The sequence below is a fragment of the Ochlerotatus camptorhynchus genome, unplaced genomic scaffold (genome assembly GCF_037179485.1).
Source record: "Ochlerotatus camptorhynchus isolate MF236.1 unplaced genomic scaffold, CSIRO-AGI_Acam_v1.1 ptg000485l, whole genome shotgun sequence".
In the NCBI taxonomy this organism is placed as follows: domain Eukaryota; kingdom Metazoa; phylum Arthropoda; class Insecta; order Diptera; family Culicidae; genus Ochlerotatus; species Ochlerotatus camptorhynchus.
In genome coordinates this window covers 45,688-318,785 of record NW_027040970.1, presented here as the reverse complement: position 1 = coordinate 318,785, position 273,098 = coordinate 45,688, and the positions used below count along the sequence as shown (strand labels likewise).

Sequence of the window (273,098 nt, the reverse complement as noted above, 5' to 3'; positions counted from 1 at the left end):
AATTATGACATTCTGCGCGAGCATTATTATCTGCATGTACCCACTTCGTGAGGTAGGTCGTCCAGATGTCGATAAGAAGGGAAGGCGTGACTTCATAGTAACTGGATCAAGCCGTTTTTGCATGACGGACCGGCAAGGGAAGTAATGATACAAATTAAGATCTTGCACTTGCTGAGAGATCCAACGGCGGTCAACAACGGAGAAGGCGAAAAGATTGATTGTTGCGTGGGACTCATTGCCGCTGAGCTGCAATCCCATAAGCCACTATTTGCTGATCCACCGAGACTTTGCCAAGCCAGCATCACTCGCAACAATTGGCGTGCGAAGACAAAGGTAATAAATTTCGATCCGTGTTCGGTATATCTTCTTAGCGGGAATGATGGTGGTCGGTTGAATCCAGGCACATGAGCAAATATCAGTGTGGCAACGGTTAGAGCATTACGGAGATCGAAGTACCAGTCGGAGTCAAGGGAAGTTGATACATTAACCTGTCAGCGTGATGATGAGCACTCAATTACAAGTCAATGCGGAAGAATGAAAATATGAGATGCGTGGTACAATGAAGTATACATAAATAGTAGTTTAACGATTTGAATCCAATCATCCTTTCAAATCTAAATTTGCTTGAGCTTGTTTAAAACACGTAATGTTAGACATGAACGACGTAACGATAACATTTTAACCGCACAATTTTAAGCAAGGTAACATGTGTAACTTTTTCCTAGTTTCCGGAAAACCACCTCTCAGCTAATTCAATTGAAATCAACATAACCAATTTGCAATGTACGCTGGAAACCAGCAGACACACGCAGCTGGAAAACTCTTATCTTCCCGACATACATGGTTGCAGATTTTGTCGTTTTGGAGTTTTTCTTGCCAGTTTCGGGTTGCCGAGTTAAAGCGGTAATGTTTTCAACTCGTGAGTGGAAGGAGGCGACCGGAGGATGAGAAGAAAACCACAAAAATAAGTCAGATCACGGATTTTTGGCTCCATAGAGTTGCTTACCGAGAGTTGCTGATTGTTTCATTCGTGTTGTGTGAAGGTGAACCAGGGTGGATATGGCCGCATTTATTATTTAAGAGGAATCACACTTCGTTGATTATTTTACTATTGAATGTCTGGTCAAACAGGTTTTTTATATAATTTAAAGAATACAATGATAAAGAAAAATATTTTGAAATTTTGTGGCGTAACCGCAGGACTTGTACACATTACGTGAGTTCAATTTCAATTAAGTTAGATTGCAGACTTTTTTCTACTCAGCGCCTTCAATCGAACTAAGCAGGTTTACTACAATGTCCTAGCTTCTACATGAAGCGTCTTCAGAAGAAGCTGATAAAAAATGATTTGGGGAGCAGGTAAAATACAACACTATGCCTCTGTTAAGTGGGATTTCCAATCAAAATTTACAAAACAAATAACAATTATGAACATAGATTAAGAGATGATTCAGAACTCAATCTATAATTTATGAACTTATTGGTACTCTTGGATCTTGGGCAAGGGATTAAGAACAGATAATGTAATAATAGCCTAAGATTTTCTTCTTCAAACTGATTTATTTTATAATTGTATTCACTCAAAAACATAAAAATAACATGATAATAAATTGAACCACCATCACATTTGCAAAGGTGAGTATCTGTATGCGGTATCCCAGTCCAAAAAACGTCGACTGAATGTGAAATGAGTTTGAGATTTTCTTCGAACAGACAGTGTGGGCCGGGTGCACCGTCGTTGGTAGAAATCAAGGAAGTAGGACTGGTGCTGTCCCCTGCTGCTACTTTATGTGTATGTTTTGGAAGAGATACCAACCACCACCATCCAGTACCCATAGAGTAAGCCAGATCACTGGATTCACTAAGCAAGTGATGATGGGCTGGGAGAGGGTCGGCATGGGGGTACCATGAATTTATTTTTCCGGGTGTTGCTTACTAAGCCGAAAAGTAAAACTCACACACAGCTGGTCTGACTCTACAAGCCAGTAGCCGGAAAATGGAAAATGCTTTTGGGAACAATTTTGCTCGTTCGAGAAGTCGAGGATGGCGACGAAAAGTTTCACCGTAAACCAAGCTGCTTATCATTCATCACGTTTTTCGTTAGATCAAATTAAATTATACTCTTGTCTGACTAATTTACTTTTGACTGGTCTCTGTACAAAACGTGCGAGTCTTAGCTCAGGAGATCGAAGTTTCCTGGATCATTCGACTCTACTTAGAAAGTGCCGCATGAAACAGTCTTTATTTACGAGCATTTAAACTTTGTATCTTTGTCCAATCAACATATTCACCTAGTTGTGAAATTAGATGAAATGCAGAAAGAATCAATTGATGACCGACTGAATCGCATTAATAGAGCTTCCTCGCTACTTCCGTCAGTGGATGAAAGAGAACAAAGCTGACTTGATTCAATAAAACCCTGATCCCTTAATGTAGAACGTGACATGTGATCTTGAAGCATGGCACGCCTTCTTTACCTTTTCTTGAGCGCCCTCCAATTAGAAGGTCTTCTTGCAAATTCTGTTTTGCCTGCGTGCAAATTGAAAGAGATCGTCTAGTTATTGAAGAAAATATTCTTTACTTGCTTGTGGCGGCTGCGTGTTTATGACATGGCATAAATTTTATACAAAAGTGGATTGATGGTCTCTCTGATCTCTCTGTCTTCAAACAATGCGGAATGTAGAGGAAAAGTGCATACCAATTCTGTGCTGGATGCGCATAGGATCGGTCCTTCAAAATGAGTTCTCTGGAATTTCGGCAGTGGATTAATTTGAATTAATTGCGATGTGTTGATGAGGCGTCACGTAAATAGACGATTCACAGCTTTGAATCAATTCTTAGGGATTTCTTGATTTTAGGATTGTTAAATTTGCGTTACGTTTCATTTGTAACGGAATAATTCGTAGACGACAACCTACTTTATCGACATTATTTTCTAATTTAAAAGTTCCAAAGTTTAAAAGACGATGATGCTTTGGTCTTCGTGAAGTGTTGGGGAACCATCGAACGGAGATTTTTTGGATGGGCGATGACTGTGTGACCTATTTGCTAGCAAAAAATTCAGGTAATTTACATCTCTTTGTATCATCTAGAACATGCCTGCTGAATCGTCTGAATGTTGCCAGATTGAAGGAAAGGATTATCCAGAAATAATTTAACGGATAAGCAGGGAAAGCGGGTGGCCTCAACATTTCTTACAGCTTCTTACCATGGGTGGAAGGGGGGCTGAATTTGTCTTACATAAGACCCAATAAATCTTTATACAAAAAAACTGCTTTTGGAAAAAAAAAAAAAAAAAACAAAGTCCCCTTTTCCCTTCACACGCCGGAACGGAGACGCGACAATGATTCAGTCTCGAAAAAACAACCTTCAATATTCGTGGCGTGGCTGCATCCGAAGCAAACTTCCCTAAGGATTTACTTGTCTGCATTCGATGCAAGTAAATCAGATGACGATATCGTTAAGCTGACTAACGATTATATGAAACAAAGCTCCAATGTGGAACCAAAAGTTGGTAGGTTGATAGGTTAGGCGCGGTACACAAAATATGTAACGCAAAAAATCTTATTTTGACCCCTCCTCCTCCTATGTAACAATAAGTAACGCTTGACAAGACTTCCCTCCCTAAAATTACGTTACTCTATCTCATTTGACCCCCCCTTCTTTGTCAAGATTCAATAATCTCAGCAGCTCGAAGGATTTACGAGTCAATCATCGTGCATATATCATACGCGGGAGCCACTGTAAACAGTAAAGACGAGACCATCTGCGAGCTTTCCTCCAAATTCGAAGCCATGACTAAGAAAATTGAGGAAAAGGACGCCAAGATCCAGGCATTGGAAAACCAAATCGCAGCGGGACCCACGATACCGATCAATTTTGACATCAAGGACCTCCGTAATCTCGTCCAGTACCTCCAGATGGAGATAACAAATAAGAATGAGAGAATCCAAGCCCTGGAAAGCTCGTTGAAGAAGGACTCCAGGTTGGAACTCGTACCAAAACACGAGACTATCGAGGACCTCGTCGTGCGGGTATCTTCTCTTGTGGCGAAGGTGTCCATGAAATACATGGAAATTGAAGAACTAAAGAACGTCAACGAGGTATACAAACAGCAATTGCTGGAAAACCCATTCCAAAGCCTCAACGCAAAGAATTAAGCTCCAAGCAGCCCACCCCCACGACAAGCTGTACCAGCAACAAAAAACAGATGGCTAAAAACAGTGCACCTCTCCTTCTTCAACAATGGAAACCGACACCGATGCTGCCCGCGAACAAACACGACAACTCAAAACAAAAATCAAGGGAATCCATTTCCCAGCCAAATAGCGGGGAGATGGTCGCTAAAAGAACAAAAGGCGACGTAACGACGAACCAACACCAAGATGAAAATCTCCGTAACAAAGAAGACGACGAGACAGATATTTTTATGGTAATCTCCGATTTCTAAGAGGCGATAGCTCAAGAGCAAGACCCTCTTGATCTCCAATTCCTCATTTCGGATTTCGAATTCTCATCAGATGAGGGTATAGCCAAAGACCAGGATGTATCCATACCCCCCTAGCTCTGCACTTTGCTAGACCGTAAGAGACCGTAGAGAGACAATGAATCACCCAGATGAAGACACTAGGGCATCCATACCCATAAAAACAACTTAGCAACCCGAATAAGGTGTCGAGCAGCCGGGACCCTACCAGTGTTGTTTTCGAGCAACCGGAACCGGCGCTTGTTGGCAACCTCCACAGATAACTTTTTCAACACGGCTCACCCCATTTCCCCAGTGGAGCAGCGAAGCATGTAAGGCCCCGCCGGTGTGGACGTCTTTGCCCCACCAAGACCGGCGGACACTCCTCAACCCTCCGTTGCGGCTGGAAGAGGGACGGATAAGGGAACATGCCCTCATTCTCCTATGGACGCCGAGGGATTCAATACACAAGATAAGTACCAGGAATACGTAGGATCGACGGTAGACTTTCCCTACTCCCACTTCAGAACGACTCAAGTGAACACTACCACCGGTCTGGCCAGTCGGCTAAGTCATTTCTGCCAGCAGCGGAGTAACTTTTGACTGCTTCTGCCGGTGGAGCTCTATCGATTGATGAACTCAGGTCGCATGATGACATCTCTGCTCAAACACCGATTTTCCAACAATATCCGAAACTTCGGAATGCTAGCCAGAGATCATTCTCTAGCAATCCTGGCCATCTCCGGGACGCGTTAACACTTCACTTATCCCCACAAGGACACCGAGGGTGTCAAGATCACCAAATACAACAAGAAACTACTTCTGCCAGCAGTAGGTCCCTCCACGAAATCTGCTGCTGGTGGAGTCTGCTGGAACTCCCGAACCGCTTCGTAAATCAGCCATACTACAAGCTAAAACCCAAACTCCTGCATATACCATCTCCAACACTGACGAGTTTGACCGACTGCAGAATTCCGGGAAACGGTCTACTGAAAACAGGGCCTCCATCGGAACGTTCTTCCGACGAACGTCGTGTAGTCGCTACAGCATCAATTTCCAAAACAATCAACAAAACTCAGGAACAGGTTCTACCCTCCAGACATCCCCGATCAGACGTACTTCTTGATGGGAATCCATCTTCAGTAGTGAGTTGTACCTTCCTCTGCACTCGTTCAAACTCTTTTACTACCTCACGGACATCCACACCCGGAAAACCTAGTCGTACCAAACTGATCCTTCAGTGGAAAATCAACGGTTGGAGATTTGGGGGTTCTGGTCCGAAACCTTTCCCCCCACGGTTGTTGCCCTCCAGGTGGTTCATAGAGCAAATCCAATGCGGCTGAATAGCTCCCGTTCTGGTAGATACTACTGGACTTACAAGTGTAGCCAAATTAACCTTTATCACCCGGATGTCATTGGGATCGCGGAGGGTACTCCCTTCTGCCCGATTCTTTTCAAAAGCAATTTTTCCATCTTCGGAGCTAGAATTGAGTCCCCAATGCCGATGTCTATCGTAAATGTTTACCTTCTTCTTCTTCGCATTTCAAGCTTATTGCATATCGCATATTAGCTTATTGCGTGCTCTCAACTTAGTGTTCTAGATGCACTTCCACAGTTATTAATTATTAATTCGATGTCTGTACCATTTTTGAATTGATATAATTGTGTGGCAAGTCCAATCATACTTCTATGCCCAGGGAAGTCGAGAAATTTTCCAACCCGAAAAATTCCTAGACCGAACCGGGAATTGAACCCAGCCACCTCCAGCATGGTCTTGCTTTGTAGCTGCGCCTTTATCGACTGAGTTAAGGGAGGCCTAGGTTTACCTACCCAATGATAAAATTCCGGATCTCCAAAATAGTCTCCTACGAGCGCTAGATTCCATTACCGGTCCTCTCCTTATCCTAGAGGAGACCAAAAGTAAATCAATGATGGATCTGCGAGACCGCAGTCAATATATCAGCGGCCAGTCCCACCATTACCGGAAAGCTTTTATGGAGGGCCCTAGAGGACCCATTTGGCAGGGAACATTGTCCGATAGTTATCTCGCTGGGAGATCCCCCTGCAGAAACCTCCAGGCGCCCGGGTGGCTATAAGAGCAAGTCAACTGGAAGCTTTTCGATCAAGGTGTTACTCATGCATCCAACGAACACCTACCGAGAAGTAAGGATGAACTAATGGAGATCATCCTGGAGGCAGCGAGCACCGCAATACCGAAGACCAGTCCGAACCCTGGCAAGAAACCTCTCCGCTGGTGGTGTGCCAAAACAAAATCAGCAATCAAAGCAAGAAGAAAGGCCCTCTAGACCCTACTACGACTACCAAACACTACCGAACCAAAAGAAACAACTGCCGCTAAGCCATTAGGGATGCCAAAAAGAACAGCTGGAAGGATTTGCTCGAGGGGATTAACTCCAACCAAACGGGCTCAGAACTGTGGAGCCGAGTCAACGCTCTGAGTGCCAAGAAAAAAGCCAAAGGACTAACACTTCAGCTACCATGCTACACCATCTGCCGCTGGAAACTAAACTCATATTTCTAGACATTCTCAATGAGACCTGGATCGGCAAAACCTTACCTGAAGAGTGGTAACATAGCTTGGAGGTTCCTATACTAAAGTATTTCAATGCAGCATTACATTTATTGACTTGCAATTAAAACATTTTTCAAAATGTTATCTTAACTAATTTCTGCAAGCATGTGTTTTATGCAAATAGTATCAATTTTCCGTGTCCAAGGCTGAAAATCTCTTTAATAAAGAAAAAAAAAATCAATGTTCCGTCATACCGTATTGTCAAATGATCTTCGCAAGCACATTTCATTCTGGCTCTTTGGAACTACATGTGAAATATGAAACGCACCTTTCAAAGTTAATTGGACATAACAATAATTCACACATGAAATCTGAAGTATGAAGTAACAAAACTTTGATTGAATTGAATAACTCAGGGTGGGAGTAAGCGTCAACAATGCTGCTGATGATCAAAATGCACGCAAAACCACCCTGCTGCTTCTCTCTGACGTTGGTCATGACGAGAGAAGCAAACAATAGTTGAGTAAACAAGAGTTGTAATATAGAAGACCATCGCATGAAAATGCTTTCGACAACGATAGGTGTTAGGTAGTGATGAACATCGTTAGAACTATCCCTGACCGCAGGCAGCATATGAGCAAGTCAAACGCGCACTCTCAAGTCCCCTCACCCATCAGTGAGCTAGCCAAAGTATTGTCGCATCAATTGCCCTTCGCTCAATTTCAGCTTCTGTTCAATTTTCACACTGCCGTGTGCTAACGCAACTATCAATCTATCCTCTGCAGGACTTTCTCTAGCTTAGCTCTAGCTTATGATCGCACTTTAAGTCGCTATCGCGATTGAACACGTAGTGTTGTTTTGCACTTGGCAGAGGAAACTTTTAATTTTGTGTTTTAAACTTGAATGAAGTAATAAGAAAGATGTAACATGTTATATTTATAGTGCTGTTCCATCCAGAAAAAAAATTTGAACTAATTTGGTGTGTTCGGTCCATTTTATTTGTTTGTATAATTTATTTTCACTACATTATATACTATGTAATTGTCGTTTCAGGACTGATTTGGTGAGTTCGTTCGATATATACTATATATGAATTAATTATACTAAAGGCTAAGGGAATCAAAAGCGTAGTTGGCTGGACAAGGATTCTTGGGGTAGCCAGTCCCTTGTCACATGAAGACATACCTCCATATGGTCGTATGTCTTCAGAAGGTCTTCAATGAGATTGATTCGGCTACTATTGTAGAAAATCGTAACTGATAGATCTTGGGTGGAACGGACCAATCTTACCGCATCGAAAATCGATCATAGTTTTACCGGTGACCTTCGTTAGTGTTGTACGATTTCGGTTGGTTATTGAAAAAAGTTTATTGTTGTTTCTGAAGGTATTGTTCTAAAAAGTGTGACTACAGTAGACGTTCGGATTATTATGTGTATTCTGCTGATTAGTTTGTGATTAATCGGTTTTAGAGGATAGAGGCGCGAAATTTTTCGAATCAGTTTCCGTATCGGTTATAATTGTCGCTGTTTAAAATGTGTTGTGATTCAAAAAGTTCGATTGAGGTTTATGGTGGTGTATTTTGCATTAGGAAGAGTGTCATGTTCCCTATTGATGTGCTTTTATGTGGTTGTGTGTATTTTACTTTTCTTTCTTTTCAAAATTTTCCAAAAAATCATACAAATAGCTTCCCAGTGAGTGTGCTTTATACATTTGGGTTCCCTGAATCCGAATCAGATGTTAGCATCCTTTTGCGTTGTGTGCTTCAAGCAACAATGCTAAAATAGATTACTTAAAATTCAAAGTTGCGCCTAAATATAGGCAAATCCATTAAAAATCGTAGGCTATTTGACGGAATTCCTTTAAAATCTTGGCATTGAAAACATTGTTTTCCAGTAATTTTCGACTTCAATGACACTAAGTTTTGTCAAAAATTCTCTTGAAGCTAATGACAACAGTCAATGCAGCCGATTGTTTGAATGATAATATTACAAGCCATTGTACGCCAGTAAAATAACATTGGAATTTATGCGGTAAAATTTACTATTTTGTTGAGAAAATCTCATCAAAACTGTCATTAGAGTCCTTTGATGAAATACTATCAAGATTTCTCTTGATATCTTCTGTCGAAAATTTCCTACAGGACAGATGAAGAGTAATTATGAAGAAAGGGGCTTCAGGAGATTGGCAGTCCATTGGAGTAAATTGGTGTGTAGAGTTTTAACCTTTAAGGTTAAGGTGCTGATACACGGCATGATCCGGTACGGCGTTTACGGCGGTGTGTCGTTTTTGTAACTAGGGTAAACGCTCCTATAGTTGCGGTACGTTAGAAGCGTTTGGTTCCTATAGTTGTGTATTGAGTCTCCATGCACAACTATAGGAACCTAACGCTTCTAACGTACCACATCTATAGGTGCGTTTCCCCTATTTTATTAATAATAAAATTTTAAATACCAGATTTAGGATGCTAGAAGAGTAGCAGAGTTGAGCAGAGTAACCATACAAAGATTATTAGCGCTTTTCACACATGGAAGAGGTGGTCGCTTTGTTTTAAGTTTTATGGTTTACACGTAATTGAAAACCAGCTAGAACAGATAAGCAAACAACAGCAGTAATTATTCATGCGTAAATATTAAATTATTTTGATGACACTATGCTTGATGGGTCAAGTCTTTCACTTAATCGTATTATCTCACTTACATAATTCATGCTTCAGCAGTATAGGTTCTATTTTAGCAACATGTCTCCAGTGTGTTTTATCTACAATTAGGGATCCAAACCTAGTTATTATTATTCTTTAAATTGAAGTCACAAATGCTCCTGTATAATATGAAATTATTTTGATTTTTTCCATATCGTATCCCATTCCATTGATAATAAAATTGCACATGAACATACAGATTCATGAGTCGCCTTAAATGTGGATCCTGAATATTACTACATACTTTGTTATATTGTTTTACAACCTGTAATATTTCTGGAGCGCGCTAGGCGTTGATTTATCTAAATGTTGCTTGATAACAATGCATTAATAGGATGGGAGAAGGAAGGCACCTTTTTATTGTTCACTTTATTGTATTTTTATTGTATTGTATTACTCATCGAAATTAAAATTAAGCAGATGAAGCAGAGGAAGCAACAACAATTCTTAACATAATATGCATATAATTATTATACAGGTACCCTTTTAGACTAGATGCTACCAACGACCAATGATTTATAAATAACAAAACTTGTTTATTTTTTTATGTTTTGCATTTCACTACAATATATTGCATGATATACTATTATTATTAGCTTAATATTTCAGTTTACCTAAGCAAGTCATCGAAATTAATATGAAGCTGATGAAGCAGAGGACATAACAACATTAAATAATATTATATGTATATAATTATTAAGCAGGTATGACAATTTTCAGCATTATTGTTAGTATCATTTGAGCAAAATATATTAAATTACTCAATATATCCTATACATTTCAGTGTTGCATCCACCTGTCATTGTGAGCTGAGGAGGTATAGAGCTGCATCTTATTTTATGGAAAATACTTCTGCATTGCAGTAGCGACTATATTATCCATATAAATGTATTTTATTATGTCATAATTTAATGTTCTGATATGTTACATTTCTCCATTGCATATATTTCATTGTATAAATAAATACTGGGTTGGGAGGGAGTATTCAATTATCATTGAATGATAATTCAAACTGAAACTGGACGATGGTATGATTGACAGCCGGAATCACCATCATTTTCTTTACCCTACTGATTCGATTGTGGTGGTGTGAATTCTACTTCAACAGTTTCAGGGCAATTGACACGCTCTTCTTAAAAAACCATCCAGTAGGAAGCTTAATAAGCATTGCGAATTGTGTTATTCGATTTGTTGGAGCGTATCATTGGAAGGAGATTCTTAAATTTTCGTGAATTTCGCGTAAGTGTCTCTGCTTACGGGTCCGCCCTTCCGTTTTTGGCCCTTCATACAGCGATATTGTGAATTCAGATCGGTAGCTCAAATTGAGCTTTCTATTAAGTGGACCTGCATACAAGACAAGTCTTGAAGGGATACATACAATTTCCTACAGGACAGATTAAAACACAAGGCATTATGATAAATTTCTTCCCGGCGATCAATTTCACCCGGACTACGGTACTACTTCATGAAATACAAAAAAAAAAAATCATAACAATATCATGAAAAAGGATTGTACAGGAAACGATATTTTAACGGAGCAGTGACCAACTTCACCTCAATGATCAACTTTACCCCGTTTTACGATACCTTCACAATGAATGTCGTATCCTCAGAAACATATTTTTGGCAAATGTTTCAATTACGTGGTAACACAGTCTCTGTTTATTGCTACCAAATATAACATCTTTGGCAGATATTCACTGCCAAACTACCATTCATGTGATTTATTTACGAAATCATTCATATGACTCGCTCGGCAGTCGTCATTATTGGACTTTCCCAAGCAAAACGTTTGCTGCCACATTGCCATTGGCGTGCACAACGAGTCAGGATACATTTTTTGCAGGCCAAAATTAGTTGACCACGCCTTCAAATGTCATGGATTTATCAGAAAGTTTTATGTTTTCATTTATTTATTAGATATAACTAAAATATGTAACTTAATGCCTTGTTCCTTGGCTAGAACTCCAAGGAATATGTCGAAAAAAGTATTTTCATCAAAAATTTGGGTGCAGCAATACACACGTGTTCAACGATTATTGGATTGGAATAAAAATCTTCTAAATAAAAGGATGTAGAATTGGTAATTTTCAGAGACAAAATTTATTACCAAGTACAACAATTTGCTGAAGATAAATATATCTTACAAAGACAATATGTCAAGCTTCGTTTTGGAACAAGCGATTTTGGCCCGCTAGATTGCTTTACGGCTATACTGTGTAGCGGTCCCCCGCAGAAGCCGGTGAAAGAACAAACCACACATCTAATTAGAGGGACAACAAGACAAATTTATTCCAATTACGCAACACCATTGCCGCCGCATGGTTTGTCTACTCGAAGCAATGACGATAATGGTGGTCCGTTGCTGACAAAGAGGGGAGAAGGATTCCCCAGGGAAGGAATTGAAATCCTATGCTACATCGATTCAGGACCAATAATATCACACATTTGTTTCCTACAGAGTGGAGCCAAGCCAGAATGTACAAGAACCTTCCTGAATGCTAGCGGAGCTCGTAGGTTACATAATTTTTGAGGCCCTTATTGCGTACGAACGACTCATAAACGAGCATATTTAGCTGTAGGTAAGCTGTGCTCCCTTTATATTTCTAGTAAAGGTGGAATAATATGGATGAAGCTGTTAGTGCGAGCAACTATGCGTATTTTCATAACATTTGTGGCATACAGAACGTGCCATTAGGTTTTTCCGTTTGGCGCTTATGCTGCTTGGGGGGGTTCAAGGGTTGAATCTTTGATAAAGTTGATGCTATTTTGTATGATGTCCATGTGACTACACAGAAAAAAAAATCAATTTGACTGATGATGTAAATATCTATGCATGCAAACATTCATGCATGTAAACTCCCTTTTTATTTGTAATATTTCATGAAATTTCTCATACATTTACACGATCTATTATGTAAACTTTCATGTGCATCTTAGTAACGGAAATTTACACTACTTTTCTTAATTATGTATCTCAAAATCGTATGAAGTTATATAACAAATTTTAGTTAAAGTAGCCCTAATTTCCACAATTTTTGACAGATCTGATTTCAGTATAGTTACATACTATTTAAATCAAAAACTAAATTTCACAAATGTATTAGGCAGTTAAACATTAAAAAATAAAACAGCAAAAAATGTCCATCGTCCATTTAATTCCACTTAATTAAGTTTAGTATCCATGACAGATAGGTTTTTCTACTACAATGTGCAGTCTTTCTCAGTGTCATTCCCACTAAAGAATTAAAATAGATGTTGTGTGTTATCCTTTGTCTATTGTTATATTTTCAATCTTGAACAAGACATATCAATGATTCCCACATCGATGTCCGTCGGTGATTGGCACTAGATTGCGGAACAAAGACCGACGTTAAATAAAGGAAAGAAGATAACTCCATACCAATGTGAGTGTAACATGTTTGCTCCTCCAATTTGATGCATGATTTGAGAGGTCATCCAAGCAGTACATTGAAATTATTGAGAACTAAAGTAAATCAAGCAACAAACTTTAAACAGTTTCATATCAAGTTTTTCATGTACAATCTAAGGTATTTCTAGACAATTTAAATAAAAATAAATGAAAAATAGACGATGTTTTCTGTGTTGCTTAGAATTTTTATTCAAGACACATTTTACGGTCACTTTCTTGGGGGGTACTCTGGTTCTGGTCATTTCTGAATTTGGCCAATTTGGTATGGTTCTTGGCCTTTAAACTGATCCATGGAAACCAGTGATGATCCTTTTCAAGGCCTTTCAGAATTTGGTCCCGGATTTGATATATTTTAAAACAGTGCATCTAGCGTCTTTTTACAACTGAACGTACAACAATGTTATTCGACAGTACACTGAAAATATTTTTTCGTTACTTCTATCAACCTAATTTCGTAAAAATGGGTTTCCTTAATTATTCCAAACATTCGTGTTGCATATCGTGAGGTACTATACCAATTTTGTAAATTATGCATGAAGAAATAAAAATTTCGTAACGATCGATGTTTACGTTTGCGTTCGATATTCATTATCTGTCCTCCTCCTGTCAGTATTGAGAAAAATTAGTTTTGTTTGAGTAATCACCATTCTGGAGTGAAAGAATTTTAATAATCAGCTTTTTTAATAATAATAATTTTAATAATCAGCTAAGGTGGTTCGCTGTGAGATCTTTATTCTCGGTACCACTTCTAATCTTTAAGTGCAATAATATCAGATTTCACGACACGTACTACAATGGAACTGGTACTCCATGTTTGCTACGCTGCAGCATACATGCAGTTGCAATTTCAGGTGAAATGGAACTATAATTTCTAATAGATTTGTGTAATTTAGAATTCGAGGTGAAAGTGCATTTATACACACTTAGAAATTATCGCCGACTTCGGTAATTTTTACCGAAATCTGAACAGCTGAACAATTTATGCAATTCAATTCAATTGCTTTTCAGCTACTTTGAAACTAAATCTCCACTAAAATGACAAGATTTGATCATTTAAACAAGGTTGAACATGTTTTGAAATTATTTTCAAATTCAATAGCCTTTAAAATGAAGGTCAAAGTTTTACCGAAATTTACCGAAAACGAAAACAAAATCTTAGTGTGTAGCCTACGTGGAGGCCATTTGTGGACTCTACAAGGAATCACTTTAAGGTTAGTAGAAAAACCACAACATAGCTCAATAAGTGCGAAATGCATAACAATATTCTTCTGTATTCAGTGTGGCTCCGTTATCACAAAAAAACAACATCGACTAATAAGGATGGCCGAATACTGGATTTTTAAAACCATGACGGTGCTGATCGCAGGTACACGAACAGATCGAGTAGAATCACCAGTCTGCGAATGAAGCACTGAACTATAGGCTAGGACACATTTTCAATGTGATCCGGTATGGGGATCGCCACCAGCCGACCATGAAAATGGCTTGTTATTAACTGCCGGAGAAGCAGCAGGTGCATAATCTGTTCAAGGTGCTGGTGCCCAGATTTGAAGAGTAAAAGATATCTACTACGCGGATGTACAATTGGTGTCATGTTCATCCGGGGCGTACTGAAAAAGGGCGGTGCCGGAGCTGCCGTGGAATCTGCATCTTACATTGGTGTAGAATGTGTGTCAGATTATTGTCAGAAGTACGCGTAAATTTTGAAAGCGAAGAGTGAAGTGAAAAAACTACAAAGGACAGCCATATGTGGTTGGACGTAATGGTGACGTAAAGCTACCATGTGGTCTTATATAATAAATCTTATTTTTTAACTGCAGCATGAGCTTGTGATTTGCGTAGGCATATGAATTTTAGAGGGGTTCTCTCTGTTTCTACTCTTTAGTATGACGCGCTTGGCATAGATGGCCCACAGCGACTCACGAAGAGCTTCTGATTCCGATCAATTGCGGTGCGGCTTCTTCCTCCTTCTATGGATGCTCATGTGGGCTGCAGCTCGCTGCTTCCAGGCAGCCTTTCATTGTGAACTGGAGAACAATGTTCAACGCTACGCGCCGAAAGCACTGCTGCTGCTGCTGATGCCGACGACCGGACACCACCACTCACGGTGATTGTAACTGAATCCGATCAGCGGTAGAGGGCAGCCTTGCTAGCTAACTGTTTGTGGGAAGCCTTTCGTTGTGTAATGGAGAACACCATCACTCACCAAACGGTGATTGAATAAACTTTGAAATCTGTGTTAGGGAAATCACTTTTTGCAGGTAATTTTCCATAGTGACAATTTAACAGCTGCGTAGAAATATTTCTGATCGATTGTGATAAAACTTTTGGAATTGGTTCAGGGGAAACTAAGTTATTAACGTTCAAAATCTTTCATAATTTTGTTACATGTTCCATTTTCGGTCCCCATATAGAAATCACAGACGTAGTTCTTCGTCAAAATAGTGTGTGAAGGTATATGTATATCTGTATTATTTAACAAAAACATATAGAAAAATCATAAGCAATCAGAACGATGATTTTATTTTCTGACGAAATGTTCGTGTCTCTTGGTATTGTTTTTGTACAATGTATGAATATTGTTTTTGTGGGAATACGAATATTTTGTTCTATTATTTGCAGTCCATGGATTTTCTCACACAAATGATTCGTATTTAAACTACGAAGTATTCGTCCTCAATATGAAATAAAATCAGCTACCGAATGTGACAGTTTAAACGAAACTAGCTTCATACATTGTACGGATTTATTCCGTTGCAGATAACAACGAATATGTAGATTCGTAGAATAAACGATTGATTTCGTTGTATAAAATAAATCATATTTTCAGTGTAGGAAACGAAACAATCCAAACATAACAATCAGGAAGTAGACAAATGTGAAACAATAAGTTATTTTTGAGTTATCTTAGATTCCAAGCTAACATTCATTGACTATTATAATACAATCATCAACAGAGCAAATAACATACTTGGATTTATGAAACGTTTTAGTCACAGTTTTTATGACCCGTACACAATAAAAAACATTATTCATTGCCTGCTTATCGAATATTGTAGTGTATCTTGGTCACCTTAGTCAGTAACGCACAAAGAACGAACAGAATCAGTACAAATACAAGTTTTATTGTTTGCATTCCGTAAATTAAGTAGAACAAGATTTCCTTTTTTATCATATAAAGCACGCTGCAGCATCCAAACGTTAAAAAAGCGCCGTGAATTTGCAATGGTCTCATTTGTAAGCGATATTGTTTCGCATCGCATTGATTCAATAGAATTTTTATCAAAACTTAATATTTACATGCCCTCCTGGCAGCTACGAAACCGAAATATTTTTAGTATCGTACAATCTATGCCAAATTTGGGCCTTTAAATCAGATGATGGCAACTTATAATAAGCATTGCGAATCTACAAATAGCAAAATCCAAATTGAAGCAATACTTCAATTCTTCTCGTTAATCACGAACACGCAAAAAAAAAAAAATTTAGACCAAAAACTGTTAAGTCTAGTCTAGTTTTATATAATAGTTTTTAGAAGTAAGACAAAAAATTGAATTATCATTGTAACACAACGGTCTTCTCTTGATTGACGACAGATAAACCAATAAATTAATTATTTAATTAATCAAATGGAAGTGTTCCATAATTGTGGGTGTTCAGTAATTGAGGGGAGACTGTATATCCAGCATGGAGATGCGACTCAAACAGAGTCTGATGCTGATTCCTGAAAGCTACACCTAAGATGCCAGTCCTTGCACGGCGCATAGGAAACCTTAGACAAACCACCTACTGTCACCAAAAATTACAAATTGTTACATATACCAACAAAGAAAGAGTGGTGGTAGGCAGCGATCAATTCACATATTACAATCTTCATTTAACCGTTGATTTTAAATTATGCATATTTAAAATTAGTCAAATTATAAAATACCTAAAGTTCCTGTTCGTTTATGGAATTGCCATCAGTATTCACCCCTGACCAAAATCCAGACACAGCAACCAACTGCTCAGACCACCACATTAGCTTTGCAACTGTTGCATAGCCTCTGGCGTAGTGGGTGGTTTAACAAATTTTCCATCCTTGCAGGAAACATTTCTATCCTCCAGCTCGGGCCTAAATTAAATCTACCGAATAAATCTTTCCGTCTTGCCAACCATTGCGCCAGAAGCCCAAACCTGGTCGACGATATGCGTTGAGCTAGCACAACGTAGATGTGCCTTTCCTTTGCCGTTGGTGGGGTACGCGATTAATGTTTGTACATAATTTCAGCATCACTACAGGGGTGCGAGTTTCTGCTAACTAACCTTTGATGGTTGAGTTCAAATGAGGACGACGAAGGTGTGCAAAATTCTGCGTAAGTGGGGTCAAATTTAATTAAACTTGCACCATGAGGAATTAGATGTACATGGTTTATCCAATTCGAGCCACGTAAAGAAAAAAAAAAGTAACATTGTAGTACACGGGATTTCAATCATCGAACAGACATTTCTAAGAGAAGTCACCCGTCCCTAAAAAAAATGAACAACTGTAGTGAAAATGCCACTTTTGTATTTTACTTCTTCCATGATTTCAATTGCACAACTTGTACAACAAGAAATACCGTTAGCGAATCCAATTGGCAACACGAAAATTTACTCTCTCTTGCCACATCCCTTGAGGACAATTTGAAATCCTCGAACACTGATGATGCTGTGGCTCGTAAGGCTATTTTCGAGCAAAAAAAAAAATGGCAAAAGCATCTTCCCTGGCGCATTCCACAATCGATAGCAGATAGCAGCCAACTTTCGAATGAAGTGTTTGAAAGAAGAAGAGGAAAAAATCGACCTTCGAGACCTTTTGGGAGGATTCCTCAGTTCGTTGTTCCCTTGTAGAAAAGGAAGTGTAACCATCATTCGGCAAAAGAAAATAAATGTTCATGTCTGTAAACAGTTTTTCGCCACTTTTCCTTGGTACCCACTTCTCTTCGAGTGGTCTACCTAGTCAGCAACGCTATGGCATCTTCCTGCCAAATAAAAGAGATAGAGACCAGAGAGAGAGAAGGAGGCTCCTTCTCATGTGGTCGTCCTATTTATGTAATTCCAAAATTTATTATGTCTGGCTTGCCTCCTTTGATACATAAAACATAAACAACTCTACTATCATCTGAGCAACGCGATCCAGGCATGACTATGGTGAGAGTTATCATGAATTTTCTCGTACCATCCACCACCACCTAGAGCGAAGAAGTAAAGGGAACGTGTTATAACCAGACGCCCTGGGAGTAATTATCGCCAGCCACACGCATCTTAGCGGTCCAAAGTGGAGTTGAACTATCGGCAATGGCGTACCGGAAGATCTTGACCCCGAGGGAATGAGAATCAATCAACATGTGGCATGATGGTTTCAGTCTTCATTATCTATTGTTTTGCTGGATGTTGTAGTATAGTATTTGTCCTTCCTTTTTTTCTTTAAATACTTACTCTTTAATTTTACCTTCGCGATTTTCCTGTAGTTTAAAAATCCACTACTACAAGTTAGTTGTATAACATTGATAGACTTTATGCTTATTTCCTTACATAATAAATGCAGAAACGTTCTCACGGAGTGGAAACTCGAAAATGATGCGTTACTATTCGGGCTGCTAGTTTGACAACTTTAGCCATTGCTATTTTAGTTAGCAACTTGTTTACGCACCGCTCGTTGCTATCACGATTGTGAATTTACGTTTTTGGCTTTCGCACCGATAGTTGCTTAACTTATCGTCGAACTTCGAACTGAAATTGATAACAGAGTTTCGAGATTGTTTCGTAAAAATGATCGAAATATCGATCTTCGTATGCTCATCTTATAAAAGTTGCGCACCAAAAAGCAGAAAGGCATTTTTGGATGCCCATTTGGGTTACTAGATTACATATTTTAGCTTGTGAATTTATCAAAACAAATGTTGAAACCTTTAAGAAGTTCTGATTGATAGAAATGTGGGGAAGTTAAAAGATCTTTAAGCAAGCAATACAATCTAATATATTTCAGGAAAATTTACTTCAGCGAAGATCAAGAGCTTCAGGGCAGTTCCATTGAATTCAGGAAAATTTAAGCAGAGGCCTATGAGTAATTACATGAACTTCGGGTAAGTTCTGAAAATGTTAGGGCAGTTGAATATCAAGAAAACTGTGAGAACTTGTGGGACGTTCTTAAAACTTTAGTTTCGTTACTTGAACTTTATGGCAGTTCCATCAGTTAAATAAAGGAAACCATCAAGAAGTTCCAAAAATGTAAGGATAGTAAAAAAAAACTTCAGGGAATGAACTTAAAAACATTGAGAAACCTGCACAGAAGATCCATGTTTAAAGGGAAGTTTCAAAATCTTCTGGGCAGTTCCGTTATTTTTTGAAAAAAATCCAGGAACATCATTAGGAGAACAAAAGGAAAGTTCCGTAAACTTCAGGAAACAATAGAGATCTTCAGAAGAGTCTGAGGAATGAGAAGAAGTTTTATAGGCAAACTGTGGGAACAAAAAGTAAGTTCTGGAAATTTTTGTGAACTTCAGACAAACTCCAGGATTTTCAAAGTGGTTCCAAAAACTTCAGGAAACTGCAGGAACTTTTAAGAAAAATTGGGAAATTCAGAGATATCCAGAGAACTTTAAAGAAGTCAAAATAATTTCAGAGATGTGGAGATAACTTGAGAAAAATTGACATTTTAAAGAACTTCCAAGTACCTCAAAGAAGTTAGACTAGAGAGCTTTAGGGGATTTCAGAGATATTAACGGCACTTCCAATAACTTCATGAGCATGAGCATGAGCATGAGCATGATTGGTTCCAATAACTTCATAACTTCTTGAAATTCAAAAAATATCAGATTTTCAGAGAAGTTAGAAGATTTGTATGGGTAAGGTCCGATAAATTATTATCAATTCCATAAGCTTCATAAAAACTTCGAGAATTATTTTGACAGTTCTATTTAGTTCAGGGTGTTACGAAACCGCAGAGCTGATTCGGACAACAGTTGGGTGAGTTCGGTACCACCCGTAGCTGTCAACGCGAGAACTCATAGACGTCAGTGGGAGAAACGTCAAGGAGCATAACATCGTGTCCAGAACTGTCACATGGAGAATAAAACGACAACGTAACCGAAGAAGCAAGAAAATGATCGTGAAAGTTAATTAGTTAAAATAAAATTTTAAATATTAATAAGTTTAACCCTACCTAAAGTTATATTAAGTCTAGAATTCGAACTATTGTCTAGTGAAGTGAAATTATCAATCTAGGTAAAATTATATATATTTTTTGCATTTTTACGTGCAATCATAATTCTAACCGTAAAATTCTTATAGATAACTAGTACGGCTAATAGTACGGCTGGATTTATATTAATTGTTTACTAAAGGGTGATACGGTCAAAATTTGGTCAATATCAACTTGACGTATTTCTTTCAATTTTGCATTTTAAAAACCTGAACACCCCTCATTTTGAAGGTGTGTGTGTGTAGAATGTTGCTCCTATTTTGATTTTGGAATTCACTCTTCAGTTGTCAAAATGCCGTCCAAGCAAGAAGAGCAGCGTATCAAAATTTTGCTCGCGCATCGCGAAAATCCGAGCTACTCGCACGCAAAGTTGGCAAAATCGCTAAAAGTTGCCAAATCAACCGTTACAAATGTAATTAAAGTGTTTGGGGAACGTTTGTCGACAGCCAGGAAGTCTGGATCGGGGGGAAATCGAAAACCGGAAGCCGCTGAGACGACAAAGAGAGTTGCCGGTAGCTTCAAGCGAAACCCTAACCTCTCTCTCCGAGATGCCGCAAATAAGCTGGGTGTATCGTCTACAACCGTGCACCGAGCCAAAAAACGAGCCGGACTATCGACTTACAAGAAGGTAGTGACTCCAAATCGCGATGATAAACAAAATACGACGGCCAAAGCGCGATCCCGGAGGCTGTACACGACGATGCTGACGAAGTTTGACTGCGTGGTAATGGACGACGAAATCTACGTCAAAGCCGACTACAAGCAGCTTCCGGGACAGGAGTTTTATACGGCAAAAGGAAGGGGAAAGGTAGCAGATGTTTTCAAGCACATGAAACTGTCAAAGTTCGCAAAGAAATATCTGGTTTGGCAAGCCATCTGTACCTGTGGCTTGAAAAGCAGCATTTTCATAGCTTCCGGGACTGTCAACCAAGAAATTTACGTGAAAGAGTGTTTGAATAAACGTCTGCTGCCTTTCCTGAAGAAACACGGTTGTTCCGTACTGTTTTGGCCGGATTTGGCATCTTGCCATTACGGTAAAAAGGCCATGGAGTGGTACGCCGCCAACAACGTGCAGGTGGTTCCCAAGGACAAGAACCCTCCCAACACGCCAGAGCTCCGCCCAATTGAGAAATACTGGGCTATTGTCAAGCGGAACCTAAAGAAGACCAAAAAAACTGCTAAGGGCGAGCAGCAGTTCAAGGCAAACTGGCTTTCTGCGGCGAAGAAGGTGGACAAGGTGGCTGTACAAAATCTGATGGCAGGGGTCAAGCGTAAGGCCCGGCAATTCGGATTTGGAAAAGCGGAAGCCTAACTGAATATTTTTCCTGAATTTTATACTAATTGAACTTGAAAAAGAAATTTTATTTGATTTTTTAAATAAACGATTTCACCGATTTACACGCGTTTTCCCTTGACCAAATTTTGACCGATCACCCTTTATTAGAAACCTAAGAGTAAGTACTTATTGAAACTTATCCTAACATGCAAAGTTGTAAAACCTAATCACAATTTATAAAACTTAGGGCAATTTGTTGCTAGCGAAAATTCACGTTCAAGGATTTGAACAGGAAGAACAACACGAAAATGTAAGTTGTTACCTTTATTTAAAAACCATAAAACTAAACAAATATACAATTACAGCTTTGAAGCTGCTTATGCTGCTATCAAAACGTGTTCACGTCTGCCCGAAAATCTATCCGAACACAGGGTAATACCAAAACTTCAATTTAATTGAGAGTACTTCAGGAATGCTTCGAGAGTAGAAGGACTGATCAGAGAAACTAAGAACAGTTCAACTAATTCCAAAGAAATTGAAGAATTTTCTAACAAGTTCCAAGAAACTCAGGGAATTTCCGAAACTTCATCAGAAACTTCATCAAAGTACCAAGACCGTTATTTAAATTTCAGGAACATAAGGGTTGTTACATGAGCATCAGAAAAATGTGAGATCATTTTAAGGGAGTTCCTTAGTTGTCAATGCAGTTTAAAGAACTGCAAAAAAATGCTGGAACTTCAGCAACAATCAGGTTATGTTCAAGAAAATCACGAGATCTTTTAAAATGTTCAGAAATCTTCAAGAACGTCTAGAGACTTTCCGAGAAGTATAAGTTCTCGGAACTTCGTAGATGATTCGAGATCTTCATATCAGTTTCATTTATTTAAGGAAAATTGCAGGATACTTCAAGGAATTCAAATAAATTACGGGATATTTAAAAAATTTCATGAATTTTGCGATGCTTCAGAAACAATTCGAGGTCTTCACAAAATTTTATAAAAATGATTAAAATTTCCGGGACAACAGAAAAATTAATGAACTTTAGGAAAGATTCCAAACCTCACGGATCGTTGGTCCCCGGTTCATGAGTTGATGGGTCGATAGGTAGGGTCCAGGTGTGGGAGCTGCCTTCCTGGCGTCGGTAGCATTGGTGCTCAGCACGGAAAACAAGATCGACGGAAAACAAACCAAAGGAAAAAAAAACCTCATGGAAGTCCAAATAAAACTAGGATTTTTACGCGAATTGTTTACTTTTGTAGATATTCAAAATCTTCCAGAGAACCACACCGCTACCTGATTGCATATGCTAGTCCTAGATCCTAATTCATACATGTAGCTTCAGAATAAGAGAATCGTGAAGCTCTTGTATCTTTTTTTTATGAATTGTTCACTTTTATGCATCGTCCGGACCTCCCAAAAGATCGGGTTATGGCTATCAGAGTTTGCATGCTGGTCCCAGATTCAAATTCATTAATGTAGCATCAAAATAAGTGATTTAAAAAAATACGGAGCTCTAGGAGCTTTTTTATGCATTGGCCCCCTTTACGGATGTTCCGGATCTTTCGAAGGACCGTTTCATGACCACAGGAGCGCATATACTGGTTTCAAATCCAAATTCATTCATGCAGCATAACAACAAGTTGATTAAACAAATCTAGATCCTTTTTACTAATTTTCCACATTTATGGATGTTTCTGGTCTTTCTTGCTTTGCTGTCCCTTGGGTCCACATTTTTGTCCCAAATCCAAATTCATTCATATATCACAATTTTCAAATGAAAAACAAAACAAACATTTCATAGATAGCATCGTTTGGGACAGTTGCTACCGCGCTGCTATATTTGTCAACCCGCTATTCACCGAGAGGCAGATTGTTATTTCCCGCACTTGAACAGTAACCCCCGGTGTGGTTACTGCATTATGGTGGAGGTTGCTAAAATAGCTTAAGCAACGCATTGGTGCGGGTGCTCTAAGAAAAGCAATACTGTCGGTAAGGTGTGCACCCACACCAAGAACATAATTGGGTCATTTGGTGTAAAAGGCATTACGATTTATCCAAGGCTACTATTGTAGAAAATCGTAGCTGATAGATATTGGGTGGAACGCTAAGGAATGTGTAGAAAAAATAGGGATTACGCTTAATCCAGTTTGGGATACTATTGACTGCTTTTGAGAACGTAATTTCATATGAATAGCTTGTTTAACTAGGGCTTAAACAATCGTCACGTCGGTTATAGCTTGTTATGATAGCCTGAACAATGAGTAAAGAGCAAATCGTACGTCGCGGGAAAGTGAAACTTTATGAAGGCTTAAGTATTTTTTCGTAGCATTTAGTTTGGATTTGAAAGATCGTCCGGTGCAGTGGATTGCTGACTGAGCAGAAAAACGCGGTCCCTGGTCTTTTATTTTAAAGAGATTTATGATATAATCGCTTGATTATCGTGTATTTTGTGAAACTTATCGTCGTCGTCGGTGCCGGGTTTGAATTGTTACAACAACACGAGTATGAAATGATATAAGGGGCTCGGTGGCCTTAGAGCGACCATTCTTACTGAGCAGAACATCATCAGTTTAATCTCAGGCCCATCCACATTCAAGATTCGTCAATCGTTTTATTTGTTAATGTGACTACATGCAACTCGATGATTCAAAAGGAGCTCGTTTGCCTAGAGGCAAACGTGTTTGCTTTCTGAACGGAAATCCTTGGGTTCAATTCCAAGCTCCTTCACGTTTTATGATCGTTAGGACATCAATTCAGCTTATAATTTACCAAAACGAACCCTGCTGCAAAAAAAAGCTGTTTGAATATGCCTTTAGTAAAAACATTATTTTTTTCTCAGAAGTTTAAACGATTTGGGATCTACGACAAAGTTTTTTTTTTCCTTTGGTTTGTTTTTTCCGTCGATCTTGTTTTCCTTGCTAAGCACCAATGCTACCCACGTGCCAGGAAGGCAGCTCCCACACCTGGACCCTACCTATCGACCCATCAACTCATGAACCGGGGACCAACGGCTTTACTTCCCTTCCGAAGGAAGGCGTGATCAGAGATGTTATGCCTCAGAACATCCCGGCGGCGCCGACTGGGATTGAACCCAGGCCTGCTGGGGTGAGAGGTAATCACGCTTACCACTACACCACCGGCGCCGTTTACGACAAAGTTGTTCTGCATAGTATTTTCAATTTAAATCCAGGATTTGATTAAAATTGAGAAATATTTGAATTTTCGAAGGCAACTAATAGAATCGTGTAGTTGTGCATACAATTTCCCTAACATTTTTTTTAAACACGTTGGATTTATAGTTTTTGTGGTTATTGGTACAGTCCGTATGAAGTTTGAGTAATCTTATTAAACCATTGAATTTCCTACTTTTTTGCAAGGGATGGATTTCATTAAAATTAGTTGCATATGCAAGATCTTCATTATTACAAATTGAAAAATTTCAAAAAATGTCATTCATAGTTTTTCAAGAAAATTTGATAAAGTGCTCTCTTAACTGCCGACACTGGCATCTGTGGTGACTCACGCGATAGTCTGTTATTCGATACCAAAAAATGTTGCGGAGCTTGTGCTCATTGTGTGAAGTTCGTTCGCTTTGGAAATAAAACTGACTATTATGCTGGGTTTTGACTAGGCAAGTCAAATGATCAACTCAGTTGAATTCAATTGACTTGAAAAGTTAAGCCTTGTTCAACTTTTTCAATTCAAGTGAGTTGATCAAGTCAGTTGAATGGCATGGTTTACACGTTCAATTCGCGTGCAAATCAGTTGAATTCAACTGACTTGATCAATTGACTTGCCCTGTCTAAACCCAGCTTTAGATTCTGCTTCACAAGGAATAAATGTTTTCAATTCGATGCCTAGACATATCAAACGTTTAGCAACACTTACAGAATTTAAAAGACACTGCATTTCACACGTTAAAACTGTCTTTTGAACAGTTATCCAGTGATTTTTTTATGAATTGACAAATTATGTATCTTGACGAAGTTATCTCTAACGGATTATTTTATATGGATAGCTGTCATAACGACTTTTTAATAATTATTGTAGCACTGCAAAAACTATTTCTGTTCGCCACGAGGGTGATGATGGATTTTTAATATATGATTTTATAGTAGATTAATTTAAAAAAAAAAAGTAGTCTACAAAGGTTTGAGCCTCGCGCGCGTATTATGGATATAGAGGACTGAATTTAACATTTGATAAAAAAAAAAATGCAATTTTGAAGCTTATTTGGAAGATACTTTGAGTTAGTAGTAAGTTTTCTGGCAAATGTTGGGGGTTCGTGAGCATTCCTGACATTGCTGAAAATTATGATAGCATCAGATTGCGGGGTTACTAGTGTAATAGGATGCTTTGTTGATTGTTCATTAACTCTTGATTGCTTGTAATACTTATGAATATTTTAGGTGGACAAAAAGGCGAACTAAGAGGTGGACGCCTGAGATTTTCCACATTTATATCGCTGTGAAGCAACTGTAAACTTTAGAGGGAATCTATATCTGTAACTGAAACCAGTTCGATTTTGTTTGCCAATCTGGTTAAAATGTCATATTCAATTATCTTAAAGATAAATCGTCCAGCTCAAACCTTTGTAGGGGTAAGAGGTGGGACCATCATCATCATCATCATCATCACACACGCTTCACTCAAAAAAGTCCACAGTATGATCGAAGTGTTAAGACACTTGATTCTTCATATGCACAATCACATTTATTTTAAGTGTATTTCACCAATGTGTTCTTCACATTGAGTTCTAGTGTTTGAAACTTTGATATGTTGATAATCTTTCTCTATCACTACCAGGGTTGGCTAAAATCAAGATCAGAAAATCAAAAGCAGCAATCTTTCAAGATCAATATCACTTAAAATCACAGGCACCAATATCACAAGCCATCATCACCACGAAAATCACACGTGATTTTCGACCAATATTAGCCGTGATTTTCGATTCCCAAAATCAACCAGCATCAATATTAACCAAGATCAAAATCATCGAAAATCATAGGATTAGAAGATATGGTAAATTTTAGAGTTTTGGGCATTCCGAAGTTCAAGTCAACATTCCGGATGAAATTAAAATGGTGGATTTCAACCCGAAATGGGTTTAAATGCATATACACTGTCCGGAGGCCACCATATTGGATTTTGGTCTGCCACCTTGGATTCCAAAATGGCGGTGGATGTCGGTTTTTACTTTGACTGTAAAGGGCGAACACGAAATTATTGCGACACCGAAAATGTCATGCCAATTTTCTTATAATGTTTAGAATCAAACCAAAATTTTAGGGTAGTTTTATACATATATTTACTTCAAAAATCAAAAGAAAAATTAATCGATGGAGCCTTGAGTGTAAAATTGAACGCATTTTCGCTTGATGCCCTCCATCAAAGTCTTTACAGTGTCATCCGGTACCAGTTTCTCAGTTTTTTCCATTTTCTTAACATGTCCTTCTCGTCTTTGACTGTCTTCTTGCTCTTCCAAAGTTCCCGCTTCACTATTGCCCAGTACTGCTCCACCGGGCGCAGCTCCGGACAGTTTGGCGGATTCATGTCCTTTGGAACAAAATGGACAGAATTGGCCTCATACCACTCCAGGACACTTTTAGAATAGTGGCATGATGCCAAATCTGGCCAAAATAGCGGAGCTTCGTCGTGCTGCTGCACTCAGATTTGTAGATCTCGCCATTTACTGTGCCCTTTGTCACGAAAGGCTCACTCCTCAGTCCGCAAGAGCAGATGGCCTGCCAAATGAAATATTTGGAGGCGAACTTCGACATTTTCTTCTTCTTAAATTTGTCGTCCACATCGAACTTGCTCTTGCCGGTGAAAAACTCCAACCCCGGAATTTGCTTAAAATCGGCTTTTATATACGTTTCGTCGTCCATCACACAGCAGCCATATTTTGTCAGCATCTTCTCGTAGAGCTTCCGTGCCCGAGTTTTAGCCGTCGATTGTTGCCGCTCATCGCGGTTTGGGAAGTTCTTTACCTTGTATGTATGTAGTCCAGCTCTCTTCTTTGCATTCTGGACGTAGCTCTGCGACATGCCGATCTTTTTAGCCAAATCACGGTTTGAGACGTTGGGATTTGCTTTAATCATCCGCTTCACCTTTCCCTCCGTCTTTTTGTTCTCCGGTCCCGGTTTTCTTCCAGCTCCTTTGCCGTGGTCCAACGTCAACCGCTCCTGGAACCGCTTCAACACTCTGGAGACGGTTGAATGGTGAATGTTCAACATTTTTCCCAACTGCCGGTGCTACAGGTCAGGAAATTCCAGGTGTTTGGAAAGAATTTGTTCTCTCAACTCGCGTTGGTTCACCTCCATTTTCGTTGAATCGAAAAACACGACTTCGAGTTTGACAGCATGTACACAAAACACATCAATGAGAAAGTGTCCAAAATTTGGTTGATTTTTACCCAATGGTAAAAAAGTTATGTCCTGTTGAATGTGTCGCAATAATTTCGTGTTCGCCCTTTAATACCAAGCTATTGATTTTCCGTTTGATTTTTTGTTACCTCAAATCAGCTAAGGTTAAAATCAGCCTTGATTTTCTGCTGTGTGATTTTGCTGCTCTCAAGATCAGCTAAGATAAAATCAGCCGTGATTTTCTGTTTGTGATTTTGCTGATCTCAAGATCAGCAGTGATTTTCAGCCGTTCCTGATTTTGGATTTTTTTTTAGTTTTTTCATCACTGATCACTACAACTGTTCAAAACAGATGGATTTGAAATGTTTTGCATGTCAATGCGATGTGAATTGTTTTTTCTGCAAGGTAATCATCAAAAACATGAGTTGTGACTTTATCCTTATCATATATCCATATATGAGAACAACCGTGGCCCAGTGAGATCGAACGAAGACAACGGCAGCAGCAAACCCCAACAGTACTGGATCAGTTCTCAAACCAGACCCATTAAAAAAGGTATGTATATGCTCTGCCCTCTGGCAGCTTTTTTATTTATTTGTCGATTCAATTCTGGAGTCGGTAAAGTAAAAGTCGATAAAGTTGAATATTGTAGAACATTGAACTATCTTGTGCAAAGCTATTGATTTCACTAAGTGAGGCACATAGACTCCAAGTGAGTCACAATTCGAACCAATAGTGCATGGTTCACAGCATAAGATTCACACATGAAATTTGATGTATTTCACAATAAGTGCTCAATTAAGTGTGAGGCACATGATGAAAACTGTCAATGGACAAAATTGCGATCTCCTTTAGATGATCTATGTTTATCAAGTTCAAATTAGGATGTTTACCGTGTAAAAAAATACCACGTTAAAAAACTACCAAGATTGTGATTTTTTTCATGCAAAAAAAAAAAAAATCGATTTTGATGCCGTTTGACTACCGTTTTTTAAAGTATGCCATACTTATTACCTGAATCAAGTCGATAGTTTGTATCGTTATCGAGAGGTCATTACAAACGTACCGTGTAAATTGTGACTCAGTGGCACTATCCGTATTAAAAAAAAACCATTAGCTCTGTCACACACTCAACCAAATAAGCTTAATACTATATCGATAACGGATAAATGTTCAATGAGTCAGTAGGCAGATTGTTGAGTCGATGGATCCGTTGTTAAAAAGGGACGCAAAAATCGTATTAAAAAAGGTATTGCTGAAATACTCACCAAACGAAAGATTAGGCTCGTCCTTTCAAATGAGGCTAGTATCATAATGTTCTATCGGTGGGTCCTAAAACATTTTCCCCTATCTTTTAGCGTAAATCGTGTCCAAACATTTGATTTGCAGCCTAAAAAATGTCAGGAAATTACATCCGATAGAACATGTTTAAACAAGCCTCAAATCAAAGAGGAACTCATAGGATTTCATTTGATGGGTGTTTCAGCGATTGTTATAGAAAAGTGGGTTTTAATGCCAATTCAAGCTTCACCTGGTCTAATTTGGCTTTTTTGTCTGTCTTACTTCATTAAGATATCCTGGTCAGATTAAATATTGACTACAAATAAATATATAAGGAAATACGTTACGAGGGTGATATGTAAATAATATGCTTCGTCATTTAATTACAATCTTTTTTGCTGATTACATGCGTCCATTCTGTCAATCCATTCTGTCAAAATATTATGAAATTGAGAATCTAGTAAACGCCAAAACTTAGCCCCGTAAGATTTTGTGTGAGGAAATAAGCGGGATAAAGGGAAGGAAAATCTCTGAACACTGCAAATTTAATATGAAGTATACTTCGAACCCTAAGGTAACCTTTTTTCCCTCTGTTCGGGACCTAGCACTACTGCTACCAGTAATTTGATCTATTGTAGTATATCCCGTGTCCTTAGTTAAGTTTTTTTACAGTTGCCATTATTGCATTTATCGCAAGGATCCGACTCTAATTGAAAGGTCCTGCTATTTATACCCTTCGGAGTGTTGAAACACCCTTCAAAGGCGCGCCCCTTTGTCAGTCAAAATTGGATTCCTTAGCAACAAAATTAAAGAATGACACCGATAATGACCATGCATCAGAACCCTACACATTTAGAAATAACTAATTTTACTCGTAACGGGATCCATCTTTGACATAAAAGATGAGTCGTAAACAAACATGGCATGTAATATTAAGTGCTCCGGGGCTGAAAAGTTTGTTTCTCGACAAAAAGTACGTTTGATTGTGCTATATTTCACGTCGGTTATGACTCAAATTTATGTCAAAATTGACGCTCGTATATGTCACTCTCAGAGCACCTAAATTTACATGATTTTTTCTTAGTGTGTAGTCTTAATCACTTCAAACTAGGGAACAACGAATAGAAGATCACATAGATGAAGACTAACTAACTCATTTTTTCCTTGTTTCAAGATCATCCTCGGTGGACAAAGCCGAGTCTTGTCACTATCAACAAGGCATAAAAAGTAACAAGGACTAAGATGTGTTCCTTGGATTACTGAAAAATCCTGTTCCCCTAGTTTGAAGTAGTCAGCACTAGGAATCGGTGGTAGATCTCACATCCCGTAACGTGCCACGAAAAGGTGATCTACCCGCGTTACGGGGCTAAGGTTATCTTGCATGCGGTTGTTCTGATATCGGTTAGTCAGTCTAAAAATTTAGTTCAGATAACTGACAACGTATTACGATATTCCAGAATGAAAACATACTCCCAAGCAACACAGAAAACATCTCAATTCTTTTTTTTTTATTTAAGTTGCCCATAAATCCCTTAAATGGTACAGGAAATACATCGTGATAAGAAAAAGATTCAGCTTTGTTGCTTCATTGACTTTAGGTCACAATAATGAAAATCAACTGTTTCAATGTACACAGCAAAAAATAATTTTAATATCACATCAAAGTGGATGCACTTCAATCATGTCGAAAATATGGTGTTATATTACGTGCCAAAAAGGAAAAAAATATCATAAATACAGTGTTTGAGCTTAAATTACGCTGCTTTTACTGCTTTTGTTTATTGTTGTGGCCATAAATTTACATGATATTTTCGACATGATTGAAGTGCATTCTCTTGGATGTGATATTAAAATTTAGTTTTTTGCTGTGTACTGCTTCGATGACCTGTCAAATCATGCCTCAAATGGGAGGAGCAAACATGTTACACTCAAATTGGTATGAAGTTATATGCTACGTGATATTGTATGAAACACTTGAGCAAAAAATCTAACTTGTGTTGTGTTTTTTGAATGAGAGTTCCATAAAACATTATGTATCTTAAAACTTTGGTGCAACAATTGTTTCGAAATGTTACTAAAAAGTTGACAAACCAATCTTGTTCCAATTAAGCGTATATGAATCTATAAGTTTTCAAACTTTGTTTTGCAACCAACTGAATCAAGTTGTCACTGTAAAGGTTTGTTGTAACCATCTAGTATCTACCATGGCTCAAATATGTCTTGTCACTTTGCTGTTGTGAAATATTTTTGGACAACATTGGCAAAAGCGGAGAAATCGGATTACGATAGGATTACGGATGGCGGGGGACGATGGTGACTGAAGACGATGCCAACAGCGGCTGGCGTGACCGTAGTCTATCAACCAGCCGGGTGTTCCAAAGGGCTAAATTGAACGGTGAGAAGCCTGAGGTGACAATGGATTGGTTGTTGCATGAGCTGGGGGCAGCAAATATGTTGATACCACCGAACGGAGATGTGGCCAGATACAGAGCTCGTATTTGCCGGAACTGCTGGTGAACTGGAAATGGCACCAAATAGCGGGTGGATTCCCAGCTACTGACAAGTGACGTTTATATCAGCGCAGGTGGTTTATTGGTAAGCGTGATTACCTCTCACCCCAGCAGGCCTGAGTTCAATCCCTGTCGGCGCCTCCGGGATGTTCAAACTACGCATTTGCTACTTATTTTCAACATAACTGGAACATGGATACCATCGATAATACGTAATGGTGCAGTTATGTTGACAAATCGTTGCGGTGTTGTTGCAGTTCAATATGAATCATTAATTTTAATATCCACTCATCTGCAACGTAAAAAATACTTGTTGTAAACTTTTCATAATGTCTTTAAAAATAGCTACATTATTGTGACGTACTATTTAACATGTTTGCAACATCTCAGTGAGCTGGATTATATCTGGATGAACCCTACACTACCGGCCGAAATTATGTTGCTATAATGGAGAATGTTAATGGTTATGAGAGGGCGTTTTGATGTGTTATCGGTGTAGGACATTAAAGAACTATATTAAGTTCTCCATTTTGGTTGACTCTATTTTCTTATGGTGTAATGTTGTTCAGGTAAAGGCTTTGATTTGTATTTTGTCAAAATTTCGATAGAAATCTTTGCTTTATAATTATAAGCAATTTTTTAAAAGATCAGTGAATGATGACTAGATGATTATGAAAAGAAGTCTAACGGTTTGCGTAATCGACGTAGTGAAATCGCTTTAATTCTCGCCCAATAAACTGGGTGTTTGAATCCTTAGGGTTTGAAGTATGAACTGTAAGCGTTGAAATATCGATCCCATTCACTAATTATTGGATAGTAATATTATGAAAGTTCAAGGAGTCAAAAAGCAAGGAGTTATGTATTGACCAGAAATGGATGATACGCAGCAGCTAGCTGGTATATTTATTTGGAGTTAAATTTTTGTTTCTTGTTTCCGGGAGTCATACGAGTCCCACCTCTGATCTCCAACGACCGTATTCGGAATCCGTAACCGCTCAAGTTTACTCATTTTTTTTAGAGAATATTGATTGGTAAATACATTTTTTTCAGACATCATCGTACCAAGATGGACTCAAAAGCCGCAGAAAATCAACCTTTCGGTTTGGTTGGGAGTCCAACTTTCTTCGATAAGATCGAAAGCGTATTGCTAATGAATGCTAATGCATGCTAATTTTCTATGAAATCTTTGGAAAAAAAATGATTTTCTTGGATTATTTATATCTTTTCCAATATTTGGGGTTATCCATAAATTTCGTAACGGAATGGGGGGGTTGATATTTTCATTCATAAAATTTAGTACGTGAAAAACATAATTTTATCTTAAGCGAATCAATGCCAAAACACGTCCAAATACATTAAATGCGCAGATGCATGTAAAAATTTACCCAAATCAATATCTAACGATCTTCTGAATTTTAAAATCTTAGAAAGACCTTTGGGGGAAGGGTTGCGAACTGCAAATTTTACAGAGTCTTACAAGGACGGGAGGGGGATTTAATGATCATTCAAAAACCTTTACACAGCTTGTGGATGGCTTCTTATTAGAAAAAACAAAATGCATCGAAAAAAAAATCGAACCGGTAAACTTTCGTTTGATTATCAAACCCCCCAATGTCAAAAATTTACACTATTTCAGTTCATAATATTTTCAGAATCAGAATCAGAAATACTGAAATTCTCATCAAAACTTGAGAAGTTTGCGGTTCTATTGCAATGGATAGATAAAAATATTCTGTTAAAAAATGACGAAATTATGAAAGTTTTAGCATTTTTCAGTAATGTTAAAGCCATTTATTCCAATAAGTTTACAGGCATTTTCAATTTGTTTTTATTTCATTTATTTATTAACTTATTTATTGATTGATTTTTGAAATTGATTAAAATCTATACCATTTACTTTATTTATTTAAAAAAAATATGTTAAGCTTAAATATATGCATAAAATACTCCTTCAAATTAGTTTTTAAGCATTTTTGCGTTCAATAAACTTTCTGTCAGCTAAAAAATTAAAATTAATAGGATCTATTTTTTTATAATCATCATTGTGAATGATTGACCTAAATATGCCCTCAACAGGATTAAAAATATATTTCAGAACACTGCGAAGTCATAGAACATAAGTCCTAATGTTAATATGTAGTCTACGATTTGATTGATTGACGAATAAATAAATAAATAAATATCGGTACTGCATAAAAAACGCTTATTTGGATTAAAAAAGCTAATCACTTACTATCCCTTGATTGATTGTTACATGTAAAGTATTTATTTTAAATTAACTATGCTGTTTAGAATTTAGGTTTGCGACTACGGGTCGGACACTTCTTGAAATAGGGGTCTGGTAGGAGTGTTTTAGTTGCCCACTGATGTTACGGGGTTTGGCATCTACCAGCTTGTCAGAATATCTTGTCGGTGATTGGCTCACAACAGAGCGCTGCCTTGCCTTAGAGAGCCGAAAAAGTGCCTGGGTACATTATGTAGAGTGACCACTGACCATTGATTATTACTTTTTTTAAGCAAAATTTTGAGTTTTAAGAACTCATCATCATGCTAATTTAATTCGGTTAGAATGAAATAAAAAAAATAATCACATTCGCAAACACAACCGCATATACAAATAAATATGGTTGTACTGAACATGTTGACCCGCAATGTACACAATTAGAATGCTGTTGGTAAGACTGGCAGCCACCAGAATTAAACATAATAAACTTATTTTTCAATTAATTCATGTTTCACACCCTATTAACATAAAAACGTGAAATAATTTTTACAGCTGTAATGTTTTCCATTAGTTTGAATATATATATTTAATTTTAGAGATTAATTTTTAATTTTATTTCGACATATTTTTAAGCTGCGAATTTGTGGCATAAATTTGTAAGTTTTTGAAGGCGTATATATTAAATCGAAGCAAAATGTGTAATTTCACCATAAAACTAGATGCGTTTGAAAAAAAAAAACGGACAAGTTATCAATATTTTAAAGTAATTAATTTCATACTTTTATTCAAATGACTTTTTCTACGATTGTCATCTCTGATTTTGCAATCTAAATAAAAACATCAGTATGCTTTTTCCGCATCACCTCACAAAAATAAATATACATTTATGTACTTAACTTGAATGTCATTTACATGTATTCGAAAACATCACAGTACTGTTTTAAATATTTCAGTGAGACATTGCAGTTACGTCAGTTAAAACCTCATTTACAACTTGTGTCATTCATATATCATGTTATATGCACCTTATTTGCAACACTTTATGCCACAAACATAAGTTGCAAAGAGACTCCACCTTCTGCGCTTTTTAAGGTACAATGAAGTTTTATATACGGTGCGTTGTCCATAATCTAGACCGGCTATTAGTCACACTAAGGTTGCTGATACTCGCTGAGAAACAAATGGTGTTGCTTGGGCTGCTTCGGTCAACGATATCTTGCTAATCTAAATGCTTTTAGGCATGCCTTACGAACCTTCTTCCACCGGAACGCAATAAAATTCACAACGACGATGTTCGCTATCAAACTCAATCCCGATAGAGACTGAGTGTAGAATATTACATGATTTATCACTTAGACACACATGCATAAAACCCTTCATTCGCGAAGTTCTCAAAAAATCAAAAAAGTGCATTTTGGTAAAGTTCGAGTGCTCGAAAGATGTAATCCATTGTAAGGCGCTGGATAATTTAACATCTCATATAATTAGTGAACGCTAAGTTGCAAGGTGTTGTGCTTCTATGTGAATTAATAAATTCTGCAATTTGATTCATAGTAAACTCGTTTACTGCAAGCTAAGCCCCCAACTCGATATGATCCCCATTTTTTACTTACGAGAATGAAACGACGTTCAACCGCCACTATAGTGATCTCTTTCGGTTATGTTTATCTATTGCAAAGAGTAAAATCTGCTCCATTCATGAATGGTGAGCTAAGAGTCACCCTGATGAGGTAAAAGATTGAGTACCACTACTCACCTTATTTGCAAAACTCACTCTTTTCTTTTATGTTTACTCGCACTTTATGCCGCTCTTGTTTCATGCTCCACAGGCGCAGTGAAAACTCGCAGATGCTCTAAGAGAGAACGGAGAGAGAGAGAGAGAGAGTCGCACGTAGCGCTCGAGAGAACAAACACCCCCTTGTGTTATGCTACCAACCCCTACTTCACTTCATCCTGATATCGCCGTGGTCGTCGCCGTCGCGGTAGAGGCTATGCTGAGATTTTTTCCTTTCTCGCGGCTCAGTTCCGACGGTGCATCGATAGTGGGAAGTGCTCTCTCCCCGGGAAATCTCGTATCGCGCACGGCAGATTTCTTTCTGTGCTAGGGTGCCATTCGCGTTCGTTCCGATCCGTTCGCTTGAGGAAGCTGTGGAGTGAGGGAAAAGTAAGGAAAGCAAAAAAGGGATAATTTGGCTCGCGACCGACGTGCGTTTTCGAGGAAGGATCACCGTTACGGTGGTTGAGTTTGGGAGTTTTTTTTTTCATCTGTTTTTGTAACCCGTGCTTGGTGCGGTCAGTTGGCTTTGGGGGTTGAGTGTGACCGGTAGCAAATGCAAGAAAAAAGTGAGTCTTGGGACACATTCGGAGAAACGAGCTCGTGAGAAACGAGCGAAAAAGTGATTAGGGGGTGCCAAGTGATTATGTGTTTTGCTCCTTTCCTCGAACGCGCGGAGTGGACTTAATTTGATTTATAAAAGAAAGATTTCGACTGTCCCATTCATCGGCAGTGGGAGTCGAGGGAGATTGGGATTAGAGAAAAGGCATTCGCAGCAGCGGCAGAGTGAAAGAAGAGGCTGCGCTGGGTGTGGAACCGACGATTTATGTATTTATAGCGTAATTCTCGCTTGTTTTCTTTTCCTGTGACCGATTCGGCCAAATTGTTGTTTAGATTTGTTCTTTTTCCTCCTAACGAGAGGGAAGGAGTGCCGTGCCCCTTGTGTATAATTTCATTAAGTGTTTTTTTTTTCGTCGTCTCGTTCTGGTTTTATAATTAGAAGTCACTGAGGACTTCTTTTCCTAGCATTTTTATTTATTTTTAATTACCCTTATGTAAACAGAGTTGTATTTTTGGATGTTTGACAAACCTGAAAACGAGAGGCGCAGCAGCATGTTGCGCCAGCAGTTCTAAGAGAAAGTGAAGTGCAGTGTGCCATAAAGAGTCATAAAAAAAGCATAGCGGAAAAGCCCTGTAGAAGAGTTTAACAAACATCGTTACCCTCGTACGCCATAAAAATGTTCTTCAGAAAGTAAATTGATTCAACTTCCGAGAAAAAAAAACCCGTCAGAAGAAAAGTAACAATGAAGCCTTATCTAACGATCCTGCTTTTGAGTCTGTTTCTCGTGGAAATCTTTGGACATCGCTCATACCTGAGAAGTTTTCAAACTCCAAGTGCTATCGATCCATGTTACGACGAAGATCGTCCACGGCGATGTATGCCAGACTTTGTGAACGCCGCGTTTGGGGTTCCAATTGAAGCATCCTCCATTTGTGGCAAGGACAAGCCTGCTCGTTACTGCGACTACAAGGATCAGCATACACGAAATGAATCAGTTTGTGACATTTGCGATGAGTCTGATCCAACCAAACGGTTCTCGGCTCTTGCGCTGACAGACGTTCACAATTCGAACAACGTAACATGTTGGCGTTCAGAACCTCGTGTTGGCTCTGTGGATCCAGGGTCTCCCCCGGATAATGTTACTTTGACCTTATCCCTCGGCAAGAAATTCGAGCTAACCTACGTCAGTCTAATGTTTTGTCCGTACGCCATTCGTCCTGATTCTATGGCCATCTTTAAAAGCGCTGACTATGGAAAAACTTGGCAACCGTTCCAATTCTACAGTTCTCAGTGCCGAAAACTTTATGGACGCCCAACACGTGCCACCATACAGAAAACCAATGAGCAAGAAGCGCGTTGCGTTGATCATAACCGCTACAACGCTGATGGCATCCAAGGTTCCCGCATCGCTTTCAGTACCCTGGAAGGTCGTCCGTCCGCTCAGGACTTCGACTCATCTCCAGTTCTGCAAGACTGGGTCACTGCCACCGATATCCGCGTAGTATTCCATCGTCTTCAACCACCAACGACTACAACTATCTTAAAGACTCAATCGTCCGAGCAGATCAAATACAAAAAGAGTGAGTACATCTCTAAAGAGATTTTCACTCCACCCTCGGCTGGCGTATCAACCTACGCCTTGTCGGATTTTGCCGTCGGTGGACGGTGCAAGTGTAATGGACACGCATCCAAGTGCATCAAAGGAGTGGACGGGAAGTTGGAGTGTGACTGTAAGCATAACACAGCCGGACGTGATTGCGAGCGCTGTAAGCCGTTCTACTTTGACCGCCCGTGGGGACGCGGCACCGTGCGGGATGCGAATGAATGTAAAGGTGAGTGCTATAGAACGGTAACGATATGTTATTTGGGTGGTAGATGGTGCAATTGAGATTCGTAGACTCTCATAGGCCAAACCGAGCATGAACGCGTCGTTTTCGAAAGGGATTTGATCCAATTATTCAAATTGTTCCTTTCCGGATGCTTTTGATCTAGTCGTTGGTTAGTGCTTGACTGAGAGAGAGAAAGAGATAGGGAGTAGTCTTGGTTTCAATCAGTCAGTTTAGATAGTAGCAAAAAATGTACGTGGATGTGTTTAATCGTTTTAACATTGATATTTTGCAAACATAGTGTAACAGGCCTGTCTAACGTACTTTTCTACACAGTTCGAAAAAATAGTGTAAATTTCTGTTACTATGATGCACATAAATGGAGCATCATATATCACACAAGTTCACATTGTAGTTCGTGTAAATATTCAATATCAACACTGAGCATGCATAAGGGCGTAAACTCGATGATCGATTCTCTTCGTTGATTTTCTCTTTAGTTAATAACTCGCTAGAATTAACGTTTCTCGATGAGTGTTACAACTCTGCATTGAACAAATTCTGGAAAAATGTTTCGCTTAGCTGTAGCAATGCAAAGAGAAAATCGACGAAAAGAATCGATCATCGCGTTTACGCCCTTATGCATGCTCACTGTCGAATATATTGTATGCAACCGTCCATCTTTGTGAGCAACATTCCTTGCTAGTTACTATTTACGTGAAAAGGAAGTTTACATGCATTAATGTTTGCATGCATGGATCTTTACATTACCAGTAGAATTCATATTTTTTTCTGTGTACCTTTTTGCACAACAGTCACAAAGATGGTATAGCAGCGTTCTTCTTCAAGAAAATTATTCAGACGAATTTTGTGTGTTTTATTTTATTTTGTTTGAGTGCTGGGCACATATTGAATTGCAGGTTTCGAGACATCATACAAATCATATGAAGTACCAACAATTGTATTAACTTAGGCAACGAACATCAAACAATAAACAGTGTGTTTGCCTTCTGGTAAACTCATAAAACATTTTGAAAATTTAATTGCAATTATATTTATGTCATGAATCTAAATTTTCGTTGATTTTTCAGAAACATGATGAAAGCGAGAAATGAATTGAAATTGTCCGACTCAACTACACAGGCCGAAAAAATATTGTAAATTGTTGGTGGATATGATGTCATATACAAGCTTACATTAAAGATCGTGTAAAGCTATGAGACATATCATGAATTATTTCAAATATAGTATGAAACTATCCATCTTTGAAAGCAACATTGCTTGCAAGTGGCTAGTTTGCGTGAAAATACATACAAGTTACAGGCATTGCATGGATTTACATCACAAGTAATATTCAGATTATATTTCTGTGTGCATTTCAACGATTTTGAAATATGTTTGAGATACTTCAGAGTCTACCAACATGCAACCCATTAGAAACAGGTGCTCAGTCCGATATTAGTGCCATGACCCATTCTTCGATCAAGATTGACCGCATTGAACATGATATCTCAATCTTATCGGATTCGACCGAACAGAAGGGAGGCAGCCGGAGTCGTCTTTTGTACATCGTGCCGTTTGTCGTAATGGCATTACTTAAAATTTGCTCCAACTTTGGCATGTATCAAACATGACATGTAAGATATAAATAGGTGGGGTCAAAAAACTGGAACAATTGTGTATACCAGTAATTTGCAATCGAAAATGGTGGAGTGAGAGAAAATGTTTTGGAAAATGCGTCAAAGTTAGCCTTGAATCCATTAATCAGAACTTGTCACATGTAAACAAACTCGATACACTCTGATACACTGGACTAACATCCAATGCTAACAAAAAAACAATTCAAAATACAAAATAGCTATGATCGAACACTGTATAACCTACGAACACAAGGTCAACTTTGAAAAAATAGAAATAGTTTACCGTAACAATAATAGAAATAGGGCTTAGATCTCATTTTGGGCTTTTAAGCACAACCCGCCCTTTGCCTCTATTTTTGTAGTGCATTATTTTTTTCACAAAATGGAATGTTTTCACTGCAGATGACTTTTAAATTTATTTCCCTTTCCGTGCGTACCGTAAGATTTTCAAAAAAAAATAATTAAACAAATTGTTGAGACATTGTTAAAAATTTAACACTGCTCCTTGACCCCAAACTCGGCCTATGGATTCTAAATCAGGCCCAATCTAATTTAATCTAATCTAATCTAACACCAACACAGCTAGTTCTTGAAAGCATCCTGGAGCATGATATATACCATACCTACATCATTTTTCTAGTCTATTTGATATATGTTTCACATCGAAGATACGTCACACATATCAAAACGGCCAGGCCTACTGTGCAGCATTTAAGGGGCAAGATGATTCAGGAAACATCGGAACAATCGAAGATTTAAACACGATGTTTCAGAATTAAATAAATGGATGAAACGTGGACATCTCGTACCGTGCGTTCCGATTTTGGTAATTATATGATTGGTTGGTCGTTGGAAGCATCAAAGCTAGAAAGGCTAAGTGATGCTCCAAATTCTTCTGACAGTTGGGGCATGAGCACTAACTCTTGTCCTAGCCTTTTATGACTTATGGCTATAGCGCCATTACTCGCTTTCAGAAAAGAAAAGAGGGAAAGGAAAAGTAGAAGGACAAAGGGAAAAGGATTATGCGAAATCTTTGAACAAAAACAATATTTTTGATTTGAAATATACAATATAGAAATGCATAACGGCGCGGTGGTCACTACCCGAGTCTTGTCACTATTATCAAGTCATACAAAGTAACAAGGACTAAAATGTGATCCTTTGATTACTGGAAAATCCTGATTCCCTAGTTTGAAGTTGTCACGACTAGGGTTTGGTGGTGGATCTTATACCAGTAACGCACCACAAAAAGGTGATCTTCCAACGTTACTGGTTTGAAAAGATAAAAAATTTACAAAATGGAACGAGCTCACCAAGTTTAGCCAATTGAACCTGAAGGCTGCCTGCCTTGTGTTGATGTATAAGTCCAAATTGTAGAAGAAGCTTGACGAATTTTAACATGAACTAGTCCGGTTTATGGTAGTTGCGCGGAATGTCTTTCGTCGATTTGAGATAAACAAATGTTGTCGATTTTTGATGTGCATTGGCAAGCCTTTTCGTGGCCAATAGTCAGGTTCAACGCTGTGACTCAACGAATGATGGAACTAATGATGGGACGAATGATGGGACGCCTCGTGCAGGTTCTACTTGGCTTCGGAACAGCGGAAAATAATAGGGACCTAGAATGAGGAACTAGAAATTGTCTCCTGGGCTTGGTTATGGCCATATAAGCAACCGATTATAGATAAAAAAAACGCCACGAATAAAAAAACAAACGTCAGGTTTGGACACACGTACAGCCTACTCCTCCTACGGATTATAAATGCGTTCAAACGCCATTGAATTCTCTTCGGCTTATTGAATGAAGATACAATTTGATTAGGACGGAGCGCTGCTTTTGTTCTTGATAAAAATTGGTCTAAACATTCATATCACGCGTTGTCATTGACTTTGTTAGGCAGCTTTAGACCTTAAGTATCGTATCAAACGTAAAATTGGATTATTAACTCTGAAACAATAGATTTATTTGATGCTTTCTGCTCGATAGGCCCAAAATGAGCGATTAGGCTGAAGTAGTGCAATACCCTACCCTTGCATTCCTTGAAATGTGCCACACATACAATACACCAAATACGGTCAATAGACGGACAGACGTAAACAATCTCAACAGATTACATGCATTTTGTAGCGGAGCGAAATCGCTGAAACATTAAATGATGTTGTGAAAATCGTAAAGAGACTGATGTGCTATCACGGGAGTGGGACATTTCGCCGAAGGACGTTTCGCTGAAGTTGAACTTTTCTCAAAGTTCAGTCAATATTGACATCAGTCTCGAAAAAAGCTTAAGTTCGATTTTTTCAACCTGGCAAGCTATTCAAATGTAATGCTTCCTTCTCATGAATATTAGCAGTTCTTTTGAGTTGTGCAAATTTCAAAAGATTTTAAATAATATATATTTTTTATTTATAGGAATGCTTCCTTCTTTTGAAGATGATCAGTTCTTTTGAGTTTGACTGATTTCGGAAATATTTAAATAATCATGTTTTGCATTTGTAGGTATGTTTTCTTCTTTTATACATATCCAGTTTTTTCATGTTGTGCTGATTTTAAATTTTTTTAAATAATCAATATTTTCAATGTATAGTAATGCTTCCTTCTTGTTTAAAGAGCAGTTCATTCGAGTTGTACTATTTTCGTTATTTTCTAAATAATGAATATTTATAGGAATCATTCCTTCTTTTATATATGACCAGTTCTTTCAAGTTGTGCAGATTTCGTTATTTTCTAAATAATCAAAAGTTATGCTTCTTTCTTTTAAACATGAGCAGTTCTTTTGAAAAGCACTGATTTCGGAATTTTCCAAATTTTAACTTTTTTAGCGTGAATTTATTTCAAAATTGATTATTCTTTGCGTTGTGACGTTTAATCGTCTTTCTCTATATTCAGGATGTCTCCTCATTTTTCTGGATAAAATTACCTTAGTTTTGCAAGTAAGCAAGCCCAAGATTTAAAACTATTCAATGTCTTGAAGTTTCGTATTCCATGTACACGTTCAAGATATTGAAAATATTCAAAGTGCCAGAATTAAGTAAAAAAATTTATGATTTATTTCAAGTTCGTCATTAACTTTATGAAAGACTGGAGATCTTCAATGCAGTTCCATTAACTTTACAACAATTATAGGAACTTTGGAGAAGTTCTGAGGAATGAAAGGGATTGCTGAGAATTTCAGTGAAGTTCTATAAAAAAAAACTGCAGGAACATAAGGGAAGTTAACACGCTGAAAATATGGGAAACTTACTGGAAGCTGAAAGAACCTCAAAGCGGTTATTTTAGCATCCGAGACTTTTCAGGAACTTTTATGAAGTTCCTAAAATTTCAGAGAACTTCACAGGTGCCAAGCGAACTTGAGAAATTTAGAAAACTTTAGGGGTATTGTGCAAATTTTTAAGAAGTTCTAAGCACCTCAGAGAAGCTAGATAGATAAAAAGCTATAATCGTAAATTTAGATAAATGCAAGATAGGTACATGATGTGCTGAAAAACAAATCGAGAACCCTTTAGACGTTACGTGAATTTTGGGGAAGTACAGAGACCTTCAGAGAATTTATGAAAACTCCAGAAATATTTCAGAAACTTCACAGAAGTGCAGAGAATTTCAGGTAAATTTAAAGGTGTTTACGGGAATTCTATTTATTTCCTAGCAGAACCGAGATCTTCAATAGAACTAAGAGCTTTATGGAAGCTTCGAGAACATCAATACAAGTCAGAGAATCAAAGGGCAGTTCAAATAATTTCAAGGAAATATTGGAAACCTTAAAGAAGTTTCGAGGAACTCAGTGGATTTCCGAAAACTTCTGCAAAGCTCCGAGAGAGTTCCTGAAAATTTGATGTACATCCGGAAAACATGAGTGTATTTTAAGGTGATACTCTAAGGAAGCCTTAGCGTGAAACTTCAAAGGCACAAATGTCAGCTTCCATAATATATACAAATTTGAAATTGCTATTTACTCTCTGCTTGTAGTAGCACAGCAAATAAGGAGTAGCAATTTCAAATTTGTATGTTTTGTCGAAGCTGACATTTGTGCCTTTAAAGTTTCACGCTAAGGCTTCCTTAGAGTATAACCTTAAGGGTATATCATGGAGATTTCAAGAACTTTAAAAAATCCGAAAATTTAGCTTAGTTAATTAGAGAACATCAACGAAGTTCCATTAATAACAAAAAGCGGGAACTTTTAGCAAGCAGCGATATCTTCAAGGAATTCCAGAGTACTAAATTTAGATATGTTTAGATAGTTTAATGATATTCAACGAACTTCGGAGTACTTCGAGGACGATCAGATAGCTTCAGAATAATCCCATTAACTTAAGCAAATTTGCAGTAACTTACAAGGAGTTCCGTTGAATTATAGGGTATTCCAATCAGTCAGTACGTCAGAAGCGTCCGGGAATTATGAATATATCTCGGAAAATTCGCTGGAATATTAAAAAAATTTAACTTTGTTAAATTGGGTTCTTAAAAATTCTGATGAATTCAGGGCAGTCTAGAGAACTTTAAAGGAATTCAGTCATCGTTAGGGAACAGGAAAGTCTAGACTACTGAAGAAGTTTTAAATTAGTGTCGATAATTTTAGGGAAGTTTTATGAATTTCAGAAAAATCTTGAGAACTTGAGTGAAAATCATAGAACTATATTAATTATTTCGTTCTAATTCCATGGAAATTGCGGGAGCACAAAAGTTCCATAAATTTAGAAAAAACTTCGAAAACTTCACAGATTGACAGTGGTCTTCAGAAACCATTTTTTTTTTAAATTTGTTTTCTTACTGTATCTTAAAATTCATTTAAATTATCCTTAGTAAGAATTTTTTTAAATTCTTCGAGACTTCCAGGTATAACATTCCCGGTTTTCCAGATTTTTTAAGTTAGTAACTAATAAACTAATAAACAATACGTGGGATTGGTTATAAACTTTCTCTTGAATCTTTCGCTTTAGAGGTTCATATCGTTCATAAGTGTTTGTAAGATAATAATTGAATAAGTCTAAAACATCATTGATGCGCCTTCTCTTAGGTCACTTATAAGTCACTATTTTCACAACTTTAAGTCACTATTTGGTAATTTATTTATTCAAGATGGTCACTAAAATCACTATTTCTGACAGCAGTGATTGCTACCAGCCCATATATATATTATTTAAATGCATTCCAAAATCATTTGAACTGTATATTGATTCATGATGAAAATTAGGCGAAATGTCCTTCAGCGAAATGTTCTTCTGTGGAACGTCCTTCGGTGAAATGACACAAGCCCCACTATCACAAAATTGCGGAATTCATTTTAATGGCGTGAATAGTTTATGGTTATTTAATGGAAAATTATCCCGATTTTATGTTTATCGTGTATAATGATGTACAGATCAGTGATGCCGACGTTTTAGTTTAAACTGGTTTCTCCCGTTTTTTTACGAATCCATTTTGAAATCTTTCAGTTTTTTTCAGAATTTGCTCTGTTTCATACAGTTTATAACTCTATTATTAATAGCAAAATATTTTGAAGTATGACCACCAGTTCAGAATGACTAAGATGCTAACACTTTAAACTTTTATATTGGAACTGAAATATGGGAATGTAGTGTTTGATTGAAATGCAATATTGCAATTGAAATCTGCAAAATGCGTGGCGATGCTGTGTTCTAGCTCGCTTCACGGCAACGGTTGTGCTGTGTTATGACAGTAAACATAAATTAATGTCAAAGTTAACCTAACTGCTGTTGCGAAATTGTAACAAATCAGTAAATTTCAGAACAATAGATTAATCTCTCTGTTGTTTGTCTACCAATACCTATTATTTTAAATCATTGAGGCTCTTAGGGGAAACGCTCCTATAGTTGCGGTACGTTAGAAGCGTCAGGTTCCTATAGTTGTGTATTGAGTCTCCATGCACAACTATAGGAACCTAACACTTCTTACGTACCCTAACTATAGGACCGTTTCCCTATACCTTCGTCATCTTCCCTTCCTAAATTATTTTATTAAATTGAAGTCAAATTTAACCACTCATTTTGCTAAATGAAATTTTCTGATATTTCCAAGTTTTTCCCGATTTTTTCGGATAATTTACATGCTTATAAGGAAGCTTTTTTTCTAATCGCGTTAAAAAAAAACACTGGTAAAACAACTGCTTTATTTTCACAAACGATTTTAAGACATGACAATCAGTTTTACAATCAAATCCATTGAAAGTTGAAGGTTAACATTTAGTTAAGTCTAAGATCACATAAAATTTCAAAGCCTTTAAGTTTCGAATTCCAAGACCAAGACCGTTACATTTTTCAAAGTGCCTAAATCCCAGAATTATAAGAATGAAGTCCCAACCATTTGATTAATTTCATGTTCTCATCCTTAAATTTCAAGGTTCAAATATATTTGCTGGTTTTGGAACAAGCAAACTTCTCACGTTCCCTAATCCCTTAATAATTTTAAATAAAACTACCTGAACCTTGAAGATTTATCTAAATCTAGGATCATATAATTTTTAAAGCATGAAATGTTAAAAAATATTCCTCAGAATTTATATTTTTCCATTTTCTGTCTCAAAATGTTTAATGGAAAAAAAAAAAAAAAAAAAAATCTTAGAGATGAACTAGCCTAAGGCTAAAAATCTCTTAAATAAAGAATTAAAAAAAAAAAAAAAAATTTAATGGAAAAAAAATAAATTCACTTACTATTTTCTCCATAATACTTTTGAAAATCTCAAGACAAAAACACTTGGAGTGCTCTTCATCATGCTCTTAGTATTCTCTTGATTTTTTTCTAGTTCTGCTCAGAATTCCCGTTAATTCTTTGAAATGCTCCTCATAGTTTCCTTGGAACTCTCTTTTGAATTTTCAAAAAATTATCACCGGAATATCCTTGGAATTCTTATCAAAATTTCTTATAAAATTTCCTCAAAATTTATAACCCTTTTGAAACACTTCTATGAAAAATTGTTTTCAGTATTATTTTTCTTAAAAATGAAAACCTCAAATTAAGTTTATTACATGGTAATTCGTTATATGCACCCTATATTTTATTGGATTTTGAATCATAGTCATTTTTAAATTTACTTGCATTTCAAATTGTGTCAAAATGTTTCAGAAAAGTTAGGCTGAATAAAAGCGAAATTAAATCTCATAATGTAAGGGTGTTTTATTATGTTCACTAAATCCTAAAAATGTAAACTATGGTGAACATAAACAACTGCAGATAAAACATTGAGCTAACTTTCTTACATCAGTCGGTAAAGGCGCAGCTGCAAAGCAATTCCATGCTGAAGGCGGCTGGGTTTGATTCCCGTCCGGTCTACCAAATTTTCGGGTTGGAAAATGGCCTGACTTTCTTGGATATAGGATGTTACAGGCATAGAAAGCTCTCAATCAAAACGTGGAAGTGATAGAACCCTAAGCTGAGAGCAGGCAATAAGCTGTGTAGTAGTAGTAGTGTTGTAGTAATACAAATGGTATTCTTAAGCAATGAAGACAGTTTTTTTATATGACGCGGATTAGTATGTGAAGTCGCGGATTTCTTTTGAGAAATCGCGGGTTTCCCGAATCAAATTTTGAAAAAAAAAACCTTTTAACAGCCCTGTAATTGATACTGATTGTTCCAACCAGCAATTATTTATGCCTACATATTAAAATATCATTGGTAGATTAAAGAAATAATTAAATTTACTTCTGCTACCCATGTTTGTTGACTTGCTGCTACAGTCATTGTATTTTACGTGCTCACTAACTATTTGTGATTATTCGGCTCAAATTATGGTTTATGAAGCATAATTTTGTTTATGACAAATTTTGCCCAATTACTGACTTCGGGAAAATTTCTCAAAAATCTGACATTATTATTTTCCCTCCTGATAACACAACAATGAAGGCTTCCAGAGTTTGACTTTCTAGCGAGCCTTTCCGAAGAACTCGACCAACTTACAACAAATTGCAGCAGCTTCTCGAGACTAATTATACTTTTTAATTAAATTTTCTTAAGAATTTGTTCACTCTTCAGGGCTTCGAAGCGGAAGGAAGCGTGCTCCGCTTGAAAGCAAATCTTCTGAGATCGTTTCTTGTTGACGATTCCCCGTACTGCACAGTTTATATTTGCGCCATGCACGATAAGGGAGGGAGGGAAAAGGTTCTGCAAAGTTTTTTTTTCTGATAGAATTTTTATTACTGTATGACGTAAAAGTACTTTTGCTTTGATTGTAGGTACCTACACCTGAGAAACGAGTGGAACAGTTTTTGAACGTTTTCTTTCATTCTTTCGCTTGGGTTGAGTTGTTTCACCGACAACAACGACGACGACGACGACGACGACGACGGTTGAGGGTCCGTTAAGAAGGAAGCAAACAACTTTTGAAGAGTTTCTCTTTCGGTGATTTCCTATCGTGTATTTTATACCTACGTTAGGTACTGCTGTTCGTTTAGAAAAGATCAAAACTTTAGGAGTATGAATGGTTTGTGAATTTCCGAGAGTTGGATTAAATGTGTTTATGGTTAACTTGTTCCCTGATGTTTCTTATTTCGATTTTTCGGCAAATTGCAGGTATTTGGAAGACATTAATGATTATTAAACTGGCATAAAATTTATACAATTGGTTACTAGAAATAAGTCTCAATTTAATTTATTAATTCTGAATTGAGGAATTTTTTTTTTGCAATCCAACAAAATGGACCGAAAGGTCTCAGAATTTTATGAAAATTTGCCCAAAGGTTGACAAATGAGCTGAAACTTTCAGAGAGTGGTTTTCTCATCTATAGGCAATGGTTTATACGAGAAGGTACATTTTTTGGCCTTAGGCATGTTTGAAGAAGATTTTAAACTTAACCGAAATCGTAACAAAGACATCTCTACTAGCACCTCATTCAGCTAGCAGAGATGTCTTTGTTACGATTTCGGTTAAGTGTAAAATTAATTTGCTATGAAAATTATTCAGAGCGCATCTACAAATAAATAGCATTGTTCAACTGAAGCGTTGGCTAAGAACTTGGCTAGTAAAAATACGCGTGATGTGTCTTATCAAGTTAATCCGATTTCAGTAGCTGTAGTTGACAAGGCTGAAGTACGGTGCTGGACCGTAAGCTAAGCAAAATGCTTATTAACAGAACCACTCTGCTCGGATGGTTGACATCGGAGGAAGTGCACATAGACGCTGCACGTTTTTCTCACCAAACATCCGGTAGTGCAATTTTGTTTCCATCGTTGGGCGTACTTCTCACAGCGCTGCAAAGTTGATCTTTTTGATATATTTCATTTTAGAAAGCTGTTTATTTAGTGATAATCTATAAGGATGAGAACATAATTTAATTACAATCTAAAGGGTGATACGGTCAAAATTTGGTCAATATCAACTTGACGTATTTCTTTCAATTTTGCATTTAAAAAACCTGAACACCCCTCATTTTGAAGGTGTGTGTGTGTAGAATGTTGCTCCTATTTTGATTTTGGAATTCACTCTTCAGTTGTCAAAATGCCGTCCAAGCAAGAAGAGCAGCGTATCAAAATTTTGCTCGCGCATCGCGAAAATCCGAGCTACTCGCACGCAAAGTTGGCAAAATCGCTAAAAGTTGCCAAATCAACCATTACAAATGTAATTAAAGTGTTTGGGGAACGTTTGTCGACAGCCAGGAAGTCTGGATCGGGGGGAAATCGAAAACCGGAAGCCGCTGAGACGACAAAGAGAGTTGCCGGTAGCTTCAAGCGAAACCCTAACCTCTCTCTCCGAGATGCCGCAAATAAGCTGGGTGTATCGTCTACAACCGTGCACCGAGCCAAAAAACGAGCCGGACTATCGACTTACATTTTCTCCCTAATCCCCTAATAATTTTAAATAAAACTACCTGAACCTTGAAGATTTATCTAAATCTAGGATCATATAATTTTTAAAGCATGAAATGTTAAAAAAATATTCCTCAGAATTTATATTTTTCCATTTTCTGTGTTCAAGATCTCGAAATGTTTAATGGAAAAAATATATCCACTTATTATTTTCTCCATAATACTCTTGAAAATCTCAGGAAAAAAAAAACACTTGGAGTGCTCTTCATCAGGCTCTTAGTATTCTCTTGAAATTTTTCTAGTTCTGCTCAGAATTCCCGTTAATTCTTTGAAATGCTCCTCATAGTTTCATTGGAACTCTCTTTTGAATTTTCTAAAAAATATCCGGTGATATCCTTGGAATTCTTATCAAAATTTCCTCCAAATTTATAACTCTTTTGAAATTCTTCTATGAAAAATTGTGTTCAGAATTATTTTTTCTTAAAAATGAAAACCTCAAATTAAATTTATTACATGGTAATTCGTTCTATGCACCCTATATTTTATTGAATTTTGAATCATAGTCATTTTTAAATTTACTTGCATTTCAAATTGTGTCAAAATGTTTCAGAAAAGATAGGCTGAATAAAAGCGAAATTAAATCTCATAATGTAAGGGTGTTTTATTATGTTCACTAAATCCTAAAAATGTATACTATGGTGAACATAAACAACTGAAAGTTGCCAAATCAACCGTTACAAATGTAATTAAAGTGTTTGGGGAACGTTTGTCGACAGCCAGGAAGTCTGGATCGGGGGGAAATCGAAAACCGGAAGCCGCTGAGACGACAAAGAGAGTTGCCGGTAGCTTCAAGCGAAACCCTAACCTCTCTCTCCGAGATGCCGCAAATAAGCTGGGTGTATCGTCTACAACCGTGCACCGAGCCAAAAAACGAGCCGGACTATCGACTTACAAGAAGGTAGTGACTCCAAATCGCGATGATAAACAAAATACGACGGCCAAAGCGCGATCCCGGAGGCTGTACACGACGATGCTGACGAAGTTTGACTGCGTGGTAATGGACGACGAAATCTACGTCAAAGCCGACTACAAGCAGCTTCCGGGACAGGAGTTTTATACGGCAAAAGGAAGGGGAAAGGTAGCAGATGTTTTCAAGCACATGAAACTGTCAAAGTTCGCAAAGAAATATCTGGTTTGGCAAGCCATCTGTACCTGTGGCTTGAAAAGCAGCATTTTCATAGCTTCCGGGACTGTCAACCAAGAAATTTACGTGAAAGAGTGTTTGAATAAACGTCTGCTGCCTTTCCTGAAGAAACACGGTTGTTCCGTACTGTTTTGGCCGGATTTGGCATCTTGCCATTACGGTAAAAAGGCCATGGAGTGATACGCCGCCAACAACGTGCAGGTGGTTCCCAAGGACAAGAACCCTCCCAACACGCCAGAGCTCCGCCCAATTGAGAAATACTGGGCTATTGTCAAGCGGAACCTAAAGAAGACCAAAAAAACTGCTAAGGGCGAGCAGCAGTTCAAGGCAAACTGGCTTTCTGCGGCGAAGAAGGTGGACAAGGTGGCTGTACAAAATTTGATGGCAGGGGTCAAGCGTAAGGCCCGGCAATTCGGATTTGGAAAAGCGGAAGCCTAACTGAATATTTTTCCTGAATTTTATACTAATTGAACTTGAAAAAGAAATTTAATTTGATTTTTTAAATAAACGATTTCACCGATTTACACGCGTTTTCCCTTGACCAAATTTTGACCGTATCACCCTTTATTTAAACATGAACTAAAAAACAAACAGATGCAATTACCTTTTCTATTCAGGTGGTCATTCTACTAAGTCCAATATGGAGATCATGAACTTATTGTCGAAATAGATTTTAAAAACCAAAATAAATGCACTAGGGGAAATGGCTCTAATGTTGACCTATGGCTCTAAGATTGGGCCCATTGCTAAAAATCTGCTTTTTATCAATTGTATCTAGATGAACGCGTCATTGGGACGTTACTCATGGTTATTTTTGATCGCTATTGAAAATTTAGTCGATTGCTGATGTATGGGCCCAAATTAGGAGCATTTAGGCCGATATTACATCCATTTTCCCTATTTCTTATAAATAATGTGTCATGCTCCCATATACATTTGGGCCAGTCTGTGATGTCTGAGAAAATCGGAAAACATCAACAAACATTTTCCGAGAAAAGGAACCACTCCAAATCCTTTGATTTTTTTCGTTTATATAGCCTTGAACTCTATCTGTGCGCAAAGTTTCATAAAATTCTGAGATCCTTCGGCCCAAAAAAAGTCCTCCATTGATAAAGTTTATTTAAGGTTGTTTTGATTATAAGTAATTATTTTTTATAATTTATTTTTCTCAGGACTTAAATTATCACTAAATTGTTTCACGTTGTCAGCCTTCAATCCTCAATATAATATATCAAAACAATCAATTAACAGATTGTATCCCTCTCTTCATTGCTCTACAATCGTATGAAAATAGACACTCCAGAATGTTGCCTCTTAACTTAAACAACTCGACGATTAAGGTAATTGTCATCTCCGACACCTCGAAGCTAACGACCTACTCAAGGTATCACATTTCACCCTCCGCCGAGGATACACAGAATCCGATTCGTGTACATATTCAGTCAAAGCCGAACCAACTTCCACCAGGAAGCCGCACCATGATCGGCATTGTTGTTTAAAATGAGCGGTAATTCAGCCGAACTCTGCATTTGTCCCCGCATATCGGAATCAATTTCAAACAATCCCTTCCTCCTTTCTATGTCTTTTCACGTAGACACGCACACCCATGGGCCATGGCATTGCAAATAATTACTCAATGTGGACGGGAAGGAAGCACGCCACAAGCGCAGACTATTTACGACTCTGCTGGAGCTAATTAAATCGATAGACCCGATAAATGTGTATACTCATAGTTTCCAAACGATTCGCACTAATTTCAGCTCACGTCACCTAATTTCAACAACCATAAAACCCGTCTTGTTCCATGTCCCGTCCCTCCATATCGTACGATTCCGTTACTGTTGTCTGAGCCATGGAATTTGGTACTACGTACCCCTCACACATATGATATCATCGCCATTGGCGTTACTAGCCAGGCCCCCTCCAAAATGATCTAGGCCCCCCTCTACACAGCAAAAAAATATAATTTTAATATCTCATCAAAATGGATGTACTTCAACCGTGTAGAAAATATAGTGTAATATTACTTGCCAAAAAGAACAAAATTATCATTAATACAGTGCATTACGCTGCTTTAACTGCAGTTGTTTATTTTTGTGGCCATAAAAATAACATGAGATTTTCGACATGATTGAAGTGCATCCTCTTGGATGTAATATTAAAATTTATTTTTTGATGTGTAGTTTACTTTGTAGATTACTAATTTCTTCTTTGGCTTTTACGACGTCCCTGCTGGGACTTTACGCCGGTCCTCAGCTTTGTGTTCTAGATGTACTTCCACAGTTGTTTCTAATATGCATTAGTATAATTGTGTGGCAAGTATAATCTTACTATATGCCCAGGGAAGTTGAGAGATTTTTCAACCCATAACATTCCTAGAGTGGACCGGGAATCGAACCCAGTCACCTCCTGTTTGGTCTTGCTTTATAGCTACACCTTCACCGACTCACCTTAGGGAGGCCCATGAAGATTAATATAATTTACATTGTTGGAATTGGAATCAACAAAACAATCTAGGGGGGCCCGGATCATTATGGAAGGGGAGATACCCTAGGCACCCCCATTAGCTACGCCAATGATCATCGCATCAGTTCTGTATATAATAGAATCATCGACAAGCATTCTTCGCCATTTGTTACGAATAACGAAGCCTAACGGGGCGCAGTACAGCACAGTCATTAATCTTGGTTTTATTGACACAAATGAACTACACTCGCCGGTCCGTGCCTCGGGATTGGTTTAATGGTTCAGTGTGTCAATGTGGAAGAAGAAAAAGACATATACACAAATAGAAAGTTTGATAAGAATCAATCGGGGTTTTCTGGGTGATATCATTTTAACTATCGATGTATTTGAAACATGTAACTGGAATTATGTAAGGTCGATCAACTTGTGGCAGATCATTACGCATGAATCATATTCAAGATTATAATAAATAAATAAATAAATAAATAAATAATTAGCGCGCCGGTAGTGTAGTGGTAAGCGTGATTGCCTCTCACTCCAAAGGGCCCTAGGTTCAATCCCAGTCGGCACCGCCGGGATTTTCTGACGCATAACATCTCTGATCACGCCTTCCATTAGAAGGGAAATAAAGCCGTTGGTCCCCGGTCTATGAGTTGATGATGGGTCCATAGGGGTGTGAGAGCTGCCTCCCTGGCGTCACGTTGGTTGCATTGTTACTCAGTACGGAAAACAAGATCGACGGAAAAAAATCATGGAAAATAAATAAATAGAAAAAAAAATTGTTTCATGGAATATTTTTCAGGAATCAATGGAAAAACTGAATTGTTTACAGACGAAACGCTTCTATTGTTGTGGTAAGTTAGAAGTTTTAGTTTCCTATAGTTGTGTATTGAGTCTCCATGCACAACTATAGGAACCTAAAGCTTTTAACGTACCGCAACTATAGGAGCATCCACTGATGCAAAAACAACAGTAATAACAATTAATGACGCCAAAATAAAAATAAACACTACTATTTTGACGTAGGACTGCGTCTTTGATTTCTATATGGGGGTATACTTTGTGAAAACCGAAAATAGAACATGTAACAAATTAAGAAAGATTTTAAACGTTAATAACTCAGCTGCCCCTGGTCCAATTTCAATAATTTTATCACCAATCGATCAGAAATATGGCTACGCATCGATAACAATGCTCCCAAATGTTGATTTTTAACAAGAAACTATTGAAAAACTGGTAAATGTCCAACATTGTCCAAAAGCGTCGAATTAACTCACAAATCCTCCAATTACCTACATTCATATGCTGCTTCCCCAGCACAGTCGTCAGAGAGTAGTAAGTAGACGAAACAAGTCGAAGTGGCATTCGCCTCCGATCCTCGGGCGCGTGCGAATAGGGAGGATGGAATTGCGTAATATTTTGCACACTCATCGCCATATTCAGAACCAAACGCAAATTCTTCGACATAATTACCATCCGTCGTCTCGCTCACCGTGGCGGTGTCTGACGTATCTCCGGTTTGATTTACAAGGTGTTTCTGAAAAATGAGATCCGTGATGCTGTCACCTACACTAAACATGCCAAGCGTAAGCGGCCATGGATGTCATCTACGTTTTGAAGTGACAGAGACGCACTCTGTTTGGTTTCGGAGGTTAAATCATCACCAACTTTGGCAACAAAACGGCTCTTTTCAGGGCCACCAAGCTTATTACAGTAAAGAGTAGGAATAGCATTCATCTGCCTGTTTGTCCAATTTCAGAACCAACGACCGCACAAAATGCTCATGTAATCAAACTGGAAGCAGGGTTACAAATTATTTTGATCAACCTTGATCAACTTTGAATCGCCACGGCCGGTTTTTTTCGATGGAAGAAGCAACAATCCAGCATCTAATTCGACGAAGACGGCAGGAAACATTTGTGAAGCCAAGTTATTTACGAAAGAGAGTGTCGGTGAAGAGAATCGATCAATGTAGATAGGACCTATTAAAAGTGACGCGAGATTTGTTTTTCGTACTGAGCTCCAATGCTACCGACGCCAGGAAGGCAGCTCCCACATCTGGACCCTACCAATCAACCCATCAACTCAACCGGGGACCAACGGCTTTACTTCCCGAAGGAAGGCGTGATTAGAGATGTTATGCTTTAGAACATGCCGGTGGTGCCGACTAAGATTGGACCCAGGTCTGCTGGGGTGAGAGGTAATCACGCTAACCACCGGCGCCGATATCTTTCAAGGTGATATCACAGCGAATGAGATCGACCCAAATTTGAGTTTAGTTATCTCAGAAATAAGAAATAAAGTGCAGGAACTCAGCGATGAGTAAATTAACCTCATGTTTTCCCAGGTTTTTCCAGGATTTTCAAGGGAAGAATTCCAGAATTTGATAAAAGTAAAGATTGTATTCACTCAGTCTAATGGTACTACTCCGAGACTGAATAAATTTTTTGTCAATTTCCTCATTTTCTGGCAGATTTTTTAGGTTTTCCACAGGAAAACATGAGCCAAATTTACTCATCGCTGAGTTCCTGCACTTTTGGCGATTATGAGTGAACTAAACTCAAATTTGGGTCGATCTCATTTGCCGTGTACGCAAAAGGAAAAGAGCCAGTGTCGCTACTTGATAGCAAACTACTCATAATGGGAGGAGTCTTTGTAGCTTTTATACCACTTGGTTGCACATCATTCTGCTTTAACCTGAAAAGATATAAAAGAGCGCTGCTGTATGGCATTAGCTCATTTTCGCTTCGGACGGCGTGGTGAACAACAATAGCAGCAGTAGAAAGGTGGTGGCTAGTCCACTCCTTCACACCTAACAAGCAACAATTGACTGGTCGTGGCAAAGGAGGAAAAGGTCTGGTAAAGGAGGCGCCAAGCGTCATCGCAAAGTGTTTCCATCGGTCGTCTGGCTCGCCGTGGTGGTGTCAAACGTATCTCCGGTCTGATCTACAAGGTGTGCTGAAGGTGTTCCTGGAAAATGAGGTCCGTGATGCTGCCGTGATCAAGCTTACATCAGTAAAGAGTTTGAATAGAATTTATCTGTGCATGTTTGTCCATATTCAGAACCACAAGCCCCCAACGACCACACAAAATGCTCTCCAGAGTTTCAATCTTGTAACCAAACTTGGAAGCAGGGGTGCAAGTGTTTTTGATTGATTCTCTTAATCAACTTTCTCTTTGAAAAAGATAACTACAAATTTGGTACGCTTACAATTCAAAAACGGAAAGAGTTGAGATAATAGATAATTGATCAATTAAAAGAGTTAAATGCTGTTCACATTTATTCCGTCCACTAGCGGTCCTACGTCAAGCTTCCGTTCGTGCCCCTAGGCATAGACCCTTCTACTTTTTAACCAGAAAACTCATATGCGAATAAACTCACGCATTAGATTTAAGTTTTTAAGTTTATCCAAACATTGATTTGTACACACTTAAAAAATATCACGGAAGTTCGTAAGATTTTTACCGATATTTCAACTGCTGAGCACTTGGAAATCATTTCGGTAAACACAATAATCATGGTAAGCTGCGACGAAAATCGAAATGGCAGCCTTTACCGGAGGTTGTGTAATAATTACCAAACACGTTTAAGGAATTCGGTAGCTTGGTTTTCGCTTGCTTGCTCCCGATTTTTTTTTATTATAGTCACTTTAACGATCTTGCGTCATTCGTGACTTGTCCGGGGATGAGGTTTGAACTCGTGAATTTGGCGTGAGTGGTATGGATGCTTACCACTACGCCGGGGTCGCCCCAAGATCCCAATTTTCTGGAGACACTCCTCCTTGTAAAGTTGTCCATTCATAGTCGCTCCAGTGATTAAAACCTTTGTTTTCTTTCCGCAACTGCAGATGCCTTGCCAAATCATCAATTTGCGAGCGAATTTATCTGCAAAAAAAAACTTGAATTTATCCGGAGCATCCCCCTTACGTTTAGCAAAGTAAACATTTTGGCCCGGGATTTGTCCAAAGATTTGTTGCCCGGGATCGTCCATCAAAATGTGAGTGTGCAGAATTTTTTCACGTCTGTCATGTTCCATCTTCGATAACTTTTGAACAAGTATATGAATCCTGATAAAATATCCTAAATAAACAGCCTAAATAAACAATCTTTCCAGATCAAATGGCTGTCAATAGTTTCTTGCAACGACAACTAGAGGCGCTGTAGTCATTTAAAAGAAGCGATCAAATACTAACTGGAACAGACATTATTCAAAAAGTAGACTTCAGCATAGTTGTAGCTAATACATTTATACATAAGATCTTCCATCTGTCAGGCCTCCGCTCTCACTACTTTCCGTACTCTTTCGCCTTCTCTCCGCCTGTAGCACTCGATGTAGGGAAGTCATTTCTGCTGCACCATAATGAACATGTCCGGAGATGCCCGGATCGGTGCATGTTAGGGATTCCCTCCGGACCGGGAGCTTTCTTCACCTTCACCTACCTACGAGTTCCTCGTTTGGTGATTTCGACGTTATCTCCCTCTCCCTCTCCGTAAGATGTAGGTGGTCACGATAACTTTTCAGTGGACATCGTGGGTCCAAAGATCTTCGCCATCACGACACAGTATGCGTCGCCCCAGTGGCTGGCATCAGTGTCTCGACACAATCACTTAAAACAGTTTGACTTGCTCTGCTTTACCCTGGCCGCTCGGAATACTCCTCTACTTTCCTCTCTAGCTGCTTTTGTTCTTGCTCTCTGAACGCGTATTCTGGCTCTGACCACTAGCGCGGAGGGTGCTAAGTGACTCATTCCACTAGTAAGCTGGGTGGCGGCTGTCTTAGGCTTCAGTTTCCTTTTCATGGTCATGACACATGCTCTCACTACCGTTTCTGTCAACACGTCCGCGTTCAGATCCGCGGGGCCACTGTCCACAGGGAGTGCTTCAACGAAAAGATCTTTGCCGAAAGTCTCCGTCTTCCACTTCAAATCACACATTCACGTTCTCCGTATTGCCAGAGAACTCCGTTGACCGATGTTATACCGGGTCGCCTGATGGTCGCCATGGGTAAACTCCTCACACACTCTCCAGTTCATGTTTGCCACCAGCGATGAGCTACCTGATGGTGGTGTTAGTTTGCATGAGCGAGCTAGTTGTTTCGTTAATTTGACGTTTGAAGTAATTTTGTACAAAAGTAATTTTTCCTTCAAACTGTAAGCTAAAAACTAAGTTTCGTAATTATACTTTCCCTTACACCAGTAAATGCTTTGGATACCCCTGGGGTACTGATATTGAAAGTCTAATATTGACAACACTTATGCATGTTCTGGATGCCCCTGTAATGATGACCATATCGAAATGAACATGAACATGTTGCACGACATTTAAAAGAAAAGTGCATTTAGCTAATTTTTAATAATTTGGTCTGTGCTTTGTTCAACTTATTTACAGATTATAAAACTTTTATGTGGGGCCTCCTTTAGCTCAGTCGGTAAAGGTGCAGCTACAGTCGGTAAAGGTGCAGCTGCTTCTTCTGTAATACAAGTGTTTATAACATTTTGTGATTTCACAATTCCGAAATGACTATTAATATTGACTTAATTTAATGCAGCAATTTAGTAGATATTTGGATAACTTATACTTGGCCATCTTATCTCGCTCTCCCTTACTTCCTCCGGAACATCCAGCAGCAATCAATACACACGATTAGGTCCAGACTGATATCACATGCTAGCTCTTTTTGTTGTTTTTACTATTCAATTTGACAACAAATTATAACATGATGAGCCTTAGTTGGGTCTTGTAAGTCACTTGCATTCAGATACATGTGTTAAGCTCGTTTACATCGCTTAAACCGTCCATGATCTATCCCATCAGCGGAAGATCAAGTTTCTCATCGGAATAGGAAACATTAAAAAAGAAAACCATCAACATGAGACATCCTCTACCACGAGACACCCATCAATCACGAACCATACCCCTCAGTAGCAATCCAACGTGCGCGTATTTCACCGATGGTAATCTTCTTAGTATTCCCACCCAACGACACAACGGCATTGTACTCAGTGGATTCTGTCATTCATAGATCACATCAACTTTTTCCTTCTTTTTTTGCCAATTGTCTTGACAGGCCAGAAAAATAGTCTCTGGTGTATCTTCATATCAGAGGTACTACAGAAGTGTAACAGCGAGCCGTTTGGACTTTGCAGGAACAAGCGGAACAAATTAAAACTGACAGCAACTAATTTAAATCACGATGCGGCTCCTCGATGGTATCTCAGCTGTTACGGACGATGTTTTGTAGACTTTGTGTTTCTGATTGTCCATGTAGGGTGAAATGGTATAATACGCCCCTTCCCTTGGGCAAAATAGATCCACGCCGATTTTCAGCGCTTTACCGTTAAAAATTCGTTAATTTTCAATTTCACGAAGCAGCATTTTATGTCAACTACCATTTCTGCGTATGAAATCCATGGGGGCTAATTAACCCCAGAGGGGCGTATTATACGATTTTACCCTATTTAATTTTCAGTGAGAAAGTAATTTTGTTTTTCTGATGGCAGCCGTTTAATGAACCATTTAGGCTGTAAGAATCCTCACTTAATCGTTGCAAGTAGTGTTTAAAAATCATGTCTGACAATATTCATACAAACAATGATATGTCAATTAATACCTGTGATTTTTTTTTATTTAATATAAGCTAACTTGTTGATTGAAACTAATTATCAGCTGATCGAGTAAACGAAATCAATCTATTCAATCGAATATTTTCACATTTCTATTGGCCACGACTGGTGAGGGGTCGCCAAGTGTCAATTTAATAGTTTATAGCGACGAAATGGCAGAAGTGGCTGTGGCACGATGTTGTAGTAAACAGTATCTGAGTGGTTGTAAATTGGAGATAGATTGGCATGCACGCACTGTCATAAACTATGGTGATCGTTATCGACGAGTGGCGGGTGGTGAATGGAAATATAATGGACGATTGCGGTTGAACTGCATACTGCCTGGTGGTCAGTATGCAAAGGAATCGATCGATCGTGATCACAGAAATTTATGAACGCAATGAAGACCTAGACTGCAATTTATCAGTGCATTTTCAGATGGCTGCATTTGAGAAAGTTAAATAGCGCATTGGATGAAGGTTGAATGTTGATGAATATTCCCATAGAAATGCTTCAGCAAACTTCTCAGAAAATTTAATTATTAAACCAACAAATCTTGTTTCAAATCAATGGTCTAATACCGGAGAACTCATCAAAATTTGATCCCCATTAAAATGATCAAGTTCGTAGGTGATGAAACGTAGTTTACACTAACAAGGCAACCCAAATCGTAAGTTTATCCGATTTAAATTAAATGGAACCGCCGCCATGCCAAATCGAAATACCACAAAAAAAAAAATCTCGATTCCAAAAGATGAATGCAAGTCACGCGATTCTGAGCAAAAAGTGCCGAAAAAAGATCTACAACAAATCCGTCTGAAGTTTCCTTCCCAGCCCGAGCGTTCGCATTGATGCATTCTTGTCTCCCCCGAATCGCATCGGGTTTAGACTTTTTTGTTTGCTCGCTGGCTTCATTCAGCCAAACATTTTTATTTTTACACCTTGCTGTGCGAAAGAGCATTTTTACGGTTCACCGATTCCGTTGAATTTGGGTTTCCGCTTTTGCACCTCTTTCAAACACAGTCATTGAAACCAGCGTTAGACGCACACACTCTGTTGGTGTTATTTTGTTGCTGCTTTTGTTGTTCAACGGCTGCACCAGAAGTGATTTGGCGACGATTCACCTATCCCCTACAGCTTACCTGTGCATGCCGGCAGACGCGAATGCATATTTATAATTATATGTATTTTTTTTTAGTTCGCTCGAATGAAACGGTGTGTCGTTGTTGCATTCGACATTCTGGCATCCGACAGAGAATTCCCAGTCAACTACTGCTGCTAAGTCGCCATTACTGATGCCAATATAGATTGGTTGTCTCTGTTTCTGCCATATTGGATGGGATTATTCAGTCCAAAGGTTAAGAATTTCGACGATCGCGTTCCGATGGCTTGTTAGACAACAGTCTTACAACGAACTTTGACGCCTTGTACTTCTACAGATGAGACTTATTGAGATTTCTTCTATGTTTTACTGAGCACTCACATTAGATAGGCAACACACAGATACAACACCCAGCAGGCATAAAAAAGATTTTCATTTCAGGCGACGGCCCCGGCATAGTTGTTAACATCCATGCCTCCAGAATGACCCAAGAGTATTAAAGCGGTCCTCATAACCAAAAATACCATTTGGGTCGCATTGTTTTATTTGTATATTTAAGATGACTCTTTTTTTCAACTCTTTATTTGTTCCAAATTCAAAATAACTTGCATTTCATTTTAACCTAGTTGCTTCAGTTACTACAGTAACTCACTAATGATACATATCTAAGTGTTTTTACATTGTTCCTACCTTAGCAATTCAGTATTTTAAACAGATTTTCTAAACCTGCATGTCACTATAACAATTGAAATCTTATAACTAAAAACTAAAACTACATCTACTACAAGGGATTTAATCGTTGCAATTGAAGATTGCAACGATTTTTGCCTGAAATTATTAATTAATTTGTTGGACATTTGTTCTAAAGTCTCAACATTCGAAATTCTATGTACCTCGGTAGTACTGTACCAGGGAGGCAACTTCAAAATCATCTTCAGAACTTTGTTCTGAATCCGTTGAAGTGCTTTTTTCCTGGTAGTGCAACAACTAGACCATATTGGCACAGCGTAAAGCATGGCCGGTCTAAAAACTTGTTTAAATATTAGAAGTTTATTCGTCAATGTTTGGATTTCATGTTGATAAGAGGATACAAACATTTGATATATTTGTTACATTTGGCTTGAATGCCCTCAATGTGATCTATAAAAGTTAATTTTTGGTCAAGTATTAACCCAAGATATTGCACTTGGTTTGACCAGGAAATTGAAACTCCGTTCAAAGTGACTATGTGACTACTACTAAGTTTCAAAAAGGAAGCTTTAGGCTTATGAGGAAATGTTATAAGTTGAGTTTTGGAAGCGTTGGAAGAAATCTTCCATTTTTGTAAATAAGAAGAGAAAATATCTAAACTTTTCTGCAATCTGCTGCAAATAACACGAAGACTTCTTCCTTTAGCGGAAATGCCGGTGTCATCAGCGAACAAAGATTTGTGGCAACGCTTAGGCAAATGAGGGAGGTCCGAAGTTGAAATGTTATGCAATAAAGGTCCAAGAATGCTACCCTGAGGAACTCCTGCTGTAACAGCTAGTCGATTAGATTTGGAATGTTAATAATTTACCTGCAGAGTTCATAATTTCATAATTTCATAAAATAAACTTTTTCAATTTAGCAATCAAACCTTCATGCCAAACACTGTCGGATGCTTTTTCTTTGTCTAGAAGAGCAACCCCAATTGAGTAGCGTTCAGATTTGTTTGAATGAATTAAATTGGTAACTCTTAAGAGTTAATGAGTAGTTGAATGCCCATGGCGAAATCCAAACTGCTCATCTGCAAAAATTGAGTTCGTATTGATGTGAAGCATCATTCTATTTAAAATTATCTTTTCAAAAAGTTTACTTATTGAAGAAAGCAAACTTATTGGACGGTAGCTAGAAGCCTCAGCTGGATTTTTATCCGGCTTCAAAATTGGAACAACTTTTGTTTTTTCTATTTATTAGGAAAGTATGCCAAATGGAAACATCATTTAAATAATTTTACCAAAAAAAAAAAAAAAAAAAACAAGGTACTCTTTGGGATTTTTTCATCATCACCTGGAGCTTTCATATTATGAAACTTTTTAGTTTTAGACCTTACTTCGTCCAAATCAGTTCCCCAAGAATCTTCGAACGTATTTTCCCGAGAGAAAATATTCTCGAGCAACCTGATTCTCAATAGGACTAGTAAGACCCAAACTGAAATTATGGGAACGCTCGAATTGCTTAGCAAGTTTCTGAGCTTTTTCCAAATTTGAGATCAAAATTTTACCACATTCTTTAAGCGCTGGAATAGACTTTTGAGGTTTTTTTTTTCAAAAATTTTGTGAGTTTCCAAAAGGGTTTGGAACTCGGGTCTAATTTAGAAACATTATTTTCAAAAGTTTTGTTCGTCAGGGCAGAGAATCACTTTTTAATTTGTTTTTGCAAATCTCGCCAGTTAACTTTGATATTGTCTCCTACAGACATTTTTAAGGCGGATCAAGAGCTGAAGATCGTCGTCTATTATAATTGAATCGAGTTTAACCTCGCATTTTGGTACTGAGGCAGCTCTTGCTTCAACTATAGAAGTAGTCAGAGATTCAAGAGCATAATTAATTTCATCTTTGGTTTGCAAAGGAATGTTTGGATCGAAGTTATATTCCATAAATGTTCGATATTGCTCCCAATCAGCCCTATGGTAATTGAAAGTAGAGCTGTTGGGATTAGAAATTATTTCTAGGCATATACCAAAAGTTACTGAAAGGTGATCAGAACCGAAGTCGTGGGTAACCAATTGGCTACAAAGTTGACATGAATCAGTTAAGACCAAATCAACAGTTGAGGGATTTCTTGCAGAAGAAAAGCATGTTGAGCTGTTTGGATATTGAATAGTGTAATAACCTGCAGAACAATCATCAAACAGAATATTACCATTGGAATTGCTTTGAGCATAATTCCATGAGCGGTGTTTTGCATTAAAATCACCAATAATGAAGAATTTAGACCTATGACGGGTAAGTTTCTGAAAGTCACCCTAGAGAAAATTGTTTTGCTGGCCTATGCATTGGAATGGCAAATAGGCAGCTATAAACGTAAGTTGTCCAAATTTTGTTTCAACAGAAACTCCCAAAGTTTCAAAAACTTTGGTTTCAAATGAAGAAAGAATTGTATGTTTCGTCTATGAACAATGATTGCAACGCCACCACAGGGTCCATCACGACGATCATTTCTATAAATGCAATAATTTGCATCCATCTTAAACTTATGGTCAGGATTAAGGATCGTTTCAGTTATAACGGCAATATGCACGTTATGAACTCTCAAAAAATAAACTAGCTGGTCTTCATTATCTTTAAGAGATCGAGCATTCCAATTTAAAATATTTAATGATTTAAAATCCATTCCTGAATTTCAAAGTCATAACAATATTATTTTCAAATTTTACTCCAGTTTGAATAGCATCAAACATGGAGTTAGATTTAAGCATATCAGTAATCATGTCAATTAATAATTTCTGTAAAAAATCCATTTTAGGAGCAGTAATGCTTCCTAAGTCAACATTTCCGTTAGAATTAGTTGGTTATTATTTTGATGTCTGCTCACTGCAATAGCAGCATAGGTAGCTCCATTAACTCGCTGTATATTGTTATCAGCGAGGGGAGATGAAAAATTTAAAGCAGGGGTGATATTTGTACCTACGGGTACGAATGTAAAATTTGTTCCTCTCTGATCGTTGTTAACAGCAGAGGAATTTGTACCTTGGAAACGTGGAGCGTTTCCTACCTGTCGCTTAGAATGAGATTGTAGGATCGCTTTGCGAGTCTTATAATCCCAAAAATTGAATTTGTGGTTTTCACCACAATTTGAACATTTCAATTTCTTAGGATCTTCCTTTACAGGACAGTCGTCCTTTGCGTGAGAGGAATCACCACAATTCATACATTTAGCTGGCATGTAACAATTTTTAGATCCAAAACCCCATCCCTGGTACTTACGACACTGGATGAGGTTTTGGAAATTTCCTCCAGTCTTTCTGAAGTGTTTCCACTTCACTCGGACATGGAGCATAAGGCTAGCATTTTCCAAGGCCTTAAGGTTGTTTAGTTCACTAGACTTGAAGTGAACTAAATAAAAATCATTAGAAATCCCGTTGCGCGAATCGCCAGGACGGGATTTCATTTTCATTTTGATTACTTGGAGTGGCACAACTATAAGTAATTTTGCCAGTTCATCTTTGATCTGATCCAGGGATTCACCACTGGGCAGTCCTTTCATAACAACCTTGAACACACGTTCAGTTTTGGTGTCGTAAGTAAAAAATTGTGCTGCATCTCAGTAAGATACTTGAGAAGACATTGAAATCCGTCCAAGGTTTCAGCCAATAAACGGCATTCACCTCGACGTCCAATTTGTAGTGAAAACTTAACTTTCACGAAGTTCAAAAGTTCCATGCGAAGAGCATGGAAATCGGAAGTGGTTATCACAATAGGGGGAATCTTTTCCTTCTTGGAATTAAGCCGAAAAAGTTTACTAGAATTTTTCTTGGATGATGGATCATTCTCATCATCCGTGAGCAAATCAAATTGATTACTCAAATTAATTTCATCAGAAGGGGGATCAAGAGTTTGCCCATTTTTTGCGTTTGGGCGCCATGTCGGCATTACATTTTTATCCAAATCGACTTACTATAAGAATCTGAAGGATCGAAGAGGAATTTTCCAAATCGATATCCAAGAAGGATTACCTCGGGTAGGGTCCAAACAAGGATCGAAGAGGAATAAGAGTTGAACAAGGTAGAAATTTTACAGGTTGAGCTCTGAAAGGTGCTGTTTAAATTTGTTGCAGCTTTAGGTAGTAGTAACACTTCCTTCAGAAAAAAGCAAATAGATCCGCACGGCAAGAGAGTACGATGTAGACTATGATGACACTAATCATAATGATGAACCAAGAGAAGTTTTGTTGTACATTTTCTGATCTTTCGGGAAAATATATTCAAATTTTCAAAAGCTGGTATGGACGATTGTCTTCGTGAGGGTAGAGGGCATCTTAAACTTCTCAAAATCGGTCTGCGTAGTTTAAGAGCCCCTTTCTGAAAAACGACGGCCGTGCGCGTCCGTGCTCGACTACAGGACTGATTCAAACCATGTTTTAGGCATAAATAAATCAACTAAGCATAAGTATTTTGAACTTGTATTCCGGTTTTTTGAGAAAATGCTGGAAGTTTTCCAATTACACGAACTATACACAAAATAACTAATTTTACACGTGTCGGAACCCGTCTTTGACATAAAGGATGAGACGTAAACAAACATGTCATGTAATATTAAATGTTCCGAGACTGAACAGTTCGTTGCTCGACGTTCATATTTAATCAAATCAGTTGTTTATTTTCTTCTACAGAATAGTAAAACCTTGTTGAGTTGAGCTTGTCTGGTTGTCCGATGAAATTATGATTTTTTTTAAATTGGAACAGAATAATCGACATCTAATCCTATTGCTAAGGGAACATACATAAGATACTACACACTTAGAAATAACTACTTTTAAGCGAGACGTAAATCGTGGAACGTAAACAAACATTTCAAGCTGAACATTGTATTAGGTCCTAAGTAACATTGATCGATTCTCTTCGTCGACTTTCTCTTTCGTTAATAACATGCTCACATAACCGTTTCTTGTTGTGTTTGTCGTATTAGATGCTAGATGATAGCTTCTTTTTTCAATATGTGTGCTGAAAATACCTGGAAATGTCTTAAGATGGCCGTGGGGATACAAAGATAAAGTCGACGAAGAGAATCTGTCAATGTTACTTAGGACCTAATGCAATGTTCAGCTTGATTTCATGTAAAATAAAGTGTTCCCAAACCAAAACATAAGCAACTCGACGAAGAAAACGTTTGATTGAATTGATTTTCTCGTTTCTTTCAACTGATTCTTATGTTAAAAAGTAGAAGGGTCTGTGCCTAGGGGCACGAACGGAAGCTTGACGTAGGACCGCTAGTGGACGGAATAAATGTGAACAGCATTTAACTCTTTTAATTGATCAATTATCTATTATTTTAACTCTTTCCGTTTTTGAATTGTAAGCGTACCAAATTTGTAGTTATCTTTTTCAAAGAGAAAGTTGATTATGAGAATCAATCAAAATCACTTGCACCCCTGCTTCCAAGTTTGGTTACAAGATTAAAACTCTGGAGAGCATATTGTGTGGTCGTTGGGGGCTTGTGGTTCTGAATATGGACAAACAAGCACAGATAAATTCTATTCCAACTCTTGACTGATGTAAGTTTGATGGCCCTGAAAAGGGCCGTTTAAATGGCCACTTACGCCACTTGACGTGTTTAGTGTAGGTGACAGCATCACGGACCTCATTTTCCAGGAACACCTTCAGCACACCTTGTAGATCAGACCGGAGATACGTTTGACACCACCACGGCGAGCCAGACGACCGATGGCTGTTATCTCGAAGAACTTTGCGATGACGCTTGGCGCCTCCTTTACCAGACCTTTTCCTCCTTTGCCACGACCAGTCAATTGTTGCTTGTTAGGTGTGAAGGAGTGGAATAGCCACCACCTTTCTACTGCTGCTATTGCTGTTCACCACGGTCCGAAGCGATAATGAGCTAATGCCATACAGCAGCGCTCTTTTATATCTTTTCAGGTTAAAGCAGAATGATGTGCAACCAAGTGGTATAAAAGCTACAAAGACTCCTCCCATTATGAGTAGTTTGCTATCAAGTAGCGACACTGGCTCTTTTCCTTTTGCGTACACGGCGAATGAGATCGACCCAAATTTGAGTTTAGTTCACTCATAATCGCCCAAAGTGCAGGAAGTCAGCGATGAGTAAATTTGGCTCATGGTTTCCTGTGGAAAACCTAAAAAATCTGCCAGAAAATGAGTAAATTGACGAAAATTTTATTCAGTCTCGGAGTAGTACCATTAGACTGAGTGAATACAATCTTTACTTTTCTCAAGTTTTGGAATTTTTCCCTTGAAAACCCTGGTAAAACCTGGGAAAACATGAGGCTAATTTACTCATCGCTGAGTTCCTGCACTTTATTTCTTATTTCTGAGATAACTAAACTCAAATTTGGGTCGATCTCATTCGCCGTGATATCACCTTGAAAGATATCGGCGCCGGTGGTTAGAGTGATTACTCTAAAACATAACATCTCTGATCACGCCTTCCTTCGGGAAGTAACGCCGTTGGTCCCCGGTTGAGTTGATGGGTCGATTGGTATGGCCCAGATGTGGGAGCTGCCTCCCTGGCGTCGGTAGCATTGGAGCTCAGTAGGAAAAACAAATCTCGCGTCACTTTTAATAGGTCCTATCTACATTGATCGATTCTCTTCATCGACACTCTCTTTCGTAAATAACTCGGCTTCACAAATGTTTCCTGCCGTCTTCGTCGAATTAGATGCTATATTGTTGCTCCTTCCATCGAAAATAACCGGCCGTGGCGATTCGAAGTTGATCAAGGTTGATCAAAATAATTTGTTCCCCTGCTTCCAGTTTGATTACATGAGCATTTTGTGCGGTCGTTGGTTCTGAATATGGACAAACAGGCAGATGAATTCTATTCCTACTATTTACTGTAATAAGCTTGGTGGCCCTGAAAAGAGCCGTTTTGTTGCCAAAGTTGGTGATGATTTAACCTCCGAAACCAAACAGAGTGCGTCTCTGTCACTTCAAAACGTAGATGACATCCATGGCCGCTTACGCTTGGCGTGATTAGTGTAGGTGACAGCATCACGGATCTCATTTTTCAGGAACAATTCGTAAATCAGACCAGAGATACGTCAGACACCTCCACGGCGAGCCAGACGACGGATGGTAATTATGTTGAAGAATTTGCGTTTGGTTCTGAATATGGCGATGAGTGTGCAAAATATTACGCAATTCCATCCTCCCTATTCGCACGCGCCCGAGGATCGGAGGCGAATGCCACTTCGACTTGTTTCGTCTACTTACTACTCTCTGACGACTGTGCTGGGGAAGCAGCATATGAATGTAGGTAATTGGAGGATTTGTTAGTTAATTCGACGCTTTTGGACAATGCTGGACATTTACTAGTTTTTCAATAGTTCCTTGTTGAAAATCAACATTTGGGAGCATTGTTATCGATGCGTAGCCATATTTCTGATCGATTGGTGATAAAATTATTGAAATTGGACCAGAGGCATCTGAGTTATTAACGTTCAAAATCTTTCTTAATTTGTTACACAAAGTGTACCCCCATATAGAAATCAAAGACGTAGTCCTCCGTCAAAAGGCCTCTTACATGTGTTGGTCTCAGGGAATCGAAATTTACATGACTTTTTCTTAGTGTGTAGGCTCTGTTTTAAAAAGAGGTTAAGAGTAAATACGATAGGTTAAGATTAGTATGAGCGAAACCATCGAAGACTGAATGAATAAATCATTTTAATAAATAAATTAATTAACCAATATCCAACAAACCCTTTCAAAAGCATGGTAGAACTACTTTAAAAGAACTGGAACATCGTTGAAGCTCTGATTCTTAATACGAAAACCTATATCATCTGATCAACCAGCTTCTTAGTTTCTTTGTTAAGGCCGTATAAATTTGACACACACACTACCAAAAAGTCATGTAAATTTCGGTTATCTGATACTGACATATGCAAGGGGCCTTTTGACATAAGAATCTTTTATAAGAAACGAGAAAATCAATTCTATCAAACGTTCTTTCGTCGAGTTGCTTATGTTTCGGTTTGGGAACACTTAATTTTACATGAAATGTTAATTTACGTTCCATGATTTACGTCCAATATGGATTACGACTCGCGTAAGCGCAGCTTATATATTGACTATCCTATTACCAGTTTTTCGAGACGAACGTTGATTGTTAATAAAACTTTAGCGAATCATTATTGACAGCTGTTTCATGAAATATTTATCTGAGGAGGTCAAGTTTTAAGTAATTCAACACTATGAATGATGATATGATTGCAGGAAGTATTCCATTGCAACTGCGAATTTTCATGGCCACTAATGCCATCATCCATAGCGGCGCCGGTGGTGTAGTGGTTAGCGTGATTGCCTCTCACCCCAAAAGGCCTGTATTAAATCCCAGTCGGTACTGCCAGGATTTTCTGAGGCATAAAATCTCTGATCACGCCTTCCTTCGGAAGGGGAGTAAAGCCGTTGATCCTCGGTCCATGAGTTACTGGGTCGATAGGTAGGGTCTAGGAGTGGGAGCTGCCGTCCTGGTGTCAGTAGCATTAGTGCTCAACACGGAAAACAAGATCGATGAAAAACAAATAAAGAAAGAAAAAAAAAAGTTATCCAACGTTGAGTGTTTATATTTGGAGCTGAATTTTTAATATTTAAAATCTTTATTTATGAGTATTGGTCATCGTCTAGTTTCAAAAGTTTGAATTATGAATTGAAGCACAGATTTAGGAATACAATCAGTATTTTGTAATTTTGATTAAATTGAGCAACAAAAAAGATTCAAAGCGTTAGTCGGTGACGCAAATCGTATCTCGAGTACAATCCCCTATTTTTATGATACTTTTAGTGCTTTGGCATTATTTCGTGTATGCAAGCCCTTATTTCTCATAAATCTATGATTATTATTTTTTGCAAGTAACCTAACTAAAAAAAAATCACCATGGAATTCCATTATTCGTTGGACTTTGGCAACACGTCTCAATGTCTTTAACTTGCTTGTGCGCTAACCTCGTTTTAATATTTTCATAGATTGGCAGTATAACTGTGAAGCTTTTGACTGCACCAGAGAATAAGGTTTGCATTTATTATAATTTCTGGAAAGTTAAGAAGTCAAAAATTGTGCATTGCCAACACGGGTACTGTACTATGTTTCTCATTCAACATATAAGCTACTATATTAATATATCTTAAGACAAATTGAATCTGCTTTGTTGTCCGGATTCCCTTGGTTTTCTTTTCCGAAAAGAAAATTAATCTTCCAATCAGCTTTTATTGTTTCGCTCCAGAAGGTCTGCAACCGGTGCGTGACTTTATTTAAACGTCACATAGAAAACCTTCATCTGAAACATGCTTCACTACGCTGGTGGTGGCCCCCATCTGGAACGAAAAACGACAACTGGTCTCAATGTCCTCTCCGGACCCGGTTTTCCCACTGGCAAGGGTGAAAAAATCGATAAAGTTAATCTGTTTATATGTGTCCCACTAAAACTATGTAAAGCAAATCGCGCCTCTCGGTCTAGCCTAACAGCGGCAGCCTAATCAGGCGTGAAAATTTATGTTATTGATAATCTATTTCGACCAGTGCTCGATTGAATGAACAATCGGCTGGAACTCGTTTCCCACTCTGGCGGAGTAAAGTTAACAAGCTCTATGGTTGGTTTGAACTAGTAGAGCTGCGAGTGGAGACAAGCTCTTGTCAAAATCGAGATTAGTTTGTCTGTATTCTAAAATGTGTCAAAGGTGCCCAACAGGTGGTAGCAAAATAAGATCAATTTCTCTATCTGCATCCGTTTGTAAACCGTTGCCGGCAAAACTTGTTCCATTCAGTTGTCAGCTTGACATTTGCCGTCAACGAAAAGAACATAATTTTTGCACATAAAAACCACACACGTAAAGGTTGCTCTTTGGCAGCTAGTGAAATACAGGTTGAGTCCCGGTTCAGAAAGCTATTTCTTCTAGAAATTTACGACTAGAAAGCATCGTTTCATCTGTACACGCTTCCCTGATGGCGAGATTCCGTACAGTCATGATTTTCATATGGCAAAGGCATAAACGCCACGGCCGCTCGCAGATACACACCATCTCACAAAGTCTGAATCATGTGTGCTCTAGGAAGAGCGACAGACAGTCAGACTCATGCATAAGCACAGCAAACTCGAGTCCCTGCAAATGAAAACACACTCGACGACTTGGCCAGTTCATTCAGAACAGCAAGACTCTCTGCTACAGTGAACCAGATCATGGTACTCCTTTGCCTCCGGTGAAATGTGCCTGTATGAAAATTGAACATGAGTTGAGATGAAATGTTTGTATCCTTGGCACGAGCTTGCCTAAGGGCATGCAGATGCGACTGAACAGAGGGATGGGATGTTCAGGTGAATTCTGTCATGCCAAGGGAACTTTCTTCGATAATTCATTCAGACAAGAAACAGTACGTAATATCCGAATATCCCCTGAATTTTCAGCGCGTCTTTCACACGCAAAAGACATCACCCAAAAAATGTGGAGAAGGGTGCATGGCAAAACAAATAAAGAAATCACGAAATAATAATTACGCGTCAGTTCTACTCGTCGCCGGTCGGTGTCAAAATCATACCAGTCAGTCGTGAGGGTACCCCCAGCGGCACTTAGTATCTACCGGATGGTATGCAATGCACTGGGATTTGGTTTGAATGGTGAAAATAAGATGTCTTCCCTGCCAGCAGCACAACTGTCTCAGGCAACATTTGTGAATGGATTTTAGTTCTCTAGTGATAGGATCTAAATTTTCAGAATGGAAAAATTTCTGAGAATAAATGAAACCGTCAGCTTTGTGAACAATTTGGTTCATAGCGTAGTTGGATTTAATTGGAAAACTTGCTAATAATAAGTAATGTCTATGTTTGTGAATTGAATACTATTCTGGTGTTTGTTCTTTAGCGATTTAAATATCTCTTTGTTATTTGATTTGCTTCAATATGATACTATTTTTTATTAAAATTTCTCCTCTGTTCGTCCATTTTGTTTATTTGACGTCAAACGACGACAAAATTAAAGTTTATGGAAATTTGGCCTTGTGCATACTAAACATATTGATAACTGTTTGATAAACATACTGCATGTAACATAATTAGGAAATTGATATGAATATCTACAGTTAGGTAAAGTCTTTCTGTGGCTCACTTTTTCCCAATTAGATCCCATCATTTGCAGACTCATGTGTTTCCAGAAGTGCACTCTTTTCTATGCGTTAATCACATTCTCAACCGTTTGATCTAGTACCTAATCCCATCCTTCCAGCTCCACTTGCATCAACACACAGACATTTCCGTTTCGGATATAAAGCGAGCAACTTGAAGCTTCAGCTTAGCGGAGAAAGCAATTTTCAGGCCCGCTTGAACCTTTTCGTTCTACCGACCCATCCTTTTGTGCATTATCCACTTCTGATGGTTCCCGATTGTGTGAGCGAATAACCTCGAAAGTTGCCGTGGTAAAAGGTAAGGGGGCCGTGTACGACACAGTGCACAGTGGGGCGACTTCTGGCAAAACCTGGACAAAATATTGAAATACCTTGAAAATGACCAACAAGAATTACTTTCGATCCATTTCAAGACTACACACATTCCAAAAATGTATTACACTGAATAACATGAAGCATTGAGAGAGCAGGGGAGAAAGCACAGGTCTTATAATCGCATCGTTCGTGGTTCGAGTCCTCAGTCCCAGTCGGCAAGCTTTTTATTTTTTTTCGATATGATCAATTTCACTCACACACAGAAAACAGACGTTGAGGCTCGAAACAAATTTCTGTAAAAACTTGTGTAAAGATTCCTATTAAATTTAAACGCCACCAACGCCGACTTCCCCACTTAAAAACCCTCTTTGACAACATGATGGCGCAGGCGTTTCACAACTTACATTAGACACTAAGTGTCGGTAGCGCCAAGTGGTAATCTTCATCCGAAAATGTATCGATACTAGTGCCAAAGTGGTCGAAAGTGGACAATTTATAGAGAAAATCAGGAGATGATAGCACCACGGAACGGCGACGTTCCCATTTATCTTTACACAAGTTTCTGATGGAAGTTGGACGTCTGTTCTCTGTGCTAATACGCTCCATATTTTTCGGTCTTCATTTTCTTGCATTGGACCGCAGCTTGGTAGATCTCAACCTCCGTTCATGCTGTCTGTTAGTGGAGAGATGATAAAGCCAACAAACATTTTTTTTTAATTTTTATGTGCATCAACACTTTACATAAAAATAAAAGCTAAACTATTGTTTTTAAAGACCGTGCATTTCATAGTTGCTACTCCATTATTGATCAATGTAATGGCACAGAGATCAACATAGATGGAGCTTGGGACTAGATTTCCACATTCATTGTACACAGAGTTCAGTGATTCATTCTATTTATAGATCAGTACCGACACTGACCTCTAGATCTCCACAATTGTCACAGGAAGGATAGTTGTGTTTAGTAAGTCGGGTTATTTTTAGATCAGGATCACACAGATGCACATCAATGATGCAATCAGTGAAAGCAGACTATTTTATTTCAAATCTAGTGGTGATTGAATAAGGCATAGTGACACATTGTAAGGAAGGGACGGTGCCTTGGATTGAAATGGTAACAACTAAACTACTGAGCCGCGTCAAGAAAAATAAATGCTATAGTTAATGCGATTAAACACTTCTGCGGAAAATTTAATTTGGCTAGCATTTTTCGCATTTTTGTACTTCGAAAATCCACTCGAAAATCAAAATTCGGTTGCATCCAATGTAAGGTTGGATTTATTACATCCTCTGCATATGTTTCATACAACAAATGTGATGGCAGTTCTTGCAATGAACTGCAGCGTACAAGCAAGGTTTTTCAGAATGCATATTTTTGTATAAAACCTTCACGAGATGATTTTCTACACGCAATGAATTTGAGAACCAACCTAATATAAACATTACAAAATTATTTTAAAATTCTTCAGGGACAGCATAACAGAATCTGATCATGTCGCAAAGCATTGCAAATTCAGCATACTTTTCATGCAGAACTGTAATTGAATCTTACAGGGTGTTTCAAAATAACTATCGAAATAAAAATGGTCATAAAGATTCAACGCTTGCATGAATTCTTGATATCAGTATACCAGTATACATGGAATGTTGTCTGCAAGAAGTTTTCGTTAGTACTTAAATTTATAGCAGCAATTAAAATTGTAGACGCATGTTTTCTGGAGCAGAAAATAAACTCGACTTGTTGATCATCGTAAGACGATTTATTTCAGAGAAAATGTATAAAAAAGGTTCAATTGTATTGATGATATTGTTTAGACAGGAACAAGGAATGAAAAATCCCTGGGCAGTGGTAAAAAATTGAGGTAGTTTAATTAGGCTACCAGGTTTCAGGACCTGTCTGAATCTTTGCCTCATTGAAAAGATTCACACTAGTGTTAGCAGATCAGACATCATGTAGACAAAAAACTACAGTGCTGATTACACTAGTTTACAGCATATTTGAACTTTGTGCGCTGGTGGTCATTTCCCATGTGAAATCGTGTGCTGGATCCTGGAGTGTGGCGGGAGAAGTCTCGGTGAAATGGTTTTCTGGATACAGCTGAGAAATGAAGTTTCACTCGAAAAGGTTTGTTTACTAAAGTAGATGTGTCTCCGGCTGTAGTGAAGCTGTATCAATTGTTTTAGCACCAGATTAGAGGTGGGAAAGTTTGCTTTCTATCAACTGGACATCGTTTTTCAGTTGGATTAGTAGTATTATTACAGCCGAAGATGTTTGTGTTTTGGAGGACAGACTTTTTTGGGTGAGGTATCGTTTTTTGGCTGTGCCTGGAAGGCTGTCCAATTGAGATTTTTGGATTCATATTCATATTCATACTGTATATATTACAGATATACTACATTTATTTTTCCTTGATGTGCTTTTCGTCGATCTTGTTTTCCGTGCTGAGCACTAATGCTACCAACGCCAGGGAGGCAGCTTCCACACCTGAACCCTACCTATCGACCCAGTAACTCATGAACTGGGGACTAACGGCTTTACTTCCCTTCCGAAAAAAGTCGTGATTAAAGATGTTATGCCTCAGAACATCCCGGCGGCACCGACTGGGATTAAAAAAAAATACTTCTCTTTATCGACTGGGATGAAAATTTGCATTTCCCAATAGAAATTAATGATGATTTTGGGAAACAATGTTTTTTAATTATTTCCACCCCCGACCCACTGTGCACTGACTGTATCACCAAACACTTTCCGTCAACGTGTAACGTTGCGGAAGAATATGTTCACGCTAATTGACATTCCACTTGATACTTTGCCTGACGGCAGTCTGTATTCCTAGAAGGTTTCGGGACACTTTTCTGGATGAAAGATGATAAGAGAAGGTTTGGAAGGAGGATAGAAAATTGGATCCCTGCACAAGAGGCGGGTGGCTGAAGTGAAGTGGAGTTACTTGATGAAAGCTCATTAGATATGGACAATTCGTCCCTACATGGGGTGTCTATGGGCTTTACTTAGTCGTTTTCGAGTGCTAAAGCAGCACATTTGAATGGTAGAGTATTTAATATACTGCCTATTATGAATATAACAACCATGAAGTTAGATTACATGCATATTTTTGAAGGCGGTTTTTAACTTGTTTTTATTTCCCCGTTGAATTTTTCGCATTGTTATCCTTCATCTAAACTGACCTAGATCAACAATGGGACGATAAGCATACCTCCTTTTCATCCGATTCTATCGTGTATTATTGAGCTCCGTGAGGTCTGGTACATGCATTCCGTGCCTCTGCTATGGCATCGGTTACATCTCTTAACACGGCCAAACGCCCTTATTATGACAGCTGCCAGAGATTGTAAAGTTGAAGTGAATAGGGAGGGAGCAATCAATGAGCGTATCATATCGGAAAACATTAGTCGTACCTAAATGTTTGCTAATCTGCTTCCCTTTATTTTATTTTTACTCTATTCACATTTTGATGTACCAACTGGACTGAATAGAATAAATTGCAAATGTGGTCCATGTGTTTGCCACAGCTGTCAGACATCAATTACGACGGACGTTCAAGGAGAATGGCACTGACTCGTGTATAAAGAGCGATTCTTCGGCAGTGCTCGTTGGTTCATTAGTGGCATAGATTTATGGATATTTGAATATCTTTATAGTTGAAACGACTGTGAAATGTTCTGAAATAAACATTTTTGGTAAATCATATTCAAATCTAGAAATTGTATTCATATGTACTGCGAGGGGCCTCATAGCCTAGTCAGTAAAGGCACGGTATTACCAAGCCGGAGGTGGCGGGTTCGATTCCCGGTCCGGTCGAGAGAATCTTTTCGGGTAGGAAATTTTCTCGACTTCCCTGGGCATAGAGTATCGTTGTGCTTGCCACACAATATGCAAATTCATGCATCGAAAGCTCTCAATTAATAACTGTGGAAGTGCATTTAGAACACTAAGTTGAGAGTACGCAATAAGCTAATATGCGCTAAGCAATAAGCTTGAAATGCAAACAAGAAAAAGAAGAATGTACTTAAACTGTTGTAGAGCCATACATAAATGACGTAGCAATTGATGGAGGAGTGGAGGTTTCGGAAATTGTGACAGGCCATGTATTAGGTATAGTAAAATGCGCTATGACGCGGTAGGGAAATTTATAACAGGTTAAATATATTCTACGTCATTTATGAACGGTCCCCTACCACAGACGTACATGGAAGTCTCTAGTTCGTATTTAAATGGTCATTACATAAAAGCAACAGTTTATATTTTTATTTATAAGATATAATTTAAAGTTCTGCATACTTATTTCCCATGAGCAGAGGCCATTCATGTGTGATTATCTCGGAGATTGTGTTAAGATTGATTATTTGATTATGGGTTGATAAATGACCATTCTGATAGAAAAAGCGCAGTATACGAAGCTAAGGATTTTTAGACAACATCTAAAAAGACATTTTCTAAAATCCCAAGTAGCACCTGTAATACCTTTTGATAAGAGAGAAAGAGAAACATGTTATACAATTATTAAATAAAATTAACTATGAAATATATGCAATGATATATCAAGTCAACATGAAGTTACGTCATGACTTTCTAAATAACAGGACACAATAATGTGACACGACGGTCATTGGTATTCTCATAGTCTCAATGATGACACAGTGTAACCTTTTTGTGTCGATCTAATGTTATCAATTGGTTGAACTGTAACTGAGTTGCCACACAATATCAACCGAAAATTTACGAATATCTTGACCTGCCTGTTATGCTGAAACTTATTTTTTATAACGGATATGTAACTTGGCAACTATTGGCTGCATTACAGTTGTATTTTCGTTTCAGCGTGTCCCTAATAGTTGCATGTCTCCAGATGGTTACAGAAATGCAATTTCTATGATCTGGACAAATGAAAGCTACACTGCCGCTTTAAAATGTTTTACTAATCACAATCTAATTGTTTTTTTCCCTTTTTTATCCAAATGGTAAAATATTTAATTAATAGTGATGCAATTGTGAATACTGAGCCTTAATGACATATTAATATAAACGAGTTTTTATTATAAACTCAAGTAATGTTTCATATTATGAAACATTTTGTTAGAAGTGTAACTCGCCAGGAAGGCAGATTCTATACCTGGACCCTACTTATTGACCCATCACCTCCATGGACCGGGGACCAACTTACTTCCGAAGGAAGGCGTGATCAGAGATTTCATGCCTCAGAAAATCCCGGTGGCGCCGACTGTGATTGAACCCAGGCCTTTTGGGGTGAGAGGCAATCATGCTTACCACTACAACACCGGCGCCGCTGATTGACAAAGATTGACAACAAAGCTCCGGTGGTGCTAATTTTCATATAATTTAAGTGAAGGTGACCCATCAAACATACTTTATCTACTGTCAATTGAGTCCCATTCACTTTCAATTGATGTATGGCAGTGGACTGTGAAAGAAACCCAGAAAAAGATTCCCAAATGTCGGATTGTTGGATCAATTTAAGCCGATGTCGTCCAAATGTCAGGTTCGTGTAGGAATCATTTCAGCCAAAATCAGGTCGGTTGAGTTCGAACACGTCACAAATTGTTGAGATATTGATATAAATCTAAGACTGCTCATACCATCAAATCCATCTAAACACATTGAAACGACGTTGGATCCACTTCGGCATACGGATGAAGGCAGGAGACATGGATTTGCTATGAGCGCTTCTTTTAATTTCCAGAAGACTGTTAATATAGACTTTTGAACTAAACAATAGTATTGAACTTATAATTGGTTCGTTCACATCGAAATCATTCATATTTTTAGATTTCTGCGCGATATGACGAAAAAAGGCGCTTATGCCGAAGTAGTGCTCAACCATATGCAGTGACATTGGCATAGCATCGGCTCTGGATAATTGGCTGTCAGTTTAGCTTCACAGTGCACGCTTGATTGAGGCAAATCTCGATGAACATTTTTTTTTGCTTTTATCTTTATTAAGGAGACTTTCAGCTCGATCTGCTTTGATCGATTCTCTTCATCGAGTATCTCTTTTGATAACCACTGCTATGCAAACAGATTTCACGTTAGTTTTATCGCATAGATAATGAACGTTTAATACAACATGGAAAGGTTTTGCAACTGTGTTATAAATGAAAGAGGAAGTCTGTAAGGAAGATCCTGCTGAGTTCCTCAAAAAGATGACTTTAACGCAAGACGATGAAGTCATCTGCCGAAAATTCTCGATGTTTTTACCCAGCTAGCAATTTGTCCAAACCCAGCAGAATCTTCCTACTATTTCTCTCCCAACAATCAAATACATGCCCAAGTCTCAACATTTAATAGTCCTTAATCTATTCCTTCCAATCCCAAAGAATTGATTTCCCAAAATTCCTTTGAAGTTATTACTAGATTATATTTCATGAATCAAAAACCTTATTCATTGATGTCCGATAAATATGAAAATAAAAATAAAATTAATATTAATAGAATTTGAAAATTTCCGAGGTTTATTCCTACCTCTTCTCTTTATACCTTTTCTCCTGTCTAAGGAGTCGGAGAGAATCAGTTGGTCTCCCGGAGCAATTTTCGATGACCTATGGGAACGACCTGACTTGCTCTCCAACTTACTTCCTTGTGACGTCACTTTATGTTTGTTTAATTTCTCTGTATACGTGAGTTGACCTAATCTAGCAATAATAATCTGTTCTTCCCTACTAATCCTTTATTATTCTTGATGAATGTGGGCGTCTTAGTGGAATACCTGTATAATGAGAGAGAGAAGGATTAGTATTTTCCATTTAATTCCACTACTTTATTTGCTTATCCTTGACAGATACGCGTATTTCGTCTACAATGTGCAGACTTCTTCAGTGTCTTGTACTAATACTCGAGTCGAGTATTAGTACAAGACACTGAAGAAGTCTGCACATTGTAGACGAAATACGCGTATCTGTCAAGGATAAGCAAATAAAGTAGTGGAATTAAATGGAAAATACTAATCCTTCTCTCTCCCTTTATTATTGATGATATGTGTCGTGTGGGTATTCATATAAAACAGTTCGGTACTTACAGCTTGCTTCGGTTGGGTGGGTTACCTGGGACGGACCTTCCATCCGGCCATTGAGTTGTCGGGATCCTACTCCGACGAACGATGAGATATGTGACGCTCGTATACCGCTACAGTGGGCTTCGGGTTTGAGTAACCCAGGACGAACTCTCCGTCAAAGCATTGAATCGCTGGAGCGTAATCCAACGAGCGTTGACGTAGATTGACGATGCTTTGCCGCACTGCAGTGTTGCCAGTATTCCAGATTTATCTGGATTTTACAGATTTTCAGGCGTCTCTCCAAATACACAGACATCCCAAGTAACAATCTAAATGCTTGGAAGATTTATTCTTATTTTATCATTGTTTTATCATAGCATCCCTTCCAGCCTGTGGTTGTATTACGGTTTTGTGTGCTTGTCATAAAATCAGGCCGTCAAGTCGTCTATAAAACTGTTTTATGACTACTAAATTAAAACTCAGACTTCATAGTTTTAACGGTAGTTGTAAGGTGGTTCTGTATCACTACTTATAACTGAAGAATAAAACCAAAACAAAACATACAATTATGTTTTATGGTACACTTTTTATGACCGATATAAAACTTGAAGCAGTCTTAGACCTTCATTAAAGCTTCATTACAACTATCATCTTTATCAGAGGCCTAAGATTCACAGATAAGAAATATACTGCTACAACAAAAAATACTCTGAAATTTATTTTTCATTATAAAAAACAAATCTATTCAGATATATGAAATGAAAACCCCTTCAGTGCTTCTGAACACGATGAAGATGAGACGATCGACAATATGAAACTCCTGGAGGAACTACAGTTATACGATCCCTACATAAGGCACAGTGCGGTGAAGGAGCTCTTAAAAATATTGAACAAGCGGCTTTCCGATACACTTCCGAAAGATCCACGAACCCTTCTTAAAGCAACGCCGACAGTATCACTAAATCCGTTTGGAGATGGCCAGTATTGACATCACGGCTTTAAACCTTGTATTGAAAAAGCTTTTAGTGGATCCAATAAGCATTTCTTACATCTTGATTACAAGCGAAAATAGGAGGATCGCTTGGAATGTTGACTTTTTGACAGGTGGTCATGGTTTTTGTTTTGTTTTGATTCGCTGTACCGAATAAAACCAGCAAGCTAGTTATATAGCTTAAATATAACTTAACGCTCTCAATTTGGACTACGAAATGCTAAGATACAACCATTAGGTTTATGTTATGCTATAGAATTCCAATCTAGGAGAATATGTTATATTGAGGTATTTTTAAGGAGTAGCAAGTTATAAGGAAAAAAAATGTCCCCGTATGAACAAATTTCACACAGTATGAATAATTACGCTTTAATTGATAGGTAATAAAACGCTTTCATACATCTATGTATAATTAAATAATATGTGACTGGTTATTGCACAACAGTAGTAACAGTTTTGTACTAAATAGATAATCTTTGAATGACTCTTTAATGCATGGTGCTAATGCAGACAAATTAAAAATATCCCTATATTTTAGTATTCATATGGCGCACTAAATTTATGCTCCTATTTGGTATAATAATCACCATAAATATTGCACGGCATGCTGTGAAGCATATACAGATTGGTTTAAAATTATAATAAAGTCGTCTTATTTTCAATGTACAATAATATCAGCCATTATTACCAACTGACAAGGATCATGATTTCACATCAAACATCGAAAGAATAAAACCACAATAAAATATTTCTCAATATTAACTATCATCCAACAACCCCAACTTAAAACCTTAAAAGTTGTCAAAATGTTTTGCGTATCATGTTTTATCAACTTCTTCAGGAGCGATTTATGCGGTTGTAATATAGTTTTATGGTAGTCATTAGAAGGCTGTTAAAACTTTCTGACCTGGAGGAGGTTTTATGTTTTCATTTTTAACAATCACGTCTAGAGTGTGATAAAACTGACATAAATCCTATGCTCCTAAAGTAGTTCGCATATCAAGTTTTAATGACTGCATTAAAACTGGGCCAATTGGCCATGACATGGCTGTATTGCGGTTCTCAGGAGATTGTTAAAGCAATGTGGTCGTCAGTGAAGGTTTTATAATTTGGTTATATCAACTGCTATAAAACTTAAATAAAACAAAAATTGTTGCTTGGGATATCATGTTTATATCCGGATTTTTTACATATGTTCTAGATTTTCCCAGATTTTCCCAGATTTTTTAAAAGTGTTGCTTTATAAATATCACTGCAATTAATGGACCCTCTTATCAAAAAATAAAAATGTCAAATTTACTATTTTAATTACTAAAGGCCATCAGGATTTTTTTTATTTTGAGTTTTTTTGGAATCCTGGATTCATTGATTTATTGGACATGAAGGAATTTCGCTAATTTTGGAATTTTGAGAAATCGAAAATTGTACAGGGCTGAAAATTAAAATAAATTGAGCTTTGGAAAATTAGCAAGGCTTTTGAATCTAGACAACCACCAGGACTTTGTAGTATGTTAATGATATATTTGAAGATAATTAATTAGATTTCTTAATAAAGTTTTAAAGTACCTGTGAATATTGAGTTACCTTAGCAGTCTGAAATACTATAGAATTCTGAATTGCCCTAGATTTCAGAATTTTAAGGTAATTCTGAAAATAGTTTACAGTGAAGTGTAAGTATGCAGTCAGTGCAACCTTTGATTGAAGTGAAGACGCTATAAATTGTTTAATCAATCGCAGAGTAATATTACAATTATTTAAAACTAATAAAAAATTTAAGACATATTCTGGTACTGCATCAAATATTAAGGACTAAACCGACTATTGGTTAAAAAAATCATCCCATCAAAGTTGCTTGAGTCTTTGCTGCTTCAGAATTCAAGACCAACAATTGAAATGGCCTTAACTCCATTTTGTAAACAAACCTTGTAAGGCCATTTTCTCGCGAACCGAAACCTTGATTCGCAAACCTAAACCACAATCGGGTAGAGGAGAATTTTCCCTACCTGTTCATTAAGTTGGTTTGCCTTTGCGGACTTCGGTTCGTGAGAAAATGGCCTTACAAGGTTTGTTTACAAAATGGAGTTAAGGCCATTTCAATTGTTGATCTTGAATTCTAAAAATATTTTCTGCAGTATTTCACTTAAAATTTGAATCAATTTTGAAATGCTGCGTAATGGATATTTAAACTTTTTGGGAACACTGTGTCAATACTTTTCTTAACTTTTGGATGATTTTAGTAATGCTAACAATGCTAACAATGCTTTATATATTTTTATAAACATGGATTTCATAAACATTCTGGTAGACTTTGAATAAATTCCAGATGATCATACTGACAGATTTTTACGGGAGATTGGCACATAACTTTGATTTTAATAGCATTATGTTAAAAAGAGGATACATTAGTACATTCTTTACATTTGCCCGTAGGGTTAAAGGTATTAATGGCATTGGTGGAGGTCCTGTAGATTCTCAGCAATCGAAATCATGCCAAAGAAACTTCGAAATGGTCTGAAGGTGCCAGAAGTGATTGCCAGCTATCCAAAAGTAATTCTAAATTTAAAAAAAAAATGTTTGGATTGCACGTGACTGGTGTAATTGGCATTTGGCTTACCGATATGTTTCATAAAATATCAATCCTTAGTGTAATATCCATCAAGGGTAACATAAACAATAAGCTCATAGCTATATCTCTCAATGTTATTAATTCTCCAAAGAGAAAACCCATGTTTGCAATAACATAAAGAAACAGTTATCATCTTTTATTCACCGGTTGAAAACAAAAAAGAAAACTGAACCCATCTAGATGACTCAGATAAGCTCATGATTATCTCGATATAAAATACAACGTGCTCGGTTGAATGAATTTATTTCGGATCGCTTCTAGTCTCAACCGCTCGGGTACGAACAGGTTCGCCATCCGATACATCTGAATCTGATAAAGTGGTGGTTGGATCGTTTCTCTGTCACATTTAGATGTCGTAAAGTTTGGAACACGAGACTTCAAATATTCACCTATCGCTATAGTCACTACCGTAAACGGATATCATCTTCGCATGTGCCCATGCATAGATGGCGGACGGATCTATTTAGATGCTAATCTATGTGGCGGTATAGAAACGCCCAGACATGCCGGTACTTTTCTGTTCAAACCAATTTGGTTGTTTGATTTCATTGGATGCAGCATGTCTTAATGCAAACCCAAATTAGAAACAAAAATATCTTCCTCACATTAGTTTCAATATGCTTGCAAAAAGGAACATTTTAAAAATCAATCTTGATAAACAACTTAAACACATTTTTTGCAACATTTCCACAAGATGTCTAAAACACTTGTCTTCTTTCCGTAGCCCATTAAACGTTTTTCAACTGTCAAATTAGGAACTGATTAGATCTCGTTTGCGATGCCACCAGCAACAGCAGCAGCAGCGCCTACATTTGACCGTCAGGCTTCGGCAGATTCTTTTTTGCTTTTCTTTGCAATCTACCGAAAAACAAAAGCTTCAGCTCCACAGGAATGCTGCTTCGGAGACTGAATTTCAATTAAGATGCGCCTCAAAACTGTGTCCATCGCCTGAGGGGTCCTACATATAACTACATAAAAGCAGTCGATTGGGAGACTATACCTATAATTTACGATGCAAAGTGTATTCACAAAGTGAAAAAAGTGATTTGTTGCAGGTGAAGATCTGATTCAAATCACGCAGCAATATGCATAGCAGTGCAAATCTACCGTTTGGTTTACAGTCTATTATTTTGTCATTAGCGCGTTAAAACTAATCAGTTAACTATCTTTCATAAGTATCACAAAGTTTGCCGAGCTTAATCACATGTAAAACCAATCACATTTTTGCACCCCGCACTCCGTGAATGAAAATTTTCGTGTTACAAATATTTCTCACGACTTGCGCTACGCATGTTCACGCCAAAGGAGTTGACGCCATCACCTCGACGCGCCGCCTCCGGCTGTCACCGCATCATTGGCGCGGATTCACTACTTTTGATCTACATGAATTAAAGTCGGCAAAAGTGGTACGCGCGCACACAAACTGCATCATGCACATACTCTGCATAGCGCCAAATCGTGATCCTCCCGCGTCATAGGATGTTTAAAAAATTGATTTTTTTTTTATCTACTTCAACAAATCTGAATTGATCATACATGTACAAATGAATTCAATTGAAATACTAACTACTGTATATTTTATTCTTTGCAGGTAAGCCAATCGCAGACTCAACCCTAGAGGTAAAATATCATTTCATTGCTACTGAGCGCAATTTTCCACGTGCCAAACTCACAGGCAATTATCGAAATTCCCCCCAGAAATTTGGTCGTGATTGCAATTATCATTACAAACCACCCTTCCGTCATTGCATTAGCTTGACGTAGGCTTAAACATAATTCAGTGAATTTGTACATTCCTTCCCGTTGCGACCATCATCCTTCCCTCACCCAATCATCCGTTAGGTGCCATACTAAAACAAGCTCTGCAATTTGTTCTCGTCTTATTTCCACTCTCGTCCACCACACCAACCACCGACGACAGTCTACAGTAGGTACTGTTGCCTTAAATGCCACTTTTCGTTCAGTAAAACGAAAATAAAAAGTAGGTAAATACGAAAAAAGAAGAAACTAAGACAACACAATCGTCATCATCATCATTAAGATGAGCATCAGATCAACGCGGTAGTAGTGGCATGGTGGCATCGGTAACATTAAGTCGTTGACTAAACCGTCGTCGTCGTCGTCGTCACCCGGCCGTTCCACTTCTTCTAGATCGACTTCACCAAATCACAACAGTTCAGTTTATCATACCCTCAGCGGATCCCCCAGACGGCTCGCGCGTCCGTCGGGAAAAGCGTATATACGCTCTTTAGGCATATGTTTGTCATCAGTCATGATTTCAATTAACAGCAATTTTCACTTTCACTTGGTTTTAGCGGAGAGCATTTCTGGTATTAAGGGGGATATGCAGTGAAGAAAATAACCATGTATGTTTTTAGCATATAAATGGAGAACACATCTTAATCAGTACCAATCATTTTCCGGATTTGAATGTCGAGCCTTTAATTAGCTGTTTGCCGAAAAGAATTTCTTTTTTAAATAAAATAAAACGTTGACTAGATGGAGCGTTGGTATATGATACACGCGACTCTGTTGGAAGATCTTCCGCATCGTGAACATTTGAACGCTTGTCAATAGGAGATTCACAAAACCAGCTTGATAAAAATATAGAGGAAATGGCTCTAATGTTGTCCTATGGACCTACAGATTGGGCTCATCCAGGGTACATTCCATTAATTTTGACTAAAAAAGTGTTTTATGAAATAATGGAATAATATTTAAGATATAAGAATGATATTTTGTATGTGTAAGTAACAAGAAAAGATTGTAAAGTTTGTGTTTGATACATAAAACCATCAAATTTAGCTCTGACAGAGTCACAATGAGCGATTGCCTTTTCGCGAAGAGTGAAGAGCGATGAACGAAGAGTGGGTGAGATAAATGTAAAATCGTTTAGTGCGACTCGCATGTACCAAAATTGCCAGGTAGGGTAGAGAACTACTTCGGGTTAATCGCCCATTTTGGTACTATCGAGCAGAAAACTTAAAATAAATCCATGATTTCAGAGTTAACAAGTCAATTATGCGTTTGGTACGATACTTTAGTTATTAAGCTACCGAACGAAGTCAATGAGAACGCGTGGTATGAAGGTTTGCACCTATTATTCCCAAAAACAAAACAAGCGCTCCGACCGAATCAATTTTTATCTTCATCCGATAGGCCGAAGTGAATTCATTGGCGTTTCAATGGGGTTTCAATGCGTTAGGCCGAGTTTGGCGTCAAGAAGCAGTGTTAGACTTTTGACAATATCTCAACGATTGGTTTCTTTTTATCAAATCTTATGGTACGTACGGAACCGAAATTTATCCAATACAGTGTGGAAAAAGGATGTAATAGCTAGCAGAATGTTAATCCAGCCGAATTATTAACAAAAGAGAAAATCGATCATTGCAGTTAGGCCCTTATGATTCTGGATGCTAGAAATATATGATTTGTAAAATGAAAGAATGTGATTGTCATCGAATTTATCGAAACAAATTGAGTGAGGATAGTTTCGGTAATTTCGACGCTACTGCTGTTGTCGTTGATGATGAATAAAAAAAGAATGGTTTTGCTTAGAGATGAACTAGCCTAAGGCTGAAAATCTCTTAAATAAAGAATTAAAAAAAAAAAAAAAGAATGGTTTTGCAGCGAGTAAGGGTGTACTTATTACAGTATCCTCCCGCTAATCCGACAAATTTGTGGCCGGATTAGCGGGGTTGATCCGATAATCCAACGACTGCCAAATCCATACAGATTAATGTTATCATCCTAACAAGGTAAAAAAAAAAGTTGAAGGGTCTGTGCCTAGGGCATGAAAGGAAGCTTTTTTACAATTTGTCGAATCTATAAACAAGCCCTTTTAACAACCCACAAGCTGATTGATTACAGCTTGTGAGTCGAACAGTCAACAGGATATTTTGACATTTGACTAGCATAGTATCAGAAATAAAGAATATTCTATGCCATTCTACTAAATATCAAAATAAAAGTTATGTGTTGTGACAAAATACAATAAAGTTGATAAAACATATAAACACGATTGCAAATAGAGAATTGCAGATGAAACCATCCCAAAGTTTTTCACAAAGAAATACTGAGGGCACTTAGGTTCAAACAACAACAAATTCAATACCCTTTCAATCTACCAAATGATTAGATAAAGTTGAAATTTGGTTTGAATAGAATTATTTGAGAAAATGAATTATCGAGCATATCATTTTACATCTAATTCTTTATAAAATTTCAATGCTTATTTTGCATTTTCTAAAATTGTCGAGTAAAAAAAAACAAATGACTTGACAAAGATTTTCGTAATCTCGGATATAAAAAAATTCAAGTTTTACGAAAATGTGTTTGTTTCTTCACCAAATTTTTTTCAGGTTTGTCTCTCATTACTGGGACTTGACTTTTTAGACTTTTAAAAAAGATACAAATCATTCAAAAAAAATCAAGATTTAGGATTTCAAAAACTTTTTTAAGTCATTCTTCAAGATTCTGAACTATGAACAAAATATTTCTGAACTTCAAATGAACTCAAAGTATATTTACGACGATCCTCAATCAGATCATACTATAGAATTTATACAGCCAGAAATATGTTAGCCAGAAACAGATTAAAATTTTTTTTACGGTGATCATACAGATTGAAAATGGAAATAATGTGGCTATTGCTGCGATGCGTGCAGTTCCACTCATACGTCGTGTCCGACGTTTATCCGTCCGTTGCCCGAGAGCAAATGACGAAGAAAGCGATTTTTCAAGCGTTTTTATTATCACTGCTTCTCCTCCCTTCCTTTCATCGGTGAAATGGTGAGCGATCAACCTAGCATGTGAGCATGCGCAATGTGTCGTTTGTTCGATTTGCGTTCTATCGTTGCGTCCGTGTTCGGGATTTTTCGTTACATGTCTGAATTATTATTTTTTTTAAATGTGACCCCCAGTATAGAAATTAAAGACTTAGTCCTGCGTCTAAAGCTCCAAAAGAGACTGCGATATCGGTTTATCGAGTCGTCGGATTAACGATACCCGGACTGGAGGGATACTGTATACGCAGCTAGCACTGCAAAATGTACAATTTGAGGCAAGGTTGCAAATACTCATTTCAGCTAAAATAATGTTTTTCGGATTAATAAAACCAAAAGATGGTATGATTACATGTTTTACTTGTAACTTACAAGAAGAGGCTACAAAGTATGCGTTTGAAACATAAAACCTGTAAATTTTGCTTTCCATGAGTCACAATCAGCGATTTGCTGATCGCTGAGTGAGTGAGTGAGTGAGTGAGTAAGTGAGTGAGTGAGTGTGTGAAAAATCGCTGATTGTGACTCTCATGAAGTGAAATAAACAGGTTTAATATGTCTTTGCAACTTATTCTTGTATCTTACCAGTTCAAAATATGATCATAGCATCTGATTATTTCATAATTTAAAAAAAAAACATTGTTTTAGCTGAAATGAGTATTTGCAACCTTGATTTGAGGTACCAGCTACAACGTTAGCACAACGGTGTATTTTGTACGTTTTGTCGAAGGCCTTAAATGAAAAATTATATATGAGCTGGCACCGGTTGTGTAGTGGTAAGCGTGACTGCTTTCTCACCCCAATGGATCTGGGTTCAATCCCAGCCAAGGTCGGTGGGATTTTCCTTAGGCATAAAAATCTCTGGTCACGTATTTCTTCGTAAAGCTGTCGGTTCCGGCCCATGTGTGTTTGAATGGGTGCGGTATCCTGCGCAGGTGTGGAAGCTGCCTTCCTGCACATTCGATTGCCGTCTATCGATGGCAATCAATGGCCGTCGGTGATTAGCGCTAGATTTAGGAATAGAGTCCGACGTTAACTAAAGTAAAGAAAAACTTCTATATGAATATCTGATACATTTCTAATCCTATTAAGTTGGAAACTTTTATATGATCGTCAAATGATAAGTGAAAATCGATCAAATTATAAGAATTAACTGAAATGGATTTGAAACGCATAAGCATAATCTTTACTTTTCACAACAATATCATAGACATGTCAAAATCAATTTAATTGTATTTTATATTAAAATCACATGAAATTTACTTTTGGTTTTGACACATATATTTTATCGGTTCTAAAAATAAACATCATGAGCTGGTGCTTTGAGCGCTTTCATAGTTATGTTTTTTTTTATTGAGACTGTTGATGTGTGATGCTGTCGGTATCGTCGCTCGATTTCCCTGGGCTACGGCTGACTTCAAGATAGAGCTCGTTCAATTAGCTTGAAGTAAGAACAACTCTTCCGACATGGAATGTAGTGCAACGTTATACTAGTTAGTGAAGAAAAATAGCACTGAAAAATTATGTTCCGTTTCGGTGGTGTCGTTTGTTAAAATCTTTCTTAATGCTCCTGTGTGCAATAAAACAACGACTACATTATATGAGTTCATGGAACTGGTTCATGAAGTTCCACCCTAATAAAAAATACAATAAACGAATGACAACCCAAATGATTGAACCATTCCACAAATGGTTTGGATTATACCCAGAATACGTCGTTAAGCAAAATAACCATAACTATTTTATTAGGGCAATACTAGTGCTGGAATCTGGATAGGCCGTGTAGAAGGCTTACAAATAGAATCTTAGCTCAGTAAATGTTGAAGTAGGATCATTTTTTTTTCAATCTTAATATTTACATTGTTTTCTGAAATATCTTATGGGACAATAAACTGTGTAAGATGTATTTTATTGGCAGCAATATTCATCTCAAAAACCATGCCAAATCAAATATTTGCTGTTGGTTTTCTTAAAAGGCAAATCTATTTTTATTACTTTTAAATCAAAAATAGACTGGCCCACAACAATAAAAGTTCTAATTTCCACGGGCCAACCCCCAGATTTGTGCCCTTAGGTAAGAAAACCATTATCCGAAAGTTTCAGCTCATTTGGTCCTAAGATGAACTGGCGCTTTTAGTTTGAACTTTGTATGGGGCCTTTGGATAAAATACACGACAAAATGACACTCCTAGACTCTATCGATTATAAAAAAGTTTCCCTATTTCCGATTTGCTTCAAATTTTCAAAACATGTAGTTCAGTTTATGAGTAACAACTTTACTGAAGATTGCGTCCAGTTAGTTTTATTGAGATATACACATTTGAATGTACATGAGCATTTGGTATATGAAAATTTCAACCAAATCGCTTATATCAACATGACACCAAAGGCGCCAGCCCGTGTAGCGTCAAAAAGAGCTGAAACATTCAAAGAGTGCTTATGTCACCTATTGACACGAGTTTGGATGTTGGCCTGTGGAAAATACGAACTTTTATTTTTAGTGGTAATCTAGTTGATACGTTGCATAAGCTATAATTATGCATATTATTTCTCCATACATTTCATCCAAAATTCCCATATAAAATTTAAATCAAAAGCGCCAGCTTATGTTACATCCGAATGAGCTTAAAATTTTCAGCGAGTGGTTTTCTCATCTAATGGCGCAAATCTAGGGGTTGGCCCGTTGTAAAAAATGATAAAAAATTTCCCCCATATAATTGTGGGCCAGTCTAGTCAAGAATAATCGGAAGCTATTCCAATTAGATATACATGTTTTCCTATAGTGCAAACATAAATTACTACCCAATAGTTTCTACATGTCTGTTTAATCACGGCGTATCAACAAACGTCAAAAATCGTTAAAAGTAACTCCATTAAATATACATGATAGAAGATATATCTTTAAGTGAACAATATTCATGGCGTAAACTGATATATTCTACTGGATTTTCTTATAGTGTAAACTTATATGAATTTCCAATAGTTTCTAGATGTCTGTTCCCACCCATGACATATCAACAGGTTTTCACAATAAAATATATCAGACAATATTCATATACATCTTACCCATCGGTAAACACGTTCGAAGCAAAGGAATATCATGTACTAAGTGTGTGAAATTACGATAGCAATCATTCCATATCGTAGTCATAGTTGTTGACTGATAATCCAATGGAATCTATCAACTATCACATAGAATGAATAAATCTTCTGGCATTGCTATGTTATAAGATGGATCCAATAAACCGTACATGTCGATTTGTTTCAGTATACTATTTGATACCGTTGATGAGCGAAAACATATCTGAGGGGTTTATTTTTTCAGCGGAGGATTGTACTATGGAGCAAAAGGCGCATTAATAGTTTCAGATTGAAACGGATTTTTGTACAAAAGTACCTTTGATACAACGCTTATTCTGGTAAGTATGATTCATGATCAGGTTTTGTTTTTTTTTTTAGTTGATTAACCTAAAGTTTTATTTAGCGGATTAGTGCGTTAGCGATCAGTGATTTAACCGTTAAATCAACGGCGCCGGTGGTGTAGTGGTAAGCGTGACTACCTCTCACCCCAACAGACCTGGGTTCAATCCTAGTTGGCGCCGCCGCGATGTTCTGAGGCATAACATCTCTGATCACGCCTTCCTTCGGATGGGAAGTAAAGCCGTTGGTCCCCGGTTCATGAGTTGATGGGTCGATAGGTAGGGTCCAGGTGTGGGAGCTGCCTTCCTGGCACGTCGGTAGCATTGGTGCTCAGCACGGAAAACAAGATCGACGGAAAAAACAAACCAAAGGAAAAAAAAAAAAAAAACCGTTAAATCACACTTTACGTTTTTACTAGCTTTAAATCAAAACTTGAATCAATACAATTTTACCACTGGGTTAAAACCCAAACATATAATGCATAGCTGTACAAAAATGTCTTGCAATCCATTAACATTAGAAAACATAATTGTCCGTGCAACCTACATTTACCGCCTTTACCCTGAATTTTGGAATAGTTAATATTCTTACCAATAGATGTCATCTTTCAATTATGTATTGTACTGTCACATGTCCAGATTGTAATATTTTTGATACCAAGTCCTTTATACAATATATAAACTCACTCAGTGATAATACGCCATGGCAGGCCGGCCCAAATCATCATCGCATTTTAATCATAAAATCACAACGTTATAAATCGGGTTCAATAATGATTTCCCAAAGTATGATTTTGCGGTTAGCGGCTTTAGTGCCCAGCTCTGAAAATTTCGTTACCCATATACATACGGATATTTAACATATTCAATTAGTTGATTCATAGATCTTATGCCAATCAGTTGAAAAGGAACAACAAAGAATCATTGCACTATGTTGAGCGTGGCAAGTTCGGTTCTTCCAATTGAGTTCTTTTTTTTTAAATCTTTGAGCTACTATTATTCCATTACAACATAAAGGAAAAAAATTTCCTAAATCCAAATCATAAAAAACATATCGGTTTCGGTGCATATGGCACTCGCAACATACCAGCTTTTTTCCTTCCCTTACCTTTAAAACACAGCAGATGAAAGCTGCTTTTCTGCCAATAGTAACCACTATCAGGGGCGCTGACGGAAAAATCTCCAGGCAACGTCGTCGGTGGACTTGTGCAATCACAAATGCACAATGCGCCTCTATGCAAATGCACTCTCATCTGCCTTGCGCCCTTGCACACGGGCATGGGAGTCAACAACAAGCAGAAGCAACCAGCAGTCTCGAGGAAGTGATTATCACATCACTCACTGACAAACACACTACTGGGTGATTTTCTTTCGCGCCTACCGCAGCAAAACGGAAAAGAAGAAACATAACCTAAGGCACAATGGGAAAAAAATCGAACAACTAACAACATTTCTATTTAAGCAAAGCCCGATCCGGAACGTGACGAAGAGCACAGAGGAACCATGTAAATACTTGGGCTAGATCTTGTTCGGGTCCTATGGTGTGAATAACATCTCAACCCAAGAGATTACGCTCTAGTTTACTTTATTTCTTGTACCACAACCAGCGCGATATCGTATTTCAAAAAAAGTTTTATGAGCTGGCGCGAAAGGAGTCAGTTTTCTACGGCGTTTTCTCAGGATTTGTTGTTCTGGTGTTTATTCACTTCACACCTCTTTGAGTGCTTCGGCACTTTGAAGAAATTCGCTGCATTGTTTGTTTGTGAGTAAATAATTTTGTGGAAATGCGCAAAATTATGTTGTGCTGATTGAAAAAATACAAGATATGAAAAACTTTAATCACATGCACACTTAGTCGTGGGGGGCCATGGGGAATTAGCAAATATTTGTTGTATTTTGTAATATATCATATTTTCTCTGCTGATTCAAAAAGTTTTCATTTTACGTTTCTGAACTTCTGATTTAATTTTATACATTGGTCTGCAAATACATCTGAGCTTGTTTGTCACCAATTGTTGAGTTGAGGTAAAAGATCTTTCAGCAACCCAAGTAGCACATGTTGTAACATAAAAGTGGCTGCCACTATTTTGTGACCACATTATGTGTCGTAAAATCATTACAGCAATCATGAAGGCAACAACAATGCAACCATAAAAGCGCAAGATGCGAGTTGATATGTAATCAATTCAATATTACAATACCAGTTACACAGTAGTGACGAAATAACAATATTCTACGATGAATATTGTTTTACATAGTACCTTTATGGGATAAATTATAATTAATCATAGAACATATTTTTAACGAAAACAAGTATCAGAAACAAATATGCAGTTTCATATTAACGGTGAAGTTGGGAGTTTCATATTCATAAATTTTTTTTTTCTTTATTACCGTGATTTTTAGCCGAAGGCTAGTTCATCACGTTGTACAGCAGATGGTCAGGCTAGATCCTGCCAAAAAATAGGTTTCAATTTGAAATGAACGTGACGTATAACCGGCTCTGATTACCCAACGAATGAGACAGACAACATTTTAAAAACTTAATGTAAGGTGAGGATTAGATCGGGGCTGTGGTGAGGACTGGGTGCGTGAACAAGGTAGAGCTCCAGCGTAGGAGACAGTGCCCGGTTTGGCGGAGAAACCCCGACGGCAGAAAAAATAGAAACGTGAGGAACACACGATCAGTGCAGCCACTGACGGGGGGCTAGATTTGGTCATACAAGTGGGCTTCTTTCAGAAAGGCGAACAGCGCAGCCAACGTCGAGGGGTCGTAACCAAGTAGATTACTGACGTTCTCCGGGAGTCCATGTTGTTTGCGTAGCTTCTGGAACTCCGGGCAGACACACAGCACGTGTTCCACCGAGGCGGGGACGCTGCAGACCTTGCGGAAAGGTGTCCCACCGAAATTACAAGAAATCCTCGCATGGCCGGTCCGGAGTCTTGAGATAATCCACTGGTCCTTGTACTTTTGGCTGTCCGGCCAGGAGCGTATGGTTCCCTTGATCTTCTTCAGGAAAGTGGTCCGCGACTGAACCATTCCTGCAGCCAGGCTTCCATAATGGTATTCACAATCCAACGCCTGACGTCGAGGAGGGGTACGTTCCTGGTGTAGCGGGGACGGGATGCACCAGATCCCGCCAGTCTGTCCGTAGCCTCGTTTCCGGGAACACCGCAGTGTCCGGGGATCCACGTAAAGACGGTTGAAGGTGAAGCGTACCGTGTAATGGCTTGTATCCAGGGGTGGTTCGGGGCTTCGGCTTCCAGTGTTTGGATGTCGCTGTGTGAGTCAGTTAATACGAGGATCGGTTGATCTGCCAGAGTGATGGCTGCGTCTAGAATAGCTGCGGCTTGAGCGGAACACTCCTCCGGTAGACTTTGACTCGTTGCAGTGTTCGGTCCCGCCACTCCGAGTCCAACTCCAGCCCGCGACCGCGATGCGTCCGTAAAACGATAAACGTGCCCCGGATAAACCGACTCCGAGCTCTGCAAACAGAACGTCTCAAAGCTACAGAGTTATCTCCGGCTTGGAATCCACTCTTAATCCGCTTATCTATTTTGACGACGTTTGATCGCCAACTCTTCTCTCCATGTCAGTGGACCCTAGCCACCGGGGGGAGGTCACGGTTGGCTGTAGTGCAGAGGGCTCTGTTCCCCTCGTTGAGGAGAAAGACCCTTTCATTCCCGGATGTCTTAGCAGCGAGGGCAGCGGCCCCATCTCTGCTCGAATATTGCGTACGCTCACTCGCTTCTCCGATCTCCTGCATATTCAACCGTTCGCTGAGCGAAATATCATTTCCCAATGTTTGAAAGACAGCTTCAATTGTGCCAATCCATAAAGCGGGTAATCGAAACCGAGCTGAAAACTACCGTGGAATATCAATTCTCTGTTGCATTAGCAAGGTCTTTGAAACCTTAGTGCACAATGCTCTGTACAATGTGGTTCATCCTATTCGGAGTTCCAGCATGGATTTGTCCAGCACCGCTCTTCTACTACAAATTTGTTGTGCTACACTAATACCCTGTTTCGAGAGGTTGAAGCCCGGCGACAGGTGGACTCCATTTACATCGACTTTTCAAAAGCGTTTGACACAGTGCCACACGTGTACGCTACCGAAAAAATAAGAGCTATTGGATTCCCTACTTGGTTAGTTGATTGGATTCTCTCTTACTTGACCGACCGCCATTCCTTCATTTCGATCAATTCTGCACCCTCCAAGGCCTTTGCAATTACTTCGGGAGTACCGCAAGGAAGTGTGCTCAGCCCAATGCTGTTTGTCCTTTTTGTCAACGATCTGTGCCTTCAGATTTCTTCATTCAAGCAAATGTTCGCCGATGACCTGAAGATGTTCAGAGTCATCGCGACCGTACTCGACTGTCTCGCCCTGCAAAATGACATAAATATGCTACTCCTATGGTGCCAAGAAAATGGCATGAGTGTCAACATAGGAAAATGCAAGGTGATATCGTCTTCCCGTCGGAGCACCACCGTCAACCACCAATACACAATTGGATCCGTGTCATCAACGAACATGTTGCACTTGTCACGGCTAAAGCTTCTTCGGTTCTTGGATGCATTCGACGCTATACGTGGCAGTTTACAGACATTTTTGCACAAAAAACATTGTTCTGTACTTTGGTACGTAGCATCCTGGAATACGCGGCCTCTGTCTGGACACCTTATCACGCATCGCTGATCATCAGAGTCGAAAGAATTCAGAAGGTTTTCATTCGATTCGCGCTGCGCAACCTTCCATGGAACGACCCGCTAAATCTGCCTGTATGCTGATTGATTTGGAAACCTTACGTGCTAGGCGCACAAACATTCAGCAACTAGTTTTTTTTTCGACTTACTGCGTGGCAACATTGATTGTCCTCAACAACTACAGGATGTCCCTCTATACGTTCCACCCCGACAGTTGAGGAGCTCACAACTTGTCGCTGTGCCGGCTCACCGGACAGGTTACGGTTTCAGCAATCCATTCGACGCTTGTCTGCGAGCTTTTAACGATACAAACGAGGATTTAGATTTTGTGATTAGCAAAAGTACTTTTAAAAATAGGATTTAAAATATTAGGTAAAGTAGTCTGTACGATTTTCATTTTTTATCGAAGATGAAACAACAAATAAATAATTAAAATAAAACATAAAACATAAATTTGGAAATAATGCAGAAAAATCTATATCTTATAATTTAATATTTTTAAGATTTCTATCACCAACCAACTGTGATTAATTTGCCTCCGGATCGTAGCAGTTACATTTAAATAAAAAAAAATGTGGTGAAATTTGGATTCCATATACCCCTGCTACATTATTCCCTCACATAATATGTGAATGATCCCTTAACGAAAACTGATTGAGACTTAAGAGGCAACTAACCATCAGTCGAATTGCTTCTGCTTTTTCTTCTTGTATAAATCATCACTTTCTAAATGTATTAGTAACGGCGCCGGTGGTGTAGTGGTAAGAGTGATTACCTCTCACCCCAGCAGGCCTGGGTTCAATCCCAGTCGGCGCCGCCGGGATGTTCTGAGGCATAACATCTCTGATCACGCCTTCCTTCGGATGGGAAGTAAAGCCGTTGGTCCCCGGTTCATGAGTTGATGGGTCGATAGGTAGGGTCCAGGTGTGGAAGCTGCCTTCCTGGCACGTCGGTAGCATTGGTGCTCAGCACGGAAAACATGATCGACGGAAAAAACAAACCAAAGGAAAAAAAATAAATGTATTAGTAATATTTATTGGCAGTGTGCTTCGTCCGAGGGGGACGACTCTATCTATGATGCAGAAAAGATTGTGTTTTGCTGTGACTAGTTGCGCGCACGCTGAGTAGATAAAAAGAAGATTTATGTCGATTTTGAAGATTTCCTGCAAAAAGATGAAGTAGATGCGGGAAATGAAAGATGATTTTTCGAAGATTGATTCGCTAGTGTGAGATTTTTTGAGCATCTAGAATTGAGATTTAGATGTGTCGCCCCCCTCGGCTTCGTCGTGCCATCATTTTTCAATATCGACTAGTATGATGGGGATAATCTTACCATCCTTTTAATTCATTTTTAAATACAACAGAAAATGTAACGTCACATACTCACATAAATGGAGCGTCACATACCATATCAGTTTACATTATATATCATGTAAAGTTCTGGCACATTTCATGCAAATTAGCATATATTGTATACAAAAGTCCATCGTTGTAAACAATATTGTTTACAAGTTGCTCGGTTGCATGAAATAAAATACAAGTTTACGTGAATGAATGTTTACATCACAATTAAAATTCAGAATTTTTATCTGTGTAGTGCATAAGAATCAATGACATTTATATAAGGTCTAGGCCTTCTTCTTCTTCTTCATTCGTTTATTTAACGTCAGTCACTGTTCCGCAATCTAGTGCCAATCACCGACGGACATCGATTGACGGCAACCGAATGTGCAGGAAGGCAGCTTCCACACCTGCTTAGGATATGGCACCCATTCAAACACACATGGGCCGGGACCAACGGCTTTACTTCCCTTCCGAAGGAAGACGTGACCAGAGATTTTTATGCCTCAGAAAAGTCCCACCGACCTCGGCTGGGATTGAACCCAGACCCATTGGGGTGAGAAAGCAGTCACGCTTACCCCTACATCACCGGCACCGGCTAAAGGTCTGGGCCAACAGGCAGCTTGCTGGTGTTAGAAGCAAAAATATTGTAAACATTGCTATACATACGGCGAACAGATAGAAATACGTCACGAACAACAGCTGTTTCGTGTAAAAAGATAAACATTGCAATGAAATACGAACACCACTAAAAATTTGCTCATTTCACTAAAACCAGTAAGCCCTTTGACCCAGACCTTATATAAATGTCGTAGAAAGCAACATCATATTGCCAAACAACGTTATATGAAACTTTGTTTACATCCCTGAGCGGGAAAACGAATGTTATGTTACGCACACTGCTGCCATCTCCACTGTTTGTGATTAGTTCAATTTTGTTTAACCTATTTAGGCTCTGAGCCATTTGGTGGATTATTTTAACTTTTGGTTAAAATTTGACAGATGGAAAGTTATCGATAAACTCCAGCCCAGTGTAGGCAACATGTTATACCGTGACAGCGGGCCCAGCAAAGCAAAATAAATGATTTGAGCTGCTGTCTACTGTCAAACGCTGCTGTTGGTATAGGCCTTGTCACTGGCCTGATTAACCCTGCTATCCGAGCATGATTACTTCTTACAGACAAGAAGTTAAATTTTGAAAACCTTGGCTAAGTTCTTCTCGAAAACCGGTCGATCGACAGCACAGGGATTTTCGAACATTAAAAAAAAACTTTCGAAATGTCTCTTTTAACCCCGAGTTAAATTTAACTCGGGAAATGCTTCACAGCCTTAATTGGATCGTTAAAGTGCCAAAAAAGATCGTCTTAGTTTTATTTATTCAGCGTTTGATATTATTTCACCATTAAATACATACACTTTCCAAAATAAATGAGTCAAGATTAGTGTTTGCTTTTTTAAATAAATAGAGGCAAAAAATATGGTAATGCTTATTCAATAATACAAGCAGAAAAGTGGAATTGAAGTGGATTTCTCAATGTGTTATTTCGTTCACCTAGAAATTTGAAAAGCGCTTTTTATTAATTTTGTGTAGAGGTTTTGATCTAATTTCCGTCCTACTAAGCACAACCCGCGCTTCACCTCTCTTTTCTGAACGAGCTTAAACAAAAAATGGAACATTTATGTCAAAGATGACTTCTCAATTTATTCACCTTTCCATACGTACCGTTAGATTTGATAAAGAGCCACAAATTGTTGAGATATTGTTTAAAATCTAAAACTGCTTCTTGATTCTAAGTTCGTTTTACGAGTTTCAATTCCGTCCTAATGCATTGAAACGCCATTAGATTTTCTTCGTCCTACGGATACACGTAGAAAAAGGGGATTCGCTAGGAGCGCTTCTTTTGTTTTGAGAACAATGAGCGTAAATATTCATACAATGTGCACTAACAGGATTTATGTTATAGCTAATGAACTAACGCATCGGAACAAACTTATTATTGATTTGTGCATGGTGAAATCCTTGATATGGTTGATGTTTTCTGATTGATACAACGGAAATGGGCGATTACGACAAAGTAGCGCTCTACTCTACCGAAGGTTTCAAGGTATTGATTTTAAGTTTATGTCACATTTCTTCTTACTTCTGCAATATAAAGTGAATTCGTTTTTCGATTTCAAACCAATCATTCTATTAACTACGACTATGGATTCAATATCACTCAACTTTTCACGCACACATTGTAGTAGCTACAACCAGCAAGCACTTTGGCACTCCCAAAGATCGGCTCAATATCCACAGGCAATTTGCAACACTACAAGCTCGAGCATGCAAAGTAACAGCAGGAGCTGTGTGGATATTCAATTACGAGAAGCTGTTCATCTAAACATTCATCTATACGGGGCGTCGTAAAAGAAGTCCGAAAAACTGCCACTTGCCATTTGTCGGCAGTATGTCTCGGCTGTGTCGTTTCTCAGCTTTGCAGCTGCTGTCCGGCCGCGTTACCTCACACATCCTCGTCCTCGACGCGTCGTTCAGTTTTTTTGGCGTCACCGGGCGACGGCGAGTGATACATTGCTGCTGAAAAATGATTAATTGTTTGCGGTCTGGAAGCCGCTCCGGACCCGAATGACTCCTGATCAGCAGCGGGGTTTGCAAAGAAATTTAAGCGTTGTTTTTGACGGTGTCAATAAAATATCTTAAACCTATCCTCTAAGAGATTATATCTTGAGCATTGATATTCGATGAGTGAAAACTTTATTTAGATATTAAAGAATATTCAAACGAAAAAGAGGATACATACAAATACCAATATAGGGTTAATGTTGGCCTAAGCATCCTTAATATTATGCCAATACATACATTTCGAAGCAAAGCATTCTTGGACAATGTTTCACTAGAAAACAATAATATCCAATTGACGCGCTGTTCTACGAAAAAATTAAGAACAGGACATTTTTATCGATGGGCCCAATCTTAAGATCCATAGCCCAACATTAGAGCCAATTCCCCTATATGTTTTTGTCAAGGCTAATCTTCAATAGCTTTGCGGAGCCGTAATTCAATGTAAATTAACAAGATTTCTTATGACTAAAGTAACTGGAACGGGCGCCGAACACTGATGGCTTACACGAGGCTAAGGACTAGTTTTTTTAATGGTTAGAAGTGGACTAAAGGTAGATGGGGGTGAATTGATGTGGGAGATGCACTGCATCTGGTGGGAAAGTGCTCAGGACCTTGAAAGGTGAACGGACCATTGACGGGACTCCTGAAACAAAACTCATAAAAGGGGCTACATGGGAAAAAATATTTTATTATTTTTCAACTACCAGTTTTTTAACATAAAAATACACGATTTACTATCTGAAATTCTGTATGTTTCTTCAACTAAGGCCAGTAAATAAATAAATTCTAAAATTGATTGATTTTATAAAATTTTAAAGCAAATGCAAAAATATGCATACACAGCAAAAAAATAATTTTGATATCACGTCAAAGTGGATGCACTACAATCATGTTGAAAATATGGTGTAATATTACTTGCTAAAAAGGACAAAATTATCATTAATACAATGCATGAACTGACATTACGCTGCTTTTTCTGCATTTGTTTATTTATGTGGTCATAAAAATTACATGAAATTTTCGACATGATTGTAGTGCATCCACTTTGATGTGATATCAAAATTATTTTTTTGCTGTGTAGGTGACGTTATAGTATTTGTAATTTTTTTTTCATCAAACTAGAATGGTGTGGAAGCAACATATTTTTCCTTGATTTGTTTTCCGTCGATCTTGTTTTCCGTGCTGAGCACCAATACTACCGAAGCCAGGAAGGTAGCTCCCACACCTGGACCCTACCTATCGACCCATCAAGTCATGAACCGGGGACCAACGGCTTTACTTCCGGCGTGATCAGAGATGTTATGCCTCAGAACATCCCGACGGTGCCAATTGGGATTGAACCCAGGCCTGCTGGGGTGAGAGGTAATCACGCTTACCACTACACCACCGGCGCCGCTGTGGAGTAAACATAAACATTGAAACTTATGGTCGATTCTTGGATTGTTCTAAGCAAATGAAGTAATATCGATGTACCTTGGTGTAAGCAATTTACAAAATATCGGTACAGACCTATACCGTGAGTCAAACAATTACCTTGGCATTTTTCAGTACTGCTCTTCAAAATCATAAGCATATTTTTCCATGAAACTTTAGCTCTTAAACTCACAACCACAGCATCAGCGTGCTCTCGCCCAGTCCGAGGTGTTGAGGTCGAAAAATACGATGTATCGTTAATATATCATCACTTGTCAGCACGCTTCCCAGGGTACTCCCGGTCGGTACTTTGCGGAGTTACACCGCGCGCTGTCTGTCTGTCTGATTAAGAAGCAAGCGAAAATCGTTCCGCACTGGGTAATCGATCAACACAGTTTTTGTTGTTTCCAACGTGCTTTCAACCGAACTCAGCAGCATGCTCGCTCAGAACATCAATCGATTTCTTCAGCGCGCTCTGTTGTCATCGCGAACTGCCGGCCACCATAACCACGTTTCAGCCATCAGACGTGAAACGCGTGTGAATCGTGCAGGGAGATTTTTTCGACTTTTATGACAGCGAGCGCTAATTGCCTCGATTCCCAAAAGGCCAATGGTTTCGGTTTGGCGTGTATTTAAAAGCAGATAAAAACCTTGACGTAATCGACCAGAGTCGGCGTCGCTCAAAACAGGCATACATCTCTAATTCCGAGTGAGGAAAACAGTATAGATAGATGGAGTTTTCAGTTGGGGGACTACTTAGTGTTAGTGGAGTAGATTTGTCTTGGGATAACTTTTGAAGATTCATTCACGTGCTTTTCAACTTTCGATGGATGGTGGTTTAAAAATAACTGATTTCGACAACCTGTGTGGTCGAATGCAGAACATTCATCTGCTGTGCACGGGAGAGGCGGTTATCTAGATTTTATCATGCTGAAGGCCGACCTGAATCGCCCGACAAACCCTTGAGATGAGAGCAACTTGTACGAGACATTTGAAACTGTGATGCCACCGTCTAGATGGATGCCGGACACGAGATCAGACGTCGTCTGAGTCAAGAATGTGTTTACAATGATTCTGTGGGAGGAACTCGGATGGATACAAGATTGGAATTTGGTGGCAATGTGAAGTGATTGGCCGAAAATAATACCAGATAGGTAACAGGTTTGAACAATATTCAAAACTATTTTTTAGAGAAAAAACTAGATAATTGATAAACAAATCGGCTCATATGGTAACCCTATTAAGAAACATCTGAAAATGAATACGTGTTTGTCCCTTCGTTTAAGCATCTTTCAAACAACATATCAAATTGTTCTTCGCTAATTTGCGCTTTTCTGTAAACAGACAAATACAAAACTGATCCCTTAGACGATTACACAGACTAGGCTTTCCCTTCATGACGATGACATTTGCATCGGCCGAGACAGCCACTGTCAAAACTCACTCGTCACTTCACTGCGCGCATGGCTTCGAATGCATCGCTCGATGGATTTTAATACCACTGACTTGAAGCGGGATTAAGTAAACATTGGCCGCGTCGAAAAGTGCATTTTACGCGCTCGATAATTTACTCACTCCCAAACGGGTGCTCATATAAAATTTCTATTTCGAGCACGTCGCCCGCAGTCAGCAGCGTCTCCACAATTAATTTATTATGTTGTTAACCCCACCGAGTCTCCATGTGTCCCTGCAAGGCCCAGGAGAGAGGACTTCTGCTTGCGAATCGGCTACAGATCAGGAACATGTAAAGTAGAAACATTCTATCTGGATGACGTTGTTGGTTGCTTTCGGTGACAAACGACATGTGTGCAACTCCGAAAATAAATCGGTGCGAAATTTTTCTGCGATGACAGCCACGAATTGTCTCGCCAAATTACGCGTTGACAGACTAGCGTTCCCTGGTTCTCGTGAGCGAGAAAAATGCGTTGCGCTGAAAGGAGTTTAATGGGCTGGAACACTAGGGGAGTGCACACTCAATTTGTATTGCACGAGATTGTAGGGTAAGCGTTATTTCAGGCAAGTGGATTAACAAGCTGGCTAATTGCTTGGGAATAGTTTGAATCAACTTAATGTTAAGTGATACCGTAATTCACCGATTAGCAGACGGTCAGTGTATCCAGACATTGAATTATTTTTATTAAATATTACGTCAACTTTGCAACATAATTACGATGTGTTATGATTTTGATCATCAGCAATTGACCAAGATAAAATTTACGTGCTGTTTTGAGCAAAGTGGGCAGTGGTGGTGTTATCCTGAAAAAAAACGTCGTGGTCTTAATGAAACATTTTCAATCTTACACACCAAAAAATTCTGAATTTTACTGGCGATGTAAACATCCATGCATGCAAACATTCATACATGTAAACTTCCTTTTCACGTAAACTAGCAACTTGCAAGAAATGTTGCAAACAAAAGTGGACAGTTGTATACAATATATGGGATATTACATGACATGTCTCATAAAGTTACACGATCTATAATCTAAACTTGTATGATATATGACGCTCCATTTATGTGCATCATAGTAGCGGAAATTTACACTACTTTTTTTTAGCTGTGTAGTTCAATTAAATATATTTGCGGGATCGTAAACGTTGTTTAAAAGTGTTTGTAGACATATTAAAATCAAAAACATGATACTCTTCTTGAAACCGTCTGCTTATAGAGTTCACGGGGTCATTGGAGCCATATAAAGTATTCCACGGAGTTAGTGGATTAGGCATAAATCCTCATACGATCCAGTAAGGCTGAACTATCAATCTCTTCGCGAAGTATTTTAGCCCCAATAAAGCTTGATCCATCTTACGACGATTTCGATACTAATCAATGCACAACGATGCTCATAAGGCGGTAGGTCTACTGGGTCACGCCAATGTAGACTTCGTAGTGTAGCCCGGACAAATTTACATTGCACAGATTCGATCCTGCACAGTTCGAAAAAGTAGTGTAAATTTACGTTTCTACGATGCACATAAGTGGAGCGTCATGTATCATTTAAGTTTACATTATAGACCACGTAAATGTATGATACATATAATAAGATATTTCATAAATCGTATGCAACCGTCAATCTTTGTAAGCAACATTTCTTGCAAATTAATGGTTTACGTGAAAAGGAAGTTTACATGCATGAATGTTTGCATGCATGCATGTTTACATCACCAGTAAAATTCAGATTTTTTCCATGGGTATCGACACAACTTCATACGGTGACCAAACAACCGTTGAAAATTCTAGTATTGATCTAACTAGGGAGCAATAAAAAGCACATAAGCGAATATGATCATTGAAGTCTTTTGCGATTTTTAAAATAAATCCTGCACCGCTAAAGATTCTGAATTTTAATTGTGATGTAAACATTCATTCTCGTTAACTTGTATTTCACTTCACGCAACCGAGCAACTTGTAAACAATGTTGTTTGCAAAGATGGGCTTTTGTATACCACAGAGATAAAAATTCTGAATTTTAGTTGTGAACATTGAATTTTAATTGTAAACATTCATTCACGTAGACTTGAATTTCATTTCACGCAACCGAGAAACTTGCAAACAATGTTGTCTACAAAGATGGGCTTTTTTATACAATATTTGCTACATTGCATGAAATGTGTCAGAACTTTACATGATATATAATGTAAACGTAAATGATATGTGACGCTCAATTTATGTGCATCATATTGAACAGAAATTTACGCTACTTTTTCGAACTGTGTAGATGACGGTTGGTTTTGTCAACAACAGCTGAAAAATGCATCTTGAACGTGAGTTGGCGATCCAGCAACACTCCAAGATCCTTCATTTTATCAGGGTGTTCAAGTTCCTGTCCATCGATCGTGAAGTTGTACAGAACAGGCTTTTTGCGCTGCCGATACGAGATGATGCAACACTTAGATATAAACTCTTTGAGAAAGCTGGAGTTGCACCAACAAGCGAATCGATCCAGTAGCTACGAGTTAAATTTTCAATTCGGTGTATACAACATCAACCTGAGCTCCATCGTCCATTGTGCCGATGCAAAAAGAAGTAAATTCACACAGATTGCTGTCTACGGATCGTTTGGGGTAGAATCTGTGTTGAGAGGCACTGATGTAGTTCCTACAAGAGCTGAACAGTACTTCATTAACGATGATTTCGAGGCACTTAGATCCAGCTGACAAGGATGTTATCCCACGATAGTTAGAAATATCTGACTTATCGCCTTTCTTGTGCACTGGAAGCATATGGGAAGCCTTCCAAGCAGAAGGAAATCATTGTTGCTGCAATGATTGGTTGAAAATTGCTTGAAGAGGAGCAACCAAAAGTGCACTACACTTTTTGAATACACATGAAGGAATGCCAGGTTGATAAGACTGCTTGAGTTTCAGTAGAGCTGATTCAATACATCAAGATTCATCTATTCATCTTGGTACCAGATCAACAGCTACAACTATCTCCTCTACAGTTGGCATCACACTAAAAAAATCAGAATTTTACTGGTGATGTAAACATCAATGCATGCAAACATTCATACATGTAAACTTCCTTTTCACGTAAACTAGCAGCTTGCAAGAAATGTTTCAAACAAAGGTGGAAAGTTGCATACAATATATGGAATATTGCATGACATGTCTCATAAATTTACACGATTTATAATGTAAATTTGTATGATTTATGACGCTCCATTTATGTGCATCATAGTAACGGAAATTTACACTACTTTTTTTTAGCTGTGTACGATTCTCAAACACGCTAGCACTTTACTTATGCAGAAAGAGCATGGACATCTCCAAAGTGCATCGAAGTCGGTAATCCGCTCCAAAACCGTTTGGGGTTTCGCCGAACATTATCTTGTCTGCGTCTAACATACATTTTTTTGTTTTTTTTGTGTATAATTTAATATGTTTCAATTATTTTAAAATAAATTCCATAATTTAGGCAGTAAAAAGACACAATCATTTTTGCTGAAATCTTTCCTAAGACGGATAAGGTAGGAAAGGGACAGTCGAACGATTAAACTAGTCAAGTTATTTTTCGTGTCTTTAGATTCACGATAGGACACGAAGGGTTTCGAAGGGAAATGACGGACTTCGGGTTCGTCCGAGCTTTAAGCTGGGTTTAGACGGGGCAAGTCTATTGATCAAGTCAGTTGAATTCAACTGACTTGAATGCGAAATGAACGTGTAAACCATGCTATTCAACTGACTTTATCAACTCACTTGAATTGAAAAAAGTTGAACCAGGCTCAGCTTTTCAAGCCAATTGAATTCAACTGAGTTAATCATTTGACTTGCCTAGCCTAAACCCAGCCTTACTTTCCTTAATCTGAGGACTCACGGTCTCGATGATTTTGTCCGTGACTTCCCAACGAACTTGAAGTGTGCGCGTTTGTTCGTGGCCGTTGTTTTCCTAATTTAACTAGTAGAAGGTAAAATGTGCGTGTAGAAATTGTGAGCGATCAGGAGACAGGCTATCGAATTATAGCCGTGTTTTATTAATCGTTCGCAGCAAATTCGCCTTACCCAAGCGCAGCAACTTCTCCCCGATGGACGGAATTTTTCCCGGAAATGGCCAACCGGCCGGATCCGTCTCTAAAATGGTTCGAGGAAACTCTGGGGATCTCCACGTGGACACGGTCCACCCACCGGTTCGTCAAATTATCACGGCACGGCAGAGTAACCGCCATCCAATCGGCGTATGAAACGCCATTGCCAGCGAACTGCATTCATTGGATCACCAATGTGTGCGAGTGCGTCGAACCCGTCGATAGGTCATCGACTGTGACCATCACGTAACTCAACGATCATCTGGTGAGTCAAGCCCTTTTTACTTTGGAGTGTGGCGTCCTGCGAGGGCGTCACGGAGTGATTTTTTGCCAGTCTAGGACTGAGGAGCGAGTAGTGCCGAGTTTCCGTGACACGCTTTTCCAGAGCTCGGGGTGTGGCATTCCCACCTGTAAAATATGCGCGCGTAACATTTTCGACGCCATCCGCATTGTCACCAGGACCGCAGACTCGTTTGGAGCTGAGTTGTCGATAGAGTGACGTCACACACATGACACGTAATAATCCTAGGGAGAGAGAAATCGTACACACATAGGAGATAGGAACGAACACACAAAAGTACAAGAAATTGATAGAGAGAATATTTATATAAATACGTAGAATAATAATGTTGAAACAACCGTTTAGTAAATACATATCGCCTGGATGGTTCGTCACAATAAATGTTTCCTTAATACAACCATTTCCCAGTTTTGATTAATTGAGTGCATTCGACATCCCTTCGCGTTCTCCTTTGTAGTTTCGTGTCCCGTCCTCTTATTGAGAGTTTGAATGTTGGGGAGAGTAGTCCACTTCCAGATCGGGGCGATGTCTAGTGGTAAGTGACGAGACTAGAGCTAGTAAATATCACGGCCGTCATGTGACGATGAGAAAACATGTACTCTCACTATCACGAGACAAAACTACCTATCATTAGCTTTCTTGTCATTTTTCAATGATCAAGCACTCATAAGAATACTGTCACGTTCTGTCATGACAAAAAATTCAATGACATTTTGAAGAAAATCTCTATCATCGTTTTCTCATCCAATGATATTGACAGAAGTATTTCTGTAATTATCACGTGAGATCTTTCATTGGAAATGACATTTGCCAGCCCTGGACGAGACAGCCGATGAGGAAAATTCTCTGTCGTAGAGGTCTTTTTGGTATGGGTGAGCTCTCACCGACTCTCTGAGTGGCTATCGAATTTGTACGAAAGCCGGCTTGTCTGATCCGTAAATCCTTTCTAGGAAATTTAATGGACTTGCCCTTAGGAGAGTCTCAACCGGGCAAATTTACATTGGGCGTGTGGTCTCCCTTCTGGAGTGGTGCTTAAGCCACACGTTTTAGAGACGGATCGCCTAGGCTGGCTACAACTGGTGCATTAGATACAAACATCGTTGACGAAAATATCAGTGCAGTAACTTGGCGCGCCGTCGACGCAGGGTGCGAAGATGTGCATTGGACCAAGCAGGATTCCTTGGACGGTTGAAGGAGCTGACGGTGCTATTAACGTTATGGCTTTGGTACACTTCAGACCAATCAACTTTCGATAGCAGTTCATTCAAGTTATCATAATTCCCTCGACGAAAGTCACGCTCAGAAAGGTCAAAATCTTCATGAAATGATACAGGAGGCACACAAACCACAGAGAAATAGAGAGCTGGATGATAGCAATCGATTGGCACAACTTCTTCAGCTGCAAATGCTACGGTACCGTTAGTAATAAATGAATCGTTTGAAAATATGAGATCTGGTACCCGGTCAGGACAGCTTCGAATTAAATTACGCAGCCTAAATCCAAGACATGCCATCAAGAAGGATTTGACTGTCCAAGTCTGTGAAAGTATTGGATCAGCGAAAGTGTATCCACTGCTCGAACTTTTCCAGAACAGATGAGGTCAGAAATTAATCAAACCACAACCAAGGTTAATATTCTTCAAGAAGACATAAATGAGTTTTATAAGCTCCAGATCGCGTCTAGCTAAAATATCCTGAACTGGAACATTAGGTTGTCTACCTCCAGCCTGAAAGGAATCGTGTAGCTCAGATCTGACTCCACGATGCTCAACAAGACCAAATAATGTGATCTGCGTCCTGGCAATCTTGTCCACATTCACAGAGATTGCTGTCCCCAGCACAACACTGAGCGTTTAACGTAACTCATGTGATTGGACATGAGGCGAGATATCGTACGAATGAAGTCTCGACCCACCTCCAAACCTTTGAACCAAGACATCTTCGACACCTTAGGGATGATCGAATACAGCCATCGCCCCAAACTCTATTCACTCCATTTATTCTGCCAGGTGGCGAGTGACTGTTGACGATAAATGAAGAAAACTTCATTGTAGGCGATTTGTCGCTCGTAAATATTGTCTTCCATAGCGCCCACCTTTGCAAGCGAGTCCGCCTTCTCATTGCCCGGAATCGAGCAATGAGATGGGACCCATGCAGGTGATGACAAAAAAACGTGAGCACTTAGAAGCTCTCGAATTTTCATATACGAGGAGTGCTTTACCATCCGTATAAATTGAATAGATATCCGGTGGAAATGAGACGATAGTTTGTAGTGTATAGTATATTGCCGCCAGCTCAGCAACATATGCGGAACAAGGAGTTTGGAACATGCGAGAGGCGCTATGATTTTTGTTATAGATTTCAAAACCAGCGGACAGGAAATGAAAATTTTTTAACGGTGCAATATGAAAGAAGGATAGAAGACTATGAAGAGAAAAAGTTTGTTTTCCCCATAGTAATTCCCATATAAACTTCAAATGGTTTGTGCCCAGTCAGTTTCTTACCAAATCAGTTCAAACCTTGGGAGGCTAATATAGACCCAATTTGGAACCGTTTGAGCACTGTGGAGCGAAAATGTCAAATTTTGCATCAGTCTAGTGGGCAATTCGAAACAGTAGGTGCATCTATTAGCGGATGTAAATAGTAACTACCGCAAACCAGTGTTCACTCGGCTGTCGACAAAAGCAGGCCACTCTCGATGTGTGCTACGCGATCGTCTGTTTACTCGGCAGCAACCATTGTGTGGTCCTCCTCTTTGTTCTTCATCAGCAGTTCTTTCGGTCGATGCGTCGTCGACTTTGGAAAGCAACCGTTTCGTGATGAGTGTGTGAGTGCTGACCACGTTTTGCGTCCATTGCTGCAATGGACGCGCTCTGACCCTCGTTGGCGTACAACAATTTGTCATACAATGAAACTACTGGAAGCGGCTCCAGTTCTGATGGAGGAGGCTTTTTGGATAGCGGAACATAAAGTGTTTATTGTGTTGTACCTTTTGACTATAGTTTTAAGATGTATTGTATAGTGACCAAGAATCCTCGGCTCTGTAAAGTTAATTCGGTTGAGCCTTATCAAATAAATTAATAAACAAAAAAAAAAAAAAAAACTACCGCAAACTAGTAGATTATATCTTATCCACTAGATGGGGTAGTACACAATGCCTCTCAAAATAATAATAGTGAATATTCACTTTCGCTAAGAGATACACGTTCCGTTGCAACTTCCCCACAACTTCAACTTGACCCGGTGTATCTTATATTGTTTGAGATTCCTGATTCTGCCACTGAGCAGCATGCTTGGCATACACAGTTTTGGTTACGAACTGCTCATTTGCTACTAACTTTGCACACAGTTGACGGAACATAGTTCTTTTTGAAGCAGTAGATAGAATAGAGTGTAAGCTTGTTAAAGATATGTAAAAACAAGTAGATTTTAATGCTAGTAGTTAACTGTATTTGTTTTTGCGTTGTAAAAATGAGGTGAGAAATGCTCACTACACATCTCGGAATTTAAGTGTTAAATTGATAAAAGTTGATTCAAATCGAAGACAACAAATCAAGAAGACTGGCAACTCTTCCATTTTCTCATACGAACGCTATGAGACAGGTACAATCGCGTCATCTGCCGCTCAAAGGTAAATGCTTCGAACCAATTTGATAGCAAAGATTACATCCTCAGAAGAAGGGTTTGTGTATTTGCTCATGTTTCTATTCGTTGCTTCCACCTTCACTCAAGTGAAGCGCCATTGTATCTGTCGCTTGGATTCTAGCGAAGTTGCCAGTCTTCTTGATTTGTTGTCTTCGTGCAAATGTAAAGCTTTACCTAATCTTCGCATATCTATAAACTATGAGCCTAATCTATCAATTACTTTAAAGAAAAATAAATTTCAACATCTGAGTGAAAAGTTAATACCAAATGAGCAGTTGGTGTGTACAACTGTGCATACCAAGCATGCTGAGCAGATCCTGGCAAAATAGCGTAAAATAATTAATTATGGATTCAACCTTTTCCGATTTGTAAGAAACATTGCGTTATTGTTTGTTTTGGGTAATGATTCAATTTTTTGCCAAAACTTGGCCATTTTCAATATTGTAAAAAATGCAATATGACGTCTTTTGAATCCTTAATCAAATTGTAGCGCGGAAACGGCGTTTCTGATCAAAATGACTGGGTGACATATCTGAAATAAGAATTTCCAGAACATCATGAGAATAAATCATTAGAATATTAAGGTTGCCAGTAGGCAATCCACATATTCGCATATCGAGAACTTCATAAGAACGCAGTTTAAAAATTGCAAAATGATCAACGAGCTGGCAATGGTCCTCTGTAAAGATGATATTCCTGAAAATGACAATGTCGAGTATGTCATGAATTACCAGATTTGGAAATTATTAACGAAATGAAAATGATCCTCAATTGAGCCAATATACAATATTAACATAATACTTACATATTGAGTATTAAAATTTCAAAAATATCATGAGAATGTCGAGAACTTCATAAGGATGAAGCATATAAAATTTCAGATCATCAACGAGGTGACAATGATCCTCTATTACAGTGAAATTACTTTAAAAATGCCAGGTACTTCGTGAGAACAAATCATTTCAAGGTTCCCGACACCAGAGGCACCGATGGTGTAGTGGTAATCATGATAGTCTCTCACTCCAAAGGGCCTGGGTTCAATCACAGTTGGCGCCGTCAGGATTTTCTGAGGCATACAATCTTCCGGATCCAAGAGTTGATGATGGGTCGATAGGTAGGGTCCAGGTGTGAATGGTCCTCCCTGGCATTGAGAGCAGTAGTACGGAAAACAAAATAAATCAACAAAAAAAAAAACATACACTTTTCGTTCTGTACTGCATTTCACTAAAAGCTAACACTTCCATCGAATTAATATATTTAACGCCAGCTTAAACTAAGGAAATTGCTTCAAAATATCGTACACACAAAAAAACAACGATCAACCGTGGAGTCAGTCAGGCCAGATCAATCAATTGATGTCATATTTTTTTTTTCAACAGGAATGATTCACACGATAACATTTATATTTACTGGGATGTAATGTGATTGAAATGCACACGTTTTTCAGAGACCTTATACGTTTTATGATTGTGGAAATTCAATGTAGGAGTACAGTTGTCCCTGATAAGTAGATTAGTTTTCATTTCCTGTTATTCAAAGAGGGTTTATCCTTCTTATTTAATGGGTTACACAATTTAGAAACCATAAAATTATAAATCAAGGTCATGGCAATTAATCAACACATGTGGACCCTCTTACCTTATAGTCGGGGGTAAGTTGAAATATCAACCACAAATCGTAAGTCCATGTCTAATATTTCATCATTTTATTCAGTTTTTATGAACCTCCAATGTTTTTGGGACTGTTTTACAAATTTAATCATACCACAAGCTTTGGTCTATATATTTATAAAAGAGTTCTTGTTCTACGTTCAGTATTGGTCTATTGACCTTTGAACGTAACGTTGATTTGTTCGGACCCCAGTGTATCTTAAACCATAACCTGCATGTAGAGAATACAACGGCATAAGGTATTTAACATTATTATTCCTTTATTTTATATCAAAAGTACGGAATAGAGTGTTGAACTCCTCCCCTTGGCTAGTTTTTGCACCTTGCTGTTGGTGGGCGGGCTTAATTTCATGTTTTATAGTGGAGTGTTGGAGGCGGTAGGTTTATGGTCGGCGTTGCTGGCTCATGCCGCGATAGAATGGCGTCATGGGCAGGTAATGGGGATTGCTAGGCTTCCCCTCTCTGATAAACCACTGCATGAGAGAACCAAAGATCTAGTCTAGCAGTGATAGTATCACACTTGTTACTCCTTTTATTGAGAGCCGCGTCGTAGTACGCTCACGTATAGGCACTGACGTTGGGTGTGATACTGGTGGGTTTTGCCGCAAATCACTCTTATTTTATTTATTTTTTATTTATTTGGGTTTGGAAGGGAATTATACTATGGAAATATTTCAGAAAGTGCCCATCAGTGCTCCTTCTATTTGCGTGACAAGCTTTCATTGTTGTTTTCATTGAGGTATTACTCAGGGAACAATGTTAAACACCATTTTGGTACATGGTATTGTAACTAATCTTATATGTGCTTCATTTTGATTTGGGATAAGTGTTTGAACTATGGCTCGGGATGTCCACTGTGGTGTGCCTCTATTGTGACATACCCATATGTATTTTTGTGGTGCGACATAGTGGAAACGTGAGAGCGTAATTGGAACATATACCCTATATAATTTAAAAATCAGCTAGGAAACTAACTTCAAAATGAAGCATTTTAGTCACATGAAGGTGTTACCTGGGTCGAACTAAGATATAATAAATAGGTATAGGCTTAAATCAAAAGTACTTGAAACACGTTTAATTTTAGATTACAAGCACAAGTGCAGGTACTTAATAAAGCATGGGTTATGATTGATTAGGTGAATTAGAGCTTTTAATAATTTATTAAATTAGACTAATGAGATATCATAATCATCAAATGAGCTTAAATAAGAAACTTCAGAAAGTCTAATAACATTAAGTAGATTAACAAAAGAATTAGGATGCGGGGGGTCCGCTTAGGGAGGCAATTAACCTTTAAAGTTGTAGAATAAATCTTCTTATTTAGTCTTGAACTTTAAAAAGAAAACGCAGGCAGACCAATAGCATTAAGCAGATTTACGAGGAGAGGAATAGTTTAGGAAATAAGAAAAGGAAACGAATGTAACAATTAATAGCTTTTAAACTTTTGGAGGTGTTGTCCTGAGTTTGTTGTACTCGATTACTACATTATTCTCTCAATACGCGAAATCTCTTATATATGCGGTTAAAGCATTTGAGTTAACTTATTTCTTAGTGTTCAAGTACTTACATTTTTAAACAGCACTCAATGTTAATCTATGAACTAAACCATACGTAAAATCAACCTTTCCTTATGTGGTATTGATGCATGTTTAACTTTTCGCGGCTGTCGGAATCAACGCGCCTATGTCTACGGAGCTTACGCAGAAGTGATTCGCAATGCAGTAGAGCTCAACAAAAAAAATTTTTTTTTTTGAGCTTCTGTAGTATAGAATTTGTTCGGTACGGTCGTGAAATCTTGAAATGATTGATACGTGCGGTAAAATAACTAAATTGAAACAAAGCTCAACAGTAAAATAAGTAGAATATTTAGGGAGGAAACCAAAATTAATCAACTTGCCAACATAGGCTATCACATTTATTTTGGTGGCACTCTTTAAATGATAATAAGCCTTTTTTTCTCGTTTCGGTTGTCTCGCACGGCTTTCGGAATTCGCGCGGTTTTCGTAACTTACATAATTTAGATATTTCGTTCGAAACGGATTTACTTATTCAATCGGTTTACTACGCGGATGTATCTACGCGCACACGTCACAGCATTTTTTCTATAACTATCTTGAAACAATACATACGGAATCCAGTGTTCAAGCGGCCAACATAGGCTAGTCCTTCTGCTGTATTGTCAAAGATAGAAGCAAAATTTATTCAAATGGGTCAAGTCTTGAAAATTAAGCTGTCACGCAGCTCCAGCTTGATACCAAATAAAAATAAAAAAGGAAAGGTATAGAGTGTTGAACTGTAATACATAAATATATAAAATTTATATAACAAGTGAATTCGTTCCATACATTTGTGATACATACTGTTAGAAGCTTAAAAACAATGATATCAACCCCAAAATTAGTACGGAACACAAACGAATCATTCTCGGGTAAGTGTGTCAGCTGCAGTACTAGTGATCCAGTTTTTGGAACTTGGTCCTATCTCAAATTTTGAATAGTTTTAGTTGCGTAGATATATGCAAAATCTATAATCTAACCTTGTATCGAAATAAATTAGGTACAGAATTTTAAAAATAAATAAATTTAAGATAAAGCCAAATAGAGGACCATAATCGCCAAAAACTGACACACTTACCCTACTCAAATCGACACAATTGAAAATTGACTGTGTACTCCCAGAGGAGTATCACTGCCGTTCACGAGTGACTTGGCACGCTTCGACTGCTCCAGTACCGTTGGCGCCTTCATGGATTAACGAATTAGCCGAAATAACAATATGCCGCACCCGAGTGACGACGCACGATGCGTGATGTTCTCAGTGTGAACGCAGCCACTGACGACGGTCGCAGTTTAGTCAAACAATTTTTCACATCGTCTCGAAAGGCATTTGCAGCGACATTTTGCTCCACGCTGCGGCTCTTCATTTGCGAAGCGGCATATCGTGCAAATTTGAAATGATCATCATCGCTTTTGGTGGTGGGCTGACGAAGACGTCTTGGGCCAAACAAAATATCAGGGTGTGAATAATCCAGCTTGGAAACTCAGCAGAAAACGTGCAGTTGTTTGTACCATGCGCTGAGCCATACCAAATTATGTTGGCGGGCGGCAGTATCTCAAATCGCAACCCCGCCGATCGGCATAAATGTCAGAAACGCGTTGGAATATCGATTTAAATAAAATATGAAACGATTTTTGGCTACCCGCATCTGGACACGATTTGGGTCTTTGCATCGACTGGTTTGTTATCCGGTACCCTGGAAAGGATTTAATTTCTTTTGCGTCTTCGTTTTTTTTTATCGGGGAGCTGATTTCGAACCAGTTTGGGATTTCGTTTAATTGGCCTTCTCGTGGCATTTTATTACAAAAAAAAAATTGCCACTCAAGTGCGCCAATCATGCTGATTTTTACAGTTCACAGTGGAATGAAAACCTATTGTAGACACAATGTATTCTTAATTGATCCGTATGAAATCCAGGGTGATGCACACAATTGAATCAAATATGTCTGCACTTGTGGAATGTTTTTATAAATGTGTATGAACTGAATCATTACAGTCATTGATCGATTTTTCATGTTTTAAAACCTTTCCTGGAAGTTAATTAAAGAATATCTCAGCATCACCTCACACCATAAGATTATAAAAAAAAAATCTGCATCATCTCAATCTTATCATCTCATCACATCTAAATGGAGAAAGTCCATCCAGCCCAGCCTTCGGGAGCCATTAATTCATCCCTCGCCACAATCTCTCCATCTCATCTGCAACGTGATGGTGGTTGGCCGATGAGCTGGCCTGGCCGTCGCGTCGTTGTCTTAATGGACCTGATGAAATCTTGCAATTATCACGCTGCTTACTCACTTACCAGGATGGAGTAGCACTATACAGGATAAATCGTACCATCGGCAGCGATTCGCACCAATAACTCTGTTATTACTGGCTGCCAAGCTTCTTTCACGCAGATTTACACCGAAACACGTCATCCTTGACGGGTATTAGACAATCGGATTTGATTGGGCTGGAAAATGAAATGTGATGCCTTTAGGCGAGTGATGTAATTAATGAAGCACACACTCCAAGGACATTAATTACAAACGGTTCGATTAATCAAATAGTTTGAAGCAATGACGATGTTAACAATTTTATACAAAATGTTTTATTTTAAACACTTGGATAATCGAATCAACAAATTATAAATCATTTGCTAGTGTCAAACGTTTCCGAAGCCAATGTATAACATTTTTCAATATGAAATGTCACTGTCTACAAGCAAACGCGTGTAGTCAGCTATACGAGTGAGACATCATATGTTTATTAATGTTAGAACGCCTTCCAGAGTAACATGTGAAACAGAAAAAGCAAACTCCTTCTCCAAGAAATGGGGAAAAAAATATTGCAACAAATCTTTTTGACACCCTCACCGATGCTTCCCGTCCCTAATGCCTTTCCGAGCCTACGGAGCAATCGGGACATTTATCCTATTGCTAATTTTTATTGCTTTAACACGATCCCGTTGACAGCTAATACCGTTGTCGCTGCTCTGCTTCTATGCTTCGATATTCCTGTACAACTTACTCTTTCCCCCACTCGGCTCATTCATATACTCTGTTATATTTGCATTCCAGCTGTTTACCGCGTGTCAAATTGGATAAATAAAATTTATGGGCCACTCGCGACACTTTCCTGTGCTAAACTTCAGTCATGAGGGTGGTTCTTTGACGTTACCCACTTAATATTTTTACTCTAAGATGTGCTACCAATTCTGATTAGGAAATGTGATGATACTAAGTAGATTAGTATCAAAATGTTACAAACTTTAATGTATTCGAGTTTAATCCAATCGACAAAAGTGAGTTGTAAGAAATGCATTGATTTGTATGGTAATTGTTTTATAATTACTCAAATATTATCTTAAACACTAATTTTAATCAAACATTTAAAGAAAAGCGGTTAAGGTGAACTATGTCAAAGTTTACCTTTGTTACTGAGGGTCTTATGATGTGACTTTTAAATAAATTAACAAATCGTCTAAAAGGATAACAACAAATATACTGTATTAAAAGACGATGCTTGGGATTAGCATTCATGCTCAATGTTTACACATTTACTGGTGATCTCATACTTGGAAACCGAGAGATCCTCTGCATTTCCTGGAGGAATCACTGGCATGTTGGATACAAGGGCTAAGTTTGGAGCAGGATTCGTTTTGGTAAACGATATGATGAATTGATGTCCTAACGATCCTATAACGCGAAGGAGTTTGAGATTGAACCCACGGTCTTCTGCTCAGTAAGCAAAAACATATTCCAGTAGGAAAATGAGCTCTTTATATTTCAACACATTGACATGTGATTGAGTTGTTGTTAATAAAATTTAATAATATTACCAAATAAGATGAATCATGAATCTTGAATGTGGAGGAGTTTTAGATAAAAACTCATGAGATTCTGTTCAGGATTGTGTGTTTGGATTCGCTGGAGGAGGAATTGTTTAAAAATGACTAGAGAAAATTAAGCATCGAGAATGCGCTCCCGGATGTATTGATTTGGTGAGTACGTTCCAGTTGAAGATTGTTCTCTCTAAATATCCCTTTTTTGAATACGTTTCATCAATCAAACATTATTATATGTTGGGTTTGGGGGGGGGGGGGGCAGCCTAAGGGTTTCAATGGATTTGTAGACTGGACAAGTGTTCGTGGATTTGCCAGTCCCTTGTCACGTGTTGATAGACGTACATCTTGTCGTTTGTCTTCCAAAGGTCTTCAATGAAGTTGATTCACCCAGCTGCAACAAACCATCAGGCAGAACTTTACAACCAGTGAAGTATCTGCAGTCATATGTAATCCTTGCACTGATGGTGGGTTCTATTCACATCACATGTTCCCCTATAAAAAAGTGAATTTGTGTCGCATATATTATAATCTCATCTGATTCTGGATTTTACAGTCAGCTTCACAGGTGTCAACCTCCTGCCCAGGAATAAGGAAAACTTCGTTAAAGTCTCTTATTGTGTTTCCCTTCCGACTGGGGGACTTGTAGACTTCGGGGCAAACTTTCTTTGACGGTGGTGGATTATTCCCTTCGTTCGCCTCCGTATCCGAAACTGGCTACATCTGTTCCAATTCTGCTTCAGCCTCCAAGCGAGTCTTGAACTCTCTTTTTTTCACTCAATTGATACGTTCCCACATTGGGTTTGGCATGGAGAACTCGTCTTGAGAGAGTTTCGCTACCGCGTTTTTTTTTCCTGCCAGTGTAGGATTCCAGCTTCTTTCCAACCAGAAAGAATTACGGTTAGGCATGTTTCGCATCTTTCAATTGTTTGTACCACTTTAAATGGCATTTTTTCCGCACATGAACTTGGACGACACTAGCTGACTCCCTTCCGAAACATTTTGAACTGTCACTTTTCTCCAGGCAACTTTGTCATCATAAAACTGAACGGTACCAAGTCAAGTCAAAATGGATAATAAATAAACAATAAGGTATTCAAATTTACTTTATAAATGCTATAATAAACCATTGTGCAGCGATGATCGAGACGTTTCCGTCGGATAAGATTATTTTGCGGCCGAGTGTCTAGGAAGCTATGGAAACCGAAATGGCTCTTGATTTTGTTTTATGCCCTTATAGTATAAACCACCATCGCACTTTGTGAGTTGCCCCAATAGAACCCTTGCTTTTGGTTTGAATCAGTACAAATTCGTTCTATTATATAAAAAAAAAAAGAAGTATACATATTCATTTTCTTCCGAACTAAATAAACCACCATCACACTTTGTGAGTGGCCCCAACAGTATCCTTGCCGTTGGTCTAAATCGGGTCAAATCGGTTCTAATAATTATTTTATATTCAATCAAGTAAACCACCATCACACTTTGTGAGTGGCCCCAACAGCATCCTTGCTGTTGGTTTAAATCGGTTCAAACCGCTTATAATTAATTATTTTGGTCATTGATAAAATAAAATAAACCATCATCACACTTTGTGAGGGGCCCCAACAGTATCCTTATTGTTGGTTTAAATCGGTATACACACATCTAATAATGATCTACATCTCTAGACAGCCGGCTGTTTAGAGCATAAATCGAAAACACTTATAAATAACTACACAAAACAAAAGATGAGACGAAACTGGAGACGTTTTCTACTATTTTTTGTTTTTGACTTACGACTACTTCTGTGTATTCTATATGCGCGTGGCTGAAATGGCAGTTAAATATTTAAAATAAAAGCTTTATAGAGAAATAATACAACATCTCCTCACTAACAAATGAACGGACAAGTGGATATTAAATATTTACACTACAACAATTTTCATTGTAAAACTTCTTATACAGTAACCCCCACCCCCCACCTCCCGATTTCTAACTACGCTTATGAGAATGAGCAAATATGTTTGAAGAATTCATCCTGAACATACCAAATCGATAAGATAAGAAACTCCGAAGCTATTTCAGTTTGAGACTTTACTTCTATTGATATGAGTGAGGGGGGCGGGGTTTATTATTCCCCCCTCCCTCTCAAACTACACATATGAGATAGAGCAATTGTTTTTGCATAAGAAACTACGAAAATATTTCAATTTGGAATCTGACTCCCATTGGTACACCGGCAGTGTTGGCAGAAAAAAGGATTTTTTGTGTTTAATTCAAATCATAAATATGAATAGTTATAACTTTTTTTAGATACATTAAAGCTTCAAACTTCTTTTGGCAAAGTTGTTAGGCACTTCCTGGACCATATTTATACATACTTAGTTTAACGGCTCGGTATCTAGAGATAAAAATCCAAAAAAGTTGATTTTCCCATACTAATTTCCATACAAATTTCAAACGCAAGGCGGAATACCGAGCTACAACCAATCGTCCCCAAATTTTACACAGTTTTTTGGGATTCCAAATGAAATCAAAAAAGTTGTTCTCGATTGGTGAGGTAAAGTTTGCGTTTTCCCATATAACGATGACCCACTCTAATGCATATTTTCCACAAATGTTTAACTTGAAGATTTTTTTGAAATTCTGTGCTAAAAGATATTGTACTTCAAGAAAATTTCAAGAACCTGGAGTTTAACCTCCGACACAGAACTAAAAGCTCCTGGATTTTGATTATAATTTCTAACGATCATTCCAAGGGAGATGAGCACAAAATCTTTGAGAAAAACACCAAGTGCAATCTGCTTTTAAGATAGTTCTAACGAATTCCAGATTTCATGTGAAACCTTGGATAAAGAAAATCCTAAATTGGATTCAAAGTGAATTTTAATGAAAGCTCATTTTAATTTCTAAGGATTTTTTTCAGATAATTCTGAGCAGAATTCCTAGGAACCCTAATGGAAATGTTTGGGGGGAAAATAATCCGAAACATAATTCTTTGGAAATTTTTGGAAGAATAAAAAACATCACAGATATGGTATTTAAGGGTTTTTTTTACCGAAACAAAAATGATGATTTATTAAATTCTCATATATGTTCATGATATCCTGGACAAGGGAATTCATATCATATCAAACAAACAGATAAATTTCATGAATTAATACTGTTTAACAAATGATCAATCATTCATAGGTATATGAAAAATGAGATCGCACTTTAGAGGGATAAGTTCACATTTTTGATGACTTTTGACGCCAAAAATTAAATTAGCATCCCAAAATTTACTCAATAGGATAAATGACGGCTTAGTCAATATCTTAACCTATTATAGTCAGGGGGGTGAACAAAGTCCTTGAGCGTTCAAATTTGGTCAATCGATGATCTGAAACATGGTCATGCATCCTCATGCAAAAAATGAGCGCTCTTGGACTGATAGGAAACATTAAAGGTTTTGTATATCTTTTATATGTATTCCTGCCAGTGTGTGGCGTAGTGGTTAGCATCCATGCCTCTCACTCTAACGGTTACGAGTTCAAATATCATCCTAAAACTATGTTAACGGAACTATAAAACAATAAAAAATACAAAATACTAATAGCAAAGAATTTTAATTTCTTCAAAATTGGTTAAAATGTCAGGGAGAGTGGACACAGTCAATCCTCTGTTATAATGTTGGATTTAGCTCAGAGGAATAATCGAAACTTGATGCAAATTTTTCACAGATTCTTAGAGAAATACCTTAAATCACTTAACATATTTTAAAGTAGGCCTGCCCAACCTTGCTAAACTTTATTTTTTAAATGGCTGTATCTTTTATCGATAAACATGTGTCTAGATGCATTTTGTTTGTTTCTCATTCAATCAGGGCAAACATTCATAACGCTGAATAAAATTGGGCTTCAATGATATCATTGCTAAGAGCCAGAGAACACGTCCGGCCTGCGGCAGCGCTGTTCTAAAGCCTCCAAAGTGATATAAAATTTCTCCAGAGTAATGTATAATATATCAAAAGTATGTTTTTTATTCTTTCTGAAAAATGTTCAAAATTTGGGGACTTGATTCCTATTTTTTGACATCTGAATGAATAAAATGGGATCAGGACTCCCCAACCAGGGTTTACATTTTTTACACTCATATCTCAGAATTATTTGTTTGGAGATCTAGCCTCCTCTTACTTAGTTTTCATTTTCAAATAAATCAGAACAGAGGATCAAAAGAAATAGCACCAATACCATTATTATATGATTCAACTTATGATTCAACAGTGGAAAAAATGTTTTGGTTGATTATCGTAAAACTTGTGGCTGGCTAATAAAAAATCCAATAAAATCGAAACTTTGTGGAAACTTAATCAAAAAAAAAAAAAACCGTTCTGGTTTTTGATAAACAGGGAGAAATTAAGTGTGTCCAGTTTCTCCTTTCCATTAATGAAAGGTGTTACGATCAAAATTTGGTCAAACCAGAATGCGTGTAATTTGAATTATTTTTTTTATTAAAAAAATCAAATTGTTTTTCTTTTTTAAGTTCAATTAGCATAAAATACAGAACATATATTCAGCTAAGGTTCCTGTTGACCGTATCCGAGTTTCCGGGCCTTTCGTTTAACTCCTGTCTCCAGACTCTGTGCAGCCACCTTGTCCACTTTGTTCGCCGCAGAACACCAGTTTGCTTTAAACTGCTTCTCGCTTCCAACAATTTTTGGGACTTCTTCAGGTTCCGCTTGACGATGGCCCAATATTCATGGGATTCATGTCCTTGTACACCACCTGACCGTTGTTGGTGACATACCACTCCGTGGCCTTTTTTTTTCGTAATGGCAGGATGCCAAATCCTATCAAAACAGCACGGAAGGATCGTGTTGCTTCAGAAAGGCAGCACACGTTTTTTTTTCCAGACACTCGTTCTCGTAAATTTCCTACACAGCAAAAAAATTATTTTGATATCACGTCAAAGTGGATGCACTACAATCATGTCGAAAATATGGTGTAATATTACTTGCTAAAAAGGACAAAATTATCATTATTACAATGCATGAACTGACATTACGCTGCTTTTACTGCATTTGTTTATTTATGTGGTCATAAAAATTACATGAAATTTTCGACATGGTTGTAGTGCATCCACTTTGATGTGATATCAAAATTATTTTTTTGCTGTGTAGTTGACGGTCCCCGTTACAATTAAAATATTGCTTTTCAAGCCACAGGTACAGATAGCCTGCCAAACCAGAAATTTATTAGTGAGCTTCGACAGTTTCATATGCATGAAATTTTCTGCCACCTTTCCCCTTCCGGTTGCCGTATAAAACTCCTACCCAGAATGCTGTTTGAGGTCTGCCTTGACGTAGCTTCCGGGATGTTGGATGTTTTGGCCGTCTGGTTTTGGGTATCGTCGTGATTTGAAGTCACTACTTTTTCATAAGTCGACATTTCGGCTCGCTTTTTAGCTCGATGCACGGATGTAGATGACACTCCCAGCTTGTTTGCGACATCTCGGACGGAGAGGTTGGGGTTCCGTTTGAAACCTGTGGCCACTCTTTTTGTCGTCGCTGTGACTTCCGGTTTTTGATTTTCCCCCGATCCAGACTGAAGAGCAAATGTCAAAATCAAAATAGAAGCATCAATCTGCACACACACACACCAACCAAATGAGAGGTGTTCAGGTTTTTTAAATGCTATATTTAAAAGAAAAATGCGTCAAGTTTAAGTCGACTAAATTTAGATCGTAACACCCTTCAGGTTTCAAGTTACAGAGTCTGTCTTTTTCATCAGAGTTTCGCTTCGTTCGAGATCAAGAGCGCATTGCTCTCCAAACCTTGTGTTCACAATCCCTACCCTGTCATCCATTTGTTATAATTTGTTACCCCTAACCTCGAGATAGCCACGAGTAATCGGCCCCCGCTTTGCTAACGTTAGTTTTAAGTAATTTTGTAATCTAAACAATGAATATCGGCTCCGCAAAGCTACAGAAAATGAGCCTGGAAAATTAAACGCATTATAAAAAAAAGTTTCAGAGTTAGTTCGCTTTCAGCTGTGTTGTATTGCTCGGTGTTGATCACTATGCGCTTTTGTTCATTGCCTGCAACGCGATCGCTTTTGTCCTTGCCGTTGGAATCAAGCAATTTGATAATGAGTGGCTTCAAGTGGCCGTCAAGTTTTGCTTCGGGAATGGAGGTTCGAAACCCACCATGGCACTATGGGCAAAAATGGGTCCAAAATTACCTAAAATTCAATATCTCAACAGCACGCTGAATTCCGGCCATGAAAAACGACTTTTCCGAAGGGAAATCGTTCGGGGAATCGATTGCACGTGGTCCCATAGACCGGAGAGCCTTGTAGGTATGTGTTTTGGACCTTTTAACCCCATTTTCCCCTACTTTTTGGAGGAAATGTTTTTTCACAGCTCTATTTTTCGTAAAACATAAGCACTTTATGCATGGTTTTAGAATACAATGTCTTTAAACAACAGTTCATGAGATATTAGGGGAATACGGGGTACACTTTATAGGAGAGAAAGGGGTAAAAGTGAAAAAAAACAATCAATGTTTTTAATACAAAATCCTTTTTTTTAATATCTTAATATTTTTTTCTTAAAAATACTTTTAATTAACTTCCATTTGGTATTTTGAGTTCCGTCATCGGCCAAACAGTTCAAAAGTTATAAATTTTTGAAAAAAATCGTAAAAAAAATTTTTTTTTTTTGCCGCCCTAATATATAAATAGTTACCCTAATGACAAAATAAAAATTAAGGGTCTAATATGTTGCAATTAGGAACAAAACTACCAATTTTTACAAAATTCTGAGAACCACTATATCGTTTTGCTGTATACAGACAAAAAAAGTGAACACTCTTTTAAAACAGATAGCAGTAAATTAAAACTTATTTAACCCCAATTAACCTTAAAATTTCAAAAAAATTTCATTCAAACAATCGCGTCGTTCAACATTTTTATGAATTAAAATAAATTTAGCGAGGGTTCACTTTTACCCCTTACTCCCCTATAAAGTGTACCCCGAATTCCCCTAATATCTCATGAACTGTTGTTTAAAGACATAGTATTCTAAAACCATGCATAAAGTGCTTATGTTTTACGAAAAATAGAGCTGTGAAAAAACATTTCCTCCAAAAAGTAGGGGAAAATGAGGTAAAATGGTTCAAAACACATACCTACAAGGCTCTCCGGTCTATGGGATCACGTGCAATCGATTCCCCGAACGATTTCCCTTCGGAAAAGTCGTTTTTCATGGCCGGAATTCAGCGTGCTGTTGAGATATTGAATTTTGGGTAATTTTGGACCCATTTTTGCCCATAGTGCATGGGTGAAATTTCTAATTTCGTGATGTGTACTGCATGTGGATCCCATTCAAATGAAAGCAACATACCGTATCACAGAGGATAAAGCAATTTTCATAAAGTTCAAGTCAGAAGGTTCGATTTTCAATACGTTTATGTTTAATTCGGAAGATTTAATTTTCCATAATGCGAATTCAATATGTGATAGTTTATGGTATTCCACCAAAAGTTCTTGACCGCGATCTAGCGTTGATGCTAGGGACATACGGTAAAGGGAAGCGTGTGACCGGGAAAAATTCCCAGCAGAGCTGTACTTCGTCATGCACACTAGTGTTCGTGATGTATATATGGATGTGAAAAAGAAAATTACTCGCTGCATTTATTCAAGCAAAAAGGGAATATATTCTATTATCTGAACAAAAAAAAATGTGTTTTTGTGTAAGCTTCAGGGCTGCGAATGAATTTGTGTCCCAAGTGAAATGGTCGGAAGCAGCCAGAGTTGCAAAAACAGGATGAAGAACGGAAACAGCATGAAGAAAAGCATTAAGAGAAGCATGAACAGGGCCAAACTGCGGTAACAGTTTGAATAGTATTTCGTACGCAGGTGTGGTTGCTGGAGGTGTTGTCGTAGATGTAATTAAGGTGCTTGAAGAAAAAGCGATGACAATCGACCAGATTACCCCGAAAGTCTGAGATAACAGGATAAGAGGACAAAGTGAAAGCCTGGAACATCAGCGATCTTTTTTTTAATAACCAGAAAGACCAGACGTATTTAGCTACAAAGGAGCTTTGGAAGCAGCAAGCAGGAAGTAAGCAGAAGGCAAATTAACTAAAAAACAGACACCAATTTTTTATGTAGTGTTTGATAAACAGTTAAGCCTAAACAAATAAAATAATTAATGGATCAAAAGTTACAGTGTACAGGTTGTGGTCATTCGATTTATTTAAAACTATATTTAGGAGATTTTTAGCCACGGACTAGTTCATCTCCGATTGTGGTGATTCGGTAAAATTCCATGCTGATTACCGTCGGAAGAAGTTTATATCAACAAGTTTCCCATCATCCTCCGCAGCGAATGATATAAGATGACTTTGCAGACGATGCAATGATTTTTAATCTTTTTTATTTCGTGTTTTGTCTTACCGGCAAGCATTTTATTTATAACATTGCACAGTGGTCCAGTGCAGATTTAGGTGGAATGAAATGTTTTGAGACTGAAATTGAAACTTTAAAAATCTCTTCTACAAAGTTGTTCCTTATAGTTAGGCCCTTATTTTTATGACAATGAATTCTAGGGTGGTTCTTATTATCATTAAAATCAAATATCTAACTATTTTGTTTTAATAAATTAAGGTATACATTTTTCGGCAAAGTTATAGCTGAGCTAATTTCAAGCAACTTTGTACAAAACAACTTTTTGTATCTCTAATTGGCTGATTTAGAGCCATTTTCCTGAATTGAGTTAGGGTGGCGCTAAAAAAAACAGTTATTTTGCTCTAGTTTTCTTATTTCAAATTTCTCAGCAAAAGTGTCTTCGAATGACTTTTAGATCTTTAGAAGGACAAATTTTTTGCTGCACAAAGTTAGCCATTATCTTTCGTCGATTAAGAGCTATTGACGTTTTTGTACTAAAAATATGCACTTTTCAAATGTTAATATCTCTGGATGGGGCAAACCAAAAAAAACGTTTTTTACGGCATTTGAAAGAACGTATGTTATTCTCAATAATATAAAAAAAAATTAGAGATATGTTATTTTTTAAACTCGTATAAAATCAATTCGAATTTATTCATTTTTTTTTACTATATTTGGGTATATCTTTTTTATTAGAAGAGATACAGACAACAAATCTCGCTATAAAACATTCGTTTTAAAGTTTTAAAAGTTTTTAGAGGATTACTTTCATGAGAAATTTGAAATAAAAATGTTAGTGCTAAAAAACTGTTATTTCCAGGAAATCCCTAAGTCAACTCCAAAAAATACTCTAAAATGAGAACGTTAAGCGATAGAAAAAAAATCTTTCCACAAAGTTGCTTGCAACCTACTTAACTACACCATTTTCAAACATCATATGTTTTTATTTTGAAAAACAAAAAAGTTAGTTTTAAAAATTCCCTAATTTGAGAACCACTCTGACTTTTGAAAACACCAAAAGGAGGGAATTTATTAAGAACAAAAACTTCACTAGAGTGGTCCTATGAAATCCATATTTTGTCAATAACTTTTTTATTTGAAATTTCTCATGAAAGTTATCTTCTAAAGACTTATAAAACTCTTTAAGGCAAATGTTTTATAGCGAAATTTATTGCCTGTCTCTCTTCTAATAAAAAACATTTACCCAAATATGGTAAAAAATACGCATAAATTCAAATTGATTTTATACGAGTTTAAAAAATAACATACCTCCAATTTTTTTTTTCATATTTTTGAGAATAACATACGTCCTTTCAAATGCCGTAAAAAAAACTTTTTTTGTTTGCCCCAACCAGAGATATTAACATTTGAAAAGTGCATATTTTTAGTACAAAAACATCAATAACTCTAGATCGGTGAAAGATATTGACAAGCTTTCTGCAGCAATAATTTGCGCCTTCTAAAGATCTAAAAGTTATTCAAAAACAGCTTTGCTGAGAAATTTTAAATAAGAAAACTAGAGCAAAATAACTGTTTTTTTAGCGCCACTCTAACTCAATTCAAGAAAATAGCTCTAAATCAGCCAATTTGTTGTTTTAGTTGTTTTAATCAAAGTTGCTTGAAATTAGCTCAGCTATAACTTTGCCAAAGAATGTATACCTTAATTTATTCAAACAAAAAAGTTAGATATTTGATTTTAATGATAATAAGAACCACCCTAGAATTCATTGTCATAAAAATAAGGGCCTAACTATAAGGAACAACTTTGTAGAAGAAATTTTTAGTCTAAAGTTTCAATTTCAGGTTCAAAACATTTCATTCCACCTAAATCTGCATTCTGGACCACTGTGCATTGTAGAACGACGCACACACTCGTCGCGATTCTCTACAATTCCCGTTAAGCAGAGAAAGCATACGAAATGAAATTATCGTACTATGAGCGCTTCATGTTCGCTTTTTGAAGCATGGAGAGAGCAGTGGAGAAAGCACAGATCTGATAAACGCAGCGTTCGTGATTCGAACTCAGTCGGCAACCTTTCTTCTATTTTTTTTTCCAACATGATTCATTTTACTGTCTAATACACTCGACATTTTTCGGTCTCCATTTTCTTGCATTCGACCGCAGCTTGGTATATGTTATCCTCCGTTAATGTGGTCTCCACTAACATCCTTCATTATTTTTGAGCAAATCGTACATCGCCTGGTTGGGTGTAGATTAAAAAATCAGCAATTACCTATATGTGATTAAATGGAAAAAAAAACCTGGACTTATCTACCAATGGTGAAATGTGATCCTTCTTACTTAATCAATGTTTGAGCAACTTCCTCGGAAATATCAGAAGCATTTCCAGGTGTAGGCAAATGTGATTTTGGCAGTTCCCACTGGCTCCACTGGTTCCATTCCAAATAGCGAAGAAAAAAAAATTAATGTTTGAATCGACCAGCTCCGATTTACATGAAACTTTGCGTAAATATTTGTTATGGTCAATGATTAACATTTTTTGCTTAAATTCAGCCAGGTCTTGTTTTTTTTTTCAAAATGCCGCATTTGAAATTTTTCAAAAAATTTTAGCAGGGAAAGGAGCTTTTGATCGAATTGATGTCTTTAACAAAGTATTGAGAGAAAAAAGGTCTTTTTGTGAAAAATATACAACAAATATGTTAAGTACTTTTAAGTAAAATGTCCCGAAAATTCAATTAACGTTTGAGTAAATCCACTGTCCACTGACAAAATATTGTCGACTCGACTCGATTTTGAGTCGGTCTAGCCATCCGTGTACAAGTTTTCATACCATCAGAATCAAATCGGACAGAATCGAACACGGAATCTTAGACCCACTCTAGGCACAGGCAATTGAGTACATTCGCTTTTCCAGGTTTTTTTTTTGTTCGCCCGCACCAACCTCTTTTGTAAGCCAATGTTAGCATAAACAATAATACTTTCCACTGAATTTTAGACTTACCTTCCACTGCATCATAGAGCATTGCAGCATTTGAACTGCTCTTGCAGTGTAGCAGCGGTAAATAAAAATTATATTCAGCTGAATGGAGAATGGGATATGGAAAATCGGAAAACTTAAACCAATTTGATTCGCTTGGTCGCAGCAGGAAAAAAAAGTCGTAAGCGACCGAAGAACCGAACGGAGGAAGCAAAAGCAGCTAGAATTTATGACTCGATATTTCTTAACGCCACCTCCTCCCTCGCTACGAGAAGGTTGACAGAAGTCGTCGTTAACACCGTTAGCAGCCGTAATTAAGGTTAACTCTATCGTGTGCGACACAATTTGGTGTTAAAATTTGTTCGGGGGAGAAAAATTGCAGCAGAATTAAGATCCAATCTGCATCTAATGAGTTGAAAACAAAATAAAATAAAATGATTAAAAGTTGTTTTTTCTATATATTAAGAAGTTATAAAACAAAACAAAATTCTAAGACATTTGGAGACTAGCGTATGTGCCCTTGTTCGTTACACTTTCCTTAGAAGTCGACATGTTTCCTATAAATTTATGATTTCCTTTCACAGGAAACCTCTCTCAGACAGGCAGTGGCGTCTCTATACTACGCTCGAAGAAGGCGTCAACTAATAGAGGCGTTTATGGACCTGATAAACGATGTGTTAATATATCTCGGTGAATAACGTGCACCATTTGAAAATATTGAATGTAAACATTCGCGCTAGAACGATCCACGGCTTCAAGATTACGTGGTATGCATGGAGCAAACAGAAATAAAATATTGTGTGGATTCCACCTCCACCGCACCCGCCAGTAAACATCGTTCCCAGGGTCAACGTTTCGCATTTGCTTGCTTTTCCAAATCACGACTCTAAAAAGAAATGGAAATACACACCCATCTTTACTCAAACTTAAATTAATCAACAAGCGTCGGCAAGTCGTGTGTTCCGCAACGTTCACCAATCACTCTTCATCGATCAAGCCATCTGTCAAACACGTTCAGCTTCCTGTCAATTTCGGCTGCCTCTCTCTTTTGGTTCCGCGTCGTTCCCATCTGTGTCCGTGGGTGAGTTTCGGCATAAATGGTGAGCCGGGGATTAGCTGCTATCAGTTGTTGTTCCAAGCGGCTACTGCTCTATTGTTCATCATCAATCGTATACGAAAGCACTTTCTCAAGGGAGCGCCGTTTTCCCCGTTCCTCCTTGAAAAAGTGGTGATCTCTTGCTGCGGACTGGAATAGCAAAAAAAAAAATCAATTATGTTGTTGGATTCTCCGTATATCGGTCTGACGTCCACAGACTGTCACGCAACATCAGACAGACATTGAAACTGGTTCGTTCGCTAGTAACTTTAGCATTTTTTGCTTTTGGTAACAGGACTTCCAGGATTGACAAAATATTCAATAAATAGTTTCAGTTGGAAATTGTTGCAAACTTTTACATATTTCGTTGTAGCACTACGGGATCGAAACATGGTTTGATCATATTTTAATATGCTCTGATCTTCACAAATATGAAGCTCTCTGACGTTAATTGATTCGTGATTCGTGGAAAATGGTAGCTTCGTGGATATACGAGATATACAAAACGAGCTTATCAACATAATGGGTACGTTGCTCAAAAGGAACATCTTGCAAAAAGTGACGGAAGTCAAATATTTTTCAATTATTTTTGATTGTTCAGGTAAATCCGTTTCCTGGATTATTCCGATGGTAAATGCCGTAAATGGGAAATACTTCATCGGTTTTATCAACACGGCCGGAAAACTGGATCAGGACTGTCTAAGGATATTTTGCAAACATTGCAAAACGACGCATTATATATATCTGATTTCCGTGGGCAAGAATATGACAACAGTGCTAATATGGTGAGGAAAACAATGGAGCATAGGGAAAAATCTACCAAATTAACATGCTAGCCCGTTATGTAGCTAACGCTGCCCATAGTCTAAATCTTGTCAGCACGACTGTCATTTGATCACTCAATGGGCGCAATTACTGATTTTTTGAAATCCTCAAAGTGAGAATCAAGCAAACACAAAGTTTCCTAGCCTTGCACCTTGCGTACATCTTATAAAAAACTCAGGTAAATTTCTGCGATTGATGGCGCACACGCAATTAACGCTAGATTTGGCGTAATTTTACACGATATTTCATGAAAATGTAAGCGAAATATCTCATAAATCTGCCATGTCGTATATAAGCTTATAAACAGTATCATTTTTTATGCCAATATTAAACGAAGGGAGATTTTACACGGTTTTATATCGGTGGTTAAAATACAGAACTTTTTCCTGTGTAAGTGTAAAGCAGCGGAGAAGAAAAGAAAGGCTTGTGCTTGTACCCAGAAATAACGAATACTCAATGTGTAGCCATCGAGGCTCCGAAGCAAAGAGCGCCACTCAGTGTAGGGTTGTAAATGGGAAATCCGGCAAAAAGACAAAATGCTTCTTCGGTATGCACTCTTTCATATCCTTTGTTTGCAATCAGGCTTGCTTCCACTCACTTGCTATAAAAAATAATAATCGGAATTTTCGAATCATTAGATGTTATAATTATATGTTGTACTGGTTAGATTTAAGAAAAAGTTGAAAGGCAATTGTTTGAAATATAAAACCTGTCTAATTCGCTTTCAGATAGTCACAATAAGCGATTTTACAACTCGCGAGCGCTCACTCTGGGCGTACGCTCACGAATCATAAATTCGCTGATTGTGACACTCTGAACGCGAAATTGACAGGTTTCATGTGTCAAATAAATACTTTGCAACCTCCCCTTTTAGCTTAAAAGTACAAAATATCATAATAATATCTAACGATTTCATAATTCTGAAATACATTTTTTATAGCAAGTGAGTGGAGACAATCCTGCTTGCAATCGTGGTGAGCAAAGTCTGCAAAGAACTCAAAGAAGACATTAGCTGCTTTGATTCGCTCCCTGCGCCGCACGGAATGTACTGTAATATAGTCAACACTCAAAAGTATTGACAGTCATATTGATGTAAATATTGACGACGTAAACCCTTCACTTGCTATAACAAAATGAGTTTCTGAATTTTGAAATGATTAGAAGTTATAATGATATTTTGTGCTTGTTAGATACAAGAAGAGGACTTATAAAATCTGTCAATTTTGCTACCAGAGTGTTACAATAAGCAATTTTATGATTCGTGAGCGTTCACTCGGAGTGAACGCTCGCGAGTCGTAAAATCGCTGATTTTGACTATCTGAAAGCGAATTTAACTGGTTCCATGTGTCAAACACTTGCATTTTAACCTCTTCTTGTCTCTAACAAGTACACCATATGATTATAACATCTAATGATTTAAAAATTCAGAAAATCATGTTTTTATAGCAAGTGAGTGGAGGCAAGCCTGACGAAAACTATTGCCGAACTTTTGACGCAAAATTCAAAATGTTGAATGTAATGTTTCAACAAGCCCCCTTCTGTTTGACTACTAACTACTACTAACTTTATTGAGCCTGTACAAATAAATTAATATAAAAAAAAATACTACTAACTTTTGTCAAGGTAGCTGTGATTTGGCTTGGAATACTCCATCTGATACAACTATGTTAATGTGGAGTGACCTTGTATTGATCACCCCCCGAAAATATTGTTTAAAATATTGTCATGACAATATTAATAAACATTTTGACGAAACTTCTGTCGTGTGGGGGTGCACTAAGGGTTAGTTGGAAAAGAGTGTGCGAAGCAATATCGAGTGTCTTTACAAACGCTCCGAGACGCTTTCCAGTGTTGCTTATCAGAGTTCACGGAGACAGTACTTCACCTACATTGATTACCTTCTTTAAAACTGTACAAGAAATGTTAAAATATTTCAGTAGATCAACTACATGTTGGAGTGTTTTAAAGAATCTTTGGGATTATCGTTGAAAGGACATTGCGATACAAGATGGTCGCCAAAACGACTAACAATTTCAGCTCTAAAAAGATCAATTTGTTTCGTCTTTCCGTTCTTACTGGGATACCCCTCTCTGAGCTGACATCCATCAGTAGGACAATCACACAAACCACAAAAACTGATTAATACCGAGCCCTGATGACGATCCCAACCTCTGGTTTCGATCCCTAGTTGGAGCAATACAACAGTAATCAGCGTTTTTTCTGGAAGACTGAAAAGCCAATACAAAATTATGCAGTCATTACTCCAGTCGAATATCCCTAACATCACTTAAAATAAATTCAAAATGTTGTCTTACGTGTCTTAGCTGCATAAAACTGATTCAAAATATCAATCAAATCAAGCTCTGAAGCGATTCTTTGTCTGTTGCAAGAATAGCCACGCCGGAACGTAGTGGCTCACTTGGGAACGTAGATATTTTTTTATAATATTGAAATAGCTGAAGTTGCTTTCAAACGATGTACACTGTCACTGTAACAGGAAGCGACAACACAAAAATCGTAGAGCCGTTTCGTTGCTAGGATAACGTTTTTTTTTTTCAAGGCTATTTTCAAGGATACAATTCAAAGTGTCTAATGGACTCGAAGAGCTCAGGTTAGGTAATATCTCTTTCATTTTGGGTTTTAAATACTTCCATCTCCAATGCATGCTCCACTATATCGATATTAGAATAATACTTAAGCCTGAAGTATATCAAGACCTTCTTCAATTGTATGCATGGGAATAACTGTCAGTCCGTTTCCTGTCAAGAATTAAACGATTGCTTCTCTACGCTGTTCCATTAGACTGATGCAAAATTTGAAATTTTCGCTCCACAGTGCTCAAACGGTTTCAAATCAGGTCCTGATTAGCCACTCAAAATTTAAACTCATTTGGTAAGAAACTGACTTGGCACAAACTATTCGAAGTTTATATGGAAATTACTATGGGAAAACCAAACTTTTTGTTCATTGTCTACTACCCATTTTCCATATTGCTTTTTCGAAAAGTTCTATAATTATTCTTATGGGAATTTTTCTAAGCTACAACTTTGTGCAACATCGTTTTTCAGCCAAATGTCAAATTAAATTGTTATTAATTGTTTAACAGGTTGATATGGCATGATCAAGCAGTTGTTCTGTGGGCAACACTGTATTTTGCAGTGTGACATAGTAGCCATGATATTTGTGCTCTATTCTTCTCACCAGAAACACCAATGTTGCCTGCTGAACACTTGAATGAGCATAATCATAAGATATCAGTGAATTGAATCATTAATAACTTTTGTTCCTAACATTTGATTGAAAAGTGGGTTTCAACAAAGTTGTAGCTGGGAAAATTTTCTACAATCACTGCTATCATTTTTAAAAGCATAGTGATGTGGTGAATTAATAGATACATATGAACAAAAACATAAGTTTTCCCATAGTAATTCCCATATAAACTTGAAATGGTTTGTACGAAGTCAGTTTCTTACTAAAGTAGTTCAAATTTTGGGAGGCTAAGCAGGACCCAATTTGGAACCGTTTAAGCACTGTGGAGCGAAAATTTCAAATTTTGCATCAGTCTACTGTTCCATCTGTTATAAAATGTTGTCAAATATGTTGTTTTTGCTGTCTTTGAGTTGTTGTTTACACCGACGCTCAATGGATTTTTCATTTGAGTTCTGGATAGCACGATCAACTCCATCCTTTAACATTTCCTCAAAGATGTTTGCTAGCCTCTGATAAGTATAATTTTCACGTCTATGGTGATGGTTTTTGATTGCAATTATTCATTTACTTTGTTAATTTTAATGAGGTTCTTCCATCGATCGAGCAGACAAAGAAATTTAAAGTCAATTTTTTTTCAATAAAACTTGATTCCCGTACACTTTGGCGCTATTTTAAGTTGTCAGATCTTTTCCATTTAAGAAGGAAGAAAATTATCTTTTTAGAGCTCAGAGTTGGTTGGAAATGCTAACATGAAGCTTTAGTGTGATGATTTATTAGCTAGAGAATGATCTTTAGAAGAGGGTAGGTGGATAGTTCCGTTAGAGTACGGCAGTATGAAAATTGAATAGAAGTTGAAAATGAGCGAAGGGCCATTAAAGCGACAGTTTACAAGATAGACGCTCATTTTCAACTTCTATTCGGAACTATCCACCTACCCTCTTCTAAAGATCATTCTCTAGCTAATAAATCATCACACTAAAGCTTCATGTTAGCATTTCCAACCAACTCTGAAAATCGTTAACTTCGCGTATGAAGTAACATAAAAAACACTTTGAATGTAACAACTCAAGGCGGGAGTAGCCGTCAACAATGCTGATGATGGTACAGCACGCAACAACCACCCTACTGCTTTCCCTCTGAGATGATCACGTTGGTCATGACGAGAGGAGCAACACAATAGTTGGGTAAAGAAGAACTGCATTATAACACACCATCGACTGGAAATGCTCTCGCAAACGTGGGGCTTTAGGTAGTGATGAAAACGTCGCTAGAACTATTCCACAGCCGCAGTCAGTTTATGAGCAACAAGAGGGACGCACATTTTTGCCTGTGGACTTGGAGACATACTTCAAGTCCCCGCGTACATCGTACGGGCTAGGCAAAAATGTGCGTCTATCTTGTAAACTGTCGCTTTAATGGCCCTTCGCTCATTTTCAACTTCTATTCAATTTTCATACTGCCGTACTCTAACGGAACTATCCACCTACCCTCTTCTAAAGATCATTCTCTAGCTAATAAATCATCACACTAAAGCTTCATGTTAGCATTTCCAACCAACTCTGAAAATCGTTAACTTCGCGTATGAAGTAACATAAAAAACACTTTGAATGTTTTTAGAGCTGTAACTACTGGTCGTTTTCACGTCCATCTTGTATCGAAATGCCCTTTTAACGTTACTCCCAAATATTAATTAAGAACACTCCAACGCGTATTTGAACTATTTGAATATTTGTGCATCTCTTGTACAGTTCCAGCTTTTAACTATGAGCAGTACAAGAACAGCAGAGAAAATGTCTGAAAGTCAATCGTTGGGCACCCCTGTAGCTCAGCGCTCCGATGAGGGCCACTTTCATCACCCCCACACTACGCGGCTGGAAATAATAAAAAAAAACTATCTACGTTCCAAAATGAGTCAAGACAGACTCTCTGGTTTGGCTATTCTTTCTATAGAACTGGAATCGCTTCCATTACTTTGAATGCTATTATGGAGCAAGGCTAGAGGCAAAGTAAAAGGAGGTTTAGCCTAGTAATTTTTCCGCGGTATTAATTTCGTTGCCATTCAATGAATGATCACAGGCATTCTGCAGAGAGCTCCTAGAGAATTCTGCAGAGGGTTCTTAATGATTTCTCAGGAGAATTTCTGAAAATAATTAAATGGACTTTGTGAGTACCTACTTAGATCTTCAGGTGAATGCGTTGGAGAGTATTAACGGTAAAAGTACATGGTAAATATGAGGAGAATTTCATTAGGATTGTAATGATAAGCCCAGATGTATTCAAACGGAAATTCTGTGAAAATTTTCAAATCAACTCTGAGGACAATTCAAATAACTGTTAAATGGGATTTCAACCACATTTTTAAGAAAATTCAGACGGGACATAAAAAGAACTCCTGTTTTTTTTTAATAAATTCAAAGAGATTCACGCTGATAAATTATAAAAAAGAAACGGATTCCTTTTCAATTGTTTTCAGAAACATTACCCGTTCCATAACGTTTTATTTGTGTAAAATTACAAAACAATCATTTGCATTTGATACTCTGACAACAGCAGCTAACAGCAGAGGATTTAGTAACTGGTAAGAAACGTAGAGCGTTTCACTTAGTACGAGATTGTAAGATCGCTTTTCAAGTCTTGCATTCCCAAACATTGAATTTGTAATTTATACCTCAATTTGACGATTCAAATTTCTAAGGATCTTGCTTCATAGGACAGACATTCTTTGCGTGAAAGGAATCTCCACAATTCATGCATTTAGCTTGCATGTTGCAATTTTTTGCTTCGTGACCCCATCCCTGGCACTTACGGCACTTGATGAGATTTTGGAAATTTACTGAACTTAATAACAATCATTGGAAATGCTGTTGCGCTAGTCACCGCCCTGGTGGTGAAATTTTCATTTAGATTATTTGAATTGGCTCAACTCCAAGTAAATATATTTATTAATCTTTTATCTGATCCAGGGATTTAGCACTGAGCGTGCCTTCCAAGACAACCTTAAACAGACTTTTAGTTTTGAGTTCGTAAGTGAACCTTTGTGTACCGCTCAAAGTTTCAGCCAATACACGGCATTCACCACGACAGCCAATTTGAAGTGAAAACTTGATTTTAACGACGTTCAAAAGTTCCGTGCGATATGCATGGAAATCGGAAGTGGTTACCACAATAGAGGAGACCTTTTCCTCCTTGGCATTGAACCTTTATTAGAATTTTGCCTGGAAGATGGATCATTCTCATCATCCGTGAGCATATCAAATTGGTTACACAGATGAATTTCAGCAGAAAGGGGATCAACAGATTGCCCTTTTATTTTGCGTTTAGGTGTCATAGCGGCAGAAAAACGTTTCTGGAAATCGACTTTCAAGAAAATTACTATATGATTCCAAAGGATCGAACAGGAATTTTCTAAATCGATGTCCAAGCAGAATTACCTCGGGTATGGTCCAAACAAAAATCGAAGAGGAATAAGAGTAAAAAAATGGAGTGCTATAGCTTTAGGTAGCAGTAACACTTCCTTCACCAACAGCAAATAGATCTGCACGACGAGAGCACGATGTGGACATTTATAACAAACGTTAATTTTATAATTTCATCTCTACGTTTTCGTCACTGTTTGGAGTCAATAAAATCTTATTTTCAAGATGGTGGAGAGCAGACCAAGAGCGTTTTTACCGAGTACTATTGCCTCTATACAGATGTAATATACCTTCGTATCTCAATATGGCTGGACTGCATTGGATTTATTACATAAATTGATTGAATGTAATTTAATAAAAAAAAAAAAACAATCAGAAAATTTTCAAAAGAGACTCGAATGCATTGAAAAGATGATATAAAGCGGTGAATTATTGTGTTACCTTGATGGGTTTTTGAATGCAATAAATGGTGCACTATTCCCCACCTATCAGTAAGGAAGTTGACGAAAATGGAGGAAGTAAGTACTGGAACAATCCAAACCGCCATCCGGAAGTTCGGTGAACAAATTAAGCTTTTGGAACACATCGAAATCTGGCCGTAAACCGGGACCGATGGACCGAAAAGTGGACCAGAAAATCACCAAGCTTTTGTCAATAAGAAAAGTGTCTCTGTTCGAGATTTTACCAAAAAACTGAGAACATCGTCCAACTAGCCAAGGCAAGAAACGGGCTGAAAACGTTCAAGAAGCAGAAAAAGTCAGAAACAAGCCACATCCGTCATAACGAGTACTCGGAAGCTATCCGGGAGACTAATACTACACAGTCCGTGATGGTGAGGAAGTTGACGAAGCCGCTAAGTCAATTTTTACCAAAAAATTTGCTAAGAAGGCCATGATTTGGCAAGCGATATGTGAGTGTGGCAAGTTGTCAAAGCCATTTGTGACGATGGAGACGATTAACAATGAAATTTACGTTCGGGAGTGTTTGAATCGGCGTATGTGGCCCATGATCCGTCAACAAAATGGGCCAGTACTATTTTGGTCCGATTTGGTGTCTACTCGAAAGACACGGTACAAAGCAAAAAAAGTGCAGTACATGCCACAAGAGATGAATCCTCCGAATTGTCCAGAGGCCTGGTCAATCGAAACTCTTTGGGCCCTTTCCAAGGGATATCTACGGAAACACTTTAAGGCAGCGAATCCCATCGAAGAATTAAAAAAAAAGACTGGACAAAAGTGCCAACATTATCGCCAAGGAAGCTGTGCTGAAGCTCATGGGCAGCGTCTGATCAAAAGTTCGCTCCTTGGCATATGATTAAAGGAACTCCAGATTATTTCCATCCAACTGAAAGAGAATGTTATAGAGAACATATAGGGAAAATGGTTCTAATGTTGGCCTATGAATCTAAGATTTGGCCCATCGCTAAAAATCTGCTATTTATCAATTTTATCTAGATAAATGCGTCATTGGGACGGTACTAATGGATATTTTAGTCGCTATTGAAAGTCTAGTCGATTGCTGAATTTATGTATGGCATTTAGGCCGACATTACATCCATTTCCCCTATATGAAATACAAATTTGACTCAACAACTTTGTTTTATTACAATGATGAACTGTGCTTTTACTTTCTGGGACACCCTATATTGAATCATGTCATCAGTTTTTGCCCAGGTATACTAGTAAGTTAACATTCAAATCCAACTTCAAAATTTTTGGAATTGAATCACATTTCAAAGGAGGGGGGGGGGGAGGTTTATGAAAATGTGCCAAAATCGCGTGACATAATTAATGGACCTTCTCTTAAACCAAAAGCTAACGTTAAAAAACGTTATAAGTACGTACAAATAGATTGAAGTTAAGGAGTATTTGAAAAGGGCACCATAATAAAAGGAAAATACTCGGGAAAATACACGTTTTTCGAACTGGAACGGAAAAGCGAAGAATATAACACGGAGTGACATTCATTGTGTTAAAAAACTGTATTCATTATTTGCTTTCTATAAGGAGTACATTAACTTGCACGTTAAATTAATGTTAATAAACGTAATATAAATATTTTGAAAATATATAGTGGTGGTCCAAATTATGAATTTTGTTCTACACAGCAGACACGATTCAGACAAGGAATAAACAGTACAATTCAAATGAACATTAGGTCTATTACCGTACTTGCTTTCTTGTTTTTGTTGAACACAGCAAAAAACTAATTTTAATATCACATCAAAGTGGATGCACTTCAATCGTTTCGAAAATATGGTGTAATATTACTTGAAAAACAAACAATATTATCATTAATACAGTGCATCATAAATACAGTAATATTAAAATTTATTTTTTACTGTGTATCTAAGGTACCCACCTGTGTAGAATCTTATGAGTGATGCGCTTCGACCGTAACCAACTGAGAATTTAACATAAGCGCGACAATAATATGGTGCAGAAGGGACGGGGACATACTTTTGCTTTTTGCTGTACAGAATCTTGCAGAAAAGCATGTACGGGAACAGACCTATATTTATTTTATTTATTTATTTATTTATTCGTCAATCAATCAAATCGTAGACTACATATTAACATTAAGACTTATGTTCTATGACTTCGCAGGGTTTTGAAATATATTTTTAATTCTGTTGAGGGCATATTTAGGTCAATCATTTCACAATGATGATTATAAACAGTCATCATCTGATTTACCGGTCCAAATTTAGCGTAATTGGTCCGATGGCGATCTACTGCGAACAACTGTCGATTGCGTAATTGTCGGGAAGGTGCATACAAATTTAACCTTGACAATAGATCAGCTGAGTCAATGCGTTGCGAAATGATATTGTTTAATAAAGAAATCTTTGCGTAATCCCGACGTTCTTTCAATGTTTGAATGCTGATCAGCAAGCAACGTGCTTCATATGACGGGAGAGGAAAAGCCGTCCAACCTAACTTACGTAATGCATATAATAAAAATTGCTTTTGGATTGACTCTATTCGTTCTTCATGCTTTTTCATATAGGGTGACCAAACAACGCTACAATATTCTAAAATTGACCTCACATAAGCAACGTAAAGTGATTTAATTGTATAAGGATCTTTAAAGTGGAAACCGAAACGTTTTATAAAATTAAGCATATTGCCTGCTCTATGTATTATTGTGTTATAATGGTCCACAAATGTCAATTTAGAATCTAGAATAACACCTAAATCTCTTACATTTTCACATTTTTGAACATTTTCATTACCTAATGTAATACAAAGATTTTGTTTGTTTAGTTTTCTACTGTACGTTATAATATTACATTTTTTGATATTAAGTTTCAATAAACTTTTACTACACCATCTGTAAAAAACATTTATTTCATTCTGAAACACATTCATATCGTTATCGCTTCCTATTTCTAAAAATAGCTTCATGTCATCAGCGTATATAAGTACCTTGATATTTTTTTAAAATAAGAGAGACGTCATTAATGTACAAAATAAAAAGAAGAGGACCTAGGTGCGATCCCTGGGGAACCCCTGACGTGACATGAATTGGCTTAGATGTTTTTTCGTTGAATCTTACAATTTGCTGGCGATCAACTAAATACGATCTAATCCAGGTGATGAGCTCCATCTCAATTCCCATTTTTTCTAATTTAAAAATCAGCATTGGGATATCAATTCTGTCAAACGCTTTACTGAAGTCTGTATATAGAGCTTCTACTTGGTTACCTCTGTCCATTGCATTTAATACAAAGTCCACAAATTCCAAAAGGTTTGTGGTGGTTGAACGGCCTTTAAAAAAATCCGTGTTGTGCACTAGTTATTCTTTGTTTTATTTGGCCAAAAATGTTTTTATTTATAATTGATTCGAAGAGTTTTGGAATGCACGAAATGATAGCAATCCCACGATAATTTCGAATATCGGATTTTTTACTTGATTTATATATGGGTATTAAGTAAGATTTTTTCCATACCTTCGGGAATATACCGGATATAAAATAAGTCATATGGGGCTGTTCATAAACAATGTAAATAAAATTTCCAAAAATATATATATGGACGATTGCCCACGATAGGGTCTGCACCGATTATCTACTTTGAATTTCTGCCATCATACATCGTCATGAAAACAAAATCCCTTTAGTAGGAATACCTAGGCTCAGTAAAGGTTTTTGTAAACAGGCTGATTGTTACTAGGTAGGTATTCGATTGTTACTAAAGAAATACAAGGAATCTGTTCTCTAATAAAATTAAAAAACTTCATCTACAAGCTTTGATCCAGTCCCCGCCTAACCATCCACGTGAAAGCGACTCCCCAAGAAAATCATTTATCAAACCACTGCGCGGTGTCACCCATCAAGCTTGACCGAAGTTGTGACGGGTGGTATGAGTTAATAGATTCGTGGCTCGCCGCTGACAGGTGCGATTGGTTTTCTCTTTTTATTCCCCCCCCCCCTGTTAGCTCCTATTGCTGTCCAAGCCCATCCATCCATCGATCCCGACTGGAAGTGAACTGTGAACTATTATGTATTGCTGAATGGGCTAAATTAATCAACTTCCCCAGGTGGCATTTACACGCAAGCCAATACACGGCCAATCGTGCGGTTTAGCTGTGAGGAATGTTTTGTCAATTTTAAATGATTCAATTTATCATCGATTTGAGCGAACAAAGGCGGTTTCGATTGATTTATTGAAGGTTTTCAAGCACATTAAAACGCTTAAAAAGTGACACTGGCTCCAGTTTTAAAGTTGAAAATATTCATTGCTTTAATGTGGTGCCTAAATCGGCCTAACAGCGGTGCAGATTTCCCCCGCATAAAAGTTACGCGTTTACGGAAAATCCATAATTTGATCCAGGCTCGTACGATGATGCTGGCGCTACGGAGAATGCTTTTGGGTAAAGTTTTCTCCATAGCCGTAGATGTAGAGGGTGTTTGGTGCGTTGCTGGTGGTGTGAGCGAAATCCAATGAATAATTTTCCGCCTGTGCGCTTTTTTCATTCGAGCGTGAAAATATATACTTAAATTAATTATTCCAGATTAGCAGGATCCAGCTGCTGAAACGAGCCAGCAAGTATTAAACTCGTCACCATCAGCAATGAATAATTGATGTTGACTCCTTTTGCGTCAAATCTCGCTGAAATCCACTCAAAACTATCTCACTTTGCCAGCTTTGCAGAACATCTCTATTCTAAATTGCCATTCGCAATTCTCACAACCTGGTGTGGATCGTACAATTTCTATTAATAAAACTGAGTTGGATTCTTACTGGGTATGAAGGAAGAGATTCAGTCAGCATATAGCATACATATTTCACGCTGCCATCACGACTAATTGTCGCGTGCACTTGAGCAGTGCGATTTGATTTCACCCACTCAGCCTATGAATGCAAAGAAAGAGGAACGAGGATAACCATGGAAGCTACACTTGCTCGCCAGGGATCACCTCTATTATTAATGGTTTATTTACATGGCGTATTTCATCTGCGAGTCGTTTTTAGAATTCGTTCGCTCGTCTTAATCTTGGCTGTGCCGTCGTAATTGTGGACGAGACTCTCGCTAGACAGCGACGTCGCCACTAGTGCTGGGTGCAAGGCAGTCTATGTGGTGGTGTCGGTGGTGGTGATTTATTTTATTCACTGTATATTAATACTGCTCAGGAAAAAGAATGAAATCATTTGTTGTAGAATGATTTAAAATTGGCAACCAATGCAATATTAGTTGATCTTCTTATTCTTCATCGCATTTCAAGCTTATTGCTTATCGCAGATTAGCTTATTGCGTGCTCTCAACTTAGTGTTCTGGATGCACGTCCACAGTTATTAATTGAAAGCTTTCGATGTCTGTACTATTTCTGCATTAGTAGAATTGTGTGCCAAGTACTATCATACTTTATATACCCAGGGGAGTCGAGAATTTTTCTATTCCGAAAAATTCCTAGACCGGACCGGGAATCGAACCCAGCTACCTCCAGCATGGTCTTGCTTTGTAGCTGCGCCTATATATACTGAGCTAATGGAGACTCACGAGCATTCTATAAATCTCAAATAATTAGGTGAGTGACATTAGGGTGATTTGTATGATATGTATTCATGTATCATCTTCTTAGTTATTTGAGATGGACCTGCACAATGTTTGACAACGTCGTGGCAGCTATGGCAGGTTTTGCACGAATACGGATTCCCAGATGAACTGACGCGATTGGTCAAAGCTATCATGGGTTGCCAAGTTTCGGGAACAATCTCGATTCCTTTAGAATCTAGAAGAGGGTTACGGCTTTCGTGTCTGTTGTTTAATATCGCCTTGGAAGGTGTGATCCGAAGAGCGGTAAAAGACAAGAGGGATACGATTTTCAGGAAGTCCATCCAGCTTCTTGACTTGCCTTGACATCATGGCACGCAACTTTGAGAAGATGGTAAAAACGTTCATCAGAGTAAAGGCTGAAGCCAATGGGATTGGACTCGTCATTAATGCATCGAAGACAAAATACGTGAAAGGAAGCGGTTCATGAGAAGATAATCATAGCATCGCACCGAAAGTTCGAATTGATGGTGATGAAATCGAGGTTGGCGACGGGCTCGTGTAGATGGGTACACTGATGACCGCTGATAATGGTACCAGCAGAGAAATCCAAAGTCGGATTATAGCTGGGAATCGTGCTTACTTTGGACTCTGAAGGACGCACCATGATTAGACTGGTAGTCCTCTACGGCCACGAAATATGTACTATGCTTTCGGAAGACCGCACACTTTGTTTGTTTTTTAATTGAAGGTGTTGCGTGATCTACGGTGGATTACAGATGGAAGACGGAACGTGGAGAAGGCAAATGAACTACGAATAGTACCAGCTGCTGGGAGAGCCACCCATCGTCCACACTACAATAATTGACTGAAAGCGGTGAGTTGGGCAAGTCGTTAGAATGTCGGAAATCGTTCTAGATAACGAACGGACAGGAACGAGATGAAGAGGCGCGCAACGGACAAGGTGGATCAACCAGGTGGAAGGCGATCTGAGGAGCCTTCGCAGACTACGAGGCTGCAGCTGGCTGGCGTCTTACAGCCATGGATCGAGTTGAATGGAGATTACTTATGTATACAGCAGTGAACACCCAGACCTTAGCCTGACTGGTACGTCACTTAGGGGGGGCCCTAAATAATACGTTTATTAAATTAATGTTCAAAATGGAAATGTTGTGTTATAGACACTTTCAGAACTTTTGATGACGCCTTATTTTTTGCTGAAGCCTTATTTAGAAGGAATACTTTTTTTCGCCTAAACCATTTGTTTCAGGTGAAAAGTATCTTCGTGAATTTTTTTATGAAAATCGTTTATAGCTCTCCAACAAATACAGGTACCAACTTGGTTGCTTGACTGTGTGCGTCATTGAATGCTCTAAAAGTGTCTTGAGCACATCATTTTTGAGATATTAATGTTTAAAAAGTCAATTTACTAAATCTTATGTTTTTAAGGTTTTTTTTTAATCTTTATTAAAGAGATTTTTAGCCTTCAGCTAGTTCATCTCGATATGTTTTTAAGGTTAGTTAGATAATTTTACAAAAAAGTATGATTCGAGATCCATCAGAGGTACATACTTAAAAAAATCTTCAGCCACGTTTGTGACCGTCCGTCGAGTTCTCTTAAAGAGATAATGTTTAAATGCAGTGACTTATGTGAAACGAAAGTGAAACGAAAGTGAAACGAAAGTGAAACGAAAGTGAAACGAAAGTGAAACGAAAGTGAAACGAAAGTGAAACGAAAGTGAAACGAAAGTGAAACGAAAGTGAAACGAAAGTGAAACGAAAGTGAAACGAAAGTGAAACGAAAGTGAAACGAAAGTGAAACGAAAGTGAAACGAAAGTGAAACGAAAGTGAAACGAAAGTGAAACGAAAGTGAAACGAAAGTGAAACGAAAGTGAAACGAAAGTGAAACGAAAGTGAAACGAAAGTGAAACGAAAGTGAAACGAAAGTGAAACGAAAGTGAAACGAAAGTGAAACGAAAGTGAAACGAAAGTGAAACGAAAGTGAAACGAAAGTGAAACGAAAGTGAAACGAAAGTGAAACGAAAGTGAAACGAAAGTGAAACGAAAGTGAAACGAAGGTGAAACGAAAGTGAACACAGAGAAAAAAAATTACCCTAAATTTAAGCTCTTTTTACTTAATTTAGGGTAATTTCGAGTTTTGCATCCCACTCTCACTTTTTGTTGTTGTGAAAACCGGAACGAGAGAATCGATTTTCTCATGACTATCGTTCAATAAGCTACTAGTGAGTATATGAGATATTCACAAATTTGAGTCCATTGAACTTAATTTTGGGTAGAAAATACTCACGAGTAAGTAATTATTTTAGCGGTAGTCAAATGTAAACTACTATAGACCTTTTTGAGGTTTAATCATCTTTCTCTATCTAGCACACATGGGTGCATGGACGGTTTGTTTTCCCACTAATCTGTTCCCCTCTTGTTCGTACTTGTGCGCTTTAAGGGGGTAGTACACTTTGAACGTCCGAAAAGTAAGGCATTTTCGTTAATTTTTTTAAGCAATAAAACACTCAGGGAGGGCAAATATGTTATAACCCATTTATTAGTCATCCTTCGAACTACAATTTGTATTTTTTTTTAACTCGATTGGCGTCTCCCCGTGACCGGTGCACCAGGTCGCGCGGGCGTCCTCGCGCGGTAGTCGGAAAACGGCGTGAGAAAATACTCCTTTCCATGTGATCCTGGAACATAAATCGAACAAAAATCCTGATTAGTAATGAAATTTGGGTTAGAAATACCGTTCCCATTCAAATTTCGGACGATTCAAATTTCGGACGATTCAAATTTCGGACACTTTCATTTTTAATTAAATATTACATCCAGTTAGAAACAAAGTCATAATGTTAGATAATCGTGGAGGGCACTAGTCAAAAAAATTTAAAATTTACAAGACATGTGGATCATATTCGACCGAGATAATCAACTTTTAAAAGTGTCCGAAATTCGAGTTTAAGTGTCCGAAATTTGAATCGGCACGGTACGTATTCCGATTTTTTTTTTAAATTAATTTTTTCAAAAATTGTGGCCTTAGGAAAAAAAAGTCCATTTTTTCACCCTAAAAATGCTTACAAAATCGTGGATTAAAAATCCATTTTTGACAAAATCGAAAATGTGGATACGTATTTCTAAGCAGAATTTAATTTTGAACAAGAAAACCTAGGCGATATCCAAATTTGATGATAACTGGTTAGAGTTATTTCCCACGCCAGTTTGAAAAACCCCGTTTCGAGATAAACGCGTTTAAAGATAAAATTGATCTCTCAGCGCGCCGATACATGTTTTAGGAAATCGCTTCGTAAAGCGGTAAGGAATATTCTGGCGGACTTGGAGTCTTTTCTAAAATTAAAGTATACTCCCCCCTTAAATGGTACAGTACACAGCAAAACAATAATTTTAATATCACATCAAAGTGGATGCACTTCAATCGTGTCGAAAATATGGTGTAGAAAAAAGGTGTAATTATCATTAATACAGTGCATACGAAAAAAAGGTGTAATTATCATTAATACAGTGCATACGAAAAAAGGCATAATTATCATTAATACAGTGCATGAACTGACATTACGTTGCTTTTACCGCATTTATTTATTTGTGTGTCCATAAAAATTACATGAGATTTTCGAAATGATTTAAGTGCATCCGTTTGGATGTAATATTAAAATTAATTTTTTGTTGTGTAGTGTGCACCAATTAAACGTCAAAAAGCTCTATAAGCGGTTTACTGAAAATTAGCTTATTGAACGGAACATGGGAGATGAGTGAAAAGAACTTGATTTTGGGTAATTTTCCGGTTCCGTGTAGGGAATGGTTCGGAGCATAATTCGGATTGAACTTTGTGTGTGTGGCATGTAAATGTTTTAGTGTAATGGTCATAGCGCAGGATTTATGCTGGTGTTGACTTCTCGGCAGGTGCGGCAACGGTCTAGGGGACCGTCGTACCGCTGCGATGTTTTGTTGCCAAGGTGGTACAGGATGGATATTCACCAATCTCGGAGGGCTCGTATGCATTAAAGGAGGGCCGAACTAAAGGTGCGGAGGGGGCACGGCTGGACGGAAGCTTCCGGTTTCGTGGTTGGTCCAGAGAATCCTAGAAATCCGGCAAGAATGCCAACGTGCCCCAACGAGTGACCCTTTCGAACTACCACTAATCGATCACTACAGTACGAAATGAAACGAAATGAAATTGCCTGAAGATGATTGTAAACAAGCATACGAGCGATGACGGTCAACACGTGGGCGTGTGGTGTCGTGTAGGAATCAAGCCAGTATTTGAAGGCTGCTTGTCCAACGCGAATTACTCATTTTCCTGCTCGGAGCCTTGGATTCGAAAGAAAAATTTCAAATTCTTCTGCTGCTCACCAGCCGCTATGAAGATTAAATGAACGAAGAGAATCCTAAATGCTTTTGAAGACCTCTTTTTTTAGAGGAAATGGCCAATGTTGACTTCTAATGACATTTGACATTTCTATCAATTTCTAGAATGTTCGTTTTGCCCTTAAGCCATCTTCCATTTCATTCGAAGAAAAACATTCTAAAAATTGGTAACCTAGTGGTGATATATATTTCAAGTTCCATTTGAAAAGAGACATAGAAATGTAAATATTATAAATTGTATAGAAATTTAGTAAATAAATCATGCTATACTAGCGGGGTGAAAAGTAACCTCCTTGACGACCAGAATGCGCTGCTACTGCAAAAAAGGTTATGGTGCCTTGTTGTCCATTCATATTTAGGCAGACATGCCAAATTTCAGTGCGATACTGTCTTTAGTTTTGTTTTAACAGCTGATTGTTGTTGACGTGTTTGGCATCATGTTGAGTATGGATAAAAACGATTTTCGTTACATCATAAAACATTATTTTTTGAAAGGCAAAACGGCGAAGGAAACAAAAGAAAAGTTGGATAAATATTATGGGGCTAATGCTTCGTTAGATTACTCCGTCAAATATTGGTTTCGAGAGTTTCGCAACTCCACTACCCATCAAGTCCGCAGCGGAGGGCCTGCGGCTACAGAGGACAATGTCAAAAAAATACATGAAATGGTGTTGGCTGACCGGAAAGTAAAGGTGCGCAAGCTAGCAGATACCGCAAAAATTAGTACTGAGCGCACAAGCCATATTTTGGGCGAGTTTCTATGAAAAAAGTTATCCTGCCACCAGGGTTACTTCCACTCACTTGCTTTAAAAAAATGTGTTTCCGAATTATGAAAACATTAGATGTGATAATGATAATTATTACTTGTAAGTTACAAGAAGAGGTCGTGAAGTATGTGTTTGACACATTAAACCTGTCAATATTGCTTTCAGTGCGTCACAATCAGCAATTTAACGACTCGTGAGCGCTCACTCAGAGTGAACGCTCGCGAATCATAAGATGGCCGACTGTGACGCTCTGAAAGCGAAATTGACAGGTTTTATGAGTCAAACACATTCTTTACACCCTTTTCTTTTTGCTTACAAGTACAGCATATCATTATATCATGTTATGATCTCATAAATTAGAAAACCATTGTTTTATAGCAAGTGAGTGGAAACAACCCTGCGCTGCCACTGAGTGCCACGCAAGCTCACTCACTCACACGAACGCGAGAGCACTTCGACTTGTGTTGGGACTTGCTGATGCGGAATCGGGCGGACTTTTGGCGTCGATTGGTAACTGTTGATGAAACCTGGATCCACTATAACACCCCATAGAACAGCAATGAACTGAAGCCGGCACCAGTGCTCCGAAGCGGCCGAGGGAGGCTCGATGGGTCGGAAAGGTTATGGCGTCGCTTTTCTGGGATTTTCATGGCATACTCTTCTTGGACTACCTCGAAAAATGAAAAACCATCAACATCGAGTATTACTGAGCCTTATTGGAGAGATTGAAGGCCGAAATTGCTGCAAAACGGCCTCACTTGAAGCGAAAAAAAAAATGTTTCTGCCAGACAATGCGCCGGCGCACAAGAGCATCGCAACCACGGCTAAAATCAATGACTTACGGATCCAATTGCTTCTGCATCCACCGTATTCGCTCGATTTGGCTACCTCAGACTATTATCTCTTCTCAAACTTCAAAAGACGGCTCATGAATAAAAAATTCAGCTCACGTGAGGAAATCTTCAACGCCGCACAGACCCTTCGGAAAATTACTTTTCGGATGGGATCATGAAGTTGGAAAATCGCTGGAATAAGTGTATCGAGCTAAGAGGGGACTATGTATATTGAACAAAAAAAAAATTAAAAAAATTGAAAACAAAATTTCAATCCCAAGGAGGTTACTTTCACCCCACTAATACATTCAATATGTTGCAGTGGAGATGATTTATATTAGGTAAACCCTTTGATTAGAAACCTATCCTAAACAAATACACCGCAAATATATGAAAACCTTTGAAAACAGATGGACAAGTTACAAGTTACTTTAATTAAATTGTTCTATAACTTACTAAATTACTAAAAAATATATATCATGAGCTCCAAGGTTGCAAATACTCATTTCAGCTAAAATAATGTTTTTCGGAATAATAAAACCAAAAGATGGTATGATGGCATGTTTTACTTGTAACTTACAAGAAGAGGTTACAAAGTATGCGTTGGAAACATAAAACCTGTAAATTTTGCTTTCTATGAGTCACAATCAGCGATTTGCTGATCGCTGAGTGAGTGAGTGAGTGAGTGAGTGAGTTTGTGAAAAATCGCTGATTGTGACTCGCATGAAGTGAAATAAACAGGTTTAATATGTCAAACACATTCTTTGCAACCTCTTCTTGTATCCTACCAATTCAAAATTTGATCATGGCATCTAATTATTTCATAATTTAGAAAAACATTGTTTTAGCTGAAATGAGTCTTTGCAACCTTGATGAGCTCTGTAATGGAATGAACCACGCCAATATCTTTCACATAGACAAATTGACTGAAATAAACAGAAAAACTTACCCAAAAACACTTTTAACTTGCACGGCTTTTGGAAGGTACAACGTAGTAAGGAGAGGAGAAGCAACATAGGATGATGCAGGAATGGTGGAAGTTGCAAGCACGGGTGAAAACCTCTACACAGATAAAAATTCTGAATTTTAATAGTGATGTAAACATTCATTCACGTAAATTTGCATTTCATTTCACGCAACCGAGCAACTTGTAAACAATTTTGTTTACAACAATGGGCATGATATATAATGTAGACTTATATGATATGTGACACTCCATTTATGTGCATCATACTGAACAGAAATTTACGTTACTTTTTCGAACTGTGCATCAAGTCACCGCCCAGGAAGAAGATCTCAAAATAATATGTAAACTATGATGCCTCGTTTTGAAGAAAAAAAATGCAATTTTAACCCAGCTCATTCGTAACCCCGAAATATGACTCAATTCTGTGTTCATCGTTGAAAAGAGAAGTATTGAGAATACGAACGAAATCAGTGTGGCTCACACAAGCTTCAATGTCAATTCGTTGTCTATCAGCCATTTGTCACAAGATCGATTAAATATTATCAAAGAGATCGGTAACAGGTACTCGAACTAAAAGACAGATGAAATCGATAATCTTTACCAAACGATTTTTTTACAAACGCAATTGAAAATTCAATACAGCAAATTCCTCCACCTTTTTTTCATTTCAGGTGAGCAAAACAGATTAACTGATAACCTTCTGGAGGTCAATATCTACTAAGATACAGTATGACACAAGACCTTGGTATGTATCATTATAATGCACCCAGCGTCGTATGGTGAATGCTAGCAGTATCATTTCTCATGACTTACATCCAACGCAAATGGAATACTAACGCAACGATGAGATTGCTACATCTCCTGATGACAAAATTACCGACAAATGAAGATTTATTATCTTTCCCGTTGAACAAACTGCTGACAGTCATTTTTAACCTTGCTCTTTACACTGGGTTGAGACAGGAGCGAAAATAAACTCTATCTTATTTAATGCAAGAACTGCAACTTTTTTCGCGTTTTCAAATGAATTTTATTTTATTGGCATTCTTAACGACCAATTTGGTATGGCCGATTGTAAATTGAACTCCAAATTTGTACCCACCATCGCTCTTACCCAATCTTTTCTCGCCATTATTATAGATTCCATTCACACCACCTTCAATGGATGCTAATAAAGAAATTATTCAGCACCGACTGATTTATGTCTCAATTTGCATCTGCCCTACCTCCCTGGTGCCGCTGGTGCCGAACCGTCAAATGGTCAAGCTTACCAAGTCGATTGAAGCATAGCTTTCCGGTGTCTGTGGTTTTTAAAATCATTTTTTTTCCCCGCAGTATTGTTTTTGTTCAATCAAGGGGGCGCGAGTTATGGCCACGCGCTGGCTGGTTCGATTTATGCATAAAAGTTGTTAATTCACCAGAAGCGATTTGTAAGTCAGACCAAAGTTGACAGAGACATCATAACCCGATAGATTGGTTGACTTTGGCTGTAACCGACCGCGATCAGGTATTGGCTGTTGCAGCCAGTGTGCTAACCACCGACCAGTCAACGGTAATGAATGGTTTGGGATCCTGCAGGGCACTGATTAGCAAGCCAGATTGTGTTATTACGGTGTTTAAGCGTTTACAAACTGTGCTGTTTGAGCTTTGGCGACAAAGACGTCGGGTTGGTTTATGCTTCACTATTCGCAAATACAGTCAACTCTCGACAACTCAGTGTTCCACTAGCTGATATCGAGTTATGGAACCATAGTGACAGATACACTTTTTACGATTCAATTATAAAGACTGTTCATTTCGCTGTTTAAGGGGAAACTTACGCTTAAAATAAAGAATTTGCTAGCTAATTAATATTTTCTAAACATATTTGAACAAGGCATAAAAATCAGATTTTTCCATTTGCTTCATGTTTTTTTGACTATAAACAAAATCAAAAGGTTTTTTTGCTGCAGAAAACAAGAGCTAATTGCTTCAGATTGTCGATTTTTTTTCCAGTAATTAAAAAAAAAAAACAAATCCTATTTTTTACTCATAGCTTCCTCTAAATACTAGAGTTAGAAGTAGAAAGGGTCTGAATACTTTGCTACGGCCTACAATCTATCAACATGTAGGGGGAGGGTTGAGTAAAACGTTCACAAGGAAGCGATTGATATATGTATCTCCATTGACGTTGAATTGCTGTTTTTCGGACCGTGGGAGATACAGATGCACACAAATGATATGATTGAAAACATTATCATCTGATCACGTCTAAAGCTTCACCATTATCCGTAAAGTCAAAGAAAAATATTAGCTACACTCTTCAAAAAGTACATGCAAATTTAGGTGCTCTGAGACTGATATATACGAGCGTCAATTTTGACATAAAATTTGGTCATACCAGACAGTTCAGCTCAATCAAACGTATTTTTCGTCAAGTTACGTACTTTTCAGTCTCGAAGCACTTAATTTTACATAACACGTTTGTTTACGTCTCATCCTTTATATCAGAGATGAATTCCTTCATTCCTTTATATAACGTCGGTCTCTGTTCCGCAATCTAGTGCCAATCACCGACGGACATCGATTGCCATCCATTGACGGTAATTGAATGTACAGAAAGGCAGCTTCCACGCCTGCGTAGGATATCGCACCCATTCAAACACACATGGGCCGGTACCAACGGCGTTACTTCCCTTCCGAAGGAAGACGTGACCAGAGATTTTTATGCCTCAGAAAAGTCCCACCGACCTCGACTGGGATTGAACCCAGACCCATTGGGGTGAGAAGGCAGTCACGAGAGATGAATTCCGTCCTGTGTAAAATTAGTTATTTCTAAGTGTGTAGAATTTGAAGTTTTTGACTACAGAGCACAAACATATTATTGACATAATCTGCACCTCAAACGTTGTTTTGGATTTGTTGTTTTGTGTCTCGGTTATAGAAACACCTTTCGATATCGAGATGTGGAGAGTTGACTGTAGTGCAATGAGTATATTCGCAACGACTGAATGAGTAAAATATTAAGATAAATGAATGCGGTTCCAGAGGCTGTGATTACAAAGTTACAACAGCCACAGCGAAAGTTGAAACTGCTGCAAATGTAGTGAAGGTAATTTGTGTACACAACCAATTATTATGCATTTTATACGTTGAACCGATCGAAAAGCAAATAATTTATTATATTTGGCGGGCTTGAAAAACCGTGAATTAAAAGTGATGCTGCAAAGATTCCATTTAATTTTATTAATTTTCAGAATTTTTGCTGTGTAAGAACACTAAGTTGAGAAATGGCAAAGAAGAAGAAGAAGATGAATATAAAAAAGCGTAAACCAGACCTAAAAAAACAAACAAATATAACATTATTGGCAATCCTAAATCATCAAGATCCTTCCGTCCACTCTACGCAAAGAAGTTGGACTCGAGTGCAAATCAATAATACCTCGCTCACTGTACAAACGTGGCTCCCTAATTCAAGGCTAAGCAAGCCCGCTTTACTGGAATTATTCGTGTCTTACTCCTCCACCAAGCCGTAGTGTAAGAAAGTGATTCCGTTTGCGCATGTTTCTTTTATCACTACATTATATACGATTGCAGCGCTGCTGCTGCTGCTCCTGCTCCAAAGCAAATCATATTACAACATAATAACATAAAATGCACAGTGCATGCAAACAACACCATCAGGAGTGGAAGCTAACCCTTGGAATGGACAGAGCGTTTGGGATGGTCAAGTTTTAAAAATGAAAAAAACGAGAAGTTTTAGTATGACATTTGCTGAAAATGAGTTCAAATATTTGAAGGGTAACACGTTATGTTGGGTTGAATTCAGCTATGATGATAAACCTTAAACACTGGTGGTCCTAACGGAATTAATTAATTAATTTAGCTTTATTTAGGAGGCTTTCAGCTCCTAACGGAAGCAATGTGGTAGGCTATTAAGTATTTGATAATTCTGAAACATCTTAAAACTGTCTACGCAGTATGATTTATGAACAACCCCTATGGTAGAATCAGAATAAGGGATACATTCCTGGATGATTTCATAGAAATCCCGGGATATAATTTAAAATAATTAAAAGTATTTATTTTGTTCAAATACGTTACATAAAATTCAATGGTGACCTTTCCTTTTCGACACGTTTTTCCTATACAGTAGTCCCTCATTAATCTTATGAATCCGACTGTCGATAATCCGACTATTCCGGATTGAAAAGTACACATACGTCATTTACGGTGGGTCACCAGCGTGAAAACTGATTCTTAGTATTGAACCCAAGAAACACACATGTTCTATAACAGTGTATATAGCCTTTGTATGACTGGTTATGATTGTAAAGCAGTTTACTCAACATTATTCCATGAATCAGCGTTACTTTCGAAACCTACTATAAGATGTCCCAGAATGTCTAAGCACGACTTTGGAACACCCCTGCTTGTTTCAGATGACGTTTAAACAGCTGATTATCACGCTGAATCATTGTTTACATTTCGACCAACAGTTCTGTGTATCGCAAGTGTCGGTTCTTTACATTTCCGTGACAATACGAAGTATATTTCTCCGGAAAAGCGCAAACAGATCTTGCACAAATGGTGTACTATCCCCAACATTTCTCTGAGTCAATTAGCGAAATTGGAAGGTGTAAACATCGGAGCCGTTCGAAACGTGATTCGGAAGTATGGTGATGAAGCAACTTGCTGGACGTTAACCGAACCCTGTTGACCATAATCTAGACCGGAAAATCGTGTAAACTTTCTCTCGCAAAAAAAGTGCTTCGGTTCGAGACGTGGCTAAAAAAGTGGAATCCTATAATAGTAACGCCCAGGGGGCCAAGGCAAGAATGGGTCTAAAGACGTATAAGAAGCAGAAGAAGCGTCGGTTCAAGCCAACAAGGTCCAATTCGTACCCAAGGAGATGAATCCTCCAAGCTGTCCCCAGGCCAGGCCAATCAAAACTTTTTGGGCCCTGTCCAAAGCATATCTGCGGAAACATGTAAAGGCAGCGAACGGCGCCGGTGGTGTAGTGGTAAGCGTGATTACCTCTCACCCCAGCAGGCCTGGGTTCAATCCCAGTCGGCGCCGCCGGGATGTTCTGAGGCATAACATCTCTGATCACGCCTTCCTTCGGATGGGAAGTAAAGCCGTTGGTCCCCGGTTCATGAGTTGATGGGTCGATAGGTGGTAGGGTCCAGGTGTGGGAGCTGCCTTCCTGGCACGTCGGTAGCATTGGTGCTCAGCACGGAAAACAAGATCGACGGAAAAAACAAACCAAAGGAAAAAAAAAATGTAAAGGCAGCGGATTCCGTTACAAAGTTTGCAAAATGCTGGGAAAAAGTATCAAAAGTTGTTGGAAAGGCAGCTGTGCTGAAGCTAATGAGTAGCGTGAGATCAAAAATCCGCTCCTTGGCTTACGACTGATCGGATGATGAGGGAATTTATAAGGATTTTTGATCGATCGAACAATAGATTTCCAAATCATATTCATATCCATTTTTATCTTGATTGATGCTTTATTTTTAATGCGCTTAGAGCACCAGCACCAATGCGTTGCTATTCGGGCTGCTTGTTTGACAACTTTAGCCATTGATATTTTAGTTCGCAACTTGTTTACGCACCGGTCGTTACTATCACGATTGTGAATTCACGTTTTCGGTTTTCGTACCTATAGTTGCTAAACTTATCGTCGATTTTTGAACTGAAATTGATCACAGAGCTTATTTTTTTTTTTTTTTTTTTGACAATATTGATATAGGGGAAATGACGGCTTCGGCATGACAGACTATTGTCGGCAACCCAAATTGAAACTCTAATTTCACTGGTTTTTCCTAAGAAAACACTTCGCTGAATGCATTCCAACTATTCTTAAGGCTTTCAGCTTCAATTTGATTATATTTTTACCACTAAGAAAAAGCAATCTAGCAGGGTTTTCTTGAAATGAAACACACGCACTACAAAACGCTGCTGATTTCGAGCTGCCGATGAAAGCACAGCTGTTTAACACGCAGCTCAAATAGAAAGGCTGCCGAATAAAAAGAGGTTGCCCACAATAGTCGCTCTCACTAGAGAATATTGGAGCTTTGTAAAAGCGTTTCAAAACAGTTTTTGACAATTATTTCGACTGAAATTGTTAGAGCAGCTGGCAGCAAAAGATTGTAAACAAACCAATACTGTATATGTGTGCGTTCCGTAGAGAAAAAGGCTATAGAAAGATGGTCGCTGCTTAAGTTGCCGAGAAAACGTAAATTCCCCTACCTAACCATGAACACTGAATATTGAAGGTAAAGGTTATCAATTCGCAAAAAAGATCCATAGTCCAGCGATTTTTTTGTTAAATCGCTCGTTGTGATGCACATTAATAAATTTGAATCTGGAACCAGCATGCGCACACTGGTGGTCACGGAACTATCCTCTGGGAGATCCGGAACATCCATAACAGTGGTCAATTCGTAAAAATGATCGAAATATCGATCTTCGTATGCTTTTCTTATAAAAGTTGCGCACCAAAATGCATAAAGGCACTTTTGGAGGCCCATCTGAATTACTAGATTACATATTTTAGCTTGTGAATATATAAATGTCGGTTGGTCGAATTTAATACGGTAGATTTATTTAACATCAGAAAAAATTGTTGGAACCTTTAAAAAGTTCTGATTGATTGAAATTTGGGGAAGTTTAAAGATCTTTAAGAGTAAGTTTCGACAGCTCCAAGGCAATCTAATAGATTTCATTATAAAATTTACTTCAGTGAAGATCAAGCGCATCAGGGCAGTCCCTAGGAGCACGCAATAACCTTTAACTCCAACGCAAGCAACGGCTGTAATTAAATGCATTGTATTAAGTACTGTTTTAATTACATTAATTAAACAATGTAGAACATTAACTACTTTTAATTATCGTCAGTACTACTTCAAAACGCATTAATTACTTTAAGTACTTTTGATTGCATTTTAGCTTGAACGTTCTTTGTTAAAATGCAAGTAGATTCTTTGTATTGCGTGCCCCTCGGGCAGTCCATTATATTCAGGGAAATTTAATGAGTAAGTTACGTGAAGTTCTAAAATGTTAGGGTAGTTCCATGAATATCAGGAAAACTGTGAGAACTTTAGGGACGGTCCAAAACTTTAGGTTAGTTTCGACAACTTTATGGAAGTTCAATTTATTTCAGCAAAATAGAGGGAACCATCAAGAAGTTCCGAACAAAGTAAATAGGATAGTAAAATAATTCAGGGAATAAACTTTAAAAAAAAGAAAGCTACACAGAAGTTCCATGTTTAAAGGGAAGTTTAGAGATCTTCTGGGCAGTTCCATTAATTTCTGGGCAGTTCCATTAATTTCTGGACAATTCCAGGAACATCACCCGAAGTTCCGTAAACTTCAGGAAGCATTAGAGATCTTCAGGAGAGTCTGAGAAATGAAAAGAAGTACTGAGAATTTCAGGGATGTTTAATAGGCAAACTGCGGGAACAAAAGGGTAGTTCCGAAAACTTCTGGAAACTTTTGGGAACATCAGGCAAACTTCAGGAATTTCAATGTAGTTCCAAAAGCTTCAGGAAACTGCAGAAACTTTTAAGAAAATTTGAGAAATACAGGGATATATTTCTCTAAAGCCAAAATAATTTCAGAGATGTGGAGATGTGAAGATAACTTGAGAAAATTTAAATTTTAAAGAAATTACAAGTAGTTAAAAGAAGTTTGACTAGAGAGCTTTAGTTAATTTCCGAGATATTACCGGCACTTCCAATAACTTCATAACTTCGACAAATTCAAGAAATTTCAGAAGTTTGAAGATTTGCATGCGAGAATTTTTTTGACAGGGCAGTACCAAGAACTTCAATAGAATTGAGAGTACTTCAGGAATGCTTCGAGAGCAGAAGGAATGATCAGAGAAACTAAGAGCAGTTCAACTAATTACAGAATAATTAAGAATGTTTAAGAAGTTCCAAAAAACTCAGGGAATATCCAAAACTTCATCAAAGTACCAAGACCTTTATTTAAATTTCAGAAACATAAGAGATGTTACATAAGCATCAAGAAAATGTGAGACCATTTTTAGGAAGTTCCATGGTGCAGAACTGCAAAAAAATACAGGAACTTCAGCAACGATCAGATGATGTTCAAGAAAATCGCGAGATCTTTTAAAATGTTCAGATATCTTCAAGAACGTATAGAGACCTTCAGAGAAGTATATAGATTTTATGATAGTTTCATTATATTTTGGGAAGTTCTCGGAACTTCGTAGATGATGAGAGATCTTCATATCAGTTTCATTTATTTAAGGAAAATTGCAGAATATTTCAAGGAGTTCAAAGGAATTATAGGATATTTCAAGAATTTCATGAATTTTGCGATGCTTCAGAAGCAATGCAAGATCTTCAGGAACTTCAATGTAATTCAATTAACTTCAGTATAATTCCTGGAAGTTTAAAAAAGATAATTAGAAACATTAAGAAGTCTACAACGTGGAGCTCTTGAATCTTTTTTACGAATTGATCACTTTTACGCTTGGTCCGGACCTTCCGAAAGACCGGTTCGCAGAGTGCGCATGCTGGTCCCAGATCAAAATTCATTATTGTAGCATCAAAATAAGTGATTTAAAAAAATACGGAGCTCTAGGATCTTTCTACGAATTGGCCACCTTTACTGATGTTCCGGATCTTTCGAAGGACCGTTCCATAGCCACCAGAGTGCACATACTGGTTTCAATCCAAATTTATTCATGCAGCATAACAACAAGTTGATTTGAAAGATCTAGATCCTTTTTTACTAATTTTCCACATTGGAGACGAACCAGCCCAAGGCTGAAAGCCTCCCTAATAAAGATAAATTAATTAATTAATTTTCCACATTTAGGGATGTTCCGGGTCTTTCAGAAGAATGCTTTGCTGTCCCTTGGGTCCACATTTTTGTCCCAGAACCAAATTTATTAATATATCGCTATGTTCAAATGAAAAACAAAACAAACATTTCATAGATAGCAACGCTTGGGATGGTTGCTATCGTGCACTGCTGCTATATATGTCAACCCGCTGTTCACCGAGAGGCAGATTGTTATTTCCCACAGTTGAATAGCAACCCCCAGTGCGGTTACTGCGTTATGGTGGAGGTTGCTAAAATAGTTTTAGCAACTTTCAATGGACTTTCATCTATCCTCTCAGAGATATTTCATCCATCAGGTCATATTTATTTTCAATCTTGCCACACTGACATTCGTTTCAAATTTATCATTATCTGTCATCATTATTCATCAAAATGACTACCTATTTCAATATGATCATTGAAATGAGTGTCACCAATTTCAACCGCGTACATGAATATTACCGTTCTATTCAAGTTTGCGATGAGCTAAAGTTACCATCCATTAGGTCATGGTAAATTTCTTCAGATTACTTTTCCATCCATCATGTTGTATCAATTCTTATTTACCATCAATCAGTTCATGGCAATACTTATTAACCATCCACTTTACTATCTATTTGGCCTTGAAGTTTTCTCGCTTCATAAAATAATACATATTTTGCCTCGGAGACCTTTCACTCCGGAAATTTTCAAGAATCCTTATGATTATTATTGGTACATGATGGTCATGGTAATTCTTATTTACCATCCATCAGGTCATGGTAATTCTTATTTACCATCCATCAGGTCATGGTAATTCTTATTTACCATCCATCAGGTCATGGTAATTCTTATTTACCATCCATCAGGTCATGGTATTTCTTATTTACCATCCATCAGGTCATGGTAAATAAGATTTATCATCCATCAGGTCATGGCAATTATTAATTACCATCCATCAGGTCATGGTAATTATGTTGCGAAATTGTTCTAATTTTTTTTTTATTATCTCACTATACTCCCTTTCCACTATAGAGATTTTCACGCCTGGTTGTATTGGTGCACTGTGTGAAACTGTGGTAATGAAAATCCGAGGAAAATACATAACAAACTGCTGTCAAATTCATTTTGACCGATCGAATTACATACATTTTTAGGTTAACCCGAGGAAAAAAATAAAAACTTTACACGGCGATAGACCTCCGTTAGTGTGCGTGCGTTAAACGTCACTAATCTTTATATGCTGCAACCCAATGGCCACAATTTGTAAGAGAAGATTTCAAGAGAAGATTTTCACAGCTTCTAACGATTTAATCTCATCTTTTCTCCAATGTCACGGACAATGGACACAGCTTTTATAAGCAGCTGTCACTATTTTCAAAAATGGCCTCAACTGTAAATGAGATTAATTTAAAAATATAACATACACAGATGTCTTGATTTCAATGAAACAAAGTTGGTCAGATTTTCAAAATAAATTTGCCTCAAATTCGAATGTAATTCATCTCAATAATTGACGAAATTAACCTCAGCTAAAGTTCTATAATTTGAACAAATATATTTCTAATGAAAACATCTTCATTTGGTGTAAGTTCTTAAGAACATACCACAATATTTGAGCATTTTTAACGGAAACGAAATACAATTTCAAAATAAAATCATAATGAAATTGATCACAATATAAATATAAATGGGTCACAACTGTTAACAATTTGTTTATTTTCAAAAACCAATCCGATCTAAGCAGAATGCACATAAGCTTTCTGTTTTTTGATTTATAAAATGGATTAAAAATCATATTTTTTATTACGTTGATGCTATTTTTTTAATTTCCTCTAAAAAAAAAAGAAACTTTGTTTTCCGCCTCATTTGAAAAAAGCAAAAACAATATTCAGAAATTCTAAAAAGATGAAACTTACTAAAAACTTTAAATGCATAAAGTTTGATTCTCTAATAGAGGAAATGGCTCTAATGTTGTTGGAAGATTGAGCCCATCGGTAAAATCTGCTATTTAACAATTTTATCTAGATGAATGCGTCATTGGCACGGTACTAATGAATATTTTTGGTCGCTATTGAAAATATAATCGATTGCTGATTTTATGTATATGCCCAAATTAGGGGCATTTAGGTCGACATTACAAAATTGGATTTAGACGGTTCATGTTAGTTTTCATGATCGACATTTAAATTCAATCAACTCAATTGACTCAAAATAAGGTGCTCATTGACCATCTAATGGGATGATCGTTTTTCATTAAAGTCAATGTCGGAGTCGGTACTTTTTTTTCGACTCCGACGTTGTATAAAATTCCTTTTGACGTTCAACCTCACGACATGCGCATCCCTGAGTTAGCCCCCTTTAAGCAGCATGAACGAGAGGTGCGATCCCCAGGTTGTGATTAGTGTTTGCGCACACCGCAACGCAATAAATTATACGAAACTGCGCGCGCGAGAAGGGAACGAAATCGCTGCCCCTGCTTAAGCTTTGGTGCAACCGGACAAACATTTATGCGATTTTAATGCAGTTGTTGAATTATAAAATTATAAAATAATATTTCTTTTGCACTCCTCTCAAGCTGCTCATTGCTGTCGTTTGAACGTTGAGCTTCTTGAGTTGGTTGTTTGCAAAAGTTACATTGCCATTGGTCTCAGTTTAGAGTTGTTTGGGTATTGGGTAAGGCTCTTGAAAAGTGCATCGGGTTGTTTGAAACGAATAGTAGCGGTGGCTACCTTTGACGCTTGATAAAGATCGGTGGGCTGAAATCACGCCGTGTTGAGCACCAAAACCTACTCAACTCGTTTAGAGTGTGGCGTGGCCCTTGAAATCAGCTTAAAAGCTTAAACCGTATCCCAAGTCTTTGGGGCTGACTGCACTACCAAGCACCGGCACTGATAGAACGGCGTGTGGGAGCCCATCCATCGCATCGGTCGGCGAGAAAATGAAGCTGTTTGGAGATACGTCTCGTGTCGGGGACGGAAAACGAGACTTCCCGTTTTCGCGATACATTCACGGTAGCTGTTGTGGATCAGAGATGATACGGCTTCTTCGCTAGCGTATTGAGGTTTTAAACAAAGGGGTGGTCGTTGAACTGATATGCTATCCAATCAGTAGCGCTAGACTAGCGTGTGTTTTACCTGTGCACTGCAAATATTCCAATTCGAGTATTTTTCTTTGTTTAAATCAAATACTTACCTTTGTACACCATATGAAAAAAAAAAATATGAAAACAAATGTGTGTAGGCCTCTATTTAAGACATTTTCTCATCTTCTCAACCAATGGAGCAGTGACCAGCAGTCATCGGTCAAACGCTACTTCTAATAGAAACACGAGCAGTTGGTATTAAATCAACAAGTGGAACGTAGCGGTGGGTGTTACAATATCGTCGTCGATTGTTCGGCCTTGCAGCTGGACCACCACCTCCTTGAGGGTACGCGCAATCATAATAATAAACGATACCTCTCTAGCCGTAATGACGATCATTACCCGAACAGTAATTTATTACAATTTCCTCCGGTTAATAGGGTTAGTGTGTGTGGCTAAGCAGCTTTGACGATCTCCAGCGCCACATCTAGCATTGGGTCGTGAGTAAACACAAACGCAGAGAAGTGGTTCAAATGATCTTCGAAAACCCCTTCGGCCAAAGAAGTCAGAGTGGGAGCAGATCTCGCACATAAAACAAGAAATAAAAAAATATGAATCGTACCGCTTGGAACTCTTCGGGCAGAGCCAGACGGGAGGCAGAAGACTTTCAGCTGATGTTTATTCATATGCCCTCACATGCCTGGTCACGGATACACGATCGTAAACAGATCACAAATCAATGGGTTCACGGACAGGGGACAGGTCTTTATGGCCATCTCTCTAAGCTGCATGTTTGATTTTATATAGGAGGTGGAGCAAAAGGTGCTGCCGCTTCTCTGATGCTGCTGCTGTTGCAGCAATCTTTCAAGCCTTCTGAGGTGCGTCCCACGCGGATTCCTCCCTGTCTCAGGTTTGCCAGGTATGGGATGTGTACTGCAGTTGAGAAAGAAGTGTCTTCGGGGATTTCGGAGGAGATAGACAAGATTTATGAAGTCGAAGATCGTTAAAACAAACTATGCGTGTTGTAGATAGCAAAGAGGCAATAGAATAATTCTTTGGATAGGGTTGCTTTTCAAGCACAACGGAAATTTTCATTTAAAATTAACAACTAAGCGCAATTTTCACGATGTGATAAGTTACTGCTTGCCTTAGTACTGCGGACAGTGAGATCTAATCTTTAGCTTAGTAAGATGTCACTAACACAGCTGATCGAAACCCAAGTAGAACATATGTCACTCAACTGTTGTGGTTACTCATGTGCAACTTATTTCAATCAAAATCAAGTTACCGGAACTTACTATGATGAAAAATTCAATTCTAGGAGAAAAAAAGCAGCTTTGCATAAAAGGTTGCCGACCTAGGTTGAAGTTTTACTATTCATTTCGGTCAAAATCCATTATCCGTTTATTTATTCATTTATTTATACGAAATATTTTATGATGCAAAAACGGAGAAGTAGTTTAATGTTAAAACCGCTTAACCAGTGAAAAAAGTTTTAAATGCTCAAACTGTGAATCCCCCATCGATTTCACAGGGACTATCGGCATATGAAAATATCCAGATCCAGAGTTATGTAACAGCAAATCTATGGAAAACCAATTGAAGGCATCATAGTTGTGGTCCGGAAAAGAGATGCAGATGAGAAATCATCGGGAGAAGGCATTGTTTACAAATGCTGTTACGGCCTAATTCAAGCTCTATTTAGATTTATTCCATACGGCTTCTGAACCATACCCAAGCAAAATTTTTGGTTTTATGTGGGTCCTGTAGACCATGATATATACTTGTAGAATTATTTAAAACCTCGATAAAACTTGCGATGTTACATGGCTAGTGCATTGTGCTGAACGACTTCAAGGTGTTTCCTTGTAGAGTTTTTTTTTTATTATGACACTTCGCAATTTCAAAACCACAAATCCCAAAATTTATGAGGTTTATAAATCTGTAAATTTAAGACATTACTTACTTTCAGCAGTAAACATTAAGCAGGGGAAGACGGGGTAAGAGCGCCCGGTGGGGCAAGAGGAACAGCAAGCTCTATACCAATACTCAATACCAGAGTTCGAAATATTCGCCTACTTGGGAAGAGAAACGTAATTTTTCAGGAGAAATAGATGAAGATGTGAGAAGCGAGAGAATATTACCTATACACTCACAGCAGTTTTCGCGAGAAAAGCAGCAGCGATTTATTTTTTTGGAGAGCATGAGCGGCAGATAAATCGTTTCTTTTTCAGTGAATTCTTGATGCCGATAATGATTTTTCACTTCTTTCATAGATACACCTAAAAATTCACTTTCCGCACGCAAACGATGATCCGAAATTATGAACCAAAACAACAGTTAGGGTAATCCACTAGCCGGCGCCGGTGGTGTAGTGGTAAGCGTGACTGCTTTCTCACCCCAATGGGTCTGGGTTCAATCCCAGTCGAGGTCGGTGGGATTTTTCTGAGGCATAAAAAATCTCTGGTCACGTCTTCCTTCGGAAGGGAAGTAAAGCCGTTGGTCCCGGCCCATGTGTGTTGATGAATGGGTGCGATATCCTACGCAGGTGTGGAAGCTGCCTTCCTGCACATTCGATTGCCGTCAATGGATGGCAATCGATGTCCGTCGGTGATTGGCACTAGATTGCGGAACAGAGACCGACGTTAAACAAAGGAAAGAAGAAGAAGTTACGGTACATCCATAAATTACGTAGAATCTGAGGAGTAATGGAGAGGGGGTTTCAACATTTGTAACGAACCATGCATAATGTATAGAAAAAACGCCACGAAGGGGGAGAAGGTCTAAAATTGGTAAGAAAATTGAATCGTAATTTATGGATGACTGAAGGTATGAAAAGGAAATAATAAAAAAAATCAGCCGAGCTGGTTGAAACCAATGAAATGCAAACAGGTGAGGCTATGTGAAATCGTTGTCCCTTTCGTTCTGCCGCTGTTTAAATGGATAACACAGTATGATGTCACACTCCGTCAACCATTTAATCAGCGGAAGAACAAAAGCGACGGCGAATTCCCAAGCCTCAACTGTTTACATCACATTTTTCGCTATTGGTAGTTTTCAGAGCCAAATGGGTGATAAAAAAGTATTTTCGTTGGGTTTTGAAGAAAGATATTTTCGGATTATGTATGAGAGAGGATAATGAATTATCGGTGAAAAAGGAGAGATGAATATGCTCAATACAGACAAGATTAACAACATATTTGTTTCATTCTGAAACACCTTGTAGTCCCCGAACTTTTGAAGCTTCAAAACAATAAATAGAAGCAAACTTCTCTTTCGGTGGGCCTTTCACGATCTAATTTTTTAAGCCAAAAATATAATACTTTTTGATGAACAAACAATGTTTTCCGACGTTTGTTGGTCTTTTTTCCCTCAGAAGGCTGCACTGCTTTTGTGACTTAATGTTTGACTTGTATGTCTAAATGCATGAAACATGTGAAAATATACCATATTGTGAAAAATATAAACCAGGGGTAAGACGGACCACTTTTCACGGGGTAAAAGCGTCACCCATTTTTATTGCGACACATCTCCGAAGCCAGTTGACCGATTCCAAAAATATTCCGAAGGGTTCTATGGAATCATAGACTTGCCCCGTAACGTGGGTACATCACCTTTTCGTGGTACGTTACCCGATGTAAGATCTACCACGGATTCCTAGTCCTGACTACTTCAAAATAGGGGAACAGGATTTTTCAGTAATAAAAGAAACACATCTTAGTCCTTGTTACTTTTTATGCCTTGTTGATAGTGATAAGTCCTCGGGTTGCCTAGACCGAGGATGATTTTGAAGCAAGGAAAAATCAGTCTTCATTTATGTGATTCCTAGTCTTCTATTCGTTGTTCCCTAGTTTTAAGTGGTTAAGACTAGGGTTCTGATTCATGGTCATTATCGGAGTCATTCATCTTGCTAAGGAATCCCATTTTGACTGACAAACGGGGCGTGCCTTTGGAGGGTGCTCCAACATTCCGAAGGGTTTGAACAGAGCAAAAATAAAAATAAAATGGGATTATAGTACCAATCAATTGGAGTCTGAGTCGATTGGTATGTGACACTCAGCTGGCCTTGGTGACACACACAGGCCTTGGATCGAAAGTCGGTTTTTCATGCGGCATACCCTTCTTCGTAAGAAGGGTAAAACATTAGCCACCGATTTTCATAGTTTGATACCACACTTGTTTTGGCGTCATGGATATATGCAATTTATTTGAAACTCTTCGTATATTAACCTATCCCTACACGGAAAGTCAAGCGGCTTGTATTTCCATACTCCAATCATAATCCTTTTTCATTGCCGATTGTTCCGATACATAATTACTTTTGCGATGTTTGTAACTTTTGTGATGTTTGTTGGTCTCATCGGAAGACCATCGTGAACAACCCTGTTAAGAGTCCCACGCTGGCACGAAAGCGATGATCAGCCGCCCCTAACATGGAGAACAGACTCTGGATAGGCTGCATCTTCCGGAGAGAGGAGCCCCTTTCCTGTCAGCATACGACCAAAGTCCTACTGGGTTTGGATACCCGATTTTTTCTATGGTTACTCATACCCCAGCTGGAACCCAGGGTAGGTACAGATAGGAGATACTGGCCTAAGGGGACATACAAAAATTACATAAGCACCTCGCTTTTGAGAAAACGTGAAAAAATCCTTTTAAATTATTACGAAATTATTGCATGGCCCCTAAGGACGCTAAGAAGCTAAGGACCACAAAATGTGGTATGTTTTATAATAACAGTTACGTGGAGTACCAATGGTACGCAATGTTCATCCGTTTAAATGCCAGTGACTTTGGCATATTCACATTCATCTAACCTTTTTTTCTAATTTAATGTTGAAAATGTCAACACTATTAAACTACTACAAGCATCAGTAAGATCCAGATCTATTTGTAGAGCTCTGTACGTTGACTTAGACGGTACCTGTAGTGTTACATCATTTTCGTCCTCTAAATAACCATATTATGCAAATCTAATCTGAGAATGCTTTTAGACACAAAGATAATCAAGCTAGTTGTCGGAATATAATAATCTTAAACTAGTATACATGTGTCATGTTAAACAATTTATTTTGTAAAGATTCCTGAATGTTGTTCTTTTCAGAATTAAATAATGACAGTCCATATCGGTAGGATGAATTGATGCGACAATTAATTCTCGAGTTTATTGCTATGAATGAAGCATTCAACGATTTGAATGAGCTGCATTTAAATTAAATGAAATTATATATCATTTATCGTTTATTCGAGTGGGCTATACCGGTGTTAAATTCAATTATGATGTATAAATCGATATGGTTAAAACAGATTTATATTAAATGCATCACTCGTCCGTCACCTGGAAACACGAAGTGCTAGATTGGAAGAGCAATGTCTGTTGGAACCACTACCAGTCTCTTGAAAATCCGCACGACAACACTACCTCGGAACGAGGAGTGGTTTCAAGCTCGATTTGGTTTGAATTTCAGTCCCATGGTGGTGGGTAAGTACTAGCTGCCCATGAGTGACAACACCCTTGGCTCTTATGAAACCATCACTAGACGGGACACGGCACAGCAACTGCAGCTTTCTTGTTTTGCATGCCAAATACACAGCAATGTGGTTTCCCCGGAATTATACCCACCTAACACTACTGTTCCTTCGTTCAATCGAACCGGTAGGAGCAGACGACTGACAATGCAGAGCGAGCACGACGAATACTACGGGGGATGAAGTCCCAAACCAATCAATTGAGCATTGGAAGCCACAGCTGGATATCTTCACACTCTAATGATTTGTAAATTCAATTATATTGAACTTTATGACTTGGGGAATGATGGTCGTCCTGTCGATTTTGCCAGCATTTTGAATCGATCAAGTGAACGTGCGGTCAGGGTTCATGTTTCAGTAACTCGGTTAAAAGCAATAGCTTTCGGTTTCATAAATAGTGTAACTGACTACGGTTTTACGAAGACAAGGTTAATTAGGTAAACTCTATATCGTGTATCGATAAAATTCAACCAATGAACATAGTAAATTGTATTTTCATCCACTTATTACCATCTGTCTCAGTTCGAAGAGTGTTACTGTCATATTAAAATCATTAGCATTAATGACATGGCAATTAGAATTGCTCTTGTCAAGTGCCCACCTTTTTGTCGACTTCTTACCGTAGAACAACGTAATAAAGCTTTGACAAGTTTGCAGGGGATTTGTCGTCAATTTACATGTAATCCGCGCTAGACTTGAGACCTACGGGTATGGTAAAATAATACCATTCGATCGATTTGTTGTTCGATGCATAATAGCCCACAAAGTAAGTAATCTTACCTCGAGGAAGACAAGTGTTGATATTTCCTTTTCGATTCTGATGGCGGAGGTGTAGCTAGTGTTGACAATGTTTACAAATCTTTGAATGCGATAAAAGACTGAAATGGGTAGCTCCAGAGGTTGAGTGTGGGTGCAAGTTAGAGTAATGTGGCTGAATATCTTCTGTAGGAATTCTATTGACCCTTATATGTCATTGCTTTTCAATAGCTAGTATAACTAGTTTTGACCAGAGTGACGAAAATACGCTTTAAAAAGATTTGAAATCAATTGGTGATTAAATGTTTTGTAGAAGTACAGTCACCCCAGTATTATGGGCCACCCACAATTATGAGACACTTTAATTTGATTAACAAGCAGAACTGACTGACCCATAATAGTGATTAGCTGCCCATAATGACTGTATTTGTATATACATTTATTTAATTACAGTCGTTATTTGAGGGAAGATACGAAATAATTCATCCTGAAAAATTCCCAGACCGGAGCATTGGATCACTGATATTCAAATATATTGTTCTCTTCCCAGCATGTGTTTAAGACACAAGTTTACTTTTAAAATTATGCAATTCAAGTCTTCCTTATTGAATAAAATTGTGCGGCAAACAGGAATTGGGGTAAAAAATTCAACCATGTTTAAATATATAATGGCCATTTGAGGCTAATTCCGGAATATACTGCTCTAACATGTCACGAAATAGACATGTCACATCATAGACAAATTGATATAATACTGTGAATATTATTGACTGTAAAACATCGAACAAAGAGCACTATTATCATCTGTTGACTACATTTTGGAGTGCACTGTGCTTAAAAATGTTGACAAACGGTTAACTGCATGCTGCCGGTGGAAATACTACCAATCACAAAAAAATAATATTGGAGACAATAAGAAGATATTGAGAAGCGAAACACACATGATCGAAAGGAGTTTATGAGATCCTATACATACATAGACATGTCTTGTCGATCAAAAGCTTTAAAAACATTTAACAGTATGCGTTAAAAATGAGTCTTTGACTTAGAAGAGCGGGCGAAAAAAAAAATTAATAAATCTATTGTTTCTCATAATTTTTGGAATTCTTTACTTTAAAATACTGCATCTCGACAAAAACGCTAATTATTTTAGCTTAAAAATGTTTCTTATGCAAAAAAAATGTTTCTTATGCAAAAAAAATACGGGAAATAGGATATACTTATTCTGATAAATTTGCATTTTTAGTTTGAAAAATATATTTGGCAACACTGTACGAAAATAATAAATTTATATTTAGATTTTTGTCTTATTTTCTCATAAAACACTCCATAATATTAATTGTAGCTTCATTTGTTCCGAAGATATTGATAAAGGAAACTAGTGCTTACTTGAATATCACGAAAAAATGAAAATGCTGGATCGAGGGTTGTTTCGGTCGACACACAATTTGGATTCGGCAGCAGGGTTGCTTCCACTCACTTGCTATAAAAAAATATATTTCGAAATTATGCAATCATTAGATGACAAGGTTACTGATTATTGCACTGAAGCGATGGTCGGGCTATTTTCCCATCGCGGTAGAAGAACAGCAACAATGCGTTCGGAGTTCATTCTTCGTGTGCGATCGCTTATGTTGACGAAGCAATTTGTGTTATTTTGTTTCTACCACCTTCCCTTCATTCGCTGAGTGACCACATGCACCCATTGAGCATGGGTCACTCACTCTCAAATTTCCAGCAACACGATCACAGCAATCGTTCTTCGCGAGCGATGCCACTCGTAGAAGAATACACCGGATTGATCATCTTCATGAAGAGCATCATTGCTATTATCGTTCATGAACGAAGCTTTATGTGGTTGCTTGTGTCGTTTCTTTAGCTTGCGCTGCGCGCGCTAACGAAATCAATTAACTGATTAGGGTCTGTCCATAAAGTACGTAGACATGTTGAGGGGGGTTGGGAATTATCCATGGCCCATACAAATTTAAAAAAAATGTATGGACAATTGTCTACGCAGGGGGAAGGGGGTCAATAATCCCAATAAAACTGTCTACGTAGTTAATGAACAGCCCTATACTGGCGTTGAAGAGTGTCTTGATTTTGATAGTGGGTTTACGTGAACTAGTGCAAAGGGGAACTATTTTTTGTTAATGAGAAACACCGTTAGGCCGATTACATAGTAAGAGCGAAGAGAAGCGAAGAGGCGAGCAAAGCGTCGAAACGAATATAAGGAATAATATCAATAATGGGAATTTCCATACGTTTGTACGCTTTGCTCGCCCCTTCACTACTCTTCGCTATCATTATGCTATCGGCCTTAAGTGACCCCTACACGATCGCTTTTATTGACAATAATCGTATTGTCAATACATTCAATATTGACGTCAAAACATCGATATTGACAATATTTCTGTATTCACATCATCAATAGTATTGTCAATAATTCCCCTTCGCGTCTATATATTGAAACGTGTGGGATAAGCTTAAGAGTAAAAATAGCATCCCGACGGAGAGACGTCGTCAGCGTCAATACGCTTCGTGCGATATCATTAGGGCATATTCAAATATTGCACATGCTGCTGAGAACTTCATTTATTCGGAAAATTGACATAATAAACAATTCTAAGTCACCCATTTAAACATGTTTATTGCATTACAAAGAAGAGGACAAAGAAATCCTAATTTTTACCAAGCTGTTTTATGGTTTCTTCAAAAGCGTATTCTAAATAACGCAACATTTTATTAAATACACTTAAATTATAAACAATTCAGGGGCGAATAACTTACGTTTTCGTACTTCGATTCGATGAAACTTTCAGCACTCCCACGTAAACTAGTTACACAGAAAGGGAATGTTTCCACTTCAATGTCATCTTGTTAATTTGCGTAGGATTGCTGAGAATTTCGTGAAATCGACGATTGAAGATTTGTTTTTAAAAGCACTTACATCGGATTGAAAAATCGCTCAAGAATTATGGTTTTTTTTTTGTCTTTCTTCTGTCTTCAACATGCGATAAGTTGTTGCTTCTGAAAGGCATCGTTTCATTTTGAAAACGCTTACAAAAACGACGTTGAAGTGGAGGGTTTAATGCTGCATTTAAAGAAGTCAGGGATATATGCTGAGGATAAAAATTTCTTTGTATGTGTAGTGCAATAACTTTCAAATACTGCTATTTGCTTAGTTTTATTTTTTTTTATTTATAAGAATATCAAATTAACGAAAGAGAAAAAGCAACCATAAAAAACAATCTTTGATATCAATCCACCCTTAACTATTTCACCTCTGGTTCCAGAACATCTATAACCTTAGGCCACAGGGATTCGTTAGACTTCAGGAACATTATGTTTTTAATGGATTTGCAGTTGAGGCGTGTTCTGGTGTCAGTAATAACCAGTTTTAGCTGGCTAAACAGCCTCTCTACCGTAACCTGGGTAGAAGGTATGGATAGTAGTGCAATGGCGATACGATACATCCGTGGATTCATGATTTTTCGCTGCTTCCAATAACGAATTATGTCAAACTGTTCGCGAACTTTCACACCGCCGCTAGACAACGGAATTGTTTCTGACGATGATGTTATAGGTACTTTTGGGCGCGATTCCAGTTTGAGGATTTCCGACAGAAATGAATCGCTTGATGTAGTTCCAGATGACGAGTTGGGGGGGTCTTCTTGAAAAAAACTGCACAAATACTTCTCGACGAAGTCATCAGACGCAGACGATGATGGATCTTTAGTAGCGCCGCAATCTTGAATTTGGAGCCCTGCTAGATCATCCAACCGGGCGTTCAGGGCCAAAATGTACCTCTAAGAAAATAATAATAATAATAATAATAATACATGTGTAATGAACTAATGGAGCCATCCAAACAAACCTGAATTTCTATTTTCTCCTCGGCGCTGAGCCTGTTTGATCCCAGGAAGTTGAATCGCGGGTCCATGTATAAACTAGCCTTAAAAGGCAAGCTGTTTCGTAAGGTCTTCATGCGCTTCTCCATTGCCGAGAGCAATTTCTTTGCAAGCGTGTTACCCCCAGTACCGATAACATTCAACTGTGCTTGGCACATGAGCCAGTCAGCACAAAATTGGGATAACGGGACGTGATCTTTTTGACACTTCATTGTCAGGATAAAAACGGCTTCAAAGGCGTCACAAAACTTGTGGATGAAGGTCCACTGTCGAGAGAAATCTAAAAAAATAATGTACACATCAAGCATCAAACAACGCAACGACGCTGATTAAAACTTATATTTTTAGCAAAAATTTCTTTAACAGGTTTTTTTTTTTATTATTGCCAAAAAAATTATATAATAATAAATTCCCACGGATAAGTTAGCGGTGGATTGGCAACTGTATATATATGCTGGAGCCGACTAGGTTCGAATCCTGGTCCGGTCTAGATTTTTCGGGTTGGAGCATGTCTCGACTTTCTTTAGCATAGTGTATCATTGTACTTGCCACGCAATATACGAATGCAAAAATGGCACCGAATGAATTAAAATACATTGATTGCATATCGTTTTGCTTTGGAATGGCTGTATATAAACAGAATTATTGTTTAGTAAGCGTGCATATTTTAATGATAGATCGGGCACTATAAGATATGAAAAAATGCCCATTGAACATAGGCTTGGAAATCACTGCTAAGTAAGTTATTTACCATTTTATGTTATTTTACAGGTCCAATTTTGATGGCTTATATCTATTATACCCTAATGGAACATACCAAATGAAAGATTGGAGTCTTATCTATCTAAGCCTCTTTGAAAGTAACCTAATTGAAGTTAGTTATGATGTATTAAATCAAAAAAGTTTGGTAAAAGTAACAATAAAACTGTTAAATTTTCGTACATTTCAGTTTTTTTTATAAAATTTATTATTATTTTCAGTATATTTCTTCTACAAAAGATTTCCCTTGAAGTTTTCTAAATTTGGTTTATGGTTTTATGGTTTCTTCGCAATTTTTGATTTAAAATATCTATCAAAACATGCGAAGTTTTGCTGAAAATGCGCTATACGCACCCTATTCTTTCCTACGTTTGGCTGTATACGCGCACGGGAACTGGCTGAAAGTGATTGTGTATACTAAGACACATTCTCAGCTTTCGATTATCGCACACGATTTGCGCTAAAAGAAAACAATATTGCGAAGATGTTTGCGGTATTGAATATTTCAGACACCGAATCATCAACCGGTTCCGGATATATGGCCGGAACAAGATCCAGGAAACACGGTAAGAAGGGTCAAATTTTGTTCTAAAGTTCCTGGATCCCTCTGGGCTACAACCCTGGATTTTTAATTGAAAGCATTTAAATGTAGATTTTTGTAGTGTACTAACTTTTAATGTTTATAATTATAATTATAGTAAACAGCACAGAAATAAATTTTCATGTAAAATTACGCTGAATCCTACACACTAATCGAGTCAATACGGTTTTACCGAGTTTTTGAATTGCGGAACTGTTCGGTAAAAGTTTAAAAATCTGTGGAAAATTTATTAATAAAAAAATTTGTTCTGAACTTGTACATACTTAGTTCTGTTAACCCCATTTAATGATAGAAAATAAAATTGGTCGATTTCATTGATTCCATACGGATAACGGTCATTTGAATTTTTACCGACTTTATCAGTAATTCAAAAACCCAGTAAAAAAATACTGACTCCTGTAAAAAAATCTTAGTGTGTATGCACAAAAAAGGAACGCGACAAATAACAGAAAATTACGTCCTGTAAATCTTCCCATAAAAATTTGAAATTTGCAAGTAAAGTTTGTCTTGCAAGTTACAACTACGTCTGAAAATTACACGAGTGTTATTTTACGTGACTATTAAAATTAATAACTTTTTTTGTGAGGCTGATTAACTGAAGGTACCCAAATTATCAAAAAATGGACTATTTTCCTATTGGGCGGGATTATTTATTTCTTAATTTTTGGGTTAAAATTTTTCCTCCATGTTTTTAATAATTAAATGAGTTTCAATTTGTTCGCGGTTACACCCTTAATTCATAACGATCAAATACCCGATTAAGTTCCTGTTTTTGCCGTTCATTCTTCGCGCAAAACGAACAGAAAATCGAGCTAATTTGTCCCCACTGTTGTACAGCATCTAGCTGAAAATATCCTTTATAAAGATAACCTATGCTTGAAATATAAAATAGATATGTATATATAATTTAAGTTTGGCGCATTTTTGCACCAAAAAGGAATAGGTTGGACATGACTCTTTTTGCAAGATATAAATTGAAGTAAGAAAAATATGAATGCTTACCAATTTCGGGGTCGCTGTTTTTCAGTATTCCTAGCATTGGCGATTTCTCCAGCTCCTTCAAATATTTCAGTAGAATGTACCATACGTTCCACCGTGTTTCACATACTTTTGGAGGCAGAGCAATCTTGTGGAATTTGAATAGCTCACGGTGTTTTCGGTGGTGCATTCGTAGGCACTTCTTATTTATATTTGCCATTCTTGTTTTGTACTGCCGAAGCACATCCCACACCGCCAATTGTGCGGTGTGCGCACCACACCTTACCGATTCCAGGATATCCAGGAGATCATCAAAAAGGCAATCATCGTCATCTTCATCATAAACATTATCATTAGTATCTCCAGCCTCTTGAGCCTCTGTGAAATCATCGGTTTCTTCCTCGGTTTTTAGGTCACATTCGGGTACATCGTCACAATGTTCCTGTTCGTCTTCATCCTTCTCCGTCTCCACTGTGTCGCTATCTAGTTCGTCGTCTGCTGCCAAAGTACCGAGGAATGCGTTTTCCTTTTCAAGCATTACCGCCAGCGAACCCGTAACAGCTGGCCCAAAACATTTCTTCAACTCTAGGACCGTGGCTAACATATTTTGGCCATTGTCTGAAGTAATCGCGAGAACTTGTTTGTAGTCGATGCCAAATGATGCCATCTCCTGCTCAATAATGTTTTTAAGATTTTCTTTTGTCTGACGCTCCGTCATTTCATGTGCCGCTTAATTCAAAGAAGGGAATAAATATGATGTCTTGTTAAATCTCTACTGGAAAAAGTTTTTTGGAATTTTATGTTTATTACTCAAAGATTAAGGAACTACTACTGAATGTGATGACCACTAGTCCGCAAATCATTAGAAATCAGCTCTTAATTACTGAATGCATTTTGATTTAGTTTTTTTTTTATAGATTTATAGATCATTCATCCTTTTTTGTGAAGAAAGTTGAAGCTACACTCCAAGCCAAAGTACAGCAGTTCCATTTCTAATTAGGATTTTTTTTTAATTTTTTGATCGACCTTCTATGATTATGTTCAAACTTTGCACAGTTGTTTGTTATTGCCCAACATGCCATTTTACATATTTGGTACACTAGTTTTGTACACGACTAACACTCGAAAAGGGCTTATGCAAAAATGATACGCATAAATTGAAAAACATATATCTCGCGAACGGTTTGTTTGATCGAGATGGTGCCTTGGTGAAGTTGTGGACAAGTATTGTGCCTTTTAAGAAAAATATACACTATAAAAATTATTTGATTTTTTACAAAAAAAAATCAAAATTATTAAACAAAATTAAAATTACTCAAATTTACAACAATTAGAAAGTAACAACAAAGTCACAACAATTGGAAGAAAATATGATTGATCAACTGTCGTTTGAACAGGGGGTAACCACTAATAGATGTGATATACAAACTATTGTAAAAGAGCCTGAAGGCTTTGTTTCATATTTTTGTGAAAAATTACTTAAATTGATACCGCACGATTTCATTAAAACAGAACAATCTAAATTCTTTAAAACAACGAAAAAAAAAATTTGCAAGTCGGTGAATTTTTAGTCATTTGTGATTTTTCTGAAAATTACTCCTTTGTACTGCAGAATGAAGCACAATCTCATCATTGGAATGTACAACAAGCTACCAGTGGCGTCGCGTAACCTCACTTATTACCTGTTCAACAACTTTGAGAACGTTATTTAGGGTCATGTTTACATTCAATTCAGTTTCAAAAGGCATGGCGTCTTCTAGTTTCACTGATTTGTATCCATTGGAACCAATATTGTTTTGTTTGTTTACGTTTTGGGAGTTGCTGAACAGGTAGATTGAGGTTAGGGCGACGCTACTGCAAGCTGCTATCCTTCTATGCGTTATATACTTTAAAGGAAACTGGCAAGTGCTTCATTTTAGTTTCATAATTATCTCAGAAGAGTTGACAAATGCTGCAGTTGTTGTTAACCTGTTTATTTCCAAAATGAATAGTTTTTTACGTACAGATCAGAGCAAAATAATGAAGAAGATTAATTTTATGCTTCACAGTACAAAACCGTAAGAATTTTTCTAGTCTCTGCAAGTTCAAGTCTAAGTATGAAATATAAGTTGAATGGCATTTCTTTGCGACGTCCCATGGCAAAATACCATGATGATATTGGAGGTACGATAAAGCGCATGGCTACACGAGCCAGTTTAACCAGAGAACGTGAACATCCAATAAAAAATGTCAAAGAATTATATAACTGGGAAAATAATCGAAAGGAGGAAGAGTTGACGAGTTTATCATTTGGTTTTGTAAAATCAGAAGAATATAAAGCTAAGGTATAATTTACTTTGATACATTTTCAAAAAATTCAATAGCAGTTTTTTTTCAACGCATTATTTCAGATTCCAAAAAGCTTGCGTCGCTCGATTCCTTTTGCTTTTTTACACAAAATGACGCGAGTTTTTTTGCAATCTGAAATAATACGTCGATAAAAACTGCTATTGAATTTTTCGAAAATGTATCAAAGTAAATTTAACCTTGAAGCAATTGTGAAGCAAGAACAATTCAAGGAACGCAAAAATTTCACTCATTTATTCCTATATCTGAAAATAACATTAAAACAAAATTGTTTTCAAAATGTTCATATCATGATGCAAAGGTTTTTAATTTGTTTAAATAGACATATTAAGTATTAATGTAATTATATAATGTGAACTAAATAAATACCTAAGAACGCCATTTTATTTAATACATTTTTATTTATGAGATGAATGCCATAATTTGCGAATGGTATTATAAATCTCGGATACTCGATTTGACGCAACTGGGGACTCACCCATGCACACTAACACCAGTATTAAGTTGGGGAAGGTTTCCCCTATCTGATCGTGGTGTTAGTATGCGTGGACGCGCTCTCAGTTACGTCAAATCGACGATCGTACGCATTGTTTACAAAAGCAGATAAGTCTTTTTTTTAAGTAGCTCGGGCGGGGTTGTTACACTATATTGAAAAATAAAGTTTATTGTCAAAGCTAGTTATGCTACAAAACGCAATACGAGCAAAAAAAACTTTAAAAAATCTGAGGTGGTCGGTCCTGGACAATTCTGGAGGGGGTCTGTCCGCTTTGCTCGTTCCTATTGTGTAGCTACAGCACTAACGGTGACCCGAAAAGGCTGTCAAACACTTCTTATGGTTATTTTCTATTCCACCGTGGTATTCGAAACTAGCTAGCCGTATTTTTTTATAGTGTATATTTTTTCTTGAAAGGCACAACTTCTTCGAACACACCATCTCGATCAAACAAATCGTTCACGAGATGTATATTTTTCTTTTGATGCGTATCATTTTTACATAAGCTCTTTTCAAGTGTTAGTCGTGAACAAAATTAGGGTACCAAATATGTAAAATGGCATGTTGGACAACAACAAACACCTGTGTAAAATAACAAGTAATTCAAAAAAACATCGATCCGAAACGATTTGCGAATCTGTGTGGAACTTTTCAGTATAGAGTGTTGTCTGGTAGCTTGCTTCAATTATAGTTTTTCATTGAAAGAGATGGGTCGAAAATATAGTCAAATTATAAGTTTTCAAAATTACAATAATTTGAGAACAATTAGAATTATGGCAAAAGATTTAAGAGAGTGCTATAAAAAAACATCTGTACGTGATTTGGAGGTGCGCGTTAGTTAATCAACATAAAAAATAAGCCGTCACTCAATTGAATTGCAATCAACAATGATAAATAATTTTAATTATTTGTTGGATGCTTTTCATGTGGCATGCACTACATTTTTACGAGAATTGCACGGTACTTTTTCAATTCCTTCGTGTAGTTGGATTATCGAGGCGTTGGATTAACTAGGCGCGGATTAACGGTGGGATAATGTGTTTTCTTTCACAATAACCATTTTGGAATCGTTTTCTTTTTCAGTTGTATACATTAATAATGATTTACTTACCAAGATGGTAAATGTGAACGTCTCCTTCATCGTCTGATACAGTCACGTTTATCGCGAAAACCGATTTGCCGTGACGCGTTGCAAAGTCCATTTTCAAGCAAATGAGCTTATTACGGAGTAACCCGATAAGTTCATTTCTCATTATATCCGCTGCCCGACTAACGAGAGGCGGCAGAGTATTCCGTGTAATTTTTAATTTCACTGCATCCCATGTTGGTTCATTTAACAATTTAATTGCCTTCCATTCCGGATAACAAAAAGGCAAATTGTTCTCAGCAATCAACATTAGTGTTCCAAGAAGAACTCTCTTCCTTTCGGTGTCCACCAAAACTTTGGCACTTTTTGCTCGCTTAGCGGGACTCGGTTGCCCATCCCCACTTGCACTAGCACTACGTTCACTTTGCGAAAGCCCCAATCGACGAGCCACATCCGGGTGGATTGTGAGGAAATGTCGTTTGAAATTTGAGGGAATAAGCGTTGCTTGTTCATACGGACACCGTTTATCGCTATCGATTTCCACCAGACACTTGTATTTTACTTTTTTATCCGCTCCCGCCACTTCTTCCACCGCGTCACTAATTTTTTTCCACAACGATTCACGGCCTTCACGACTCATCGTGTTGAATAAACTATTCCCGTTCGCGTTGAAGAATAAACTAAACGCATCTTCGTGAGGATCAAAGCATGAGCATCGCGATGATGCGAAAAACCGTTCGCATCGTCATGAAGACTAAAGCATACGAAGCACGCTCTCCACCGCTCGCGTTGTGAACGATGAAGCGAAGAAGAGCACGCTGCACGAAGATTTGAGTGGTGCATCGGCACTCACACTCCTCTCTCATCGAGCATTCTTTACGATTTGCTTTTATGTGGGCATCCACATCATTCTAGAGTTTTGCTGAAATACCGATGCTTCGAGTACCGTCGCACACGATGAACGAATATGAGAGAAAAGATTCGAATTTCAGTAACCTTGGATGATATAATGATATGTTGTACTTGTAAGTAACAAGAAGGGGGTGAAAAGTATGTGTTTGATTCATAAAACCTGTTAATTTCGTTTTCAGGGCGTCACAATCTGCGATCTTATGATTCGTGAGCGTTCACTCAGAGTGAGCGCTCACGAGCCGTCAAATCGCTGATTGTGAGGCACTAAAAGCAAAATTGACAGATGTGATGTGTCAAACACGTACTTTCCGATCTCTTCTTGTACTTACAAATACTAATTATCATTATACCATCTCATGATTTCATAATTCTGGAAAACATTTTTTTATAGCGATTGAGTAGAAGTAACCCTGTTCGGCAGCCCTACTTTTGCTCAATAAAACAGATGAAATCATCCTCAATAAGTAAAAAAAAAACTCCATTAAATAGATCGGGTTGCTCCTTAAATGATTGATCAAAATACGTTGAAAATCTTAAAATGCTCAGTAAATATTTAAAGTATGCTCCCTAAAATAGAGAAAACTGTACATTAAGCATTTGAAAATGCTCCTTAGTATGCACCGCTTTGCACCATTTTGAAGTGTAATTGTACCATATATTATCGGAAAAGCTGCTGTAGAAAGGTAAACAAGTACCATGAAATCAGCTGAAATGTTCAATAAAAATGCACAAATGCACACAATGATTTACTTAGACCAAAATAAACATCTGCTCCAAATTTGGTCCAAATTGGATGAGGTCAATTACACTTTTGTATTTTTTTGGCGCGGAATAACCCATATCTCGAAAATATGTGAAGATTTGAGAAGTTTGTAAAATTTTAGTTGATATAATTATGTACAACTTTTCCAAAGGTATCACAAATTAATTCCGTTCACTGTTCAAATCTACAACCACAGCTTTTTGCATTTCAGTAATGAACAGTTTAATTGAGAATCGACTCACAAAGAGGCTGAGCTCTAGTATTAACTCAGAATCATTTCTTGTCTTCAGCAAAGTGGCTCAACAAGTTGGTCGAAATTCACCGGAATCATTATTGGGGATTCACCGATCCCGCTTTTGGGATTCTTCAGAATCACTCTTATATTAGTATTCTACATAATTACTCTTTGGCATCTCCAGAATCCCACTGTATTCTGAGATACTTTAAGTCACATGAGAATGAAAATAATAATTAAATGGTAGCCATGTCGAATGCACAAGACGACATTGGCCACAACTGGATATGCACCGGTGCCCCCAGGGGAGTAGCCAGTTTCTTAAATGGGCTAAAACCATCGTAAGACATCTCAAATCACATGAGAATTCGAATACAAGTTCAATGTTTGCCATATAGGTGACAAAATCACATTCGCAACACCAGGATATGTTACGGATGCCTTCGGGGAAGACAAGATCCGGCCTTGAGCCAAAACCCATCGTATAACACCACAATTGATCTCACCCGACCATGTTACAGGTGCCCCCGAGTAAGTGGTCCGATTCTGACTTGAGCCAATACATGCGATAACTCAAATATCATTTAAATTAAAAAAAAAAAAAAAACATGCTTATAACTGCCATTTCGAGTGCTCTTTGGTAACACCCGACCATGTTTCACGAGCCCTCATTAAAGTGGCCACATTCTGACCATAGTCAATATTCATCACGAGCATTCCAAATCAATATTATTATCGGCTACATTGATTGCCCAGGAGATGATGCGGGCAGTGATGCCAACATTCTAGTTTGAACTGGATTCTTTAGACACATTCAGTCCAACAGTTAAAGTTTGGAATCTTCCAATTTATATTAGAATCAAGGAATCAAAAATATCTGCAAATGACAAAATGATAGCGATCAACGAGCCGAACGATAACGCTTTGTCAGAAATGGAAGACAATAATGTTTGTTTGTTTGTTTGTTTATTAAGGACATTTTACATCTCCGCGATGCATTCATGTCCGTTCGATTTGATGTTTGGTGTATTGTGTATGGTGTGCAAGTGTTTTTGTTAGTGTAAGTGCTACAATTCAGTTGCTTCTATCTTCTTTTCTTCTTTGCTTCCAAACAATTACTTTTCTCCTTCGCTTCACTTCATACTACTCTCCTACTTCGCTTTTCTTCACGAATTTCTTCATCTTTCTACCATCTTTACCTGTGTAATTTGTTATTCTATAGTTCTTTTAATTTGTTATTCTAGTCTTCTACTTCGTGTTGCTTAATATTTCTTTCACCTGTGCAATTTGTTATTCTAAAGTTCTTGTAATTTTTTATTCTAGAGTTTTTTGTACAAATCCGTTTCATGTAGGAAATTAAGCATTCGTGTTGTTCTTTCTTCCGTGTTGTCCAGAGCTTCACGTAGACTGGTGCTGATGTCATTTTTCCTTCTCTCTTCGTCGTATTTCCTGCACTCAAGAATGATGTGCTTTACATCCAACACCGTGCCACAACATTCACACACCGGTGGGGCTTCCTTCTTCAGAAGAAACGTGTGGGTTAGTCGCGTATGGCCGATTCTCAGACGTGTAAGCATACGCTGGTCGGCTGAACTTCCTCGTTCTGTCCATCTGTGCGTGTCGAATTCCACCTCCCTCAGCTTCGATTCTGTTGTGCTAAACCACTGCCTATTCCACTGACCACGTATCGCATGTTTCACCGCTTTTATCGCATCCTCGCTTGGAATCGGTACGTCGATGGCTGGTTGTCTTCTAGCCTCATTGGCTAGTCGGTCAGCTTCAGAGTTTCCGCTGATGCCGGCGTGTCCAGGGATCCAGCAGAAACGGATGATTTTGCTTTGCACGATTCTCTCTACTTCCTGCACCCAAGGGTGCCGGGAAGTTCCAGCCTCCAAAGCCAGTAGGAAGCTTGCGGAGTCCGTAATGATATAATCTTCTTCCTTTTATTCATGACAAACAGCCTCGGCAACACAGCTTGCTCGAGCCAGTAGAAGGAATCGAAGAAATTGTTGGCAAGCTGCTTCACGAAGTAAAGCCGAAGTTGATACATGTGTATTAATGGGATTTTTTTATGTCTTTTCTCGATTCCGATCAAACTATGTCCTCAACCATGAATATTTCAACAAAACAGGTAAAAAATATGACATTTATCCTTCTACCACTCCGATCGAGCTGTGTTGCAGCGAGAGTTTGTCGTGGTAGACGTAGCAAGTGTTTTTCTTTACTTTACTTTACTTTAGAATTCGTTCAGTTTTATCCAGTTTTTCACTATTTATAGCAAAATATTTTGAAATATGATTATCAGTTCAGAACGATTAGGATTCATACACTTTAAACTTTTTTTTATTGCAATTGCAATCATGAAATATATTATCACAACTTTATTTCAAAGTCAATCTAATTGATGTTGACTTCTAACAAAACTTCGTTTCAGAACAATGGAAACATCTCAATGCTTCCCATCAGTATTAATGATGTAACTCTGTTATTTTCTATCAAGATTATTTGAAATTGTCGAGGCTTCTATGCCTTCGTAATTCTTTCTTGTGAATTTATTTAATTAAATGGAAGTAAGGGTTAAGTTGGATCTTAAGCAGAGTGTCTATTAAAGTGGTTCAAAATTTTGATTTTGCTCCACCATCCACAATCGATTCTATGTCAGGTCCGATTTAATACTGGATTGGTCCTTCAAAGTTGATATGGGAATTAGTATGGAAACAATTAAATTATTGTTCTCTTTTTTTTTAGCTAGTTTGTTAATTTTTGGAAGGCTCAATCACGTTAGCTTTACGGAGCCGATAGTTCATTGTTCTTTGTTTGTAACAAAATTCACTTAATGCTATGTCTAGTAGGAGTTGGGCCGAATACTCGCGACTTACTCGAGGTTAGAGAGGTACATTGTCGAAGGATAGGATCAGGAGAGGAGCTTGAGGGTTAGGTTTCGTTGTCTCATCAGAGCGTTGTCGCCAGTATGAATGGTAGTGCGGTTCTAGTTTCGTCTGGAGTTCGACCGGCTATGATGGGTAACCAGTGGGCGACGATGAGACTCATCGAGACGGGGGAACAAGACAAATAAAAACTAATAAAGAGAGACAAAAAACAAAGGAATTAAATTCTTATACTAGACATTTGAAGAAACAAATTATTGTTCTCAACGTCCTAACACTTCGCCATAAAGATTTACGGAAAAGCTTGCTAAGGACTGTAGCTTTGGCATCCATGGAAAAGGCTGTGAAGAAAAAACCACAATTTTCTATTGTTTTAGACTAGTTTGGCATCAATTCTGCACGTCATTTTTTGTTAAATATTGGAAAAATTAGATATTTAGCTTATCGCTGAGAGCAACCCAATTCAATTTGTTCGCAGCTACAACTTATTGAACGTCGATTGTTGATGCTGAATGGCAATTGTAAAAAGCATCTTCTAAAGGATATTAATAGTTCTAAAACCTTGAAATAGTCAAACATATCCTGTAACGATGCGCTAAAAAACTGGAAACCTCATAAGAGGAACTAAATCTCACATGAGACCAGTCCCTTATGAGTATGTGTTGGTTTGTTTTTCTGTTTTTTTTTTAAGTTTTAATGAAGGACATGACCTGTCTTGTAAGCTGTCACCGTTGTCGAAAGATTTTCTGTGACAATCGACTGCCTTTGCTTCTGACACGTGTAAAACAAGCTATCAAATCACAGTACCAAGCTAAAAGGTCATATGACAGGCTCTGTCATACGACACTGTCGCCGAAGACCGTCACGAATGTATGTATTTTAGTTTTTCTCATAATAAGAGCTGCTGATGTTGTGCTTGTTGTGAATTATGAAAATAGCAAGTAACGATATCCTAGTAATAACATTTCTGATCAGAAATGGTTTAATTTACACCAAATTGATGAATTATAACGAAATCGCACATGTCATATGATAGTAATTTGATAATTTTATATTGGCTCGAATGTTGTTCTACCATTTGTGTTGTGTTAGGTAGAGCATGAGAGTACGAATACAAACAGACTGTCGCGCACGACAACAAAGCGAATGTAGTTAAAAACGTCAACATTTTCAACCTCTGGACACAGTTTTGTTAATCTACAAATATGTTTTTACGGATTTGGAGGAACATTTTGTTTACAACTTAATTTTGATACAGTCCTTGGGCCACATTGCGCAGCTCGAAACAAAACATTTTTTGTACGAACGCTTCTTCGAAAAAGTTTTTCGCTTCGAGCTGTCCTTATTTGCACACATGTGAAATTTTATCTACTACAACTTTGCTCAAAACCACTTTTTGATTAGACTTCAAGGTAATCTGTTATCAATTAATATCGAAGCCAACTGAAACTGTTATACTTTAATGAGCAGTGCAATTAAACAGTGGACTTGAGCAAAGTTGCAGCTGAGCAGTTTGGCATTAGTGCACATAGCAAACTTTTCCGTACTTCATTACAGCTATATGCTTGAATGATGAGGAAAAAAAAGTTCACTTTTCCCATAGAAATTCCCAAATATACTTTAAAGAGCCAGTGCATTTTGGGAGTACTCTCAGGACCTGATTTTAAATCGGTTGAGTTTTGTGGAACAAAATCGACATTTTGAACCATTCGCTGAATTTTCAAGGTTTTTCATGAAAATGTCTATGTTTATATGATAGTTGTTTTCAAATTATGTTAAAACATGATATTTTTAGTACCATATTGTTTATCATGAACCCCTCTACATTTAATGAAAATAAACGTTCAAACAAAATAAATTTACTGGCCGAAGTTTCATGTAACTAAAAAATTTAAAAAGTGAATAAGTTCTCAAAGCGGAAGTAGCAACCGGTAGAAACTAACGATTTTAAATTGGCTCACTACTTGACTAGCTGGTTCCTAGTACATCTATTCGCGTACCTCATTCTAGTCAAAATTCTAGTACTAAACTATGTTTGTTTTGATTCGCTGTGAAAATTTGACAGATAAAGTGAGGGGTTCGTGGATTTTCCTATGTTTCGAGGGGTGCATCGATTAGCTTGGGACCGAAGAGAGTACCAGAGCTGAGCCAAAAAGTTGAGCACGTTTCATCGGGACCTTCTTGTCTTAGAGTTACCTCTATGGTATTAGTGCCCTTATTACATTGCGACTATCAAGCTCAAAGTTTACGACGACAGCTTATTTCTGGACTAAAGGCTCACTTGCTATAAAAAAATGTTTTCTGGAATTATGAAATCATGAGACGATATGGTGATAATAAGTACCTGTAAACAGTGATGGAAATGTTCGCGAAAGCTCACTATGACTCGCGAACTTTTCCCTTGGTGAACTTCGTGAAATATCGCGAACTTTTCCAACACTGCCTGTAAGTTACAAGAAAACGACGTGAAGTATGTGTTTGACATATAAAATCTGTCAATATTGCTTTCAGTGCGTCACAATCAGGAATTTTACGACCCTGAGTGAACGCTCACGAATCATAAGATCGCTTATTGTGACGCTCTGAAAGCGAAATCGACAGGATTTATGAGTCAAACACATACATTACACCCTCTTCTCATTACGTACAAGTGTAAATATCTTTATATCATCTAATGATTGCATAATTCCGAAAAATATGTTTTTAACGCAAGTGAGTGGAAGCAACCCTGCTCTCTGGATAATTCATGCAAGTCCTCTGAACTACTTAGGAGCTGTTCGTAAACCACGTTTAAATCTTAGGAGGGAGGTGCTGGCAAGGGGGAGTGGGGTCTAATGCCCCTTAAAAACTGTCATCGTAGTTCATTATCAGCCCCATAAGAGCCACATAAACTGTCGTAAAAGATCTCGTGGACAGGATCTGAAACCCTATGGATCAAATTTCAGCCCTCATGAGTCGCTTGAACAGTACACCATATTTGAAATGTATAGCCCTAACTGGAACACTTGCAACCGCTTCAGATTTTCTCACGTTCATGTTCATGACATACAAAATGCAGGAACAAAAACCATCTTCGACTCTGATTGATAGGCACCGATGGTAACCATCGATTCCATTAACGCAGAACCGGTTCATGACCAATTTGGAGAAATTATTTCTCAAAGGTCGTTTCCACTACCCATATCGACATTTATGATCATAACTGAACAACGCTGATGCTCGTGTTACTCCCGTTGTACGAATTCGAAAAAAATATTAAGCGATAAATTATTGACTGACATATTGCTTTCAGCCTATTTTGCGACACGTCACTTTCGTCATCGGATTTGAAGTCGTTGTTGTGCGGCGGCTATTAGAGAGATCATTATTATACCTACCTGTTATCATCAGGCTGCCGGGGAGTGCCATTTCTGATCGTCGATGGCAGGCCAAAGTGTAGCTACTCAGCACAGCTGTCATAAGTCGAATACCTACTGACGTTGCTCCCGTAAGCGTTTGGCTAATTTGTGTTTCAGCGAGTCGAAACAACTGAACGATCGTGGATTTTATGATATATTTGGTAGCACAGAGGGATTGCGCAGTTTGCTTTCGGTGGAAGCAGAAAATAAAATCAAAAACTGGTTTCCTGGTAGATTTATCGACTTTGGACAGAGACAACTCTATAACGCAGGGGAAGTTATGGTTCGAAAAGCCTTTAAGCCTTTCGGTTGATTTATTACACCTGCTTGTGCCAATTATTCTTAGCTCCCGTAATTTATTAGCTCCCTTGAACAATCAAAAGGAATGTGACTTCTCACGAAAAAAAAAAATCAAGAACAATCGACACAGCTGCAAAGATCCTTAAAAAATAAGGCTATGAATCACATTCGATGAGATATTTTGGCAAATAAGTATGGTGCGACTCGTAAAATCAGTATGCAAATGTGAAATAAATATTATTGAAATGTCCAATAAAAATTTGCCATCAAAAATCGTAAAAACGAACATAAAAGCCGATCAAGATAAAGGCCGTCATTTGCCTCACGTGTTATATTTCAGTTTCAAGTGGACTGGACATTATCAGTCTCGAACGATATACCCCTGCTCTAGATGATGTTCCAGTTCCAATTAAAATATCCATCTAAAAGATAATAAAAGTATCAAATTTCAACGCCAGGACAAGCGCTGATCCCTCGGTATCGATTCATCTAGGTGGAGAAATGTTTATTGGATGGCGTCAGTCAGTGATCCATCAAATTTGCGTCTATTATACTGGCAGGGGCAATTGTATCGCTGACTAACGTGATGCGCTTGCCGTCCGTTCGCTGAGATTTATGAGCAAAATCACCACGATAGGGCTTTTGACTGCCACGGTCAGTCCCTTTACGAGTTTATTGTGGTTTTAGTGGGCTGAAAAGTGACAAGTTTTTAAATTAGCTTGGCTCTGTATATACATATAAATGAATATCTCGATCTAGATGGTATGAAATTGGAATAGCTATCTCAAATCGTTTCAGTTTTGAATTGGTAGCTGTCAGAAAAAGCAATAAAATTTAGGAATTTTCGGCATGAACTATCCGTTGCGTCGTCGTCTTAATAGACGATAGATTGACATAGAAATACAGTCAACTATCCATTTCTCGATGGCTCTGAAGGGTGTTTTCGATAAGAATGGCATACACATAAAGAACTGTAACTTTTTAAACTATTATACTATTTTATGTCTTCAAAGTATCAGTGAAGATTGATTAGTTTATAACGTATACATGTAATTTTTAGGAAGGCCTGAGGTTCTTTTATCTCGATAATAGTCATGAGAACAACATGCTGCCTAAAAATTAATTGAACAGTCTACAAATCGAAATCAGCGGTTATGCAAGGGAATTATTTCGTCATTGTTGCTTTTGACCCATGGGACCAAACCAATTTAATTGCGAATTATTGCCGTTTCAGGGAAATAATTCGAGGCAACTGACATCCTGGAATTCTATTACAGCTTATTATTTGACGTCAAATGATAATTTTTCTCTGAATTGGCAATATTATATTTTTGGTCAAACACTTCGGCTCATTTTGACATAAAAAATATAAATAATGATAAATAATAAACAAATGAATAATCAATCAAAAACAGATTTTGCTATAACACCTTGAAGCTTCATAATCTATTAATAAATTCAACAAGATTTTCAGTATATACACGGAACCGAAAAATTACCCAAAATTAAGTTCTTTTCACTCATCTCCCATGTTCCGTTAAATAAGCTAATTTTCAGTAAACCGCTTATAGTAGTTTGCATTTGGCTACGGCAAAAATGATTACTTACTCGTGTGTATTTTCTACCCAAAATTAAGTTAAATTGACTCAAATTTGAGAATATCTGATATACTCACTAACTTGAACTCGTGAGAGCTTATTTTCTCACAAATTTGATTTTATTGGCTTTCTGGGACTGAATATACACGCAAAGCGAATTATTCCCACTTCTCTCAAATTCTATATGGATTTTTAATACTTCCTACCAGCGTGTTCTGGAAAATGGTCGAACGATGATTAATCTCACCAATACATTCGGGCCTACAATTCCACACCTTATATAGAGACCAGGTTGAGCCTTGATAGCTAGCTGCTTGCGGGAACTGATGACCTTGGCAAATGTCCAAATAATACTCTTAACAAATTTATGGTGGTCCTGAAAAGGACCATTTTGTAGTGATGGTTGAGTAATGCTGAGCTGAGCACGACGAGCTACTGATTCCGATCCTAGCCTAGCGGTGGGACTTCTTCCTCCTTCTCTATGGTTGCTCATATGAGCTCTGCAGCTCGCTGCTTGCAGGCAGCCTTTCGTTGTTGTTATTGTTGTTGTTGAAAGCACTCCTGCTGCTGCTGCTGGACTGGACACCACCACCGAATCGAATTCGATTTTAAGTCTGTGTTAGGGAATGCGCTGTTTTCAGACATTCGGTGATAATTTTTATCACCATTGCAACAGTTCGACATTTGGTATTTTTCAATAGTGACCTATTGAAAATTAACTAAGTGTTCATTTTAGCAGATTGATAAATTTCCAATCGTTTGGCTTGTTTAGAATTAAAATCTATCTGTTATTGGTCGAAACCTGACCTCTTTTCGTAATACTGTGCATTTTGGTTTTTTGAAATTGCGTGGATTCTACAGATCCTATCTAGCCCTGATGTATGTGTTGGTAGAGGGAAAAATGTAAACTTTGCGGGAGACGATGTCTTAACACTCGAAAGCAATTTTGTGAAATATGAAGTAAAACAAATCCTAGCTAGTTCTGCATGATGATTTTGTTTGATTTTATTTATTTGTAAAGTCGCCGGGAAATACCCTCTGGCGGTTTGTTTTTTATGATAACTCCTTACATGAAAACAGGCAAAAACTCACAAACAGGCTGCTTTTTCATGGTATGCAGTGTGATAATTCAACAATTAATAAATTATCTCAACAATTAGTGGCAAACCATTCATAAATTTTGGTAACATACACAAAATTCTATAATCCACATTAAATTTCATATGTAAGCGCCGATTGAAACAATCTTTTCGACGTCACTACTAGGGTGATTGCTTAAACGAAAGAAACGAATCGTGTGGAATGAAAGCCGAGGAAAAACAAATTGCACCAATATATTTAGGCCTACAATTCCACACCTTCTATAGACAGGTTGCGCCTTGATAGCTAGCTGCTTGCGGGAACTGATGACCTTGACCAATGTCCAAATAATACTCTTTAACAAATTTTTGGTGGCCGTGAAAAGGACCGTTTTGTAGTGATGGTTGAGTAATTCTGAGCTGGGTGTTCAACATGGATGAGGCTGTCGAGCTGTATGTCGTTTGGAGTGAGGGTGACACGCTTGGCATAGATGACCGACCCGCAGCGACTCACGAAGAGCGACTGATTCCGATCCAAAGCATAGCGGTGCAGCTTCTTCCTCCTTTGATGATTGCTTATGTGGCATCTGCAGCTCGCTGCTTGCAGGCAGCCTTTCGTTGTTACTGGAGAACAATTTTCAATGCCACACGCCGAAAGCACTGCTACTGCTGCTACTGCTGCTACTAATTTCGACGACCGAACACCACCACACAGTGGTGTGGTCGTTGGAAGCGTGTGGTTCTGAGTATGGCGATGAGTGTGCAAAATATTACGCAATTCCATCCTCCCTATTCGTACGCGCCCGAGGATCGGAGGCGAATGCCACTTCGACTTGTTTCGTCTACTTACTACTCTCTGACGACTGTGCTGGGAAAGCAGCATATGCATGTAGGTAATTGGTGGATTTGTTAGTTAATTCGACGCTTTTGGACAATGCAGGACATTTACCAGTTTTTCAATAGTTTTTTGTTGAAAATCAACATTTGGAAGCATTGTTATCGATGCGTAGCCATATTTCTGATCGATTGGTGATAAAATTATTGAAATTGGACCAGGGGCAGCTGAGTTGTTAACGTTCAAAATCTTTCTTAATTTGTTACATGTTCCATTTTTGGTTTTCACAAAGTGTATAGAAATCAACGACGTAGTCCTACGTAAAAAAAAATTAAAGTGGTATGGGATAGTTGCCAACAGCCTCTAGGGAATCTCTAAATCTGTGTGGATTAGCAAGTGCTAGTGCCCTAGCCAACTAGCACATGCTGGTAGACGCTGATGCCCTGCTTACATTATGCTGGCTGGCTACGCACAGTGTTAGTACATTATCCGCATATATGTGAACCGCTGACTTGGTCCTGCTTGCTGCATGACCAAGTGCCACGCCGTCCGAAGCGGTAATAAGCAGAGGCAGGAAAGCAGCGCTGTTTTATATCTTTTCAGGTTCAAGCATAATGATGTGCAACCAAGTGGTACTCGTTTATGATGACTGGGATTGGGGAAAACGTTTATTTCATGAAACAGGAATAAAATTATAATTTGCGCTTTTTTCAAAAGTTTTTTTAATCAAAATTTGAAAAGTAGTCATTTTAGCATATTTGGTAAGTAAAATCCTATCGATTGGCGTATTTGAATTTAAATTTCGACTATAAATCACAAAGTTCAAAACCTAACACTATTTCATTACACATATTTTTTGATTTGCACCCCAGACGAAGACGTAGTTCTACGTTAAAAAAAAACACATGAATGATTCTTATGGAATTCTGACGTTTTTTGCCTCATTGTACACTGAGGAAAATGGACGTAAGAATTCCATAAGATCCACTCATGAATTTTAGCCACAAGGATTCAATATATTTTTCATTGATTGTAAATTATTTTTGGTTTCGAGAGTTCTCACGTTTCTCGTCGTTCTACTTTTTTGTTATTTACGTTCTTGTAAGCCAGGTTAGACTACCTGTGAAATCAGTCTCTACACTCACTTGTCTCGATCGGAGGGGATTTTTTAATAAGTACCAGTAGCATCAACTATTCTTTTGTCATGATTGACATCTTCTTGTGGAGAATCTCGATCCATCATACCGTTTGAGTCTTCTGTTTCGTTCTAAATTAAATTTTTTGGTTCTGATTGAACAAATCCGCCCTGAGGTTGGGTTTCTAGCCGGGCAATCGAAACTCGACGGACGGTCCTCCCTGGAGGTGGGACATAAACATGGACCCGGATGACTATGAGACCGTCCTCTGGAAGATCCGCAACGTCCGTAAAAGTGGCCAATCTTAGAAACTGATCCTAGAGTTTTATTTTTCGAACATATTCGGAACTGTGATATTAGAAGGAATTGGTGGTCGTGACATATATATGGACCTGAATGGCCATGGCAGATCTGAAATATAGTGCTCCACAGATTTTCGAAATCACATAGGGTAGGGAACAAGTTTGAATCAGCTCAAGCACTCACTGGAATATTTAACTGAACTATGTGTAATTGGAACTGCAAACATCTGGATATCAATCTATCGGGTTGCCTTTTATCTATCAGAACTTACCTTCTGCACAGAAAATCAGCCTCGCAAACTTTCGGATTAATTGTATAAAGTACTCAGTTGAACTGCCAAGTACCACACACCACGACCACTGCTACCCACAAGGACAACGAACCAAACATTCAAATATACCACGACCAGAAAAGACAATCGACCAACGCAACGAAACCGACATCCCCAAGGTAAACGACCCGGGAATATCAACGAATACCAAACGGCATAAACAGCAAATACAGCTTACGGCACTGCCTTCTGGAGGGCCACCAATCCTTAGAGGAGGCCTTTTTGGACTCCCCAAATCACACAGGAAGTCCCTTTCGGGCTCACCAAACCCCCTTTCCTCAAAAACTGTGTAATTTAAAAAAAAAACTCTGGATCTTGAGGGGTCCCTTTCGGGGGCTCCTAGAGATGAACAAGCCTATGGCTGAAAGTCTCTTGAATAAAGAAAACCATCCAATCCATCTCAAAACAAAATTATGAAAATTTTACAACTGACAGAAATAAACTTCTCTGAACGGGTTAAACGAATGGAAAATAGCAGGATAGGCGAATTTCTTCAACACATCATGACAATTTTTAATCTTCAAATTATAGTGACCATTATGTGATAAATCATGTCACATACATTGAAAAATCAGTGTGATAGACAGAGTTTTCATCCCCATCATGAAACTTTATAATAATGTGCAAAACGTTGATGTTTTAGACCCTTTTTCCTTCAACTGATTAAAACAGTCACTGCCTAGTTAAGCCGTCCCCTAGTGGAGATCGTTTTAAAACTAGTATAAACCAGTTAGTTAGTTTAGAGATTTTCAGTATGTGCAGCGTAGCTGAAGGCGTTGAAAATGATAATATAAATAAAAAAAGGAAATAACGTGAAAAATAAAGCTGTTTGAATTCCTGAGAAGCTTCATTGACGTAATTCAATATATTACATTCTTAAAAATTTGCTTGATAAGATAAAGATGATGAAAATGATGATGATGATTATGCTCCCACCTTTTATCCTTAAATTGTTTGAGCTGGACGATTTATCTTTAAGATAATTAAATAAATCATCTTTTTCGGGACATACAACCGCTACGACCAGTAATTGTAGTATATGCCATGTCGTGTTACTCACTCACTATTAACAATTGATGTAGTATTTGGTTTTTAAACAGTTGTCATTCTTGCCTTCATTGTAAGGAATCGATTCTAATTGAAAGGTCCCGCTATTTATACTATTCGAAGAGAGAGAGCACCCTTCAGAGGCGTCAGTCAACATTGGATTCCTTAACAACACAATTAAGATAATGCAAAATCACTCGAAACGGTTGTCAAAGAAAAAAAATCTGTCAAACAAAAAATCTCAGCGATCAGCAGCAAACAATTGGTTCAAAAAGTTTTTTTTTAAGAAGATGGGCCATATATTTCAAACCAACCAATTAACGAGGAGACAAATCTGAGTAATTCCACATTCACTAAGTCGGCTAACTAGGGCATTGGTCAGCAGTTAACTTTCAAACTGTACCTCTTGTATGACCAACCCACAACTTTTGCACGTGATACCACGTACATCGTACTTTGTAATAGTCCATATGTCAACAGAATGGCTCCACCACGCGGACAAGCCTATAAATTTCTTTCTCCAATCGCCCAAATGACAAATAACAACCGGAAGACAAATAAGTCAGCATGTCTGGTGCACCTACTAACCGGAGCAGAGACAACTAACCAACACGAACGGACGACAACATTCGTGGGTTAGATGTAGAAATCCATGAATATATTTCGCGATGCTTTGATTCATGCTGCGCTGGTGCATTTCAACAAGGTTCACGAGATTTTCTGATTGGGAAAGTTTGTTTTTGTTTCTCAACGTCCAACCAGTAAACAGCAGTAGATAAAGCTTATAATAAGATAGTCACGATTTGCGTACATCGATCGCGATCGAGATCAACCCAGTCTGTCCTAGAAAAGGTAAATTTACAGAAGGTATGATTTTTCAGGCAGTGCAAACCGGTCCAGTAATGAGAAGATGCTCAGGTGAAAGTGGATCGCCGTTATGCAACACTCATTTCAATTTCAGTGCCCTGTATTTCCGCCAAAAAGCAATGATATTTAACGTAAATAATTTAATCCCCGTCAAGCGAACGGAACTGACCGCACTAATTTGCAGAAAGTTGTAATTACGCTCATTAATAATTATATTTCGATTAGCACCAAAGGCTCAACCCGGCTTCCAACTTGGCCTTGGGGGGTAAGCAGAGTACCAACCCCTTCCTGAATTCGAATATTGTCGCCCGGTATGCGTACATTCACACACACGCTAGCCATTTTCTGCACGGTCATTATTAATAATTACATTACGCCGCTTTTGCCATGTGGATACAAAATCATCATTACTGCCCCACTGTGGTTACACGCAAAATTGATTTCAGAGTTTTTTTTTCTCGGTTGTCATGCATTTTGTAAACTTTCATTTGTTTGAAATTTCAACCATCCTTGTAAACATAACACATAGGTTTAAAATATAACCTAGAAATTTTAAAAGTGGACATCCAGAGCTTCTGAGAGCCATCGCGGAAATTCAATGAAAAGGAAGACTTACCTACCGGTGCTGTTGAACACATGAAGGTGACATGATGAGGACGACTTGATTACCGGGTATGAGTGCGTCGGGGCAAGGTAAGAGCTTGGAGCCATGGAAGCGGGAGGAGAAAATGAGCATGTAATCAAATTTGCAGAAAATTATCAACGCATGTTTATCTGTAGGTGGTAGCAAAAGCAACTGCTGTGCTTTGTAGCCACCGGGGACAGAAAACTTGCAGCTGTAGCAATTTGTAGTGGGCTGGGTGTTTCACGTAATGCAGTGTAATTTTGCATGGAAATGTCAGTTAAGTTGGCAAATACGTGTTCAAGACTTTATTTGAAAGCAAATGAATGGAAATGTTCGCATGTAGTATTCTTACTATCTTTGCTATATAGAATTTTAGCTGCCGGCTGGTGCATCTATTTTATATCTTCTCTGGTACATCTATATCTGTGATATCTTCATTATCATTTCAAAAGGGCGAAACTGGTTCTGTTAACAACGGTTTCTCGCGAACAAAAGCTTTAATATGCAAATGGGGTTGTTAAGCGTCGAGAAATATAGGGATTTTTATACATCATCTGATAGAACTTCGTTTTCTGAGCACAACGATATTTTTATCAATCCCGTAGACATTCATCTCTATTTTTAAATCAAGATTTAAATTTTTGATTGTTGACACTAACTCTATTTGTTGACAGCTCGGTCCCATACAAAGTCCCATGAAGGGGCGCTAAGATGGTGATTTTTGCTAATGTAATCGTACTTATTTAAAATAGTTCCAGTGTACCAAAATTGATGAAAATTTGGGTTTGGATTCCATTTTTAATGCAGATTACGAATACGCATTTACCTGAATACCCCTAAACAACCCAATTAACTATACCATCATGAAGAGGAATGCTTCGTCTACCAGCTCTTGTGATTAGTTTGCAGGAGTAGATTTTATTTGTGAGAAATTGGCGGTTAAAATAATTGTTTACAAAAGCATTTTAACCTTAATGAAATGTTGGCATCGACATTAATTTTTTGATTTAGGGTTACGAGATGCAATGTCAGCCTAGCCCCTCACTTCAGCTTATCAAGCAAATAACTCATTCATTCAACAATAATATAAAATAGTAATGAAAACCTAATACCACATATACTGTGAAATTGTAATTCGTAAATTAATTCCCTTTTTTTGGGACAAATTTAGAACATTCATTACTCTTTTTCAAAGAAAAAGTTTAGCAAAGTTTTCGTATTTTTTGATTTTTAGGCGCCATGATTTTGCCGTATTATTGCACTAACGAAAATCTACACTGCGGTGGTCAACAAAAAACCTGATAATATCATGAATTGAAAGGATTTACCTTTTTTTTTTGTTTATTAATTTATTTGATAAGGCACAATCGAAATAACTTTACAGAGCCGAGAATTCTTATTCACTATACAAAACACCGTAAAAGTATAGTCGAAAGGTACAACACAATAAACATTTTATCTTCCGCTATCCAATAACCCTCCTCCACCAGAACGGGAGCCGCTTCCAGTTGTTTAATTGTATGGCAGATTCGCCAACGGGGGTCAGAGCGCTTCCATTGCAGCAATGGACGCAAAACGTGGTCAGCACTCACTCATTCACGAAACGGTTGCTTTCCAAAGTCGACGAAGCATCGACTGAAAGAACTGCTGATGGAGAACAATGAGGAGGACCACAAAATGGTTGCTGCCGAGTAAACAGACGATCGCGTGACACGTATTGAGAGTGGTCTGCTTCTGTCCACAGCCGAGTGACGTTACTGACGTTTACTACCACTCGAACTTTGAAATAAAACATTATTTTGAAAGTTTTTCTTCTAAAAACACGAGAAAAGTAGCCAAAATTTGCACATTTCATAAAAAAAATAGAAATTAGTTGGTCCAGTTTTGTGGAATCGCTGGTAGAAAGTCACGCCAAAACTGCTTGACCAAGTGGTCAATTCAGGGTAGCCCTACTTTTGACATATATGAGTAGGTCTCGAGATCTTACTAAAATTTGGGTTGTTTAGAAATAACGTGCAGTCAATTCTGCTGTCAAAACAAACATCATGGCAAATGAAACAGACTTATTTTTGAAAACAGTTCACTCAAATTTACAAAAGCGTAGGTCACTCGTAAAATAAATGAATTTTTTTATCAAATATGAGTAAATTTCACTCATATTTAAGTGAAATTTTATCGTCTATGAGTGACATTTACACATTTACACATTCGAGTGACCTAAGTTTTTGCAAATTTGAGTGAACGGGATTTAAATATTTGTTAGATTTATATACCGTGTAGGCCCATCGAAAAACTAACAAGCCGAACAATGCATTAGGTCCTAAGTAACATTGATCGATTCTCTTCGTCGATTTTCTTTATCGTCTTGGCTACAAAACCGTTTCTTGCCGTGTATTAGATGCTAGACAATAGCTTCTTTTATCGACTATGTATTGAAAATAGCTGGAAGTGTCTATACATGGCCATGAGGATGCAAAGAGAGAATCTACAAGAGAATCTTGTCTTAGGAGCTAATGCATGTTCGGCTTGCTTTTACTTAACGTTATATGTGTGCAACCTGGTCTATACAAGGTGTGAAATTGATGGCCTGTGCGTATTGGTGCAGTTCGTTTTTCACTCGGCTTTCAGTCGGTTTCGCACGATTTGTTTCTTCCGTACGCTCAAACACGCTCGTAGTTACGTCATAACGTTTGTTTCAATCAGCGTTTGCATTGGAAATTGAATATGAATAATAGAATTTCTGTATGAAGCCACCATATATGATTTTTTTTCCACTGAATTTTGAGATAATGTATTGATTATTTTATTAGCACACTGTATACCGGGAAAAAGCAGCCTCCTGGTCAGTTTTTGCCCGTTTTCAAGTAAGTAGCTACTATAAAAATACAAAACGGCTGCTGATATTTCCCGGATACTTTACAAAAGCATACAAACAAGAGCAATCATCATGCAAACATATCTAGAATTTGCTGTACTTCATATTTCACAAATTTGCTTTCGACTGCTATGACGTCGTGGTCATCCTCTCCAGCAATGTTTACCTTTTTCCCTCTACCAACACATACGTGAGGGCTAGATCTCCACACCTTGTATAGACCAGGTTGATATGTGTGGTCATGAGATGATCTATTTGTCTTTTATTTTTATTCTTAACGTATAGTGATTCTGGATCAGGCGGAAAGAAATACTGTCTCTTTTTTCCTCCTCAGTTCTTACGCGAGAAGTGAAAGTGACTGCATCATTGTGGTTACGTATGAATGATAAGACGTCATTTTGATCAAATATATCGTTTACAAGTTATGCTTTTTGAAAAAGTATATCTAATTTTTATAAAAGTCCTTACAAAGACTTACTGCATTTTTTTCAAAAAAAAAAATTCAGCTTGGGTAGCAACCAATGGGGCAATGGCTTTAATGTTGGCCTATAGATTTAAGATTGGGCTCATCGCTAAAAATCTACTGTTTATCAATTTTATCTAGATGAACGCGTCATTGGGACGATACTAATGGATATTTTTGGTCACTATTGAAAATTTAGTCGATTGCTAAATTTATGTATGGGCCCAAATAAGGGGCATTTGTGCTGACATTACGTCCATTTTCTCTACATTTCAAAAGTTACATTCATATCTGAAAGGGTCGGTACAAAAGTGACTTTAGTTTTTGTCGTTTGGGCTACAAATGCTCTATATAAGAGAGGGTTCAGTATAATAGAAGAGTGGATTCCAAACAAACAGTCTTGGCAACGTACACCTGGGTGGTTTCTAGCAACACTCGAAGGCGAACCAGCCTCAGGCGAAAGCCTCCCTAATAAAGAAAACTTAACTTAACTTCTAGCAACACTGCGATTGCAATCAAGATAGGCATGCTCGATTGGCTCTGGCTTTGACAGTTCGTTTGACTCAAAACCTAAGAGGAAGAGGTGACAATTGGCTTATCCCTCTTTTATTTCTATCTCTATCTCTATCTTTATCTATCTCTATCTCTATCTTACGCACATGAAATCGGCCAATCAGGAGCTGGTTCACGTTTTACAGAAAAGTGGTTCGTTTTCACCCCCGTATTGTCACCTCTTCTCTTAGCTCAAAACCAACCAGTCCGCTCATCTCTTCTACTATACGGTAACCGCAAAATACCCAATAATGACTACAATGTAAGCATTTTCGAAGGAAACTGGGACTACCCATTAAATGAGTAAAATTTTACCCATTTATGAGTAAGTAGAACTACAAAAACAAGTAGTAAGTATTCATTTTTGAATAACAAATACTCATAAATGGGTAATATTTTTACTCATTTAATGGGTAGTCCCAGTCCGATGTGCGGTATAAGAGGTGAGGAGAAAGGAAACTAGTGGACTCTTTCGTTCTCGCGTCTTCTTATGCAGCAACAGACGTGACGTCACGTCTGCTGTTGCATAAGAACACCGTCAGAATGAAAGAGTCCACTAGTTTCCTTTCTCCTCACCTCTTATACCGCACATCGGTCCCAGTCTCCCTCGAAAATACTTACTTTGTAGTCATTATTGGGTATTATGCGGTTACAGTGTAGACCCTCTCTACTCTATAAACCCCTGTAGGTATACGCAGTGCATTAGGTCTAAAGTAATAAAATAATAACTTTTTGCGAAAATCGAATCGATCTTCTACAAAAAATCGCATATTCGGGATTTTTTTCCTGGACAAACCCGGAAAAACATGAGACCAATTTACTCATCGCTGAGTTCCTGCACTTTATTTGATTTATGAGTAAACTAATCTAAAATTTGCGTCATTCTCATTCGCCGCGTACGCAGAAAAAAATAAATTTTAATATTACATCCAAGAGGATGCACTTCAATCATGTAATGTAATTTTTATGGCCTCAAAAATAAACAAATGCAGTCAAAGCATATCAGTTCATGCACTGTACTAATGATAATTTTGTCCTTTGCAAGTAATATTACATCATATTTTTGACACGATTTATGGGATATCAGAATAATTTTTTTGCTGTGTAAGTTTGGTTCAAATTGAGCAATTTTGACACGCAACTGAATAGTTTCGTTTCGTTTCCAATACATTTCAAGCTGAACAATGCATTAGGTCTTTAGTATCATCAACAGATTCTCTTCCTTGACTTTCTCTTTGCATCATCACGGCCATGTAAGGACATTCCCAGCTATTTTCAGAACACAGTTCGACGAAAGAAACTATTATCTAGTCTCTAATACGACAATCGGTTCGGTACCCAAGTTATTAACGAAAGAAAAGGGTGATGAAGAGAATCGATCGTGACTTAGCTACTTTGTTCGGGTTGATTTTTCCATACTAGCTATTAAGTTCTCCTGCAAATCCAGATCGTAACCAAATGCGTTCAAATTTGGCACAAATGATAGGGACTCAAAACAAACTTAATCCAACCTATTGTAAACCTTTTGTTTGTTTTGAAACCACATCAGCCGTTACTAAATCATGAATGTTCGTGCAAATTCATCAGCGAATATGAACTTTATCTACAAAATCTCTTGGTAGATTTGGTCAATGTCCAAATTAATGTGATTTTCTGAGCAGACCACGTCGGATTTTCGGCGTGAGTGTTTAATATCAATTTATTTCTGTCATCTTCTATCCGGGACAACTTCTTCTAAATTCCACGAATTGTGACGCAACTTTCAGCACTGAAAGAGGAGCACTTTTAAAATATACTACTGTCAAAACATTCCACAATCGAGTATCACTAAACTGTGCTTCAAGATTATAACTGGACCACTCTTTAAGATATCTTTCAATTATCAACTGCAAAAATGCTAAAACACAATAAGCTGATGGCAGGCGATAAAAATAAAGCTGGCTTCTAATAATCAAAGAAGAAGAGGAACCTTCACGTTCGTCCTTCATCTTGTGCAACACTTAGCGTTTCTAATTCTCCACTCAAAATTGCCATGTTTGCAAAGTGTAACAAATGTTTAGCAACGAACGCCTGCAGCTTTCAGTTCACCTCATCTGTCAGTTGGTCGGCGATCGACCTCTTCTAATTAATCACCATCGGCCGTTTCTCTGCTCTCTTGCGGCAAAACGTCAAATCGGTTTAGTTACACCTTATCCCGTCCTCATCGTCATCGTTGCCGTCCTCGTCGACTTCGTCATTGCTATGCTAAATATGACTGCAAGCACCACATATCTTCGACCAAAGTCAACGGTGTTGATGCTGCACGGATCGTGTTCCTAATTAGTGCTGATAGTGACCAGCTGCATGAACTAAATGCCGTTCCAATCTATCCTATAGTTGGTGTCGACTCAGATAGAGGTACCTACTCTCATGAAGTCTTGAGCCATCACATTCGTCCACCGAAGTCACTTTGAGTGATGAATGAGCTAATGAGATTTGAAAACTTAATTGATTTATTCTCCCGTTTGAAGTGATGCAAATGGTAGAGAATTGAGTCATTTGTACCTTGATCTTGTTCAATGATTTATTGTGATTTGCTTTTATAATGAATTGCATCCAAAACAATCAGTTGTTCTTGTTTCTGAAATTTAATTCCCGCACAGGATTGCAATTTTACGCATTACCTCTCTGTAAGTTCACAACTTCACCATGAAAATGCATTCAAACAACATCGCAATCAGCGCATCGATCGTGCCATATCTCTGTCCATCGGGTTGAAAGCAAAATAACTGAAAGCCCTTTTTTGGATGTGCACCACAAACGGTGGATCGTGCTGTGTTTCTCCTTAGATGTCAACTCTTGTATAATAACACATCGTTTTGGCGGCAACGGCGACGAGGACGACGTGATACTCCACAAGCCAGCAGCGCGGTAATGTGGTGCTAGTTGTTTCTCGGTACGATTTAAAATGCATAGGCCTGCGAAGAGCTGAACACCACCTATCCAATTCAGCTAGGGCTGCCAGTTACCAGTTAGGGTATACCAATCAAAAAAGAATAGCACAGTATTAATATTATCATAAACAAAGTAATAATGTTTGCCCATTCCAGGTATACCTCGATACATCCGCTGTCATTTTTTAATCTTTGACAAAAGGTGAGAGGGGCAAAAAACCTAACGGACAAAAGGTCGAAACCCAAAAACTATGCTCATTTTAAAGAATGAGCTAATTTAAGAAGGGTGAATTGAATAGATAGTTATATTCTATTATTTTATTCAACATTATAGTAAATCAATGTTGTACATGGATGCAAAGTAATTTAAATAATTACTATTAAAGTAGTACAAAATAGTTTTGTACTTTTGAGAATTGGTTTGAAGCCATGTAAAAATGAATTGGAGAATATTTTCATCAGCTTTAAGCCTTTCAACCGTTTTTCCTTTCGACCATTTGTCCATTCCACCATTTGAACTTCAGACATTGTACCATTCGAGTTTTTGGGTTGTAAGACAAAAGGTTTTAAGACAAACGCAGTCAAACAATCACTAATGAAATGTATTTCCTTTAAACTGCCAATAACCGCAAGTCAGTCCCATCTGTAAAAAAAAACTGTAAGAGAGAAAACAAGGTTCAAATATTTACTAGTTTTCTCATTTTAAACTTATTATGAAGGGATAATTTTGATCATTAACCAGCAATGTGATAAAATCCATTTATGTTCAGTAAAAATATATCGTGACATTTTTATTTTGTGATTTTGGTCACAGTGGAACCGATCTGCGATTACGTTCAACGTCAATGAGAAAAATAACTGCAATCATCATCAATCATACATCAATTTACATTAGAATTCGAAAAGAAGATCAATAAGAGTCATGATGAGTTACAATCATACGACACATAAAATCACATGAGAATTTGGAGCCATATCCATTGGCGATCATATTGAGGATCGTAAGACCTATATTGGCCACATCCGTACATGTTCTGAATACCCTAGGGAAAGATGACAGAATATGTCTTGAGTCAATTCTCAGGATGTAATATGTTGTCTAACATTCCTAATTCAATAGAAGCAAGCCTAAAAACAAGGCTAGCTGTGACGTTTATTATATGGAATCATATCAGTGCCAACATTTCAAAGGGGCGTAATTGCTATTGTAAACAATGGCTTTAGCCGTCGATTTCTCGCAAATAAAAGCTCACTTCTCCAAATTAACAATGCTAGCTGGTAGAGAAAACATTCCTCTACCTGTTGGTGTAATTAATTTTTATTAGCGATCTTTTAGTTGCGAGAAATCGACGGCTAAAGCCATTGTTTACAAATGCAATTACGCCCCTTTGAAATGTTGGCACTGATATTTGTTTCCTAATGAGACTGGCTTGCTACTTTTCGCTGTGGGACGACTTGGTATTATTTTATGTTTTTCTTGTAATAACCACCTACCGCATAGCTCAAAAAACATAGAAAGATAAACTTAATAATGATGCTAACTCAAAATTGATAAAAATAGAGATGGGACTGACTTGTGATTACTGGTATTATAGCCATAGAGGTAACTCTAAGACCAGAAGGTCCCGAAGAAATGTGTTCAACTATTTGGTTCTGCTCTGGTACTATCTTCGGTCCCAAGCTAATCGATACACCCCTAAAAACATAGGAAAATCCAGGAACCCCTCATTTTATCTGTCAAACTTTCATAGCGAATCAAAACAAACATAGTGTAGTACTAGAATTTCGACTAGAATGGGGTACGTTAATCGATTCGCTTGGGATCTAATAGGCTAGTCAAGTAGTGAGCCAATTTAAAATCGATAGTTTCCACCGATTGGTGTAGCCATCACAGATTCAATGGTCAATATTTCTTGAACTAAATTGTTTGAGTTTCACGCATGTTTTTCTAAATTCATCCAGTATTATCAAAGTAAGCCCAAATCAAAAATAACTGGTGTTCGGTCACAAGACTAAAAAAATAGTGCAAATGCATTTATTTACGTTCAATATAGTACTAACGAATTGACTCTACACCGTAAAAATTATTTTTAAATTCTGCGTGTGCACATAGTGCACACGTTATTAACGCTAGATTTGGCGTAAATTTACACGATATTTCATGTAAATTTAAGAACAATATTGAATACAAGCTTGTTAACAAATTGTGTCGTTTATGCCATCTATAGCTTAAAATTAAACGAAGGAAGATTCTATGTGATAGTAATACATTCAGCATATGTTGCTGTGTAGGATCCTCAGTACTTAAAAAATAAAATTTGATTAACAATCATTTCGTGATCTCAGAGCACCTAAATTTACATGAATTTTTCAAAGTGTGTACTTTATAAAATTATTATGTTACCCCGATTTACGATTCTTAATGTAATGTGATGATTATTTGGTTATTTGATGCGTCATAAGAAAATTTTGGACCTGACAGATTTTGGCTTCCTGAGGGTACTTGGATCATCACAGGATGTGATCAATTCGGGCCTGTAAACTCAATACACAGAAAAAATAATAATTTTGATATCACATCAAAGTGGATACACTTCAATCGTGTCAAAAATATGGTGTAATATTACTTGCCAAAACGAACAAAATTATCATAAAAACAGTGCATGAACTGACAAAATGCTGCTTATACTGCATTTGTTTATTTTTGGGACCATAAAAATTACATGAGATTTTCGACATGATTGAACTGCATCCTCTTGGATGCAATATTAAAATTTATTTTTTTGCTCTGTATGACCAAACAGTTAAAAAAGTAATGTAAACTTCTGTCGCTATGATGCATATAAATGGAGCGTTATTTATCTTAAAAGTTTGTATTTTAGATCGTGTAAATTCATGAGACATATTTCATGTAATATTTCAAATATTGTATGCGACCGTCCATCTTTGAAAGAAACATTTCTTGCCAGTTCCCAGACAACCAGAATGCACGTATATTCAAAGTTGTTTTCAAGTTATACAAACATATATACAAACAAACAATTCGTATAGAATGCAAAGAAATGGCTTATACGTACAAAAGTGGAGGCCATATACGTGCATAATTTAATTTAATTTTAAACGAGTTGATAACTATACAATTTAACTAAAACCTAATCCGAGGTTTGCCATTATTATTTGCAATTTTGACTTAAACTGTATCAATTTACGATACTGTCTGTACATTGTTATACGACTTCTGGTTGTCTGGGTTGCTAGTTTAACCTTTTAATCGTGAACCGCAGATTGACGACTGAGTTGGAGTCAAATGGACGACTGGACAAGAGACAGCAAGCCTTTAAAGCTAAGAGAAGCGTCGGTACATATTTGGTGGGGTTGTATAGGTCATTGCCAAATAGGGACGAACACTACTTGATAGCATCGCTTGATCTGTCGAAAGCATACGACACCACTTGGCTGTACGGTATCTTACGCACTCTGCGGAAGTGATAGATCGGTGGGCGCATGTTCAACGTGCTGAACAGCTTCCTCGCGACAAGTCTTTCCGGGTGAACGTGGAACAACATATATTGGGTGAAATGCCATTGGAGAACGGAGTCCCCCAAGGTTTAGTGTTGTCTGTCACGTTATTGCTTATTGCGATTCAGTCGTTTTTAAGAGGGGTGCCGCACACTGTCGCCGTGCTTCTCTATGTTAACGATATTTTCCTGGTGGTACGGAGGAATACCCATACAACCAGAATGCACGTATATTCAAAGTTGTTTATGTGATATACAAACATATATACAAACAATCAAATCGTATAGAATGTAAAAAAAAGGGCTTATACCTACAAAAGTGGAGGCAATATACGTGTAAATTTTAATTTCTTATTAAACTAGTTGATTTGACAACATATACGATTTATTCTGTCATAACAAATTAAATTTGAAAAGTTTTATGATTTTATTTGTGGTACAGTACGATGTAAAAATGATTCACCGCATATAAGTCGGAATTTTGCATTCTATACGATTTAACTTAAACACAATGCAATGTATGTCATACTTATATGCGATGTAGACTTAAACTGTAGTTATTAACGGTACTGTCTGCACATTGTTATACGACTTCTGGTTGTCTGGGTAAGAAGTGTCCTCTGTATAGAGATCTACAGGCTGCAGTGAAAGCTGACGAAAGTAGCCGAAAGCGTCGGCTTCAAAATTTTCGCGGCAAAATCAAGCATTTTCTATGGCAGTCCCAACACCCGTCGAGAACCCAGCAACGATATTTTCATCAACTGCGCAGTTGTACCGAGGGCGAATAAACTGAAAGTTCTCGGCGTCAACCCTGTCCGGTTGCTGTCCTTCAAACACCATTGTAAGATAGTCAAAACCATTTGTGGCTCTTGACTGCGGATCGTGAAGATGATTGGGGCTAAATTTCCGCCAGGGCAACGTAATTTTCTGTTGTGTATCGGAGCGGTAATCGTCTCGTTGCAGTTACAGTACCGGGCTCGTCAGCAGAGCGAAGGAATCGGTGATGCAGACTCTTGCACCCATCTTAAACCGGATGGTCCGGTTTGCCTCAGCGGCTTACATCCTGCAATTCGTTTTATGGAGAAGGATTCCAGGAATATCGATCTTCAAGTTGTATAACGAGCGCAAATCGCCTGACGGCGCTTGATATGCAGCTTCCAAACATCACTGTAAGGACACGTCTCACCAACCGAGAATGGTATAAACCCAATCCGCCTATTGTTTGGGATGTGTTGCAATCAAGTCGGCTGTCATTGCAGTGAGAGCATTAAACGAACGTGTTATCATATCTGTCTGATTCGGCCACCTATCTTTTGACCATAGAGAGTGGAAGATCGCAGCATCCGTGGAACCAGTAAATCGAGCGTTTATTACGTGGACGGCTTGGATCCCTGGTTATGTCTGGATTCGCGGTAACGAAGAAACATACCGACTGGCCAGTGAAGCACGAAACAGTCCACCAATCAACGTCGCCGTACCAAAAATGATGCTATCAAGAACATGAATCAACTCTTTCGTCAGCAACGGGAAGCACGTTGGGCACAATTGACAGATGTAAAGTTGAAGGAGGTCAAAAGAGAAACGAAGAAGTGGATTGATCAGTACAGTTCTGCCGATCAACGCGTACTCACTCGTCTGCGCATCGGTCATACTAGGCATGAGTTTCTGCAAAAAAAAAACATCCCCGCTAGCATGTGAAGGCTGTGGGACCGTTGTTGACGTTCGTCATATTATTCTGCCCTGCAGGATACTGAGAAGCGATTGCTGAAGTTCTTGCATGAAACCAACGTTTATCGGAAACTCTGAAGGGCGAGGATAGAAAGGAAATGAAAGTGCAGGATGTAGGAAGAAAAGAGAACGGAGGAAGGCTACTCAAATGATGGATGAAGGCAATGAAGACACGGATAAAGAAAAGCACAATCGATGCAGAAGAAGAAACTAAGTCTGTAATGAATGGAAGAAAATGCTGGGGAGGAAATCGAAGAAGATGCAGCGGAAGAAAGTTGCCAATGAATTTTGGAAGCAAGCGAAAAAAACACAGATTCAGATAACACGAAGAAAAGGGAGAAGCAATAAAACTACAGAGGAGGTATCAAAAATAATGAAAAAAATAGAGAAAAACAAGCTAACGACGAAAAATGTGAAAGAGATGACGAGAATATGATGAAGAGGATGCACATGAAGTCAAGCGGAACTGCAAACAAGAAATGAGCATGCAGATGATGAACCAGAACGAGAGGATACGAGCAAATGATAAGAAATCTAAGTGATCACCCTCACATTCCTTTAAAATACAGCCGTACACTATTTCACTAAAACCAAATGAACTGACATGAATGTATCCGCAGGATGTAAAATGTCATTAATAAACAACAAAAACAACCACAATAACTAAAAGGGTGATCAGTAAAAAAAAGTAAGAAATCTGAAGTAACGTTTCGCTATTTTCATAGTCATGCAGTTTCAAGCTGTATTCAAATTCTATGCGACATGTGGCACGTTTTATTATACCTCTATACAAGCAAAGCTGGTAAACTTTTCCAGCTAAAGGGTGTCCCACATCAAATTGCATCACGAAAAAAGCGCTGTTGAAAATAACCCATTGGGTTTTTCTCTTGAAAATTTGGGTAGAAGTAGTTTAAAGTGTATTGTTTACATTCTATTTTTTACCGCTTTTCGAAAGTTGGAACAAATGGCGTCATCCGAAAAGCAACGCGCAACGTTGCGATTTGACTTTGCACAAGCACCTGGAAAATCCTCAACTCTCTCATCGGGACATCGGAAAACAACTCGGAATCGTGCAGTCAACTATGAGTCGTGTGATTAAACGTTACAGCAAAACTCTGAGCATCGTACGGGAGGAGAAATGCGGTCAGAATAGATGTTCTATTAGTGATCAGGATCACAAGCGTGTCGTGAAAGCGTTCAAGCGGAATCCCAATGCTTTGGTCAGGGATGTGGCCAAAAAGTTGAATTTGTCCAAGTCTTTCGTTCAGAGAGCCAAGGACCGGGAAGAACTGCATACGTACAAAGTGTAGAAGGCTCCAAATCGAGACGAACGGCAAAATACGGTGCGAAAGTCACGGGCCCGGAAATGGATGATGGGGCTTTTTTTCTGTTCGGGACATAACTCCACTGTGACCAGTAATTTGATCTATTGTAGTATATCCCGTATCCTAAGTTTAGTGCATGTCGTATTACTCCATCACTATTGAGAAATGAAGAAGTATTCGGTTTTGATACAGTTGTCACTTTTGCCTTCATCGCAAGGAATCTATTCTAATTGAAAGGTCCCGCTATTTATACCCTTCGGAGTGTTGGAACACCCTCCAAAAGCGCGCCCCTCTGTCAGTCAAAAATGGATTCCTTAGCAACAAAATTAAAGAATGACACCGATAGTGATCATGCATCAGAACCCTAGTCTTAACCACTTCAAACTAGGGAACAACGTATAGAAGATTAGGAATCACATAGGGTGAATACTAACTAACTCATTTTTTCCTTGTTTCAAGATCATCCTCGGTCCAGGCAACCCCGAGCATAAAAAGTAGCAAGGACTAAGATGTGTTCCTTTGATAACTTAATAATGTCGTTCCCCTAGTTTGAAGTAGTCAAGACTAGGAATCGGTGGTAGATCTTACATCCCGTAACATACCACGAAAAGGTGATCTACCCACGATACAGGGAATGATGAGGCTAACGTCAAGGCAGACTTCCGGTAACTTCCGGGGCTACTGTTATTCACCGCCCAGCACAAGTTTGATGTTCCAGAGAAAGTAGGGAAGCAGAAACTTTCAAAGTTTGCCAAGAAATACATGATTTGGCAAGCGATCTGCTCATGTGGTAAACGGAGTGCACCGTTCGTGACTACCGGAACTGTAAATGGGGAGATCTACCTCAAGGAGTGTCTACAGAAGCGTCTGCTTCCTCTGTTCAAGCAACACGAGGGCCCTACGATCTTCTGGCCGGATCTAGCTTCGTGCCACTATTCAAATTCTGTCCTTAAGTGGTACGAAGCCAACGGGGTCACTTTCGTACCCAAGGACAAATTCTATCATACACTATCCATAGTTTTGAAGACCTTGTATTGCTAAACATCTTTGCAGAAGAAAGCAGCTATATGGTTGGGATCTCGTGATATAAACATCTCTAACATACTTTGACTATATGTTTAGCATTACTTCTGCGTGAAGTCAACGATTTACATAGTTGAAGATGCTAATTTCAAATAACAGAATAAGTGGTAATTTTTATACGATAGGTAAGGAGATGGAAATATAGAAATGGTAGTTCCGTCAGAGAACGGCAGTGTGAAAATTGCATATAAAGAGTTGAAAGCGAGCAAGGACATTTTTAGGAAGGTACAAATCGGTTTGATCATCTCTCTTTACCAAACTCCCCCGTTGGAGAGGGATGGTTAGGGGTATTCCGCCAGTGGTGGCGGAAGATACAGAGATTTGAATTTGAGGTCAAATTTACCTCATGGTACAGACAACGTAAGTATTTCAATATAACATTTCCAAAAAACATTTTTCAAGTTTTTTGGAGCAAATTTCATCTAAGATTACAAAGGTTTGGTGAAAGCACCTAGTCACGAAAAAAATAGTAAAATCCATCGTTAAATAAAAAAAAATACAGCCTCTTAAAGTGGCCTGGGGTCAAATTGATCCCTAGGTACACGAAAAGGGTTAAAGCCTGATTACCTCAGAGAATCAACTAAATGGATTTTTTATTGTATAATTGTAGTAGCAATTTTAGGATTAAATAGTGACTCAAAGATACGTAGACAAGCATGGCCTTGACAGGATCTTATTCTTTATCTTTTTATCATTTCAAGCTTATTGCTTATCGCATAAAAGATTATTGCGTTAATAGTTAATAGTTAAGACAACTTAGTGTTCTAGATGCACTTCCACAGTTATTAAGTGAGAGCTTTCGATGCCTGTATCATTTTTTGGATTAATATAATTGTGTGGCAAGTACAATCATACACTATTGGTCAGGGAAGTCGAGAGATTTTCCAACTCGAAAAATTCCTAGACCGGACCGGGAATCGAACCCAGCCATCTCCAGCATGGTCTTGCTTTGTAGCTGTGCCTTTATCGACTGAGCTAAGAAAGGCTTCTTTGACACCATAGAGTGGCTTTATTGAGTATTCTAGGTCTTAACTGTAAACCAGGTTAACTTACAAAGTTAGCTTCTCAGTAAAGTTTCAGTATTGTGATGTTACTGGTATTGCAAATGCGATGGGATGAACTTACACAATATTCGAGGTGTAAGTGCTGTTTTTACGATTTCCCACCGCAGGAATCCGGCTGCAAATTAGTGTTTGGTTAAACATATTATCCAGAAAAGTTTCTTGCGGAGCTGGGTCTCAAAATGTGCTAAAGTGAAAACATATAATGGGATTAAAGACAAGGGTGAATTTCTGGTCCTAGCGTTGAGTTCGGCATCAGTAAAAAAAAAGCTTCTAAGGGTGATAAAATTGGCATGCCAAGGACCAAGAACCTCTTCTCGTATCATGGAGAGTAAATAGATGTAAGAAACGAATCATGAACTTACTGAAAACTTTAAGCGATTATGCAAGCTTTTTTGGTGAATTTATATCGAGATGGTTGCAGTTTTCATCACACATCGCTATCAATCATGAATTGCACTGATGAGCGTTTACCATGATTAAAATTTGTGAATTAAGAAAAATGCAGTGCATTATCGTTTTGGAAACATGAAACAATTTATCTACCATTTTATTCATAGATTGAACTAGACCACTCTTTATGGGTAGATGTCCATGTGGTATATCATGTAAAAATGACCAGATAATTTCAAGGAAATTGGTTTACTACATTGAGTTGAAACCCTTTATGATCTGTAAAAATGAGAATATTATAGAGACTATACTTATAAATAATCCTCGAAATAAATTATTCCATCTTCCATCTTTCGGCTACAAAGCAGCATTTTACTGATCTAGATTTTTTCAGCTCATATGAACTAAAGAAATCGAATCTGGTAACCTTATCCATATGGGAGTAAGTTGTATGTAAGCTAAACGCAACGAGTATTACTTGCTTGATGAAAAAAAAAAAACTGTCAACCAACAAAATTGCAATAAATCGTGATGGTCCGACCAAAGTTGGAGATCGAATTAATATCAATAAATTTTTACCTTTTAAGCAACAACTGCGTCCCATTCGTACTGGTGTACTTTAGCAGCGATTGACGGATGACTCCAAGGTTTACGATGGGCCCATTTTTTTTTCGGGTCAATTGAAACATGAATGCATATTTTATTTCAACTGAAACAAAAATCACTTAGAACAATGAGTTTAAAAACATGACCATTGTGTGCAAAACAGAACGGGCACATAAAAACGAAAGAAATATGCATGAGAAAATTTCACCTCAGGAAAACATTCTTTCGTTTCAAACCAGTTTCCTTCTTTGGGATCATCTTCTGCTACCATGGTCTCTTCCCACAATCTTCTCCGCCGTCGGTTGGTTCAATCTTGATCACCGCTGTTTCCCTACGTGGCTGACCATGTTAACTGTTCCAGCTCTATACGATCACATTCCCCAAGCTGTGCGACGACAAATTGCTGATATCTTTCTTCAAAGCGACCTTCGTCATGAGAGAGCCATACACGACAATGTCACTCCATCAGCGGGCAAGGGCTCTCGGGAGAATTGTAATTTTATCACGTGCAATTACCACAAAATCAATCACCTTAAAAGGTCTCGCGACGGAGGAAAAAAGACCGGTCAGCCGATTTGGGCTGCCAAACCAATAAATAAGCAATTAATTCCAAGCATTTTTTCCGATTTTTTTCCCTTCCACCTTTCAGCTTGCAACTGCAACGGCCATGCGCGAAAGTGTCGCTTCAATTTGGATCTCTACAAGTTGTCCGGACGGGTTTCGGGAGGAGTTTGCATGGACTGTCGGCATGATACAACCGGTCGGCACTGTCACTACTGCCGAGAAGGTTTCTACAAGGACCCATCGAAGCCAATCACGCACAAAAAGGCGTGCAAACGTAAGTTGTGTGTTCATTATTTTTTACTATACTCAAAAATTTGTTATGGATATAAAGAATGCTCTGAGTTGGGCATGGTGACTAAATTTGACCGAGCATTTCTGTATACAAATGCATATAAGCCATAGGAAAAGAGTCGTTTGAAATTAAAAATGATGGATAGAATAAGGGTTACCTTTAAATATCATAGCGATACACAAGGTTGAGGAAAAGCATGAGTGTGATTGACCACCCGCGGTTGCTACAAAGAGAACCAACAAACGATGCTTGAGACTATAGTTGTCATCCTCAATGTGTAAAAACTGATGATTTAATTTCATTCCATGATGATTCAGAAAACATCGGGCCTGTTCAAATCGAAGATTTAAACACGATGCTTCAGAATCTAATAAATGGATTGAACGTGGACATCTAGTACCGTACGTAGTTTTTGGTAATTATATGATTGGTTGGTCGTTGGAAGCATCTAAGCTAGAAAGGTTAAGTGATTCTATTTATTGCACACCGCCTTCGACTACATCGTACTGACTGATTACTTTAAACTAAAGTTTGTTTAATCTAAACCTCTTATTCATTACTAAACATTACTAACATAACATTCTATTACTAAACACATTTCTGGACATAGTAAAATCAAATTCGTTACAAACATAATTAAAGGAGCGCAAACAGGAGTTAAAAGAGCTATTGAATCCAAAGTAAGTTCTGTGGAATGGAATGGACAGTAAAGTGGAGCTACGAAATCTGTGAGGAGGAATGTTCCATGGAATCCGTTACAGGAGATCGGTACAGTCCACATTGCCGGTAATCAGTTCGAAGATAAACAATCGTTGCAATTTGATACGCCTTGCTGAGAGAGAGAGAGAGAAATTCCAAATAAATCAACATGCATCGGTCTGGATAGCTAGGGAGAATGATTGGATCATTCCATGGGAGCTGACGTAAAGCAAACCTCATGGAACTTTTCTAAATCCGTTCAATAGTGAGAGTATACTTACTTACTTACCAATCAGGCTAAGGCCTTGCTGTCCTCTGCTGTCCGAAGAAGTCGTCTCCACTCTACTCGATCCATGGCCACACTTTGCCAGCCTCGTAGTCTGCGAAGGGTCCGCAGGTCGCCTTCTACTTGGTCTTGGTCTTGGTTTCTAGAACCATTGTCACTGGGTCGTCGTGCAGCATTCTTACGACGAGCCCAGCCCACCGTAGTCGCCCAATTTTTGCAATGTTGACGATGGATGGTACTCCCAGCAGCTGGTGCAATTCGTGGTTCATTCGCCTCCTCCACGTTCCGTCATCCATCTGCACTCCACCGTAGATGGTACGCAACACCTTCCGTTCGAAAACACCAAAGGCGCGTTGGTCCTCCACGAGCATATTTCAGGTCATGTGGCCGTAGATGACCACCGGTCTAATCATTAAGACAGTCAACTTCGTGCGGCGGCGAATTTTATTTGACCGGAGCGTCCTCCGGAGTCCAAAGTAGACACGATTCCCTACCATTATGCGTCTTTGAATTTCTCTGCTGGTATCATATTTGGCGCCACCTGGTATCATATTTGGCACCACCTCGATTTCGTCACCGTCAACCTGAACTCGGGGTGGGAGGCTAATATTGTTTTCCCTAGAACTTCTTCCTTTCATGTATTTTGTCTTTGATGCATTGATGGCAATTCCAATCCGCCTAGCTTCAGCCTTCAGTCTGATGTACGTTTCCGCCATCGTCTCAAAGTTCCGTGCCATGATGTCAATGTCATCGGTGAAGCCAAGAAGCTGGATGGACTTCCTGAAGATCATGCCACTCGTGTCTATCCCAGCTTTATCCTTGCCATAACCCCCTTCGAGATTCAAAAGGATTCGAGAGTGTCCCCGATACTCGAACAACGCACATCAATCGATCCATCGTCGTCTTGACCAATCGCGTCAGTTTATACGGAAATCTGTACTCGTGCATAATCTGCCATAGCTGATCGTGATCGATTGTGTCGTATACGGATTTGATATCGATGAACAAATGATGTGTAGGCACGTTGTATTCGCGGAATTTTTGCAGAACCCGCCGAATCGCGAAAATTTGGTCCGTGGTAGCGCGGGCACCCATGAATCCCGCCTGGTATTGCCTCACGAACTCTCTTACAAATGGCGACAGGCGGCGGCATATAATTTGGGAGAGTACCTTGTAGGCGGCGCCCAGCAGTGTGATCGCGTGGTAGTTGTAGCAATCCAACTTGTCGCCCTTTTTGTAGATTGGGCATACGACACCTTCCATCCACTCCTCCGGTAATATATCCTCCTCTCAAATCTTGGAAATTACCCAGTGCAGCGCTCTAGCCAGTGCTTCACCACCGTATTTTAATAGCTCACTTGGCAGTTGCTTTGTTGTTCTTCAGCCAACCGATCTCCTCCGAGTATTCAGCCGACCGATCGTGAGAGTATGCGTAGTGTAAATGGAGACCACACTGAGGAAGCATATTCTAAGATACTACGAACCAGCGAGCAGAATAGTGTCTTGAGGCAATACACATCGGTGAAACCAGAAGCATGACGACGAATGAAGCCAAGCACAGTTACGATTCTTATGTGTTCACAAAACTTTAACCTGGAATCGATCGGAACGCCTAGATAGCAGATTGAGTTTACACGTTCTAAGGAATTTGGTCCCATGCAGTATGGATGAAGAGTAGCGCTATTGCAACGGGTGAAGGATTGATTTTTTGCTGTTGACTCGCATGCCGTTGTCACCGCACCAGACTAGCAAACGATTTATATCTTCTTGTACTGCAACACAGTCGGTTTGAGTCGGTCAAACAGGTACGAGTTGATTCATTCCGTGAGCCAGGTTGGAAATCCTATATGATTCATTTAGCTAATGATGAGGTACCACAAAGTATGGATATTAGACTGATGCAAAATTTGAAATTTTCGCTCCACAGTGCTCAAACGGCTTCAAATCAGGTCCTGATTAGCCTCCCAAAATTTAAACTCATTTGGTAAGAAACTGACTTGGCACAAACTATTCGAAGTTTATATGGAAATTACTATGGGGAAACCAAACTTTTTGTTCATTGTCTTCTACCTATTTTCCATATTGCTTTTTCGCAAATGTCTATAACTATTCTTACGGAAAATTTACTAAGCTACAACTTTGCGCAATATCGTTATTCAGCCAAATGTCAAATTAAATTGTTATTAATTGTTTAAGAGATTGATAATCTTATGGGATGATCAAGCAGCGGTTCTGTGGGCAACACTGTATTCTGGAGTGTGACATATGTAGTAGCCATGATATTTGTGCTCTATTCTTGGCATCAGATACACCAATGTTGCCTGCTGAACAGTTGAATGAGCATAATCATAAGACATCAGTGACTTGAATCATTATTAACCTTTGTTCCTTACATTTGATTGAAAAGTGGTTTTACACAAAGTTGATGCTGAGATAAAATGTTACAATCTCTGCTATCATTATTAAAAGCATAGTGATGTGGTAAATTGTTAGATAGATATGAACAAAAACATAAGTTTTCCCATAGTAATTCTCATATAAACTTGAAATGGTTTGTGCCAAGTCAATTTCTTACTAAAGTAGTTCAAATTTTGGGAGGCTAAGCAGGACCCAATTTGGAACCGTTTAAGTACTGTGGAGTGAAAATTTCAAGTTTTGCATCAGTCGTGGATATACCACGATAATTGGTGACACATTTTTTATTTCCAGACTTGTGGATCAGTACTATGGGTGCCATTTTCCATGCATTTGGGAACGTTCGGTCTTGGAGCGAGCGGTTGAAAATAGTAGCGATGGGCGACGCAAGCGCAGCTTCACAGTTTTTTAGTAACACAGGAGGCAGACTGTCCGTTCCGGGTCCTTTCGTTGAATCGAGATCTTCGAGGGCTTTCTGAACTTCGCCTGGAGAAAACTGTATTCATGGTAGATTAATGTTATGAGACGGAATCTGCTCGAAGCCTGCTTGGCGTTGAACGGGTGATGCTTTACTAAATACGCTCTCAAAGAAATTAGCAAAGAGATTAGCTGTCTCCAAGCTTGAGCGTGAAGTAGTTCAATCGAAGTTGACCGAGCCAGGGATGACGTAGTCATCTTTGCGTTTCTTGATGAAATCCCAGAAGCGCGAAGGATTTTCCTTGACGGTTGTCTGTATCCTACACAAATAATTTTCGTGTGTGCAGAAAGGGCAGCTTTGTACACCAACTCAAGCTCACGGAGTCTAGCTTTATCGGACACATTTTTCGTATGGAAAAATCTGTTTAAGCAGATTATTCCAAAGCGTACGTAGCTCTGCAGTCCACCACGGTTTGTTGAAAGCAGAAATCGGTGCTTTTCTCTTTAGAGGTACATGATGATTTATAACTTCAGAGAGAGATTCGTTGAAAGCTGATAACATCTGCTCTACTGAAGCATAACTTGATAATCGTTCCCACTCAATATTTATAAAAATAGAATTCAACAAGTCAAAGTCGCAGATTCTCCGGGAGATTGGTGAACGTCAGGTCAAGGAGTCTTTCGTTCGTGTTGACAATGTTATTAATCTACCTCAGGCCATTGGCAAACATAGCTTCTGTAAAGTTTCTCTCAGTATCAGTCAAGGCGTTTGAAGGAATAAAACCATTAATGTCCTCGTCAAGATGCCATCGCAGATTAGGAAAATTAAAGCCACCGATCGATAGGATTATGTCAGTCTCGAATAAATAGATAGATAGCCACTACATAAAGCGAATGAGATTGCGACTTAATGAAAACTGCAATTTTTCAAGATTATCACAGTTAGCTATCGAAATTGATTCACACTCCAGGTAGTTATTGGCCGCAATTAGTACCACCGCCCCGCAAATGAGGACTGGTTAACTCATTGCGATCACAGCGGAAGAAAACGTAATCCGAGGAAATTTCACTACTGTCAATATCAGCACGGAGCCATGTTTCCGTAAAGATAATTACGTCATAGTCACAGCTGAATAAAAGCAGACGGAGCTGAGCATTGTTTGTGTGCAAACCTCTGACCTTCTGCAGCTTCGATAGCGTCAATATCTGAGTGAAACCCGTTTAAAGTGTGGTGACTAAAAGCGATGGGCATTACTGGAGGAGAAGTATTTCAATCATGTATGTACTTGCCTGCGATGACGATTTGGAAGACCCCTTCTCCATTCTCATACACAGGTCCGGGATGGCTGCTGAGCGCTGACGGGAGAGACTCGACTGTACTGAGACTATTAGGGGCTTCCATGAGGCTAGCAGGCTTGGGTAGCATCCCGGTGCTGGAACGAATGCTCCATATGGAGAGAGACGAACATGAAGTGGCTGGCTAGAAACGACGGACGTATCTGGTACATAATTGCTGTTACTGAGAGTGTACTTCCTGAAGTAGCGGATTGGAAGACCCCTTCACCAGACCCAAACACAGGGCCGGAACGACTGTTGACCGCTGGCAAGAGAGGCATGACTGTGACGGGGGATCAGGGGCTTCCGAAGTTCTCAAGCTGGTGCGTTTCGGGATGAAGCTGATCAACTTGCAGAAGCGATCGAAGGAGTATCTGTTGTCGGTTTTCGGACCTGTGACCACATGTAGGAGTAGCCCGTCTCCGCTTCTGAGCTCCATTTTCCTCTAACGGTTGGGACATGAGTACTAACTCTTGTCCTAGCCTTTTATGGTTTATGACTATAGTGCGAATGCTCACTCTCCGAAAAGAGAAAAGGGAAAGGAAAAGGAAAGAACACGGAGTAGGAAAAAGGAAAATGATTATATATTCTCCATGAATCTTTGATTTGAAATATACAATACAAAAAATCACAAATGGTCACTACCGGAGTCTTTTCACTATTAACTGACATAAACTTCCTCAAAGTACCAAGGCTGCAAAATGCTTGCCGATTCATGGTTGACATGGCAGGTTATCAAAAATGAAATGATCAATCGTTATGATTCAGCCACCATTCGAAAGGTATGGCTATCTTCGAGGCTATCTACTTTCATTTAGAGCAAATATAAACCCTTTCTGAACGAAATCCCGGAACGAGCATCCTTGGGCCAGAAATCATGGATCTCTAGGTCTACTTTCAGAAATTGACCATTTCTTCGGTGATTCTGGATATCCACAGGACTTTTTTCTGGACAACCGGTACCAAAATCTATATGTTGATTGCCTATTTTCTCTATGCTCATGATTGTATGCAATTTAGAAAAAAAATCATGGATTTCTAGGTCTACTTTCCAGAATTGATCATTTTGTCGGTGATTCCGGATATCGTGAAGACCTTTTCCTGACCACCCGGTAGTAGAATCGGCATATTTCCTCTATGCTAATGATTTTATTTAGAGAAGACCACAGATCTCTAGGTCTACTTTCAGGAATTGTCCATTTTCCCGGTGAATCTGAATTTCCGCAGAGCCACCTCTCACGGGAAATGCATCGCAATGGACGACGAGACGTTCATTAAAGCGGACGCCAAGCAGATCCCCAACCTGGAATTTTTCGTCGGCAAGTCCCGCCTGTATGTTCCGAAGAAGTTCCGGAAGAAGAAGGTCGACAAATCGGCAGGCAATCTATGGGTGCGGCAAATTCAGCAAGCCGTACATAACGACCGGCACCATCAACGGCCAAATTTATAAAAAAAAAAGAATGCCTCCAGAAGCGCCTGACATCCTTCCTCCGGTCCCACGAAGGTGACACTCTGTTTTGGTCGGATGTGACATCGTGTCATTACGCGAAACCGGTGATGGAGTGGTACGAAGTTAAAGATGTTGTTTGTGTGCCGATGGAGGCAAATCCACCTAATTCGCCAGAATTTCGTCAAATAGAAAAATTAGATCATGAAGGGCAAGCTCCGGAAAACATGGAAGCTCTTCAAAAACAACAAGGATTTGATGTAAGGGTGGATCAAAGTGTGTAAGAAAGATGGCGCAAGTGTTGCATAGGATTTGATGGGTAGCGTTAAGCCCGTATAAAAAAGAACCAAGAGGCATATTGAAATGTATTGTAACCATACAATAGAATTTATTGTATTTACAATAAATCATATTGTATTCAGCGATAAAATAATCATAGAAAGTTTTGTTTTCACTATATTATCTATTTTAAATGTGTTAATTTACAATAGAACAAGGGGGTTGTTATGTATCTTAACCATAGCAAAATCACTTTTTCCCGCACAAAGATGAGCCATTTACCATTAATTGTATTGTTGTTCTATTGTTGAAAATTCTTACTATATGGGACGTATTGTAAATCTATACATGGGACGTATTGTAAATTAACAATATGTTAAATTTGTTGTGCAAGATTGATTTTTGGCAATAGATTTGGATGCAATTGTATTTTATTTTATGGTAATGGTATTGTTATTTTTCCGGGAGTCCTAGATGCAGGCATTTAGCCTAGGAGAGGAGGTTGAATATACCAACTTTGCAAAAACATAGCTAATGTGTTTATTTATTCCTTGAGCGTTTCAAAAATATCCGTATTTAAATGAAGTTTTGACTGTTGCTTTTTTTTAGAGTACAGTCTTTAATTGATAATTTTGTTAAACTATAGAGTTTTGATCAGAATTTTCGTGAGAGTTTCGAGCCCAGGAAGAAAAAAATATCTCGAAAATTAAGCTAAGCATTAAATTTCAAACCAACCCAAATAGCCAACAAAAGAATTGGTTTTCAGCTTTAAAGCTGTGTTTTCCCTTATTTTTCAAATGAAGGGAAGTAAAATAAAATAGTGCCTTTTCTACTTCAAGTAAGCTGCATTTAGTTACAGTCAGGAGATAAACACATCTAAAATTAGTGTTTTTTACGTACCTTCTACTTTCTATCTCGTTTAGTTTTGTTGCAATTGTGTTCTAAACACATCATGTTGGGCCCTTAATTAACGGTTGCATAAAACACAAATTCATCCCCACAATTGTTGACGTCTGTATGTAGCGCGCACAGCACAAGAAAAGTGTGATTAAGAACAGAAACTCCAAAGTTGGTGTCAAAAAGAGAGTTGTAAAGCACTTTGAGAGGCATCTTTTTGTTAGACAAAACAATGCAGTTTATTACGAATCTTTTGAAATAATTTCCCAGAAAAACACAAATTTAGACTTGTATATCACTTAACTGTTACTATATGGAGCTAACTTGAAATATAAAAGACACTGTTAAGCAAGACATTTTCTTAGCTCTCGAAAAGAGGCGATAATGTTGTGCTAAGTAGCATATTTTTCAAGTTTTAGCCAATTTATGGCTAGCATAGACCAAAACAGAAAAAGTTCAATAACTCAGTAATCCTTGAGATAATCATATCACACTTTAATATATTTGCACTAAGGAACCGAACACTCTGTATATTCACCTGAACATAATTATTTGAAAATAAGTTCAATGCATTTCTTTCATAAATCAAAATGTTTCGATTTTGAACTATTCTTTATGAAGTCTTTTTCTAGAGATGAACTAGCCTAAGGCTAAAAATCTCTTTAAAAAAGCCTTAAAAAATATATAAAGTCTTTATGATAAACCTGCAGATTTAGCAGCAGCGTTCACTGCTTCAAAGTGATTTACAGTTTATTCACCCTTTTGTACACATTACTTGTATTAAATTAGTTATCTGGGTCATCAAAGAATTGTGCGCTAATGTGCAAGATTCAGAATTAAGAATTGTTTTTCATTAGAAATTATTGTCCCATAATTATTTTTATAATCATCTATGAAGATAAAATACGATGACTACTTTGAACTGTACCTATCAAAAGTTATTTGATGATTTAGCATCTCTATGCCGAGCAGGAACCGATAGCTAATCGATAACAAATGAATATCTCAATGTGGTATGATACCAGATTTCTGTATGCTTGTGGAATAACATTTTGTTTTGATAATATTTAGTTTTCGAAATATTTTGTAAAATATCAAATGAATACCAAAATAACAAATTGTGATCTCTCAGTTTTTTAGACAAAAACACCTAAAAGAGTTTTTGAATTGGTTTTAGAAGACCTTAAAAATAACAAACTATGGTATTCTGGTATCTAAAAAAGCGTATGTTATCCGTCTGTTATTGTTATAACTAAATTATTTATTAGTTCGTTATTCGTAGAACATTTTTGAGGTATTATTTTTGGTATTTTACCTCTTACGTCAGCTTCACTAATACTATATTTAGGTTGCCTGTTATGCTATTTTCATACCTGGTATTAATAAGTTATTTTTTCCTGCTCGGGATGTCATCGTCGAATTACTGATTATGCATGCAATAATATTTCATGCTAGAATCTATATGCAGAATTTATTTTATAGCAGTACCTTATAATGTAATGGATTTGCGCAAAGTGTGAATTCTTAGGGGAATCCAAAAGTGTTGCGACCCTCCATCCAATTTGGCACCCACTGTACTGCCAATAAAAGTATAACAGTCCCATATGGATTTTTCCAGAAATGAGTTATCTATTAGAATGGATTGTAAACTACCAGCATTTTACACTGTGCACCAAAAGCAACATGTTTTGTTCAGAAAATATCGCAAAAAATACCAAAACTAGGTTGTCCCATCCATAAGAGTCTACGGAGAAATAAATTTTCAACAGCGTGTTTCTCGGTTTGCTGTTTTTTTATAGATGTCAGTCCAATGCTTTTTGGGGGGACTGTAGGTGATAATTAATAGATGAATTGTATTCACTATCATAATTTAATCGTTTGCGAACAAATTCTTCTGATAACAGAAATGAATGTCCCCATTTTGCAGTAATTATCGTCGCGTAACAATCCCTTCCTCATTTAATCTCGCTTACTCACTAATTAAATAGCATCGTCAAGTTGGTTGTTCAGACACACTGTAGACAGTTTGTCTCCGCTCTACTCGCGCCTACGCGTCTAGGCAGTTATTCGCTCCCCAGTCAACTGCAGCGGTAACGCTGCTTGGTTGTATGTATAGGTAAAACCTACAACGCTACAACAGGAATCTTCCCACAATGTTTCAAGTGTCCTTATGCTGACGGGTGCTTTTCCAACGTTAATCCAGCATCGGCAACGGTATCAACAGCACCTGAGCTGTGGTGGTTTTTCTACGTCTGGTCGATTTACTGGTTGCTGTGGTTACACGCAACGGCTGCTTCAAACAGGAGGGAAATTCACTAGAATCGGATATTTCGTAGACAGATTTCACATCCACATCAGTTGAATGTAGACCAAATTGAAAAAGGAATATGATGTTCACTTATAATATCAAGTGAATGGTTCAAAGTCAAGTTCAGACAATGTGTTCAAACGTATCTAACGACTAAATTATGTTCGGAATAATATTCTGAATGAGGGTAAATTTTAACAGCTCGAAAGCTTTGAATAAGTAGTAGCTGTTGGATGCATGTCAGTGTGAGACACTTTTTCTTCTTGATTTTTTTTTCCGTCGATCTTGTTTTCCGTGCTGAGCACCAATGCTACAGACGCCCGGGAGGCAGCTCCCACACCTGGACTCTACCTATCGACCCAACAATTCATGAACCGGGGACCAACGGCTTTACTTCCCTTCCTCAGTTCATCCTGGCGGCGCCGACTGGGATTGAACCCAGGCCTGCTGGGGTGAGAGGTAATCACGCTTACCACTACACCACCGGCGCCGCTGTGTGAGACACTTGACAGTGTTTCCTGTTCGCTTAGATTCATTCAAGTGTACAAAATAGCTTTCCTTAGATAAACATGATTTGAAGTGTGTGCACGAAACGTGTGATACTTCTTCTAATGCCTCGTTGCCATGTCCGTTCCTCGTTTATGACCTACCTCATATTAAGTTATCCTGGCATGTTGTATCCATTACGCTGAGGTGTGGAATACAGGGTGTGAATTATATTATTTACACATAGAAAATGTTTGGCAAAAAAATTAATTTTGATCCGATATATTTAGAATTCACGGCGGTATCATTTGTTAAATTTCCACTTTATTAGTTTATTCAATATCACTGTGAGACAAACTGAAGTCTACAATATACAGTATGCAAAAAAAGTTTATCCACCCCCTACCAATTTACAGTTTTTTTTTGTTTTACTGGTGAAAATCAGTTTAATTTTATGAGTGTTCCTCCATGATTTATCAATTTATTTTTGTTTATCACATTGCCATTGAAAATACGGCGTTTATATCTTTTCTTGAGATTTCATGTGATAAATTATGAAAAATGGTGAAAAATTACGCAAAAAAAGTTTATCCACCCCCAAACGGATACTATGATTTAAGTGTGTTTTACAGAGTTTTAGTGTGTATTCTGCAACTTTATCGAATGTAAACATTGTGCTTATCTGTCATTTAGTGCTCTTGAAGCTTTCGTGCTCAAAATTTCAGTTTTGTGTTCACAATTGGAAGTTATTTGTTTCAAAATGCCCAAAAAAGACCAAATTTCGATCAGTATCCGAAATTTGATTATTGAACATCACAAAACTGACAAAAGCTACCGTGATATTGCTGATATTGTCCAGCTTGACAAAGATACGGTCGCTAGAATTGTGCAGATGTACAAAAAAGCGTGGTTCTATCTCGTCAGCTAAGCGATCGGGGCGTCCTTCAAAGACAACTGACCGAATTGACAGAGCTATCGTGAAGAAGGCGGAGCTGGACCGGGGACTATCAGCTCCGAAAATTGTGAAACATATTGAAAGCGAGTTTTCCATTCAACTGACATCACAATCCGTACGAAATCGTCTTCATAAGAAAAGTCTTAAGGGCAGAGTAGCTCTTAAGAAGCCATGGTTGTCCGCAATATATATCAAAAAAAGATTGAAGTGGGCCCAGGACCACATTTCATGGACCAAAATTTTATGGTATCTGATGGTATGGTCTGATGGTATCAATGGTGACCCAAATAGCATTACTTCCGTCTCGTCTGACCAGATTACCTTATTCCAGTCATCACTGGTCCATTAAATGTGGTCCTGGGCCCACTTCAATCTTTTTTTAATTTTTTTTACGGGCAACCATGGCTTCTTAAGAGCTACTTTGCCCTTAAAACTTTTCTTATGAAGACGATTTCATACGGATTGTGATGTCAGTTGAATGGAAAACTCGCTTTCAATCTGTTTCGCAATTTTCGGAGTTGATAGTCCCCGGTCCAGCTCCGCCTTCTTCACGATAGCTCTGTCAATTCGGTCAGTTGTCTTTGAAGGAATTTGATCGCTTAGCTGGTGAAATAGAACCACGCTTTTTTGTACATCTGCACAATTCTAGCGACCGTATCTTTGTCAAGCTGGACAATATCAGCAATATCACGGTAGCTTTTGTCAGTTTTGTGATGTTCAATAATCAAATTTCGGATACTGATCGAAATTTGGTCTTTTTTGGGCATTTTGAAACAAATAACTTCCAATTGTGAACACAAAACTGAAATTTTGAGCACGAAAGCTTCAAGAGCACTAAATGACAGATAAGCACAATGTTTACATTCAATAAAGTTGCAGAATACAAACTAAAACTCTGTAAAACACACTTAAATCACAGTATCCGTTTGGGGGTGGATAAACTTTTTTTGCGTAATTTTTCACCATTTTTCATAATTTATCACATGAAATCTCAAGAAAATATATAAACGCCGTATTTTCAATAGCAATGTGATAAATAAACATAAATTGATAAATCATGGAGGAACACTTATAAAATTAAACTGATTTTCACCAGAAAAACAAAAACAATTGTAAATTGATAGGGGAGTGGATAAACTTTTTTTGCATACTGTACTTATAACCCAGCACGTCGTGATTTTAAGGTACCACCCTCTTTATTATATGGGATATTATTACTGCCAAGCAGGGTTCTGCATTGCTTAAACAAAGAAAAGAAAATGAACTTTCCGCAGAATCTTTTCATTTGGAGCATTGTCGTTATCGTGTAAGTCAATATATTTATTGTTATCGAGTTGCGATGAACATTTCTCCTGTCAAACATGACTTGGCTATCGGTTGTTTCGTTCGTCAAGTTCATCAGTTCATTTAATTTGAAGCAAACACTTGTTTCAATTGACGTAATGAATGACTCAAAAACTGCTTGCTTCCTCCACCGGAGGATAATTCCACTTTAGTACAATCCTAAAAAAGGATTCCGCTGGAGTAGAATCATAACAGGACTTTCGCTGGAGAAGAATCCCCGCTGGAGAAGAATCCCAACTGGGATACCGCCGTAGGACAAAACCAATTGAGATTCCGTCAGATTGCATTGCTTATGTTTACATCTGTGCTGTTGCTAGCGCTACCCAACAAACAATTTTAGCTGCAGCTTAGCTTATACAGGCAAAAAATAGCTACATAAGGCAAACTTTGGCTGTATAAGTTAATCTGCAGCTAAAATTGTTTGTTGGGTAATGTACTAGAACTGTTCTAAAAAGTAGTCAGCATAATTTGAACAAAGCGTTAGCATCTACCAGCATGATTTTTCAGGAGCAACTCAATTTCGTGCTAGTTGCTTGAGCTGGTTGGGTTAGAGAACTAGCATAAGTGTAAACACTTCATATGAGATTTTTCAGTGGAGCGGGATATGGAACAATCCGCCACAGACTGACTGCTTAATACGAAACTTTTCTATAAGAGTTACAGAGTCGTTACAGAGGCGATTTTTGAAAAGCTTGCTAAGCAATTCACATAAAAATTAAGTGCTAATTATTACATGAAAGTTTTTAATCAGACAGAACCGAGCTCGTGCCGTACGGGTGGTAGTTTTGGAGATGCTGGTTCATGATTTGTGGTCAGGTTCAATAAGTCAGTTTTATATGAATATATGAATATATTTTTTTTTTTGTTTTTTTATTGCTTTATTAGAGAGATTTTCAGCCTTGGGCTGGTATATGAATATATGCCAAACGTCAAGTATTGTAACTCTCGCTCGCCGTACTACAAACGGCTGTTCAATTTTGCGAGTCGTATTTATCGAAATTACAATCGTTTTCTCTATAATCGACACGTGAGACGCACTGAAGCGAACCTTCGCACGAATCCGAAAAGTTTTTGGTCGTTTGTCAACTCCAAATGGAAGGAATCCGGGTTGCCTTGTTCCATGTTTGAAAGAGAAAAAGGCGACTTGTTTGCTTGTCATTTCCGGCAAGTGTTCCACGATTTCTCCGCTTCGCCGGCACAAGTGCTGGATGCTACTGTTGGGATGCCACGTGATGTGTTTAGTTTCGATACTCCACGCATTTCAGAAGTCATGGTGATAGCCGCAACACGCAAACTTAAGCTCTCGTTCACCGCCGGACCTGACGGCATTCCGTCATCAGTTCTAAAACGTTGTGTAGCCAATCTCTGCCTTCTACTTGCGAGGCTATTCAATCTTTCGGCACAGCAATGTGAGTTCCCCTGCCGCTGGAAACTGTCTTATCTGTTTCCAATCTACAAAAAAAGGAGATAAACGGAATGTCACAAATTATCGTGGAATCACCTCCCTGTGTGCCTGCTCAAAACTGTTCGAGATTATCATAAATGATGCTCTGTTCGCGTGTTGCAAAAATTATATCGATACAGAACAACACGGCTTTTACCCGTGGCAAGTCGATGCTGCGCATATGGATCTAAAGTGGACTCTACACGACTGTTTGTATTGACAATAATCATATTGTCAATGCATTTTATATTGACGTCAATACATCGGTATTGACAATATATCTGTATTCACATCATCATTATTATTGTCAATACTTTTAAGTATTGACAATATTTCTTACCGATTGGGGTTCGCTTAAAAGCTGCATTTGACACGGTAGACCATAATATCTTGCTGGCCAAGCTGGAGATACTTGACATCTCGTCAACGGCTGTGGATTGGTTCAGATCTTACTTGGTGAATCGCTATGTACGGGTTAAGATTGGCGCGTCGGAATCGGATGTTTTCTCGGGAGTTGCGCAAGGCAGTAACCTAGGACCGCTAATGTTTTCGATCTTTTTAAATGACGTTGCCTTTCTGATACCATCAGGATGCCGCGTTTTCTATGCAGATGATACAAAAATCTACAAAATTATTAAAAGTCTCTCGGACTGTTGGGATCTTTAGAATATGTTAGGTATTTTTGCTGACTTTTGGTCAAAAAATTTGATGAGTCTAAGCATCGAAAAATGTAACATTATTTCCTATCACCGTAAAATCGAACCAATCATGTTTGACTATTTTCTCTACGGACGCTGTCTTGCTCGTGTAGAGCACATAAAGGATCTCGCCGTTACCTTGGACTGCAGACTCACTTTTAGAATCCACTACAATGACATCATCTCCAGACCGAATCGACAATTCGGCTTTATTTTCAAAATAGCCGACGAATTCCGTGACCCGCTATGCCTCAGGTCACTTTACTGCTCGCTTATGGGATCCTTATTGGAGTCAAGATTAGTTGTTTGGTGCCCTTTCCATGCTAGCTGGATCACTAGAATTGAATCCGTTTAACGCAAGTTTGTGAGATATGCTCTTCGTTTCCTCAACTGGCGTGACCCAACGAACTTGCCTCCATACGAGGAGCGTTGCCGTCTCCTGGGAATCGAACCATTAGAGTTGAGACGGACTGTCGCTCAAGCTATGTTCGCTGGAAAACTTCTTACGGGAGACACTGACTGTCCAACACTGCTGGCTCAACTAAATAGGTATGCCCCTGAGAGGCCTCTTCGTCAACGTGACTTTCTGTTTTTGGAACCACGGCGCCGAAATTATACACAACACGAGACAATTCGAGCAATCAGCAGGCAATTCAACAACTTCTTTTATATGTTCAACTTCAATGTATCAGCTGACGTGTTTCGTCATCGGTTACTTGGCCTTTTCCGTACCGTTGACCGTAACTATTTAGTTAAAGTTTTATTCATTTAGACAATAAATGTCATTTGAATTTTTCAATATACAAATAAACAAATAAACAAATATGAAACAGCCTCATGAGAGTCTGAATTATTGAGAGGTAAACGAGTCACTTGGGGCCTCCCTTAGCTCAGTCGGTAAAGGCGCAGCTACAAAGCAAGACCATGCTGGAGGTGGCTGGGTTCGATTCCCGGTCTGGTCTAGGAATTTTTCGGGTTGGAAAATTTCTCGACTTCCCTGGGCATAGAAGTATGATTGGACTTGCCACACAATTATACTAATGCAAAAATGGTACAGGCATCGAAAGCTCTCAATTAATAACTGTGGAAGTGCATCTAGAACACTAATTTGAGAGCACACAATAAGCTAATATGCGATATGCAATAAGCTTGAAATGCGAAGAAGAAGAAAGACGAGTCACACAGCCGAGCACTCAGTCAGTACGTTTATTATTCCGTGATGGTACCCAATACTTGTTTTGAATGACTGAAGGTACATTTTCTATGGAAAAATGCCTCAATTGCATGCTGTGTGAGCGAAAGCAAGCGGTATGAATCGCCTGTTCGTGAGTGACTGGATGTTTTTGTTGACTCTTTCATTGCCTCGTCCTTTACCGTTTGGTACAAACGGGCTGCACAGAGCACTGGATTCAATAGTGCAGTGCTTTCACACTCAACCTAAGCAGTCAATAATTTTACGCTCTGTATACAATATATCAAGTGCCCAGGATCACGTTAGACACATCCGGAGATGTTCCGGGTACCTCAAAGAAAGTGGTCAGTTTTTGGCTCGGACCAAACCCACCTCAAATCACATGTTAATTCAAAAGGGTCAGATCTCACTATAGGGGGATAGAATCAGGATTTTATGAACGAAAATGAATCAAATTTAGTAAGGTTAACATTGGTTTAGAAGCTGATGCGTATGGTTTGAGCGTTTATTTTCAACTATCTGACCAATTCCACGTATCGCGTCATGCAGATTGTTGGCCCTTGATTACTATTTTCGTTTGAAACTCATAATATTCTTTATAATAGAGCATTATGTACACCAATTGAAAGTTAACAGTTTCAATCAACATAAATGTCACCCATTGTTGTGTGTGCAAATAATATCGCGCACACCCTTTACACCGTTTCTTTGCTCTACATCTCTGTCTCCCTGTCCGGGAGTGTGCAAGAGATATACCAACAACGGACACGCAAAACGTTTGCGAATAACAAAATCTGCCTGGTTTTCCAGTTTTGCTACTACCCATACGACCTGCAGCAGGTTAGTTGTTTTAAGGTGGGTGTCAAGAACACGCACCGACATGCAGGGTGGTTCTTGGGTAATAATTTTTATCTACTGCCACGAGAACGTTGCCGCAAACGAGAACCCCCACGTATACTCATGCTCATTGTTCGACACTAATGAGAGCTTTAAATTACACAAATGTGACGCGAGTCGCTGGCGTGCTTTTATGGCGTTTCGTGTTACACAGCTATTTTTCTCACCAGGACTGGCACGTCCGCTTTTACTATTTTCCGTCGGTGCCGCTATGAGCGACGAATGAGACAGAATGATGAAGACTGTTTTAATTAAAGGAAATTGGAGCACTTCCTTGCAGCACATAATGGGTGGAAAGGGAAAGCAGTTAAGCCTTTGAAGCGGAAACAACACTCGAAAACTGTTGCATTCCGTAATTGTTTGTGGGCACTGGAATAAGCATCATAAAGAAGCTAGTAAAGCATTGAAATCAATATACTACTCACACATGACGCTCAGTTTTGAAATCTAATGTTATTCCTCTTTCTCTCTATCGTCTTCCAGCTTGCGACTGCCACCCGATTGGATCGTCCGGGAAAAATTGCAACCACACTTCCGGTCAGTGCACTTGCAAGGAAGGCGTGACAGGACTAACCTGTAACCGATGCGCCCGAGGCTACCAGCAAAGCCGATCTCATATTGCACCGTGCATCAGTAAGTACAGTTACGCCATACCAACAACATCACCACCATATTCCATGATGCATCACTGAGAGTTCAATGACCTCATCATTCAAGCCGTCCGTCGTTGGAGGGTGCTGTAAAATGATTTCGCAAAATGCATGATACCAATCATAATTTTCCGCTCATCCCCTCTCTTTCTCTTTCACTTTCGTCCACAGAGATCCCCCGAGTGACGATGGTCAACCATCAGGCACAGAACACCGCGCCGGACTCCTATCAGTACGATCCAGACGCGAGTGAAAGTACCAAAGAAAGTGAGTAATTAATTGCCCTGTTTTTGCTACCATCTATCAAACCTTCCATCCATACGTCCTGCTGACTTTAGCGGTTCCGTCGGAGCTAAAAATCCCATAGATTACTACTGGAAATGCCAATCCCTCTCGTTCGTCACCTTGGGTTTCAGCTGTTTGCGGTTTTTCGTTGACGGAGGAGAAACGAATCACGTAGCGTTTGTCGTGATAACTCACGTTCTGTGCCATGGTGGGATTTTCACTTCATCCGGAAGGTTTGGGCTCGTCAGAACCATTAAGTCTCTCTTGAGATTCGTTTTTCGAATACAGACGCATACTTTCACGAGTGTGGGAGCGAAAAGAACAAAGTAGGTATGGTTGTCCATCAATCATTCTTCCGATCGGTGGGCGAAGTGTCAAGAAGTTTGACAAAAAAAAAGAGAAAAAAAAATGCTTTGTCAGGAATTGATGCTTTTAGCAATAATGGATTTTATTGTGACGAAGGTAGACATCGCTGTGCTGCGTGCCATCGTGAGTTATCGAATGAATTTTAGAGAATTTTTGATTGCGTTAATGTTATGTTGGAAGAATTATTGGTAGTAAATGTTTTTTTTTTATTCGTTCAAAAAGATAGCAAACAGAGTATTGTTAGTTACCAAGACATTGAATGGGGCTTTGACTAAATTTGTGATACTATAAGTAAACAAAATGAAGGGCTCTAGACACAAATGGAAAGTAACCGTTAAATAGGAACATATTTAGTTATGAACTTTGGTAGCGTAAAACGGGGTAACATTAATAGTTTTTTGAAATATTTTCTAAATAATTTTTACAGCAATGAATGTTTTTCAATTTTTTTTATTTAAAAAAAATCACTGAAGATCCAAGAGTCAATTCGTTAGTAAAATGTAAATGGAAATTATAGCATTTGCACTATTTTTTTAGTTTTGTGACCGAACTTCAGTTTTTTGATTTGGAGTTACTTTGATAATTCTCGATGAATGTAGAAAAAAATGGGTGAAACTCAAACAATTTAGTTCTATTAAATATGAAATACAATCAGAAAAAATCATAAGCAATAAGAACACAACATTGAATGTGTGATGGCAATATTTCAAAAATACATTTCATAAGTGATGGTTTGAGTGCTTTTAAAAATAGGCGAAAAACACGAAAATTGTTTTTAAATATTTTTGTAAAATATGTAGCACATATTACATAAAAACTACATACGATATCAACGGAAATATCCTAAGCTACAATATGTAACAAATATTTCTAATTTGGACGAAGCGCAGCGAGTAAATTTAATCTTTACATTATACTATCAAAGTTACCCACATTATCAAAGATACCCCGTTTTACGGTACTGCATTTCTGATGTGTCAGGTTATATATTTAAAATATATGGGGATCATCATGTCTATGATTTTGGATAAATTGATACAATTAAGCACTGTCCGTATTTTTTGACGGATATTTAATAATTAAAGAGAATCTTATGTAACATTGAAACTCGTCGTGGGGCGGACATAACATGTTCACAAGGCGGATTTAACCAAATCTTGAATCCATCTACTGTCAATGACAACCCGTTGCAGTATTAACTCTTTGGTCATTTTAAACGGATTTCTGATGTTTTTATCGTGTTGGAAACTATATTCGTCTCCCTTTGTTATGATTTATTGGTCATGTCCAGTGTTCGGAAAAAACATTCTCAAACCTCATTCAATGAGCCCTCATGCATGAGATTCTCATGCATTTTCATGCACTCAATTTTCAAAAAATCATTCCAGTGAAACTTATAAAACCTTTCAAATGTCAATTGATAGCGCTATGCATGATTCGCTAGTTTTCCACGAGGTTTTCCATCCACTGATACAATGGATAACGGCACACATGAACCCGTAATATCATAGCAAATTAAACGAGGCAAAACTCAGAGGCGAATAATCCCAATCGTGAGATTAGTGTTTTTTTTTTTATTTTCCGAACACTGATCATGTAACATAGTAACGGGTACGATTGATATTTCAATATTTTTTTTATTATTACGCCAAATCTTAAGATGGGGAGTCGAGTTTCGAGTGCCTTTGGATACGGTTGTGTTTTAAGTTTGTTCTCTGTTTTGTGCGTGCATTCGCTTTCATAGCTTTCGGCTGCATTTGCCGGATTAGCGCTGGCACTCTGCCTACCGGACGGTTATACGTGTGTGAGTGGTGGTTTTCTCGCTTTCCGAGAAAGAAAACATGATTTATCATGTTTGCAAAATTGCAAGCATCAGAAGATTTGGCGCTATCTGCGTGGTTTGATTTTTCTCCCGAACCAGAAATTTGTGGCATCGCGAGTGAAAATTTTAATTTCAGATTATTACGCGGTGATGAGAACGGCGCTGATCTATTGTTAGGGTTTTGCAATGTGCATTGCTTTTGTGCACGGAGTGACTTGAAAAAGAAAAGTGATATTTGGTTGTTGTGTGGTTGGAGTCGCTGGAGGAGGAATAGATTAGGGATAACTAGAGAAAAATATGCGTGAAAGCATCGGGAATGCGCTCCCGGGTGAAGTGATTTGGTGAGTACGTTCCAGTTGAAGATTGTTGACAAGTGTATTTGTGGTGATGCAAATTATGGTTTAGATGACGCATGGCTTCAAACATTTTGTGTATCCAAATAAAACATATTACATACTACACACGCACAGGGCATCGTCTGCTGACCACGGGTATATCGCGGAAGTCCCAGGTACCCGGTTCAAGCTTTAGTTGGCGGCGGTGGCTCTTTTTGATCTTCTACCCCCTGAGTAGTTAGTGTGAATAAGGGCGTCTATGTGATGTTTTGATGTACCTGTTGTGGATATCTAGTGCATCCTGTTCCCTTAACTTGTTGAGGACACCCTGTCTTGCCTCAAAAGCTACCCTTTCTGAAGTACTAGTCTTCACAACATAAAGGGCACCATTACGGAGCATGAGATTTGATCAAATTATTCGCAGTTCTACTTGTCCAACGCCCCCGGCTGGGTGAGGGATAGAGGATGACACACACACACATTACGCCGAATCTTAAAATGTATAGGTCAACATTAGAGCCACTTACTCTGCATAGGACCAATCGATTATTAATCAGGTCCTGATCATTTCCTCATAATTATGAACTAATTTGGAAGCGATTTCATACTGCACTGGCCCTTTGAAGTTTATAACGGAATTGATATGGGCAACATGAACTTTTTATATCGGCCTGGCTTTTCGCCACGGGTAAGCTTGCTATCTGTACTTGTAGGGAATATTATCAGCTACAAGTTTGATGCAGACCACATTTTAATTTAACTTCAGTTAAATTTCATACGTACTTTTATGTAGGAACATCAAGAAAAAATATAAATATAAATAAAATATAAAAAAGTAATTCTTCTTGCATCCTATTAACAATGGAAATGTTTCCTTTTACATAGCTGGAAATGTTTTTTTTTGTTTTTAATAGAAATATTTTAGAACGAACATATTTCCATTCATACCATAATATTTCAGTCATTCCATAGCAAAACCGATATAGTGGTTCTCGGAAATTCTAGTCTAGGATCAGAAATTGAAATAAGTAAGTAATGTTGGTTACATTCGATATGTATCCATGGAGACGCATGGTAACCTAGTCGTATTATAGTAATGAGCGAAATTATGCTATGAGATAACTATGAAAAAAGTGGTTACCACTCAGGTTTATGTTGTGTGGCAAATATGTTTGCTACCTGTAGAAGACGGTGCTGCTCATTGTGCGATAGAGCGCAAATATTTGCAACAAAGTATTTTTTTAAGACTTAAAGAGGTGGGTGCATCGTTATTTTACGCAAATTTATATTATAAATGGGCAGGTTGAGGTGCGACTACTTAGCTTAAATTTTAGAAACTTCCCTTCAAAATTAATGTATGGACCCAATATTAGGAACACTTAGGCCAACAATAGAGACATTAACCAAATATTATAAATTAACAATATTGTTTACTTCCATAATTCCCATATGTTTCTGAAAAGACGCATAGGTAATACCATAGAGGTAACTCTAAGACCAGAAGGTCCCGAAGAAACGTGCTCGACTTTTTGGCTCAACTCTGGTACCCTCTCCGGTCCCAACCTTATCGATGTACCTCTCGAAACATAGGAAAATCCACGAATTCCTCTTTTTATCTGACAGACTTTCATAGCGAATCAAAACAAACATAGTGTAGTACTAGAAGTTCGACAAAAATGGGGTACGCTAATCGATTTGCTTGGAACCAATAGGATAGTCAAGTAGTGAGCCAATTTAAAATCGTTAGTTTTCACCGGTTTGTAATACCCTCTCCCGGTGAGAAAGGTGACTAAAAACATTCGTGGCCTTATTATTTAAGCGTGTAATCAATTCATATGATTAGTCATATAAAAGGTGTGGCAAACAGTATTAGCTTTCTCATGCATGTTACACGTCTATCCTGATGTCATGACATTGTACTACGTTCAGACTATAGTTAGTTTTAATAACGTAATAACGTAATATAATGTGATATCAAAAGAATCTAAATAACGTGATATCTGAAATAGTTTGAATGTACTATTAGCTTAGAGGTGAACCAAACAAATAGAAGAAAATGCAGATTATATCTGCCATCCCTCTTTACATATCACATTGGCAATTGACAGGAAGAAAACTTTCAACACACTAAGAATCGTTAACCTAAATTTGGGTAATAGATTAACAAACACGGTAAGAAAAAACACTCAATAGTAAGTTAAAAAAAAACTCAAAAACTTAAAAAATAAAATAAAAAAGAATTCGATTGTCAGTTAAAAGTCCTCAGCCGTCATATTTTCACAGTTGATAACTTTTAACTTATTTTTGGATGACAATCATAGAAACCTGCGCTGCCTTTGATGCTGACATTTTTGTATGCTGCCTTCGTTCGTGCTCCATTATTGCATTCGATTGATCGTAATGTAATTTTCACTCAATCGATTATTTATCAGGATTACTCAAAATTTAGTTTTCATCATCAATTTAATTTTACCTAGCCCCATGGAAGCCACATGATGAGTGTAAGTGAACTCAATTGTTGCAATAACCCCAAGTAACACATAAAACATCTTTTGAAAAAGAATTAGAATGGATTGTTGTATAAATGTATTATAAGAGATGCAGAAAACATCCTACGTTATATATGAGGTTTAAAGATGTTTTCTTCATACTTCTTCGATTCAACATTTTCCAAAATAGTTTTCTTTTGCTTTTATCTTAAAATGTTATTTGAACGTGCATCTTACTGTTTTAATACCACTTTTAAATTTGTCGTATACAAAATCAATCCAGATTGACGTAAACATTGACGGTGCCATTGAGCCGGACTGTCTCTTCATGCCGTGATTGACAGTTTCTTATGAGGTATTCGGAGGTTTGTTATAAAGAAAGTTGAAAATACTTTTTTATGACATCTCATAAATTAATACAACTGAAAATGTGCAGGCTGTCTTATAAGGAGTTGAAAATACGTTTAAATAACATTCTGGCAATTAGATGTACGCTTTGCTACTAACAAAACGTCTTCATGACGGATCAAAAGCTTGTTGAACGAGAAAATAATTTTCATGCCATTGGCAAGAACATGATAGATACTTATAACAAACCTTTCATCAAGCGGTGTTGGTCTAGTTAGGTAGAAACAAGTCTACCACGCCAAGGACCAGTGATCGAATCCCATGCTCAAGATTTTTTTATTGTTTTTTTTTTGTCGCTGGTTTTTATGATGTTTCCAAAATACATGTTATAAGACCAGTATTTAGTTGTATAAGCTCCGCGTCTTGCGCTTTTTAGGTTGTATAAATGTATTAAATGATGTATATTAAAGTATTAGTGATTCTTTGCGTTAGTCATTACAAAGTATTTTCAACTTCTTTACGACAAGCCGTGTTGCTTGGGACTTTAAAGTACCCATTATTGGGAAAAAAAATACCAATTTTAAAGAAAAGTGGCTTAACCCATTTATTTATTTATTCGTCGTCAATCAAATGTAGACCAGTTTAATTAACAAAAACACTTAACATCTATTTTAATTTTCAATCTCTGACTTACCTCGAAAAGAAACATTTTTTAAGAGCATTTTTGTTCATTGTCAAATCAATTTTTTCGTAATGTTCATTATAACAAGGCATCATTCTATTTAAAGGCGCGTTCCTGGCATAGTTTGGTCCTTGGTTGTTAATATAAAACATATTTCTGTTTCTTAAGAAACGAGTGGGAGCATAAAAAATTGGATTTTCTAAAATCTCTGTGGCATTCAATCTTTGTGCTACGACATCGTTTATAAAAGCTATCATTGCAAACTGCCTTCGCTTTTCAAGGGCATCCAAATTGATCAACATACATCGAGACTCATAAGATGGTAAGGGTAAACTTGTCCAGCCTAACTTTCTTAGAGAAAATAATAGAAACTTGTTTTGAACCGATTCAATGCGGTTTATATGAGTATCTTGATATGGAGCCCAGACTATACTACACTACTCAATGAGGGGCCTAACATATGCAACGTATAATGTTTTGATTGTGTATGGATCATTGAAATGAAAGCTAACCCTTTTAATAAACCCTAGCATGTTGCATGCCCTGTAGATAATGTTATTATAATGTTCAACAAAGCTTAATTTTGAATCTAGTATAACCCCTAAATCTCTTACTTGATTGCACCTTTCTACTCTGTTTTGTCCTATTGTTACATGTTCTTGTCTAATAATTTTCTTTCTTGTAAATGAAATGGAATTACATTGAGCACCAAGTGTAAAAGTTATCAATTTCTTGCTGAAATACTACAAGATCAGACGTTTCACGGATTTCCAGGAAAATTTTCATGTCGTTTGCATATATTGAGAAATTCAGGATATTCAATTTGTGCTCTACATCATTAACAAATAGAATAAACAGTAATGGTCCAAGATGGGAACCTTGTGGCACACCAGATGTTACATTGACTACTGACGATAAATTTCCTTCACTTCACTGACTGAATCCACATTAATAAATGCTGACTAAAACCTAACTAAGATAATTTGAATAGCAAAAGAGGGATATCAACTCTATCAAACGCTTTACTGAAGTCAGTATATAGTGCCTCAACATAATGTAATGGATAAGGGCATTGCGTTAATAGAAAATGTTACAAAATTCAACAGATTAGTAGTCGTTGAACGTCCTTTAACAAAACCATGCTCTTTGCCTGTAATTAAATGTTTAAATACCATTTTTTTAAGCAATAATGAGTATCTGTTACCCATTAATGGGTAACAGTAACTCATTAATGGGTAACATATACTCATAAATGGGTAAAAAACTAATAATACTAGTTAAGCCACTTTTCTTCAAATGGACCTTTTTTACTTATTAATGGGTACTTTCAAGTTAGCGTGTTGAGTAACTCGTTGCCCAGCAACATGTGCAAAGGCATACACGCCAAATGTAAGCAATGCATTTAAACGTCGGTTGTTCCCGAATTGCAACATGCCCACTCAAACTAACTACATCATCTGATAGAGCAAATTATCTCTCAGACGCTGGTGTCAGTTTAAAGTCATTGTTTACATTTGGTAAATAGGTCTTTTTTACATGACTCTCTAGTTACTTGCTCTCACATTTCGTGAAAAAAAACGCTTCTTATATGCCTTAAGACTGGTCGATTTCCCAAGTCTTGACAGACGAGTAGTGAAGACACAGGCCTAATAATCGCAACGTTCATGGATCAAACCCAGTCTGTTTCCTTTTTTAATTTTTTTTTTTGAACATCATTCATTCCTTCCAACCATCAAGTAATTTCTACCCATTCAAGCGCTTTGTTTCAAATACTTAAAATTTATTATATGATTTGAGTTAGTAGCTATACTGAAGATCCGAGAAATGTCGCCCCTTCATTGGTAGGAAAATCATTTTTGCAGTATGGATAATATCAGAAAATCCAAGATTTAAGACTAAACATGCTTTCACAGAAGGAAACAAATTAACGAGTTTTTACCTTATCATCATAGTAACGTACTCGTGCAATTTTTGTGCATCTAAATCTGCTCATAAAAACAATAATGAATAAAAACTGAAAATTTTCACGCATTTCCAAATGGTCATTCCTATACAATTTTATTAAATTTATACCTCAGAAAATCCCGGTGGCGCTTAAGATATAAACTTAATTTTGGGTATTTTTTTTCTTACCGTGCGAGTAAAATTTTACTCAACTGTGAGTTGTTTTTGATAGCCTTGTTATGCTCAATTTTTAATGTACTACCCAACTAACAATGTTCGCAATGTAAACGCTTTACTCATTTCATTTATACAGCCTCAAGCTGTAATAAAATGTTATACGATATGTGGAAACCTTTACTCAACCCCCATACAAGCAAATCTGGCGAATTTAATCAGCTACTCATGGCTGTTGGGACAGCAGCGATAAGCTCTTATTGCATATCCATTTACACTTCTATACAGTTGTTATTCTGCTGTTTAGTTGTGTGTGAACTTCAAAGGCGCTTAGTCAACCTTTACCCGATTTTCCAATAATCACTACACAGTTTTCGCTTGACGCGAGGTTAAGTATAGTTTACGTTTTTTTTTGGTGGACGAATTAACAAGTTTATTTTACTGTGAATTAAATTAATCTAAATTAGTTATAAGCACACCACCAAATGATTTACACTGTACCTGAACCTGGAATCAAACTCGATACGACCGCATTGGTGAACCTTGATACTACCAACTTCGCTACGCCAACACTTTGAATTGATGTTTACATGCCCTTCACAGCAAAAAAATAATTTTGATAACACATCAAAGTGTCAAACATATGGTGTAATATTACTTGCCAAAAAGGACAAAATTATCATTAATACAGTGCATGAACTGACATTATGCTGCTTTTACTGCATTTGTTTATTGTTGTGGCCATAAAAATTACATGAGATTTTCGACATGATTGAAGTGCATTCTCTTGGATGTAATATTAAATTTTTTTTCGTGTCAAATCATATGGTGTAATATTACTTGCCAAAAAGGACAAAATTATCATTAATACAGTGCATGAACTGACATTATGCTGCTTTTACTGCATTTGTTTATTGTTGTGGCCATAAAAATTACATGAGATTTTCGACATGATTGAAGTGCATTCTCTTGGATGTAATATTAAATTTTTTTTTGTGTTCTACAACAAGATCGCTGAGTAGAGGCTTTATGATAGTGCACATAAATCACCTTTCTCGACTAGTTAATTCAGCTTTGTAAAGGAGCAAAACAAAAGCTGTAAAACTGCACACGTCTAAAAATAAACCTAGTTGACTGTAAAATAGCTTCTTAGGTAGCGCTAACACAGTTTATTAGTTGAGTACAGGTTGTTTAGTTTTTCGAAAAAGCACTTTTGATGCTTATGTTATTCAGCAAGAGTGGTTGGTTGTGTAGAAGCCATCAATAAGTAATATATTCGCTTTGTTTTGCAGCTAAAAGTTGACAGTTGATTAATATTTGCATAAAAGTGACATTAGAGTTTATTGGCTGATGTTATTTAGTCCGACTGACAAATTGAATAATGGTTGTGAAAAAGTTGAGTAAATGCTTTCCAAAACTATTTGGCTAGCTTCTTTTTGTAGCTGTATCTGCAGCTTTGTTTCAGCTCCTGTACAGCACAATGCTGGAAAAGTTAGCTTATAAAGCTCAAAATGTTAGTTGGGTAGACACCTTTCACGTCACTAGAGCCGCCAATGTAGGGAAAAATCGCATCTTGGGGATAAAAGAGTGAACCATATTGTTAAATTCATAATATTTGCATTAACTCTAAAATCTTCTGGAATTCAACAAGATTCAAACCCTGATCATCTGCATAACTGTCTTTACTGCTATCCACTCAACCATCTGAACCTGTTCGAGAGAGACGAACAAAGGCCCAACAGTTAACACGATCGTTAGGTTTTATGCAGTGCAATGAGTGAAAAAAATAAAAAAAATATGTGGAATAGCTGAGCGCATCCAGCCACTCACACAGATTTGCATGGCATGTATTATTTCATAATAAGCTTTGTTGAGCACGTTGGGCAAAATTGATTTTTAAATCGCAATATTTTTTTTTTTTTATTATTATTATAGTCACTTTAACACTCTTGGGTCATTCGTGACATGTCCAGGGGTGAGATTTGAACTCGTGACTTTGGCGTGAGAGGAATGGATGTTAACCATTACGCCGGGGTCGCCCCCAAATCGCAATATTTGGAGTATTGATTTTTCTCAACATTTTCTACTTTTGGGCGGTGGAACACCCAATTGTCGTTGTTTGATTTTTAAATGGGTCATACTTTATCCATTGGTGTAGCTAGCTTCAGAATGTAAGGGTGGTGGGGGAAGGTCAATATCACTTATTGCTAGACACAATTTCTTTACCCTCCTTCTTTTATTTTCACGGATATTAACATCACACAATTATTGTCACCTCACTAGTTACGTCACTTCACTTGCCGCACAGAGTAGGAGTGACATGCAACGATTTTTTCTGAGTATATAATTTTTTATTTACTGATTATTTTATGAAATGATAATAATGTTGTGATAGATATGTAATCTTTTAAAATTGACATTAACTACACAACAGGTTTTTTCTTGTAATAACCGCTTTATGATTACATTTTTACATGTAATTTTTTTCAAATTAGTCAATGTTTTCCTATTTCCTTCAACAGATTTCCTTCAATGTTCAGAAAAGCAAGAAGAGAAAACCGCTCAGAAACTAAAAACTTAAAGCTCAGAACTCAAACAAAAAAAAAAAACATTCCGTAGCAATTTGTATATTTATGCTAATAGCTTCCTAAAGGATAGCATAAAAATGATGCTATAACCATCCCAAAAAATCCACAACCCCTTCCTTCGAGAATGCAGATTGTGTGCATATGGTGCAGCGCTCCATCCATCTGATCGTTGTAGCAGAAAACCGATTAGAATTTCAGATAACCATCGCTCCGTGGTGCTTTTGGCGGAGTTGTTGTGTATTTGCACTGTGCACATGCAGTTCACTGAAAATAGCGTAATTCATAATCCCCCGTAGCGATTAGCATTTCTCTCGAACCGATCCGACAATGAGCCTCGTATTTTGTTCGGCACATAGGCTGATGGTGCACGGGTTGCATGCCTGGGTTGGCCTAAAGACTGGAGTTCGAGTTTCCGATTAGCATATTTAATTCACCACCAGCTCGTCAGCCAAAAGCACGGGTTAGGGGGGTGTCTTTTGGTCTGTTGAGGTGCATCAATGTGATTTTTGACCAAAATTAGAACCTCTCAAACATTAACTCATACCGCTGATGTTGTTAAATGCTTCATTTTTTTCTCTTTTCGATTCTTTGCAGATTGCGGCAAATGTAGATTTGACACGAAACGATTAAATCTGAATAAATTCTGCAAGCGTGATTATGGTAATTTTTTCACAACCTTCCAGTTTCACCTGAGAGTCTCTTTCCTCTTCGGTTCACCGAGAGAGTAAAGGAGGATGAGGAGGATGCTCGAAAATAACCCATTTCTCGTTTCTTTTTCTTTAATCCATTCTCTGTTCGACACACAGCAATCATGGCAAAGGTCACCGGACGAACAACATCTTCAAACAAACATGTCCCTCGGGACGAGATACGTTTCAACCTGCAGGTGCAGACCGTATTCAAGTCGACGAGCCCACTGGTGGTGACAAGCAACCAGCGGAAGTCGTCCGTTGGTCTGATGGTGCCCAACAAAAATCTGGACTGCCGATGTCCGAGTATTAAGATCAACAAGTGAGTATCACCGGGATATGTGTATTCCACAGTCGAAATTTGATTTTGAGTTTGCTTTTCGACATGTTTTTCAATGTTATCTGTTGAAAATTTTGCTGCATTCCTTGGCTTCTTGTTCCGTTCTGTTGAATTGAAAATTTCAGGACCATCATTAGCAATAATGAATTATTTTACTCTTAACAGATCATACTTAATATTGGGTATGGATTCAAAGCAGAATCCAGACTCCCTGGTGCTCGGGCCAAAGACGATCATCATCGAGTGGAAGGATGACTGGAACCGACGGTTACGGAGATTCCAACAGCAATCGGGGTCTTGTTATTAGAACAAACGAGAAAGAGAAGGTAGAAGAGCAGACTCTACCGTTGTCAAGTCAATTTGAGCAATCGAGTGTGTATGTGAGCGGGTGTTTGAGAGGATGTGCAAGTAAAGTCAAAGTTTGAACAATTGCAAGTATATATTATGACACGTACATAATAACATGAACCATTATGGAAGTAATGACAACAGCATACAAATAAACCCTTACTCATAATGTATTAATGTAGCGAATAAGCGGATTGCGATAAATGCTGAAACAGAAGAGATTTCCCCTGGAAAATGAGTAGTAAATAGGGGAAAGGTTGGAGTGCAAATAGAAAACAGTGGAAATAGTCTTACCAACAATAGTATTTTTGTCTCTGTCAGTGCCATTGAAAACTAATTAACAAGTGAATTGCAAAAGTATAACAAAAATGATTAGCTTCAGTCATTGTGTCGTCGTTGTGCGAGGGAAAGAATTAAAAGAAGGCGAAATTATATGCAATAATGTGTACAATAAATCAGTTTAAGAATGTATAATTATGGTTATAAAAGGACTTATTCAGAATTAGAATCGTGTTTTTAAGGAAATTGATCAACTTTTGGTCATCGTCGTCGGAATAGCTTTTCTTAGTATCATTTATCACCCTCATCATCATTATCATCGGAATCAATTAGGAAGAGTGGTACTATTGAAATTTCTTTGTAAATATTCGTATTTTCTCTTGGTATTCTTCCCTAATAATAATGGTATGTTTTCTTAGATCGACGACTGTTGGGTCTTGTGCCGTGAAGCTTTTGCGAACAGTAGTAAAGCATCTTTTTAGTTCGAGGTTTCTGGAACTTTTTTTTAAGTAAAATGAAGAAGCAAGTGAAGTTCAGCTTCTGGATCCATGAACAATGATTGGCTATAACCACAAACTATAACCATGTTTACCTGTGAATTTGATAAAAAATATTATTAAATGTATAACACATACCATACTCAGTATGTGATCCACAACTTTATGTGTTCATATTGATGGATCTTTCCGAACTGAAAACTTACTCGGACAATTTTGTCACTTGTAAGCCTAAGACACTTTAAATGAGATCAGTTCCACGCGAAAGAGGTTAATGACTAGATTTGAATGTTTCAGTTTTAAATGAAATTTTGATTATGTTTCTGACCTGGGAGGGAATATGAAACTTCAATTTTGGCTCAAGCGTCATATTTTAAAAGGGCGTATGTATTTTCATTGGCGATATGTTTGAAAAAACGTATCTCAAATACTATTGAATGTACCGAAATGGTATCTAACTAAGGATGAGTTGTAGATAATGGTTTTTAAAAGTCTTAAAAAAACTTAAATCCAAATTATAAAAATAAATGATTTTTCAATTTGTATTCAAAGAAAAATGAAAGTCATTAAAAGGCTTTTAGAAGTAATTCTGAGATGGTGGAAATTGTATTAACATATTTAGTAGAAAACCGACCTTCAGCCTTCATGTGTAAAGGGTGAATTTTTACCACTTATAACGATTTCTGATGTATTTTGATCAAAAATACTGAGGTCGAACATTTTTCTAACTGGAGCCATTTTCGAAATGAATTCGAAAAATATGCTATTCTTTCCTCTGTGTACATGTTTTTTTTTTCATATGTTGTGCCGTATTGTACCCTCGGTGTACAAGTTTTGAGCATGTGAATTGAATTTCTTACGATTTGTCTTTTTTCATCTTGAAAATTCAAACAGCCGGTTTGAGGTTACAGGCACAAAAGTAATGTGTATTTTTTTATTTCTCAGGTATGACAAAAATTTTTGCTCTCCATGCAATCATGATCGTTAGCCTGCGCAGCATAGGCGTGAGGGTGTTGACTTACAAACTCGCTGTAGATTTCTTTCAGTCAAAAAAATTCCGTGTGCATCCGTTTAAGGAGCATGAGCTTGAGCATGATTAACCACCCGCGGTTGCTGCTCCTTTATTGCCTGTAATCACACAGAGAACCAACTGATGATGCTTGGGATTAGAAATGTGTAAAAACTGGTGATCTCATACATATCTCATACAATAGGCAATACCAGCGCCGGCTACGTCAGAATTCAGGTCAATTAACGAATGGGTTAGGAATATGTTGACGTGATACTCACTTTATTGGAAGCCGCAAAATCCTCTGCACTTCCACGAGAAATCACTGAGATGCTGGATTAAGGGGTTGGGTTTTCAGCAGGTTTCGTTTTGGTAAACATGATCTTATTAAGAAAAGAAAAAGCAACTAACGTATATTGAAAGTGAAGAGGTCTAAGACTAAACCCATGATGTTTGGCTCTGTATGTAAAATTGGTTTCTCTAATGCCACCGCGCCCCTCCTATCACATAACGCATATGAGTGAGCTGTGGCTATAACAAGGGAGAGAAATCAATCAAATAAAGGAACCGGCGACTCCGACGACGATGACGACAAGAGTCACAAAACATACCTGGGATTGATCCCACGATTCTCTGCTCTTGTGAATTTGATTTAGATATCTCAAAGACCCATAAAAACCTCAGTCCCCGTATGCAGTGCAGACGATGCCGGTTCTTTAAGCAGCTGGTGCAATTCGCGATTCATCCGCCTTCTCCACCTTCCATATTCCATCTGCACTATGCCGTAGAAAGTACGCCACATCTTCCGTTCAAAAACCCCACCGTTCGTGTTGGGCCTCCGAGCACATTGTTCAGATCTCATGAATATAGAGGACTACCGGTCTAATCAGCGTTTTGTAGATTCATGCAGCGGTGAATCACTACCACAACACGTCTTTGAATGTCTCTGCTGGTGACATTATCGACGGTCACCTGTGAATAGAAATGCACGAGCTTGTCGACCAATTCGATGTCGTCGCCGTCGATAAGAACTAAGAGGCTAACATGCTCTTCTTTTAAGACTCTCCATCTCATTTTTTTTTTATCTAGATGTGTTAATGAAAAGTTCAATCTGCTGGGTATCAGCCATCTGATATACATTTCCGCCATGGCCTCTAAGCATTTCATCGGCGAATCCAAGAAGCTGGATGGACTTCCTACTTTTCGTTTCTATCTCCGCTCTTCTAAACACACCTTTCAAAGCGATGTTAAGTAGCAGAAACGAAAGCCGGTTACCTGTGACCCTCTTCGAGATTCAATGAACCTCGATACTTGAACAATGCACATAACTCGATCGATTGTCGCATATCAGCAGAGATGCTCAAAGCTGATTCCATGCTATCCTCACAAATATTGCATCAACTATTGGTCAATATCTGGGACACCGCGACTTTTTCGGCCGATTGGATGCAGGGCGTTTTGGTAAAAGTCCCCAAGAAGAGGGATCCAACTGTATGCAACAACTGGCGAGGCATCAAGTTACTGTGTATTGTACTCAAAGTTCTGTGTAAAGTTATCCTCAATCGGATACAGGAGAAGATCGACGCGGCTCTCCGACAGCAGCAAGCTGGATTCTATGCTGGAAGATCCTATTGTCACGCTCCGCATCATCTTGGAGCAGGTCAATGAGTTCCAAGAGTCCCTGTACTCATTGACTACGAAAAAGCTTTCGACCGACTAGACCACGAAAACTTGTGGGGCGCTCTGAGACGCAAGGGAGTCCCTGATAAGATCGTCAACCTCTTCGAAGCGCAGTACGAGGCTTTCTCATGCAGAGTGTTGCACAACGGAGCTTTGTCTGACCCGATTCGGGTAATCGCAGGTGTGAGGCAAGCATGTATATTATCACCGCTACTGTTCCTCATCGTAATCGACGAGATCATGGTTGGAGCCGTTGATCGTGTACCGAACCGTGGGTTGCTGTGGCAGCCTATCACTATGGAGCATCTCAACGACTTCGATTTGGCTGATGATGTTGCGTTATTAGCACAACGGCGCTCTGACATGCAGAGGAAGCTCGACGACCTTGTGGAACGCTCCTCTGAAGCAGGTCTAACCATCAACGGCAAGAAGAACAAATCGTTAGATGTCAACACGGAAAACCGTTCCAATTTCACGGTAGCTGGGCAGGCAGTGGAGAAAGTCGAAAGCTTCCAATATTTTGGCAGCCAGATAGCGTCGGACGGCGGCACCAAGCGTGACATAGGTGCACGGATTAAGAAGGCGAGGGTTGCTTTTGCCCGTTTGCGAAATGTATGGAGAGCGAATCAGATTAGTCGACGCACCAAAATCCGAATTTTTAACTCGAACGTGAAGTCTGTGCTGTTATACTGGCCCCACAATTGGATCTCAAATTCCGAGCTTCATCGTTTGTGCCATCAGAAGCCGATGGAGAAATAAATTCGTGAACGGAAGTAGAGGTGGGTCGGCCACACACTACGACGGAGTGGAAACGAAATCTGCAAGCAAGCACTGGAATGGAATCCAGCAGGACATCGCAGCAGAGGCAGACCCAGAGGCTCGTGGCGGCGGAGCCTAAACAGTGAAATTAAGAACGTTGACCGAAACTTGACTTGGGCACAGGTCAAGGCCAAAGCTATTAGTCGCCCAGGATGGAAATCTTTCACAAAGGCCCTTTGCACCCCTGGAGGTGCGCAGGATCGTTAAGTAAGTAAGTAATTGTCGTCTTGACCTATCGTATCAGTTAATTCAGAAACCCGTATTCGTGCATAACCTATTCAAGCTGGTCTTGATCGATTGTGTTGTATGCTGATTTAAAATCGCCGCACAAATGATGTGTACGCACGTGTTATTTGCGGTTGCTCCAAAGAGCCTGATGAATCACGAAAATATAGCCCGAGATAGTACGGGTACCAACAAATCATGCCTGGTATTTGCCCATTAAGTATTTGGGGGAGAACATCCGCAATTTATATTGGATTAAAACTTTTGCTTCAAATGAGCGACAGAAATCATTATTCGGCTTAAAAGCTTTGTTGGAGACTTCCATCACTTGCTACGGTACAAGACGGAATTGTACGGAATTTCATAAAACATTTGGGTTTTGGCTATGAAAACAGCAAAATTATGGAAGTGTAACCTGTGGAAAATGGTTTTGTGGACCAGTCTCTAGTTGAGCGCAATATTAGCTGTCTCTCATTGTTATTGCAAGAAATTAAAATTATTTTTCGTTTCATTTCGAATTTTTCAGACAAAAATTGGCCAGAGCTATGATTCTATGATTATAGAAAATTAAAAGTAAAAATGAGAAAATTAAAATTGATATGATCTTACAGAACCAAATGGTGAAAACAGCAAAATTATGAAAGTTTATATAGAATTGAAGTTAACCGTTGAACAAAAACTTATAGTCATATATTTGATATGCTAATATGCTTTGTTATGTAATTTCTACACAGAATACAGTATTTGAGACATTGTAAATCGATACCAGTGCAAAAAAAATGACATAAAAAATTTGTATACAATAAGTTTAACAATACGACCAAAAGTTTATGTTATACAATTGTTTTCAATTTTCAAGTGTCCTGGTTTAAAATACTTCAAAAATTTGCATTTTTCATTAGCATTTTTCATAAAAATAATTATAAATATTGAAGATGTACTTATTGAAATATTTCAGTTTTTAAAACTTTTTTGAAATTTCTACTCAAAATTCCAAAAAATAATTAGCGTGTATATTTTTACCGGAATGACTTTACATTTCCAAACAAATTTGATTCAGGCGTCATTCAGATCAGAAGTGACTTTTAAGTGCTACAATTATTGGAAAATGTCAAAGACATCATTTTGACAAAACTACTTGATCCAAAATGGCCAAATTTTTGCAAAAATGTGAATGATTTCCGTTTACACATAATTATTTACAGTTTCATGCAAATCGGGTATGGTCGATTTTTTTTTTATTTTTTAGTTGTTTTATTCTATTTAGCCTGGAACTGGTCATTAGGCATTACGGGCATGTTCCGGTGCCTCAGGAGAATTGACCAATTTAAGACAACAACAAAAAATCCACCCTTTGACATGTTAAACTTAATTAATTATCAAAATAAAGTCAGGGGAGGCCATGCTGGCAGGCATATTGGCCATCCTGGACATGTTCCGTACCCCCGGGTAAGTGGTCAGTTTTCGATAAGATCTGAAGCCCAGTATGTGACTTCATAACTTAAAACTTAATTATTTTTCAAAACAAGGTTAGGGGAGACCATATTGAGAGTCCTTGGTGACATTGGCCATCATAAACATGTTCCGGTACCCCCAGGGACGTGGCCAATTTTTGACAAGATCAAAAACTCGCCGTGAGATATTTCAATCTTGAAGATTTTTCAAAACATGGTGCAGGTCATCATAAAAATTCACGGGTACATTCACCATATCTCGGGTATGTTCTGGTGACTCCGTGGAAGTGACAAATTTTCAATAAGAGCTGAAACCAAACATGCGGCATATCAAACTTTACAAAACAAGACCCCTTGAATAGTAATCAGCTATCGGCAAAAAATAAAACCCATCAAAGTTCATAGTTTTTTTCAAAACCCAGCCCGAGGAGGCAATATGCAGTAACAATATACATACCAAACATTTTACGGTATATTCGGAAAAATGACCAAAACACCAGCGTGTGACATATCAAACTCAATGAATTATCAAAACAAAGTCAGTGGAGGTCATACTGAGAGTCCACGGTTTTTATTGTCCATCCCAGGAATGCTCTGGCTGAAACCCACCATGCGACGTATCAAGCTTCATACATATTTAAAGAATGATCACTTTAAGTTCTTATCGTAAATTGGCACCTTCTAGTCTACGATTTGGTCAAAAACTATGGTGCAGCTCTCAGTACCGTGTGAAATTTCATCTCTGGGAAGGTTTCTAGTCATACCGAACTTTGCAAATGGAAGTAAAGCCTTAAGCAGGACAATGTGGTCAGAATCCGTGCCTGAAAGCTTTATGACCAAGTGCTGACCAAATTCACCGGATATTTTTCTTGGACCATGCATCGTAAATGCTGATTTCAGACCACCACTGGGACTTTAGTTTTACTATGCCACTTTACTGTACATGTTACTGTCAAATGCTAGTTTGCATTTTCGATAAATTTGCTGGCAAATACATGATTTAACAGGGATTTTGTTGATGCGGCGAGAAGACATATATATCACAACTTTACGAAAGGCCTCTAGAAGCAAAAGTGATTTGATTCGCTGACGGCCCCCTCAAGTTCTGATCAGATTTTGCGACCTGTTATTACAGTAGGATGTGCTATGACTGTAATAACTCAAGTGAGTCCAGTTTATACCATAAGACCTCAACATACCTCAACAATTGAAGCCAGTTTAGGAAGATTGAGAATTTTTTGGCAATTGTGATGGGAATGCTGAAGGTAAATGGTAAAGTGTCCAAAAACATCAGTCGGATGAAAACATGGGTAATTAGGATTACCAAAACTGTGAACGATAAATGTGAACGAGGGGTGATGCGCCTGGGTACAGGAAGAATCCCGGAATGCCTCCGAATTCACACTGGATGGACTTGAAATATTGAACCTTCAAAGATTATTTTCCATTTTTTGGATCACAAGTAACACAAATTCATAGAATTATGTCCAGTAAACTTCTTTACAACCAAAATAAGTCATATAAAGGTTATATAAACTGCTGTAGAACATGTGTGTTGCTTGAGACATTTAAATGAAGAAGTTCAACCGCAGCAGTTATACAAACAAGTCTTAAATGAATCGTTTGACTCATTAGAGTGATCAACCCAAGTAACCACCAAGCCCGCTAACTGCCCGATAAACGCTCTTTTTGCGATATTTGGTAAACATAGGGTTTCCCAACTTTATGTCAGTCGTAAATCAGCTTTATATTGCAAAAAAGACGATTAGCGGGCTTGTTGGTTACTTGGGAATAACAGTCACGGTTAGGCTTGTGGTGACCACTTGTTGAAAAGTAGACCAATTCAGTATGTCTTCATTTTTTTCCGCTTTCCATTGAGAGAACACCAAGAGAAAATCTACCCACCTTTAAATTGCATGAAACGTAACAATTAGTATTTAAGTAAACTCGTTGTATCAAAGCCGAAAAAATAATCCAACAAAGCGTATATTATTATTATTTAACAACCAATTGTATACACATTGTGATCATATTTTTGTACATACAATCAGATAAGCAAAACAATCACACATTCAAATTTCAGAAAAGCCCTTAGGAAACTAATTTAAGATTACAGCAATTTGCACAAGCTTCGTGGTCGACTTATTGATTTTCCATTAATTATATTTTAATTAAGTGTTTTTGTTTTTCTATTTAATTATCTATATCTTCCAATCGACATCAAAAGTAGCCATCATGTTTATTCAAATTCCATGTTCTTAATATCGACTAAGCTTATCAAAGGATAATTAATAGAAAACAGAATAGCTGATCAATGTTTGTGACCAGAGTAATTCTCAGTGTTTCGAGCGCTTTTTGAAAAAAAAAAATATAAAAAAAAACAAATCAATATATCTACTAATTGAATCGATGAGCAAATGCTGAAAGGAAAATCAAATACCTTGTAACGGTACAAGTAATCAAACTGCGAGGAAATCAAAGCGTAAAGTGGATGAAAAAAGTAATGAAACCATTAAATTATTTTATATTAAACCGAAAACTAATTCCGAGTTTTTGTTGTATTCCGAAAAAAAAAACCGAAAGCCATACAAAATCCTTGAACATAACGAAAACACAGAACAATGGTCGTAAATTTTTCAAACCTTTCTGTTCCTACCCTGTATACCTAGAATCTAGCTACCGCAGTCGGGGCAACACAAGGAAACACTCAGAAAGTTTTCAACTACAGTTGTTGGCAACGCAAGCCGTCAGTCCTCAGCAGCCCACTAGGAATAACCTTTTTTTCCTGTAGAAAGGTGAGTTTTAAGCTAGCAGCCTAACCTTCCTGCTGAGTCAGAGGCGCGGAGTGGATGGGTTGGATTTCGCACAGGGGACAACAAAGTTTTGCGCTCAACAATGGAAATAAATGTCATGTAATTGAAGCGAAACGTAACGACTCTCCAATGACGGTGGCAAGACCAGCCGTGAGGCTCTGAGGCATGTGGATTGGTTGGCTCCTGTACGCTGAAAGGGAAGGTTATCATCCTCGAGAGCTTGTTGCAGCATTCTGTAGGGGGACACGATGGATTGGGTGAAAGCGGCTCGGGAACCAAAGAGTTGGAGATGTTTAATGGTTAAAGTTTCGGTGAAAGTTGAGTATTTTTATGGATTCAACGGGGCGTCAAAAAGGGCAACCGGGAGTCTGTTGTAGAGTTGAAAAATAAGGTAATACCTATGTGTACGTAGGGAAGAAACCACATGCAGCGCGATACACAAATGGCTGTGTTGGACCGCAGGGGGGTCTGCAAAAGATTAGATCAACTGTAGCCAAAATACGCTACGAAGAAGGGTCTTAAAATGGTCAAAAATATGCTTTGTTATTTATGTATTTACCACATCTCTGTGCACAAACTTCATTCACATACAATTTGCGTGAAGCCTAAAAACTATAGATTTGAGGTAAGATTTTTTGCCAAATAGCGATAAAATAAACGAATTTAGGATTTACCACTCAGAAATTCATGAAACTTCGCATATTGTTCGCTTGGGACAAAATTTGTCCAAAATTTGTCCAAAATTGTAAAACATCAACTCTTAGTGAATTTTCTCAGTAGTCAGGTCAGTAATGGTATTTGTTAGCTTTTGATTTCTTGGCAAAACAGATTCAATTAACATAGCCAGAGATGGTTACGAAGCTTTTTTTTTGTCTTAGTAGTCACTATGAAAAAGTAGTGCCGTGTTGTCGTTTCTTCCTAATATAATTTCTTTGACATTTTCCAGCTCTGGACAAAGCTTACTTTATCTGTCAATCCAACTTACTTAAAATGTTTGAATGTTTATATTTTTTCTTAGAATTGATTTTAATACAAAAAAAAAACATTTTTGGGGTGGTGTACAAAAACGACCGCAAGGTTGACGTAGACTACGTTAAGTTGTTCAGCGAACTTCTTGTGCATTTGTCTTGGTTTTGATTTGAAATACAGTTTAAGTATCCTATTATTTCGATCCTCCGTACATATTTTGGATTTTATACTTAGTAAAATAGTCACAACAGTCTATTACATTTGGTTCCAAAATTCCAATGCAGAGGTGAGTCTCCTTCCATGATATCATTGATCACACCCGTCCACTGCGAGATAGTTTTACTGCACGACGGCCGAGAGAGGGAAAAAATTAACCTAGTGTCACTGGCGATGATGTTGCAATTACTTGCTGCTGGTACCACGCCGTCCGATGCGAAAATGAGCGAAGGCGACTTTTTTTTACTTTAAATGATCTTTATTTCTTGTATTTTTGTGTGGTTTACATGTATTACTTATCAAGTGACACATATGCGTCTTTTCAACTTTAGTTCTTTTGAATTTCAATTATTATTAGTTACAGTTCCTAGTCCTATCAGGCCTGTTTTAAAAAAGACCACCTTGGTGGGATTGGTGTGTTTTAAATTGAAAAAAGAAAACTACTTATAACTACTATTTACAACTACAACTAACCTACAGCTACTATATACACCTAATCTACTATACACAAATTGCTTATCAAAGCATGTTCTGATAAATTACATTTTTGTGCAAATTAAGTGTTCATTTCGTTTATTCTGGAATCTTTTTTGGCAATACCAGCCTCTTCGTGTAAATTTGTTATTCTAGTGTCGAAAGGACGATCAAGAACCATCCTCAGCACTCTATTCTGAGCGACCTGAATTTTGTTCGGAGTGAGTATGTGCACATGATTTCCACACCGGAGCTGCGGAGAGGATCGCAGGTGCTATGATTTGTTTGTAGACAACCAGTTTGTTCATCCTTGAGAGACGGGATCTGCGGCAAATCAGCGGATACAGACACCTAACCAAGGCAGAACACTTGACTACTGTTTTCTCTACATGCGAACGGAAGAGGAGCTTTTCATCGAACAACATACCGAGATAGGTTACTTCGGCAGACCAATTAATTAATTTAGCTTTATTTAGGAGGCTTTCAGCCTTAGGCTGGTTCGCCTCCGACCTTCGGCAGACCACTCAACCCTTGTGCCATCCATGATTACAGTACAAGATGGAGCCGGTTTCAGTTTGGGCGATTGCCGATGGAGAAACATGATCGCCTATGCTTTGGAGGGATTGATTTTAATTTGCCACGTGGTGGCATAATCAGCAAAGGCGTTAAGGCATCGTTGAAGTTTGTTCGTTATTTCGCGAGGCATCCTTCCTTTGACGGCTATTGCGGTATCATCTGCGAACAGGAAAAACACGCAACCGTCTCCGAGGGGAGGAATGTCGGAAGTGTAAATGCTGTAAAGCAAGGGGCCCAGCAGAAGGCCTTGCGGGACTCCTGCAGGGATGAAAAACGTGTCTGAAAGACAACCATTCAGCGTTACCTTAAACGACCTTTGCTGTAGGTAGTTACGCGTGATTTTAACCAGATGTAAAGGAAAGTTGAAGTTACAAAGCTTGTACACAAGTCCATCATGCCAAACATTGTCAAACGCTTTCTCAACGTCTAACAAGGCCATGGCTGTGGACTTGGATACAGCTTTGTTACTTCGGATGTTATTCATCACCCGCACTAGCTGGTGATTGGTGGAGTGCCCCTTTCTGAACCCAAACTGTTCCGGAAGGAGAATGTTATTTTCCTCGACAAACTTGAGCAAACGATTGAGAATGAATTTCTCGAACAATTTACTCAGCGCTGAAAGGAGTCTGATTGGTCTGTAGCTTGAACACAATGTTGGATCCTTTCCGGGTTTGCGGATTGGTATGATTTTTGCTACCTTCCAGGTGCTTGGAAAGTAGTGCAGTTCCAAGCATCTGTTGATGATAGCGGTTAGAAGAGACTGCACTTTCAAGCTGAGCCTCTTCAAGATCAAGTTGAATATACCGTCAAACCCGGGAGCCTTCATGTTCTTGGTGCATTGCAGCGCTGAGCAAATCTGTTGTACTGTAATCATATCCGCCGGAGGCACGACACAAGGGGAGGCATCTAGGTTTTGAACACATGGCGCAACCTGATCTTCGAGCGGACGTTGGATAGTCGATCGCATTTGCTTTCTCCTGTGGGGTGATTAAAAGCCGATCGTCATCGTTTTCGACTCTGAGAGGTGGAACTGGTTTGGGATGATTTTTGAGGACCTTGGCTACCTTCCGGAATGGTCTGGAGCGGTCGTTCAGATTCTGGACAACACGCTCAAAGCTTTCATTTCGGAGTGAGTCCATTCTGGAAGCAATCTGCTTGTTCAGATCGGCCATATCACGTTTTTTGCCCTGGTCTCCAGTCACCTGAAACTGGCGTCTACGCACATGTCTTAACCGAATAGATAATTGGGTGTGGGAATCAATAGCAGCAAATTTACTCCTCACAGGAACTTTTCGAACGCATGTCTCGTCAGCCACGGATATGGCCTGTTGGAGTCCTTGCAACGTCCGGTCGATGTCATCTACGGTGTCGAGTGGTGGGTTTTCATCGATGTCCACCATTCGTCCATACTGCACCCAGTTGACATGGTAGTAGTCTTTACGCAGGCAGCTTCTCGTGGTCGAACAATAGATATCCGTTCCGGTTCCACTGGTAGTTCCGCCAAGCTTCATGGCGGGCGTTCAGGTCGCCCCCAACGATAAATCGGGAGCTAGTGCGAGTGATAGCGGTCAGGTCGTTCTTGAATTGGATGCCTAGGCCGTTGCTTGTCGGGCAGTAAACAGGGATAAACAGGACGTTTCCAGTTGGTGATTCCACCTCCACCATAACGGCCTCGATGATAGAAGTGCGGATGTGTGGCAGAGTGCAGAACTTGATTCCCTTTCTGACCTGACGATGACCGCTTACCCCCCCTGGAGCTGCGATCAAGCCGGATAATTTTGTGGTCAGGCAACCAGAAACTGTCACCGGCCTTTAGGTGGGTCTCGGTTAGAAGACCCACGTCGATGCTATGCTTGCGGAGGAAGTCAGCAAGCTCAATCTGTTTAGTTCTTACAGAGCAAGCGTTCCAGGTAGCTATGGTTAGCGGCTTAGATGAAGAACTTACCGAGCACTTGGATCTGTTCGGGCTTATTGCGGCACTTACGTAGAGCACCGGTCATGTTGATGAAAATATCCATCAATTCATCCGCTGAGAACAGATCGGGATTATTTAGTTGAGCTCTTGGTTGTCTCCAGAATCCAGTGGGGATGAAAAGCTTTGTCTAGCAGTGGATCGCACCCTTGGATTCACTTGTCCATGAAGAGGCGGAAAGTCCTCCGCCTTGAAAGCCGGGGCCTTATCCTTCTTTCGTGCTGGTTGATTGTTGGTGGACGCCTGATTTTGAATGCGCTTGAAATCCTCGCGTTTTTGGAAATGCTTGTTGGACCCTTGGTGAGCACCACCACAGTTGACGCATTTTAACGCCACGGCTCCATCCGCAGGGCAGTCGTAAGTGGCGTGGTGTTTAGCCCGATTACCGCAGCGTGGCTTAATGTTGCAGTTGCGGGCAACAATCAATTCGAAACTAACGATTTTTAATTGGCTCACTACTTGGTTAGCCGATTGGTCCCAAACAATTCGATTAACGTACCCCATTCTAGTATAAATTCCAGTACCACACTATGTTTGTTTTGATTCGCTATGAAATTTTTACAGATAATATGAGGGGTTCGTGGATTTTCCTATGTTTCGAGGGGTGCATCCATTAGCTTGGGACCGAAGATAGTACCAGAGCTGAGCCAAAAAGTTGAGCTCGGTTCTTTGGGACCTTCTGGTCTTAGAGTTACCTCTATGATTGTGGGTGCCATGTCAGAAGCTCAGACACCGTTGGTACTGAGTCACATTGCGATGGTCGCCACGGTATGGCTCCTAGCGGACGATGATGGAATTGATGGAGCGGATGGCTTTCAGCGCGTCACCGTTCACTTCTGAAAGTATACCAGGAAAACGCAATCCGGATACGCCTTCACATTTTTGTCCTTCCGTGTCATCCGATAGACGCCGAAATCACCGATGTCGCTGTGACTTCGTCACGTCCACTCGCACCATCGGACAGGCCTTGGTTTTTCTTCTTCTTCTTGGATCGCTTCACCGTGGTGGAGGTGGTATTCCCAACATCGGTGGGAAGAGTAGCATACCTATTTGAAATACGTGCTACCCTCACCACTGTTCTTCTCCGCTTTCTCAAGAAGCCTGCTCCAGGAGCGCTGTCTTCCCATCACACGATGCGACCGACACTACTGACGACGCGAATAAACGTTTGGAATAAACTATCGAACAACTCAACAGAACGAGTAAATATTGGACTGAACTGCTTGACGGAAAAGCGGAGAATTCTCGGTGAGCGAAGGCGCGACAGCAGTTTTGTTTTATAACTTTACAGGTTCAAGCAGAACGATATGAAACCAAGAGGTACTCGATTATAACGACTGGGATAGGGAAAATGTTGTTTTTTTTTTTCAAGAAAACAGAGAAAACAGTTCCTTTTTTGTTTTTGATTGCAAATTTTTCAAAAGATTTTTCATGGACATTAGAAAATATTGATGTCCTCGGATTTGTAACGTTATTTCCTAACGATTGATATATTTGGATTTCAATTTCATCTATCAATGACAAACGTATAAGCGTTCACAACCTAAAACTATTTTGAAGGTGGTCACATTATACAATGATACACCATCAGTACCTTCCCGTAAGACGTAGTCAACGTCATAAAAATAAGAGTTGTGTCCCAAGCACGACCGTTTTATTGACGTAGGACTACGAGATTGTTTTATTGCTTAATAATTCAAGTGATAATTACTACATTATTGATTTATAAATTGTATCCTAGAATAAAAAAACATTCAATTCAAAATTTTGAAATAAGGGGTTATTGAATTACGTAGTTGAGTTCAATTTTTATATTTCAACATTCATTTCCTATCTTATTGAAACTTAGGTTCCAAACGTGTACAGCCCATTTTAAGGTACCTATTGAATAATGTTTATATACAGCTACCGGAGTGAAAATTCGCTATTTAAAAAGTATTTCATATTATTAACCGGTTTAAAATATATATAAGTACGTCACACCATATTATTGCATATTAATTTAATGTCATGTAATAATGACAGATAAACTGCATCTCATCTGAGTTTGTCCTTTATCTGTGTTCAAACAAAAATCTTTCAAATAGTGAATGCGAAAAATCAATAAATTTAACGACCATTAAATTGTTTCATATTAAAATATGTTTAAGAAAATAAACTGATCGATCCTCGTTTACACAAGGCATAGGGCTATATTTAAATTTGCAAACATTATAGTACTATTTTGATATGACTTTGCAAGGCATTGTTTCGCTGATGTAAAGGGTGATACGGTCAAAATTTGGTCAAGGGAAAACGCGTGTAAATCGGTGAAATCGTTTATTTAAAAAATCAAATTAAATTTCTTTTTCAAGTTCAATTAGTATAAAATTCAGGAAAAATATTCAGTTAGGCTTCCGCTTCTCCAAATCCGAATTGCCGGGCCTTACGCTTGACCCCTGCCATCAGATTTTGTACAGCCACCTTGTCCACCTTCTTCGCCGCAGAAAGCCAGTTTGCCTTGAACTGCTGCTCGCCCTTAGCAGTTTTTTTGGTCTTCTTTAGGTTCCGCTTGACAATAGCCCAGTATTTCTCAATTGGGCGGAGCTCTGGCGTGTTGGGAGGGTTCTTGTCCTTGGGAACCACCTGCACGTTGTTGGCGGCGTACCACTCCATGGCCTTTTTACCGTAATGGCAAGATGCCAAATCCAGCCAAAACAGTACGGAACAACCGTGTTTCTTCAGGAAAGGCAGCAGACGTTTATTCAAACACTCTTTCACGTAAATTTCTTGGTTGACAGTCCCGGAAGCTATGAAAATGCTGCTTTTCAAGCCACAGGTACAGATGGCTTGCCAAACCAGATATTTCTTTGCGAACTTTGACAGTTTCATGTGCTTGAAAACATCTGCTACCTTTCCCCTTCCTTTTGCCGTATAAAACTCCTGTCCCGGAAGCTGCTTGTAGTCGGCTTTGACGTAGGTTTCGTCGTCCATTACCACGCAGTCAAACTTCGTCAGCATCGTCGTGTACAGCCTCCGGGATCGCGCTTTGGCCGTCGTATTTTGTTTATCATCGCGATTTGGAGTCACTACCTTCTTGTAAGTCGATAGTCCGGCTCGTTTTTTGGCTCGATGCACGGTTGTAGACGATACACCCAGCTTATTTGCGGCATCTCGGAGAGAGAGGTTAGGGTTTCGCTTGAAACTACCGGCAACTCTCTTTGTCGTCTCAGCGGCTTCCGGTTTTCGATTTCCCCCCGATCCAGACTTCCTGGCTGTCGACAAACGTTCCCCAAACACTTTAATTACATTTGTAACGGTTGATTTGGCAACTATTAGCGATTTTGCCAACTTTGCGTGCGAGTAGCTCGGATTTTCGCGATGCGCGAGCAAAATTTTGATACGCTGCTCTTCTTGCTTGGACGGCATTTTGACAACTGAAGAGTGAATTCCAAAATCAAAATAGGAGCAACATTCTACACACACACACCTTCAAAATGAGGGGTGTTCAGGTTTTTTAAATGCAAAATTGAAAGAAATACGTCAAGTTGATATTGACCAAATTTTGACCGTATCACCCTTTATGTCAGAAAAGTTGCAAATCGTATACTGACATATCAATACGTAACAAGCCAATAAGTCACTTTCGAGTAACAAGTAACGACGGCAGTCCCAAAGCAGCAGATGACATGAAAGTTGAAGACAAATGCAAAGTTCCAGCTGGTACATAATAACTACACACTTAGAAAAATTTATGTAAATTTAGGTGCTCTGCGACTGACATACACAAGCGTCAATTTTGACATAAAATTTAGTCATAATAGACGCAAAATTCAGCTTTATCAAACGTACTTTCGAAGTTTTCAGTCTCGGAGCACTTAATTTTACATGACATGTTTGCTAACGTCTCATCCTTTATGTCATAAATGGATCCCGTCGCGTGTAAGATTGGGTATTTCTAAGTGTGTAGAAAGTACACACTTAGAATAAACTAATTTTAGACGTGACGGAATCCATCTTTGACATAAAAGATGGGACGTAAACAAACATGTATTGTAACATTAAGTGCTCCAAGACTGAAAAGTTTGAAAGTACGTTTGATAAAGCTGAATTTCGCGTCTATTATGACTCAATTTTATGTCAAAATTGACGCTTGTATATGTCAGTCACAGAGCATCTAAATGTACATGAATTTTTCTAATTGTTTATGAATAATAAATAGAAATTATCGAAATTTTGATTTAAAAAATTATTATTTCCAAGGCACCTTTACTTCCCTGGTGACTCAAAAACTTTGCACCATGAAATAGGTCTTGTGCATCGGCTCAAGGTAGCAAGTCAGTTCGAAAACTGGTGAAGACATTTTTAACTAAACTAGTCACCATACAATAGGTCTTATAAATCTGTTCTACTTTGTCAAAAACAGCAACCATCTCTCTAGTTGAGCTTTCAAGTTAAAACAAGCATATATAAGTCAAATCGTATACTCACCGGGCCTGGTGTGAGAATTTAGAACTGAGCTGTTCACTATACAATAGATCATGCCGACAGCAACCTTCTATCTAGTCGAGATTTTGACTTAAGCAAGCCTTTAGTATCAAACGGCACTAGTGGTTAGTGATTTTTTCGTGTGAAATACGATAGGTGTTGTCATTCACAACTGAAGACAGCAAACTTCTATCTAGTCGTACTGTCAAGTTAAAGAAATCAATAAGATGTAAAATTGCACACAATTTGCGTCACATGGTGAGTAAATTCTGAACTGAGCTGTCCATCCTCCAATAGGTTTTATTCAACAAACTTTGTCCAAGACCGTTACCTTCTATCTAGTCTAGCATTAAGAAGTGAAATGGTATGCTAGCAAAAAGAAGTTAAAAAGTAACTAGCGTGATGTACACCATCTAATGAGTTTCTTTCACTTGAAACACTTTTCCCAGACATAAACCTTCTATCTATTCAAGATGTCAAGTTAGGCAAATAATTTATTAGTTCCACATGGAAGACGAATTCTGAACTCAACTGTTCACATTCCAATAAGCCATATGCATCTGAACAGCTTTGATGAAGACCGCAACCCAGTGATGTCATGGTAAATTTGGAACTGGTTACTCATTTAGAATTTCTCTTTGGGCCCTTGTAGGAAATAAAAATAAATATTTATTTATCAATAACTGGTCACCAGTTCTAACCAACATAATATCACTGAACATTTCACTTAAAATCGTAAAAGTGGGGTTACTCACTTAGTGAATTGAATTTCTCAAAAATCTGCTCCCAGGCCGATAAAAGTAACTCAATACGTGAGTCGAATTCAACTCACAATTGCATTACATTGCGTAGCGCCTTCTGACACTGTAGGGATAACTGTTAAACAAATTCAAAATGACCGCCGTTTAAATGCAATTTTAGCTATTGAACGGGGTTATACAGTATTCAAGAAGTTTTTCCAGGAAAATTGAGGAAAAATTTACCCATTCACTAAGTAACGTTTTTTTTTTTGCTAATTTTGTCTCCAATTCGACTCAATTTTGAGTTTATCTCATTGGCCGTGAAAAAGTGTAGAGACTAGAAATACTAAATATTTTTTTTTCTTCAAGCAGATTTTTGAGGAAAGTTTTTACTCGCTTTCTACGCTTAAGAGAAATCCTACTCAATTTTGAGTTAGTCTCGTCGGTGATATATTTCGTCTAACAAAGTGACAACCATCACATCTCCAGACGATCTGAAGCAGAACGTGCAGGTAAGCTCTTTTATAACCTCGCAACAGATCGCCTCCCTCTGTCCCATCGATAGTCATAGCAAACGAACACGGTCTAAAAGTTTGATCGATTTTCAATAATTTACTAATGATAAATTAATATAATCTTTAAACCAAACAAATCTTACATCAATTCTGATTCAAAGGGTGTGAAAAGAATTTAAATATACGGATGCATGGACTATAAAGACTGCGAGAACAAATTTTGTTTTAAACAATGTAAATTATCATTAAAAATACGTAAACATGATTTGAAAATTAAATGTAACTCAGCAACGATTTAACATAGCAACTTGCTGTGTTGTGAAAAAAATGTAGGTAGTAACTAGTTTAAATTTTTTTATTATCCTACATTTTCCTGAAATGAAAATCAAAAAGCAAGCGTTTGGTACTCTGGACCTTCGAGCCTTCGATGAGTGGACTGTATGTTGTGGGGTGGATTTCTGGATCCTCTGTCGGATGGTGGGATAGTTTTCCTCTTTCAATCAGAACACACACGAAAGAACACCGTTGGTTCCCGTGAAAACACTATATTTATTATCACACACTATACAAAGTTTATTTTTACTGAACTCAACATTTATTTGGCTTATTCTACATGATAACGACATAAAACACAAAGTGTGGCCGCTATTGCAAAGTCCTTAAATTGATATAGCCTCGTTCGACAGATTCGTGATGGTGCCGATTTCTGCTGGTGATTTTCCGGTCATGACCCTCATATGCAGTTGCAACGGTTGCATATTCGTATTGTATTGGTAAGCTCTGTTGACATACGGTGGTTAGACAATGGTTGGTTGAGATCCACAAACCCTTGCAGCAACATCGGGGGGAACATGAATGTAAGTGCGATCGCCGTAGTACACTTCTCAACAGTAACTATGAAAAAACTGAACTACCTAATTAAATGAACAGAAAAATAGCTCTAGAATAGCCAAATAAAGATACAGACTCGTCGACATGATTGAATTGCATCCTCTTGGATGTAATACTAAAATTTGTTTTTGCTGTGTAGGATTTTTTTAGACATCCATTTTAAGTGAGCCGCGGCTCTCAGATACTAAATCAAGGCGACCAATAAGTGAATTTGAGTTGTCATTGAACCATTGTTAACAAAAAAAAAAACTGGAACACTGAACTTAAATCTGCTTAGTGATTATTCATTACTAAACCATTTTCAACAAAATCATAATCGACCAAAACCTTACTGCATACACAATCAAAATTTTATCACTCCCAAGAAGTATTTCTAATTTTATTAAGGTACGAGAAGTACGCTTCAAATCGTAATCATGGTTTGTAAAACTGCATCCAAAACCGAATGATGACATAGGAGTTAAAGAATATTAGAAAAATAAATTTAAGAAGATGCCCACTTTACTTATCTACATACAGTTCCTTCCGTGTGCAGAAGTGCATCTTCTTCATTCCTTTATTTAACGTCGGTCTCTGTTCCGGAATCTAATGCCAATCACTGACGAACATCGATTGCCATCCATTGACGGCAACCGAATGTGCAGGAAGGCAGCTTCCACACCTGCGTAGGATATCGCACCCATTCAAATACACATGGGCCGGGACCAACGGCTTTACTTCCCTTCCGAAGGAAGATGTGACCAGAGATTTTCATGCCTCAGAAAAATCCCACCGACCTCGGCTGGGATTGCACCCAGACCCACTGGGGTGAGCCAGCTACAGCGGAAGTGCATGTATGCTTCATTTTTTCTATTCCGGCGACCATTCAAATCGCGTAAAATTGCAAATTCTCCATTCTTTTCATGCAAATCTGTAATAGAATCATACATTTCCCGGATGGGTGCAGGGATTAACATTCTATAGCAATGCACATGAAAAGTCTCAACAGTTTCTGCATTTTGAGCAACTTCAACCCTGCTGGAATGTTATCAACACAGCGAGACGTCGTTGCAATCATTTACATAATTCCTTCTAATAAACCGTGCATCGTAAGCTCGAACGGCAATTCGGGTGATCTGTATCGAACCTGCACGTGACCACTTGGATGCACAGAATAGCAGCGACGTAGGTACTTGCATATTCATTTCCTATCATCGCATCGGACAGAAATGGTAGATGATGGCCCGTTTCCCGAAGAAGCAATCTGTTTGATCATGCCGAATCAATGAAACGGGAGCACAACAATGGTTCCCCGTTCGTGTGGTCGCGATTATAAGCCGTTCAATTTGGCAATGCATTGTGTTCTTGTATCACGATGCTGAGTCCGGATTTTCACATAGGAAGGGCATTTTAAAGAGTTAGGATTAACGCCTTGTGATTTTCGGTTATCAGAGCCCTCAAATTAGTGGTGATTTTGGCGAATGCGTGTTGCTGAGTGGATGCGTTTGAGCATAGCACCAATCATGTAATCCTTCAAATTAAGTCATGCGATACTAATCGTAAATTGATGCAACATTCTGATGCGCTTCGTCTGATCGATTTCAAACAAACGCTTTGGGCCGGTTGCAAGACTCTTCGAAACAAGCTTTTATTTTTCAAAAATACTTCCTAAATATCTTACTCTATATCAAACAGTGATGCAATTTTACATCAGCCGTTCACAATCTGCAACTTCCTTGGCATACAAGAAATCATTACCCAGCAGAAGTGCCTGTTATTGAATCTATTTCATATTTGTTTGATTACGTTACTGCCCAAGGCGCAGGGCCTCGTCATTCGCACAAGTTTAATTCTACTTGTCTTGATCGGGTGTCCGCGAGCAAATACTTCCAATGTGATACCCAGTTTACTCTGACAGGCGATGAATATTCAATAAATAATTCAACTGACAATTTAATATTCCGAAGCGATTTATTTGCTATTCGTAGGAACGAAGGAGGCTCTATCGGTACGTGCCTTCATAAAGAAAGGGAATTGTCGATACGAGGGCTCTCTGCTCGGTCGCTAAACGATTTCCAGGAGGAATTTGACTTGGAGCGGCCAGCAGTTCATGACTATGGTCATAAAATATTTACCAGAACGGGTAATGAGTTCGTGCATAAGACCTCCTCTTCGTCCGTATAATCATTCTTCAATGGAACTAAGACTTCTAAAGCCTTCGGGAAAGTCATTGTTAAGCCTGGTGGAGTAGAACATGCTTGTCATCGACGGCTTGAGACATTGATACCGTTCGGTCTATGGTCACTTGAAGATGAGGTGAATTGTGAGGAAGTTCTTAGGTTTCTCTTATAACAACAATAACAACATCGGTCGTCGACAAGAGACGGCTTTAGTGTACAGTACATTGGTTATAAATGACTTGTCATGAACGGCCAGACTCATTAGTGGGGACGTGATGGGATTAATTTCACAACGGCGTGAAGAAGCGCGAAAATAGCTTTTGTATGGTATGCCAGATTATGAGTTGATTTATGCCTTAATAGAAGCTGATCAACAATGTCGTTTTCGATGCTTTTAAACCCTGAGAATAGAATAAATCTGATTGAAGATAATCACTCTAATCTGTTCGTAAGTCCTATGCTATATGTTACATTTGATACGAGATTGCATTTTGGAGGACAACAAATTCCTCCCGGGAAAGGCTGTAAAGAAGGGCACAAAAGGCCAGGAGTCAAAAAACGGTTTTCTCGTCTGCTGTCGTGATTGTAAGGAGCACTATATCGCAGTTTTCCATCTGAAAAAATAAGATCAATAAAATTAGTTATTCTAATTTTAGAACAAGTTTAGCAATTCTCCAGTCGTGATTTCTTGTACGTCAAAACAGTTTCAGCTATGACGGGTAGTGTCATGAAATTGATCCTCGGTTTGATATTTTTTTATAATGTTTAGAATACGGAAGAAATATGCAAAGCCGTTGGTCCCCAGTCCATGAGTTGATGGGTCGATAGGTAGGGTCCAGGTATGGGAGCTGCCTTCCTGGCGTCGGTAGCATTGGTACTCAGTACGAAAAATAAGATCGACGGAAAACAAATAAAGGAAAAAATGGAAGATACCATTGGATTTTATCATAACTTATGTATAATACCACAAATCCGGTTTTTTCTTCATTGTCTACCAACATTTTTGTATTAGATAGCATTCAATAAAAACTTCCACATGCTTGTGGAAATCTTAAAAAAAAATTGAAGATTTCTGTCACAGATCATTTTCTCCCCCAGTGGAAAGCTAGGAATGTAATATTAATTAATAATTTGAGAGTGTAGGTAAAAGAAACTATTTCAGAAAAGTAGATTGAATGTGCCAGCAGGGTCGTATTTACGATAATGGGGGCTCTGGGACAGACATATGTGGTAGCAAATCGAGTGCAGAAAAGTCGATGTTTACAGTCATTAATTTTTATAATCAGCAGCGCCGATGGTGTAGTGGTAAGCGTGACTACTTCTCAAGCTTAGAAATAACTAATTTTACACGTTACTGAATTTGTCTTTATTTCTCACCTCAATGGGTCTGGGTTCAATCCCAGCTGAGATCGGTGGAATTTTTCTGAGGCATAAAAATCTCTGGTCACGTCTTCCTTCGGAAGGGAAGTAAAGCCGTTGGTCCCGGCCCATGTGTATTGAATTTAATGGATGCGATATCCTACGCAGGTGTGAAAGCTGCCTTCCTGCACATTCGATTGCCGTCAATGGATGGAAATCGATGTCCATCGGTAATTATCACTAGATTGCGAAACAGAGACCGACGTTAAATAAAAGAAAAAAGCTCGGGAATCCGTCTTTGACTTAAAATATGAGACGTAACAAACATGTCATGTGATATGAAATGCTCCGAGACTGAAAAATTCGTTACTAGACGAAAAGTACGTTTGATTGAGCTATATTTCGCGTCTGTTATGACTCAAATTTATGTCAAAATTGACGCTCATATATGTCACTCTCAGAGCACCTAAATTTACATGATTTTTTCTAAGTGTGCAGCGCTGACTGCGTCGGGATTTTCTGAGGCATAAACAAATCTCTAATCATGCCTTTTTTCGGAAGGAAAGTAGTTGGTCCCTGGTCCATGAGTCCATGATATGGGTCGATATGTAGGGTTCAGGTGTGGGAGCTGCCTCCCCGGCGTTGGTAGAATTGGTACTTAGTACGGAAAACAAGATCGACGGAAGACAAATCAAGGAAAAAATAAATTAAAATTTTATAACCTTCAAACAAAACTTCTCAATTGTTCATTTAACCCTCTGTCTGTACCTTGAGGTAAATATGATTCTCTTGATTCTTTATCAACACGATTGACATTTTTGCATGTATGTATGTCTTCTTAAGATTCAATTTACTAATGCATTTTCAAAATGTTCAAAGCTTTTTTTTTTATTCGACGCATCAATTCAAATTGTAAAAAGCTCGCATCATTATATTCATTATGTTATTTTACACATCATGATGCGAGCTGTTTTTCAACCTGAAATGTTGTGGTGAAAAAAAAATGTTCTTGAAATGTTCGAAAATGTTTCAAAGTAAATTGAACCTTAACGTGGCTGTCTCTTAGTTGCTGCATATTTCGAATTTTATGTAACCTATTGAAGGATCTTCGCAATGAACTTAGCTTTATGCCAATGGCACACAAGTTGACGCTGTGTATACCGACCTAAAATCTGCACATGATCGTGTTGATCATGGGATCTTGCTTGAATGCCTTGAAAGACTCGGTGTTTCATCATCATTGACCTGCTGGTTCAAATCTTATCTAACGGATCGGAAGCTAATTGTGAAGATTGGAAATGAATCATTTGAGCCGTTCACAAAGCATGCCTCAGGGCTGTAACTTGGGTCTTTTGTAGTTTACTATATTCATCAATGAACTACCTAAGACACTGCCCTCAGGTTGCCGATTGTCCTATGCTAACGATGTCAAGATTTACATGGTGGTGAATAGTCTTCAGGACTGCTTTGCATTACAACAGTTATTCGATCTTTTCGCTGAAAGGTGTACTTCAAACATTCTTATAGTGAGCATTCACAAGTGCAACTACATATCGTTCCACAGGAAACTGACGCCAATTATATATGACTTTAACATCGCCGACCAGCCTCTTGAGCATGTTCATGAAGTACGGGATGTGGGCGTTATCCTTGACTCAGCGCTCACCTTTCGATTACATTACAATCATAATATCTCTAGAGCCAATTGGCAGCTTAGAGGCGACCCTGGCGTAGTGGGTAGCATCCATACCTCTCACGCCAAAGTCACAAGTTCAAATCTCATCTCCGGACAAGTCACAAATGACCCAAATATGTTAAAGTGACTATAATAATTAAAAAATGTGGCTTGGATATTCAAAATAACCAACGAATTCCGTGACCCACACTGATTTCGATTACTATACTGCACTCTGGTGCGATCGATCCTTGAATCCAGTAGTTTGGTGCCCGTATCAGTCAACGTGGATTGTTAGGATTGAAGAAAGTTCGTGAGATATGCCCTTCGTGACCTTCCGTGGTGAGATCCCCTTCTGCTCCCACATTACGAAGACCATTGTAGACTGCGGAGTATTGAAACTCTAGAGAAAAGAAGAAGCACTTCTCAATTAGTTTTTGTGGCTAAGATCCTGTTGAGAGATACGGATTCATCGGAGATCATCGCGCAGCTGAATATTTACGCACCGGAACGAATCCTTCGCAACCGTGATTTTTAAGATCTCGAGTCTCGCAACGCTTTGCATGGTCAGTATGATATCATCCGCTTCATGTCAGCCAGGTTCAACCAGATGTACTTGGTTCGAATTCAACGCTTCGGCTGCTACATTAAAGCGTAGACTTTCGAACGACTGCATGACAGATTGCAGTTCAGTTGATGAGGCCCCGGAGTCGGTTGTAGATATCGATCCTCATCATCCAGCTCTTGTTTTCACTGTGTATTGTTCAGCAATCTTTCCATTTGTTGATTGGTCTACTGTTTGTCGGTGTAGCAACGTAGATGATGCTGTTAGTTGCTTCAACAGTATACTGCGCGATTGCTTCACATTCTGTGTTCCGTTGTCAAGACCTCGGAGAAAACCTGCTTGGTAAAATTCTCGCTTACAGTACCTTCGACGTATTCGATCTAAGATGCTTAAACGCTTCTCGGCACGCAAAAATGGCATCACCAAACAGACGTTTGCACGAGCTAGTCGCAACTATCGGAGCTATAACCGTTACTTGTACGGCAGATACGTAAGACGTGTTCAGGACAATCTGCGAAGAAATCCTAAACAGTACTGGAATTTTGTAAACACTAAGCGAAATGAAAGCGGCCTTCCATCTACCATGCGCATGGAAGATCAATCTGCCTCCACCGCAGAAGCCAAATGCGAACTATTTGCTGCACGATTTGCGAGTGTTTTTCAGGCATCAACTGCGTCTCCATCGGATGTTGAAACTGCGACAAGGTCCCTGCTTGTGGACGCATTCGACATTGATATTTTCGATGTTAGTCAGACGATGGTGGAGAATGCACTGAAGAAGCTGAAATCATCTGTATCACCTGGACCAGACGGTATTCCTGCGTGCATATTGAAAAAATGTAGTGGCATGTTGATTACACCTCTGCAAGCTATATTCAACCTCTCTCTTCGAAGCCAGCAGTTTCCAATCGCTTGGAAGATGTCATACATTCAGCCTATCTTCAAGAAAGGCAGTAAAGTGGATGTGTCGAACTATCGTGGAATAACTTTGTTGTCTGCCGGATCCAAATGATTTGAGATAATTCTCAATGATGTTATGTTCCAGGCCTGTAAAACGTACATTTCAACATCTCAGCATGGATTTTTTCCGCAACGTTCAGTCATCACTAATCTGTGTGAATACACGTCGTTTTGCATCAGCGAAATGGAGCAACGAGGTCAAATTGACAGCATGTACACTGACATAAAGGCTGCGTTCGACTCAGTTAATCACGATATTCTGTTGGCTAAGCTGGAGCGACTAGGAGCATCTTCGAGAATTTGTGTTTGGCTGAGATCATATTTGACTGGCCGTCAATTGTTCGTGAAAATTGGATCAGCCGTGTCTGCACTTTTCATTCCTCGATGTGGGGTGCTGCAAGGGAGCAACTTGGGGCCGCTGTTATTCGCGTTGTTCTTGAATGATGTGTCCCACGTTCTTCTGAATTGCTGCCTAATGTTCTACGCAGACGATTTGAAAATCTACCTGTTTGTTAGGAGCACCAATGATTGCCGTCAATTACAACAACAGCTAGATTTGTTTGTCAGTTGGTGTGCACTGAATCATCTAGCAGTCAGTGTGTCCAAATGCTGTATCATATCTTTTTGAAGAACGAGAAATCCTATCCTACATGACTATACTATCAATGGCACTGTACTGAATCGGGTTGATCATGTTAAAGACTTGGGTGTGGTACTGGATTATCAACTCACATTCAAAATGAACTATTCGGAAATAGTTGACAAAGCAAATCGTCAACTTGGATTTATTCTCAAGATAGCGAACAAATTTGATGACCCTCTGTGATTGCGATCTCTGTATTGCTCGCTAGTTAGATCCATTCTTCAATTTGCTTCTGCCGTCTGGTCTCCGTACGATGCTGTGTGGATTTCACGAATCGAATCAGTGCAGCGGAAATTTGTGAGATGTGCTCTACGAGGCTTGCCATGGACCGACTCATTACAACTATCACCCTACGAGCACCGTTGTGCGCTGCTTGGTATTGAACCGATAGTGGATAGACGCAAGTTCAGCCAAGCTATCTTAGGAGCCAAAATTTTACGCTCCGAAATAGACTGCCCTGCATTGCTGAGTCAGCTCAACATCTACGCCCCTCAACGAGTGCTGCAATCTGCACAGCTATTGTGCCAGCCAACGAGACGAACACAGATCCAACAATCCCATTGATTCGATAAGTCGAAGACTCCAAGACAATTACAGCTTGTTTGACTTCAATATCTCTACCATCGTCTTTCGAAACCGCCTACGGAATCGACCAGTATGATTTTGTTTTTTTCTGTACAGCGTGTTAAAGTTTTTTTTTAGTTAAGTTTTATTCATTAAGACCACGATGTCAGATGGATTCATACAATAAATACAAATACAAATACAAAAGCGCAATGACATCAATTGGAGAACGATGAAACGCCTCAATGATCAATGAATTTGGTGAGCAACTGTCGAATTTCTATAACATGCATCTTTTTGGCTCTTTTCCCCTGGTGACTCCATCTTTTTGACCTGAACTAACGACCGCATGCTCAAGGACGGTATTTTTTATGCTATGGTCCACGATTTTCAATTATTATGTTATGATTCTATTTTCTTTGCTTGTATGATTCGCTTTTTAATTATTGTATATGTTGTGTGCACAGAGTTAGGGTTTTTGCGCCTGCGTATGGTCGGCATTCGACTGTAGCCGCTTCATTCAGGCTTTTCCTTATCGAAACATTATGAAAACTGTTAGTCAGATGATGTGAAATAAACAAATTATTTTTGAAGTACAGACAAAAGGTTAACTATCCGTGGCTACGTTTCCCAGTCGGAGTTTCAGGTATTTTGGAAACGCTATTTCTATGGCGAGCTCGATTCACTGTTTCTTATGTCAAACAGGGAGCCAAAGCGGTATCAAAGACAAACAGACATAACTCTCAAAAATTTCATATCTTAGTTGGTAGTACCACCACCTGTGGCGCGCATAGCCAACTCCCTTGCGTTTGACGTTTACACACTAGCGCCATCTGTTCAGCGTACTGCCCACCACTGTGTATTCAACAGATGGCGGAACTGTTTTAATGACGACGTTTTACATTGAGAAATATTCAATGTTTTATGTATGTTTGTCTGTGGCGGTATGTTTCTAGTTGGTACGGCGCTATTAGAGAGTAAACTAGCAGATTGTCGCCGACATTGTCCAGTAATTATGTGGTTTAAGCGCCACTCCGGTAAAAGAAGCCCACATGTTAACTTGAGTTTGCCGAATGAGACTGCCTCAAGGCGAGTCCAAGTGAAAAATTTCATTAAAAGAAGAGATCGAGCCAGCTTGACTACCACCAAAATTGATTGGGTAGAACAAGGTTGCAAAGACTCATTTCAGCTAAAATAATGTTTTTCGGAATAATAAAACCAAGAGATGGTATAATGGCATATTTTACTTGTAACTTACAAGAAGAGGTTACAAAGTATGCGTTGGAAACATAAAACCTGTAAATTTTGCTTTCTATGAGTCACAATCAGCGATTTGCTGATCGCTGAGTGAGTGAGTGAGTGAGTGAGTGAGTTTGTGAAAAATCGCTGATTGTGACTCTCATGAAGTGAAATAAACAGGTTTAATATGTCAAACACATTCTTTGCAACCTCTTCTTGTATCCTACCAATTCAAAATTTGATCATGGCATCTAATTATTTCGTAATTTAAAAAAACATTGTTTTAGCTGAAATGAGTCTTTGCAACCTTGGGGTAGAAACCCTTATTGCGAAGAAGCATAATCTATCACATCAACGAAATATGTCTCTAAAACTCCCGGTAAGAGAGCACACAAACCTAAAACGACGCTACACGTCATGTTCTCCTCATCGGCAGTTCCACCTGTTTTCCGCTAGAGGTGCAGCTACAGCAAAAGAGATTCGCAACATAAAAGTAAAATTCCGACCACGTTGAAGACAGCAGCAGGAGTACCAAACGGACCCGAAACAACGTGAAAACACTTTGTTCCTCTCATTCCACTCAATAATAGGACTGTTCAACATTGGAATTTTATCGAAATCAAATCAAACATTTATTGCATTTAACGGCGCCGGTGGTGTAGTGGTAAGCGTGATTACCTCTCACCACAGCAGGCCTGGGTTCAATACCAGTCGGCGCCGCCGG

The 273,098-nt window shown here is 38.3% G+C and overlaps 3 protein-coding genes across 7 annotated transcripts; 2 read left to right on the top strand and 1 right to left on the bottom strand.

Annotated features, from left to right (window-relative positions):
* Positions 1 to 36,051: 36,051 nt before the first annotated feature.
* LOC135712495 (netrin-B-like) lies at positions 36,052 to 248,413 on the top strand. 5 transcript variants are annotated; one of them, XR_010518642.1, is made up of 9 exons: positions 36,052 to 36,354; positions 36,849 to 38,179; positions 213,249 to 213,437; positions 231,038 to 231,187; positions 231,376 to 231,471; positions 242,832 to 242,897; positions 243,044 to 243,248; positions 243,432 to 245,576; positions 245,637 to 248,413. XR_010518642.1 is itself a non-coding variant. In XM_065235443.1 (8 exons), exons 2-8 carry the CDS (start codon positions 37,090 to 37,092, stop codon positions 243,571 to 243,573), a joined length of 1,938 nt encoding a protein of 645 aa, XP_065091515.1. In that variant the 5' UTR covers positions 36,052 to 36,175; positions 36,849 to 37,089; the 3' UTR covers positions 243,574 to 248,413. The 5 variants fall into 5 exon arrangements, 4 of the variants coding, with proteins under 4 accessions (XP_065091515.1, XP_065091517.1, XP_065091516.1 ...); XM_065235443.1 differs by having other exon boundaries at positions 36,052 to 36,175; positions 243,432 to 248,413; XM_065235445.1 differs by having other exon boundaries at positions 36,052 to 36,249; positions 243,432 to 248,413.
* On the bottom strand, positions 94,637 to 176,537 carry LOC135712497 (uncharacterized). Its single transcript, XM_065235447.1, has 5 exons — positions 175,844 to 176,537; positions 173,448 to 173,761; positions 172,855 to 173,379; positions 95,230 to 95,415; positions 94,637 to 95,035 (listed from the first exon to the last, which is right to left on the bottom strand). Exons 1-5 carry the CDS (start codon positions 176,535 to 176,537, stop codon positions 94,637 to 94,639), a joined length of 2,118 nt encoding a protein of 705 aa, XP_065091519.1.
* Positions 248,414 to 269,353: 20,940 nt separating the features above from the next.
* LOC135712488 (uncharacterized) lies at positions 269,354 to 269,980 on the top strand. Its single transcript, XM_065235431.1, has one exon. The coding sequence runs from the start codon at positions 269,354 to 269,356 to the stop codon at positions 269,978 to 269,980; it is 627 nt and encodes a 208-aa protein (XP_065091503.1).
* The last annotated feature ends 3,118 nt before the right edge of the window (positions 269,981 to 273,098 follow it).

Bases quoted from the DNA above. Each gene is read 5' to 3' on its own strand.
- LOC135712495 (XM_065235443.1), top strand. From the start codon at position 37,090: ATGAAGCCTTATCTAACGATCCTGCTTTTGAGTCTGTTTCTCGTGGAA. The intron at 38,180-213,248 runs GTGAGTGCTATA...TCCACCTTTCAG, and splicing joins GGATGCGAATGAATGTAAAG to CTTGCAACTGCAACGGCCAT. The intron at 231,188-231,375 runs GTAAGTACAGTT...TTTCGTCCACAG, and splicing joins TCATATTGCACCGTGCATCA to AGATCCCCCGAGTGACGATG.
- LOC135712488 (XM_065235431.1), top strand. From the start codon at position 269,354: ATGCTTAAACGCTTCTCGGCACGCAAAAATGGCATCACCAAACAGACG.
- LOC135712497 (XM_065235447.1), bottom strand. From the start codon at position 176,537: ATGACGGAGCGTCAGACAAAAGAAAATCTTAAAAACATTATTGAGCAG. The intron at 95,416-172,854 runs GTGAAATAGTTA...TTCTGTTTGCAG, and splicing joins TAGATGTTCTGGAACCAGAG to AGCTCGGAGTCGGTTTATCC. The intron at 95,036-95,229 runs GTATTAACTGAC...CCGCTACACCAG, and splicing joins TGGCAGATCAACCGATCCTC to GAACGTACCCCTCCTCGACG.